We start from the raw sequence: 288,358 nt of genomic DNA, 5'->3' as shown, positions 1-288,358 counted from the left end.
CTAAAATCTGCAGGGGGGGAAAAAAAACAAACACAATATCTGCTGAACAGTAGCTAGACAAGCAGTTACATGGTCAAAAGAGTGTGTTAATCAGGACTTTTACAACATCTTTACAGCGCATCAGTCAGTCAGTGCTGAGAAAAATCAGCTTAATGATGTGAGATTTACAGCTTGCTATGATAGAGGTCGTAATGAGGAGTTGTTATTTTGCAGCTCAGCCAGAGAAGAGCAGCACAAAGCGTACAGTACAAGGGTAAAAAGGGTGGGAGACACCCACCACGTGTGACCTGCATGAAAAACCACACAGAGACAGATGCAGGGCTCTCTCTACTCCTCTCTTGGTTGTCCTCTTTCCCTCTCTCCATACACGTGATTTGGTAATGGATATTAATGCATACTGGCATTGGAATGAGAGAGAGAGAGAGAGAAAGAGGGGATGTGATGGTGAGAAAGAAACGTGGATAGGAAACAATAGCACAAGCAGAAAGAGTTGAGGACAGATTTGAGGGACAGACTGGATTCAAAGACAGGGCAGTCACAATGAACTAGCAAGAATGGCAACACACACAGGTAAAAGTTGTGTGTGAAGTCCATCAGGTAAGTTAGGAGCTATACACGTCGAGGTCAAGGTTATGGATTTATTATAGCTCCACTGAGCACTGTGGGCATTATTTTCTAACTGTCATTACATTAGTGACGCACGTGCGCGCACACACACACACACAAACCTCATCATCAAAGAGGATGTGACTAGGATGACAGGATAACTTTACAATGTTCCCCTTAGACTGAATGCTGTTACTGTGTGTCTCAGGTGAACACGTGTCCCAAAATTCAATCCCACATTCTCAGTGACAGACGGCCCACTGCTATAGAGTTACAGCTTGGCCTTGTTCACAACAACGCACACAACTACAAAAAAACAGGTTGCCTGGGGGCTGAGGTTTTAGTGGCCTAGTTATAAGGGAGATGAGGTCACAGTAACTAGGAGGAGATGATAGTGAGGAAATACTAAACATGTGTCCTCCTTCCTGGGTCGTCGTTTTCACAAATGTGAAACACTTCTTGCTGGTTCCTCCTTTTGAGCTACTGACCCAAGAGAGGTGTCAGTTTTTTTGACCATTTTGAGTGATTGTGCACTGCACGTTGCCTTCACTGCCAATGAGAATACACTTATGTGCTAAATATAACAAGTGTGATTTTGGAAGTACACAAATTGAGATACAATAATTGGCTTTTAGCTCGATTTTTGGTCTCCACCAGCAAGCTCTTGTTGTCCACCTGGCCTCAAACCGTGTCTATGTCTCCGTTGGAACAGCAACAGCTGTACTGGATTCATCCTCTGGGAAGAATGAATGTGTTGCTTTACATGTTGGGAGCTTTCAATCTGGACTATCAAGGCAGAAACAGCCACTAACAGAAACTTGAAAATCAACAGAAGTAGAGAATGTTGACAAAAAGAATTAAAAATTATTATTATCATTAATGATCATTAATAGGGACTAGTAGAGTCAGAAACAAGAACAGTCTGTTTCAAATTTAAGCGCAGGTCAATGTAGAGAAGGACCTAAACCTGACTCATTCAGGGGGTCAGAGCTCATACCTTCATATTCGGCGTGCGTCACAAATCCTGAAAATTCCCGCCTTCCTAATTTACTTAATAGACATCAACAGATTGCCACTGTCAGCGGGTGCTTGGGGTTTGGATTAACGGAAAATGATTCAATGTTTGTTTTTGGCAAAAACATCTGTGCCGTCATCATAGAGCTAATGACAGATAATGGCTAAATATTTCTAAATGTCACAGATAGTCTGGGGACACAACTAAATTATTTTTCATTGCTGATTTTGGCCAACTAAAAAAAGAAATCAATCCAAGCATGTCCCCTGGCTGTACATAGACACATGCCTGCTACATTTAGAAGCTTCCGTCTCCCTCTGCAGTTTATATGTGCAGATTGGCAGGTGAGAGATTGGCCTGTAGTTTTTGGATAAACAGATCAAAAAAGGGGTTCTCTCACAAGAGATGGGTCTTCAGGAGGGCAGGGGTGTCTGCAGCTTGTTCCACCGACAGCCAGGACTTGGAAGAACACAGTGGCTGAGAAAGAGGCTAAGGCTGCATGAGTGATTTTAAGCAGATGGGAGTAAACCCAGAAGGTTTGAATAAGCTGTTGCAATGTCACTCTTTTTCTTTTGAGTTTAGAGTAATATAATTCCCCAGCTAATGAGCAGGGTGTTTGATTTTGAATCATTAGGCAAAAGCACAAACACCACTGCTATACTTTAAAGAACACAAAGAGACATGATGAAAGCCCTCAGTCTCTAAACACCAGAACAACTGATGCTGCAAGGACTCAGTCGATGAAAGATCAACATATACACAAAGAGCAAAATAACTTTATCATACATATTTTTTTGTAATATTTGTGACATGGCTCACTTTCAAGGAATAAGTACCTTTCACCATCTTCAGAGCAACTATGTTGATTCCTGAAATAAGAATTTATTTTCGGTTGCCTTAAAAGTACTTACCAAATGTCCATGAGCAAGTGCTGTAAATCCCACTCCTGACCTATGACCTATCGGTAAAAAGGAGAAAAAGATATGATCCTATAATAATCACACACATCTAAACAGACAGTAAAGCACAGATTCTACGTCAGTGGCCTAAGGTCTTTGTATTTTATAATTATTATTGTTGCTTTAACATTCTGGAAAACAATAACTGCAAATTACACATTACAGACTCAGCAGGTCTTCCATTTGACAGCGACAGGATGTGTTTCAGAGAGTAACATCAGTCTGGAGCGTCCTCTTCTCTAACCCTCCTGTTGTAGCCCGGACTCAGATGCAGCACCTCCATGACAAACATTGTCCTAGAGCGTCCTCTGTTGGCTCACACATGTCTTGCAGCTCAAATGTAACCACTGTGAGAAGGCTAGTAATAAAAACAAAAATCAATGGTGAAAGTATTTTCACATACTATGATGTGAAAGGTTGTGATTTTTATTTCATGCTAAAGCTTCATCAATATAAACCCCCAGGAAATAACAGTAATAAATACAGCAAATCAGTTATGATACAGAGAAAACTATTTGCACTTGTTTAAAAGAAAAAAAAAAAAAAAAACACAAAACAAGAACTCAAGAAATAAAGATATGAAATTCTATTTCTCAGACTGTGGAGTGATGCAGTCCATCGCAGTTTATCGCAGCACTTGAATACATCTATTGTGATATGAATAAAAAGTTCTCAAGTCAGGAACAAAGTCAAGAGATGGAGTGGATACATTCATAATATTTATCAGTTACTTATCCACATCAGTTGAATTAATCTTCAGATTTATCAGTTTAAGCACAAAGGAAAAAAAAAAGAATAATCATAAATAGAGTAGCACAGAGTGAAGACTGATGTCTTGTGTTTCATGCAATCCCTGGACAGCAGATAGTAAACCCCCCTCCCTCTTTTCACAACTACAGTTAATCTACACTGAAGTACAATTAGAGTAGGAGCTTTAAAATGACAGGCCTTTCCCATGGGGGAAGGGTGAGGGCGGTTGATTGCATATCTATAAACTGACACCATTGTAAAACACAGGATTTGATACTCTCCACAAAGATTTCATGTTTACAAGAAGAAAAACGTTGATTGTTTCCAGTGTCTTGCAATCTCAAACTAGGTCCATTAAGGTACAAAGGGAGACCCTAACCACTGCCACCACCAAGCAGGGCAATGAGCAGGTACCTGTCCATCAACTACACTCTTCAATACATAAAAGTGTCATTCTTTTTCTTTTTTTTTTTTATGCCTTTGTAGAACGTGTACAGTTTGGGGTAACGACAATCAGGCCCGTCTTGTACAAAGTGCTGAAAACACACAACTTAATCCTCCAGAAATTGGCAGCTGAATACACACCCTGCTTAGACATTCAGCTCAACATCACACTTTGGTTTTCCTCAGGTACGATTTACTTGCGCGCACGCACACACACGCGCGCACACACATACCAGCAGCGGCAGCACTAACAATAATAATAACAATAATAACAATTCAGCAGTACAAGCATGAAATTTGACTCAAAGCTCTGACAGTGAAACACAAGACTCAAAGGTCCATTCACCATCAACCTCTACCACCTTTGTATTAATGTAAACTACACTGATCATGTGCTTGTTGTGTACTGTGCTCTGCCAATGTAAGAACAGAGGAAACAGCATTTTACTGCTCGGTAAACTCCACTTTAACACAAGTTTACCCATCATTTTGTTTGCTGACAGTGTTTAAACGTCTCCATTCATGAAGATAAAACAAACAAAACTGATATAAATGGAAGATAGAAAATTACTATTTGTGTGGTTTTACTTGTTGCCAATCCATTTGCTTTCTGTTTAGCTCATAATCAAATCAGCTGAGTGGAGCACTAGAGTAATGTGTTTGCTAAGTGTAAACATAAGGCTGGAGTAGTACCAACGTTTAGTAGCTTCCTTCAGCTCTGGACCTTCAGTACTCGCTTAGAGAGAACTGCCAACTCTCTGGAGAGAAATGCAGATGGAAGGAGAAGGAAATGAAAGAGCTGGGAGATGGGGAGAAAATGAGAGAAAGGCTGAAACCAGCAGAGGAAGGGGTGGGGGGCGGCAGAGAGAAATGGCAACAGTTCCAAAGACAGGCAGTTGTCCAGCCCCCAAAAGGCCCATCCACCCACTTCAAATCTCTTGAATAGGACCAGAGAAGGGCCAAGACTATCCACAGAGGCTCCATACCTCTGTGGATAGTCTCTGTCTGCTGACAGACAACAGGACCCAGTGACTGACTAACACCCGCTGAGGGGATAATTCAATGGACAGCATCTGGGTGTCTGTCTGTGTCCTGGTGCACAATTCTTCCTTTAGTGAGTACACAAAAACACAGGCACACATGCACTCACTCACAAATGGGCGTGCACACACACACAGCTCATTAAAAAAGACCAACCAAGCAGAGGAGACAGGGGACAATTATCAGAATCAGTCGAGTCAGAACCAGCCACCAAGTAAATCAAATGAGACACACAAAATGAACTTTCCTCAATCAAAACTTAATGGACACACTCACATACACAGCATGTGCAACCAGATGTTAGACATCTTGGATCCTCTGTGGGACATTTTAAGGTAGAGTACTTTGCCTTGGTTGTGAGTAAACAGACAAAAAAAAAAAAAAAAAGCCCCCACTCATCAGCTATTGTATACTACTACTTAATACCTTTTACTCAGTCCAAACTTTTCAATGTTTGAAATTTTATATTTTAAATCCACCAGAACACAAACTGCTCAGGTATAAAAACAAAACATAAACTTTAAGTTTAAATGATTTCTAAGATGCTGTAATGAATTTTACATCAGCAGTCCTCTTCTTTTAAAATGGTTTAGTACATTTACCTCCCCATGCCTTTCAGTCTTATCTAGAGTCTAAGGCGCAGTCTTGAGAGGAAGTTGCAAATAAAAATGCATCTGTATCCGTTTATGAGGTATGTGGTACTAAAAGCTTGAAAATGTAGTGATAAAACTGCAACTAATGATATTTAATAGTCAGAAAACTGTGAAAATGCCAATAATTGCTTGTTTAATGGATATTTATGAAATTACTATGTTTGACAAGAAAAGGTATCACATAATCATACACCGTGTCCCAAATGATTATGCAAATTGGATTTAAGTGTCATAAACAACTTTTTTGTTTTTCAATTAAACTCGTTGATGGTGGTGTGTCTCAGGGCTCTTTGGATTACTGAAATAAATCTCAGAAACCTGTGATAATTAGTTTGCCAGGTGAGCCCAATTAAAGGAAAACAACTTAAAACTGACTTCCACATTATTAAGCAGGCCACATGCTTTGAGCAATATGGGGAAAAAAAAAAAAAAAGATCTCTGCTGACAAAAAGCATCATATAGTGCAATGTCTTGTGTGATCATTGTACTGTGAAGAGATTTGTGGCTGATTCACAGCACAGACGGGTTTGTGCATGTAGAGTCAATAATGAGGAAGGTTCTTGCCAGAAAAATAGATTGGATCAAGAAAGCAGTTGCAAAAAATGCCATCACAAAGTATGAATTTTCAACTAAAAATGTTTAAATTATTAAATATCTAGGTTGCCAAACTGTTATTTGATTCATTGATAAGCTGTGGTAGTTACATAGAGCTAGTTGGTGAACAACTGTGGCTCATAGGAAACTGTAGCATTAGGCAGTCACCTGGGGCAATTTACTCACTTAAGTTTAGAAAGTTCATTAAGTATTATCAAGACATAAATTTCCTTCAATCAACTCTAGGCTACCTTTTGTAGAGCAAGTGGTCAAAGGTGGTTTTTTTGGAACATAGGCCATAATCTATATATCTTTATCGTGTCCTGGCCAAGTTCACCAAAACTGAACATGATGTGATCGATTTCAGCATATCTAAATATCTGCATAGTGCTCAAATCCACCTATCCCCCGAGTTCCAATGGAACAAGCTAATTTTGCCAATAAATTGGTTTCATGTAGCTGTGACTGGGCCTTTGGACTGCTGATTAACATTTTGGCCACAATTCAGTAGATTCATCAAAAGGAGATGCTTGGAGATGTGTAAGATGTGTGTTTCTGTTTGCAAACCTCCTTGAAAATAGCTCTTTGGTACATTCAGATACCCAATGAAATGCAATTGGAAATGATATAGTTCAAGACCTTAAAATGGAATCATACAAATAATCAGTATGTATATTGAATACCTGAGAAGGACTAAAAATATGAAAAAAAATGTCTTACATTGAGGCTCAGAGGTAAAAAAAAAAACAAACAAAAAAAAAACAGCACTAAACTGTAGTTGAAAGAGAGAAGAGACTGTTCAAAGACTCGACGGTTCTCCTCACAGCATTACATTCAGTTACATCAGCCACACCTTGTTATTCCCTTTCTAATTCAGCCATCGCCCACCCTGATCTAAAATAAAAAGGGGAGAAATGCAGGAATCAAGGCGCTTTTCACCCTCCATCTTTAGAAGTGTTAAGTAATATGTGAAATGTACACATACACACGCGCACACACACACAGTGAGCATACTTTCTCTGTCGATCTCGGTTGGACTTAGCAGAAATGACTAAAGATGGCTCTTGTCTTTGTAGCACCAGCTGATAAGTCTCGTTAAGGCCAGCTCGTTAGGAGAGGGCCGTCTCCGTGGCAACAGCTTGGTGACATCACGTCTGTTGTGCGATGTCCACTAAACCGGACATCATTTGACAGTAGTAGGACATGTGTGTTTTTTGGTTAGAGAGTCAGTCGAGCAGCATGGCTTTGTTCAGCCTCAGGGTGGTGATGAGGAGGAGTGTGCTCAGTTTCAGACCAGATGTGCTCTGAAGAAAAACACCTGGCTGATATCCAATCTCTGTCCCCTCTGATGTCACATCAGAGGGGACATCTCAGAGCCTTTTCAGAATGTGTTTGTAAGCTAAACACACACACACACACCTTTCCCACATCTTCACTTCAGCACTCCTGCTTCAGTAGAACTTGTCATCAATGCGGAAGTGCGGCCTGGTGACATCATCAGGGTTCAGGAAGACAGATATGGATTTCCCAGGGTTCTCTGTGACCAGCTGCTGTAGTCGCTGCGCCAGCTTGTCCTCCGAAGGTGATATGATGCCATTGGCTGGGTGATGCCCGGGAGAGCCATGGCCGTTGGTGCTAGCTGTTAGCTCTTTCTTTAGCTGGCCTGCCTGCTGGGCTTGGTCCAGAGCTGCTCGGAGGTGCTCACTGGGATCTGAGCGTACGTGAGCAAGCTTCCTGGCGACCAGCAGTGCTTGGCTGTCAGTGAGGTGTTCCAACATGTTGCACTGGGGCAGAAAGTAGTTTGGGCAGTTTTTGCCCAAAATGCAATGAGCAAGATCATCAAGGAGACCAAGAAGAAGGCGACCAGGGGTGTCCGCGTCAGGGCAGGACAGGTAGGCACCAGGAAGTCGGTCGCAGGCCCAGAAAAGAAGGGTGCGCAGGTGATAGAGGCTGAGACCTGTGCGAGGACGAGCCAGGATACGAGACAGGACTGCCTTGGCTGCTTGGAAAGCCTGGGCCATGGGGAAGGGGATGCACTTTTTCAGCTGAACCTGATAATAGAAAGATTTGAGCAACCAGTTAGGTAAAGGTATGATTAAAAGACATTGGGATTGACCAAAAGGGGGGGGGGGGGGGGGGGGGGGGGGGAGAGAAAGAAAAAAAAAAAAAAAAAAAAAAAAAAAAAGGAGATGGAAGGGGAGGAAAATTGCTGAATTAAACAGTTGGAAGAAATTCTCTTGGTGCTTTAAATCTATTTCAAGGTGGCATCAGACATGAAACAACAAAATAGGTGACATTCAGAACCCCTTCACCTCACTGCGGGAGAATGCCAGCCTCCACTCTCTGTCGGGCCGGCCACCCAGCGGTGAGCAGCAGGGCAGCAGATAGAAGCCAGATATGGCCTCTTCCTCTGTGATTTTACCATCCCAAAAGTGGTTGGCAGTCAGCCAGCCCTGGGCCACAGCAGGCCAACCACGGAACGAAACCACAGGCAGCAGGTCATAAAGCACCCGGCTAGAGCCTGCCTACAGAGAGGACAAGGTGTGCAACTGTTGGAATATCACTAAATATGTCCTGAATTTCAACTATAAACATTGTTACACGTTGATTTCTAAAAATGTACAAAAGGAGCAAGTGCTGCCTAATCTGTACCTGGAGGATGATGGTGGTGAGGGGTCCATTCCTCTCCAGCCGGTCCGGAGTGGGGATGCCTCTCTGGGGGCTACGCCTCAGCTCCTCGACTGCCTCACTTACCACCCCCCAGAACCAGTCCGTCACAAGGGTGGGAGAGAAGTAGCATCCATCCAAAGACTGAGGAGAACCCAGTGAGGGGATGGAGCCTTTACCTGAACCAGCTGACAGCAGGCAATAACAGCTTTTAAACTGTGCACTTTAAAGTAGCAGTCTCATCAGTCCCAAGAAAATAAATACAAAAAAAAAAATGTATTACCATCAAGCTCAAGGTTTTTGAAGTCCTGCAATAAATAAATTACATTGGTTTTCCGTTCTTTACCCTAGTTTGTTATCAGAGTTTAGATTTAAAGCGAGTCAGACAGTTCTCCCTACCTCCCAGTTTAAGTTTTAGTTATTGGTATTTGATAAAAAATGCTTTAACTGGTAGCATGTCCTAGAGCCTGTATAAGAAAAACTGTAGGAGCTCATTGCAGTTAAATTAGATGAAATCATGATGGCCCAGATTCATTTACATTGTATACTCAGTTTTTTGTTTGCAACAATCAATTGAGGTACAACAGTAGTAATAGTAGTAGTAGTACTAATAGTAATACTAGTGTCTACTATGAAGAGTAAGGTTAATAGTAGTTTTTTGGGGGGTTTTGAACAATGGAGCAGCCACATTAGGATTGTCTGACGCTAAAGCAGCTGCTTGGCCACCTTATGAATTGCGGAATTACAGCTGCCAACTAATGTGTGGATTTGTACTTGTACATTTTAAACTTGAATTTATGACCACCATTTAGATACAATAGAGCTGAAACAAATGAATAACCATTTTATCACCAATTTATCATGAAAGTAGTTTATTAAGCAAAAATGAAAAGGCAATGTGGTTGGGTTATGGACTGGTGAAGATCTTGCTGTAAAAAAAATAATGCAAATAGTAATCCAAAAAAAAAAAAGGAATACACATTATGAAGAATAATGTATTGGGACTCGATAAACTAAATTTAAAGAGAAAAACAGTTTTGTGCATATATAGGCCACACTTTTTTATAAGCTGCAGGTGTTGGAAATATGGGAGGAAATGGCATATGGCAGGAAATATGTTCAAAGAGTTCGCCTTTTCACCAGATCGATCAACTTTAACTTGAAAGCTGCATCATATGCATTGCTTCATGTGCTTTCAATGATAAGCTTGTGTGCATGAAGCGCAAAAGAAATGACTGATCTGAAGAATTTAGTGTGGGTATGTTTAATTTAATTGAAACTATTTCATTGGTCCACTGTGACCTGTTCGTTAATTCCATTGGTCTGATGTGACGCTAAATGAATAGGCGGCATGAAGCTCGTTTTATATATATATATATATAAAATATTACAAAAAAAAAAAAAAAAATCAATAAATTAGCTGTATAGTTCTTTTAGCCGCAGGGTTCAAAGCAGAAAGTTCAAAGTAGCGTCTTATAATCCAGAAATTACAGTACAGTCACAAAAGCTCTGCCCTTGATTTAACCTTTTGGGGCTATTTTGGAGTGATAAGTGTATCACAGGAATAAACCCGACCTTCCTGCCACCACAAACACACTGACAGTATAATGATCCTGAGGGAAATGTTTTGATACTACCAGAAAATGTAGGAAATTTTCTGAATTTGATGAAAATTAAAGACATTCATATCAATAAATGTCATTACTTTTTCTAATCTCAGATGGTTCGTATTCGTGCCAGCACAGCTGGTTTATGTGGCAGTGCAATCTCAAACTGCCGTGTAATCTTGAACTTTGGATTGTGAAGTTACACTCATAAATGTTTCAGTGTTTATTTCTTGGGGAGGTTTTTCTCGTTTCACCTGTCTGAAGAGTTATAGGAACGGGACCTTTGCTGCTGCTCACTCGGCAAAATTGCTTCACAACATCATGCATTATATTATCTGAGTGAAACATGGAAGAAAATTCAATCAGCTTCACATCCATCCACACTGCACTGCTGCAACACCTTTACAGTTGTCTATAGTTGTCCCCAACCACGGACCACAGACCAGTACCAGTCCGTGGTTCATTCGGTTCCGGGCTATACAAAAATACTGAATAAAACATTTTTTATTTATTATCAGTCTGATGATGTTTTCTTTTGAAAAAATTACCAGATTCATCTGCTTTATCAGCACTTTGGTGAGTTGTATTTTTATACACTTTGTTTTTATTTGTTTCTATGGTGATCTGTGAAAATATTGTTTGATATGAAAAAAAACAAAACACTGATATAGTCCACACCTTTCCTTTCCTTGCTTGCTTATCTAGTTATATTTGCATTCTTCATTCTTGCGCCTCCAGCCTTCGACAATTCAGTTTGACCACTAAAAGTCACCTTTTCTCTCATCATCAAACACCAATTTCTTCTTCACTCCCTCTGTCCTAGCAGTAACTTGCTTACTTTATCTACTTACCCATTTCTCCTTCTACCTCTTCGTCTTCTTCCAGGGGAAGTCCATTCTCTTCTTGGCAGCAAATGCTCCAGCGAGAAAGGATGTTGGAGTCACAGAGTCGGAGGCTGAGCCATGAGTGGCAGGGTGGGGAGTGTCTCATATCAAGGGTGACTGGCTGGTTGCGGTCATGGAGCTTCAGGGCAGGAACCAGCAGAGTGAAGTCCAGGTCAAAATCTGCACCTTTTGCGTAGTCTCCCAGGTCTTCAGGGTTGAGGTCCAAAACGCCCTCCCGAGCGCCACCTGAGAGTAGCAGGTACTCATTGGCCACCGGGAGGCGCTGGTCCACTTTTTGCACTAAACCTAAAACAAGGGGGATGGGGGAGAGGGAAATCATTTGCATTCAGCAAAAAATATAGTTATCCTCATTATTGTGCAGAAATACATTTCCACCAGAAGAACTGAAAAATTAAGTTTCTTAGAAATGTTTTTTGTTCCAGCTAAAAGACATTCAGATAAACAGGTAATCTTATTTCAGTGGATCGCCTGCATGTGTGCTCAACCATGCCTTTATTCAGGCCTCTGGGCACTCTGCAATCTCTATAGTAGAATGCAACTAGACAAAGATTGACAGAAAGACTCCCTCTTTATATAATTGGCAAGTTCTGGAGACAAGAATATCACTTACAGGAAGTCTGATTACCCCAAAAATATAAGCAATCGGTCCATCATCTTATTATTTTCTTATCATGTATTAGACATGGAAAGACCATAATTTTCCCAAGTGCTGAAAAGCACTAGCTGTCCTCTTGACACAATTTATATGTGAGAAACTTGCTTTCAAATCCCTTTATGGCTACTAACTGTGTTGTAAACATCCCAGGCTGTGGGTCCACAGGAGCTGCAGCACTGGAGTCAAGTAAATTATTTTTTGCTCGTTTAAAAGAGCAACTTAGAAATGCTATATCCTGAAGCCAAGGCTGTGTAGATTCAGCACAAGCTGCAATAGCTACTGTAGGTCAAAGGTAAAATGCTTTACCACATCATAACTATTGTGGTGGAGGGGGAGGATTGTGAGACTCTGAGTTTGAGGGTTTCTCCGATCCAGGGCATTGAAGTGGCCGCAAAGTCTGAAGTGGCATCAGACTGAGCCGGTAGGCGATAGGCAGGGGTTCGAAGCTCCTAACATGATTCCTCTCATCCAATTACATGGGCACAAACTTTACTAGCAGGATGCCATGTGATGTTTTCATGTAGAGTCATGTGTAAGGATGTGTCAAAAATAAAAAGCCACAGATGTAAAAAAAAAAAAAAAAGCAGAAATGAAAATGTATTCATGCAGCTTCCACTTTTGGAAACTTCAAGTGATAAAAACTAGCTGGCCAGGTTTTCCTGTCTAAACAAGGGGCAACTCTCCTTGCGACTACCACATCATTTACTGCTTCAAATCAAATTATAGAGCAGTCTGATGGAATATAGAAACATAGGTGGGAAATAGGAGGGAAAACATCAAGAGAATGAAAATGAAGAAGCAACTAAAGTGGGAGAAATAGTCAAGAGGGCTGACGAGGATCTCTGTGGTGCTTGCCTTTGAAAAAGGAGAAAAGTGAAAGTGTCTCATTTCACGCTACCATAGGGGGAAGCAGTCAAAGAGAAGAAGAGAAATAAAAAGTATGTGACAGAGGATCTTTGGATCTTTCCATTTCTCAGCAGAATCAACTCATCTCCCTCTATAAGCTCTATTCATCTCTTGACTAGAGTACCGAAGCTCTGTCATAAGCAGAGAGTTCCCACTGCACTTTATCTAGACTGCTGCAGGTCCTCAGAATCATCAGCCTGGAAGCATTCATCATCAAGTATTCAGGAAATTTTTCACTTTATCAAAGTGTTGCTACTTTCAAGCAACTGTACTGTTAACTTCAGTACAAATGAAGAAATGATAATATTCTATACTGGAACATTAAACAAAGGCAACAATTGAATCATACTTATACGGAAATACTTACCTATCAAGAAAATAAAATAAATGAGTTAATTCAAAGGAGCTGGATTGTGTTATATTTGGATAGAGAGCATAGTTAATAGTTTCCCCTTGTTTTCAGTCTTTAGGCTAAAATTGAGTTTCACATTTACTGCACAGACGTGTGTGAGGTGAATAACATGTTTAAAAAAAAAAGGAGGAAAAAAAGCAAGTTTTCTTGCACAGGTGTTATATTCTGCACTGTGACTAATTATTATTATTATTATTATTATTGATTTTGTTACAATCTTTGTTGTTAACAACAACAAAAACAACTATATTTTTTGGGGTGCTGTGCATTAACAATTCCCAAAAGAGCATTCCTGCAGGTGTAATGCATCATCACGAATGCATCATTAGCAGGCGACAAATAACTTCTCGAAAACTTGAATCTTTCATCAATAACAAATTTTTTGTCTCTGAAATTTTCTTTATATACTTACTTAATCAGCATTCAAAATCCAACGCTACATAAATGATTGATAAATAGAGGCAGCTCTGCTGTGCCTTGACTAGTTGCAATAAGTGCATAATTTTTGACTCATCTCTCCTTTCTGTCTGAGGTGAGTGTTTGTGCATGCAATGTGCAGAACAAATTATGACTGATCCAACATCAGAACTTGAAATCTGTTGGACCAGAGAGAGGGAGGTAGAGACAAGAGAAAATGCTTGATGGGCAGATCAAAGAGAAGAAGAGAGGGAAAAAGACAGTGTCAGAGCAAGGAGTGGCTCAGACACCCGCCATGGGGCAGGGAGTTTGAAATTGCGACTCCACCGATTTGTTTGGTTTTATCTGCCACTGATAAACTGGGTCAAATAGGCGAGGAGGAGGAAAAGTGCTATGAAAAAGAGAACACAGAGCATCGTATCGCTCCAGCTTCAGTTCGAGAGAAGAGGGCAGAGGGAAAACTGCATCAATTAGCCAGGCTTCTTCACACACTGACTGAAGTTTGAGGTTGTTCCAATGAACACAATCTACTTTTTAATCCAAAGTCTCAAATCAAAACTCACACACTTCTTTACTGGGCATCTGCCAGCGAGCACGCACACATCCATGGATGCACACACGAACACATTCCAACACATATGCCCAATGACACAGCCTGAGAATAGAGCTGGAATGGAGACAGCCTAGGCTGGTTTCACAGCCACGGATTAAACCTAATCCTATAAAAAGTGTCTTTTAATATAGATTTCCATTAGAGGGAAGTTTTTCGTTATGAGCTATTTTCAGACTAGACCCAATTCCTTGTCTGTAAAATGACTGTTGGTTCCTTCATCAGTCTTAAAGTGTGCAAACAGCAAAGTCTTCCTGCATACACAGCTGTGTGGCATCAGCTGTTCCCATTAAAACGGATCAATCCTTCAGTTTTCTCCAACCCGTTCATCATATTTAACAAAGGTTATAACACAGTAAAGAGGGAGTTGCGCTTTCAATTGTACAATTTGTTGGGAAGTTAGCTGTGTACTAAAAAAATAAAAGTAATCTTTGTGCACTGCAATACATAACCATGTGCCACAGTACTATCATAAAACAAACTTTGAAGGTTAAAAATCATCTGTGAGCTGCAGTCATGATGCGGCACAAGTCTTTGAGATGGCCTGCTCCAGGAGTTTAGCTAGCAGAAAAATTCAAGATCTGATTTAACATAAATAAATCATCACAATTTTCCATCAAAAACCCTGAGAAAAAACTGTTACGATGAGCACGTAGCAGGAAAATATGTGCTGTATTTTACTTTAAGGAAACTTAATACTTAACTTAATCACTTTTCAGCACTAGGAATTTTGCAAAAAATTACAATAAGATTCTATATTGAAATAAGTTATATTTCAGAATTTGGTGAATTGTATATTTAAAGTATCCATCAATTCTCTAATGTACAATCATGGTTAAGGTTAGTTAGTTTTGTAGCCCCTCTGCTAATGCATCAGCATTGAGATTGTCTGACTTATATCTTGTTCAACATTGACTTGCCACATTTTATAATGCACATTTTATTTTGACCTGATGAAGGATTTTTGTCATTACATGCCCAAACCTTAAGTTCTTAGCTGAAGAGAACATGTTCAGCAGCTCAGACAGGAGTCAGTCTTTTAAATCACTTTCAAAATCACTCTTAATGTGAAAAACCTTATTGTTTTTCCAATAAAATGTATAACCTGCTCAGACTGTTACAGACAAAATGAGACCTCATTATTATTGTGCGAGTATAACACAGCAAAAGATGCATTAAATGCTTTAAATGCATTTTTAATAATCGTACAGCATGCTTTCCCCTTTACTCCATTCATATGGTCAGCCCCAAATTTCACTCGCTCCCCTACCTAAATAGATCATGTGCAAGTCATTTTCAAAAGCCCATTTCCTTTGATTTTAAAATCAATTCTTACAATACCAGAGCACCATTATGGCATCTTCTTAAGAGTACAACAATTCAATACATCACTGTGATATTCAACACTAATGTAGTGAACAGTATAGTGTAAAATCACATATCAGGCCAGTATTGGCTGTGAAGCCTCTGGTGTTTATTTTGGTGAGTAGAATACATTTACTTCCAAGACACACCTACAATAATACACAAAATCATACTATACATACACATATACTGTATATAGTACACTTATGGCTGCCTACGACATACATGCTTTCAAAATGAAGCTCCATGAACCTGAGAGCTTCCCTGTAGATGAGCAGCAACATCATGGGAAAAAATGTCCTTTGACATCACAGCTGGAGGAGAGTGAGAATATTATACCACACACCTCTGGTTTGAAAGACTCCCAAAATAGTTTTGTAAATCTCTGGAAAATGGGATTCCTCTAAATAAGCTGATGACTTCTATGTGTTGCTTTTGCAGGCTGAGAGAAAGCGAGAAAGAGTCTGAAACTGTGACTGTTCTAAAAACGGTGCTGCGCTTACAACAAGCATGTAGGTAAAGCTGGTAATCACATTCTGCATGCATTTATAGCTAACATTCATTCCCAATTCGACTTGCTCAGCACAACGCTGAATGTGCAAGTAGCCTATAGAATAACTGACCATCGGACAAACATTAGAACTGAAGCTTTAGCACAGTTTATTTCATGGTCCTGTTACAGGAAACAGAGTAAAAATTGGCTGGCATTTACCACTTTACTTCCCATCATTTGGTCTGCAGAGATGAACGCTGCTACTATTATTTTTGTAAGCTCTTGTTTAGTTAGATTCATTTCAAAAACTTTTTCTGCCTTTCCCTACCAAAAGTTTTTCCATTTCCTAACTGGAAGCAATGATTTCATTCTAAAGTCACACTGTGGATGGAAAATAACAAGCAGACACTTTATGCTAAAAGACAGTTGTCTTCTCATTAACCATAAGAAGTGAAGACACAAAGTCAGTTTTTGTTTTTTCTAACAATGTCAAACTAGCTCCTTAAAAACCTCATGTCAAAATTAATTGCTTGGGCAAAACAAAACAATGTAATGGACTATCCCCAAAAAGCAAGATGCATGTTAAAGGGCTTTTAATTAATTTCATCATACTGAAATAAATTTCAATTTTCCAACTGTGCAATTTCATTTTAATGCCTCCATCTGGTCTCTGACTTGTCCAACAGCCCTCAACAAATGTGTTTATAAATGCCCAGTGAGCACATGCTCTCTTAAGTGTTCCCCTACTCAGGCCACTCACACTGTAATGTTTCACAAGTTTTCTACTGGCAACATTCTCAACTGAGCATTAATGACAGTATCTAAAATTCAAATATAGATGCTTTGGACAGATTAATAGGTGAGGAACTCTTGAGTCAGGGCTTAAAAGTTTGACATGATGCTATTTCACAATTGTTACTTACCACTCTCTACCTCTGTGTGAGCCTCCTGTTATTATAGATAATAAAACTGCATTACAGTTACAGAGCACGCCATAACAATAATCTAAAAAGCAGTCTTATCCTAAAAGGAGAAATTCAATCCGCTGCTAATACAGTCTCACGGATGTTATCACCCAGCTCCTCACCTTAAACACTGTTAGCTGGATTAATCTGAGACAACGGAAAGGTGAGCCATTCTGCCTACTCATTGTTTATGATTTCATATGAAGGAAGGAGATTAGCTCAAAATAGGCCTATGAGAAGAAGAGGGATGAAGAAGTCAAAACTTAATCAGGTTGTGAGGGGGCCAGGTGCATGTGTGAGACACAAGCAACAGAGCTGGCAGACATTTTGTGTCTAAGCCACCTGCAGAGAGAGAGGATATAGGGAGCTGTCAGTGTCTCCAAGCTCCTCGCTGCTGTTTTGATACCAGCTACACTGATACCATGTCCCAATAAATGACAGGCAATTATCACTGAAAGAAAAAAAACTGAAAAGTCTCAAAACACTTTTGCTCCCACATTTTACATTTGTGGTTTGCAGGGCAGTCTAGTTTGTCAAAACAAGAGTTGCTGAATCTGACCTTTAATGCTTCCAGTCAGGAGAGGCAAAAGTAGTGAGCATAAAGATCAATTAAATCTCACATCCACTATTTATTAAGCAATAAATACTCATTCGCCCTGGTGCCTTGTCTGCACCATTATAAGAACATAACAAGCAGAGCAGTTACTAAAGTGTACAGGCTGAACAAGTCTATCAAGTAATTCTGTCATATTTATAATCAACTTCATTTAATGTTTTCCCATTTGTTTGTGCCTGTTGTACCTCATCTCAAGTATTTGATTCAGTCATTCTGATCCAACTCAATCAATCCCAATTTCTCTTCCCATAAATAACAATAAATTAACACACTCCCTTAATCCATTAGTTTGCCACAAATGATCAAATAAGGACAAAGTTAAGTCATGTTAGACTGTTATATTAGCTTATCTTCTTTCTTTTCCCCTTTCTTTGTCTTTCATTCTGGCCTCAGCTAGGTTTAGCCACCTTCACTTTATCCATCATTTAAAATTAAAAGCCCTGGTTAATGACATTGCAGTGAAGGTCCGTCAGTGGTATACTCCTCAATCTCACTCAACAACAGATGTCAGGATTGTACCCAAGTATTACATTAAAGCTTAATAAATCATGTCCATTACCACACACAGGTTTTTTTAATATTGCTATTTGAGTGTTTTGTTTTGGAAAAGAGAAGCTCTTTTCATTAAGTATATGCACACAAACACAAAAACTAGAAAGGCACTCAGTAGACCACATAACTCCAAATACAGTTCAATAGTCTTACACATCTGTCTTACCCTTATAACTGAAAATAAAGAAGGAAGTGCTCTGACCAAATAAGTCATAAGATTCCATGGACTACTTCCTCAGGAGTTAGTTAGATGCTTGATTAAATTTAATGCAATTGGTTTCAGTAGTTGTTGTGTAATCCTGCTGACAACCTAACAGATACTAGTGAAACCAAAACCTCTATGAAAAGTGTAATTAATCAAAATAGTAATTATTGAAGAATATGGGGAGTTGAGAAGTAGTTTTTAAAAAAAACTAACAGTTTAAAATGAAAAGGAGAGACCTACATTCCCCAACACCTCACAATTAACTTTTTAAAGCATCACTGAAAAGTGTCAGAAGTGGGTAGTAAACACATGCTTTTTAAAAGTTTTTTTTCCAGCAACTAAAGAAAGCTACAGCCTGCACGCAAGATACTGTTATCAGCTGACAGCTACTACCCAAATGATTCCTCTGTCTTTGGCTTGGGAATACTTAAAGTGTGATTATGAAAGAGCAAAAATCAAAATGCCAGTCCTGGTTATTAAAATGAGCAGGGTGGCAGATAACATGTCATGCAGTGTCAAAACACTTCTCACTTTACATGCCAAATTTCACTGAGTCATATTTAATTAAATACAATGAAAGGAAGATAATGAATGATATGATGTGATGTCTGTGGCTATGTTCAGACAGGAAGCTCTGCTATGTTAAAGTCACAGAGAGTTTCTGGTTAATTTGATACAGAGCTGCCTCTAACAGAGGTTGCCCTGTTTCAAATAATAAGGATTTAATGCATCTAAATGCGAAAAAAAGACACTGGTGAAGAACTATGGCCATCACTTCTAGCAGCCAAGATGGCAATCATCTGCGCTGCTTGAAATTTTGTGTCTGCACTGATGAAAACTGAAGAAAAAGAAAGCCTAATTCAATACTTCACTCCCCTAATGTTGCAATGCCATGAGTCTCGATACCTGCCACATGAAGGCAGACTCTCAAATTCAAACTAGCATTAACAGAATTAATCACCCAGACCAGTAACGTTGGGCATTAATCCAAGCCTCTGCTAAAAAAACTACAGCTCAACTCTGAGCATCAGCACGATGCCCCATAAATAAGGTAGGAAGTCACAGCAGCAGTAACTGCATCCAGCTGAGAATGAGTCACACTGACTTTCACCAGCATTAATGGTCTGGAGTCAAAGACCCGCCAGAAGCTGTGTTGATCCAGCCGGCCGGCAGCAGGCTAAGTGAGCTGCTTTCCCAAAGGGGATGAGTTTGCCACTCTGATAGCTAAAATTTAACCAAGAGGGATTTGTTTTATCCTGAAAATAAAATATGCATAGTATCACATGAAAGCAGCCACAGAAAGGTCAGAAACTTTTGGAGAAGAATTTTAGTGCCAGATCAATGCACCCAATATTGAAGTCTACAGTGCAAGAGAATCTCTGATGCTGTGCTCTGATGATTTGTGGATTTCTTCTCTCTCTCTCTCTTTTTTTAAGTAGTTATATGATTGTGAAGAAACAAAACTAGTAAGTATGTAAATCAGCCCCTGTAGGACATGTATCAATTTCCATATTTTTTCTATGCAATTTATTGCAAAGCAGATAAAGTTCACAAATCTCTGGTTTACTCTTGTTGAATGCATCATGTGTACTGGTGAGCTGTTTAAATGTTCAATGCTTTACCCCATTACTTGTAGTTAATTTTGATAATTACTTATTGTAAAAATAAACCACTTTTCCATGAACAACATAGCTGCATTGTGTTTTTGAGCCACGTATCCAAGCCTCCACTGGGAATAATAAATATGCAGGTCTTAATGTCACTTACACACAATGATAGGCAAACTTGATTTCTACCTATCCTGAGTCTGGAAGACATAAACTCAGGAACTGCTGATCACCCCTCTTGCACTCTCTCTCTCTCTTTCTAAACGCCTAAACTTGTTACTGTTAAAGCTTGAATGTGAATACCATTAAGTGACCCAAGTGTGAGGCATGGTGGAAAATACAGAGGCTGATGAAAGAAACCCAACAGGAAGGTAAGAATTGGAGGTCATCGCAGGACAAATGGAAGCAATGGTGAGGGGGAACATGCTCAGCAGCAGATCAGAGAACTGTTTCCTATCCGTTTTCATAAACATAAAAATTAATAAGCATGTTGTATTGAAACATGAAACTACGCAAAAAACCCACATTGCTTCCCCACGTGTCCGGGATATTGTTGCTAGTTGATGCCATTCAGAATATGACTTAACCAGTGATAATATATTTATAGTGATTATAGGTTATAGGTTATAAGTGATAATAAACCTAACAATAATACCATATCTGGCTAACTGGGTCGGGGTAACTGAGCCATCTCTGATGCAGCTGCAGTCATTTTTTTGTCTCATGTCTTAGCTGGGACACATCAACACACTTTAAACTTAGATCAAAGGTATCAATTTTCACTAACATTAGAGAGAGGATGAACTCCAAACTCAACTCCCCTGCTTCACTGGCAACACGGATTTATTTCTGCCTTCATTGGACTTTTGTTTTTCAAAAAGATACACACAGCAGCCCCTATCATGCTCACTTGAAGGCAAGCTATAGTATTTACTCAAATACAGGGTAAATAAGAGCCTCCTCTTGGATCTGTCAGCATGTGAAAAAATTCACTTGTGTTTGTGTGTGTGTGTGAGCCTAAGAGTTTAATTTCTTTTCTCTTTCCTTCTCCCCAACAGTGAGGAAAGCCCAGTGGGGATCCCTCTCCAGTTCAAACTTTTTAAAAGCCTGGCAAAAAAAAAAAAAAAAAAAAAAGCACAGGCACTCGTGTTAAGCATCCACACACACACACACTCACAAGCACCTGCAGTATTGACAACGCTTCTCAACCAAAGTCACTCCATTATGATATTTGCTTTTCAGTACTTCCTTTCATCCACTGTTGGGCCTTAAGAGGCACAGAGTGGCTAATGCAGCTACCACTGCATACTTAACTTTATATTCCTAGAATCCAACAAAAACCATCTCCCTTTGTTAAAAGCAGTGGAACAGCAGGTGGTAGGGCACAGGGTTGAAAAGACAAGCAAACCACTGGTGAGTATACTGCCAGAAACAGCTGCAACAACTTAAAAAATAAATAAATAAATAAATAAATAAATAAAAATACCCCGAGATTCTCAACAAAGAGAGATTGAGAGCAGACAAACAGGAAAGCTGAGGATGTGCAGCCAAATCATGAAAAATGAGATCTGCACAAAGGGGAGGCAAAACAAAACAAAACAGAAAAAAAGTCTGCTTGTATGAACATGGCGATTCAGGAAAATAGAAAAAACAGGCCTGGGTAACATTTTTACTTGTGATATTTTCCCCTGGGGGGATGCAGCATTTTCTAAGAAGCTGTTTCAGTTTGGTGAGAAAAGACTGAAGCACAGCAAATGCACAAGTTGTCTGTAATCCACTGCAGGAATACTAATTTGACAGGAATAGTAAAACTCTGTGACCAAGGAGACTGAAAAAGAGGACTTGCAAAACTGGAAATAAAAAAAAAAATAATAATAAATCACAGACTCAAGTTGGAGAATAGCTGAAAGAAAAACACGCAAAACTACCAAGGTGCTGACCAAAAATGCAGCATCTTCAGCTTTCCAGTGACAGACTGACAGGGACATGAAAGCGTGGGGATGACAGGACAGCAGGGAGGGGGCAGAGTGCCACCTATTGGACAAAGAATCACACTTCACTTTTTACACTGAACTGACAGAAAACAACAGATTGAGACTGAGTCTGAGCCATCTGCCTCTCTCATTCTCAACAAGTCTGCAGTAGAGCCTAAAGTGAATACATGACTGATATAATGGAGGTGCTTGAGCTCCACTATTCAGAATCAAATGTTTCAAATCGTTAGAGACTGGCTGCCAAAAACAAGAAGCTTCTACTTTTCTACTTAAGACCGAAATAAAAATTGATGTCTGTGTCAGAAGATTCAACTAAACACACTCCTCTCGATACATAATTTTTGCAATTTATTGCAGATTAAGTCTCCTTTTAATCGTGTCTAGCATACATACTGTCTCACAATTGGAGTCATACAATGGGGCTGATGAAGAGAACCATGTCTCAATCTAATTAAATCACTGGTCTGAATGAAAGTTGCTGTTAGTTATCTACATGTCTATAAAAATGTGAGCTCAGATGCCACCAGTTAATTTAAATTAAGCCTACAATATTTTTGTGATAGATGATTAAAATGATGAAGACAGCTTCTTTCAGAGCTGTGTTGTAGTTTTTATTGTTTCTATCGGGTGTTGACCTTTTTATACCAACAGATCTACACGAAAAACCTTCATCTAAACAAAAACCTTTGAACCTTATCAACATTAAACCCTCTGCCTCACTTTGGTATCAGTTTGCACGAGGTACAACTACAGCAAACTTTAAAAACCTGATGATGCACTACGTCTAACTGTGGATATTGAGTCAAGTTCATTACACCCTTGGAACTAGATTTGAACAGAGAGAACTATACTGTAGCTACTAGAAACAGCACGATGACTTTGCCTTACAACTTCTGGTATAAAAATTATTTTAAGCATCATGTTAGTAAAATAAAGTACAACACAGTGCATATTCAAACTGGTCTAGTAGGCAACTGATCAGAATCTGCTTGCACTGGGCAGCCTTTACAGAGGAGTGTGTGTATCTGTGTGAGGGTGAAGCAGGATGTTCCTGCAAAACATTGTTCATTTTGACAAAGCCCTCAGCAAATAAACACATGGGTTTATTTGCATGGTGCCAAAAGATAACAATGGAAGAAAATTATTGCTAGTTTCATCTATTTTAAGATATAATAATATGCACAAGCATAACAAGAAAAAAAAACAAAACAAAAACAAAGCATGAGCTGTGCAGTGGGGCACACTATCTGTCACCATGCAGCCCTGCCTTCACAGCCACCCTTAACTATATTGATAGCTAATTGATAGTAACATTAACTCGAAACAATAAATAATTACTGCACCAGACTTCTACCACATTAAAATCACATGCCATTAAAATGATTATGGGCTTTATTATGAATAGTAACATACTGTTAACTTCCAATATCCAAAGTACAGATATGAAACCATATTAAAACAATCCGCAAGTACAGTAATTTTTATTGTAGATCCTGAATGGCATTTGTTTGAAGTAGAGAGGTTTGAGGGCATACAGAGATACTATGGAATGTACAACTTGATATTTTGGCAGGAACATCTTATTCCAGTGTTATTTGATAAAAGACATACCTAGCATGTTGAAGATAAAGTCCTTAGCCGTGTGGACCTCTAGGGCGGTCTGGTCTCCAAATTCCCCCTGCTCCAGTACAACCAACTCAGACACCTGTGCCGACAGCTGCTCCAGGGTGGCCCCTGACCGGAAGTCCACCTCTGACAGCTTCTTGGCGGGTGCCGGGGATCGTGGTGCCACCGCACTCATTAGGGTCTCCATTTGCACAACCCTGTAGTGTGGAGTTAAGAAAAGAGAAATTGCTTTAGGTTTGTTAGGTGACATGTCTGGACCTATTTTCAAGGCTAACTCGGTCAAAATGGGTCCCCTGGTGGTTGAATTACGCTGTCACAGACCAACTAAAAGGGCCACGTCTCTTCCCTCTACCAAGTTCAGTGCAGTACTTTCAGGGTAAAAGGAAATAAAACTAACAAATAAACAGACCAACACACGGATGTTGATAAAACAAATAAAAAAAACTAGCTCCTTGGCAGAGATAATTACTGAGTTTGAGAGTTTCACTGAACAAAATGTGTTTTCATTTTAACAGTTTGCAGCGTGCGAGTTACAGGCTTTGTTTAGACTGATTTTGTGTTGTTAAGTCTTCTTGTTTTCCATTGCTGTATAGTGAATGCCTTGTTTTCAACAGCCTCAAGTGAATCATAAGACTTTGAGGTGCACTTGTAGAGGCACATCACAGCAAGAAACAACTACTATTCAATTTTAGGTGGCATAAGATGCAATGGCGGTATGGAAACTATTACAAACTTCATGAAAGCACAAACATACATTGATCACTAAAAGTATGTCTGTATTAAAGCACTATTCTATGTTAATGACTCCAAAATGAAATGATCTGTAAAACATAAATATGTTCAGGCATCATTAGAAAAATTACGCATTTAATTATTTATTTGTATAAACTGAAATGTGTAACCATAAAAAGTGATCTACTTAGCAGCGTCGGTTTTTGGATTTCCCGTAATCAGTATTTCTGCTGATGCTTACATATGAATCACTGCAACAACACAGACAAAATATTAATTTATTGTTTTTAACAGTAAAAAAAATAAAAATATAAAAAAAGACTTGAATCTTGCTATGCATTCTTGCATTTCTGAAAGGAATCACTTAGTGGAGTTATACATTTTAAATAATATACATTGTGGGATATTTTCTATACCAGGACAAGTCTTAAAACTCTTCGCTACAAGTGCAAGGGAATCCCATCAGGTGTAAGCGGTACTGCTAAGCAGACAAGTGACATTTTGAATAAGATATTTAAATAGGTGCGTAAAACGGTATCCCTCGAAAGTAGCAAGCCAAAAAGTTGTACTGTAAACAAAGTTCAGTGGAGTGGAAACACAACATGGCCTCTGCCCCACCAAACTAGGTCAATTAGCGAGCGTGCTCCCCTGCTTTTAGCTGCTAGGCTAACAGCGGAGCAAATTAGCCAGCTCGCTTGGTTAACGCTAAATAATGAGATAATTGGTATAATGTATTTTTGTGTCCGGGCTGTAATAAACAGATTCCCGTAACTGTTGTACGACCGCATGAGGAGATCATTTCACTTGCAGTGATAAGGTCGGTGACGTGCCTCGCCCACAGTCGGCTAATTTCTTTTATTAGCTAATCTTAGCAAACTAGCTTTGTCAAATTAGCATGCTAGCTAACTTCACAGGTGGGGACAGTGAAGACAAGTGCAGCAACACACGCTCGCGCACACACTTCAATCTTTACACACACACACGCACGCACGTATACATACCTACATACATACATACGCTCACCCCACTTGCACTCGAGTCTCGTTAGCTCGCGAGTAGCTCATCAAATCATTAGCTACCAGGCTAAAGCCGCTGGACACCAAAAACGGGCACACACCCTTTACACCGTGAAGCGAGGCAGCTTCTTTGCTATCTTCTGCCTTTGCAGTTCGTGTGACTACCGTGTTTGAATCCGCTTTCTTCAGCTGTCATTTCCAACAGGTCCCAGGCACCACCTCCCCCCTGGCACCTCCGTCCCAGAAATCATGGTCCGACTCAGAGGATCCAGGGATTAGTAGTTTGTGTGGCACGCACGCCCCACATGACAGGACTACAAAAGGATTTGCGAGGTCAGCTTTCGGAATAAAAAAAAAAAAAAAGTGCGGCTGTGCCCTCGCCGAGGAGATAAGGCAGAGCCGAGGTTTGGAGTCGGCAGGGCAGGGCGGGTTCACCGCTGCACAGCCCGTGTTTCGGTAGCAGTTTGTAATTCCAGCAGCGGTGGTGTGTTTGCAGCACAGAGGCAGGCTGCTGCAGGAGCAGCTGCACACCGCCGGCCATCCACCGATTTGAGGATTGCTGCACTTTTCCACCTGTAAGGATACCCGTGGGGGAATATTTTGGGGGTGAATTGTGGTAAATGTGTTTAGATCCGAATTGTAACTATTAACAGTTTGGCGTCATGTCTGGGAACTTTAATTCCGCAGCTGGGGGAGAGCAGGTGGTCGCAGTGATTGGAGCTTTTGCATAATTGAAGTGGTGTTAAAGCCATTGTTTGTTGTGCCATATTGCATAGTTCACAACAAAACAGAGAGTTTAATGTTCATGAATAGTGTTTTTCCAGCCTTTATTTTTTTTAACCATTTTTTTTGCTTTCATCTGGCTGGTACAATGCAGTTAATTATTTGCAGTCTACAGATCAGATGTCCAACCGCTATAATCACAAAATTAGACATCTATTCAGTTAAGTACATCCAAAGCATATTGAAACATTCAGAGTTTAAACATAGCCATAAATTACTGCTGGAAGCAGTAATTTGGTTACACTGTATTTGAGTAATTAGAGGTTGAATAACATTTCTCAAAATTATGTTTAACTCAGTTTACACTGACATGATTTAAGTAAATATACAGTTGAGCTGATAGTCATCCACCACACAAATAAATAAATAAAAATCTTGGCAGAGTCTTCTACAAAAATTGACTTAATCTAGTTGATCATTCAACTCTCTATCTGGCAACTTTAAGTTATCACTTTTGTTAAACTTATTGAATTCTGATATGTTTCATTCTCAGGGCCAAATTGAGATAACTCACATGACATCTTCAGAGTATTATGTAAGATCCTAGAAGACTTCAAAGAGGACAAATCATCTTTAATCATGAATGGTAGGAATTGGCTGATATCCATGTGTAAAAATGTGTAACTTTGTGCAGCACTTGGTATTCAATCTACACGCACAAAACTCTTTGATTACATTTCAAGTTCTTCATTTCCTGCATCACTGCTTAACCTGATTTTACTTGATAGGGTCTGGAATAACCTGCCAGATCTCTGTTAGTATGTCACTGGCTCACTACTCTGCCATGCACTGCTATCGCACAGTCAGTGAGGAGATATGTCTATACACTGTGTTATGGTGTGTGATTGATCAGCCAATTCTGTGGTAAAGGAATAACATTTATCAAGATAATGCTGGCTCAAATAGCATTTAATGAGCAAGGGGAGGGAGTGACATCGCCTCTCTTCCAAATGAGAGGTAAAAGAAACCACCCTGGCCTTAAGCAGAAAGCGTAGTGTCTCTTCACTTCACTCATAACTTGCTCTCTCTTTCTCATCTCATTTCACCCACAAAGGGAAAAGGGGGGAATCCTGCCCTCTCATGTTATTGCCATACAGCACTAATTTCTAAAGATGTTGCAACCATAAAAATCTCCTCTATTTGGAAGTCAGATCAAGCTGAAACTGCTGCCAAGTGGGTTAAATGTTTTAGACCAAGAGGTGATCTATGGCTCTGACAATCAAAAATTCAATCTCTGGCACCAAGCTAGTGCTTGTTCAGCAAAATCAATGGAGGAAAAATCATAAAAGGAATGAAATCCATAAGGAAGAAATAAAATAATGGAAATGAAAGAAAAATAAGAAATAAAGGAGAGCAGGCCTGATTTTTTTTTTTTTTTTTTTACCTCATGCACAAGGACAAAGTTGTCATCACTGGTTAATAATAACAACTGTGATCAACTAAACAATTCTACTCATTTATATAGCTCTGCTAGGCTTAACTACTAATAACTTAAGTACCAATCATTATGTAAAAGAAAAATGGCCTCTGTTATTGATACGTTATGTGTTACACCATTAGGTCGGCACTACTGACATACAGAGACTTCTCAATCCTAAATTGGACCTTTCAGAGTTAACTTAAAAATACACATCTTCAGCCCAGTTGTTCCAAACTGGGCTGGGTTCCAAGCCAATAGTAAATCTGATAGTTAAAAGCTTTCACAATGTGTTTCATTTAATAAGCTATCATATGAAAACTGGCTCCTTACCTGTAAAATGCATTTGTGCAGTAAAAAGTATAATAATTACTACATAACGGTTGTAGTACAGTTAAATTAATCAAGTGTAATTCAAATGAGGCCATGTTGTACTTATCTACTGACCATCCCAGGGCAGTACTAACCTGGAATTACCTCCAGATTGACAGACAAGCCTATACACTGCCAATTCCACCCAATAAAGACAAGCTCATTCTTAAATTCTAGTTTAAAAGCGTTTTTCAGAGGTGGATTTGAAATTGTGGAACATTCAGTAACTCATTTTGCATTTTATATATTTTCCCTTTACTCTTTTACTGTAAAACTACATTATTTAATATATATGGCTCTTAAAGTGCTTTGCATTGCCTTGGTGTATAAAATGTACTATGAAGCTGCCTTGACTGCCTTGTCTAAAATGAATAGAAACGCTACAAATTTGTTCATTTGCTTTCAATCACTGCCACTAACACTTGCTCTGTCTGTTCTGAAAGTTATAAAAAAGAATTCTTTTCAAAGAATTGTAAAGATGATGAGCAGTGAGTTCTTTGCCCACACTGTCATGGTTACAAAGGTTATTCATTACTTTCAAATTTTATCTACCATTGCAAACTTTTACTCTGCCGTTATACGCGGCTTGTTTGATATAATATAGGGCACACGATTGAAATACAGCCAAAGCCACTGTCTCCCAGCTGACTAATAAGAATTCCCAAATATTTCATTACTCAGTGAGACGGCTGCTACTGATAGTGGTTATGGTGATGTGGTAACAGCAGCGGCTCCCTCCAGTGTCATCTGCTTTGCTCCTCTGATGCATGGCCGTCTTCACTGTGCAGATGGAAGTGGAATTATTGGGTATAAAGCCGTGAAAAGGGGGCAGAAGTGATAGGGCCTCAGGGTCCATTGAAGTGAGGGAATAATCTATCTGAGGGTTTTATATTGCTGACCACCATTTAAGTAGTTTGAAAGAGTTCGCAGGAGGACCAGGATGTGGAGGCATTTGGGATGGCCATTACAGTCAAACTAATTCACCGTGAGAGCCGCCACCACCTGACTGATGCCTCTTAGAAAGGATCTGGTGCAGCAGTGGTGTGTATGATACAGCACACACTTTAATCTGTTGCCTGTGCGATTCTCTGGGATATTTGTGCATCCCCTGGTCCATGTGATTGAGTAGGAGGAAGCTCTGGGTAAAGATGGCCGTGTGTTTCATTTCAGGTCTTAAAGAGAGAATCTGGAGAAAAGCGGCCATCCAAAGACAGCCCATCAGCTTCCATAAGCTATTACCTTACTCACACAACCAGATGGTTCATCTTTGACAAAAACAAACTCAAGATCAAGAAATCAATGGAACAAGGAGCCATTTCCCACACGCATAGATGAAGCTGATGTAATAAAATCCGTCTGCAGGGTAAGATGAGAAAAGGGAAAGGGAAGGAAAGGGGGAAAATTTTTGACTAAATATATTCTCAAGTGGAGAAAGAAGGGAGAGGAAAGCTTGTGAAGTGCAGGGGAGGTCCCTGGAGGTATAATTAACAATATCTATCGCCAGTATCTGCGTCTCTTCTTTCTCTGACGCTGAGAGCAGCACACACTAAGGCACAAAAAAAAAAAAAAAACCCAGACAGTTCCTGCCTGTGGGTTTGCTTCAGCAGACCATCCTGCTTTATATTCTGTATATTAAACAGCAACATATGAAAAACTATTTACTCTGCATGAATGCTTCCATGTTTAATTGTACAATGCTGAGTCAAAGATGACTAAATGTGACTTTTTTTTTTTTTTTGACACTGTTTACCTACAGTGGTGCAACCAATAGCCATTTTCACTAAACTAATTTACACATTTCATTTTGTATTGGTTTACTATTTTACAACAGAAAGTATTTTTCAGTTCCACAGTCACGATGCTGTTTGTTCTTGCTCACAGTCATACTGTCATACTAAATAAATTTTGAATGTACCACAATAGGGGGTCCAAATGAAAATCTTTGCCCCCCGGCCTGAGGCAATAGGTTAATCCATCTGTGTGTTTGGAGTGAGAGGCTCCACAGGCCCAATGGTACACGTGAACTTATTTTCAATAGCAGTGTAAAGTCAGTGCTGTAGAAAAACATTGTAAATAAAAGATAAGAGCTGTTCTTCACTGTGAGATTATGCATTACATGTTGTGAGGGGAAAGATTAGTCAGAATTTCCTGGGAAGTTCTGTAACAGAAGTTCAGGGCTCAGACACAAATGTCTCATCTCATTCTTCATTTTTCCATCCCTCATGTGCTCACGCATTAAATTTGATCTGCCAGAACAGAATAGTGAGACCCAGTAAGTGGACTTTAACATGGAGGTGCTGTGCTGACGGCAGCAGCATCCACACATCTGAACATCATCTACTGAGAGAAGGGAAATATAACTCTAAAATAAGATGGTGGTGTGAAATCTGCAGCTCACATCTTGGCAGTGAATCATATGATTTTCCCTTCAAGTATTTAACACGCATCTGAAATTTTGATGAAATGCGCAGCTCACAGTGAGGAACATCCTGTGACTGAGTGAGGTCTTTCCTGAAAAAGTTGGATGTTTTCAGTGAGAGGTGTGTGACTGGGTGTTGGAGCTTTCTTTGATGTGTGATTGAAAAGTCCTAGAATAGCAGAACACTTCTGCATAGCTACTTAATTCTAATGAGGGTTTTTATGAGTCATGATCAAGAGCTCACTGGCATCGTGTTCAGCCAACGGCGCCTTCTCTTCTGTAGTCTCCGCTTATGGGCCTACCCTGGAAAATTGACCTAGAGATTTATACAGCTATTTTCTAAAGGTCCCCATTGCGGGCCTACAGTCAGGAAGGCGAAAAGTGTTTCAATGGATTTCACATTCAATTTGAATACCGAGTGGCTGGAACATGGTCTGGGCTATAGGGAGGCCATGGGTAATGAACTCCTTTGTGTTCTGCCACTTAAAGGATCAAATGCTTGGGGCTGTGAAGACATTCAGCGTTTCAAGACAGATGACTTCTTTCAGCCATAGGTGGTGAATCCTATAGGTTTATTCACCCTTCACTGGCTTGATTCAAGGGTGTAACAGTATTAAAACAGCTTCAAATCCGCACAAGATGCATCAATCTTTCCATGTGCTCCTTTATTTGTTACAACCGGTTATGGACAGGGATTGCGAATAAGAGGCTATTGACACTTGTGGAAGCAGTATTTAGTTTTGAGAGAGTAAAACTGGTGGTTGGTCTTATTGAGAGAAAGATTGTGCGCTGCAGATTTGAGGCTAATATGGATGCTCATTTTTGAGATCTGGTCATGATTTCATTGACAGTAAAGCAAGTGGATGGAGGAATCGTATAAAAAAATAATTAAAATAAATAATCACAGCATGTATTTATTTCATCTTAATTCATTCATAGTCTTTCTTCTCTTACATCTGTAGGATAAATACACAGCAATATTCAAACTGGATTTACTGTAGTTGCAAAATACATATAGCAATGGGGATTTGCGTTGTCTGCCTGGTAATTTCCTTTTCTTTATAAAATTGACATCCCATTGAAAATGCTCTATCAACAAATTGCTGATGTGACAAAATGCATTACACACAAGTGCATTTGCTCATCCAGTTAAACTTGCACAAAACAGTCAAAGGACACAGAAACGGTTAAAAATGTGACCTTATCTCCTGCTGACACCCATATCCTTATACAGAGAGCCATGTGACGGGTGACACTATCATTTAGCACTTCAACGCAGCCTCTCAGCCAACCCTCACGGGCTCTCCACTTCATCCAACCACAGTCTGACAGTTTAGTGTTGCACAGTTGCCCTGTGGGGAAGGAGGTGTGAGATGTTACAGTTTAGAGAATCATGGCCAGCCAGCCAACAATCATGGCTACTCCCCCAACAGGAGCCACTTTTCGTAGACCCGGGTCGCCTGTCACAGCTTGGTGGTATAGAGAGCCACAGAACATCCCCATACCAGCTACCAGGAGGGCGCCAGCCTGTATGCATGGAGAGATAGAAGTGTTTAAACTATTTCAGTTCCCAGTTGCTACATACAAAACAGCATCCCCTGTGATTATAGCCTAGAGAATAATTATTTTCTGGGTAGGACAGACAGGAAATGGCAGGATGACACTACTAAACTGGTGGAATTTTGAAGGATGCTCAAGTGGATCCAGCTCTAAGAATGTGGACTGGGCCTCCATACTCACCACAGCAGGTTTGCCAGAATGGGCAGCACCCAGAAGGGCCAGGCTGTGGTAGAAATGGTACTTGTTGGCAGTTTCAAACAGCTGGAGAGGAAGACTCAGAGTTAGAAAGCTGACAGAAAGGCTCTTAATCAGTCTCCATTTTACTGAATCAATAATGTTGAAATGGAAAATTTTGATTAAGCTCGTGAGTATTACAAGATGCATCAGACATAGGTTCATCATCAGGCCAAACACTTTCTGTACAAGGGACACACTATACATCATTTACATACCACTCTTTGGTAATCATCAGGGTCTTTGTTTTTGAAACCTAAAAGGGAAGATATGGAACATAAAGATGATGTATTCAGCACACAATGTCACCCGCTATTCTCATTTATATTCTAAATATGACATTATAGTTACTCTGGTAAAAAAAAAAAAAAAAAGGGTAACCTCTATCATTGAATTTGGATCAGCAGCACTTGTGAACTCACAGTGGTCACATGATCAAGTTAACAATTTAGTTACTTTCATTTTATACACTCCCTTTTAAAAATACCAAAAGGTAGCAGACACTAACTTGGACATCTGACTGTAGGTTCGCCACTGACCCACTCCTTAAAAAAAAAGCTTTCCTCCACCATGACACTACATACGCGGGTCACCTTGATTACGAAATCATTTAACAAACTACGATCCAGCAAAGTTATTTTACTTGATGCCAAATTGACCCTTATCTTATTAAATATTAGCTGAAGACGTAATTTCTTCTTTTAAACAAATGAAAATGTGTCGCTCAGGGCGCGAAACTTAAAATTAGCATGTTTTGGGACGGACGCTGGACCAGAAGGCTTCGTCTAACAGCTCTTTCCGGCTCTGCTGATTGTTTTGATGAATTTAAAAGGCCGCTGGAGGAGAACCGGCTGTAAACTCGTGTTGAGTCCGTACCGTGAGCCCCGTACGCCCCGGCTGCCACCGCCGAAGCCCCGGACAGAGCCGCAAGCCTGCGGACGACGACAGAAGCGGTCATGTTTGGTCGGGTGAACGCCTCCTATCCCACCGGAAGACTGACGGCTGTGCTGCGTTCAATGACTTTTGCCAGGCTCCTTCATCTTAGGTCCGGCGTCAGGTTGTCATAGGCGTGTCTTCCTACCGTATGAGAATAAAAAAAAAAACAAAAAACGAGTCACATAGTATGTAATGCAACGTAGCATGGCGTGACGAGGTTGAGAACAAAATTTTATTCCGCCTTTTTAAAAATAGTGATGTAAAAATAAACGTTTGCATTTCATATAGTTTTAAGATGCATGATAAATTTGCCTAAATCAACTAGCGACAACTACAAACGGTTAAAATATTTTTCCATAACAACAAAACAAAACTACTCCTCTGATTGCGCTTGTATAATTTTCCTCCTAATTACGACACCTAGTCCAGTACTTGAAAGCATCAGCACCGGGACATGAGAGTGCGCTTCGCTCGAGGCCTCCGGGCTCCCGTCCTCATCCCTTCTCCAATCAGAAGCTGGAACCAAGATGGCGGCTGCCACGCTACAGTTTCAGTTTCAAATTTCATTACTGTACATATACTGTACAGCATATCTGACACTGACACTCAAGAAGTCACTGTGTTGCTTTAGGCTACTTAATCTGCTGATTTTATAGTGAGTGTGTGTATTTCGATTGCAAGTTACTTGGGACTTTTAATCTTGCAGTGTAGATGATATTATTCTCCCAGGTAAAGAAATAAAAAAAGCACATTTATGCATTATTAACGTGTTCAGTCCGTTTCTGTTAAATCAGATAGTATCACAGTTCAGATTGCAGAGCAGAAGAGACTTAATCTCACCAACCACCAATTTGAAAATGTAAAAAGACAAACACATCAAATAATGTTAATTTACCTCTGCTATTTTCTTGTGGCACAACTGATTGATACTATTGTGCTGTTTTTGTATGAATAATTAATTTTCTACTCAGAGATGGTTATCTGCCGGCAGAATGCTGCCATTTTCAACATCACCATATGCACCAAATCACCATGAAATACTGATTGATCGGCTCAGCGGTGCGACGGGTGCGTTAGTGAGCAGTACTTTGCAATTTGTCCTTCACTGCATTTTGGGAAATACGAGCAGATCTCGCTGCTTTAGTGGGTTTCTCTCAGTTTTAGATGCGTTTTCCCTCTCAGCAGATGTGTTGGGAACTGTGTTGTTACCCTGTAATGAAAATTCACTAATCCCTGCAGAGAGGCCACCAAAAGGGGGTGCTGTATTGCTTTCTCATCTGCCATAATTTTGACTGTGAGACTGCTTGTGTGTGTGTGTGTGTGTGTGAGTGTGTGTGTGTTTGAGAGAGAGAGAGAGCATGAAGGGGGCAGAGGGACTTCTTCCAATTATCATATTGAAATTACACAGGGTAACATTGCATTACGGGAGAGTCACTAAACCACATTTTCCGCTGAGCCTCGTCCTTAGCTGACTTTGACACTGCATTAACACAATGCATACAATTAACACATTTTAATGACCATGTAACTAATTAAAAATAAGCCTTATAAGTCAAGCTTTCATCATCAACTGTGAACTGAATCAGTAGCCGGTGTGGGTGTGTTTGTGCGCAGGCCTCAGTGTGTTGTGATACAAGTTTATCTCCATGTACATTTGTGAATGTGTGGACTCCATTTTGATGTTGTTTGTTCTTAGTTTGCACAGAACAGGTTCATTCACCCCCCCCCCCCCCCCCCCCCCCACACACACACACACACACACGAACACTTTGAGGTTATTTGCATTCTGGCCCATGGCAGATGGGGCAGATGGGACAGCAAGGACAACAATAAAGTATAGCTTTACATCTTGTTTTCACAGACAAGCAGCAAATTATCTCTAAGTCCCAGCAGCCGCATGCTGTGAGCTTCCTCCAAGAGCCAACATCCATCTCACTTCAGGCAACCCGCCTGCCTGTCAGCTTGTTTCTTCTCCTCTCTAGTGACTGCTTTGCTCTCGATGTGTTTTAGTGGAGATGTGTGCATGTACGTGTCTAATTTCTTTAGATTGTTTTCTTGTGTTCTCTCTTTCTTGTCCTGATCGAGCCACCATCCACCATACAGACATCCAGATGTTGTGTAGAGGAATAGAACGCACAACACGGAGAGCATTGCTCACATTAAAGAAGGAAATGGGAACTGTTAGTTTGTCTTGCAAGCTACATGCAAAATAATCAGCAGCCTTGGCACACCCTCTTTGTGGCCTGGGGTGGCAATGACATGGAAAGATGCATCCAGAAGAAGACAAGGAAAGTTACTTCTTTACCAACCGTTCTAACATTTCAAAACAAATGCATGCACACCTGCAATCTCACTTTTCTTTCAACTTAATGTACTGCCCTGGGTTGTTTTGAAAATCCAATTTCCTATTTGTGTGAGATATATTGTTAGGTATATCTGGTGGCAATGCTGCTATGGGAAATTTAATGCAAAGCAAACAAAGTGGAAACAGCATGTCTCATCAACAGAGAAAAAAGATTCCACTTTGTTGTATAGTAGGTAACAAGACAGATGGAAACACCACAGCAAGACCTCAAAGTTGTCATTATTTTAAGTAATGAATGATGCTGGGGAGCTTGCATAGTAATGCTATGGGAAATGCCACAAGTGTCATCCATCTCCACTGCTGTCACACACATACAGCAGGAAAACAGCAGCAAATCGAAACAGGATGGCAGTTCCTGCAAGTGATGAAATGTTTTCTCTGTGCCGAAGGCTTCGGGTGCTGGGCGGAGTGATCCCCCCTTGCTGGATGCTGAGCTTTTAAAAGAACCCCAACATTTCTGAAAACTATCCATTAACCTTGATGTGTTTTGACGGTTGTATGCCTTCACCGTCTCTAGCTTGCTTGGAGAAGCCTCAGCCGCAGCCAATTATCTATCTCTTAGGGTGCTTTCATGTCTCCAAGCTGGTTAGTCACAAATGTACATATTGTGCCCCAGTGTCACAGCTTTTCTTGCTCCAGCTTGTCACTTGTCCTGTCATCACATCCCTTTCAGCAAAGAGAAAAAAAATGGGTGGGGTGGGTGGAAATGGGTGGGGACAGAGTAGACAGCCCTGGCGTGTGACATTTTGTCTGTGAATCCAGGCTTTTTAGTGCTGCGGGAGACAACACCAGTTGCCATTACACTGGCCGGCACACATACACCAGGTCAAATCCGTCTTATGCCCACACTGAAAAATATTGATGTGCGGATTTTTAGACAAAAACCTTTTTTGATAGTATGACAGGTTATCCCTGATACTGACTGTGAGTGTGCAGCCCCAAACAATGCAATCAAAGCACATTCAGGCTTATTATTAATCCACTGAACACTATTCAAACAAGTCACTCTCCCTTTAATGTCAGGCTGTTTGTCCCTGCCTTGTACAAAAACAAACACTCAAGCTCACACAAGCATGAACTCTCAAATATGCACACGCACACCCACACACCATCACACAAAGTTGCAGGAACAGCAGGCTCCCCCACACAGAGCAAGCATAATTAGCACACTCGTTAAGCTCATCTGCATCTCTCTTCAAAGGAGATCGATGCAAATGGATGGGATTTAGCCACTGGCAGCAATTAGGCCAAAAAAATATCCTATCTGGAGAAACTTGGTTACTGCGAAGACTCAGTCTCATCATGGGGAATAAATGTGTTTTCTGCCCCTGCACTGAGAACATAATAGAATCCAAATCGAATGCTTTCATTTACTCTCATGTCAAATCCTGTTTGTTTAATCACTTTTGGTACCAGCCTTCCTGGTCGTCACATAATCCAGGGCTTTAAAGGAGAATGAAGTTTCACTGGGAATATGTGACACCATCACCAGTTTACGATACAAAGTCGGGCCTGTGTGTTCATGTCCTCATAGATCGATTCCCCGTGCTGCAGTGTATAATTTGCCACACTGGGTGACGTCTTCCCTCATTACCATGAACATCGCAGAATGTCCCGCTGCATTTACAACTCACCAGCAAACAGGTATTTATCCAGAGAAGGAATTAAGACCCAAAGCATGCAATGATTAACTGCTGGTCAAGGTTTAAAACAACAGCAACCAGCCAGAAAATAGAAAGAAGAAAGAAAAAAAAAATACTGTTTCAATAAATGAAACTCGAAATGAGATCAATTTTTAAAGATTTAAATTTCGCACACAGAAACAGAGAGCCACAGATTGGAAGTTGTGTCTATTGTTAACTTGGCTCTTTTGATGGGATTTTAAAGACTCCGCATACAAGTTAGCAAGCAGCCTCCAAAATTTCTGGGAATCCTTCCACAAATTGTGGACATGTTCCGGTTGGCACCACCATCACCGGAGCCACATGCTGCTGGTGTGGCTGGTAAAAATACAAGTTGACAAAATAATGTCACCACAGGGTCCACTCATCTTTTAATGGTATCACACCTCCCTGTGTCCGGAGCTGTCCAGCTCGTTTCTTCCTTTCATTTTCGCCATAAAACGCACACAAAAGCCAATCTTCCCCAACTACGCTTTTTACTGTCACTAGCTATAATTGCAAAAATATGATATAATTACTTGTGCCAAGTTTGGAAAAGAAGACAGACAAATATTTTAAAAGTAATATTGCAGTCACTTTTCAGTGTACAGCAGTGTAAGTGTTGAGACTGCGAGAGAAAAGCTTTATTCTACTTTCCTGGGAATGCCTGAAGAAGCAATGTGGCTGCCTAAACCAGTGTCAGTAATGCTTTCATTCACACTTTAAATCATTTCATAGTTTAGCTGCATGTTTTTCATTTGATTTCGAAAATATTCTGTTCTGAGAGGCTGGCAGAAGGCTAATAAGGCCAAGATGGCTCACAAGACGTGGGGCAGACCATCGCAGGAGGAAGAAATTAAATTAAATTAAATTAAATTGGTAGGAGTTGAGGTTACATTAATGAGTCTCCCCCATGTGTGTTCAAAGGAGGACTAGTCCATTGGTATAAAACGCCCAATGTGTCATTTGTGAGTCAGGTCTGTTTTGTTGGCCTTTCTTAAATTGGGCCCTGGTTTTGTCTATTTTTGGAGTTATATTTCAGAATGATTTAAATAGCTATTTGTTTTTAATACTTTTTTCTGTTAATTAAATTTAAAACTTGTATACCTTTGTTCTCAAGCCTCTTTCTGCTTGGCCCCTAACGAGCAGATATAGACAATTACAAGTTAAAATGCTAAAGAACCAATTTGATTTTCAGCTACATCTAAGTCCTGATGAAGTGTGTTTGCGCTACACTGTAACATCTGTTTCAGGTCTGATATAGCTATGGGTTGACTTTGCTCAGGTGTGATCTGGCCATGCTAAGCATTTTGTTTTGATTTTTTCTCTGGGATTTTCTGAAAAAGATGACACGTTCGTGTTACTGTTCCGCATTAGAAAAGATTCAAGATGATGAAATCCCCCAGAGACGTTTGCAGATTGAGCATCACAATTTTAAACATATATCTGCGCATCTTTTCTGACACAAATACAGCCCTCCATCTATGGCCACTTCAAATGCACTAAGTAATCTGTCAGCCAGTATGTTCTCTTGTACAAATTACTTGTTGTTTTATCTTCAGCGCTTTCTACTTGTTTATTTTTTATCTAGATCATCCTCTACACTCCTGCAACAGGCCCAGTCCTCCCCATGGGAACCATTAAGGTTGCATCTAATCACCTAATTTAATAATGCTGAAATGTTCAGGGTTTCCACACAATGCATGCTAAACTATTGCTCTAAGCTGAATACCATCCATCTGGAACAATGATGTTGGTGATAGAGTTATTCATATGTCTGTCATTTGGATATTCCTCCCAGAGGAGCCACTTTTCTGTGTGTTCATTATGTTGATTTAGCTCTACTCCTTGTGCTCCGTGTCCATGTTGGATGACTTTACTCACAAGATGCAACAAAAACAGAAGTAATGTAAAGAGCGGACGGATTAAATATATATTTTAAAAAACGACGACTGTCAGCAAAATGTCAGACCAGGATAAGTCTGCCTAATAACTGGGAAAAAGATGTCTTCTTCTGCTTATTATTCATAATGGCACAGGAAGCGCATAAAGTCTCACACTCTATGTGTTAGATAATGGTAGTACAGTATAATTCAATGTGCGTTTTTACCTATAACTCTGCTTTATTACATTTTGATTGTTGTATTGCTACTTATTTTTTATTGGCAATCTGATCAATTACTTTAAAATGGAACCCCATTGCTATTCCAGTTTAGATCAATTTGTCACCCAGCCCAGCTCCATCAAAGGTGCCAGATCGCGTCTCTGTGTGTGAGTGTTCAACGACACATGCACACACAGCAAGTTCAACATAGGCACAAGTACAGAGCATCTGAACCCCTTAATGTTCATAATGACTACATATGCATATATGATCAAAAGCCATGAATCCAGAGTTTCCGGAGAAGAGGAAGTCATGAAAAATGCAAAGTCACGCAGTGCAGGGGTTTCTCTCTTGCTCTCGGTGTCTTTCTTTGTACCTCAGTGTGACAGCTCACATCAAAAGGACACGTGGCGCTGCAATTAGCACTGGCTGATTCATGGATGTGGAGGCTATGGCAGCGCTCACACTGGTACACTTAAAAGCAGATGCCACTCCAGATAATGGGGTGTGTGTGGCTGTGAGATGCTGAGTTATATAGACAGTTAGTGAGGATGTGGCATACCTTGGGAACCAATGCCAGTGGAGCTACTTTAACACTAATCTGGCAGGCTCCCCGCTGCTGCAGATCAGAGAAGAGGGATGTGATCCTCGACCCCGAAGGGGCTGCAGCCTTGCCAAGGAACAGAGATATAGGAAAACAGGATGGAACAGAGGGAAGGAGAGAGGAGGGATGAGAGCAGACTTCACAGTGGTAACTGGGTGAGGCGCAGAAGCTCTGAGCAAGCCTGGGAAATGGAGGGCAGGTTGAGAGCAGGTAAAGAAATCTCCACAAGCCTTCACCAGATAACATACCTGCTGAGGTGAGAGTGAAAAAAGAAAGAAAAAAAAAACAAACAAACAAAAAAAACAAAACAGGTTTACCGCAACAAGGGAGTGGATGTAAATTAAGGGGAGAAGGCTGAGAAGAATTCCCTGGGAGAGATCTGCTGAGATATATCAGATAGAAGGGACGGGGCTGGGGTCAATGAAGTATTTCTCTGAGGAGATATTGATCATTGTGGCTTTTTTTTTTTTTTTTTTGGTGTAACTGAACATTAGTTTGATTTGTGTTTAGGATTTATTGATGACTAAGTTCACCTTTACATCTCCACTTTATCTTTAAACTATTAATAATACAGCAGGAAAGAAAAATGCCATAGATTGAGAATATGGCTGCAGTTTTTTGCTCACAGCCATACACACATAATTCACACATGCATGTAACTGAGCTGCAAGCTGTGGACCTTTGGCAACTGACGGCAAAAGGCTAACCTATTGACATTAACGTTCAATCATTTCAATCAAATCGACCAACACAGCCGGCTACTGCAAAATTCTGAGGATACAGGGACGTCCGTGTGAAGTGATATGCATGTGTATGTAAGTGCAGAGTAGGCAATAGCATTTCAATCTCACCCTCTCTCCTAAAATATCTTTGACTGGTCATAGCCTTTCATCACAAGGATGATTTTTCGAATGCCTGAAAACAGAGCCAAGAGGAAGTGAAGGGAAAAAGCACAGTTCCTTCTCACACCACTTAAATTACGATATGCTGAAAGGTGATGCCCATTGGATTGTAGTTCTTACCCCAGTTTTAAAATGACAAAGATTCTTATTTCTAGAATAACAGTGCATTGAATGATAATTTTAAAACAATGCTAAAAGGGATAACATGCCATATCAGGTTTAATTGTCTGCGGAAAAGCTCACTTTGCCTTGTAAAAAATTAGAGGTGGTGTCGTGTCCTGGGAATTGGTGTTGTCTTGTCATTTCTTGTTTTCTTTTGAAATTCCTGCTCTCCTTGTGTTTCACCTTTTGTGTCCTTCCTCCTGTGCCAGTCTGATTGTCTTTCCCTGCCCTGATTGTGTTCACCCGTTCCCCCTATTACATTGTAGAAACAGTCTTTGTCCTGCGTCTTCTGCTGTAGAACTAAACCAGCTCACAGTTAAGTCCATGTCCTTTCTAGTTTTCCTGATTTATGTTGATACTTTGATCTTTTGTGTCAAGCTTAGCGATGTGATTTGTGTTAATACCTTGTCTAGTTTTCTCCAAGCATAGTCTTGCTCCTTTTGTTTCTACTTTTGCCATTCATTTCTTACCAGTTCGTTTCCTCAAAGAGTGATTTTGAGTTGATCTTCAAATAAGTATTTATTAATTTGCGACTTTATCTCGGAAGTCGTGCATTTGGGTTCAGATTCGTTTTGTTCTGTCAGATGGGCTTTCAGAGAGAAAAGAGGTTTTTCTGTAAATGTTTTTAATCGTAGGGGTAGATTTTTTTTGGGTTGGGGTTTTAAAATTGTATTATTTTTATTTTTTTGGGCCACTTTAAGCAGTGGAACAAGCTGAAAACAAAGCACTGGTACATAGTAGATATGCCAAATGTGTCAACAAATGATTGCCAACGTACAAATCCAGCAGACATGAAGCAGAATAGCCATTTATCTAGAGTTGTGTCTTTGGCCAGCTGATCAATGCAAATCCAATATTCACTTTCTTTAACTATATTTTTCTCTCCAGTAGCTCCTGAGTGAAATATCTGTCTCCTCGTCTGCCAAATGCCTCCTCAGTGTTTTCACGAGCAGGCTGCTAACTTTGTCTGTCTGATGTTTGTGCAAGTAGTAAATAGTGGGTTATAGGTTTATTGCTTAAAACAGCTGACTGCTGCAGAAACTGAGCTTGATTACATTATTAATGTAAACAATCAACAAACAGCGAACAGATGACATTAATCTCTGTTGGAGAAGAACGGTAATGTTAGGGGAAAATTATTGCCCAGCACATAAACATATTAGAGTCCTCCTCACCTATTGATCTACTGTACAGGCTGAACTTGGTGGTGACATTGGTCACTACGGAGGTCTGTACGAAAAATGTCCTTCTACATTGACCTTGTTTTTACATAAGCATTGTTCCACTTGCGGGTTTGTAGTGGATGGATTAGAAAATGCCAGGCAACTCAACTTGATCAGAACTATGACTAATGTATGTCTGGTCATTAGCAGTGAGCCGTAAAGCCTGCCTCCTCTCACATCTCGCTCCTTTTTTTTTTTCTCAGCTCAGTTGTTTATTTCAGCCCCAAAGATCACTGAGGTGCCACTCATTTGCCATAATAACTCATTTAACTTGGAATGATTATATGAGTTAAAACTAAGTTCTTTGAGCTCATTGTCTTAATCATCGTTACCATAATGATTGAGGGTGAGTTGCAGATAATGTGTGTGATTTTTCTAGAACGTGCTTGATGCACAAAAACACCAGTTGAGAGTGAACTTGCTGAACTTGAAAAAGTTAGCACAACATATTTGTTAGGATCCATCTTAGGTGTTATACAGGGTGACAAATGTCCAATAAAGGTTTTTGTGGATGAAAGTGTTTATCACGCCTCTGTGTAACAGAGGAACAACCTTTGTTATACTGAATGCAGCAGTGAGTATCTTAGGAATGACGTGTAATGAATCTGAGGGCACAATGATAAAAAGAAAGCAAGCCGCAGTATGACTGCAGATAATATCACTATACTGAAGGATTTATGGATAAACTGTCTCCACTTTAATTTGCCAATGAAGCAAAGTGAGGCTGGATCCATTTCTGTAAGAAATGTGATCAAGCCAAATGCTCAGATATTTATTCTGTCTCTCAGAGTTAGCCCTTAACCGCCCGTTATCCTCAAATATAACAACACATTTGATACTCGAGGTCAATCTGACCTCAGGGACATCAACCTCTAGAAAACGGTTTAAATCAAATGTATCATGAAAAGTTTTCGTCTGAATCTTTTCAAATTTACTGACCACATTAATGACCACAGTAGGATGAATGCAGTAGTTTGCACTGTTGCCCCATAGTATGGGGGTTCTTGGTTTGAGGCCTGTGGCAATTCTTTGTTTCTGTCAGCCCTGTGATAGACTGAATATAGGTCCAGTAATTATCACGCTCCTGCCCAATGTCAGCTGGGATTGGCTCCAGCCCTGAGCTCACATAAGAAGTATAGATGTTTGATTTGGACTTCTGATTTATAATTGAACTTTTGTTTTATTTCATATTCACCTCCCTTATTTATCTTGTGGTTTTGCCTATTTCCTGTCAACGTCCTGTCTCTCTCTAGTGTGTTTCACCTGTGTTCTCCTGAGCTTGCTGCCCTTGTGTTCATTTACTCATTGTGTTCTTCGATGTCTGTGTGAGTCCATCTGCTTATCTTGTGTTATCAGTTAGGATTTTTTAGGCATCCATTCACCACCTGTGTTTCCTTCATCTCCTTGGTCTATGTTTATCACCTTTTCCCACATATCCCCCGAAGCTGTCTGCATTTTAGGTCTAACATCCTTCAAATGGAACAGTTTGTCAATACTGCTTTTAATTTGGGCATAATCTGTAAATGCCAGCATCTCTTGCTCTACAAAAAAGCAAGAAGTTGGTTTTGCTTGTGATAACTGGCTGGGTGAATAATCATGTGATGACCAACTGTAAAAACAAAGAAAAACAAGGAGGTTACAGCTACAGAATGACAAGTGTGGCATCTTCTGCTTTACTTCTACTGGCATCTTTCACTACTGAAAACCTAAAACTAAAGCGGTCACAGTGCGTAAGAGTCATGCCTTTGTGTCAATGTCACAATTTTACACTAAATACCACAGTGTGCAAACATAAATCCATAAAAAAAAGAAACAGAACATGATGCCAAGGAGTAATGAGGGGGCAGGAGGAGGAAGCTGACCTGGAGGATGGCAGATGTCTCAAGGTGGGGAAGAGAGGTAGAAAGAGTTTGGGGGGAAAAGATGAAGGTATAACAAATGTGAAGCTACAAAAAAGTCAAAAGGATTACAATGAAGAAGTTAGAAGTGAAAAGGGGGGAAATCAGTGTGAGGAACAGGATAAGACAGGGTGCAATGGGTAAGAGGTTTAAAGGTGTAAAGGTGAGAGCACAGAGGACAAGAGGAAGTGTGCAGAGGGGGAGAAGGGGGAGGGTGAGCTCTTGAACTCCCACTGCCAGACTGTATGAGTGTAAAACGGTTAGAGGATAATCACTGCTGCAGGAACAGCAGGTGAGTGAGCACATTTCGTTCAGCATCTACTGTATTGTGCCATGCAGTTCCTCTTCCTCTCCTGGCAAGCTATGAACCAGCTCTGCAAAAGCCCAGAATCTTTGCCCCAAAACAGCTTTGTGAAAAGAAGAAGAAGAAAAAAAAAAAAAAAAAAGCACCTGGCATCCATTCACTGAAGTTTGTCCTCAGCTATTTGGAATTACATTTTTGCAGGCCCTCTTTTTTCTCACTGAGCAATAATAGTCTGTAATTATGTATATAATGAGCCTGTGTGCACAGGTGAGTGTATGCATTACCACAGTCCTTAGAATTCAGTCCTAAAGTAACAAATAAATGTTTCTCTTTGATACTCAGTTTTAATCTGTGAAACAGTGCATACTCTCTCAGTCTCCAAACACCGAGGGGATTTTGTGGGCATGCTGAATGGGTCAGGTTTCAGGAAAGTCAATTAGGTGGAGAGAAAATGGGCTTTCTGCATACTCTGGGCGCCTCAGACAGAAAAGATAATAGCTTTATGAGATTCCAATGACTTATTATTTCAAACATCTCCAACCAAACAAATTATTTGATTGTAATATCACAGAATGTTAACAGTTGTTGCAGCTTGTTGTTAATTTAATATAAAATCCGATGTGTATGTGTGGCGATGTGGGGGATTATGTTTGCATTTACACATGTAGCATTATACTGATTCGTGTGCATGTATCAACATATGCCTTTACACATTGCTTTACCTTGTGACTTCTTTGCTCCAGCTCTTTCATTTCAGAGTTATACTCATTTGAAGACTGAGAGCTGGAAGAAGAGAGCCTGAGGCTGGCATCTTCAGGGGCCCAGGACCCTGGGGCCACATCAAAGGGCCTTTTGGTCACTTCTGTGCAGAATTGCCCTCATCGAGCACAATGTACTGTAATGGTGCTCCAGAGGCATAACAACATATATAAACACATCAGAGGTTCCTTCAACAGAGCAATAACTCTCTCCAGGGCTCTACACTGACCTCTAACTCAACTTACATCATATTTGAGTGTGTGCTTGCAGCCAGGGATTGAATGTGGGTTTTTTGTGCAAAGGGAGAACAAATGCAACCGTATGTGTCATGATACATGCGTTTGCTACCATGTATCACTGTTGGACGTAAGTGACAAACCACAAGAGGTCGTACGAAGCAGGCACGGTGTGCTGTGTGTGTATGTGCAAGCGCACAGACGCATGTGAATGTTGGTTTGGGCTTAGCCGTCACGTCTCCCTCCCATGTGGGTCATTACCTCTGATGCTTGGCCAGGGTCTATCAAGTGTAGGATATCAACATCACCCCTGTACATAGAGACAGACACACAGGTTCACTAGCCACTCACCTTGGCTTGATGGGATATCACCGAGGGAATGTACATCCCCCGCCAAAGACAATTTGTCTTTGTAGCACAGATCGTGGCCCCATTGCGGCCTCTCTTTGCCTCATCTGTGTCCCTCAGGTAGTTTCAGGCATCTGAAGGTAAAAGGCAGGATGGCCGGACATGATGTTTTGGTTGATCGATGACAGCCTGCTCCTCACCAGAGTGAAGAAACAGCCTGTTCCCCTGCCTGGGGTTTATATGAGGGAGTATAACAATTGCACATGGATGCTAAGCAGTAAATCTTCTCTACAATGAGATCTATATTCTGCCTGGGAGCACACGCATGTCATCTGGATATGTCTGGGGGTGGCACTCATTATACTTCAGTTTGGCTGTGACTGCAGACAGCAGAATGAAAACAAGCAGAGGTGGAGCAAAGAGAGTTTCGCCCCATGAGCTGGGAATTCCTGGCAGGTGTCAACTCACCAACTGTAGATGCATGGCCATGCAGCAGGAGAGTGACTGAGGCAGATGTTTGGCTGTGTTATGACCCTGGTAATAAGACAGACGTGTGGCTGTGCTGCATCAAGCGGAGCAGGTGGTGTCACCACGCAGCCATTACCATTTGCATTGATGAGATCAGGGACTCAATCATGCTGGGTGCTAGACAGCTAGTATCCCTTAAATTAAAAAACATTGAAGGAATAAATGAGGAAGCTGGTAAAGTTATTGACCATCTCCAATAAATAACTAAATGAAATCTGTATAAATTTTAAAGCTTTGCTAATTAATTAATGTAAATATATATAATGTCAATTTCTTTTCTTTGATACAACAATAGAAATTGCTTTTAATAGCCCATTTGATGATCAAAATACTGTTATGCTGCTTATCCCTCAGTTAATAACATGGTCAGTCAACTGCAGGGATTACCCAGATAGAGAGTTAATGGCTTTCTGTGTGCAAAGGGTAAAATGATGATGGATGGAGGGGAGCAAGTGAGACATGGATGAAGGGATGAAGAGTGGTAGGGTGGCTGGTGAAGTAGTAGAGAAGGAGAGATGTGTGTGTGTGTGTGTGTATGTGTGTGTGTGTAGGGGGAGGTAAGGGCTAGTACCACTTTAACGTCCTCTGACGTCATACTGATGCAGATCTGGATGCGAGCGGAGGAGAGGGATGCCGAAAAAAAAAAAAAAACGAAACTCCCCAGCGCTGATGTTGCTCATCCCTCACCAGGAGGATGCAGACGTAGCCGCCACGCCAAAGCGCTGATTGATACCTCGTCTGTTTCCTGCGCCCAGCGAGCGTGAGGATGTCGGGGCGGCAGACGCGGAGGTAGACGCGACGCATTCCGAAAAGAGAGAGCGACCATATTGAGGTCAGAAGAAAGCGTTGCCAAGGCGACCGGCTTGCTAGGGAGGACACTGCGGCGCGCGTCACCCGTCGGGGACGAGCGTGCGTGCGTGCGTGCGTGCTTGTGCGCGCGCGTGCACACGGCAAGTGGAAGACGGTCTTGGCGTCCGGAGCAGCAGCAGCAGCAGCAGCGGCGGCGGCGGCTTCTATCTAGACTGCCGGAGGACCTCGCCGTTAACGAGGCTGGCACCGTGGCTGGAAGAGTTGCCCGGCGGAGTCGGATTTCTCCACCTGGGGAATTATAGAGGATTTATCGACGACATCCCCGAAAAAAAAAAAAAAAAAAAAAAAAAAGCAAAACGCTGAAAAAGACGAGTAGACGCGACCATTGGTCAAAACAGGTGACACTTCCTGGCTGTCGAACCCACCGAGTCCCCACAGACACGTCCGGGATTTTGTCTTTTAAAGGGCCTCGATAACAAAACAAAAAACAAACAAAAAGAGGAAAAAACACAAAACAAAAACAAACAAACAGACTGTCTTCCCTGAGGCAGAGCGGACAGTCACAGGAGAATGAATGAGGAGCGAACACGGGGAATCGGACTCTGTCCTGCTCTGTGTGCTGTGTGATGCAGTAGAGCTGCTTCATTTCTGCCCCTCAGTCTACGCTGGCATTGTCTCCAGTCATGAAGTCCCACCTGCCGGCCCGGCTGGATTGAACGAGGTAGTACTGCCGGTGGGGGGTGGTGGTGGTGGTGGTGGCAACATTTCTACTGTTTTTATTTCAGTCTTTTTATTTTTATCTATTTTTATGTTTTTCTCGGCGCACTTTTTGCGCACGTGACATTTCCCGGTACCAGAGGAAGGATTCGTGAAGAGGACAAGGAAGAGAAGGACGAAATCAAGGAAAACATCAAGGATCTGGCTCAATTTGGCACAAATTAACAGGTAGGCTCAGTCTTCCGTGTTCAATGCTGGTGTATTTTATCTTCTTTTTTTTTTTAACTGACGATATAGTTCCCACTGACAATCCAACTTAGAGAGCATATTGTTTCGGTTAATTGTTTTTCCCAGCATGCATTAAAGTAACCTTTTTAATTGTGTTTGTTGCCTAGATTAATTAGAATGACAATCAGCAAATTGGAACTCTAATAAGTAATTTTCTTTAATCTGTTTCCTATGTTTAATTGTAAAGTATGCATTTGGAAGATGCCTGTTGTCAGTAGCACACTGCATTTTTTAGTTGTCCACAACATAAAATGTATTTTGTGAATACCATTCAACACTATTTATTTCACAGGGGTGGAATCTGTTATATTTTGCAGCTTGTATTTGCGTGCATGGTGTGCACATGTGAATTTCTGCTGTTGTGAATGGTTAGTGCCTCATGCAGGCAGACCTTCCTCTTCATAGAAGAGAGGATGCATCCCCTGTAGCCATTAATGAGGACCTGGACTCTGAGCTGCTCTGGTAAAACACAAACAGAAACAGAGGCTGCTATTCAGTCAGATTGAGCTCATTTCTCTGTTTTCCAATATGCGGAATTTATAGCTTATCAATCAGAGTGCTTCTCTATGATTCTGGATCTGACATTATGCATACGGTGAACATTGTGCATTTCACTGTGTGCATTGTTTCGGGGGGGAGTGAAATGAACAAGAGTGAAAGGGGAATTCTTGCAAGCAAACCAGTGTGTGTTGCAGACAGATGTTTGGAATGATGCCCCCTCACAAAAGTCCCCCTTCAGCAGTTAAACCATCCCTCAGCCTAATATGAGCATCTTTTCATTGGGTCTTTTTTCCCTAAAGACCCCAGGAAACGCCACGGCCATGAGAACATATTCTTCTAAATGCTTCCCTGCGCGCACACACAAATCGTTGCACACACACAGCATGAAGAATGGGGCGCATTTATATGCTGTGGCTGGTGTTGTGGGGCATTCGGATCGGCAGGGCCTGTTAGATGATAGAATTCAGCAGGGACAAGAAGACCTCTGTTCTTATCTGCAGCGACGAGAAGGGGAAGGCAGCTCCGCTCAGTTCAGTTCAGCTCAGTTCAGCTTCTCTCCTTGGTTTCGACACCTAGCCTGGCCTATATAGGCAGATAGAGATGTCTCCTCTGTGAAAAGAAAGAATTTTAATGGAGGCAAAAACGTCTGTGCTAAATAAATGTGGTCACAGAGGAGTTATTTATCTTTTGCCTTCCAACTTTGAAGATCTGTGGAGGTAATAAAGGGGAAGTAATTCTTTGTATGGAATGATGGCAGGCAGAAAAATACATACATAAAATAGAATTTAAGAGAGGGGAGACAAACTGGAGCATTTCTGCAACAACAACAATGTACAAAAAGACGAAGTGCAGGTAGCCTTGTCCAGGATGCCTGTACACACTCACATAAATGCATTTATGTGGGAGAATTTCTCCATCTTCTGTCTCTTTGTGTGTCCTAACTAAATGCATGTAAAGCCCTCTGAAACCATTGCTCAGTGCCATCCACCCAGGGCAAGGTGCAGCAAAGCTGGAGGCAGATGGGACCGCAGCATTCTGTGCATGTCGTTGGGCAGATTGATGGCTCCTAGTGCGGGTCGCTAAGCAGTCAACAGATGCTGGCTGGTGTTGTGACAGGATGGGTTGAGGCAGCCATCACAGTCCCACACACTCACACTTTCACAGTCCTTAAAAGCATCTCCATTTCCTGCTGCTAATTTTATCTCTCACTGTTTATTTTTACTGTAGAGAAATCTTGACAGCAGGTCACAAAGTGGGTAAGGATGTTTCCTGACTGGATATGACATCAAAAGCTGCTAATTTTAGGCGAGACATGTCATCTGAGTGAAAAAAATCCTCAGAATAATGGCAGCTGACATGTTGACTGGAGAACTGGAGACTGTCTGATCAACGCCGGTGAAATGAAATGTTTGTTGTGCAAAGTCGAAATAAATTAGTAAAGCCAAGGCTGGCTGAACATACAGGTCCTTGGGGAGGCGCTGTTGTTCGCATCTTCCTTCTGTGGCAAAAAAAAACAAAACAAACTTGTGTGTCAGTTTTTCTTTGAAGGTGCTGAAGTGTATTTCTAGACCTGTTGGCATAGTTTTATTTTCCCTTACAGAATGAATTTGTCTTCTACTTTTCAGTTAACATGGAAGTTTCTAAAGTGACAAACTGTTGAGTTAGCATTTGTGTGATTGACAGAGATTGTTAAAGCTTGTTTACATATTTGAATGAATGACTTAGAGTGGAGTGTTAGGAATGAAGTAATACACAAATATTTCTCAGTTGTGAGTGGATTTTGTGTGGACTAATTTGTGTTGTGACAAGATGAAAAGAAAAAAAAAACCTAAGCATGTTTTGCTCTTCTCTAACAGTAAATAAAGCTCATTACATGGAACCGGTCTATGAAAGATACTCAGTTTTATGTAGCAAGTCTTTGTAATTGACAACAAGCTGTTCACAATGGGAATATGCCTCGTCTGCTCTCTTTAGTGCCAGTCTCCCGATACAAACAGAGTCACATTTGTAGTCATGTGCAGGCCATCACTCCTTACACATATAATTAAATTGACTACTTCCCTTCTCAGCATGCTTTTGTCCTACCTCATAAACCATACACATTGGCTCTATTCTGCCTTTGTGTAATCATTTGCCCCATTTTTTTCAATACATTTACCGCATACTTGTTTATTTTTGTTCAAAGGAAGCCTTTCTTTTTTATTGTTGCCATCTTTAAAATTTTTTTTGTTTTTGCACAGTGTGTGACATTGCTACGGCAGCATCTCACTTAAAGCTTAGCGCATAGATTTATAAAATCGAAAGCTTGTGCTTTGTTGCGACTGGTTAGTATATGTACAGCAGCTTGTGTCTGGGAACATTATGGCTGGACAATTTAAATGTAAAGAAAACAGGAAAAAAAAAGCTGACATCACCACATTGATTGCTGCAACATCCCAATTGCTGGGGAATGCATTTTTTTTTGTATGATAAAGCCCAGTAAACAATGTTCTGTCGTGCTGTGCAGAATCCTGACATTGCCCAATATTTTGTTACATTCACAGCGTATAAACCTAAGCACTAACTTTTCTCTCTCAAATTTTTTGTAGTTTAGAAAAGCATCTTGAAAAGTTAGATGTTCATTTAATTTTTAATACCAACCATTCATTCTGTATGTGGTGGATAATACTATTGATAGATTCAGAAAGAAAGGAGGTAAAAGATGATATTATGTTGTTGAGGACTTTTCCCTGAGACAAGTACTTCCATCTTCCCTCCTCATCCTGTTAGTGTGTCTTTCTTGTTGCAATTCTCTTAGAGTGCTGGACTCCCACATTCCCACCACAGCAGCCTCTGTCTTTTTTGTCTGGTCCTGTTGAATGAGATCTTTGCACTCTCGGGTGCAGAAGGAGAAAAGGGTGTAGAGCCATTACTTGTCTCAGCTCTATTGTTCCTCTCTCTCATTCCTCCTCAGTTTCCCCTAAACTGTTAAATATTTTCTGCTGTTCTGTCGCTCTCTTTTTACTCGTCTCTCATGTTGTCCCATGCCTGTCGTCTCTAAGCATTTCTTCCTGTCTCCTCCTTTCTCTCCAAACCACCGTGTTGTCTGTCATCCAGAGGTGAACAGTACTGGCGGTGTCCCTGGTGGGCTCAGTGAGGTTAGTTCAAGGTCAAATTCTCTCAGACACACTTGGATCAAAAAGCGCCACTGATGTTTGTTTACCTCATCACCAGATTTCTGCAGCAGCAACTTTCATATCACCACTGCTCCCACCCCCTGCTAGAACCATGATGACCACCAGCCAAGATCAAGGAACATTTACTCCCCTTTGCTTCAAGGAGATATAAGCCAAAGAGACAGCTTGTGAGAAACCACCCAAACTCCTCATGAGTCTAATGTTGGACATAGCACCAGGTGGGATGCAGCTCCATATTCCCTCCAAAAAGGGAACCCGCAAAGATAAAAAAAAAAAAAAAAAAAAAATCCATTCATGATGAAGGTGCAAGGCTACAATGGGATTTCATGCCTCTGTGTTGCAGAGTCAGGCCCTGAATAGAAAGCATAATACAGATTTGATGGAATCAACAGCACTGGAGTCAGCAACAGCCAGGATTAAATACATCCTGCTTTCTGGCCAGTCAGATTGACTGACAGTCAGGATCCGTGTTGATATGAGTTGTGCAGCTCATCCCTCAGGCATACTGCGTGACTCCCTCTATTTCTCTGGTGTGTCCATGGGAATTCTACCTGGTTGCTTGGTTTTTGCCCTTAATACCCCAATCCTGAAATCCTTTTCATAGTCCAGGGATTTTATACACAAATCTCACTGCAACATAACTTTGGAGATTAATGTGTTCATAAAAAACTCATTTTTGTTCCCCTGTGTTATCTCTTACAGTCGCTCTCGCTGTCTCTCAAACACAGTTCTGCAGTTCAGTGTTGACTTACAAGCGCACATATGTTATGTTTCACCATTGACATGTCCACAGAGCAATTCAAGGTCAGGAGTGGCCACAACTGTATGGGTAACTGACGGTAAACTCTCAGCATGGCGTACAAGCTCCGGGTCAAGAGGTTCGGTTTGCAAGCCACTGTTTCTGCACTTTTACCCCAGACACATACACAGAGATGAGGAGACAATGTGCCCTGAAAGTCAAATGACTATGGATGTCACAAGAAAACGAAAAGGTGGTGAACTGAAGGGTAAATAAGTTGCTGTTTCAAAAACAAAAAACAAAAATGAAACAACAAGCTGTAAAGAAGCTTACTGTAAACAGAGAGAAATGAAAATGATGCCATAGCATTACACTATCATCCCTATTTTGCAGTCGTAACATCTGCTATATGCTACCTCTTCCCTGCTGTTGCACGCAGATTAGTATGGGGTGACAAACCACCGCAACATATTAGTATAAGCTGTCAGCGGAGGCCCAAACAACTAGCTAGAGAAGGACCAGTTGAATGGTAACAATGGCAAAGGAAGCAGCAAAAGTAGTGGCTGTTCTGGCCAACATGCTGAAGTGTTATCACTGTGGCTGTACTGTATAATGATGAGGGTTGTTATAAAGCCGACATATTTTCCTGTCTTATACATACGCTGAGCACTGGTCTCAGTCAGTCACACATAATGAGCCTCTGTGGTGGCACAGCCAGTGACTTTCCCATCGTACAGGCTAAGCTGTTATCCATTTGATGTCCATCTGTTTAAATAAGTGAGGGTGGGTCACGACGGTTGGACGTGACCAGAGCGGCCGGCTAATGGCAACACTTGAGGATGTGAGATACTAGATGCTGCTGTCGATCTCCCAGAGGTTACTGCTCCTGTTACGACTGCTGCCTGGAGGAGCTGTCCTCAGCAACATGCTTATCTCGACTGTCTTCACTCCTAAGACATTTACCATTAAAGCATTCATGTGTGTATGGCTGCACATCACCTCTTCAACCTTTCCTTAGGAATTGAGCCTCAGCCCCCGCTCCTCCTCTAAACAACCGGAGCATTTCAAGTACTTCCCTGCGCTGTCTAGCCAAAGTTGATGAATTGTTAGGCTTCTAGGCTTCTGGGCTTTCTCTGTCGTGATGGCGGAAACTAATGAAAAGAATATGCTTGTTCTTATGTAGTGAATTAGGATGTCTTTTTCTTGACAGGTCCTTAGATTCTGGTTGTGTTTGTACATGTGTGCATGTGTGTCTGTTAGTTTGGAACAAAAGCAGGACGACTTTGACGAACGAGCACTAGAATGGGAGTGTTATGCTTTAGTGCTCAATGGTGCCAAGCAGGCAATAATTGTCCCTGTTATTGTTGCAATCAACAAAGAAAACACTCACCCTCAGGATAAAGAGGAACTTAGATTCTCACGTGCACATGACCAAATGTTTTCATGAAGGAATGTTGTGAGAATTGTGAAAATTGAAGAGCAAAATGCTTGGGGAGAAAAAAAAACAAACTTTGGCAGCGTTTCTTCTTTGATTAATCTTAACTCAAGGCTCTCTTTCTGTCTCTGACTTGATATTTAGGGATGCGGCACATGTATTCTCCATCCTTCATAGAAAACAATGGGAGCTGGTTGACTCACTCATCTGTGGCCCTTCGCACTGTCTCTCAAGGCTGAAGTGATTCTTCTCCTGACAAATGGTAGCAGGAAAAAGGGGCTAAATTCCCATCTGTGTGGATCACTCCTGGACCAAACACCCTACCTGAGCAGATTTTCGCAGGTTATACTTTCACAGGTAGCAGCTCACAGTACCAGGAACATAAATATCAGTGTTCTGACTTGTACTGAACTATATTGAGTGCACTTATCTGCTACCCTCAGGCTAGAGTACCTTGGCAAAAATGACTTGCCTTCCCTGTGCAGTGCCCTTCATATGTCCTTTCTGACTGTCTTGAATTTACCTAAGGTCTAAGAAAGAGTGAAGTAAATGGTAAAGAATTGTAGAGGTGGAATACACAGAGAACAGTTCACCATTAAAGGAAGAAAAATAGGGTCTTTTCACCTTAATTAGCCAGGGTATGGGAATGTAACCTTGATCACACATCAGCGCTAACGGCTAATGAGCAGTGAGATTGCTTTGCTGGGATATATGCTAGCGTGTATTGCTTTAAAATGACCAAACGGAGTGGGGTGTGGTTGTTTCTGCAAAGGCAGAGACCTGGGAAGAAAGCAACCAGAGCTCCCCAGGTACCCACTTGAAACGATCTCTTTCCATTTGGGTTCAAACTCTGGGGACTTGGCAATAAGATGGGGGAATAGGAGGAAGGGGTTGTCGATTTAGAGGGCTGCAAGTCAGCATGATTTCCATGCCCTGGCATTTTTTATTAACTGCCTGCTTCTCTCTTTTCCTTTGTGGGAATAAACACATTTCAAAGGATGAGCTCTACCCCTCTCTACTTCCAGAATGTGTTTCACATGCTGGAAGTTAGTACAGCTTCAGGGGCGTATGTCATATAAGCGTGGTTGACAGGTATGTGTGTGTTTGACCCATATATTCCTTTTATCAAGATTCTTCTTGACAGCTAAATATCTGGATCGATTTCTCTAAAGGTTCTCTGAAAATCTGACCCATACATGACGCTTATGATATCTTATTTTTCAAGGCTGACAAATCTAAAGAGGTGGAGTTGTATTGATTTCAGGAGATGAGCCAATAGTTCATAATCATCACTAATGTGAAGAAGTTTTAATCGGAGAATTACTCCATGGTCAATCAATCAATTTAGTTTAGCATACAATGGAATTTTGTCCCACAGCTGCTCCCTGTCTCTAAATATTCAGTTGCCAAAATTTATCTACCTCTCTCATTATCACCCTCCCATCCTCCACCCATAAGCCTTTTCATCACTCCCCCTTTCCTCTTTGCCAGTGGCCCAGACCAGCCCCAGCCCTCTCCATTTTCTCCCCTCTCCACTTAATTAACCCATTGATCAGCACATTCATAAATTAGTTCTCCGGAGAGGCCCTCATTTAGCACCCGTCCCCTTCTCTCATACCCCTTACCCACAGCCATTCTGTCATTGGCTGCTCTCTTACAAACAAGCTCCCTGGACCAACTTAGGCCTCACTTGTGTCATCCTCTGAAGCCAAATGTATTTTTCAAAAAATTCCAGTTGATTCAGCTGTTTAGATTTACAGGAGAGTGAAAGCCAGGGAGGGTGGGATGGGGAATAAAGGCGAGCAGGGAGTTGTGGAGGTCAATGCTGCTTTTGTACAACCTCTCAATTCATTAGACTCACATAACTCAACCTTTTCATGCCCCCCCCCCTCCCTTGTGTCTGTAAATGTTTCCTCTTTCCTTCTTTCTCTCTTGCTTTCTGTCTGACCTGGTCTCCAGAACAGGGTGTTGGGTGCCTGGTCTGAGATTTGCCCAATTAGAAGGATCTCAGAGATCATTATGGAAAGAGACCTCTAACTGCCCCCCACCCAGCCAGCAACCTCTTGCCCATTTCTTCCGTTTCTCCTCCTTTACCCTTTTTCCTGTTGTACCCGCTTAACAAGTTCCGCCCGGTCTTTGCTCTTTCCCACAAACATTTCCCACAACTATTGTCCCCTCACTCCTCCTATAATAAACAGACTTCCCATCTTTCATGTCTCTCCCTGAATCTTCATCTTGGCCGTCATCTTTTTGGCAACTTGTTTTATTTGCAAAGTACCTACATCCTCCTCATCCCCTCTCTTTTGTCTCTTATGTTTCATCCAAGCTGGGTTCCACAGTGTGTAACACCTTTTGCCCCTTTGTCTTGCTTTTTTCTTGCTTAACGAACTGTTTAGAAGATTAAATGGATCAGAACTAGGCACATATGTTAGCCATGGGCCGATTTGTGGTGGGTGGACAGTTTGATGTAAAGGACTGATTCACTGGAACATGATTTATTTCCAAGGTTTCCTGCTTGAGCCACAAGCATAGGCAGGAACTTTCACCAAGCCAAAATCTATGTGTGTGTGCTCATGGAGGTCAGTTAAAGACAGAATGCTTCTGCAAACTGCAGGAGGCAATGCACACAGAAGAGAAATATTTCCTGTTGAAAGTGCAGTGACAAGAACTTTGTCACAGTGAAGCTCATAATGAGGTAGGGCCTGGGTGGCACAGAGGAAATATACTTACCCTCCCCTACACTGAGCCAGGTTTGCTCTTCAGCTGTGGTTCAGCCAAGGAGGTAGGCTGGGTACTTCATCAACACCTCTGGCAGGTAGTAGCACAGAAAGATGCCCGTCAGCTTCCATATCTGCTTGACAGTAATGATTCCAAGAGGGCTTGTGTGGGGTGGGAATGAGACTTTTTAGTGTTAACCGTGGGGCACATTATTCCCATTTAGGTAAAATTCCAGGCAGTGACTTGTATGCCCTGCTCTTAATATCTTGGGGAATTTGAGACTGAAGCTCTGTGGAAAAGAGTTGCCATCACTAGTGTCTTACCACACTGTGTTGAACATTGCAGGGCTGCTGACTCTAGTAAGTCTGGTTGTGCTGATTTTCTCGGCTCAGCCTGTCATACCCATGCACACGCAAGGACATGCACAAGCAGGTTTACTAGCCCTGGGCATATTTCACTATGGCTGTCACTTCACTTTACATAAGAGTAAATATGTTTTAGGAATAATCTGATCTCCCAAGTGTCCTCTCTAGCTCACGACTCCTCTTGTACAACGGTTATAATGCTATTACTTACTGTCAAAGCTTTCAAGGTCAGTGATGACGGAGGGATTTAGGGTCGGAGCAGAGCAGTGAACGAGTTAAACATTGTGGTTTTATGTATTGGAGTAAAATGGTTTGCAAGGGTTCTACAAGTCAAGGTCAGTAATAACCCTAACCCAGTCACACAGGGCTGGTTGGGGAGGAGGAGGAGGTGCAGTATCAAATTCCACCCAAACTTAATCTCTAGAAGGACAGTGTAGAGATCGGCACACTTGCAGCCAGCATGTCGTTACACACAGTTACAGTTATTGTGAAGAAGCTTACACTAGGTTTTTATCACCTATAGAAATAAAATGTTGCACATATTCACCAGTGCACAGCTCTGACTTCGAGATTCCAGGGCTGTAATGATACATGTATTGGGTATACAAACTTAATCCTATTTAAGATCCTATTTCATTTGCAAAGCGCATTTTCAAATAGTAATGTTTTACTATCTGTGTTTACAGGGTTACATTGGAGCAAGCAAAATATACATATCGATGTTCAATTCACCTAGAAAGCATGGCAGTGTGTTGTCTTTTAGTTGAACCCTTTTAATCGGCATGTTGAGCATTTAAACTCATTGTATGTTGTCACAACTAGTCAAGCAGTGTCACGATCAGATGGATTGCGGTAAATAGTGTTGATAATAATCACTGATGATCAAGAGTACGTTCGATGATATTGAATTAGTTGGAGCAATTCATGTACACCTGAGAGCTTAAATTAATGAAAAGCAATGTTCTTTGTGAAGAACATTACAGTCAGTCTGCTGAACAGTGACCTTTTTAACGACTAAATACCATACATAATGAACCTCTGTTCCACTGCTAGAAGATGCATATTAAGAGCTTGCCTGAAATATGGCCTTATTAAACACGTGAGCTATGGAGGACTTTAGAAGATCAGGGCTTCAAACTGCATGAATTCTATGAAAACTCTCCACCTTCACCGAGTGTACCTTAATCCCCACCATTATCCTCAATCTGGAAGCGGCAAAGTGGGGGTAAATTATGATTTAGAGTCAGTAAAGCTCTGCTCAGCTGATGTCCCAGCTGGAAGTACCCAGCATCAGACCCATAGTAGAGGCTTTTTGTCATTGCGGTTTTATCTTTTCATCTTCACTGTGAAAACACACCCCGTTTAAGTAGTGTTCGATATTTAATTTCCTCTAGTATTTACTTCTGGGTATGAATATCTTTCCTACCATAGGAAGTGACATCTAACATTTTTGGTTTGGAAATGTTTTCCAAATAAATCACTTTTATACTTTTAGACTCAGATTGACTGTATGGTTATTTACATAGATTTCCTCTCTACCACCTCCTTGCTTGTCAGTCTTCTTACTAAATTTGAACTAACGCCCAGTCTTCCATGTCAACTGATGCATGATGAGAACGGACGCTGGCACAAGCCAGAAATTGTCGCACATTTGATGCAGTAGCTGATGCAGGGCTGTTTTCGGCTCTTTGTGGCCCACTGTGGACGGCAGGCGAAGCACCATCAACATAAAAACGGCCTCTCCACTCTGACTGAGAAATGTATAGAAGCAACTTGATGAGAAGGAAGAATGAGGACAGATTTAAACAGAAAGTGAGAATAATGATGTTTGAGCTCTGAGTTTTAGATTTGCATGGGTATGTGTTTATGGGAAACTTGCTCGCTCCCAGAATTCCTTACAATACACAAGTACTGAGCAACGACTCGACAAATGCCATGGCTTATGACTACACCACACACTGCTCTCTGCACAAATGCTCAGATTCGTTTGAACGCCAAGATTCTCCACAGCAGTCTCTGGCTGCCTTTTGAGCTTAGTGGCCTATTGAGCATACACAGTATGCATGCTCAGAAATTGGTGTGTACGGCACACAAATGCACAAAAAAGTAGCATCCTACAAGATCACCCTAGAAAAATGCACGCAGACAGACCGAGGATGCTCCTACACATTCAAGTCACTCAAGAATTAATAATACTTTATGCAAGTGTAGTGTATGATGAAATTACAATACACATATGAGGACAAAGATGCACATAGATGAATGCACTCACTGTAAAATATTCAAACACCACAGCACATAACAATATACACCCTCACATGCTACAACCTCTCCACAATGTCATGTTGAAAGTGATACCGTTTGGTGTTCCATCTATTTATCGCTTTGCGGCAAAAATGTCACATTGGTGGCTGGCATGATCATCTCCTGCCTGAGAATCACTGGCAAGTTCACAAGGCATCACGCATCGGCACCATCAAGGAAAATATTAGCTTTTCCTCCGAAAGGTCAGCCTAAGTACCATCATTTTATCAAAACACATCAGTCAGGGCTGCTACCTGACTGTGAGCCGAAGTGCGATAATGCACATTAACTCTGTTTGTGTGCGTTCACTCAGGTTGGTTGCCTTTGCTATTATGACCCTCATCACCCACCTTGGTATCATCATTCTTCATTAGCCCTGAACAGTTCATTAAGATACTGTTGAAATTACAATGTAGAAAGGAGCAAAATCCAATCCAGACTGATAAATGTAAAATAGCATTAATGAAGTATTGTCTTCCTACAGGGATAAATTAAGTCTATAAATCATACTCATGCGATGTTGTTATTTTGGTAAAGGATCAAAGGCAAAATAAATTAATTTTATTTTTTTCAGTGCAAAATTACCATTACCACTTTTTAAGCATGGCTAGTATCACAATAGGAATTGCATATCCTTTCGTCCCCGTTTTGCATTAACAAAAACAGATGCCATCTGCAACGCAATACAGTAACCAACAGGAGAATCAAGAAAACATTTGTATTTGGTGACAGAGCTGAGAGATCTTATCTTGCGGAGTATTGTTATTCATGCTCAATGTAGAGATGAATCTTACAGTTTGTGCTATATTTAAACATTTTAATTTAAATATTCAGTCACTTCTAACCAGACGATGTTAAATGGTAAACAGCTGATGGGAGTGGTTTGTGTTCCGCCGCAGGCTTGGTATCATTGGATCTTCGTCCAAATGAATACCTGAAGTAAATAGTGTGATTGGCTGTGACACAATTTGAAACAAGCATTGTGGGCATAGAAAGGTGACATGCAGAGAAGCGTTCAAAAGAGGTGGCAAAGTAACGGAAAGATACGAATCACAATCCATTCCATTCCAGTCAGGACTTTCACAATGACACCAGAGCAGAAATAAATTGCAGATAGTGACTCTGATGATGGCTGCAATTCTGCACATAAAGATCGGTTATGCAAGACTGACAACATCGGTCATTGTCTCAAAATTTTTAATTAACCTGTGTGACTTCTTGTGGTCTTGACTGTATTGTTATCACTCGGGAACAAAGTGAAACGTAGTAATTATCACAAAACCACCTAAGTAGAAGGCGGAGCTGTATTTTTGGGGTAGTTGGACTTTGACACTTGAGATCACTACCCACATCACTGGAGTTTTTCTGATCTGACTTGGAGACTGCTTATTTTGTTCTAAGCAGATTTATCAAAATGCATGCTTTTGTTTAGTATATCTAATAATTTTGGAGAACAATTCTATTTCTAGTAAGTAAAAAAATTCAAATACATTTCTTAGGGTCATGTGTATTTTCAATTTGACTTGAAATTGCTCAATTCACACATTTACTCTCTCTCGTAAACACGCACCCACACACAAACACACAGATCGCTCTTCCTAACTTCCCGATCCATTTCTTTTCTTCTTCCTCCATTTTAACTGCTGCTCTGTGTGTGGTCTCTGCTCCCAGTTATGTAAGGCCCAAGGCAGGTGTTGTTGAGAGATTGTTTTTTTCAGGCTATTTCGGGGCACAGGTGGACACTCACAGTCAAAGCAACACATCAGTGCTCCCTAGATGATCATGCCATTCGGGTACCCAGATGTTTCAGCTCAGGCAGGAATAGACCTGAGTGTGTTATTGTGTGTATATGTGTGCACAAGCATGCATAGGTGCATTAGCGTTCCCAACACTTTGCGCTTGACATCGTAGAAAAACCACAAAGTACAAGGCTGAAAAAATAATATTATTATTTCACATATGCTGTCACAAATGCCTTTATCTCTGACTTAAATGTTGTTTTGACTCTATTTTAATAGCCTCTGGCTGGATATCTGCAGTATATAAATATTGCTCTATCATGCCACACAACATACATGCGTCTTAACTGCTGTGTAGGGAAGATAAACATCCTATAACCAACATGTTTATCTGCAGGTAAATGCGGCACACAGACACTGTGATAGTGGCACTCAAGCGATAAGAAAGAAAATGGGATCTGGAGTGCGGCTGGGCCTTGACAATGAGACATTCGGTCACTATACATATATATGTGTACATTTTGGTGCATGAAAGGTGTGCGATACGGAGGTAAGAGCCCAATTCCAATGATAAGGATGGCTCTTAGAGAGTGACGTGTAACCTGACTGATGCTGCTGTCGCTCTGATGTAAAGGATTATCCCATTACTGAGACCTGGGCATTAGCACTTAGCCACTCACCTCAGGGAATGACGACCAGACAGAGGGAGAGACAGAGGGGAGGAGGGTCATGTGAGATAGGGAGAGAGGATGAAAAAGATGAGGAGGGGTGGTTGAATGAGGCACAAATGGTAGGGATGAGTGAAAGTGATGGAAAAAGGAATGAGATGATAGGGGGGATGGGAGGGGGCATAAAAGAAAGGGTTGAAAGAGCAGGGATGAAGTAAGAAGCTGAGCTGTGCTGCATAGATAGAAATAGGAAGGGCCAAGAAGCTGCCGCAGCAACAAGGGGACCCAAGACAAGACATTACAAGAGGGGGAAGAAGAAGAAGAAAGCTGGAAGACTAGATAAAAGCTGATGATGAAGATTTGATAGTGTGACTGTGAAAGAGAGAGAGTGTGCATGAGGGAAGAAAACCATGAATGATGCATCAAAGAAAGGACTGTTTGAATTATTGGGGCTGGGGTTGGGGTTGCTTGAAAAGAGAATTTTATAAAAAGAATAAAGGAGAAAAGGCAGCAGGCAACACGAGAAATGGAGGATCAGCATGGATGGCAGTGAGATGAGGAGAAAAGATGACTGAGAATGAATGTCTGAGATGAGAGTCAACAGAGGAGAGTTATTCCTGGACCGGTGTGACAGGAAGAGTAAGAGAAGTAAGGTAGAAAGAGCTGATGGGTATATGAGAAGAAAAAGGGAGGGATGCAAGGAAGTGGAGGCTACAGCTGCAGAGGGACAGAGAGACCGAGGCTGATGAAAGCAGAGGACAGGTCATTACTCTGTCAACCTCTGTGGATTGATCCGGCGATCTCACTCGCTACATGCACACACACGCACACACGGGCAATAGATGTTGAACCTCCATTGATTTGATTGGGGTCCTGTCTGATCCTATGTTGCCTAGTTGTTTACGAGTTCTGTGTACAGCACATCAGCAATCACACACACACACACACACACACACACAGTGGTTTACAGCTTGACTCCAACATTGCCCTTCACCGTTTCCACGTTGCAAACACAACTGTCTATCAGCTGTATACTGTATCTATAAATCTAGGGCTCTTATTTTAGAGAACTGACAGGTAGCAGACCTTAGGGGAACTGTAAACCAGTGCACAAACAAACATAAGATTATGGGCATTTTTATGTATGTCATCTACACAAGCATTGCCCTGTTACTAAAGTAACTAACATAGTTTGATGAAAACTGAACTGAACGTTGAACGATGGCCAGCTGCGACGATATCACAGGTATCATCAGGATCTCTCTTTTAAACAGCTGTCTTTGTGTAAGCTCCTTGGAATGTGTCAACACACCTAGTTTCTGCTTTCAAAAGAAGCTTTTATTTTGAGAACATCTCCCTAAGTGGGAGCAAAAGAGTGAGGCATGATAGTGCTGGAGGTTAAAAAAAAAAAAAAAAAATGCAAACTGAAGCTGTCTGAGACAGAGCCAGCAGGTACACTGCACAGCTTGCCGCTGCTTTTTAGCAACACTAAGTAAATGCAAGCACAAGGGAAGGTGGGGATAAAATGTATTTCTCTTGGAAATTAAAGTAGCAAATGGGAGTGAGGTGAGCTGAACAGTTGGAGAGCACAGCATCCTAAATGTCAGTGAGGGATCACATTGTACTGAAAGCAAGAAGCTGTAGACATCAAAGATGTTCTCATTGATTTTATCATTATCCTTCCTGTTTGCGATCGCTGGGACTTTTCAGAAAAATCTTTCCACGTGCTCCTTTGCAACACACAAACCCAGATAGCGGTTTAATGTTTGCTGATGAGTGATATTGTTAGATATCTGGTTATTTTCCCTAAAAGTACACTGAAAGAATTTAAATATTGTGTTGATTATTTTTAAGGACTCAAGTCAGTATTTCTGAACACTTTGAGTTAGGAAATCTAAGTGGATTCCTGCACTCAACCTCACATCCCTCTCTGGTGATTAGTAGTTAAAATTTCAATTTGTATGTTGAGTGTGAACCGAAATGTAATTGTTTTAGCTCTTCCAGGGATTCTGCTACCTGGTTTTGAATTGGAAGCTCCTGGCTTGAGAATAACAAAAAATAATGAGGGGAAAAAAAAAACACAATTCATTTAAATGTAAAAAAATATGAGTGCTGTAGTTATATTGATATACGGCAGATTGTGTTCAAATGCATTTTTGCGAATAAATTGACATGCAATAATCCATAGTATCACAGTGAAACACATTTTTCAGGCAGTTTATTCCATTCCATCTTTCAGATCTTCTCCAATTCTCTCAGATTGGCATGTGAATTTCTATCGCCACAGAAATTCTGTGGGTTTCAAATCTGGGTTTTAACCTGGGGCTTGACAGTCATACTATTTGGAATGAGAGTTTTGTCTCAGCAGACCTGAGGATCCATTTCCTTATCCTTCCCAGATATGCAATTTGACATATGGTGCGTGTTTTTTATTCAAAACAGCTTCTGTCCTGCTGCTCTCATTGAAATAAGTCATTGAAGCCTGATTGATGGTGTTCCTTCTATCTTTACTTTGGAAACTCTGCTGGAGTGACCACTGGTTTCTTGTTCAGCTCTACTTCACAAAATGTTGTGGCCATTATTGCCCTGATCTATGCATTGCGACAACAGAGGTTCTTGGACTTCAAGCTGTGATGTGCAGCGTGAATTTCGGTGTCAGTTCCTTTTGGGATGCATTTAAAGATTCGCTCAAAGCAATAAATGGTGGACCTGAACACAGATTGGAGCGCCATCAACCACAGGTTTACTGAAAAACTAATTCTGAAAGCATGAGTCATTTGGGGTATTGAGTTTAAATGGGAGAGGAAATCCACTGGACACAAAATGAGACACAGTATAGAAAACTTTCTGAAGGCACTGTTAATGGACCATGACATTTGAATGGGCCAGTATAATTGTGTTGCCAGGTTTTCCTCAGCCGCCAAGCGTAAATGTACCGCAGACTGTGACATGCAGGTCTGCTGTTGTGAGCTGTCAGGTCAGAGACTGCTGATATGAGAACATGTGTCAGATGCCAGAAATACACATGAACATGTCTGAGAGCAGCAGCAACTTCAACACGGGAGTACACGTGTCATCTGTCTGTCAGTCCCTTTATGGCTAAGTTGTATGCTGGCAGTCGTCTCCTCACCCGCCATTCCCTTTTCCTGATTTTCTGGAGAAATGACAGGCCATAATTTGCCTCTAAACACTCCCTCCTAGCCAGCGTACGTCAGCCAGTTGAGAATTTGTCATGTTTTTGCCCACAGAGGCAGTGAGAGAGAGAAGGGAACAGTCCGGCCAGTCGATACGGAGCTGATGATGCTGAGAAGCGATCGACCAATGGGGTTCATGCAATTAGCGTCATCACTTGTGCCAATCAGTAGATCAATTAAGCCATCAAAGGGACCCCACAGTGGGCTGTCTCCGGGGGAGGTGCTGGGCAGAAAACAATCAGATAGTGCCAGGTTGAGATTGACTGCAGAATAAAAAGAGGGAAGAGTGTGAATGTGAGAGAGAAAGAGTTTCGCACACTGACTGAACACCAAACACTAGCAATATAAGCAGCAGCTGTTTACGAACTAGCCATTTCACCACCGTAAAATCTCCACGCAATTGTGTTTTGTAACTAGTGTAATTTTATGTCAGGCCTAGAGACTCACTTGTGCCAAAGTATTGGGTGTGTTTTTTGCGCTACTAATTTCCCAGACAGTATAACATCCCAGCATCTTCCCAACAGCTTTGTTCTTTACATCAACACCTTTATTGGATGGACAATAGTGAGATTATGGCAAATGGCAAATGTTGCAAAGTCAGTGGGTAAATGTTATGAAAAAATAAATAGAGACATCAACTTGAGTCCTTGAATGTATCAAAGGGAGTGCTTCCCCTTTATGCTGAAGTGGAGCGTGCCAAACGTGGAGCCAATGCCTGATAAGACAAAGCGCGGGTGTTTATTATACTGATTTTGTCGAGAGAAAAAATTGCAGGGAAGAGATTTTGTTGTCGGTGCAGTGACAACAGCAGGTTGTACATACTGCAGTTTGTGAACATCAGCTCTATAAGCTCAGTGTTATTTGAGTAGTGTGATACAGCTCAGCATCAAAGGCTGATTGTCACGTGCTGTGTGCTCTGAAATGGCTGCAGCACTGTGCTGTAGTGTAAATAAACGAGGGAATAAGGAGGTATGACCATCTAAAGAAGAAAAAGGGACCATTATGGTCCATCAGTTTGGCATTCTTCTTCATCACGCATTTATCATCACTGATATTAATTGTGCTGGTTTTTTATGAGTTGCAAGACTCTTTGTGGCTCTGCTCTATTAAAGTAATTGGGCAGCAGGCTTTGTTTATGAGTTTTGAATGAGCCAACTCCACCAGCTCAGCGTCACTGCGGCGCCTGGGAGACCAAATGCTGGTCGCCCCAACAATAACCTCATAATCGATCATAGAGCTTGGCAACTCAGGGGGAGGTGGTTATAGGAGGGCAAAAACACACACATATTTGAATTGAGGACACACACACATTACAAAATCCATAAAAGCCAAGTGTGTGTAACATCTTCTTGGCCTCTCGTATCCCATTTGACTTTGACTAAAATGGGGCCAGGTACAACAGATGTCTCCAGATTGTGGTGCAGAGGCTGGAGTGCTCTCATTGTGGCCCAAATGGAAACAGATCTGCCAGTCTCTTAAATAACTGAAGCTCTGTGGTGCTCGGCCGTGGCAACAAACACATACTTAAGACTAAAAGATGCATGTGAAGAGACAAACAGGAATTAATGCCAGTGGCGAAAAGGACGCATTTGACATTTACATTTACATTTACCAGCACAAATGCTGCACATGAAACGCACCCTCTTTCTCTTACCCAGCTCTTCATGCCAAACCTGTGAGCCCCACAAGTGGCTGGTAAAAGAGTTAGAGAGGCATGCAGTCAAGATGGCCCTGGCTGATTAAGAAGTAGCAGGCATTTATCTCCTTGTGTAAAGATGATAATGACAACTACAGCAGCCACTCGGCCATAGCGGACTGCTGTTGAGAACCTGTGGAGAGGAACTCGAGTGGCTGGTGGGTGGAGGTCTGGCTCTTCAGGTTGAAGGGCACTCAGCGATACTAATGTTGAACTTATTGTTAAACAAGCTTGAAGTTGTGTGGGACTGTCCTGGGAATAGTGAAGGATGGAGCCAGACGGCAATGAAAGTCTGATTAAAGTGTGATCAGGCTTGTTAAGTTGCGGTGTATTTACAATAGTGCTTCTCCCGATGAGTGCGTTGTGGTCAACTGTGTGTTTGATGGTGTATCATATATTTCTCAATGAAAGCTCATGAGCAACCACAAGTAATTTAAAGCTGCACACCACTGATGTTAGCCATCACCAACAGGACTACTCAACCTATGAAATGTGTAATGTGACCCTGCAGGGAGAACAATATATCAAGGTCACTATCTTGGCTGTGCTAATCTTCCCCATTCCTTTTAAAGCAGCTCTCTTGCATGTCCTGAAATGAGCAATAGAAAATTGCTTGTGTATCCCTTTAATCAAATACCTTCAAGTCAAGTTGGCAGCTTACTCTAGCACATGACTTCAGCACTGTGATAAATGACTGCATCATTTTTCAGTCTGACATTTTGTTTGGGAGAGTTTTTTTCTGTTGATAAAAATCAGTCATGACTGAGGTCATTTTAAGGCCAAACAACAGCAGTGGTTTTTTTTTTTTTTTTTTTTGAGACATGGCCTTAACATTTGTCTGTATATCACCAACTGTATTAGTTGTCAGTCTTGCATTGTCTTTTTTGTTTTTTTTTTTCCTTGCAATTTTTTTCAGATCTTACAAGAAAAAATTGATCGTAAGAATGTAATTTATTTATTGGCTCTATTTATGGGAAGCACTATACTGCATATTGTGTTGAGCAGTGAGTCTTAAAGCTTCTTCAAAAACATTCAGGTGAGAGAAAAATATGCTGAAAACATAGTTGCAAATAAAAATATACAAAAGGGAGTATGCTTATTTAGCTCACCATTTCCACAATAGATTTTTCTAATATTAAACACAACTTTTTTTTTTCTTTTTTCCTGGCACTCCTCTGACAGTATATAGTTGCTACTATTTTACTTTGAAAATAGTCATCTTGTGTTGAAATAAGACTTAGTACTGGCAATGAACTCAGTACAAGATGGCACAGCACTCCTTCATGTGTCAGTTCTCATGACAGGCAGTGTTTTCCTTCTCTACTAGATGACTCTCTTATGTTGCCATTCCTCATTCTCCCCTGTGGCTTTCCTTTTTCTCCTGACTCGGCATCTCCCAGCCAGATAGTACCATTGGTCCCTGTGTCAGAGCACAGTGTGGGAGCAAGATAAGCAGATATTAGCCAGCTTTGCCATCAGCAGAACGTACCCGGGAGGGCGGGCTGATGCGAGGCTTGGCTGGGCATCATTAGGCACTGAAGGGCAGACACTGGCGAGGACAGCTGAGATATGCTTCTGCCAAAAAAAAAATAAAAAATAAAAAGGTTGTGGAGGAAATTGATTACATGTCATACTGGGGCTACAGTAATCTGATTTCAGAAAACCAATATCTGTAATCACACGTATACAAAGGCAATCGGAGTAGAAAGAAAAACATCAACTAACAAATAAAGGTTGTGTTCTGCACAGCATTTATGATCATCTTTCAAGCAAATTAGTCTTGATTTACAATCATAATTAGATTATGGTGTTCTGGGAAGCTATTGTTCAAGTGCCAAATTTACAATTACCCTATCAAGGTAAGGTTAAGAAGTTCATATATTCAGTGATTTACAAAAGATGTTTCATCAGTTCTTGGGAGAAATTGAAATAAGCCCATGGATTTTGTGAGCCTGACGTCCTGCCAGTGCCTGTCAATTTCCAGAAGAAGTCTGTGAGGCTGAAGGCTTGTAAAAATACATACAGGACTCTATTAGCATTTTTAATGAACATGGCCCCGAGGTTATGTATTCAATCAACTCCGTATCACAAGTGTCCGGGATGCTTTTGAGCACAGATATACAATCAAATAAACAATCATGTTACATTTTAAATCTAGAAAACATAATTAATGCATTCAAGTTAAATGATATTTTTTTGTTTTCATCGGTACAACATTAATAATAATGACTAAAGAATTACATATGTACAATTTGAGCTGTTGCCTTTGTTTGTGTATAAGATAATATCATATGCAACTTTGTAAAAGAAAACAGTACTGTGTAGATTGTTAGTAGTAAAAAGAAAGGACTTTTTTTTTTTTTTTTTTTTTTTTAAATCGACTTTTGAAACTGATACAAACTGAACTCAGGGAGAATGAGAACTACTTGTTGTATTATGGTATGCATGTAAACACACTCATTACTCTTCCTCAAGTCGGCACTGGCAGATGGAATAGACTCAGAGCTGTGGTCAGCAGGCAGGGAGCCTCTCTGAGTGGCACCATGTTGCTCTGCAGTTCCTTCATCACTCTATCCCTCATCCACCACGCTCTCCCTCGTCTTCTTGAGTGAAGAGGCTGATTATTGCAGTGCCATTGACCCATTGACAAACACATAACCAGACACACACCACAAGGATAAATAAGTCGACTGACCCACAGATATGCACACATCAAATAGAGACATGCACAAATGCTGGAGTACAGACAGACAGAAATGCACACGGCTGTAACAGACAGACACACACTGCTGTGACTCAGTCTCAGAAAATTCCACAAAGACCACTGTCTCGCATTCACACAAAGGCAGACACACACACACACATGCACATTTAATTTAAATCATCACTGCACCCGCGTACATCCCAACACTCCACTTTTAATAGACCTCTGCCTCTTTATGGCTTTCCGCCTCCTAAACCCATCAATCCTCTCCTCCTCTCTCTCCTCACTCTCCTGTGTCTCTGTCATATCTGATTGGAGCTGTGACGCAACCTGCCTCTCTCATCCAGCCTCTGTCTCAGTCCGTTTTATCTCTTCCCTTTTTCTGACCGACTGCAATCATTTTGTGGGTTTTTTTTTTTTTTTTTGCGCTTTACCCCGCTTCTGTTTTTATCCCCCTGCTCTTTCTGCTGCCTCTCCCCACTTACTCTCCCTCTGCTTTCCCTTTTCTGCTCTACTGCTAAGAGGGCTGGAGCCAATGCAGCAGTGCATGTGGAGAGGGATTAGATAAATAGAGAGAGAAAGATGAGTGGAAAGTGAGTCAGAGAAAGAGACCAAGGACAGCACAGAGACCGATCGACTCGGAGGCTTTAAATGAATGTTGGAGAGCAATGAACTGCTGGGCTGAGCAAGGACAGACACTGTACGACTCCTGGTCCAATAAAGATATTTACTTGTGTCTGAACTCGTCAGATCAGACGACTTCATGTCTTTAATTTCACTAAATTTGGAAGTAAACTTTCAGTAAAGCAAGAAAGAACACCTGTGCAATATACTAAAACAATACGCACAAATTGGTGATTAAGGAAACCCTTGTTGTGTGATGTCATCAGAAATTATTTGTCGGTAAATTTCAGCCGACAATTTAATTAGGTAACCTTAACTAATCATATGTTTAGTTATTAAAGATAATCAAACTTTTGTATCCAACTACGTACTTTATTAAAAAAATAGGTACGTAGTTTTAAGGAAATTAATATATTGTAGAGAAAATCAACTAATCTTAGCAAGCATCACATAGATGTTTAATGTCTAAATTATATTACTGTGACAGTTTAACTATTCTTTTCTACCAGTGCTATTGCATTAATGCTAATGCCACCATTAAGAAGCGGGGCTAAGGTATACAGTGCCTTCTGTTGCATTTTCACTCATTTTGTGTCCTTTCACATTAGTTACATTTTCAGAAAATAACAGGTGTATTTCCAAGTATCCGCATTCCTTTTTTTTTTAAATGGATGCCTTCATTACTGTGCTGTAATGAAGTTTGACAGTGGTCACGTACAGAGCAGGGCAGTGTCTCACCCCACTGGACGGCGCTGAAATTAGCTCGGAGCAAATAAAACAGAGTAAATGAGAGGGAAAGGGATTTAATGGCGGTGCTACAGAGAGCCAGCGTAGAGCTGGCTCAGCTGGCGTTGATGGCAGGGGTCCTGGGTTAGGAAGCAGCAAGGCCTGACCAATACATCAGCACACCTGCACCCTGCCTCCCACGTCCCACCTTCTCGCTCCTCTAAACAACTCCCAATTCAGTAATCACACTCCCTCACACAACTCCTCAATAACAGTTACTCTCCACCTTCGCCCTCCCTCCCATCGTTTTCTCCTCCATGCCATCAGGCAACTCCTAACCCCTCACCGCCTCCCCCTCAACCACACCTGGCTGATTATCTGCCCTTAAAAACTGTCTGAAGACTCTGACGCCTCCTTTGTGCTGCCTGGTTGGTGACACTCAAACTAGATCTCATATTTTCCACCCTGGATGTTTCCAAATTAGGGAACAAATCAGATTCATGAATATTTAACTTGAATTAATCCAACACCCCCACCAGTAATGTCACACACTTGTGTCCCAGTAGAGCTGAGTGAAGTTTAAATTGTTTGATGATTTAGTCATGAATTGACAAAATGAGATAGCCATTTTTGATGTACGAGGCAAGGTTGACTATGAGAGGGGGATTTAACTAAATTAATCACGACTGCTGTCCTGCTGTGGCCCCAGTATAAGCCTACTGTCACAGAACACTGGTGGAGTGCATTTGGCTGGAAAACAAAATGGGTCTCGCTGGATATCTGTTGGACTGTGAAACTATGATTATGTCGAAGCACAATGTATGTCTATCGCTTATATTAAATAAAAGTAGGTCTAACTCAAATGCTCCTTAAGTTGTTTTCAACAGCAATGACCGATAGATTAAAATATAGTCATGATTTATAGGATTTTCTCTCCTGCTTAACAAAACACACAGCCGCGCAAACAATAAAAACAACCCATCTAATCTTTTTAATATCTGCACCATTTCCATATAATTGAGCCACCATTCTTTTTACTGCCATAGTTTTTTTTTTTTTTTTGGTTTTGGTTTTTTTTTTTTGTGCTACTGGGAGAGACAGATGTGTTACCGATGTGCAGCCAAAAAGTCACGTGGTTTTAGAGGGATGAATTGAATCCAGGTTACTTTCTGTAGCTACAGTTTACAGATGACCCCTAAACACCACGCATAGAGATGATTGGCAGACTTTACAATTTATCAGTGTGCCTTAAACACCTCATACATCTAACATCCAGGCTATTGGTGGATAGTAATTAGAGGGGTGTACTCAAATAAGGCTTTAGTTCCCTCTCTGTTACTGCAGCGTATGCAGCTCACACAGGCATCTGGCCTTATGGGGAATGCAAGGTCTTCTTCTGCAGTGTGGACAGGAGCTGTGTCTCCCTCCATGTTGCAGGAGAATTTGTGAGGGAGTGCAGCGGGGTTTTTTTTTTTTTTGCACAAACACATAAAGAAGGCGGGGGGAGGGTTGTGCAGCGAGAGCGAGAGAGGAGAGAGCAAACACTGGCATGACTTCACAGAAGAAATTGGTTATGTAACACAATCTAAAACTATATCCATTTAGCGGTATCGTCTCATCTAATAAAGTGTATATAGATTTCCTGCCCAGGTCAACTACGGCGTTTTATGTTTTCGAAAGCGAAGCCAAATAAATCATTTTGAGATATGATCCATCATGTTTAGACTGTCTCTCACTCATTATGGTGGAGTTTTATAATGCAGAGTTTTCATATCAAGGAAGAGAAATGATTTCTCCACTATGACACATGAAATCATAATTGCATGTGAAATGTAGAGGAGAGGAAATAAAATGAAAAAAAAAAAAAAAAAAGCTCCCAAAGGAGCATGGGAAATTTGTTGCCTCATTCAGCATGTGCTGGATATCACTACAGTGAAATACATTTTCAAGGATATGTTTCCATTGATTGGCACTAGTTGGACTGTTTAAGTGAGCGAGTGAACCGAGGCTCTATCCTCCATTAGAGCCAGAGCAGTTGTGAATAAGTGGCTTGGGCAGGCTGGCATGGAGGGAATATAATTTGATGTGCTGTATTACAAAACCTATCTGTCAAGCTAAATCACTCCATCTTTCGCTTTCTCACTGAGAGACACACATGCACACGCAGAGGTGTTGAGGTGAACTGCGAGGCCTTAGTAATACCTGTGTGCAGAGGGGTGTTTCAGCCGTGAGAGGAGCCCTCCTTGGAATAATAAGGGCAGAGACAGAGGTGAAGAGCAGAGGAAAAGGAGGGGAGGGAAGGGGAGGTAGAGGCTAAAAATAACTTGAAATTGCCAGTTTCTCTCAAAACAGGCTTTTGCGAAGTCACATTTCCCCCCAAGCAAAAGAGCTGAAGTCTCCTGGAATAATAGATTCACCATGCACTCTTTTCCTTCTTAACATGGCTTTTCTTTTCAGGACAGAGAGCTGCAGAAAAGGGCATGATGAATCAGTGGAAGTGTCCATTCTGACACAAGCGTTTCTCCTTCAAGTTTAATTGAGGACCTTTGATATTGGGTTTGGGGAAACCTTTGTCATGTTGGCAGCATACATTTGACAGTAATGAACAGAAATGTTCTGTGAGCATTTTAGAAAGACTCTGGAGTATCTCAGTTGAAGCACCCCTACTCATTCAGCCACAGACTATTTATAAGTGAGCGTTTAGGATTTAGACAGAATAGCTAAGGAAGTGTTTCTAGGGTCCAGTTACATCCGCAATGTTTCATACTTTCAGTGTAATTTAAGGTTCAAAAGTGGCTATTGAAAATTAAATCTTATATATAAAAAAAAAAAAAAAAAAACAACCTAAAAATAAGAAAGGATCATTTATCCTCTATTGATACCTGTCAGGACACTGTCTCGCTGCCCATGTGTGTCCACAGCAAGGAATATGGGACAGAGGTCAGAATCTGCAGCAGAAAAATCACCCAGGGGCGAGCAGGGATACAGTGTATCGCTCCAGGACAATCCAGCAGAAGCTCTCCGATATGGGTCTTGAAAGGTTAAGGAACATCCTGCTAGCTAAATAATTGATGGCAGAGATTTCAAATGAGGATTTGAAAGCAGAGGAGGTTATTTAAGTCCTCAGCTGACAGCAGTTGAAGCCGCACTATGTGGACTTTCTATATTTTACTATTACTCACTGCTGCAGACTAATCTTTCCTTTGGTAACATATTGCAAAAACATTGTTTTTTGTTTTCCCCTTTTTCACTATGAAGTCCCTCTGAAATAAGTAAAAGAACTAAAATAAAAGAGGTGTAGGGAAACAGCCACAAATGCTCCTCTTCATCAGTCTGAGCTGGGATTTAAATTTTGTGAGCAAAAATTCCTCATGTGCGGAGGACACCCGTGAGCAATGTTGAACTTGAGGAGCATTTTATTGTCCTCCGATGAGCGATGACACGGACGCAATTGTTTGATTAGGAGTGGCGAAGGTTTCAGTGTTTCAGGTGATGTTTTTTCAAGTTTCAAACTTGAGTTGTTTCATCCTAGTTGGGGAAAGTTATCCTCTCGACAGTCTTTTACGATATGCGGTTGGTGGGGACAGTCGAGCTGTGACGGGGTGGAACTTCGAAGCTCCCACTTACATTAACTCAAGACATAAGAAACATTAGTACTGCAATCACAGGTGCCACATTCGTCACTGTGGTTGTGACTTGCCTACCCCGCCAGCTTCCTCCTCATCTTTGTCATCATTTTGTTTTTTCGAAATGATGAGTTACAGGCATTTCATCTTTGAAAAGTGGTGACGGCTAAATGGAATGTTTCAAGTGTTTCATCATGAATGTGTGATGAAAGGGAAGGCAGGGAGAGACCAAGCGGCAGTGAAGCAAGTGAAGAAGAAGAAAGTGCTACTTTCAGCCACAATGGCTAAAGTGGTACCTTTCAGAGGTGGCAACAAAACAGTCTAATGCATCTATGAATGCATTATGAATCATCTATTGGTTTCAATTTGAAGCATTGATAAGCAAATGACTAAAACGCATCCACTCAGGAGACGGCTCATTGAGCAGTCCTTTGCTGAACTTAGTTTGAATCCGATGTCACCGGCTGTCTGGCAAAATATCAGGAACCGGCACACCTTTTGAGACCACAGTGTAACAGCCGTGGCCTCAGGCTTTCTGATAGATGGTCCGCCTGGGCCAAAAATCACCAGTACTGCTATACAGATAAACTCATTCTGGCAGATATGGGTGAGTGCGCTGACTTGACACGCACGGACTTAATGGTTTAAAAGTGGCTCAAGCTTATTGTATTCGTAACAATAAACCCTTTTTGTAACCTTTACTTCACACTAATTAAGAAATATTTAGAGCATTCATTTCCCAATGCAGCTGAATTACAAATTAGGGTCACCAAATCTAAAGTGAAGCACTTGCAAAAAGGCGCCTTTGACAAAACCACCTAAAAATATACACACACAAAATCCTCCATACAAACATCAGAAGAATTACCTGGCCAACTCATGCCCAGTAAACAAATAACAATAATAAACACGCGCTCTTTCTGTCCCTTGACTCCAATCCCCCTCAATCCCCCTTACACGCCAGCGAGTTTGTGCCTGGACAACAAAAGTAAAATTTGAGCATTGTGTGAAATATGGCTGAAATTCATTATTAGGTGAAGGCTTTGTTTTCCCTGGCACACATGCAGACTTGGGGATTTAAGGCTCCCCATTGGAAGGCATACAGATTAGCCTGGAGGGAAGCAGTCACTGCCGCTGCACACTGCTTTTCAAATTTGTAGCATGGTCAACTCTGAGGCTGTGTACGTGTGGGGAGGAATGAATAAACATTTGATAGCCACATGGCTCCTGGTAAGCGGAGGAACAATGAGGAGAAAAACATGGAAGGATGCCAAAAAAAAAATAATAAGGGAATCCAGGTGAATACAGATTTCTCTGAAATATGCATTTGTTCTCTCTAATATTCTGTCACGTCTCTGGCTTTTAATCCAAACAGACATTTAGGGGAAAAATAATAAACTCAACAGTAATTGTCATTATCCTGCCCCAGTTCGCTGCACTTGATTGGTCTGCTGGAGATGAAAGGAAATTACTCATGCGTTCTAATGTGGATGGAAGATGCTTTTTGTGACATCCGCCTCTCTATTTTTATACTCTGCATATCTGCGCATACACTGTGGCCGAAAGGAACCCTGAGCTTGAGGGCATACAGCCAGGGACATGTTGAACACTTAGACATGCTAAGTTCTTGCATGCTAACACGTGCACACACTGTGCACGCTTGCACTCAGGCTTTTGTTGGACGAGCCTGGGCTTTCCTGCCATCTTTTATTCGGAGCAGCTCTATATGTCTATTTTCGGCCACGCATTAGTTTGTATAGTGATGCTGCTCTCTAGAAATGAGATTTAGGAGAATAAGATCATTTCAGCAAAATGCTCTTCTTCACTGCCCCTGTGACGCTTTGTGTGACCTGTAAACACACAAATGCATACATATTATACCCCCCCCTCCACACACACACACACACACACACATTTTGTGTAAATTACACATCACTGTAGCCATTCTGCATATTAATTGAGGTGCTTTGTGCCAAAGCCGTGGCAGCATTCCACATCTAACAGCAGGGTGACACAGTCATTTAAATGCTGCTCTCCCTTACTGCTCCAGACTCAGCTCTCTGCCTACATCAATCTACTATATATAGATATACAGTGAGCATTTAATGTCATGTGGAAGCAGACAGACCTGCGGAGAAAGAGAAAGAAGTGCGGAAGGAGAGCCGAGGAACCAGAGGGCAAAAGGTCACAGGTGGCAACGACTCAAAGGTAGCAGGAGAAGCCACAGCCCTTATGGTGGCCTTCATGACTCAGTGGTGGGAACCTGAATAATTAGAGCCATCCTCTGGGTCTCTGCCATCGTTAGATTGGTGCACGTATTAAATATTCAATGAGACATTTTGGGCAGACGTATTCAGGAGCGGGCAAAAGGGCAGCTTTGCTGGAGGACGTGCCATGTGCCGACAAAAAAATATATAAACGTGTGTGTGCTTGAAGAGCTATTTTGAATGAATGTGTGTGAACTTGTGCGGCGTTATTTAAATACACATACATTCAAGGCTTGCTCTCGGGCAAGTTAAGCTAACAGGAGCAGCTGAGCTTGACCTCAGTGTTCAAGGACGCCAATGCACTTCAGGAGATTGTGAAGTCATAGAGACAGAGGCCACTAAAACTTTTAATTGCTCTTTGAGCAGATGTAGAGTAGCAGGGAAATTGGTTTGGTGACAATCTCGCCTGCTTGAAGAGAAAAGGCTAAAGTATAAATGTGTATCTCCTGGCAATGCAAACAAAGAATCAGAGTTATTTTTCTCAAAGCATGGAGCGACGGTGGTCAGCTGGCTCACAGCTGAAAGGTTCTGGGTTTGAACTCTCGCCAGGGGACATCCTGCGTGGAGTTTTCTCTGGGTTCTCAGGCTTCCTGCAGGCCAAAGACATCACTTATTGGAGACTCTAAGTAGACAATAGATATGATGGGTGCCCTGTCCAGGTTGACCCACCACCCTCACCCACTGTCCCATAAGGACTAGTGAAGGAAAAAACACATGGAAGGATGTCTCTTTCTATTTCACATCTCAAGATATCAGCTTGGAGAGAACAAGCATTGCTGCAGGATCATAATAGGATCTTGCTCCAATTATTCAAATCTGCAAAAAACACCATGTATTTTGCTAGTGTGTTTCAAAAAGATTTGTTTACCAATGTCATGTACAGGTGCCACTGTGGAGGCTTCCTGCGTGGGCTATCATTTGTTCAAGTATTTACTAACTAACTACTAACAGAGAACACAAAGCTGCACTCACTCAGATGTAGGTGGAATAAAAGGGCAACAGATGGGGTTGATGAAGCATCTGCCCAGTTGCCCTGTTTAGCAGAAACTGCCCATTAGCCTACATAAGCGACAAGATGGCTGCGTTCCTAGGTCATGTCATGTTTGCAAGCAGACAGACCAGATGCTGAATGGATCCACGCCACTGGTGGAATGCACATACTTCAGTTGCAGTGCAGACCGCTAACAGGACTGCATGCCAATCAGTCCTTCTCTGCTCTTGTCTTTTTTTACCACGTGGAATCAGTTCAAAGAGCTTAACTGTCAAGCCAGGTGAATAACAGCTGTATCATATCATCTCTGTAGATGATGCAACTGTTAGTCAACTTTTGTTTACTGCTGTCAATATATTTAAAAGTAACCAAGCACAGCCGGTTAACTTGAGACAAAGTACAATTAATTACCACAACGGACATTAAATCAATACATATTGATAACTGCAACAAATACTTTAGTCTTGTAAGTCTAATTTTATTTCTTGAAAGAAATCTACTGTATTGTATTGTGGCTAAATACAGGCCTAATGCATGAAATGACTAATTTTTCTGAGCCATAAATGTCTAGTCTGTAATATTAATGAAGTACTTTGTAGTTTTTATAGCTAAGGAGCTAGGACCTTTGAAATTTCCTGCCATTTTTGTTTGTTTGTGTTGGGTATGGAATGTATTAGGCTGGTGGGATTGGTCAAGTTTTGCCAAGTTTTGCTTGGAGGATTCCCAATGTTATTATTTGTATTTAATTCAAACTTTCCTTCTGAACTTTAATCATATATACCAATATATGCAAATTAGTGGTATGTATTAAGAAAAAGAAAGATTAAATCAACATCAGTTATTACTTTGGGGGAGGATGCTACTTTTTTTGACTGTTAAGGTACCTCACTGGTTTCTGTCCTTAACATTGTTATCAGAAATTCAAGGGCACCTTAAAATACATATTTTTCATTTAGCTTGACATGAACAAAAAGTTAGGGGAACGGTTTTAAGTTGAAGTGCTTGCTGAATTAGGAGTCGATGCACAGATCTATACACACACACACACACAGCAATTTTGTAAAGGTTAGCTCCTCTCTTCTCCTTTTCAGTGTAATTTAGAGACATTTTGTTTGTGTGTCCACCTCTTTTTTTTTTTTTTTTTTTTGTTTATTTGTTTGTTTGTTTTTTTTTTTTTTCCAAGACGGTGAGGATGTCAGAAGCTTTCAGATGTATTAGAAGTTTCAGTGTAAAGTCTGCTCGAATCAGGCTATGGAGGAGTAGCACAAACACAAAGCAGATTACATATTCTGCTCTTATTTTCTCCATCAGTCTTTCTCGAAGCAACATGCCTGCTGATGCATTGTCACTGTGCATTGTGTGGTGGAGCTCCATTTGTCTCAATCACCCAGATCCTTCTATTATCATTCCAGCTCAGTTACTTTTGGGAATGTTACCAAGCGTAACAAATGAATAATACACCATATTCACGACACAAATAAAATGTGAGACGTGCGAGTGCCAACAGTTTCTAGTTACAAATAATCCTTTGGCTGTTGTTTAAAAAGACCAATGGTGCATTTAGCTGAAGTACAATCACAAACATCAATACCCGCGTTGAGACTAATGGCCAGTGGATGTCAATGAACAAATGTTTTAGTGCACTAATTGGGTAGCTATATTATTGAAAACTTGAAAGGTGATGTGAAAGGAGATGTCGAAGACAACACAATACAGTACACCAATACCCCACAATTTCATGATGTGCCTCAAGTTCCCCAAACTAGATTTAAATCTTCGTGTAAGAGCCGCATTGGATTTCTGCCACCCACCTGCAGAATGCAGAACGCTCTGAGGTGCTCCATTTCTTTCTGTCGCTCACTCTCCACTATCTCCCCTTCCCCAATCAATAGTCCCAAACTGGATTGACGGCTGTTTATTTCATTCTTTTTTTATGGCCCAGGGCATGAGCATGTGAGTTTGCTGCTCTGAAGGGAGAGAGAAAACAGTTCAAGATTACACGCTAGTGTTCCACTCCTGGGCCTGGTTCTGTCACAGCTTGCCTCAATCTAATAAACACATGTCTTTATTGATTTAGTCCCCACTCCCACATTTTTTATTTTTTATTCACACTTGTCTGTAGACGGAGCATTCCCTCGATACTGTGTGTGATGATGATGCTATAAAAAGCACATGAAAATAAGAAAGGTTGGCCTGTTTTTTTTTTTTTTTTTTTTTCACTTGTGTGCGATATGACTGCTAATCCAAGGTGGTCGGATAATATTTAATAATAAAGCAGGTAACATATAAATATTGTGACCACGGCAAGGTGCTCAGTCTCGGGAGAAATGCATGCAGCTTGTATAAAAAAACAGTTTAACAAGTCTTCAGGACTTCTGTAACTGTGTGATGTCACATATCTACACAGCCACCGCCACCAGCATGGCTTACCAGTTTGTTCATTGTTGTATGCATTAATAACACAAGCCTAACAGTTAAAATCAATCATTATCAGATGAGATGATACTTTGTTGTTACCAGAGACAGAGGCAGAAGGAGATTTAAACCTGAAATGAAATTTTGCTGCTTAAAACCACAAATCTATTTTATATGCCTATAAAAACATCAAGTGAAACACATGAATGCATAAATATTTGTGTGTGTATTTGCACCATGATTGAAGTCAGTGGTCTTCTCAAGTGCTCTCGAGTACTTGTCAGTGATGAAGGAATATGTTAAGCTTCACTTCATTTAATGTCATGTTGAATTATTATTATTTTAACATGAGAATAACAACAGCCTTTAAGATGAGCAGAGTAATTACACTTTATCTGTCTGAAAAGCAACCAGTTCAGTGATGACAGGCAGAAGGGCAGCAGAAGCAGTAATTTTGAGCAGCAACATGATTCTGTTTAATTTATGATTTAAATAATTTACTCCTGTCTGTTTAATTCATGATTCCTACAGTAGAATGTAATACCTACAATAATTCACTTGGGCTGTGCTGTGAAAATAGGCTTTATAAATAAAGCTCATGCCAAGAAAAACATGCATTTTAGATTTTAGAAACCTTTAATGGTAATTGATTGTTGGTCATTAGCATACTGCCACTGATTAAAGGCTCAAGAATTCGTGGTGTATTTGTCAAAACAGTTGCTATGGTGACAAAGTTTTGTCCTTTGGTGGAGAACAGGGTTTGTGCTATGTGTGTGTTCTCTGTGTGTACTTGGGTGTGCAGTATCCCCATGACCGGGGGCAGCTGGAGCGAGTGTGCGGTCAGTGATTTGGCATCTCTGGTGCTGTGTGTCAGCTGAACCACAGTGACAAGGAAGGGAAGGAGGAGAGGGAGCCGGGGAAATGGAGGAGGGTGGAGGTGCGAGTCATGGAGGCTGTGACAGAGTGATGAAAGTCGTCACAGAGATATTTAAGGGCACAATTCACTTCAAGGTGGACTGGGCAGAGGGAAGTAGGACAGTAAGCATCGGGGAATTAAAGGGGATGAGACACTGAGAGGAGACAGATACAGCAAGAGGACCATCTGGAAAAAACTTTTTCTATCTAACCCAATCTAAAATGAGAGGTTTTATTTTTTAATTCCAATTTGATCCACACACACACACACACACACACACACTCATACGTATCTACCACGGCAGGGTAAATAAAATGATGTGATTTCATTTTTGGATAAAATCACAATTGATATGGAAATCTCAATTAAGATAAGGGTACACTTGCAGAAACCCACACATACACACAAACACGGACATGCCCTTCCATTTACCAAGCCATATCTGTCCCACATGACTATTCACATTTAATAATCCCTCCATTTCACACATGTTGCCTTGCAGTTAAAGGCCTGTCTTTGTGTACCTCTGCTCTTGTGTGTATATATGTGTGTGTGTGTAGTTGTTGAGTCAGCAGGACTTGTCATCCAGTCAGATAGCAGGGGGGTCGGATTGTTAGATGGAAGGGAAGACCCCCCCCCCCCCCCCCCAAAAAAAAAAAGAAGAAGAAACTCTCATACTGAGCACACACATTTTTGTGAAATGAGAATATATGTTTATATTAGAAACAGCACATGGGAGAATAAATGGTTTTTGCTCTGCACGTGTTTTCTCAGAGGGGCTGGTCACAGTTAGTTACAGTGAATTCTGCCCCCTTTGGCTTTTAAATGGTCTGTTGGCGACATTTGCTCAATTAGCTTCTCCATATCAGGTTGTTTTAGATCAGTGCTAAGTGGCTGGAGATAAGAGGCACAGCGCTGTTGCCAGTGCCTGCGTCTCCCGTGGATGAGCCATATTCTCCTGAGCCGTGACCGTAGCAGTCATTTTGAACATCCCCGTCACTGCAGCCATTACACACCTCGTTGGATTAAAAGTAAGCAGGGAATCATACAGTGGTGTTATTAGAGATGGTGAGATGGGAAGGATGTGTATGAGAGTGGATGTGTATGTCATCCCGTGTGCGTGAGGTGCTGAGTTCAAAATGTTTTATGGGCTGTTAATCTGCATACTCTGTGTTGGCTCATTGAGAGCACAAAATGAAAGTCACTAAATCCAGGAATGGTTTCCAAAATGTTTTTCCTTAAAAGAAATTAAATAATCTTCCAGTGGGACTAGATGGTAAAAGCTGTATATTTCCCTTTGAAACTGTCACACAATTTCAAACCCAAAATGGATCTCACAGCCTTATATTGATTTGTAAATCATATTTATCAAAATTTAGAAGCAGTGCAGAAAATTAAGTTGGAATTGAAGCTAATTTAAGACAATTATACCTCTTAAAGCTGCAGGGTAAGGGTTAGGTTAAGTGGACAAGTGTGCGGCCCACATTCACAGCATATAATAGCTGTGAAACTCATAAAACTGAGAGAAACCAAACCCTGCAAGGTTGGACGGGATGATGAATGATGTGAATGATTCTCATTAACGAAATGAACAGGAATGTTGGATCATAATGGCAATGGGGTTTAATAGCTAATTAAATGCATTTAGTTGGCTATTTAAGAAAATTATGTTAACCAGAGAAGCTGTTGCAATAAAATTTCACACTTTGAATCTTTTCCCCGTTTCCTTTCCTGTGGACTTTCTAGTAAAAGCAGAAATACCACATGAATATTGAAGAAGCACATGTAATCTGGGTTTTTGTGCACGTAAATGTGAAGGAGGGAGAGGGATAGAGAGAGAGAGACACTTAGAACAGGTAGCAGCTTAGTTGCTGATGCTGATGTGGTCTCAGTATTTATTTTGAGGGAGGTTATATAACACATCACGCCGTGTAGCTGGCGAGCAGTGTTGCTATTTATAGAAGCGCTTTGATGGAACAAATTCTGTGACACACAGACACAAAAACGTCAACCTGGGTGTGTGTGTGTGCGTGAGTAAGTGTGTGAGTTACAAATTTGTTTGCAAACTGCACAAGCATGGTATTAGCTTATACTTAATGTTTCTTCCCCGGCGTCTCACACACATATCGGCGCAAATAATAATAAGATTATACCCAATAAACTGTAATTGCTAACTATCAGAGTGATGAAGGGGCTGTATTAGATTCTTACACTGCAGCAAGTAAACAGATAATTATTGATGTGTCCTGATCAGTCACCCCATGCACAGTGCCCCCTCTCTACTGTCTCTGTCTGCGTCTTCACGTCTCTTTTCCTCTGGATAAGTTCATCTGCTCCATCTCTTATTCGCGAGTACACACGCAAACGTACAGATGTAGACAGAACACACTCGATCACACAGCAGGCTGGCACTGCATTTTGTTTGTTCGTTTAAATACCAAGGAGTCCAGGTGAAAAGCCATTATAGAGTGCAATGTGGTGTGACGGCTTCTCGATCAGCTGGAAGAGAGAAATAAGGGCAGAAATATTGGGAACATTGCTGCTCATTTTCTCGAGGTGCTCTGATAACGTTTAATCAGTTGATTGCTATGTTTATAGTCCTGCCTGCCACTGTAGAAAGGAAATGCAAAACTGATCTAAGGGCTTATTCCTGCAGAATTGTTATTGTTCGCATCTCAAGCATGCATCATTTACATTGTGCATACATGGACACAGCTATTATCTGCATGACTATAACAGATTCTTGCTTGAATTATTTTCATTATGAATTTATGGGTAAGTCAAGGCCTCAATACTGAGATTTTTAGATTAAAGAGCTTTCTCGGGTCGTTTTTTTTTTTTTTTTTTTTTGGTTTCGTCACTGGGTGAGTGAAGATGGGAAGTCTTGGTATTCTCCCAGCCCTTTGTCTAGCGCTGTCATGCGGCTGACATTTTTTGGTTTTCAGTAAAATACTTTCAGGATGGTTTGCTACAAAATTTGGCACCAACAGCTGCCTGCTGCAAAAAGACTGCAGCAGAAAGTCACTAATCGAGGCTGCTATGACTGTGTGCCCTTCCATTAGGTCATGTTAACCATATGCACTCTTACATTTCATGCATGCCCCAGCATATGCTGCTTTAGCTCCCTGCTGTTTAAGATCCATATATTTGTGTCAACAGGCTTTGAACTTAACAGAGCAGTGGTGGTGAGAATGTCGGAAGAGCGCCAGCATAATTCCTCTGTATGCCACAAATTCAATTAACAAGATGTCTTTCATGGGAGTCTGTAATTTACATTACAACACAAAAGCAAGCCTCAAACAGACTAATCTTGATATGGTTGTATTGATAAACTGGTCAAGCCTTGCTAATGTGAACGGGCCGCTCATCAGGATTGGAAACACTTCTTTGATAAGTTTATGTCTCAAATTGAACTTGGATGTGAATATGTAGAATGACACTGAAAGGAAACCTCAATGCTTTAACTATAAACTTTAATCTTATAATCATTTATTATCAGATTCCTCCTACCTTTGTTTTTATCTGAATAGTTAAAAAGAAGCAGTGAGTGAGCACGGTAGAGGGAGAGAGAGGAAGGGGCAGTCATTGACAGCTGCCCAAACTGAGCTGCCTTTCGAGATATCACAGCAACTGCCGCACCTCGGAAACCAGACTGATAAGACTTCAGCCAAGATATCAAACAGCATCAGCAATGAGCAATCGCCACAAGCAAACACTTATGCAGCTAGGCCACAGGCTCCTCTGACCAGCCTCCACCAAACAGCCCCAGGCCATCCAACAAGGTGAAGGAGTCAGCAGAAACCAGGCAAACAAATTGGAAATATCAAAAAGCACCCAGGATCACCTTGTTGCAGTCCCTCATCCAAATGATAAAAGGTAATACAGGAAGTGAGGTATCAGACGGGGAGAAGAGAGTGCTTTAATATTGTTCAGTGTGTGGTTTGAGATGGAATTGGCGCAGGTGTGATCGGGGCACAGAGAGTGGAGAAATTCAAATGAACAGGTTACTCATCGTTTCGTCATCCTTTTTACTGCCTTTAAGTGACAATACCAGGGACACTTAGATGTGAATAGCATGAGGCCACGTGTAAAAGGCTCTTTTGACCACAAGACAACTGAGGCACAAAGCTGTCAGGCGGAACAAAACATATTTTAAAGTCTTTATGACTGACAAACGCTGATAGAGAAAATAAAAATGTGAGCCAGCTTTGTCAAACACTAATCTTACTCATTTATTTTCTTCCCTCACATTCATGTCTGACCTTGAACTCAGGCTGATGTTTTTTTTTTTTTTCTGAATACTTAGATGTTTCTGTCACTGAGACCGTTATAGCAGCCCGAGGACCCCCCACTATATTTGTATATATGTGTATTTATACATAGATATATGTATCTCTCTATCTGTCTCGCTCTTTCTCTCTGCCCAAATACTATTCTTTATCTTAATAATACACCCATAGTAAAAGTTTAAAGGTTGATGCCTCTACAAAAACTTTTATTAATGTCTTTTCTGCTCCAAGCTATTAGTGGTGGTGATATAAGTCCCACTTTTGTGGTAATTATTATTTAGTAAAAACACAATTTTCTGCAGTCAGTGCTTAGATAATCGTATCCTGATGCCTGTAAATTTTGTCACTTTTTCAGCAAAACAAATGTTAATTCTAACATTTGGTGAAGAAAGAACAGCCAAGCAACAAGTGGAAGTGATGATACAATGATAAAAACTAAAAGCTACTCTGACAGATGAGTGAATATCGTCTCTAACTGCTGGTTATAACCGAACATCAACCTCCGAGGCAAAAAAAATGAAAGCAGCACCTGTGGCACAAGTTGTTGTTCATCCAAAAGGATCCAAAAGTATGAACGACGCTTTGTGCCACAGGTGTTGCTTTCATTTTTTCCATTTCATTTGTGGAAAGGCGACCCCTAAAGGCTGGTTCCAAGTGAGGAAATTACCAAATTTAAAACATAAATGAATGTTTACGCCCTGGTCCCAAATCACTTTCATCTCGATCACAGATTTTTATCCAACTCACCTGTTTAAATTATATTGAGGTTTGAAATTTGGCTTTGAGTTACAAACTATTGTGCGACGAAGTCTGACAGAGATTCCCTCCTTTTTTTTAAATTTCTCAATTACGGAAGGTTACGCACTGTCAAAGCGGCTCAATCTGAGCTTCAAAACTAATCCCCAGAAACTATTGTGGAGAAACTGTCCCTCCTTATTTTCCGTCTATGTCAGGCTGTAGCAACAACTGACTCACTCACTCACTCTCCAGCAAACCAAAGCTAAAAAACAGCTGCTAAAACATCTTAAATGCATTTGAGAGGGAGCATGCATTTACATTTATCTGAGCATTATTTGAAAGAATATTGATAATTCCTTTACATTTAAAAAAAAATTAAATGCATTTAATTTTGAGGAACTGCTCTTATAAATATCAGCCATCTGTTAAATTGTTAACCAAGTGTAAAGTCTGTTGTAATTAAAGGCATTTCTTTTTTCTATTTAGCAGTAGGTAATTTTTATCACCCTCTTCCCTCTGGGATATTAATCCAGCTAAATGGGATGTAATCCAGTGAAATTTGTAACTCACTCTTCACTTTGACACAGAGAGAATCAGCTCGGTGATGGGGTCCATTTTGAATTTCAGCCTAAACGTGTGCTATCATTTTAAAGCTTGTTTTGGATGTAGAGAGTACTCCTGGTCTGCTGTGTTGCTGAGGGCAGTAGATTCATCATTCCCTTCATAATGCCGGATATGAATCATGCGCTGTGTTGTCCCTCACTGAAAGAATTAGTTAAGAGTTGTGAGGCTGTCCCATTCATCATCCATTTCCTCTGCCTCATTTATCTCCGTCTTGCTCAGGTTGTTTTTTTTTTTTCCTTTCGTTTTTTTTTTTTTTTTTTTTTTTTTTAAAACAATATACAGCACACAAGGGGAATGAATATCTTATTTTACAAACAAGATTAAGATGCACAAAGAGGAGGAGCCCATTGTGAGAGAAAAAAAAAATCAGACATCCCACAGATTTTCTTTTCTTTTTTTTTTTTTTTTTTTTGATAATGTAGTATTTATGACCAGTTTATATTGTCAGGGTCATTGTCACAGTTTAGTACAAGCTCCAAGCTAAACAGATTTTACCTTAAATTATGCTGCATGCCACATTAGTTTGACAGAGAAATGCAGTTGTACCTGGAGGGATGGATTTATTTTCCTGGAATTTTCTTTTTTTTTTACTTCAGGGGAGACGATGGTGTCATGGCAACCAAAAGCACATAGTGCCTGGTGTTTCACACATTATCCTCATACGCAATGAACCGTTTGTGTTACCTGCAAAACTCAAGCCTATGCCATCTGTTGAAGCAAATGAAAATCGTACATGTGGGAGCAACAATACTCGATTTCATTCAGAGCCATGCTTTTTGGAATCAATTGTTGATTCAAAATTAAAAGAAAGTGTTATGTTTACTGGATAATAATAGAACACATAATTATCTAGTGTGGATGCTAAGTGCCATTGCAGGAAGTAGTTGCCCCTGATGAATGGATGAAGTGATCATTTACTGTCATAAGTGTCATATTTACCTCTCCCTAACCATAGAAGAGATTTCTGCTATTGCTGCATAGCTGAGGTTAAGGGTTAGGGTATCAAATTTTTCAGTCCTCTACTCACTCATATCTGTCTCTGGCGGTGGAAAGCATCACCAGTGTTCACTCCTCTGTCTATCCTCTACTAACTCTTGCCGTCAGTCTGTCCTGAAGATGTCGTGCCGCTGCGAAGACGTGTTATAACCCCTTGTATAGTGACGACAACAATGACAGTGACTCTTCTCAAGTGACAATCACCACCCCTCCCCTCCCGGAACTCAGTGACGGAGGAAAGCAACAAATAGCCCCTTTAACGATAGCTCATTTGCCATTTGCACCATCTTTCCCGAAGATGGTTATGAAAGCAATGTTTTCTCTAACGTGTAGGAGGGTACATCAAATGACAAAAAAAGACAAAAAAGTAAAATGAAAATCCTCTGAAGTGGCATTTCTAAAATCTCTTATGTAGCCAAGAATTCACTTCACATCGGTGACCAAAAGACTTTTTGCTCTCTTGAAAACTTCACACGAGGAGCTGCTCTCACAAGGTTTTGTATCAGCCTGCTACATGTGAGCAAACTCCTTCCAAACAATGCTGAGACAGAGTAACCTATCCAGTTCCTCCCACTCTATCTCCTCTCCAAATCTCCTCCCAATAGTTTCTTGATCAACTGTCTTTCTCTCCAACAATTTTTCTATTCACTCTCCTCTCTTCTTTTCATCCCCCAAACTCTATCAAGCTCACTGACATCCTTCCTCTCTTGTGCTCCCGTCCTCCATCAGCCCAGCCCTCTCCTTCCTTTCCCCCTCCTCCTCTCTGCTCATTCGTTGCTCTTGATTGCAGAAGCAGATCTTTTTGCATGCCGGTGGAGTGTTTAGGGTGTATGTGTGTGCGTGCGTGTGTTATAGAACGGTATCGCTCACCTTTGGACCATGTGAATGAGATGATCCACCTTCCTGTGGCCCCCCTTGTCGCACGCTTCCACTCATATAAAGGAGTCAAAGATTTCAGGGGTGCTAACGAACAGCCAGTTTCTTGCCATATGCGCGTGTGTGTGTGTGTGTTTCTGAGAAACAGCACATTTGTACGGCTGCAGCCAAATGTGTGTGCCAAATGTACCAAGCACACAAGTACACATATATATAGCTGCTGTGTGGAGAGCTGTTTAGACAATTTCACCGGTGTGGTGCGCGTGTGCGTGTATCTGTTAACTGAGCCTACGCAGGTGGCAAATGTGTTAATGAATACAGGACAGTTGTGTGTTGTATGCGCCACAGCTTGCCTCTCGGCTGTGTGTATTTATACGTGTTTTTTTTTGTGCACCCATATGCATGCGTGTTGTTTTTTCTTCTGTGAAAGTATTAGTGTATGTGGTGAAGGATCTTCTTCATCGGGTGCCGCCTGAGGAGTGAGATGACCAGTCCATTTGACAGGCGTTCCAATCACAGCAGTCGCCCAGCCACCACAATTCCTAGGTCACTGGAGTTAATTATTCTCAGTGCTGGGCCACACACACACACACACACACACACACACACACACACACAATCTAAAGTGGACATAGAGGTTCTCACAGCTTTGAGCATGATGCCTTTCAACCAGGGCTTTAAAAAAACACACATGACACATGGGACTCTTTAGGTGACACCAAGGACCCTAAATTGGCACAAATTAGACCACAGCCTCCCATCTGATAAAGCCTTTGCTTTTGGATGTTTTATTACATGAAGAGCTTAAAAATTGGAAAAAAAAAATATAAACAAATCATGAAACATCATGCCATTGAATTACTTTTGGCTTGAAATGTAAGTAAAAGAAATGCATACGGACCGGTTAACCTTACTTTGAGAACCACTGCCCAAAGTTGCACTGACCCATCCACTCATGCGGACCTTCCATTAAATGTATGGTGTCTGCAGTTGACTGTGAGTGGCAGTGACTAATGTGAAGCAGTCTCCCTGCTAATTAAAGTTGAGTCATACATTAATTACCATGAACTGCATAATTAAAGGTCTTAATTGAGTGCTGTGTTGGATGGTATTCCCTTTAACATTTGCTTAACCAGAAATTTCGGTCGGATTATTTTATCTCTAGGCAAAAGTTGACAGCAAAGAAAGAGAAAATATAAATTCCTATTGTCTGGTTAATACAAAACTATTATTCTCCATTTGAGTCGGGTGATTTGACCGAAATGAAGCTCTAAGCTGCATATGACATGCAACATCTCAATTTAAATGAATCACTTTCAATCCTGCCCTTATCATTTTTGTCCAGTTGTACTCCTCCTTTAATCATTACACTCAATAGCAAGCTAATCCCTATTATCTTGGCTAATGTTATATTAGCTGGTGCATTTAAAGTCATAATTTTTCCCACCAAAAGTGGAAAGGGTTGGTTTCATATTTCAGAGGCACATAATAACTGAAAAAGTTTTATGAGCAGCAGAGGCAACACAAGTGTGTTTTACAGAGAGATTCCTTTTGCTGAGGAGGTGACGTTTCATTATCACACCGTCTCTCGCCTGAGCAGGAAACCATATTGATTTTAGTTGAATCAATATGGTTGATTGATTGTGGAAACTTCGCAGTTTCATTTAAACGAAAGTAGGAGTTGTTAAGTGTAACGATAGCATCGTATTTTTCAATAGAATAATACATCAGTATAAATTACTGGATGAAGTTGTGTCTTCTTAAGGCACAGATTGTATTGCTTTACAGGTCCCGTGGTGTTGATATGCATGATAAGATACATTTATGGATTAAAGAACCAAAAACTATCTCAGTGTAGTATTACATCTGCTCAGCCTGGCTTCTCATGTCTGTTAATGGGCCTACCTGCCATATGCTACGGCAGTGGAATGACAATAGCTACTTTATCTCCTTGGGACAAACACAGACATACAAAGCCACAAAACTGACAATATAAAGTCTTTGTAGAATGTTAATTGAAATTATGCCATTCTGTCCTTCATTTGTTTTTCGTGCAGCAACGTGAAACGTGACATGGTTTGCCCTCAGGCTTTGTTTATACATGTTAATGAAAAATGTCTTTGAATATAAGACGTAATTTAAGACATGCTGTACACCCTTGCCAATGAGTATTGATGCTAGTCCATTGTTTACAATGCAAATTGTATTTATGAATGTGCATTAACATGGAGCTGAGTACTGGTTGAATCCCTTGGAGCAGAAGGTAGCCATATGTGTGTGGGATGGGGTGATAGCAAAAAGCTCAGAGAGAGATACATAAACACACACTCAGACACTGTTTGGAAGGCTGCTCAGGCACTATCTGAATGACATCATTGCGCAATAGTATTCACAGAGTGAACCAAATGTTCAACTGTCTCCAGGTCCGTCTGTCTGTCTCTCTCTCTCACACACACACTATGTCTCTCTCTTTCTCTCGTTTGGTGTAACGCAGCAGGATCAGAGCTAAAAAGAAGGGGAGGAAATCCCACAGCTAAAAACAAAATCCAAACAGCTAAAAAAAAAAAGAGGAAAGCAAAAAACAAAGCTCCTAATTTGGCAAAACAAATGAGCACCCTCGTGACTGTGAAAACATTAGGCGAGTGATATGCAAATGAACAAACCATGTGCCTTCGAGCAAAGCTTGCCAGATGTTGGTGAGCCCGTCTAAAAGACATGTTGGGTGGGAGATCTACCAGAGAGTGGTGGGAAATTAAAAAGGGGGCGGGGGGTGCTGGAGGAGAGTGTTTAAATGTGTTGTGATGCATGCTATATATTTTGGCACGAGGTGCAAAAGGTACATTTATAGGAGAGTGCTAAGACAGCCAGTATGCTTCCTAATGTAGCACAAGTGATGATGATGGGGGGAAAAAAAATTAATCATGTAGCTGCAAATAATCACATGTGAGATTTCCCCTGTGACGAAACTGGCTCCACACCTCTGTCTAATTGACTTAGATTCAGTGAAATCAGTTTTCAGCCTCCTTACATGCAGGGTAAAGGCCACAAACGCAGAGTATCTTAAAGGTCTATCATTGGGTTATTATTAGTATTACATCCCATACCAGTTACTGATTGATGGCCATCGATTTTTCAAAACAGATTTTAAAATACCTTTCATCCTGAACTATGCATGTGTTTGCGGAACACCAGAAATGTGATGGTTCGCTCAGTTTTATGATAGTGATTTTCATTATACAGACTTTGAAGGGACAGCAATTATGAGCCATTCAAAAATACATGCTATAAATAATAGGAATATAAAAAAAGGACAACAGCCTAGTTGTGTAAGGGTTTTAGGCTTATAAGTGAATGTGCCTGTGTGTTTTGCTGACTCCCCGCATAATTAACTGTACAGATGGAGTAATAAGAATAGAAAAATTAATAAATTGTGTGTAGATGTGCAAACTGCACGGTAAGCCACAGTAGCAGCTCATTATATACGAGAATCGGGCTTATGAACGTTGAAACAATTACATGCTGTTGTGTGAGTCAGCGTGTGCAGAAACTCTTCATGCTTGCGCCCGTTGACAACAGAGAACATCTTCTTCTGAAACAAATGGCGCTAATCTGAATATTGTGAACATCAAACTGAGTGTGCTTGTTGATAATTGCTCACTTGATGAACAAAGAAAACAATTGAACACTTTCCCACAGTTTTCACGGCAGCACCTCTTCACCTCACATCTCTGTGCTTCCGTATGAGCAGCTTGAATGCTCCTTTTTAATACAGTGCGTGTGCTTATTGTGTACAGTATGTGTTTGTTTAGTGCATTAGTCATGTCATCAAGTCCATACCTCTATATGAAGAAATAAGTTAAGATTGGAGAAGACTGTTCGTGAAGAGTAAGCTATTGCTACTGCATACGAACAAACTATGTGCTATTATGCTTTGGTTTGCTATGTTATGTGCTTTCTGTGTGTACTAGTTGTTCATACACCTGTTCTTGTATTGCATTTGTGTGAGGAAGTGCCTTGGTTCCGGTCATAAAGCTATCCAGCTACAGTGAAATAAAGCAAGATGAATCACAGTTCCACAGTTCAGTAAACCCAAGAGGCTAGTGGCTGACGCCAGCGTATTGTTGTGAATCAACCACCCTGTCAGAGTGTGCTGTGCCCCCCCCCCCCTTTCCTAACAGTCATTGTCACCCGGCTGTGTTGCCAACACCCACACACGCACACATAACTAGAAGCTGTTAGCTGCCGCAGTTTGAGAGAAGGTGCGAGCGTTGCATTGCAGCGCCCGCGGGCCACAGACAGAAACCAGATCGGCCGCCAGTTTTCTACATTCTTTTTGGCGAGTGCTTGCTGAAGCCCGGCCCTAATTATTATTGGCCTCTGTAATTAATTACAAAGCCTCTGAGTGGCCAGTGGCCATAATCCGGAATCACTCCCTGACTTCAGTGGCATTTGGGACCTCATTGGTGTGGCTGCTGTCCCTGAGCCTGCTCTGAATGGACTCTCCACAAAGGGCACAGTTTGGGTTTGAACCAAGAAGACGTTACTTAAGTACTCAGCAAGTGTTCAATTCTGATTTGGCACAAGTCTGCAGGCGAGCATATGGTGCAAAATTAGACTGACTGATTTAGCTCAGATTTTACATCAAATTATTTAGCTATTCAATGAAGATGTCAATTTAAACTAGCCAAGTACACATTTTATAGTCAGTGGTAGAGTCTTCTGTGGGCCTGAGAGGACAGTTATTATTGTTGGGAGCTATAAAGATTATGCATTTATGAGCATAGAATTTGTCCTCTCATTGTGGTCAGAGGGCTATTGGTGTCTGCCCACATGCTAAAAGGGTTTCATAGTGCACACAGACACACACACACACACAGGTTCCAAGATTTAACACAAAACTAGATGACTATTGAGCGTGGGATATATCTCAGTGAAAATTGCACCCAGGGGAGGGAGAAAAGAGGGAGTGTGGGCTAAACTGAAGGTAAAACAAAGGCTAAAATAAAGAAGCCAGACCGAGTCACCAAGTCTGGGTTTGCGTCATTTCTTGAAAGTGGGCTTATGGTCGTACTTGTATTTCCCCTCTCGCCCCTCCCGTCTCAAATTATAGCATGGACTGTGAGAAAGGATCAAACAAGCTCCATTGTCTTATTCATTTTTCATGCCATGGTGCTGAAGGAAGCAACAGAAAAGAAGCACTGAGAGGTTGGGTGGAGGGAATGAAAGGAAGAACACACATGAGAGTAACCTAGTTTTTCTCCTTCAGCTGCATCTGTAGAAGCTTAACAAGCCGCACAAGCACGTGTGCACATACACGAAAGAAACATTTTGCTTATAATTGCACCAGTTGTCTCACAAGAGCATGGATCCCAGAGGTGGGAGCAGCATGAACGCTACGAAACAAAAAGACTGAAATAGGGTCATTTGTGTCAACATATCATCAGCCCTGGTGTCCCTTTTCAACATGCCACTGAGTGTGGCCTTACTGCCCGCCCCCTTCAACCGAAAGTGGGACAAGTCTATCAGGCCTCCTCCTCTTCCTCACGCCTCAATCTTCAGTCAGACCTTGCTGATAGAACCACCATTCTCCACTGGCACCTCATTATTTCCTCAGGAGCCGAGGGGCAAAGGCTCCTGATTCCTTAGATGCAGAGACAGAGCGAAAAAAGAGCGATGAATAGAAGGCGAGGCGGCGGCGTTTGGCATCCCACTGTGGTGCGCCACACTGCTGTGACATCTCAAACATGCCCCAAACTCTCATACGCACACACTCACACAGAGGTTGGAGTACAGTACAACAGCAGAGGAGGAAGGAAGAACGGAGAAAGGAGGAAAGGAAAAGAGGGAAGAGATTACCGAAGCGGTATGGCCGCAGAAAGACTGAGGCGTCATGCTGAGAAAGTACAAACTGTTGGAGAGGGGGATAAGAAGCATTGAAGAAAGAGAAAGTGGGGATAGAGTCAAACTTTCTTTTTTTTTTTTTTTTTTTTTACCAGCCAGCCCTGCAGTAACAGCAGAGATGGGCAACTGTCTATTTGTTGTTGCCAGTCCAAAACAGCAGGCCTCATTCAGTCATTCAGATCTGCAGATATTTAAGAGCATACTTTCATCACCACCTACGCAAACACACAAAGATGGAGATAGGAAGATTTCCACTGTGACTGAATAGGGGGATGACGTACTTTGTCCAACACAGTAAACCCATGATTCATGTTCCTGAGGATTGTGTAATACGTATATACTCTATATCACTCTCATACCACAACAATAGTAAGATCATGGATTCATCCTTACCAAGTTCATAATAGAAGAGATGACTATAGCACCGCTGAAGGAATCATTGGTATTACTTTATTTCTGTGTGTGTAGATTCTTCTTTTACCCGCAAAAAGGGCTGTAGTTTTCACCAGTTTATCTCTATTTGTGAGTAGGATTAAACAAAAAGTAGAGGTGGGATATTGGCCACCAGGAAACCCATCAAATTTTTCGGGACGATCCAAATGATTATGTGTGAATTAGATTTTTGTTCCTCAAAGCCTGAGGTATGTTTTTTGATATCGATTTGTTAGCGCTATCTTAGTCTCCTGAGACACACAGCATTAGCATCGGTCTTCTTGCATCGTGTATTTCAGGGCCCTTAAAGATTTTCTCATTTTTCAAAAGACCTGTTTGGGTTTAATTGTGGCCATTTTATCAGGAATCATTTCCTTGGAGAAATAACTTTGCAGTGCATTCATTACACATATCAAACTTGCTGTACTGTACATGCAGCATGCCAACGTTATCAGGCACATCAGATCCAATATCTCATGTTATTGTGCTGATCATGTAGAGGATATTTATGAGCACTTCTTCTTCCTCCAACTCTTGCCCAGTTGTAAAACAAACATAGCTCTTCTAGATGAGCTCAGCTATAGATTAAAGTACTGGATGAATATTTATTGCTCGTGTTAATAGGCAACGGAGTGGAAGGGGTGAGAAAAAGATCTGAGGGAGAGATGAACCGGAACTTGTATATAATAATTCTGATTATAATCTGAATATTATTCTCGCTGTGCACTTTTCTTTTGATATTTATCCCACGTCCATGGCTCGAGAAGGGTCTGAGTCTGACTCTGCACTGAATTAAAGAAACGAAGACCAAAATAGGCCGGATGGAGGGATGAGGATGAACACAGGTAGAGAGGGAAGCGGCAAACTGTTGACGTATCCTCTTGTTTGGGAGGCAGACAATCGTATGCATTAGCTGCTCAAGTGTCTCACTGGCCATCTGTCAGCAACAATTAGATCAGGATGGCTATCCTCCAAACCCTCCGTCTTCCACCCGCTCATTCGCTGTGGCATTCATCATTATCTACAATGTTTTTGCTCAAGGTTAATAGCTGGTTATCATCAGTCAATTGGCCGTAGCATCGTGCTGTCAGTTGTTAAATACTAAGTTTACGGATCTTAGGAAGTTGTTTGGCCGCTGTATATCCAAACCGTCTTGCAGCGTCTTCACCTGAGACTGCACGTTTTCATGGCTGTGTATCACTGGCATCTGTCTGCCATTTTAAATTACATTTCCCAAAAATTCAGTTTGCCATATTTGCTACTTTTTAGAAACTATTGCAGTTCGACTTGAATTTGAAATGAAACTCCGTGGGTTTGACCAATGCTTGGCTACACAGCATGAGTTTGCAACACCCACCACTGTTCTTCAGTTTGTTATGGGGTTCTTCTCTTGCCAGATAAATGGATAACAGCAATATTAATATTCAACTAAGACTAGCTTTGTTTCAGAACAGGCTGATTGGTATTTCTTGCATTCTTGTATCACTGAAAAATAAAAAAAGTTTGGAAATGGAATCAGAAGTTGAAGCAAGTGAATCAAACCTACTTATGTATTCCTCTAGAGCATTAATGCAAACTTGTTTGGGACATTACAGGTTAACATGATTTTGCCCAAGTTCTCAGCTTCTTAATCCTCTGTGTCAAAATTTTAGTGGAAAGCTTTTATTTGTCCCTCTTCACAAGCCACTGTCTGACATTTCTCAAAATCCATGCTTATCAAGTGAGCAGCTGCAAGCCACAACTGGCGTTCATCAGCTAGACTTTAGCCTGGCTTGGGGAGTCGTGTTTTGACTCCCCCTCATTTGTCCTTAACGTGTCCTGTATTCTGCTGCTGTTGCTGTCTGGGTGTCAGTTTCCCTTCAGCAGCGTTCATTTGCACAATTAGACCCCATTCACCCTGTGTCACTGACACAGTGCAGCCATTTTATGAGTCTGCACCCCTTGTTGCACCGTGCTTATGTGTCCCAGTCAGCCTGTTTGAAAAGTGAACCCTCCTTTTAACACCATTATAGGTCCTGATCCTCATTTATATGGCATTGCATTATTGTTGCCAGAGTTAATAATAGTGATCGGTGGATTTTATTGTTTTGAATACGAATGGCTCCTTACTGATCGCACTATTTTAATAAGCAGCCGTGAGTTGAGGACTGTTAAAATCTTTTAAATCCGTATTGGGGTAATCATTGATAATTGAGGACTAAAAAAAGATCCTTGATGCTGGAAGCAGCTTTTAACAAGATCATTTTATTTGTTAAAATCTGCTTCGTAGAGATAAGATAAGGGGCACGTTAAACTCAATATTGGATGGTGTCTAACTGCAAAGGAGCCCAATGTCCCTTCCAGAGAAAATTTTAAGTAAAGTAAGCTTTTCACACATACACAAGACTGTTAAAGACCCATCTCAGCCCAATTTTATGATCACTGTAAGAAAGTTTTAAAATTGTGTATCTCTCTCAAACTGTGGTAGAACCTACAGTGTGTGATCCAAGGTCAAAACCACTTAGAAGGTGGTAAAATATTTATGACATATAGAATGTGTTTAATGGCAGCCCTCTCAGCCAATTCCTCTTCTGTACCTCCATGCTCCAACCCCCCCCCCCCCCCCAATCACGTTCCATTGAGCAGTGGCTGGTGCCCTCCAGCCCACAGAGGAGCTCTTCTCCGTGTGGCGGGACTGTGCTGTCCTCTGCATCTGCTGGACACTCCCACTGGAGGATCTGCAAGGTTGGGTGAGTGGGGGCAGCACAGGAGCTGTCGATGTGTGAGGGTGGTTGGGGGGGGGGCGTGAGGGTGACAAGGCGGGGTAGAGCTACTGATTTATCGTAGGGACACGAGGAGAGGGAGCAGGAGCAGATAATCAGAGCACAACGGCGGGGAAGTTGGGAGAGAATAAGAAACGCTCGTCAAAAGCTGGATACACTCGTCCTCTTTGGGTGGGAGGAAAACATCCAGAGTGCTCTGACAGACGAGGCATACTAAGCGATGGGGCTGCGCATAGCTTGTGAGTGTGTTTGTGTGTGGCTGCGAGGCTTTGCTGTCAGCCTGTGATTAATCTGCCACTGTCTGTCTAATTACCACCTATGCCCCTCCGTGTTCCTCAGCTCTGCCGTAGACGCACTGACCCACACCGGAAACTCACTGCTCCCAATGCAAATTAAAGCCCTGTAAATATTTGCTTTTAACTCTTGACGACACATTGTTTCCAATTTTGCGCTCCGGTGGTCCGCAACCCCAACACCCCTTCCTCCATATGCACACACACAGTACTGCCCACCTCCTAATGTGTATGTGTGTACATCTCCGCGTAGTCAACAAGTTTACCGACAGCGCCAACACTCTCCTCCTCTTCTGTCTAGCCCCCCCCCCTCTCCTCCCACTGTCTCTGCATCCTCCCATTGTGTCTGTGCTGGAGTCTATCAGCCCGTTCTCTTCCATTGTCAGACCAGTCTAGTAACTCCAGTCACTCATGAGAAGTGAATCCAGTCTGGGCAGACAGGGAAAACAATACACAATGTATAAAGATAGAAAGGCTGATACTTTGAATTACAGTAAATTATCACATGATTTTATCAGTACAGCAGAACATAAGCTTCTGTCTTCCATTACTGCAGCGGCATCCCTTATCTAAATTCATAACATAAGGTTAACATGTATGTGAAGAATTTGACTTTTTAACCATTTTTGAAAAAGCATTGTGCCCTTTGGTCCTGTATAACCTATTACAAGTTCAATCACAGTACTCAAAATGCATTTAAATGCATCTATAGTATGTAATAAGCAATTATGTAACCTATATATTAAATGTTGAGGCCTTTTAGAATAGGCTGTTGCAGTATATGTGAATAAAATGCTGCCTTAAACGAATTTAGGCTACACAGGGAACTGTGCCAAATCTGACAAATTGCCTCAAGGGATGTCACTTGAGTCACCGTAGTTTGAGGTAGAAAATTGAAAATGAAAAAGAAAAAAAAAAGGGGGGGGGGGTTCATAACTCTACTGCCCCTTTGTCACCGCTGCTTGAGGCTACATTACATGCTACTATAGCATAACACACTAAAGCTCAAACTGAGCCTACGGTTGAGCTGCATTGTGGATAATGCGTGCACCAATTTTGCACAAGATTAGAAACATGTATGGAGTATTGAAGACTGCAACTGTGATTCTGCAGCGCTCATTTTCACCAAATTAGACTGTTATCATTAAACTATCTATCGTGTGGACAAAATTAAAGCAATGAAACACTGAGAGTGGAGGACTATTTTAAGACACCTCATGACAGTTGAAATTGATGTCCAGCTCTTTAAGAGTAAAGAGTTAAAGTCTAACTAAATCTAAAGTTCAAAAACTAACTATTTTGTTATAAACTCCAACAATAAACTGTATTCATGCTAAAGTGTCTGTTCCTTTAAATAATTTAAATTCAAGTTGATGGCATATGATGTCTTTAGATTTTTACTAAGTGAAGTTTTTAATTGACTGAATGATCAAAGTATAAGTCGAAGAAAAAATTGTTTGTGGATTCCAGAATAGCTACATGTTATAACCAATAATGCTGTTGAAGTGTATCTGTAAAGGAAATAAACAGCTAAAAGGTTTTTAGGAAACTGAAAACTAATTTTCTAAGTAACCACATGTAGGATTTAGGATCATCACATGAAATCCTTAAAAATTAGTGATTTTAACATTCCTAACTGTTTCACATCAAATTGTCAAGTAAACCAATTTTACATATATTGGTGTTAGTTAGTTATCAGTTTCCCGGCATTCTCCTCTCTGTCCGTGTTATCTGGCCTGCAGCTTCTTCTGACTCTCCCTGCTTTTTGCCAAAAGACTGACTCACGTTGAAAATATTTGAATTCCGGTCACTGTGACACTTTGGCTGCCGTTGGTCTGACTGTACAGTAATGGAAGACTGGGCCAAACTACTACACGACGTTGTCACAGTCATCTTGTTGAAGCTGCTCAGAAATGTAACAATCCACTTTCTCACCAAGCAGGTACAATCATTTATTTCACATTACCACCGTGAGCCACAGCCTACATCTGTCAGCATCAGAACGCAGACTGTAGTATCTGAACAATCCAAATAGACGCGCTTTTAGTTAGAGAAAAGTGATGCTCTCGCCTTGTTGCAGAAATTGGAATGTACAATGCTGAACTTTTGCGGTTTTTACCCTCCGTGACCAAAAAGTGATTTTCTTCCCTTGTTTTCTGCACAGTTTTCATGAAGAGCTAAATGTGTCTTGATTACTCTGCTCTTTATTTTTACACGATTTAACGTACCTTCAGCAATATCTGTTGAACTGCTGAACTCTGGCTGGACTTTTAATCCGTCTTTCCCACTTGACGAGAAGGATGTGTGGATGAAAAATAATAAGGGCTAAGGATTGACAGCTGACCTCCCCGACAGCGCTTTTCAATTCGGAGCTTTCACAGAGGCTGTCAGCAGGGTGGCAAACATACAAACACTAGAAACACACGTCCACCCCATCTCCTGGCATTGATGTGGCATCTGCAGAGTTTTTTCCTCTTTCTCTGGAAGCGCTCAGCATCCACTCCACCGTAACCTCAAAATTACTTTGCAATCAACACATCAAAGTGCTGTCATGGATAAAGCCACACACACTGACATTGCAGGGAAACTCGAAAGAAAATCTTATTTTTCACAAAAAGTTTGATAATCAACGCAAATGTATACGAATACACACACAAGGACACATTGATGTTTAAATGTTCAATTTTCCCTGTCTCAGCCTTCATGTATTAATTAGCAAATGTGAAAACAAATGAGCTGTGCTGGTTCAAAGTCGGCCAGGCTTTGAGATGATAATGAGCGTAATATGTTTGTGTACGTGGGTGCTCGTGCGGGTTCACGGTCAGCTGCACACTGGCATGGTAAATGTACTGTATATGTTTTTGCATCCATGCGTTCACCTGCATAGACATGCAGGCACTTTATGTACCCGGCTGCTTTGTCGTCTTCTCTCCGTTTCCCACTGTTCTCCTCCTGACCTCCAACTCATTTCAAGGCAGTTGCTTGACTGCCTTGTGCGAAGGCTCGCACAATGAATTCCAGCTATTAGCCTGTGCCCTTGGCCCGGCAAAGTAAGGTTATTATCTATCATTAAGATGAAACCAGTGAACTGACTGACTGACTGGCAACACAACATAGAGGGAGAGGTGGCAAGCAATTACAGAGGAGGTCATAGTGGGTTATTGTGCAGCTGTATTGGAGTAGAATTGGGTGGAATTGGTTTTAGTGGAATTTAGAATGTGCTGTGTCAGCAATGTGGGAGAATCATGATAGATTTAATTTTGAAAGTGTGATCTACAGGCTGATTTCACTACTGCAGGGAAACTTGGCAAAGTTTTTTTGCTAATGCATCACATTGCACTTATGAATCTATTTGACAACCAGATAGCACTTTTTGAATTTGAGAGCCAGCTGCACCCGCCTTAGTCACTTTTCTTTTGAAGATGTTAGGGTGAAGGGCGAGGTAGCACTTCACACGCAGCGTACCTTCACCGTTAATGTTTGAAAGGACGCTGCATGACATCTTTTTTACTCGACAAAATGTATCTGTCGTAACGAGTATTTAACTGTCAAAGATTGAAATCTGCCGTTGATGGAGTTCATCCTTTTTACCCAGTAACGGAGAAGATCAGATGTATCCAGTTGGGAATGGATTTTGTGTATAGCTGCATTTTCCATTTTTCACTGGTGAGACTGACAACCTGTCCAGGGTGTCCCCGACCAGCACCCAGTGTCGGATGGGATTGGCTCCAGCCAGGATGGATAGACAGATGTGCTCTTTGGATCATGGAGACATATCACATATCCTCAGTTGCTGAATTTGACTTTTCCTGATTTATATACATTTCATCAGATTTGTACTCTGCTCGTTATTTGCTCACAAATTTCCCAATGAACATCTCCAACTTGTGAGTCACTATAGACTATTTAAACTACTTTCCACAACTTTTTTTTTTTGTTTTGTGTTTTTTTTTTTGTTGTTTTTTTTTTTCCCCCACCTGTTTTTTAAAATGTTTTTATTGTTTTAGAAACGGTACCAGAATTCTACAATATTATAAAAAAAATCTGAAATAACACCCATGAACTATTTGTCTTCCAAATCAAAGGCACAATCTTTGTATAAAAGGAAGCTGCTCTGAAGATTAGTAGCGTTTCTAAAGTGTTAATCAGTAATAGGACAAAGTCATTATCAAACACACAACATCCAGAGCATTAAACTGTGCTACTGAAATCACTACTTTCTTTTGATGTATGAGTCAACCACATTGACTCCTCCAATTCAAACCCACACCACTGCTTTACATTGCATAGAGGAATAATGCTCCTTTCCTCCCAGTTCGACAACTCACCCATTGAGTTCCCTTCACCCACAACAAGCAGAGACGTGACCTTCATATGGAAGATTAACAGCAGCTTAATTGGAGAAAACTCTTTCAGGGCACATAAAAGTGACAGCAAATGCTCCTCACGGCAGTGGAAGACAACAAAGTGCGCGTGCTGTTGAAGACATGGAAAATGAAGCATTTTCTGTCATGTTTCTAATTCACCCTCATCGCACCAACATCAGAGTCTCGTGTCAGTTTTTGAAGTTGAGATCTGCTGAATAAAGGACGAGTAATAATATGAGCTGTATGTTCTCTGGTGAGACTTGTAATTAATGAGGGAGAAAATTGTTCTCACATAAACAAGATAAAGATGCAATAATAGGGTTCCAATTATCCAGGCAGTAAGTTACTTCGTCAACTTTTGGCGGGACTTTCAACTGCAGGTCATAATTTGGTCTTTTTTTTTTTGCGTGCTTAGTTGCGAGTCCCTTCACAGCAGAGCTTTTACTGTCTTGTATTTTCATGTTAGGTGTTATCCCTCTATTTTGTTTAATTAACTATTTGTTCTGCCATTGCCCAGCAGAGGACTGTTGTGTGCAAGTATATCTAACCTTGAAAAGCATCCTGAAGGTTTGATAATTAAACTGTTACATGTTGTTTCGTTTCATTTGCATGAATGTCAAAGTTTCAAGTGGCTGCAGGTAGGGCTGAAACAATAAGTGGATTAATTGATTAGTTAATGGAAGAATAATAGCAACTGCTTGATAATCACATCATTATTTGCATCAAATGGGAGTATTTTATTTCACTTTCAAGGTTCTTGTGTTTTATTGCTGGTCAAACACAATGAGACCTTCAGAGATGTGGAATTTAAGTGGGACGGAACGAGATCAATAATTAATAGCAAAAATAATAATAGTTGACTTCAAAGACGACTTTTTTTAGTTAGTTGCATCCTGTATTTCTTTGCCTGCCGATACAGCGGTGTGAATCCTCTCGTCGTACATAGGCAGGAAAGTGTTTGAGGGTTTGAGAGTTAGTCTTCAGGTTTGCGTCTGCTTGTCTGTCATCGATGTGAAGAATTTACCTTAATTTTTCGGTTTTCTATCTTCTCAGAAAAAATTATTAGATTGTTAACCTTTTCCTGTATCACGCGATGCTGTTGGGACAAAAAGCCGCTTTTTTTTTTTTTTTTGTTGTTGTTGACATAGTTTTTAGTGTGTGCACTGAAAAAATGGTGTGTGATGTTGTTACTTTTAACCAGCTCCTTACAGATCAATCGTTTCGCTTCCTCCACCTTAGTGAGAATCTGTCTATCTGCCCATTCTTTATTATCTTTGCGGCATTCACTCTTGTTTTCCTCTTTTCAACAGCAACGCTGACATTGTTATAGTCTGACTGTCTCAGCTTGGATAATAACAACCTTTTGACATAGGACATTCCAACAAATGGGTATTATCTTGTACAGATTTGTGTGTCAACTTGTGCGTACATGATAGGGGAGTGTCTCAGAGTGGTCTGAGGGTTGTAGGCTTGAACCTTGAAACATTATGCCAAACACCTCCTCGCGTGCAGATTGTCTGCTTCAGTGGACAGAAATGTTTGTGGCTGATTTGAATAATGTTTACTCATGGAAAACACCATTCTCACCATTGTTGTGCACCTTTTTGTACCTATGCTCAGTGATACATAGTCGCGCAGCCCAATAGCGAGACAGTCTGCAGCCTCCAAGAATTGAAAATAGAATTCTTTTTTTGTATCACATTGTCGTCTTTTTGTGGTGCTGCACATTCAGATGAGAAATACCAAGTGGATGAGATATGAAGGAAAGGTGCAGAGAAAAATGAGATCTGAACGACCCCCCCACGCCTGCTGGGTCCAAGTAAAAAAAACAAAAACAAAACAAAAACAAAACATTGTCCTGATGACATGAATCATGGATGAGTGTGTGTGCGGCAGTGTATGCCACAGAGATACAGTTTTGGCTAAACCTGTTCCCTTAAATCTGTGTATATAAGCGTGACAGTGTGTGTCAGCTGCGTCCCAAACACGCACACACCCCCTGTATGTGGCTCAGTCGCTGAACTCTCATTCCAACAGCCTCCCCCTTCGCCTCTCCTTCTTTGCTTCATCAGTCATATAAGATCTCCCACTGCTTAAGTTAAAGCTAGAGCAATTAGTTTGTCTAATTGAGCCAATCAGCAATTAAACACTCAGATGCACCCTGAAATTCCAGAGGTCCCCTCAGGCTGAGTAGGTCGGCCAGGGACTTGGGTTTTTACTCGGGATTCTGGCTCGTTTGCCTCTGCTGCCCTCTGTGCCTACTCAGAGCTGAGGTGCCAGCTTGGGGCAAAAGGAAGCCCAGTTGACCTCTCCTGAGAGGCCCTCACCTGGCCTGTGGTTGCAGGTATATTAGGTGTCCTCCTCCTTGATTGACTGGGGTCAGTGAAGGAGTGTCACTTTTCATCCCATTCTGTGCTCGCCATCTCTGCTCTGCTTTTTTTTATTTTTTTTTCCCCCCCGCTCCCTCCTCATCTCTGTCTCCTTTCTCCTAGTTTCCAATTTTTTATATGTTTAGGAGAATGAAAGTGTAATGGTAGCGCCTCTGTTGTGTATGTGTGTGGGCGTGTGGGTGGGTGAAGGGCTCGTCCCTGGGCGCAGTGCAAAACAAGCTGGCCTCTGGGCTCTCCATGGTTTAATTAGAGCACACATTGTGCTGCCTGCATCTCTGTGAGAGGATACACACCCAGACGCACAAATGGTGTGCGTGGGCTAAACAAAGTCCACACTGAGAGGAACAAAGGCATGCACCAATATATTTAGGCTGAACACACTGTACCAAGAGAAGACAACAAGCAATTACAGACACTACGGACTCACTTACAATTACCACTCTCTGAACAACCACAAATGCGTTTTCAATCACCCCACCTTCCCTCCGCACGTAAGCTAAAATACATCCTTCCTTGGAAGAGCTTGTTGTGCATAACAAAACTTTATTATTACATGAATCCTCATTTGGAATCATCTCTTCATCTGCCTATAGACCCATAATCTGCCATCTTGCTTCACTTTGCATATACTTTCAAATTCAATGACTCTATTGGCGGTGGGGGGGGGGCAGTAAGGGTTGGGAAAAAAAACCCCAGCAAAAACAGAGTGGCACTCCAGTGGGAACAGGCAATGCAATAATATGGTTAATGATGACTGCAAATGGGACAATTACAGCACGGTTGTATAGAAAGAGAGAGCGTGGAAGAAAAGAAAAGGTACTGGTGAATTTTTATAAGTCAGATAAAGCTGAAACAGTGTCTTGTTTTTTCCCTCTGTAGAGTTTTCATCGCTGCTTTGCTTTATGTCCTGTACAATTACATAACAGCACCCAACAATGTTATGACGCTATAATCTCCTCCATGCCTCGTGCTTTTCTAACTCCAGGGTCTGTTGCATGAGGATTTGCACATTTGCACAGTAGATTACATGAATGACTGTACAGTGTTTGGTATTTCATTCATGCGTGGGTCAATTAAGGCTTACTGTGTGCATGTGTGTGTTCTTTGTGCTCTGCATGTAGTATACCAGGCTGATGTAAGCTGCTTACAGGCACACATTATTGACCTTTGACCTTACTGGGCAGCCAAAGGCTCACCCTGATCTCAGGCCTCCGCTCGTTTTCCAGCCTGTGCTGCTATGTTCAGAGACATCACTGGAGCCTTTAAGAATCAAATAAAGTAGATATTGGAGCATCAGCAGGATTGTTGTTGGATGAATACTTGTTTAGTGGTGTCTGCATGTCCATGAGTGAGTTGGCAGGTGAAACACAGTTCACGGTATTTCATATGTGTCCTTATCCAGGTCAGACCACGGCAGGACGAACAAGTCCAATTTTGGGGTTTTCATGCAAAATAGATGAAGAGAGTCATGTTGAAATATGCAGTCAGCATGAAGTATACATGAGATATTTTGCAGTTTAGATTTTGCTGCCAAAGCTCAGTGAGAGCTAAAATATCATCCCAGGAAGTGTGAAGTAATGAACTTAAACTGATCCCCATGTGCAATTTTTCCAAGATGAAGTTATGATCTTAACAATACTGCCTTTCAATTTATTCGTTGTTTCATCTTTGCTGATTTCATTTCAAGAAATGTTTTTCACTAGGCAGCCATTGAAAGGAAAATGTTGCAGAAACTACATTTAATGGAATATATTTCTATTTCAGATAAGCAATAATCTCTCTTATCTTTCTCGCTCCCTCATCCCCTTCTCCTTCTTTCTGTTTATCTCTGTGTGTAGCTGTCCATCTTTAAATCTACTCCCTCCCCTTTTGTCTCATTCTGCAGAATTCAGTGGCTGTCAGAGACTTCAATCAAAGTATCCAGATGGTAGATTACCAATAGGGATGGAACGCAACAGAGCCATGGCTGAGGAAGCTTTCCAGATCGCCGTTCCTCCCACTCACCACTGACCTGGAACCCAAACTGAGGTCCAACCTCCTTCTCCAGCACCTGAGGACCCTTCTGTCCCCAAGCAACCACTTTGCTCAGCTTCTCTTGAACCTCTGAAAACTTTTGTTGTTTTAATCCCCCTCTTACCATCCACATTTTCAGTTATAAACCACGCTCTCTTAAAAAGACAGAAATATTCCAAAACAGACTAGAAGCAGGTGGCTGGACTGTATAAATCCAGTCATGTACCCCCTTCCACTTGCTTTGAACAAACAGAATCGACGGGGTATGCTGTCCAGGACACGTTCCCTAACTCTCATGACAGACTGCTGCCTAATGGGTGCACTGGGCCTCATCCTGCTCTTCAGCCTGGCCTCGAGCCAGAAGATGGACCCTGCCAAACACCCCATAGTCACCACCAACTATGGCAAACTCAGAGGCATAAAGAAAGACTTGAACAATGAGATTCTCGGCCCCGTGGAGCAGTACCTGGGTGTACCCTACGCCACAGCGCCCATCGGTGACCGCCGCTTTCAGCCGCCTGAAGCGCCGGGATCCTGGCAGGAGATCCGCAATGCCACGCAGTTCGCCCCCGTGTGCCCTCAGAACGTCCATGGGGTCCTGCCAGAGATAATGCTGCCCGTGTGGTTCACAGACAACCTGGATGTGGCAGCGGGTTATATCCAGAACCAGAGCGAGGACTGCCTCTACCTCAATGTCTACGTGCCCACAGAGGATGGTGAGTGGACAGTGCTAGTTGAGGGGATGGTGAAGGGTGAGAGTTGTGGGGTTTTGTTGAATCCTTGACTCTTCACTAAGCCCCACCCCCTGAGTTACTGATGCTATCACACAGTCCGTATTCACTTTACCTTAACAGGGTGAAACAAAGAGTCCGTGAGTTTAGACGCTACACTCTGACGAAATAGTGACCGTGACACTCCAGACATGCTATATTTTTGAACATGTGAGCTAAAAAAACTAGCAAACAAACAAACAAACAAACAAAAAAAAAAAGTGCAAAAAAAAAGAAAGAAATCCAAATGGTGACTAGGCCTGCTGTGCCAAGTTGTTAAGCTATCATTAGAAAACTGTTGTTCAGGGGAGGGGTTTAGTGAACGGTTAATTAGGAGTGGAGCCTCCTGTGAAAAATGGTCTGTAAAATTCAGGTGAACATTTTCATGCTTTTCAAGGTTAATGCACAACTTTCACTGTCAGAAATATTGCACATATGCTTCTCGGAGATAGAGAGTACTAGTTTTAGGATGGGGTGTGTGTACAGTATGCAAATTACTCCATGGAGGGTGGAAGAATTTTTCATTACCCTTTCTTGGTTTTACCACCAGACCCCATTCAAGATGTTGTAAAGCAGGAGAACAAAGGGCAGGACTGAAGTGGTTTCCAGGTGCTTTTTAAGAATGGATTAGGGGATGTTTACATTTTTTTTTTTTTTTTTTTTTAAATGTTATTTTTACCCTCAAGAAACCTCTTCTGCCCACTGAGGTTGTACTGTGGACATTTTTGTCTGCCTGGGCGCTAGGAGGTGTGTGAGCTGTAAAAGAGAAATATTTCCATTTTGTCAGCAGGTGTGATATGAAGAGTAAAGACTTCCATCACACCCCACCCCTGCCCTTCTCTCTCTCTCCTTGCCTAGTGTACTGTAAAGCACGTTTGTCTTTTCATTCCTCTAACTCTAATATAAGGCCAACACCTTTCAGAGTAAGATTCATTTTGGCAGACTTCACATGCAGAAAGTTTTTTATATATATATATATATATTTAAATACGCTGGCTTTGATGTCAGAGATAACTGGAAGTCCTCATAATATTAACTAATCTGCTTTAACAGGCATTTGTCTGTCTCCGCTTGTGTTGGTCTATGTTTCTGTTGCTGTCTGTATTTTCACATTAGCCTGCGTGTCACAACAGTGATACCATTTTGAAGAGATGCCCTCGCCCTCACACATTTCTTTCTCATTTTCACCACTTCCACCCCTTCCCGAGACTTTGTCTTTTTAGCTTCTCACAGCTCAACACCCTTCCTTCCTTCCTTCCACCTCTCGACTCTCCGCACTGGAGCCTCAGCCCTCAACACCCCATCACTACTACTTACAGCTCCTCGGCCGCATATAGAACACAATAGATCAGGTCTTGCGTCATTTCACATTGTCACAATGCTTCTTTTCCCCCTGCTTTCTGAAATGCATGACTTGGTGGAAATGTAAGTGCCACAGGTGCCACAACACACACATATATGTGTATATATGTACAGACAGATTACGTGTGCGTATTCCCCTTATCAGCATTGCATATATGGGGTAGGAGTAGAAATGTCTTGACAGATTGGAGGAAAAAAAAAAAAAAAAAAAAGCTGGCAACATATGAACTTGTTTTATGCCCCATCCCTCATCATCATTGCTGGTATATTTATGGTGGTCAAGTCAGCCGTGACATTGCTAGTCTCAGCATTTCTCTCATATCCTCAGGGCTGTCTTTCTCTTTTCTTCTCCTTTCCTGCGCTTCACTCCAGCTGCATTGATTTTTTTTTTTCTTTTTTTTTTTTCCTTTGGTGAAGAGAGGAGAACAGTTGAATAGAGGAGGGCAAACAAGAAGTAGACACAGGGTGAGGAGATAAGAGAAAAACATGAGAAGCAAAAGAGAGTTAAGGGTGTGAGGAGAGGAAACAAGGGGAATAAGGGGAGCGATAAGAGAAAGAGGATAGAGGTTGAGCTAGAGAGAGGATATGAAACAAGGTGAACAATTGAGGGATAAATAAAAAAAAGAATGAAAAGAGGAGGTGAGGAGAGGATGAGATGTAAAACAAGGAGAGAAGATAAACGAGGAGAGAAGCAACAGGCTGAAGCTAAAGAAGAGAGGAAAGGGTAAGAAGAAGCTTTTGGGCACAACAACAGCCATCGCTTGACTGTCCATTGGGACTATCAGCTCTACTTACTGTCACATACCTCAAAGTTAAATATGCTCACAAACTGCACACTCACAAAATCTGATTCCCTCCCATTCTATCTTCTTGTGCTGTTGATTCTTTTATTCTTCCTACATTTAAAACATGAAAGCTACATCTCTCAGAATCTCCCAAGGCCTTTTACTTGTATCCTTCATCGGGCACCCTTAAGATAGAATCCTTAAAAACCTCAAATTTTAAGTGGATTAATCCTGCAGAATTACTTCTTAAAGCTCCCGTTAGTTCAAATGGAAGAGAGTGGGACACTCTGGCATGAATGTGTATGTGTTTGTTCACAGATAAACAAACATGCTAACATTCGGTGGTTATTCATTGCTCCTCAATTAATGCTTAAGCACTCAGTATGTTGGAAGACAATCCATGTGTTGTCATTTTTCATTAATGCCATGGCACACATGCATGAGCATATTTCTGAATATGCAATCATTTCAGAACAGAAAAAAATGAAATACAAGTAATCATCTTAGTAATCATCGTACGATCTTATTAACAGCGGCTTAATCCAACATGCAAATGAGGATTTCCAAGCCTTTAGATTTGAGTTCTTTCAGTATGTCAGTGATTCAAAGCCTGGAATGATGTTTCTTGGTGTCTGCTTAGCATTCAACTGTAACACAGCTCTCAATATTCTTAATGGATTATAATTCAAGTGCCGGCCATGTATAAACAATACATTCACTCACTACACTGTAGGCATCATTATTCTGATACATGAAATCCCATAGGTCATCTGTGGAGGCGTCTTATTTCAACCAATTGGCAACCTACCATGACATCACTCCTTGATGTATGAACTGCCATCTCAAGTTTGTGATTTAGCTGTCAAGCTGAGGAGTGAGATGTGGATCTGACCTGCTTTGTGCTTCCCCCCTTGCAATTTCTGGTAGAATCTGTTGTCACTCTGTAATGCATGTCCTTCCACAATCATTTAAATAATCATGTTGCAGTGAGGGAGATGTAGGGCCATTTTCTTCAACCCAAATGGTCATTTGATCGAATCGGGATTTAAGACCTTTCTGCATTGGCTTCACTTTTCAGACCGAGACTTTCCATCAGTCTTCGATTGCAACCCCAAGTTACATTTTATTGAAAGATGGCGCCTGGAGGCCAAAGTAAGAATGCCATGAGCAAAGGAGGAAGTCAGGTCATTTCTGTATTAGCAGGTGGAGGGTTGAGGTTCATTTCATTTATTTCATTTTTAGCCACTTATCATTCAGGGTAATGGCGGAAGCTGGAGCCACCCAGCAGGCATCTGGACTGGTCGCCAGTCTATCACAGGATTGACATATGAAGACAAACTACTCCAACTCACATTCATGCCTACCAGGCAGTCACCTATGAATCCAGACATGTATGCCTTTGGACTGTGGGAATCAAACCCACGACTTTCTGAGGTTTGAAGTTGCTCTTTTTGTATATGATTGTTCTGTAACTGAAATTGTGTGTTTTTTTTATTGTAACCTGTCATAGGGACATGATTTTTAGAGACCAGTGACTGTTACAGGTCAGGTTCAAGGACTTACTGTCCAAGAAGTTAGGAAGTAGAAATATTAAAATCCTAAGTTTAATTCCTGTAGCTCTACTGGAGGATAATGTTTGTCACTATAAAATAAGGCGTTAACTATAAACGCTGCTTGTACTCCTTTCCATGTGGTAATATAAAATATCAGGCCCTGGGACTCTGGGGAACTGTTGTAGCCCTCAAGCAGGTTGCTCAGGGAGGGAGGTGCTCCACTGGTTCTGCTGGAGATGAACATCCCATAAATCATAGGGAGAGGTTTTCATCTAGCTCCTGCACAGTCATGCTGGATCGATTGGGGGGTTGTTGGTGGGGGGGGTGGCCTCTGCTGCAGCCTCAGGCCCATAGACAAAACACATGCCTCTCCCAGCAGTCAGCAGCTGTTAACACAGAGCAAGTGTTCATGGTGAATGAGTTGGAGTGGCTGGAGTTAACAGCCCCATGGTATGGGAACTCCTTTTAAATGTTTACCCCACGGGGACTTATACAGTCGTGTTTTGTGCAGTTTGGCAGAGGGACCACTGCTTTGGTGTGAGCAGAAACAGGCGGGTGAAAGCAGGCTCAGGTTTGTGACAAGGGCTCATCTCATCAGGAGACCCAACTCCACTGACTGACAACATTCTACAGAAGCTGTAAAGCTCAACATCAGGGTGGCTGTCAGTCAGCATTGTCCAGTCTAACTCTAAAAAGGTCACCTCTGAAAATAAATTGACCTTGTTTCACCATATCATGAAACAACACAAGGAGGCAAACTTATCAGCTCATATTTCCTGTGTGTACATTTTGATTGTGGTTAGCGCTGTTGCCTCACAGCAAGAGGTTTGTGGGTTTGATTACTTGGCCCTGATTTTCTCCGGGTTCTCTGGCATCTTCCCACAGTCGTTGGTTACTCTGAAATTGCCAGGTGAGGGTCGAGTACTGTACACCCACACCTGGAACATTGGCTGGGATCAGCACCCCCCCCCCCGACCCTTACAGATGAGCACCTTTAAACCGCTCCTCACCCAAACCGGGGATCAGCTGAATTCTGCTACCCTTCTCTTACCTCTTGTCCAACCATCAACTATACCAATACTCATCATACTCATACTTGCTGGACTGGGATTTGACCCCCCATGTGCTGTTAGAAGGTGCCTTTTAAGAGGCTGTTCCTACTCAATTAGTGCTGCTCTTGGAGGATATACATTGTTTCTGCTTGATAATCCTCTGGGTTTTGAACCGCTAACCTCAGCGTTGTCAGCACTATGCATCTTAGGCAGAGCATCAGGGTCCAGGCTGGGGGCCTTATAAATTATTCCATCCAATACTTCATCTATCTCCATGCATCAAACTCAAACTCCCACATCTCCCCATTCTGCAATATTTCAATTTTTCTGAGGAGATTCATCAAGAAAGGTTCGATACTAACACAATAATGCGCCCAGTGGCTGAGGACTGTGCCGCAACATTGCCAAAGGGCCAGAGATTAATAAATAAATAAAGTGATAGAAACAAATAGATAAATAATGGAAAGAGAGAGAGGTGCCAGCATGCAGCAGCGTAAATATGATATGGACAGCTTCTGATGCCAGAAAAAGCTGGCCTACATTGCTCCATCTCTTTCTCTATGTCATCTCTTTCTCCTGCCATCCAAAGTTGAAACACTCTAGAGAACAAAAATGCGAGAAAAAAGGGATGATGTGGAGAAAACAGATCATATTTCTGCTCTCACAATCGACTTGCCCCAGAATGAACGATTGTTGTTATATACATTTGGGGTGCCTGTTGCTCCCTGAGCACTATCCACCGTCTCCCTCCCACCCTAACGCACGCACACCCGCGCACACACACACAGCCTGTATAGCATACCCAAAAGTTTTGTTTGATGTGAGAAGCAGAAAGTCGAACTTGAAGTTACGCAACTGTAGGTAGCTGTCATTTTGTGAAAGATCGAGGTCAGTACAGAGGGTCCAGCCTGTAGTCCAACCCTTACAAACAAAATCTGACAGTCCGTCTTTGCTTTTGTGCCTCCTCTCATGTTTCACCTCGCCTCCTCTCCCTCTCCTTGGTTCAATCTGCTCCTCTCTGCTCCATGCGCCATCCTGAGGCTGGAGCTGGCTGAGACTGGCCTGCTGGTCAACTCGTCTTCTCCTCTGAGAGGTCAAGAGGGCGAAAAAAACAACCTGACTGATGACAATAATTCTTTTACATTAATGAATCTATCTACTGCGTTGTAGATTTAGTCAATTATGTAGCTATTCATTTTCCTCCAGGAAATGAAAGCGACCATTTCATTTCATCAAAGTTCATTTTATCTTCACAAACTGTATGTCAGTATATAATGTAGCACAAAGGTTAATAGATGCAACCTGGCAACTCCATCAGGATAAATAAACATAAATGGCTTATTGCGTGGGTCAGTAGTGCAATATGGCTTTATGTGTATTTTAGCAGCCAGAAGGAAAAACGATAGCATTGAATAGGTGACAGCCTTTTCTGGCTGTCCACCATCCACCATGGACCCATCACCTTGATCATTTTAAATACTTTCGAAGCTTTAAATCTTTCTTTACTGTGTCTGCTGTTTAATGTTTACTGTGACAACCGCCATTTTTTTTTAAACTAAAAGTTTAAAGTCAACCACTGATTTGTTATCGCAAATTTTATTTACTTTTCTACAATAATGAAAATACCTCATTCTTGAAAATATAAAACAAATAATGCATCCATTTAAAATTTGAATGGTGATTTATTGACATTGACATTGATCGTTGATTACGACATGTAATCATAGCAGAACTGAATAAAATCATTTCCATATCCCTGTAGCGCCACACTAAATCCCAATCAGTTGCATTTTTCCCAATTTTGGAATTTCAACTCGCCTATGTCAGCCGCTGGCCAAAGTGTCAAAAATAAAGTAGAAACTACACATTCAAATCAGGAGCGTGCATATAATAACGCGCGTATATATAATATTTTGTAAGTCTGTGCAAGGAAGGAGGCTTTTCTGGTGATTGGCAGGGTTAAACATTAATGTATGACATGTGGCTGATTCGATGTTAAGCCTGGATAATCAGATTACATCCACCCTGAGGAACTGATGAAGCATCTTGCATGAGTAGGAAAAACATCTTCAAGACTGAGACGGCAAATCCAGTTCCCTTTGATGTAGCACCTCTAGATATACACTGAGGTATTCATGTTATTGCTTGTTTGTTTTTTAGATTCATTCAAAATTTAAATATTGTGGAGTAATTTTTTTTCAAGATGCCGGCAAAGATGCTAAAACCGTACAGCTTTAGCTGAAATAGCAATTGGATGTGGCAAAGCAAACTAATCTTAGCCATATTCATTTTTGTGCTTAACTCACATATTTGCTGTTTTCAAACTCTGGTGCCATTTTTAACATTACAAGCGAAACAAGAGTGAGGTCTTTATTATCAATACATACATAGGTGTATTGCACATGTATCACTATCTCAGGTTACAGCAGAATCCATGAGCAGCGTCACTTTATTTAGACCTCACACTAGTTAGCTAGTTTGCTTTTGTTTCCTCAGGAACGTTTTAAGTGCAACTGTGTTGAAATAATATCTTCCAATATCAATAATGCCTGCAATTAGGAGCTCCATTTGCATATTTCACTCAGAAGATTTACTCATCATGGATGCAAGCAAATGCTGTAGCCTCATAATGTGATTACACCACTGAGATGGAGTGCGCTGCCAGATTATGATATTGATCACATTTTGAACCCTTCAGTCAGCTTCTGAAGCAACAGTATAGTTATTGAGAGACACTGAAATAAAGAGGAGAGAGGATAAGCACCAGGGAAGGAGTGCAGCATTTCAACTGAAGACACAAGAAAAGGGGGAAGTGGAGTAGCGTGGAGGGGGTTGTCTTGGCAACCATCTACCGCTTCCTGTATCTTCCTGTCAGGCTTGCGCATCAAAGGCCTCATGCATTCTGCCTTTCCACTAGACTCTGAATGAAGGAATTAGCAGGAGCTCAGTTACAGCTATTTTTAGCCTGTACCCCCATGAGAGGGAGAGAAAGAGAGGGGAGTTGAAGGGGGAGTGCATGGATGCATGCATGGGTGTGCTTTAGCATCCAGCGGGTGTGTGTATGACGCATCTACATGAGCATGTCCTTCACATGATCCAAATAATCTCTGCGGTGTGTTTTCACACGTTTTATTACATTCATGTGGTCTATCGGTTTGATTGAATTTGCAGTCCTCCCCCCATCTTTTTCTCTCTTCCTCTCATTCAGCTCCTACTATCTCTCTCCTTCGTGCATTGCTGCCCTTTTCATCCATCCTCTTTCTCTTTACATTCCCACCATTTTGCCTCTCCGCATTCCTCACTCTGTCCTAGCTTTTCTTTTAAGCATATCCCCCCACCTCCCAGGCATCAACATATGCTGTGCATGAGCAATGAAGGCAAACTGGTATTTAGCCGTAGATAGTCCGTTTGGATGATCTTTTTTGCCTCAGGAGATTGAATTGACTTTACAACAGTACTTAAATTATAAGCTCTAAGGCTTTGACTATCCATGTGCTATTGGCTCGACTTTTGGAGCTGCGCTCCAGCACAATCTGGGCTATCATCTGATTTAACTCCAGGATTGATGAAGTACATCTAATTGGATTTGATGTAGCCTGTCCTATCAATTAAAGATTTCAGTAAAAATAAGCTCCCACCCACATGGGGGGCAGTGGTTGGGAATCATGCTGAGAAAAGTGTCCTGACCTAAAATAACTCTTGAATGCTGTTTTTTTTTTTTTTTTCTTTCAAGTGTATTGAAATATGTTATAGGCGTGTTTTATTTCAAACCTTTAAAGGTAAAATTGGTGCCATTTTGTTTTATATTGCCACCTCTAAATATTATTTTATCAGCAATGGATCAAATGACAATGAATAATGTGAATTTGGTTACTTGTAGTGCTGGACTCACATAATTCAGCAGATTCTCTCAGTCAAATAGAACTTTTTAGCACATTTTAGCTCATTGTTTTGATTTTGGTTCACGCTCAATGCTCAATTCTCAATTTTTGATGCTTTTTGAGCTGTCAATGTTGAATTTACAGCCTAAATCTACAGACCCCACGTAGCCAAGAAAACAAGAACAAGGTAGTATTGAAAAAAAAATAATGATGGCACATTTGTGGGGGTGTTAGCATAAGCTGGCCATCAATGCAGCTTTATCATTGTGCTAATTCAAATCTATTGGTATATTGGTTTTGTTGGTACGGCTGTGCTAATGTCATTTTTCTATACAACTTCAACAAACTATCAGGACTCAGGTTTTCTGTTTGATATACACCAGGGTTGAGCAGTAATAAACGGCCATCAAGTCCCTGTACAGTATTCGCCTTTATATAATTAATCCTCAGCTTTATTGATATGGTTCTCCATATGAACTGCTGTCTCAGCAGCGCGGTCAGCTATCCTTGTACCATGTTGTTGATGAGACCACCAGCATTTGAAAATGACCGAGCAATGCTGTAAAATAGAGATAAGCCCAAGTGTAGAAGCAGAGCAGTGCCTTGTTGGAAGAACTTATTGAATTGTATCATTGATGGAATGCATTTCAGACTTTTTCAATTCATTTTTAAAGGGAATCACTTTGCTCCTTTATACTAAATATAAACTATCTTCACATATGGCAGGGCCGCTGGGAAAAAGAAGAAATGATGTAATACTGCTTCTTTAGAAGGGATTACAGTACACAAGGAATCCTATCTACCTGTGTTTACAGTGTCTGCGGAAATTGGACATGGATATCTGTTCTAAACTGGCTACAAGTACACCTATAAGAAAAAAAGAAAATATACGTGTAGGAAGATCAAAGAGTGTGGCAACTCACGAAGCACACACCAAAAAGCAGGATTCACCTGTCCAAAGATGAATAATTTCTCTGGTTTTCCTGAAGGCCAGGTTGTTGAAGACACCAGTACGCAAACTTACACAGCCATCCTTGTTTCAGGATATTCAAGAGGACCCATTATTGATTTAACGGAATTATTTCATGTGATGACCTATTTTAGACCCCATGAACATAGGAAGACGAGCCTAAGCAAACTTACAAGCAAGACAGTGATTGAACATGCATGCAAAAGCAGGCATACACAGTTTCGGGGCACAGAGTCATACATGCACACATACACTACTCATCCTGTGGCATGAGATGTGTTTTTTTTTTTTTTTTTTTTTTTTTTTTTACAGATCATTCATCCACCTCTCCCTCTGTGCTCTCACACACGCCATCTCTTTCAATGCAGCTCAAAGGACCATCTCTTCAGGGCTTCTGAAGCTGAGGCGGCCAGTGGCAGTGAATGCAAATTAACCCCCCCCTCCCACACACACACACACACACACACACACACGGACACACATTCATACAAACATACACACACAGGCCTCCCTCTGCCAGGTCTTCACAGTGCCTCCCACAACACTGAATGGTAAGGGCAGAAAGAACAAGAGAAAAAAAGAGAGGCGATTAAAAGAAAGGGGGGATGAAGGAGTAGATGGAGAGAGCAGGAGGTTATCCAGAGGTAAGGCTTCTTCCTCTGGCGGAACAAGTCTGATTTGTCCATTTAGGACAACTCAGTCAATGCAGCAAAGCAACGCAAATCAGGACCGGACCAGTTAGCTACAGGAGCTGCTGGGTTCAAGCTGACACTCAGTATTAATGAAGCTCTGTTCAAAATATGGACTTGCGGAACTTAAACTCCTGGGCATCTGAACAGTGCACACACACATAAGACAACAAAATTGTGTATGGTATCAGCAGCAATAGCAATAAAGCAGGATGTATATGATGAAGGTGAATGTCTATGCTGATACACAGGTGACATCATTCCAATTATATGATTTGCACGCTTTTTAAGTTTGCTGAATGCAAACATCATCGTCCATGTTTGAATCGCCTGTCTTTATTTGGGCTGATTATTTTGGCAGGAATTGTTGTTGCGATATTAAATAAAATTCATATTGTACATTCCTGCGCAATAAGTAGTTTATCCTTGGTGGTCATTAACCATCACTACCCTGCAGTGTGCAGTTGGTGCTTAAATCAAACAGTGAGCCGATGCTGCATGGTTGTCAGCTCACGTTTCAGCACCACGGACAGCACCTCAGTACCCAGTCCTGACATGTCACTCCGCTTCTCCGGCTCATTGCCTCCTTTGAAAACGTTATATTTGCCACCAGCTGTATACAAGATATCATCCTTTCACGTCTCATTCCTTTCATAATCTGATAAACTTTGTGATACTGACCTTTGAGCTACCATCCACTGTAGGCTGCTATTTAAGATGTGCAGGGTCTTAGGGTCTTTTTTTTTTTTTTTTTTAATCAGAAAGCAGTCCACAGACCTGGTTCCAACTTGACTGTACAGTAACAGCAACAGCTCAACATTGTACTCTGAAGGTGACACACTGCATTACGCTGATGGTGGCTCTGTGTGATGTAGTTCTGAGGAGATAAGGTGGCTTAGAGAGAGAGATGGCAATTGAACTGTCCAGAAGCATTATAACATGTATTCTGTTATATCCCTGCTGCCAGCTTTGCCTTAGTTTCCAAGAGTCTCAATTGTTTTTGTGATAAAGTTTAACAGGATTTCAGCCCCGTTTTAAAAAAACTTAAGGGGGAAAAATTTGTGTAAATGGAAAGTCTCTCATGGTTTTATAACTCAGCTTCGGCAGACATATTTAAAGGGCAAATTTTCCTTTGTTATTACTGCTGGCACACAAAAGGACAGGGAAATGGGAAGAGTTAAAGGTGGACGCGACAGACATGATGAGCTGGAGTAAACATTTATAGGTATGTTTCTGCATCTTGGTGCCCGTCCTAGGCTTTCGACCTAATTCACTCCCTATGCTCAGTCTTTCCTCTCCCTCAGTGTTTCACTCTGTCAGCATTAGTAGCTCTGCCTCATCCACTCACTGGTTAGTAACGTACCAATGCAGCAGCCCGCGGTGGAATAGGTGCTTACAAGGCCCGTTTGGGAGTAGATGGATTTGGATTGAGGCAGGGAGAAGGGATGGCAAAGGTTCAGCCCCAAACAAGCTTTGTACTTAACTTCTTTGTGTCCACATTCCCGCTGCAGTTTTTGGGCTCTTTGTTGTTTGCACTAACAATACCCAGTGATAGTGTTAAAGTATTTGTTGAGGATACTATCAAGTCGCAATTGATAGCACAAAATGTCATTTACATGACATTTTAAATGTAAAAGTCCACAGCGCACAGCGTGAGCAGTGGCCACTGGAGGAAAAAGTTGTATTGTCTCGCACAAACTGCAGTTCGCTGTTTAACATAATAAAAGAGCAAAGATGTCGACCAACACGCCCCTGAGCACAAGGCTATATGTCATCTGAAAAAACCTCAGAGCAGTTTCAAATAGAATATCAACAACTCCTCAATTTCAAGTTGGTAAATCCAATAAGTCTTTCGGATTTTGAATCAAAGCCAAGTATCTGTGTGTCTTGTACCATTGGCGTAATTCTATATTTGACTGCAGAGGTTGAGGAGAGGAGAAGACCTCGATGTTGCATGTCGTGGAGATTACTTCAGTGTTGAAGAACCATGGGCAGATAAACAGCAGCAGGGATTTTGGGTCATACCAGAAGGTTGTTGCAAGCCTTTGTTTAGAGCAGGAATAGCCTAGGGGTTGAATGACTGTTAAAACACAAACACAGATTGCTTTCTTTCTTTATTTTTTTTTTTATTTTTTTTTTTATTTTTTTTTTCATGGACAAAGACAAGGAGAGACAATGTGCCACAGATATTATCTCAGAGATGAAATACTACATAAAACGCAAGCGGAGCAGTTGAGCCTGTCAGCATTCTGATACCTCAACATAACAGCCTCCCCGTATATTTTCCTTGTTTCCTTTTACCTCCTCCACCTTCACTAGATGTCAGACAACATGAAGAATCTTTGCTCTTCAAAGGTTAGCCCAATAAAGAGCATAAACAGCTCTGCTGACAAAACTGCAAATGTCAGAATGGTTAAAAAGAGGACTCTTCTGAACTTCCCCCTTATCTTTGCATGGAGAGACAAACAGCAGGTGCTGCTCTGACAGAACCAGGGTATCATGGGAGATGGAGTAAGAGTAATCTATCAGCTCTGGAGCAGAGGGAATCACACATTTGAAGCATGTGCACACACAAGCAAACTGATCCGGGTGCTAGGGATGAACGATTTCAGGAAGAAAATGTCAAGGGGAGATTTTCTTTCAAGTCAAACTCCAGGACAAAAGTCCTACATTAGTGGTGTGCATAGAGTTAAGCAAGGGCCATGAGTATCAAGGATTATCCCAAATTTATCTCCAGCTAAAGTGAATAATATTTAAATATAATGAAGAAATCATAATCCTTAACCACTGGCAACTCCTTGTTTTGACCTGGTATTGAAAACTGCTGCTACTTAATGCTAACGTTGCATCACGAACTGACGGAATTAGCTGCTCCACAACCGTGAGTGGGGACTGCTTCGACTTTTGTTGTCAAAAATCTCAGTAATTAAGTTTGAAAAACTATCATTGGGGCAAAAAGTTTAGTGTCTAATCAGAGAAAGAGAGGGTATTAACTACATGACTGTGAAAAGATAGATTTTTTTTTTTGTTGTTGAGCAAATGCACACAGTTAGCAGCTGAGTAGATTTACCAGTGACGGTAGTAGCTGAAGGTGCCACATTAAATTTGTTACAGTTTGTGGATCTAAATGATAATTTAATTCATACTGCTTCATTTTTTTTGCGCTGAACTTTTTCAAATGCTGATAATGATATAAAAACAATTTGTTTTTCAACCTGACCTATCACATACTCTATTGATAAAGATCTAACAGCCATACATTTGTCCTATGCAGTCAGGACTGATCGCCCTTGAAGCCCATCCGTAAATGAACGTGTTGAATAGATCTGGTTTCTTAGTAAGGGTTCTGTGTGGGAATTCAGCATGAAATATGAAGTAACTCTTGAATTTATTTCTTTATTCGGTCACCTCATTAAAACTTCATGCAGCAGCTCCCACTATCCAGTCATGTTTGATATTCTTGGTCGAGAGGAGCAGAATTCAGAATTGACAGTTTGTGAGGTTTCCAGCAATTGTTTCAAATGTGTATTATGTGTGTATTAATCCAGATGGATATTCAAACTCAGAGGCGCACATTTGTCAGTGTAGTGTATGCATGAGTGAATGAACAGATAAACCTTTGTGTTTGTGTGTGCGCCAGCCTACATGGAGAGAAAATGGCTTTAACCTTCATGCCTACTCGATCATCACCACTCCGTAAATGTCACTCCATCTGGCTCCCTGCCACTCTCTACATCTCTGTTTACCTCTCTCTTTCTCTCAGCTTCAAATAATCTCTATCTCTTCCTGGTTCTCACTGTCAGCTTTTTATCTTTGCATCTTTCTCCTTTCTTATTTTCCTCCACATGCCTCCTACACTGCTCTTTACCTCCTACATCGCCTTTTTCTACCCCACCGCCTTTTCTCTCACACTTTCTCCCACCTTGTTTTCACCTCCTTTTTCCTCTGATGTTAAAAATACCCCCCAGCAACACTTTCCTCCTCTTCTCTCGTTCTCACAGTATTCTGCACACATAGACTACTCCCTTCAGTTTTCCCCCAACTTCTATACCTGCTCAAAAAACAACAATTTTTCTCTTTGGCTTCATCTTCTTTGTCTTATTTAAAGCTCACCCTGCTGCTCCTTTGCTCTTTCTGTCATCCATGCATTATCTAAAGAACCCAATGTCAGCATCCCTCTGCAGCCTCCTCTCTCTTTCCACTTTTCCCTTTTTTCTCAGTCTACCTCTGCTTTGCTTTCCCCCATTTGGATCGATAAATCTCAGGCTCTCAATTTGAGGTTTGAGAATGAGGCAACAGGAGACTGAAAAGGCAGAGAGAATTGACAAAGAGAGAAAAAATTGGCTTGGGGGGAAAAAAAAAAAAATCAAAAAACAAGTTGGGAAGAAAAAGGAGGAGAGCAAAGTAAAGTAAATTTTAGAAGTAAGTAAGATAGAAACAGAAAGAAGGAAAAAAGAAGGAGACATCATTAAAAGAAACAAGTTGATGGTGGAGAATCCAACATTGTGTGCGTGCATCATGCATAAGTATGTCAGAAGGTAATTTCTCTTTGTATTACCATCCACTGTAAATATTCCCCATTTCTCATATCAAAACACACCAATTGAATATTTACACTACTGTGCCTTATTCCCACTTATTTCCTCTTTCATAATTGCAACCTATCAACCAACCTATCAATAGATAGACAGCCCACAGTAAACATCGAAATTGCCTCATATGAGCTAAAGTTGAAGTTTAATGAAAGACTGTTTATATCATCGAGCCAACCAGCTGTCAGATATGTTAAGGGGGGGAAAAAAGTGAGCATTAACAACAGTTTACAGTCAGCTGCTGTTATTACAGAGCCTTTATGAAGCTGAATTCGAGCTGCAGATGTCGCAGCTGTAAGTGGAAAGTAAGTCAAGATTAACGGAGGATTGTAGCAGCAGGAAGACGAGGGGCAATAGACTGTGTATAAAAGCCAAAATAGACTCTGGGGTTGTGAAGGGAACGCAATGTTGAAGAGCCTGTAAAACCCCTTAACACCTATTGTCGCAAATTCTCCTTAAACTCAAACCTTTATGTAAGCCTGTTGCTTAGAAATCACAAGTTGCACGTGCCATGTGATGTGGATTCTGTTTGATGCATTAACCTGCAAAAAATCATAATTTGAATACATGTTAGAATTAATCAACCAACTCCTTCCATTCAGAATGCAGCAGAGATAACTTGTTTATTCCCCCAATGTCTGTTTGTTGCATATTCAATACTGAGTACTGGTTTCAGGACCAGTCATTATTCCCTGCTGTTGCTAATTTGCATTATATTTTACCTAATTTTATTCTATATGCTCTAGTCAAATTAACAATATCCAGTTATTGTAAAAGAAAACAAACAAAACACAAGTAATATTTTTTTAATGCAGTTGTAAATAAATTCAGGGGCTAAACCTGCAGTCCATGATGTATTAGCTCAGTAAAGGAGTTTATGGTCTATGTCTCTAGGTTGAAGCCCTCATTATATTTTAACATGATGTTGATTTTTTTTTTTTTTTTTTTTTTTTTTATGGTCAGATTATGAGGAAAACAACCACATAGCAGGGGATAGTTCAGGGTGTGACCACTGTGTGACTGACAGACTATAGAACACATTCAGGATAGAGTGCAGAGCAAATCAGCGCCACCCCTCGCTCCTCTTCAGCTCCATCTTCTCCTCCAATATCATTTCTATGGTTTCAAAAACCAACATGGCAATGACCTCATTACACACTGGAGACTCACAAATCACTGGTCATGTCACAGTGGGTGAACACTTTAAGGCACCAGTCGAAGGGATTCTTATATATATTATATATATATATATTCTCATACAACTCCATATATTGATTTATGCACAGTGTAGTCATCTTGGGTTTTTTTTTGTGCAAAAATATGAGAGTCGGCAAAAGTCACAAGATCTTTATTTATTTATTAAATGCTTTCTTCTTTGTTAATTCCATCCGTTGATGTCACAAAATCAACCTCATACCGATAAATACATCAAATACATTTGTAGAATAATCTGCAGATATTTAATTTATCCTTTTTTAGGTGCATTTATTCCCCAGAGAAGAGAACAGAACAAGATTAAAGTGGCCCAAAGCCCACTCAACCACGACACACCCACTGTTCACAGTCCAAAACCTCGATGGAGAAGTGGAAGAACTGGGTTTGTGCTTCTTAGAAATAATTAGAATTTCTGTAATTAGTAGCTGGGTAGCAGGATCCCTGAGCTTTATCAAGCACGTCTAAAATATGTAGATGTAATCAACATTATTAATGTACACAGCTTCACCTCAGCTGCAGTTTCGTCTGGCTTTACTCATTTGAACCTTCAGAAAATGCCAAATAGACAGTAAACAAACAGTTGGAAAGATTTTTCATCCCAGCATGATGTCTGGGAAAATAACCGATTCCTATTATTTATGTATTTGTTGTTTTTTTTTTTTTTTTTTGTTGTTGTCATTGTTTTGTTGTTGTTTTTTTTTGGCCTTTCTTTCTTAGCTTAAATATTTAATGTTCATCTGCAACCCCAATGGTTTCACATGAAACCTTTCACAGTTTGTATAATGATGTGTGTATATACGTTATAATTATCTTTAAATTACATCTTATATTTTGTGAAATTCTTCAGCCTTAGTGGATACAATAGACCAACATTTCCCTCATGGAGTCAGGGGTCATTGCCCAGCGGTGGTGAGACCAGATAGACTCCCCGCTGCTGAGACATACATGTAAATGTAAATCGGCGTGTAGGCTGTAAAGACAGCTGTAAGGAGGCTGGGTTTTTTTTTATATAGAGTTCTGTGCAGTGTTTACACTGGAAATTCAGCATGACAAATGAAGGTACTGTTGAAGTTTCCTTTCTTTATTTGGCCGCCTCATAAAAACTTCATGCAGCAGCTCCCAGTGTCAAGTGATGTTTTATATTCTGGGTCGAGAGGAGCAGAATTCAGAATTGACAGATTGTGGGGTTCTTAGCAATCATTTCATATTTTTAGAAAATCTATACTATGTGTATAGTATTCCAGATTCAGACTGTATATTAAATTCTGAAGCACACGTGTGTGTGTGTGTCTGCATGGGAAGAAAATAGCTCTTAAATTCATGCCTGTGAAATTTGGTGATGGGTGGCATAATCCCAAATGATGCATGACCAATTTGTATCCCACTTAAACTCAGTTACAGTTCTTTCCCAAATATTACTTTCTGAAAATTTTGAGGCGTGTTACCTTTTCTACTAGCTAGATAGCATTTTGATAGTCTCATCTGTCCTTGTCTCTAACTTTGGCCTGCCCCCCCCAAACAAAAAAAAAAAAAAAGAGAAGCCCATTATTCACCACCTAATGCGTCTACAGGCAAGGTCACTGTGTTGTGAGTGAGATGAGCAGGAGGGACGAAGAAAAGTCCCCGTTCTCTTGTAGTCTTGTGACTCAACAGTAACAAGCACTGAAAAAACTGAATGGAGCAGTTAAAGAACCTGTTGTGGCTGCTTAAAAATGATACATTTTCCAGTTCCCCATCATTAAAGATAAAGAAAATGGCGTCATTTGTTGTGCATTTTGTTTGCAGGCATTAGCGGCGTTGTCAGCCTTGGCAATATTTGTCTGATAAACCGCCACGCTAATCACATCAAACTGAATGGAGACCTTATGATATGAGAGCAGCAGAAAACTAATTGTGACAGGGTGACAAATGACAGCTGGATGAATCCATTCGGAGCCTTTATGGAGGGTGAACGTTGAACATCACCTGAAAGGGACGGGCTCACGCGCGATCCTGTTTCAACTGCCGTTCATCTGAAAATGGACTTCACAGCTGTTTGTAGTGCAGCCACCACTTACACATCTCAGCTACTTATCTGTGACTCACACACGCAAATGGTTTTTAGTGACTGAGGGAGCAGCAGTGTGACAATGAAGCAGGAGCTCTGCCAGTTTGATCATCTGCCTGCCTGATTGGTTTAATACTGTATAACCTTCACACACACACACACACACTAGAACATCTTACAATAAAAAAAAAAAAAAAACATTGTTACTCATCTACTACCTGTTTTCTCATGCACTCACACATTAAAAATCTTAAATTATTCACCGCATTTTTTTTTCTGTGATATTTCAACTCTGAGGCAATGAAAGCATCCCCAAGTCTGTCCCCTCTCTCCCTTCTTCACACACACACACACACACACACACACACACACACACACACACACACACAGTCCTTTGTATGCCTCCAAACAAGCGTCCATCATTCATGATCGACACTCACTCAAAAGCTGTCAGATACAGTTCCATTTCCTCGTAGATCATGCCAGACTGGCGCACATTGCATAAATGAGCCGCTCAACACCTACTTACTCTTCTGTCTCTACCTAAACATTTGTTACCCACAAACACACACTCAGTCAGATGCATAAACGCATCTTTTTTGTGTTGCTGTAAGCTTCTGTCCTCCTACTATCGCATAATAAAAAAGATTAACGCTATCAATCTATCTATCCATACAAAAATGTAGAAATATGAAAGTCACATAATCATCATAATCATGATTAAAAAAAAAAAATTAGGAGGAAGGCAGTAGCTTCAGTTGTTGACCAGTGAAAGATGTTTTTATCCAGTAGTTACTAAGTGTGATAATGTTATTTGTGAATCACAGCCTTCACATTCTCTAGAACTCAGAACGCAAAGTGGGAGATTTTCACATGAATCAAGGCATTGAAGGAGGAACAAATGATGGGAGAAGGATGTTCGCTAGTAGAATTTCATGCAGTAGGAAACAAAAAAAACCTCCACGGTGCTCAGTGTATCTTTCTGTTGATGGTAACCCCGGTTGCACAGATAGCCCCTATTAATCTATTAATTCTCTCTTTCATCTTTCTGTAGTCTCTTTTTGATTATGTTTTCCCCCTTGTGTCTAAGCGCATGTGTATCTCAACACCATATGCATACCTATGTATCTTGTATGTCTGTTCTGTCTGCGTGCGTGTGGGGTTGGGAGAAGCGTACTGGAGCCTTACATAACCAGCTTCGAAGTGAGGCCGGCCGGCCGGTCTCCCCACTGACGCAGACGCAGCAAAAACGAAAGGAGAGAAACGGGGAAAACTTTCATAGAGGAGAGGATGAAAGAAAAAAAGGAGGCTTAGAGGATTGTGGGTATCAAGAAAATAATCTTGAGCAGCAATGTTATACCTGCAAATTCAGCACCAGTGGCTGGATATACCCTTGAAAACTTTACATTTGCTATGCGGATGTAGACATATACCCTCCTCTGCTGCCTATTCTGGGTATATAGCAATTGTATTTGCTGTTACTTTTATGACATACAGGTGCGTGTCTGTGTGTGTGGAGAGTGTTGATGGGAATTAGGGTCTGGTTCTACACCAAACTGCACATGCTCCTGTCGCTTCAGCTCCTTTGATTGGGAGAAGACTAAAATGTCAAGAAAACCAGCTTTTTTTCTTTCCGCACTTGATTCAAACTGCTGAGGCGCCTCGCCCCCTTGTTGCAAAAAAGATGTCAATCAAGCTCAGTTTTTACACTATTTCTCCGCATTTTGCAGGCCCCGTAATGGTTGCTTGATTTCAGGTTTTCCTATTTTGTCAGTTTCTTCCCCCCCAAATAAAGAATTTGTGTTGTTTCTTTCACAGGAAGGATACGAGCAAAACATTTCAACCAAACCTTTTTAGGAAATAGGTTTTGTATCAGTGCAGCCACACAACATTTTCCACAAAATGTACTCAGCAAAACTATTCAGTGGTTTATACATTTTATATTAAGTCTGCTCTTTTCTGAAAAGTCCAGAGCTTTCAGTTTGCATTGAGCTGTTCACATGTGTGCTCTCCATTTTTATTCTACTTCATGTCACATTTTGTTGTGTACTTTCAAATGAAAATTTTCATATTGGAGGTCCTTCCAGTTCTTATTAGCTACGAGAGAAATATTCAACTGAGATGTTGGTGCAAAAAACACCCTGGGAAAGATCAGACTCCTGTTTATGTGAGCTTTTTTCTTTCTTTCTTACTTTTTTCAATAAATTTGACAAAATTCGACAAAAATATTTCTGCCAAGCCAAAAATAGATTTATCAGATGAACGCAAAGGCAATGAAAGGTGAAGGAAATATTTTTTTTGGTTGCACTTGCTTTCTAAAAGCTGAGGTGAGGAGTACTTACTATCAGTAGCCCCCTGAAAGATGAGCAGGAAACAAACATGCCTTTTGTTACAGCCAAATAACTGACTGGCTCTTTTCTGTCAAATGTACGCACAAAGGAAGTGTGAAAGTAAAAGTGACTGATTGTGAAGGTGAAAAATCTGAATCATGACAGCTGGTTCCTTCTTTAAATGCCTCACTTCCTGGCAGTGAGTCACATAAATGCTTATGAAGGCTGATGACAAGGAAACCACCCAAAGTCAGGTTTCTTGAATGGGACTCTAAGACTAACAAAGAAACAAAGAAATACATTTTTAAGGGATGGAAAGAGGAGTCGTATGCCTCTGATTCGTCTCTCCCCTTCTCCATCCATGTCTTCTTCACTTTGTCTCTGCCGCTCTTTTAATTTACCAAAAACAGCCAGTGGGCAGATGGGGATCATATTACATTCACCTTTTACCTGCACTCCTCTGTGCAATTAGCGTCACGCTTACTTGTCATTTCAAATTGACACACTGCTGTTGTGCTGTGTAATTATTTACCCGCCTGGGGAATAACTTTCTGGTTTAAGCACTAAATAATGACAGGCACACACACACACACACAATACAAACGCACCTGTGCTCCATTTTATCTAAAGTATGTTTAACATGCTTTTTACCATTACAGGGTCGTTGTCTATTTGCTCGTCAGTGCTGTCTAATTAAAGATGTCTTTGTGTTCAGTGTGTTTCTAAAAAGTTTTTTTAAGTGCTTTAAAATTTCCTCTATGTGTGCTTTCACTGCTGAAATGTCACCATTAAAAATTGGGGGTTTGAGCATCAGGACCTGAACCTACCATTCATCCATTAGGTGTCCTCTTCTTTGCCTGTCCTTTTAAATCTTTTTATACAAAAAATGTTTTGGGTTTTTTTGGTTTTCTTTTTTTTTTTTTTTTTTTTTCTTTTCCCCTGATCATGTTGTGCGAGGAAAAGGGCTGGGTCCTGTTCTTCAAACCACAGAGGCCTTATTGCTCCACATTCCCCCTTTTCCACCCCTTAACCCAACCACCCCATCCACCTTGTTTGGTCCTAAAAAATTTAACTCAGGCAACAAACAGGGGTTAAAGCAAAGAGAAAGAGAGAGAGAGAGAGAGAGAGAAGTGGGACCATAAACTATGGCAGCCATTTTCTTCTGCAGGGGGAGAGAAGGAAATCACATCCAAACAACAGTTTTCTTTGATCTTGTGTCTTTTCTTGTGATAAATCTGTGTCTGTGATGCCTTTTGTTTTTGTTTTTGTACTCTTTTTAAAGGAAAAAAAAAGAAAGGAAAAAAAACTATAAGCAAACATGAACTCTTGCTGATTTGTCCTTTTTGCTCTTGCTTCTTTTCTTTTTTTGATATTCTTTTTTTTTTTCTCGTTTTTGCCAGTAATCTTTTTTGAATTTTCTCTTTTCTCTTTTTCCCCCCTTTTTTTTCTTAACCCTAGGTCCGCTCACAAAAAAACATGATGAATCTTCAATGAACAAGCCTCGAGACGAAGGTATTTTTGTTGCATGTTTTTCCTTTTTTCTTGTTTTGAAGTATTTTTGGGGGATGTGTACACATACAGTAAAGTGGAAAACACACACACAAGTCAAACATCTCTTAGGTGGGACTTTGGGTGTGAGATGCATACCGATGTGTTGGTTTAACTGTATGTGCTGACCGCTGCAATTAAAAAGCTGCCTATCCCTTCAAATGATTGGGCTTATGTAACGTCTGACCATCATGATGGAGCACAGATACCCTTCATTACAAACCTATCCACAAGCTGTTGTGTGTGTTTTCCAGAGCCTCTTATCCTGCTCTCAAATAACAGAGAACCTTGGACATCATCATCACCACCACTGTGCCCTTGAATATTACATTGGCCAACTAACAGCATTGTCCCCACAGCCAAATTGTTGTCTGGATTTTGAGCAACAAAGCACCTACTGAGACGTGCTTACACAATGAGGTGCATTATTATTGCACCTCAATCCCCAGCTCTAGGATAAAATTGCTATTGAGTAAGGACCGACACACTATTCAGCCAGCCCTATTTCAAGTCAATGATGATAACATCAAATCAAGTAAGGTAAAAAAATAAATAAAATTTGGGGACGTCCAAGGACACTCATGCCCCGCTCTGGAAGATTTGAGTCTAATCAGCTGCTAGAATGAGGACACAAAACGCACAGCCGTCTGTTAATTTATCTGCTACCTGCAGCACATACACTGTGGAGGTGATTTTATCTGCACTTTCATCAACCTCCCCTCGTCCTTGTTCTTTTGGACTTGTTTCTTGGAGAAAAAGATGATATTTTGATACACATTTCTCTTTATGCTATTTTGAGGTTTGTTCGGGTGAGTCTTTTTCTTGCTCCGTGATTCTCTTTGATTTTGGGTACTTTTTTTGAAGCTGGGAATTGGAGGAAGTTTGACACAAGAGGATTTTCTTGGTGATCAAACGTGCTGGCACAGACACAACTTTTTTGAGATGCCGCAGTCAGCAAGCAATTGAAGCAAGTCAAACCCAGTCATGATGCCCCCCCCGACCACCACCACCACCCACACCCCCCCACCACCCATCCATCCCACACGCCTCCCAGTCCTCTAAATTTGTCTCTCATCCCTCATCGCGGCATGCAATTAACCTCATTTGATTGGGAAGCAGCTAATCCCATAACATTGACTTGAACTACAAAAACTAATACTGGAATTCACCTCAGGTACGGGTGTCCCAGAACAAAACCAAAAGGTTACAGATTGTGATACCAAAAATAACGCTCAAGCACTTGATGTCTCCACTTGGGAAGACAAGTAAACCCCTGCATTATATCACAACACAGATTCAGATAATCTCCTTTGCATTTGATGAAGGATACAGAAACCTGTGAATAATACAACCTGTTCTCAAAGGAAATTAGCTCTATAACAGCACCATTAGTTGCACTGGTATTCAGGGTCACAGCCAAAATGTAAATTTCCCCGTACAAGAGAAAAAAGCATCAGTTATCAGCCTGTGAAATTATACCACCATCTAAATTGTATTTTTCAAACTCTTCTCCTGCCTCCTGGGATCTGCTAAAGTCTGCTAAAAAAAAATACAGACTCCTTTCATTATACTTATTTGCCCAGAAACATCCCCATTTAAAGCCTTCCACACTCAGAAAAGTGAGTTTTGATTATTCTTCACTTGGATGTTTGAGCTTTGAGACTCATATGTGGGCGCAGTTTGATACTAGAAAGCTGGTTCAAGCTGGTTCATCTTGAAATGTGCTTAAATGTGTTGACGGGATACAAGCTGAATTTTAATGGCATCACAACCAATGTGTCCAACGTGCTACCTACACAAAAGTGTGATGTGGACAGACTGACTGACTTTTCAGTGAAGTCAAACATCTTGGGTGTCTAAATCAGACTGCACATTTAATTATTACAGGATAATACATTTTAATTCATTATCATTTAATATTACTTGATTGGCAAATTGATTTGTTAATCCTATATCCTTAATCCTATAAAAAACAAGGAGGGATTCTATAAAATCGCCCAGTGATGGACTGTTGATCTGTCCAGGGGGTAGCCCACCCTCGCCGGGGTGAGCTGGGATTGGCTCCAGCATCCCCCAAGAAACGGAAACGGAAACCAACGGAAAGTGGTAGAAGAGGAATGAATGAATGAACGATTCTGTAAAATGATAACACAGATCATTGCATTCATAAGGCAACAAACCATGAACTGCCCTGATGACATGAACTCGTGTCCTCAGTGGTAGCTGTAATGAAACGCAACAGTGCGTTAAGAGGGAATATCAGAAAATGAATGAAAACGCTGTTAGAAAAAGTGCTCTATAACTCCAGAGACAATGCAAAGCAGAGCTGAGACTGCAACAATGTCTGCATTGTGTACAAATACACTACACAAATGCATACGTCCATTTGATTGCAGCCTGGAAGTGATTTATACACATACTCAGGGCTGTTGTACATGCACTCGGATTTCCAACCTGCCGCGAAGCCTGACCTGTGCTGTGTTTCACCCAAAGGTGATGCGCAGGTTGCTGTTAAAGCCCTGCAGTGTTTCAGTTGTTGCACAAGTAAAGATTTCTGTGCAAGAAAAACAGCTCACTGAGACTCGCAGAGACTGTAAAAAAAAAAACAAAACTCTTCAATTAAGCTGACATAAAGCCTCCCCAGTTGGCTCCTTAGTTATCATTTTTCTCACCAACAAAATATCCTTAACAGGGTGGATGTTCTTCAGTGAGACGATTTGAAAACTGCACGGCCAATAGCTTTTATTTGTTAACAGCCAAGGCCCGCTCACTTAGTTCATTCATTCTGTCCACCATTTTGTCCTCATTCTTTCAGCTGCATATCAACAACCCTTTCAAAATGACATGCTTTTAAGTTGTATATTCTAGGCCATGCAGAAACCTATTCATAAGCTAGTCTATTCAAGTACAACCCTAAAAAAGGAGACACTGCACACCCGAAAAGGAATTAAAGGCTAGACGGATTCACACTGCGGCGGTGGTTCCTCTCTGCTCCTACATCAGGTGTGAGAGGGCAAAGGACTGCAGTGCTGCTTAGTGTTCTTGTTCAAAAAGATTGATAGAGCTCCAGCATAGCAGATCTGTGCATAGGTGTGTGTGTGTGTGTGTGTGTGTGTGTGGAGGGTTACAAACCAGAGCAGGACTGAGCTAAATCAAGACAGAGACAGCGAGCGTGTGTTACCATGCAGTCCTTGTGTGTCAGCTCTGATCAGGAGACAAACCAGAACCACCTGAGCCCCAAACCTGGAACATATTTCTGCCAGGAACAATGTCACCTCACTCTGACACACATCGACACACAGAGACACACACACACAGATACACACAGCGCAATATAAACAGGGTCACATAATATAAACTCTGTAAAAGGAATTGCCCCATCAATAACGGACTGACAGACAGGGATTAAATGGAGTTGATGGCACTGCAGTTGATATCATAGTGCATTAGACAATGTTGCTCTCCTAAATCACTTCCATCTTTTACAATTTAAATCCCAAAACAATGCAACACAATGTCAGAGACTACAATGAAGATATTGTTTATTAAGTTATTACAACTGCATAACTAGAGTTTTATCATTTTATAAAGTCTGTCGCTAACTCTCCCCTGATTTATTATCATTGTTGTTAAAGAAAAGGGATGAGGAAGGATTAAAAAAATATATATATATATAAAAAAAGCACGACAATCCGGAAAAAAAAAAAAAACGATAAACAAAACAGAAGTAAACGAGTTAGGGTGTTGTTGTTTTTTTCAACTACTGTTTTTAATTTGGTATTTATGCTTGTGAAAGAGTTGATTTTTTTTTTTTTTTTATTATGTGATGCATTACATTATGTGACGGATCTAGAGAAGCTTCAGCTTTTCCCAATAACACAGTCAATGTTCATTCTTCATGACGAGTGATGATAAGAACATGAAGCGTCCAGCTGGGTATTTAATCAGAGTATAATATTGGATATCATTAATCAACTGAAGAAGTGAGAGGTTTTCAGATTGTACCTTTGATGATGCTGTTACATTCCAGGAATCATAGAACCACTCTGTATTTTATTTTTATTTTGCGCTGCACAAATCTGCTAACTCATAAACTGAAACAATGAGGTTTAATGCAGACCAGCTGTTGTGTTTCATGAATCTCCAATAGCACATTTTCTCATGAATTTCACACAGAATAGTGATTTTCTTACACCTGTGAAATCACCAAATTCTTGGGCTGGATGTTTGCTTTATTCTGAATAATCGTGCGCTGTATTGACTAGTAACCTCCACCTAGCTGAGGAGGTTTTCCTAATCATAGAACTGTTCAATCTGGGCAAGGCTGAAAGAAAAAGATCAACAACATTCAGTCTGATAACAAGGCCAAAAAAAATTTTGATTTTAAAGTAGTAAATAAATATATAAAAATTTAAAAAAGCATGTTTGCGCCGCTGTCACTGAATAAGTCACTGTGATAGGATGGGCAAGTGTAAATAACTTTAAAATAAATCTTCTTTGTTGCAGTAAAGCTGCATTAGTTGAATATGTGGCCTCAAGGAGGCCACTGTGGACGCAACGCTGTGGCCTAATTGTTTTTATGATAGATTACAATTTCAGAAGGCCTCAAGCAAACCAATTATCATGTTGCCCATTTCCTGTTTGGTTATTTGCGTTGACATAAAGTGACTCATTTTCATCCACACACAGAACAACACTGATTGGTGTTTTAGGTCAAATTAAAAGTCCATTCAACACAAATTATTAATGCAATTGGAATTTCTCAGCAGCCTTAGCAACAAAGAGTTGCACCGCACGAGCAACTCAGCAGTGTAAAAAGAGAAAGAGTGAAGAGTGAGCTGAACTTCCTTTGTCTGATATACAATACGATACAACATAATTTGATATGACATAATACAATGAAACACAATACAATATGATATGGTACAACACAATCAATATGGGGCAATACAATCCACTACACAATATCCCCGAGTAATTACATCTCATGGATACTGAAAGCAGAATATACTTTTATTGGTAAACAGAATACTTACTGCAGAACATCTGCGGTCTGACATGAAAACAGTCCAAAGACCAAATGCCTGTAAAAATTTATCTGCAAAATTTACTGTCCCTGCTGCTGTGTTGCCCAAAGCAAAACAATGGCTCTGTATCAAAGAGGCTTTTGATTAACTGCTTGTAACACTGACTCTACAGAAAGTGGTTCTCTGGTGCCTGGGTGAGTGAGCATGGTTTACTGAATCAGCTTTTAATTAATGCCTTTTTACTGAATATTTGGAATAATTACTTGGATGACGCTCAGTGTTGAGAAAGAAAATGTATATTTCTGGATGCCAGAGAACACTTTCAGTCAGGGAGTACATTTCACGTGAGCACTGAGCAGAGGCAGGAAAGGGGGAAGAGAGTGGGAGACACAGAAATGTGGACATAAAGATGTAAAGTGACGTCGGTTCGATTTATAGCAGCATCAGAGGAAGTCGTATTTTAATGTATTGTGTTTGTTGATGGCACGCTAGATGAAAGACAGGGAGCCGGAGTGGCTTTATTATAGGCACTTCAGCAAGAAACAAAAGGCGACATTTCCAATGCTCTTTCCTGGATGGCAAGGTGGTGGATGGTGTGGAGGAATTATAAGAGTTTGTCGATGTCTGTGTGAGGCAGATACAGGCCATTGTCTCCACTCTGTTTTTGTCTGCATCAACGTATTTCTCAATTTCCTCCTTTCTTTTTGCCTGTTACTCTCTCCTGCCTCCACTTCCAACCCCTCCTCATCCCCCTCTCTGTCTCTCTGTATTATGTGATCCACCCTGGTTATGACTCTGCTAACAGATGCTTTCCTGTGGGCAATTCAGCATCTCTTCATACTGGCCTCTCTGCTCATGCTCTTAGATGAAGGCACTTAGGTCTTAGGTCCCCCCCCCCCCACAGCCACCAACCGAAAACCCCTTGCTGCGTTCTCACAATCCCTAATTTTGGAAAACAGCACCCTGCAAGAACAGGGAATTGGCACATTTCATTTTTTATTATTATTAAGAGGATCCAGGGAGATTCTCTTCAGCAAATCTTTGCATCTCCTGCAGGCTTTTCACCATGGACATGCTCTAATATTCAATATAATGTACAATGCACATTCTAAAAGCCTAATCACTAAATTGTAAAATACAACAGGACAAGGGAACTGTGAGCAATAAGTGATGAGAAATGTGCAGGCAGGCTTTTTCGACAATTTTTATATTCTTACGTGCTGAGTACAAATGACTTTATAAGAGGATTTTGGATGGAAAGAGATGGCACATGGACAAGATTGAGTAGTATATTGAAAAATGATGAAAGGAGAATTGGGGGAGGGGGGAATGAAGTGAAGAAGTGAAAATACACGCTTAAAAAACAAAACCAGTTGGTCTGGTTTAGAAAACCACATAGACTAGCGTGACAAGAATAATGTAACACCGCACTAAAAACCCCAGTACAGAACAAAATAGGTTCTCTTGCAGTAAAGGATCAAGTGTACTGTTAAATCTACTTTATTTTAACATTACTACATAGACTCAATATCTTGTCTCTTTCTATTGCTCTGTCCCTGTGGACCTGTCGGTTATTTGCTGCCAAAGCTCCTGCCTCCCCATTACCTCAACGCTCGGCACACGTTGTGTCAAGGTTCTGTCAATATCATGTTGAATACACCTACTCCATTGCACTTTGACAGATAATATTTTATTGAGCTTGAAGCCCTTTGACAAGACAAAAAAAAAGTGAAGAGGAAGGAAGAGGAGGGAGGCCAAGCAAGCTGAGATGAAAAATACTGGAAAGTGCTAGAGGGATAGAGGAGGACAGCAAGTGAGAAGGAAAAAGATGTGCGCGCGTGTGTGTGTGTGTTTGTGTAGTTGGCGCTGTGTTTCCTGTCAGCTAGCTCAGAGCTTGGGAAAAACTTTGACGCTGTTTAGTTTTTTGGGTTTTTTTGTTTGTTTTTTTTTTTTGTTTTTTTTTGCTGCTTTGAACTTGGCTGGGTTTAATACCACGTGTAAGGCCTATAAGTGACTGAGGAAAGCAACACTGAAAGCTGGCTCAGCTCATCTTTCCTTCCTCAGTGAGGACCTCGGTGATTACCCCAATGCTGGCTTTGAGAAAGCCAACAGCTATTGTGGGTCGATTTAATCCAAATCAATAAACTTTAAAGTGCTCACTGACACAAATGAAGTTTGGAATTGTCAAAATGTGTTGCAGAGAGGACCTCCCAGCAAGCACAACTGAGTTTGGCAATATTAGTGAACCATTTCAGGGTAATACTCTATGCTGTCTGGCATCTGAAATGTAAATTCAAGCATTAGATAGACCCAAGGGTGCATTTAAACACTCGTGTGCAAATTTTGAAATGGGACCAACCGGTGTGTCGCTCTATGTGCTCCAGTGCTACAGAATGGAAAAATCAACAGAGGATAATCCTTTACAGCCGAGCTCTTCGCCAACAGGAGCAGTTCCTCCACTATTTGTGTCCCTTTCTTCATAAGATTTCATTTGAAATGCTGTATGTACTTCACAGGGCCTTTTTTCTTTTTGCAATATTTTCTCAATAAAGAATGATGAGTGAGAAGAAACAATTTGCCACTCATTTATTCCACTAATTGGATATAATATAATATCACTGGAGGTAATATCGTCTTTGACAACCCATTAGTTAGCCCTCCTTTCCTCAGTATTAGCCCATAAAAACTGAAACCTGTATTTATGCTTCTGTTTTAAAAAATAAACACAGAAAAATCTAAAATAATAATCATTATGTTTGAAGTAAATAATGACAAAACCAATTTTCTAGCATCATTAAAAACAGGCAATATGGCCTATTTTTCTGTTGTATATAAATAGGTCGAAAATATTCATGGCAGGTAAGTTTACAATGGGCAGAATCCCAGAGGACTGCTGTGCTAAAGCTTCTATTTTAAGAGATTCAAGATGAGCTCAAAAGAAGCAAAACAATTACGAGGAGGGAAAAAACAACTGCAAATAGACGCAAAACAGGACACGTTCAGAGAGTTAATATATTTTGTACTTTGTGGAGTTGGGAAGGAGGTTGGGGTGCAAAACTTTAAAAATCAGATTCTCTCATTTGTGTTGGTTTTGTTGCACGGATACAGTGAAAATGCGGCCATGATAAAGTTAAATTGGAAAACCAATCAGAGCAAAGGGTTGGAGAGCTCAGGAGAAAAAGCTGAAATTGCTTCCCCGCTGTCAGATTAACTTCCAGAACAGGCAAGATAAGATAAGTAGCTCCTAATAAGACATACAAGGGCCACAAACAGAGAGATCCCCTATCCATGTAAAAATGTCTGATTAGCATTGAACACACACTCTCACAGTGATACACACACCCTGCGGTGAGACATGGTCAGGCTCCTGCCAGCGCCGCTCAATGGTAGATCCCAGAGATCACAGCTAAAACTGCATTCCCCACTGAGGACACACACATTCCCCCACTCTGTCCTGATAAGCAGCTGGAAAGATAAATCGATCCCATCGTTGTGCACACACGTGCTCTTCTGACATAATATGTAGAACTTTGTGACGACAGAACATTCCACTCAGTTTGGACAGCCACTGCCTCCCCCCCCCAGCCTGTGTTGGCTCCTTCTCACTTTGTACTTGCTGTGTGTGTTTGCACCTGGATTATATTGTAACTGTCAGAGTAGCATTCCAATTAAGGAGGTATTGTTATGTATGAGATGGCGAGCAGTGGGCAGTGGCAGAACAGACAGCGTTACTTAATGGGAATGCTGGTGTCTGAATGGAGACGACAGCCGCTGCTCTCTACGACCAGTTTATTGTTTCCCTGCTCGTCCAGCTGGAACTCATGCACTCTCAAACTGAAAAGGAATGCATTGCTTCCACGGGAGCAATATGCCAAAACACACAAAGAGCATCTCTGTTTATGTGTTTTGCGCATGTTCAAATATGATCAAGTTCAAATGTAGAGAGACCTTAGCGTGAACGGCTCATGTAGACAAGTTATTCACGACCATGAAAATATGCAGGAAAAGCCATCCAGTGTGGACTGCTATTCATTAGGTTGAGTATGCATTTACCAATTTGCAGTGTCTTACCCAAAACTGACCAGATGGCGAAACAAGTCAAAGGACCCCAGTGCCTCTGCTTCAAGTGGCTGTTGTTGGAAAGTAAAACTACAAAGAGATACAAAAACTAAATAAAATAGAGCAATTTAAGGACAAGGAGCTGAAAAAAAACTGCTACAAAAAGACAAAAACTTATAAAGAGAGCTGCAAAAAGACTACAAAAGGGAGAGAAAATTACCAGAGAGGCACACAAAACTACAAACTAAAAAACAACAAATGAAAGTGTACCAATTCTCTCTCAGCCTGGGGCTTCTTCTTTGCTACAGAGGGAGCTTGGATCGGTCTGTGTCGAGATATAATCAGTCTTCGAAAGGGCCACAATAAAACAGAGAAGCAAAAAAAACAACAACAAAAAAAAAAAACCCTACTGTAAGAAATAGCACAAGGACAAATAGAGCCACACCACCACAACAGTCATCTCCATGACTCAATCCAATTCATTCATTAGAAAAGACGTGTTATTCACGGCTACATCCTCAGACCCAATTTCAAAGCTAGAAATGCTTGCCCTTTTTGAAAAGTTGAAGGTAAAAAGCTGCAACAGATATAAACGTACTGTATCACAGAGTACAATTTGGTGCTCTTATGCTGATATGCTGTATTAATATAGTTGCTCAGCAAATGAAAGGGGCATTTTGAGTTGTCTAATGTTCACTGCAATACAGCTTTATTTTTCATCCTGTGAGTTTTTTTTTTATTTAATATCTTAATTCAACTGTGAAGGGCGCAGCCATGCGCATTTTATATCTAAACATATATTTACATATTTTTGTTATTCAAAATAAATAGAGAAATTAAGTTTACTTAAACATAAAGGGGAATTAATTAAACATACCCCTTTTTTCTTGCTAAGATCTATTTTTGAGCATATGATTGTGTGTGAAGGCTCAGAATACATCTCTACAGAGGGAGATGGACAAGGCCGTCTCTGGATCCCAGCCTGTGTCAATGAGACCTCACAACAACACACACTCACGCTCATTCAGTCCCAATTAGACCCCAGACACTGCATGGAACCGGGGCTGGAACGGCAGCCCCAGTAATGGCCAGATCGTTAGGGGAGAGAGGGAAATAGTGAGGCCAGAGAGGCTGAGAGAGAGTGAGGTGAATTGGGGATAATGAGAGGTTACAGGAGGACAGACGAGGAGGGAGGCGAGTGTTGGAGACAAGCGTTGGTCACATTTTATTCATAGGCAAAGAGAAATGTGTGAATACAAAATGTGGTGCTTTCATATACATTCGCGAACAACAAAAAATGTGCAGCACATAGTCATTTCATACAATCATGTTTAACATATATAAAGGAAAAGGAATGAGTGGCTCCTTATCAGACCTCAGCACAGCTTGATGACGAGCTGATCATTTGAATCAAGTGTGCTTGGGGGTGGAAACATCTAAAACATCCAGGACAGTAGCTCCCCAGGACTGGAGTTGGAGACCTCTGGTTTCGAGAATCATTATTTCATTTTCTTATGAGGAAAATGGGACATAGTGTACCATGCAGGGTACAAGGTTTAATGTTTTGTTAGAAAAACCTATAATGGTCTCATCCACAAGTGTAGTGACGCCACGAGGACTGATGTTATCAGCTTTAAGGAATAAGCAGTTACAGTGAGTCAGGATGGTATTTAAAGGATCCATTTGTATATTTTGCTGTTGATGGATTGCTAGCATTAACAGCTGTTAACTTGCTGGTGTAGGTTTGCCTGATAACCAGTTAGCCACAGCCATTGTGGTCTTTTTTTGATAGCAACAACAAACCAAGCTATCATAACCGCTTGTATTGTAAAGAAGACCATGGCCAAATCAGTTGTTAAATTGTTAATAACCACCTCTGCGTGCCGATGGCAAGAAACTGCAAAGGGCAGGAGGAAAATGTACAAATAGCCACTATCACCAAGACATATTTGCTGGATAGTTGCTTTGAAGCTAAAAGGTAATGGTTTGAAAAAAGAAAAGGCAATATTAACAATATTATTCAAATAATGTAGCTCTATGAACGTCTTTTAATGGCTAGAAAAGAGAATCATTTTAAGAAATAAGGATTAAAAAGTAGATTTTATAATTTTTGAGAGAAATTAGGTGCATTATAGCAATATCAGTTGATTGATTTTTTGGAAATTATCGTATTGATATTCTTCATGAGCAGTCGTGTGACTTCAGTCTGTCATTTCATTTTGTTTTTACATCTTAGACAAAATGCAGAAAGACCCAGAGACGCTAAAAACGTGGGTTTATTGTCGCTTGTCAAGGTAAAGAATGTAGCAATAAAAAAAAATAAATGAAAGAAAGGGGAAGTGAAGAAGAGGAGAGGAAAGGTCAGCTGAAGTCCAACAGGCTTGAGGCTGAAAGAAAGGGGATGTGGAAAATGGAAAAAGGGAGGCTGTTATTGAGGGGAAGAGAGAGAGCCAGCAGTGGGAAAACAAGGACAATGCCTGTGTTTGTGTCGTCTTTGTCACTGTGGCATTTTGGAGGACAGAAGGGCTGTGTGCCTGGATGTGTGCGCATGTGTGTGTGTGTGTGTTTGCTTCCCCATCCACTCAATTTGTGGAATTGATCTCCTCCCTAATAGTGAGCAAAACGAAACCACTATTTATAACACAGATGGGAGAGAGGAGGGGCAAAGAGATACAATTTAACAATCGTAGCGCTCCAAAAGCCTATGACAGAAAGATGAGAAAAAGATGGAGGAAGACAAATAGATGCAGAGTGAAAGAAAATACAACTACTCAGTGCAGTTGGAATGAAAAGAAGTTTGAATATGCTGGGCTTGTAGCCGAGCTATGAGAGGGGTTACAAATAGGCTAACAGCGAGAGGCTAGACAGTGGTAGATTAAGACAGAGGGAGATTGAACAAGAAATGAAAAGAATGGCGCTATCAGAGAAAATGGAGATCAAAACACAAACGAGTGGGGAAGATGAGAGGGGCCGTGGCGGTGGCGGCAGCTGGAGGACGAGAGCAAAAGATGAAGAATGTGAAGGAGAGCAGCAGGACGTGAGAGAGGAAGCGGGGAGAGCACTTTCTGGTGACAAGAGTGAGATGCAAAAGAAAGAAGAATGGATGGATGGGCAAAGAAAATGAAAGAGGAGTGCTTGTGCTTTTTGGAGATGTTATTGAGCCAAATAAGAATATGTTGTAAGAGAGGCCAGGACGGCTATGCTTACTCCCAGTTGTCTCTTTTCTCTGCTTTCCTCTACTCATTTCTTTCTTTTTCTTTTTTGTTTTATGCTTTGCCTTGCCCATAGTTGTTCTCCTGAGGGAGAGGAGAAGCACTACTGTCTGATTTGAGCAAAGGGAAATAGATGAGTTGAACTGCAAATGCAGAGAGGAGAGAGGGAACGGCAAGTGGCAATTCCTGAGATATCCACTTGAGGCTGTCTCCGTAAATGTTTCAATCCCCGTAGAGTCCCCCATGGATGTTGAAATGTCCAACTTCACAGCAGAAATAAGCTTGTTTACACTCAGTTAGGAAAATAGTCTTGGTCTTGGTCTACGCTTGACCCAACCACCAAAATGTCAGCTCCACAGGCATCCTTCCTCTGCTGTTTCTGTGTTAGCTGGGAGATCAGTGAAACCAGCGCTGGCAAGATGGCAACGGTGGAGCAGCTGACTCCTAGTTTCCAAACTGCTCTGACAGCCAGCAGATTGTGACAGCCACAATAATAACTATGTGGCTTCATCTAAGTTTTTCTGGGTCACCATGTGTCCATGACAATTAATATCACCAACAATCAGTTTGAATGAATTACTAGCCTTGATAACTGCTACAGAGCACTGGATGGATACAATAGATATGCAGTATCTTTGAAGCGAGGCCATTTGTTAATTTTGAGCAGGTGCGTTGGTTTGGTCTGTGGAAGCATATTGAGCTGAAACGTGGGTGTTTGCCCGCTGTTGCAGGAAGTGAAGTTGGTGTAGACAGAATACAAACAATACCAGGATCATCCAGGCTCCATGCTAGTCCCCACAGTATCAGTGTTATTAGCTCAGGCAGACAGAGAGTACTGAGGTTTCCTTAATAACCGGAGAGCTGCAAGTTTTAGCCTCGCTACAATGTTTCATTTAGATTAGAGGCCTTTAACTTTAACTTGGAGTTATTTCTTGCATAACCATGTGTTTAAGTATACAGGCTTCGAACACAGATGTACTACATACACACAAAGCCCCTTGGACACCAGTGCCACAAAACCAGCAAAAAAATTTCATTCTGGGCAGAACATTTCCCACCAGCGCCTGTGTCTGCATCACATAATATCACTATCCAATAAACCCCAGAGGCGAGCACAGAGCATATGCCCATGCCAAAAATGGAAAATGAATGCATTTAGCAGTACCACAGCACAACGGTTTGAAGTAACGTGTCAAAGCAAGTGTTTTGTCGGGTTTTTAATCATCTTTCAGTCGAGTGCTGTTTGATCCAAAAAACCTTGACAATGTAATAATCTTTTACAAGGCAATATAACTTTTAATTATCTTCATATAATTATGCACTGTTAAGAGGCTCACAGTATACTTGGACTGATGCTCAAATCAGCTGCCAAATAGCCATCTTTGAATGGAGGCAACCCACAATAATACACAGGATAGGCCGTTGTTTGTAGGATGGTTTTCATTTCATGACAAAAGTGTGACTGCAGTTAACTATCAGACTGTGACTGTCAAAGCTTTCTGTGGGCAACTGAAAGCATGTCAGAAAAAGAGATTTTGACATAGGACTTGGTATTAATGCCATAATATTTAATTATTATGATTTGCAATAACATTAGTGTGACAGAAAGGAAGTAATAAAAAGAATAGCTGGACGTGACAACGTGACGGATGATCGTTAGAAAGCCACGTTAACACCTCTGCTGGTTAGTGTTCATCCTGTGTTGATGTTAGAACCTGGCTGCATGGAAGCAACAGGAGACATTCATCAATCTGTGAGTGTTGTTAATCAGTTAGAACCAGGCAGAAACACATATACACAACTACTTTGTCGCCATTATTGTAAAGAGAGAGCGGGCCGAAGACAGTCCAGGGTCCAGCTGCTTCTCACAAGTTTTATTATAACAGCGCTTGGACACACACACGTCCCAGATGCAATCAGTGTGGCCTTTGCCTTGATCCATTGCGCTCTAACGATTAAGCCTTAGCCCGGCTCACTGACCTATAGGCCAGCTCTGCTGCTGTGCATCTCATTACATCCCATTCATCACTGCACGTCTGTCTCAACCTCCAGCCCTCGATCACATCAGCCTGCCAATGACCTCCTACTGACCGATACGCAGACGCACATTCATCTCATTAGCAACAGACGATCACACAATTCAGCGGAGTTCATGAGATTTTTTTTTTTTTTCTTTCTTTCTCTTTTCCCCTCTTTCTGTCTGCAGTACATTTCAGTTTCATTCGGCTTCCCCTCAAAGTCTGTGCAAATTAATGTTTCTGTTTCCAACATCAGATCCTTGGCAATTCCTGCTTTATTTTTTTGTCAAAATAACTCACCTCAACACCTTCAAACTTGCATTTCTCGCGCGCCATCAGTAATATTTGGCAGATTGTCTAAGTCATAGAAAAATGCAGTTTTTTTTACTGTACACATTTGCATGCCATTGAAATGAAGACCTTAATTTCTGGTGTATAAAACATGTAAAAACAAACAAAACAAAACATTTCCTTATGTACAGGAAAAATTCTCTTGGATGGTTGTGATTTGGCTTTAGCCCCCAGCTAAAGAAATAAGTTTCCATAAATTTTTTAATCAATATTTTTCTTGATGTTGAGGTTGCATACATAGTGTAAATCCTTTTTCCAGTTAACATTTCAATTTTAAGCATTTAAGATAAGCCTTTGTAATAATCTTAGTCTATTATTACTGAATTTGCAGATCAAAGAAATACAGAAATGTACATAAATGTGTTGCCCCCATTACACTGTTGCATATCTTCACCACTCTTTAACCTTTCTGTTAATTGGACCACTAGCACAAAGAGCTGTATTTTGCGCACAGATGACAGTTCATTATTTGCTATGAGCAATTTCCTTATTATTACAGCTTGGAACATCAGTGCAAAAAGGTCAATATTTATCTCCACCTCACACCTACATGTGCATCCATACACACTCAGCCGCCTAGCCATACTAATGAAACTGGATTGTGGAAAAATCAAGCCTAGGTGGTAGAAATGATCATTTGTCGAAGGTACAAAATTCAATATGCTTAGCTATTCCCTCTTGAGTTGTCATTTCACTCCAACAAGATCCAGTATCCTTTTAATTATTGCCCTCTGTAAGGAGGAAGGCCTCCACTCTGATTTCTGCACGCTTAGTTTAACGTATGGGAAGATGTTATCGCAGCAGGTTCCTGCACTTCGCTGTAATTTATGCCTCTGAAACATCCTCCACGTCCCCCAGCTGGTGGAGAGACCAAAACAGTGGAGCTGGGCCTGTGTTTGTGTATGATGTTAATCTTTGGTTTACCCTCACTTTTTATAGAATATATAAACAAGAAAAATATTGATGCAGACTTTGCAATCTAAGTCACAGTTACACCCCAAAGATGCGCTGCACCTTGTCTTCCCACTAGCTGCTGGACTCGTCAGCGTTTTCTGACAGCAAATATCACTTCCCAGAAAACCAAAACCTGAGGTAATGCACGCCACCACACAGTTCCATCGCCATGACTAATCAGCCATCTGATTACACGGTGGAAAAGGAAGAACCCACTTCTCATAAGGAGACCAGGGGGTGCTGGAGGGTGGGGTCTCTGAGGGCAGCATTGGGCGGTGTGCTAAACTGGAACACTCAACACAAGTTTAGCCCTAATCATCTCATTGTCTCCGTTCTGCTTGAAAGGATCAGCAGCCATGCTAAGCTCCTCTGGGTACCAGACCTCAGCTGCTCTCTGCCATCTTGCTTTGTGTTTGTCGTTGTTTGTGTTTGCTGAATGGAGCTGCCCCCCCCCCTCCCTTTTTAATTTTTTTTGCAGCGGCATTGTTCAGGTTTTTGATTTTCTTCACCTTTTCAGCTTTTGTTTTTGGTTAATTATTTCTGTTTTGTCTGAAGTATGTGGTGCTGCTGTTGAGCTGCCGTTTTGATTTGAGAAAGGAACAGAGCCTGACTTTCAGCCTGTCAACTTATACGCGTTTCCTATCAGCAATAATTCACATCTGTTTTTCTTCAAAGTATACGACCAGCTGTGGAGGAAGAAGTTTATTTTGCTTTGTTAAGGTAATACCGTTGAAAAATCCCTCGTTACAAACAAGAGACTTTAATCGAAAATAGCATTGCTTTCATCCACTTCATACTATTCCAATACAGCTGAGAGGATCAGGGCATTTTCACACCTAAAGTTTTTTGCTCTGGTCTGATTTCACACAAAGTGAACTAAAATCAGCCATTATAAACCACATGATATACTAATATTGGTCAGATTTTCTGGCATGAAAAGGAAAGTGAATACAGAAAGGTTTGTGTTCTGGACTGTGATAACCTAGAAATGGCATCTTCAGCACCAAAATGTGAAATGGTGCATTGTCATAATGTTGCACCAAGCTGATTCTGCTCATGAATATCTTCATGAGCTGACAGAGTCAAAAAGGCAACATATATCACTGCCAGTTAACCCCAGTTAACTCTTCCTTGGCTGTTAACATTAAAGCTGCCAACTTTGCTGTCTGCTACCTGCCTTTTGTGTGAGCCTCCTCATCCCAGAATGCAAAGCAAACCTGGATGCACGAACCATGAAGCTCAAACGTGTGTGTTTGGATCGAGTTAAGAACAGCTCCAGGGTTTGTTTTGGGTCTGCACTCAAGTTAGATTACGGTTTTTACCACAGGGGCTAAGCACTCTTTCATAATTGTATTATATCTGCTATCTCCTTCAGTTGGGCATGTGAACCATAATGTATCAGCTTGTTTCTTGTTTACCATCTGCCAATAATCGAGCAATGGATGTTTAGGATTTGTTGAGGCTTTGCATGTATATTCTGGACACTGTTCCATTTCCCAAACAGCCTCCCTCGATGGAACAGCACACAGGGCAGCATGTCACACAGCACCTGCTCTGTTTGTTTGTGAATAGAATAAGTCATGGAAAACAAATGATATAAACATTACACATACGCCACCGGTTCTCCAGCAGAATTGGTGATCTGATTAGATTTTGAAGCATCTTGCGGCATAAAATTTGCATGTTTTAAAGAGCTAAATGTTGGTACCCTAGGCGGCCTGGTGGGTTTTTTTGTTTATTGTTTGTTTGTTTTTTTTATTTCCAATAGGGATCAGGTGTGGCTAAACACCAGCCCATCTGTGGGCATCACATGGTAAAGTTTAGTTGTGATATAAACACAACAAAGCCAGAGGCAGAGAGAAACAGAGAGAAGACAGGAAGAGAGAGAGAGAGAGAGCCTGTAACCCCCGAGGACCTCAGTGCTGTCTGTCACTCTGCCTGAACACTTTGCCTGGTAGCTGATCCACAGACACAAAGTCCACAGGTCAACTCAGACAGCCTGCTTGGTGTGTGTGTGTTAGTGTCTTGCGTGGATGTGGGCATGTTCGCCAGAGCGTCTGTATCTGCATTCTGTCTGCCACGATGCCAGCACCTGTCAATCTTCAGGATGCTTAGACCTGTGTGTGTGTGTGTGTGTGCGTACACAGAAGCACGGCGCGAGGAAGTGGGTGTGCGGCCACTTGCGGCTAATGAAGTGAGATCCAGGTAGAGATGTGGTGAAGGGCATCAAGGGGTTAGAGATGCACAAGAGTAATATGTTGCCACGGCAACAGTCAATGAGACTGTGTCCACGTGACAGTGGCTCATGTAGAGAGACTGAGAGACCCAGGGAGAGAGAGAAGGGATAGAAACAAGTCCAAGTGAAGCAGTTGCCATAGCAACCCTCCATTGCTGCTGCCTTTAAAATGTTCTCTCTCCTGTGTAAGAGTGTCTTACTGATACATCGGTTTTGTCGTTAAGTGTATATGTGTGTAAGTAGATATGTACGACTGTGTGTGCGCGTGTTGGCCTCGTGTATCACTGCTGAGATAGTATGCGTGTGTGTTCCATGTTTCAGGAGGTATTTCACATACACATATATATAAATATATGTTTATGAGCAGGGATCGAAATGAGCCAAACTCTCGCCATCTCTCTTCTCTGCTAACACATCCTGTAGCTGTTATTTATGTGGTTGTTTTGCACTGCTGCGCTCTCATATCCCCAGGCCTGCACACACACACACACACACACACACACACACACACTAAGAAACCAACAGGGGCTGTCACCGTGCCACTGCTCTAAGTCTTGTGTGCCATATGCTACCGTGGACTCCTGGCAGGCAGGAGTATCATTGCTCTCAATCTGCTGAGAGACTGGTTCAAAGGCTAACGAGGACCCATCACGGACCATCCTTCACACACACACATACACACTCACACACACACACACACACGCATACTAACAGGGCACTGAAGGAGCATTGACAAGTTGGAATAATCTCCATGCATTTTATAAAGAAATTCCAGAATTTATCCTCAAAAAGTATATCACATGAATAAAGTATTTCAGACAATGTGGCATTCTTTTTAACCGTTTTGAAGCAAATGTGAATAAATAAAATGTGTCTAAAAGGTTGCCAAATTAATTTTTTTACATAATTACACTCTAAAACTTACTTTTTGAGATAAAGTACTCCAGTAGTTGGAGAATGTTCCTTTTATGTTTTCTTTTTATTACCATAAGACGGAATCTGCTTACAATCTGTGCCAGTTCAAAAATGGCAGCATCCAAGAAAGCTGTGCTCTCGAGAGTTTCTCCATGGGGGAAACTGACCTAGAAAAAGGTTGATGTGGCTGTCCCAAAAGCACAGGGAGAGCTGTAATTTGCATTCCTAGGAATCCCAAGTTCCAAGGTGCAAAACAGAATGACAGAGGTATGGAAATCCATTGCAGGTATGATACACTAACTGCCCAGTGGCTTTTCATTAGCTGTTGATTGCGCACAGAAACTTCTCAAACAATAGCAATACTCCTACAGGGTTAGTTTAGTAGGTGTCCTCATGCCGTAATGGTGTTTTGGTTTTTGAATTATTTTACCAGTAAATGATGTTTGTGGTGCCCAATTTCAGTGCGTTTGCTGTGTTATTCCAGAGTGCTGTTTCACATGCTGTTAAAATGCCTCTTCTTTGCAGCAGAGAGCACTTAAGGGTGAACTTTGACCCTGATGCTCTAACCGCTCAGAGAGCGGGAGTTCACATTGTTAGCTCCTCACATTTGTACATTCTGACTTTAACTAATTACCCTGCATCTGACGTTGTTTTCATGTTTGCTTAGTCAATGAACTTGTGTAGATGGGAATAATTGCATGTAACTTCTTGCGTCAGTCTGTTCATCCAAGCACCCGAGTCAGTGATATACAAGTTAGCTTCAATATGCAACACTGCTCAGTGATTTTCTTGAAGCATTATTACTTTAATCACCAGGAAACATTTGATTACACTGTTGCAGAGGTGTCTCTTGTTATAGCCTCTTGCTTGAATCATTCCCTGAAATCTGAATTACCTCAAGCTCATTTTTAAGAGCTGGCATCCAGCTGCAAGGAACAGACTCGTTCTTAGACTCATAAAACGTACTGTTTTCATCCAGCTGAGCAATTTGCTGTTTGCTCTCAGTATATTATGGGCTAACACAATGTGTGATCAAAGAGAATACGAGAGGCGTAAATACAGTTATTCACTTTTTTCGTTCTGCTCAGTATTCCCTGCTTTATAATCTGTGTGTGTGTGTGTGTGTGTGTGTCTGTGTCTGTGTCTTTGTGTCTGTGATATTCGCAGATATTCGTGACCGCAGAAAGAAGCCAGTCATGCTGTTTATTCATGGAGGCTCCTACATGGAAGGCACTGGGAACATGTTCGATGCCAGCGTCCTTGCTGCGTACGGCAATGTGATCGTGGTGACCATGAACTACCGGCTTGGCGTCCTCGGTAAGTGGTCTGGATACTTTCTTTATTGTAAATGGATCGTGTTTGGTGCAGTCACATCCTGCAAACACACATTCATACTTCTATGTACTCAACGCAGCTCAGTATGTAAACACATATACACCAGTGCCACATTTAGAATTCAGTGTCTTGCTCAAGGTCATTTTCTCACATGAACTGTAGGACCTGTGGCTCAATCTGGTATGTGAGCAGCTCTACCTCGTGAAACACAGGCCCCCAATGGTCCTGTAGGTCCTGTATTTTATAAACTGAGACTTCCAGGTCATATTTGATTCTAAAGCAGGTCTCCTATATTAATGCTCCGGTATCGAGGCGTATAGTCCAAAGAGAAATACACCCAGTCTGTATTCAGTGAATAGAAACCAGCGTCAGGATCGAGCAGCCTCACCTCAATCTCAGCCAACTTTATTCCACAGTGCCTTGTAGGATATGGTTTGTTGAGCGTTTACCTGAAAGCTGCTGCATTGTTATTTCGAACGCTTAGAAACAGTTAAGACCAAATCCTCTCCTCTGATTGGCTGATGGAGCTTCTGTTACTAGAGCTGCAGCGAGCAGCCTGAGAGAGGAGCCCTAAAACTGCACCAACGTTTTTTTGCTTCTTAAGACCGCAAATACAGTGGCTTACAAAAGTATTCACATCCCTTGAGCTTTTCCAGATTTTGTCACAGTATGACCGAAAACATAAATATATTTTATTGGAGTTGTTTGTTTTTACAAATGTAACTGAAACGTGTGTTGTGCAACCTCTATACATTCCAATGGATATTAAGGCTTCAAAATAAAACAAAGGCAAAGTAAAATATGGGACGTCTAACAAAGTTGCAACGTCACACCTTATCCCACAGTGGTACGACATTACTAAGATCTGTTTCACTCCTTGTCATCCTACCAAACACAAAACAGGCATTGTGCACTCAAACAAGTCGATTTCTCACCTCAGACTATTCTTCCATTTTCTGAATTGATTAAGTCAGTAAAGGATGACATCAATACCATTCATCAATCTAATGACAACATGTATGGATGAAGAGTTCTCTTCCATATGGATTTCCTTTGTCAATTATTACAGTTTAAACGCTCTAGTTGTGTAATTGTTTGTTGCTTTCCTTTTCCGTGTTTCCCACAAACCATCACCCAAAAGAAAACAACAAACAACAACAAAAAAAGGTAATTTGTTATCTCCCTTCCATATTCCAAATACTCTAAACAACAGTGACTATATAACAGAAGGAAATGTTTACATTGTAAGGGAAAAATAGCTCAACTATTTTCTATGTTTTTCACAATCCTAAAAGTTTTTACAAACTTTTGATGTAACTTGTGTTTTGGAGGCCTTTCATATCTTGTCCAATGATTGCATGACCATACACATTTAAATTGATCCAATGTGATTTATTTAGGGATTCTTGGTCACAACAGTTTGTGAGGGATATTCAGAACACTAAAACAGATCTGTAATCTTGCACCTCCTTTAACCTCTTTGCATGTGAATTATTTATATGTCTGCTGGTTACATTGTGCCTGTATAGCTCCCAGAAATCCCTGTATTACAAGGAATAGGAACAAGCATGCAAATCAGATACAGGTGTGACATTTTTACTCACACTGAAATGCGCCTCACAATTTTTCATTTTAACTGCTCGGCCTCCACCTGCAGCCTCCAACATCCAGCTGTCTAGTTTTTGGCTGCATAGCTTGGACAGTAAAAAGGCTTTACAGGTTATGATGCACTTTTGAGTTGTTATTATCAGAAAGTGAGGGGGCTTTACAGGCCGAGTTCACCACGGCTACAATCCGCCCCCTCAGGACACTGTGAGACCTGCCACAGTCAGGTTTGGAAAAACTTAGAATCATCTGTCACCTCAGCTCTCCAGCATGAGCTCGTCATCCTTTTCCTGAAAATATACTCGACTTCTCGTCTTTGTCACTCACCACGCTGTCTCGCTCCGCTGAGACTGAGTAATTTAGCTTGGAGAGGAGGAACATGCCTCTGAGGAGGCAGGTGCTAACTAAAGGAAACTAAGTGCATTAGATATTTCATTAGCTGAAGAGAGAGTGGGTTGCTTGAAGCTGTTCCAAAATAGGCTGCCTCCCTTTGATTTGTTTATTTCTCTTTTAAAGGACATTACTTTGTTGTTTTTCTGAGTACTTACACAACCTTTACAATGGTGACAGATTTTCATTTGCATGCCATTACTTAAAGTGTTTCCTTTTTATTGCATCTTTATCTTTTATTCTTTATTCAACACAATTTTAGCTTCAAGTGGATAACTAAGTGCATCTAAAATGTGACTATTACCAGCAATGTTGGTGATGAAGCTGCCAGCAAGCCATTGTGTGTTTTCTTGTTACTATATTTCAGGGCTCTGCCTGAACTATGACAAGGAGCTTAAAGATCATTTTGTTTTTTTCCTAATTTGCTGATTTTCTTCTTGGTTATACGTGTAGATATTTCATGCTGACAGAAATCACATTGATGATAACAGTTCTGACAAAGAGATCAGTTTCTCTGTTTTGTAACAGAAAACTGATTACATGTAGGAAGTTTGATATGCTGGATTCATCATAGATGTGCCACATACTTTATTATTATCACTCTTTTACAGACACATATAAAATATAAGGTTGATAATTGTTGGATGGAATATGTTTTTGATGGTGGTTGCTCCCAGCTCTAGAACTGGCTTAGCTTACAACAGTGTCAATTATACTGTTTAACCGTGTATAACTTATGGCCAACAGGCCAATTCTTCTGGTTTAAAGGACTATGAATTTATTCAGTATATTATCTGATGTTTTCATTCTTGACAGTTGCTAGTTGCCAGAAAATTGACTAAATAAGGTTTCAGTTGGGCATGTATATTTTTTTGAAGAAGGGAAATGATCCTGTTTATAAGAGAATTTCAAGGACATGGATCGTGAACAGAAGTACAGTTTTAAAATAACTGATGGGTATCAACAGATACCCACGTAAACTGTTTGCAGAATTGGTACCAAAAGAATAAAGGAGATAGTGGTATTAAATGTCTGTCTGTAGATCTTTCTAATCTCCTCCTGTATTTTTGCCCAGTAACTTTACCTCTCTCCTTCCTGTAGTGTGTTGGCAACTTTTCCTCTTTCTGCATCTGTGACACTCTCATCACAATCTTTGAGTCAAGGAGAAAGCAAATTGAGACCAAATCGCTGTCATTTACATGCAAAGAAAAAGCTCCAGCTATCCAGCTATGGCTATGGTAAATACAAGAGCCATCCAGTGCAATTTGGCCAAGATTGGGAGAAATGTGAGTAATCTTTCACCCCGTGCATCCTCCTGTGATGGATGGCATTTTACTTTGACAGAGAGAGATACACAGAGAAGCCTGCAGGGGGTTTAGAAATGCCCATTTGTGGTTTAAAAGGTGGTGTGAGTCAAGCACGTGTCACTGCATGCATTCATGCATATCAATGTCTTCTCTGTGGATACACTGCAACGGGTCCTGCTTTGTTTGTGTTCCTGCTTCAGCAACCTGACATGCTGATTTGGAAAGCTGATGCACTAAATATTGATACAGGAGCTGGATTTGCTCATGTGAAATGTAAACTAGATATTTTTTGCCCAGACAGAAATGCTTATCTTTGCGTGAGATCTTCCATTTTCAACAGTCAGCCACCACCTGCACAGATTGGTTGTTGTAGCTGTGTTTGTGAGTTCACTGATTTGCTCTTTCGCAGCCTCAATCAGCAGTAACTTACTAAGCCTACCACTAAATTACTGTGAGAGTTGCAAGGTTTTGCATTTCCATATGTTTTAGCAATTTAGCAATGTATTTAATAACTAAGATCATATCTCACATCTCATAATACAGCTGTATCTTATTTCGTCTGGATGTGCTCCTTCTCACCATGACTCAAGATGGGTACTCTACAACAGCCAGCCATCCATTCATTATCTCCACCGCCCATCCATGAAAGGTCCCAGCAGGGGCTGGAACCAATCCTATCTGACATTCGATGAGGGTGAGCAACACAAGAGACATGTTACCAGCCTGTCCATGGGCTACTCAAAAACTTCTCTGCTCCTCGACTCAGAGATCTGGGTTTTCAAACTACAGACAGCTGTCCAGAACACACACCTCTAAAAAACCTAACTGGGAAGTGAAACGGTATTTGAGAAAAAATTGGGTGTGTTGCGTTACAGGCCTCAAACCACCGAACTCAGATTATCAGGATATCAGCCCAGACCTGGTGGTGGTGGTGCAACTGGTTGAAAGAAGTTATATGCAAGTTCTTTGTCGTTGTTACATTCCCAACATCAGCATTAACAGACAGCATTACCAAGAAACTCAGCCCGCATTTTACTTTTCTACTTCTTCAAGGTGAGCTGAACCTGAGAGTTGAAGCGATTGAAATAAAACCAACACACCTTTGATGTTGAACTGATATTTGGGCTGAGTTGGACTTATCAGTGAACAGCTGTTAATTTTAATGTTGGCCGCGAAGCAAACTGCAAATTTAACATACAACTCATTAAAGAGGTGTGTTAAAGGGAAAAATCCAACAGAGGTGGAAGACGTAGTATTGTACAGTTTATTAGCACTTCTGTCTTATTTGTGTTTCATGAAATAAGTCACACGCGTAGTATCGTCCAATATTATCAGTGGACGTGCTGCCATGATGTTTGTTATCAACGAGTATTGATAGCAAGAACATAAGCGTACTAATTGCAGCTTAATGACCATCTTATCACTTTAATATGACCTTGGTACTGGATTAAAGGAAACACATACAGCAGAGTACACTGAAATAACGGCACATTAGCATATTACTCCTTTTGAATTAGACTCAAATGGGGAAAACCAGACTGCACATCAGGTCTGACTCTGCTGTAGCAAGCAAGACAACCAAGTCAGCCAACCAGCTGTGCTCCCCTTTTCCATCTGACTACTTCTGCTGCGTGTTTCCATTTTTTCCCCTGTGGCAATGTGGCCATCAACCTATCCATTTGTCTGGAGAATTACAATCTTTGTATGCTGGGGTACTAACCATGTTCAACGTGTCTTGACATATTTTTGTAGTAATTAAAATTTTCATCCTTACTTTTATTTTGCATTTCATGTCTCCAGTATGTCGCCAATAAAAAACTCGTCTCCTTTACTCACTCTATCCTCGAAGGTTTACTTCTCATTTAATGAGCATATGTGGGAGCATTTCATAGAAAGCAAAAGTAAAAAGCATCAAACAAAGACATGAATGGCAGTAGTTGAGGTCAAGAGAAGAAAAATCCAGTCTCAATCTTTTTTTTTTTTTTTTTTCTTTTTTCTTCTGGCTGATTGAGAGATGTGATCTTTTCTCTCTGTTTCCACTGAAACGCTGATTTAACAGTCATATCCCCAGCCCTGCCAGCACCACACAAATTCTAACCACCGTGGAATCTTTTACATAGCCGGACACGCCTGACTCAGTCCCTGTGCTAATATGGAAATTCACCTGTCTGCACCCAGACAGGCAGGCTTCTCCAGCAGCAGATATGGCAGGGGAAGGTGGAGGGGGGAGGAAGAAGCAGCAGGCAGTCTCCAGTGACGTGTCTGCAGGGAATTCTGTGAAGTTAAATATGTAATGAAAAGCTTCAAGGGGCCACTGAGCACTTGACCTTGCCTGGGCTGGCTTAGTGACAGACATGCTTACAGTACGTACGTCACCTCCACCCCAATGAGCTTTTTATGTCCCTCTGCCATCGATGTAAGAAGAAGGGGAAGAGAGAACAAAAGCAGGAGAGGTGAAAATAGGACCGTGCTTTCTCCCTGAGAGAGGAAAGGTGGAACAGCACAGTAGCATTTTTTTTGGAGCTAATTTCGACATAGTGTATCCAGCATGGGCCGTACAAATGTCTTTGCACGCACATGCAGATGTACCCACAAAATAGGGTGAGAGAGTTTGAGAGATGAGAGTCGCGAGAGTGGGAAAAAGATGAGACAGAGGGGAGGGTGAAGCGTGTGTGTCGGGGGGGGGGGCTGTTTTTGCCAGTGATGCTAAAAATAAAATGCAGCTTCTTTCTTCTTTCTTTGCAGAGCGGCTCCTGCATGTGCGCCAGTGCAGACATTTAACCAGAGCATAATTCTGTGCACATGCACGCATGCATTTTCTTCAGCAACTGATCACACACACGCACAAGCAGAGGTCTTTTGAGTCAGTGTGCCTCTCACACACACTGAGAGTGTGTGTTCGATGGTATAGGCTGTGACTTTGAGATAGAGGACAGGCCGGGCCGCTATTTACTAAGAAAGGATTAGCAACTCAGCTGGCCCACATCATGCAACACATGGAGTGACACTCATTCCCATGGACAGGTAGATGCACACAGACTGCATCCTGCGCTGATACGCACATTCACACACTCACAGACATGTATTCAGACAGCTCCCCAGACACAGTTTCTCCTCTGTCTGTCCGTGGCCTTGATAATCTCTCACCTTATGCACCTCCATCTATTACCTCCTCCTCTTTACCCTTACCCCCACCTCTCTTCTGCTCTCTGGTCGCCGCTCCTATGGATTCACACTTGTGGAGTACAACTATAGATACTGCAATGGTGCCATTAATCCTAATCCGTATTTGTTCCGTTCTACCTAGAATTTATCCCCATTTGTTGAAAATTCCTTGAATGCCCTTGAATTTTGAGAGCCATATTTCAGACCTAAGGGATGGAGTAAACGCTCGCTCTCTACTTTATATCTAGCTGAAACGTTGAATGTCATTATTTATGAAAATAATTCACAAGTTCAACATAGTTAGAGCAGTATCGAGTTTTCAGCCCTGCATTTGCTGTTGAAAGTATTGAAAATCTGAAAATATGAAAGGAAAGTATTTTTCAAACAGAGGGGTCAGTCTTTCGAGACCCTGAAATGTGAAAACTGCTAGAAGAGACACTAGAGCAGCCAATTTAAGTGGCTTGCACTTTTTTAAATCATGTTCAGAGGTATTGACTGCAGAGTTATCATTGCCTCCTTGGATCAGAATGTTGGATTGCCAGTGTGTAATGTCTGACACATTCATTCAGTTCTCGTTACACTGTATGTCTCATCTTGAAGTGTTATAAGCAGTTCCGTATCTCGCTGATATAGTGAAATGCGTATTGTTTGGTGTATTAAAGCTGACAAAGCTGACATAACAATGTGCAAATGGAAGACAATGTAGATGTCCTAGTTTGGTTCACTGAGGTTCAGATGGAAATGGATGATTCTTTGCTCACACTGATATTTGGCCTCAGTTTTTTTTCAGGTTTTCTTGTTTTCTCCTAGTTTATCATCCACCTATTTCTCTCTTTCTCTCTCTCTCTGTGCTCTTTTATTTTGCCTCTTCCTCCTCTCCTGTTTGTCCCCTGCTCATCCTCCTTTTCATTTAACTCCCCCCCTTCGGTGATTTGCTGTGGGTGTTCTTAAAAAAAAAAAAAAAAAAAAACTGAGTTATGGGGCAGATTATGCTGATGTATGTTTCACATGTCAAGCAATCAGCTTTGTAAGTGAGGAACCATGGGCTGGTAATAGCCAGGGATGGATCATCATTACGGCGGGATGACAGCCGTTTGAATCATCTCCCGGTGCTGTGGGACTAACTGGGAGATTCAGTTCTCCTGCGGGGAAAGCGCAGAGTTGTTTGGGGAGGCAAAATAGCGTCTTTACATCGTGACACTCAAAAAGGCTGGTTGTTAGTGAGTGTAAATACGTGTGCAGCAAAGAAAAGCTGTCTGTATTTGCACTGGAGCCTACTGCGACACAACATGATGATGTTTGTGTCACAGGACTAAAACTAACAGTCTTTGAGCTCTCCCTGCTCCCAGCCCACACACATACATAATTAACAACATATGGCACCATAATTCTATAGCATTATGGATTGAATATTCCACAGTATCTGTTTGCAAAAAGCAAGTGTATACACATACACACTATGTGTATGTGTATGTACTTGTTACTTTTAATGTTTATTCACACAGATCAGAGTGAAAGAAAGGAAAAAAGACAACGAAGAGAATACAATGAAATATGAGAACAGTTGTAGTTCTCTGATAACTCGTCAAAAATGAGCGTTCATTTTAAGTGGAAGCACTTAACCTCAACTGTCCTGGTTCTTCTACTTCAACTTTCTTGAGTCATTTTTCCAGCGTTTCCCCAAACAACTTTCAATAAGCCTGAGAGAGCTGGTGTGAAGGTGATGCTGTCACCTGTTGGTATGTGTTGTAGAGAAGGGAGTGTGGAACAGGTTGGGGGTGGAATGTATAGCAACATTGACACTGTTTTTTGTTGTTGTTGTTGTTGTTGTTGTTGTTGCTGCTGCTGCTGCTGCCCCACCCGCCAAACATCTTCCTCAAAAAATTGCCGAGTTGTGTGGTTTCATTACATACCACTCTGGAGAAGCAGCAGGATTAACATGCGTTGTTGGTAAGCATTGCTATTATCTAATAAGTATGCAGGGCCCGAACCCCAGGGCTAAATTCACATAGCTGGTAAAACAACATAAATCATACAGTGATGACATTTTCTTAGAGCTTCACTCTTAAAATTAAGATTGAATTCCAGTAAAGGTGAAACCTGTCAAAAGATGATGTCTTATCTCAGCAGCTGAGGTGAAGACCTGTGAAGAAGGCATATAAACTGAGCAGCCTGCCAACAAGATGACAGCTGGGGACACAGCGTGCCATTTCCTTCACTCTTTCAGATGTATTTAAGACGCCACATTGTCAAGTGTGAACTGTTCCACATTATTTACTATTTACAGGCATAATGAATATTTTAAGGTTTATTTGTAATGCAGTTTAGTCAGACCCCAATGCAGACAGTATACGCATCAATAAAATAATGAAAAAGATAGCCCTTTTTTATTTTTTAACCAAATTGCCTCTGACAAAAATGCGGAATTAACTACATAACTCTCTCAATGAGGCAGAAAGAACTAGAGGAGAGGGAGCGTGATGTCTCCATGAGTCAGCAATGAGGATCTGGAATATATAAAAGGTTTTTATTCAGTGAGCTGGGTGGTTGAAGCAAATATTTATGCTGATTTCTCTTAACTTCCATGTGCGGGCTTCCTGTCCACTGGTGCGACAGGGCATCCCTCGGATTCACACCGTGGACAGTGGTTATGGCAATATTTGTCAATAAATGGCTACGAGTTTCTTCAACGAGCTTTTCTTTGCATCATTTCCACTTGGTTCCTCCCACTGCCTGCTGCTTCCTCGGCCCATTACCCCAGCCTGTGCCGCTCCACGGTCACTGGACCGTCGTGGATCTCCAGCTGTTAAACCCTTGGTCTTCCTCACTTGGTGGAGGCTTTGGGCATGGGCGCAGCTGGGTGCCATCACCCCTTTGGTTCACCACTAACCTTCGCTCCTCCACACTGCCATTAACCATCAAGCCATCAAGCATGGCTAACCCAACACCTGCGGCCGGGAATGTCGTCATATGTGTGTGCCTTAACCATGTCAGATGTTCACACATAGGCATTATGAATGGTAATACATGTAATTTGCATTATACAAAGGGTGAGGTCAAGGACAGGAATACTTGGTGTGAAGCACCTAGTTAGCCAGGGCAGTTGTGATTGGCAGGAGGAAAAGCATGATAATGGCAGACACAATAGGTCACCTGACACGAGGGCACGTGCACACTTGCATGCACGCCTCATAAAGACATGAGACAGCAGAGGACTAACAGAGAGGGAGCTGGCAAGGGAAAAAATCAGAAGAGCACTGGGAGAGTGGTGAGAGAAATAGTTCACTCTTCTCCACACACACATGCACAAAAGCACAGGCTGGCCGCACTAACTCTCTGACCCAGTAACAGATGATGTGAGCAGTGTGAGAGCCAGGCTACACCTGCTCTCCTCTGTGTTGTCTGTGGTCTGCAGCCCCACGTCCACACCCAGAACAGCCATAGTTCCTGCCCCACCCCTTCCCCAGCCGGGCCACCTCTTGGCCTGGCTACGTTCCTAACTGTTCCCGTACCCACCCCCCTTTTCCTCTCCACCTGTTTCCTCCCCAAAGAGGCCAAGATATGGAGTCATTAGACACAGACACACACAGAAACACACACACAGTGCCCATTGCAGGCAATAGATTTATTTAATTCCATACGCGCTCGAGTATGCATGTATGCAAATCAGGTTTTTTAACTTACTTTAAGCCTGGCTGTGAATTTAACAGCCTAAAACAAATTCCTTCCCTTCCAACCTGTTTCAGCACCTGTTCTTACATGGTTCTCTAAGGTGCTTCATGTGTTTGTGAAAGTGCACATTAAAGGAATTTCTGCATAGGTAGGAGAAATGGGCCATGTAAACTGGGGGGGCTCTCCTCCTCTGATCACGGATAAAACAGTATAGCATCTCATTAGGTAGCTGCTGGAGCTAATTAACTAATTATCCAGCCTATCCCGAGGAACCAACCCTTTGCCAATGAGCGGGCCTAAACGGGCTGCAGTTGCCAGCCGAAAGGCAAGGCTGCACCCCGACTGAGTGCTTTTCTTCCAGTTGCCGCGTTCGAGTTCTGCCACCATGACATGCCTGCGCACACTTGGCTGAGCAGAGACAAAGACTGGCTGATGATAATGAACAGTCATTTGTTCCTCAGACATTGCTGTCTCTTGGACAGATGCGTGTGGGGCACACACACAGCCATGCTGGAAGTAGATGATGTTTTCATATGGAAAGCTCTGTAATCTGTTGAGCTTTGAATGAGGCAGATGGTACCTCTAAAGTGGCGCCACAACAAGCTTCAGCTCCTGTGCCTTTTTTATTTTCTCCACGTGACACTATTTCCTTAACCCTTCTGGAAAATAACCAAATGCAACAGATGAATGGCCTCTTGCACAAATCCTGGTGGTTGAGCAGTTACTGTTTGGATATACAACAATTAGTCCATAACTGTTCGGCTGTTCAATTACTTATGAACGCATTGAGGAACACAGTTTGTGTGTGTCTCTGTGCACAGCACTCAAGTGTGTGTGCATTTATTTAGAGAAAACACAAGAAATAAATGCACACGTTTATTTCTGCATGTACCAGAGACAAAACTAAGCATTTCTATACCAGGCAAACTCATGTGCATGTGGCTTCATAGAAAAGATAGTGAGTAGAACTACTGCTATCCCTATAATGATACTCTGTCCAAATCCAAATCCAATTATACAAGAGAAGTTTAAGGAACAGACTAGTTACTGAGTTTAACAACTGATATGTGAGAATGCCATCTGACTTACTGGCTACAGTAAAATTGTGCAATTACTTACGAAGGCAGTCACTTTATGGGTTTGCCATCTACAAACATGTGTCCTGTCTCCATAAAAATGAAATATGAAAATGGCTACAAGTGACAGTTGACAGTTGGGTATAACTGTTTATTAGATAGGAGAAATACAAAAGTTTACCTGTTCACCTGGTAAATGCTGCATACATGAACATCAACAAGCCTACGGGTACTATCAAGACTGTAAGTTTAAAAAAAAAAAAGCATCCTCATTCTTGATTTCATTTATTCTTGTGATATATTTGGCATGTTTATTCGCAGTTGGTGACATAATAAACCTCAAACCATAACTGACTGCTGTGTAGCTTGAGCTATGTTTTTCTATAGTAAACATCTAAACCTTTCAATGGTAACGACAGGAAATTTTAAATATATTTTCATACATAACTCTGCGGTGAAGTAGCTCTACCCTGAAACCAAACAGTGCTGCTCCTCCTTGTTTATTTCCTCACAGCACAGAAATGAGCATGGTACATTTGAAGCTGAGGATGCTGACTTTTTGTTTGAGATGTGGGTAAGGAACCCATGTAAGCCATGAAATGCGTTGCAGTGAGCGCACTACGTCTTTGGCCAAGTTACTGAGTAAATAGGCAGCCACAGCTGATAAAACACACTGGCATCCATTGTAATTTCAGCTGGCAGTTATTGCACCGTGAAAACTGACTAGGAGCCGATTGTATTGCGTGTCATTATAAACAGCACATCTGTAGTGCTAAGATGGGAAGCGTAATAGGAAAAGTAACCGTTACTATAAGGGAAGGCTCCTAATGAACAGTCAGACAGCAATGAGGACATGTGGACATTAAACGAGACCAACGTCTGGCTTTAACTATTGAATTTGCCATGCCATGTATTAAAATATGTAAACCACGACAGAGTGAATATGTGCACATGCCACTGCTTTCTTTGATTCACTGTGATTCACAGTTGTCCATTGAGATTCAGTAGAAAGTTGTCTATAATGCATTCTAGCCTTCAGCCATGTGACCATCCACATACATCACTATCTTAAGCAGAAGTCTTACGGCACCCTGGGGTGTAACACAAGAAGGGTGGGTGGTCCACAGTCCTATGACTCTCACACAGTGCACAGCTTGATCATCAGCATTGATCGAAGGACTGGTTTGTCAAATAATATCATGATGCCTGAAAGTGTGAAGATTAATTTACGCCACTGTGTTTTATAATGTCAAGGAAGGAGGAAATCAATGCAGCCAGGTGTTGCATAAGTGTTATGATAGATGCTCTTAACCACGTTCCTGCTCTGATCTTTGCCTACCAATGGTCAGGCGTTTCTCATGAAGCTTCTTCTCTCCTGTTAGGGTCCAGGAGAATAATGTTTGCGGTATGTGCTGATTACATAATTATTTTTCTCAAAATACAAACTGGCCCGTAAAAAATCTCTTTGTTGTTCTCGCTCACAAAGCGTGTCTCCTTCTTATTCCTGCTCACGCCATCACCTCAAAGCTTCACCTACTTAATTTACTCTGACCTCCCTCGCCACCGTGCACGTTTCCTTGCTTCCTAATTAGAAAGAAACAAATGTGCTCATTAATTGTTGAAGTCTTAAAAAAAAAAAAGGAGAAGAACAGAACAAAAGATAAGAAAAACATTCTCGCAATGAGGCAAAGTAGAAGAATACATAATTTTGTCCTCTGTACATGCGTGGAAATCCAAAAGGAGATATTGTACTATATGAACAAAGTTCTGTCGAGACTATTTATTGTTTTTTGTTTTGTTTTTTTTTGGTTGTTGTTGTTTTGTTGTCTTTTAGGAAAGAAAATAGGATCAAACGGCGGGTGTTGCCTTACACATGTAAACATGAGATGTCTGGGTGACTTTGCGAAAATGAGCTGGCTCCAATTGGACTTTGAGCAGATGTGAGATGTGGAAAAAGCAAATTGGAACTGGCGACTGATCTGACAGCTTGGCAATGTTCGTACCTCCCGTCCTCAATATGAGTGCGGTAAATTGAGTGCAGCCCAGTATGGGAATAAGATGAGGAGATTTGTTTATTTATTTTCTCCTCTTTTTTGGCTTGCTTGAAGGTTTGTGTTTGTCAGCAGATCCTCAACATACTACTGCCTTTGGAGTTGAAGAAATATATTTTTGACATCTATTTGCAGACAAGAAATTTTCCTGCCCGATTTAATTTCCCGATGGCTTTAACTGCATGTCCGGCTCACACAGGAAGCTGCACCGCTGCTTGTGCACAAGCATGCACACACACAAAGCGCATAGAAAACCAACGTGACATAAACCATTCAGGTATAGATGCAGTACATTTTGTTTCCATACACTTGCAGCATACTACACACTGTTCAATTATGCATTAGATATACCATGGATAATGCATGACACGAATATAGTGAAATACTCTTAGAAGCCCTCACATCCCTGGTATTATGCATGTTCCATGTGAGCTTTGTGTGTGAGTGTGTGCTAGAAGAACATCTTGACTCCCAAACTGATTTCCTAGCAGGTGGTGCTCAGCCGTCCCCCTCAGCTCTTTGCTCTGCGTCTTTCAAGGAGGATGGATACAGCTGTGGGGTGGGGGGCGGGCGCAGTGAGGGAGGGGGTGAGCAGCTTCCACTATGATTATGTAGTGTTCTATAAGTATTCATGAATCAAAAAGTCTATTCATACACAAGACAATATTGCCTTGTGGCAGATCTCCTGGCAGAGTTGCTTGCTAATGCTTGCGAGTGAAGAGAGAGAGAGAGAAAAAGAGAGGCCCATTTTCTTTATAGTGAGAAAACTTCGAAGAGCTCCACCAGGAACTCCACCAATTCCAGGTTTCAGTCGACCACCACCCCAAAGTTTCATCCCAAAGGCAGCCTCCTTCGATCCTCTTCAGCCATTGTCCCTTCCTCCTGCATGGTACCATCATCTTTCTTTTAAGTGTGAGACAAACATAAATAATTTGCTTGCTAAGTGGTTTGTCTGCGGAAAGAGGAAATTAAATGTGATGTTTTTCTCATGGGTCTCTAATTAGTCAATCACTCATCATAACTTAAAAAAAAAAAAAAAGTTGTTATCAGCTCCCATAATTACCATATTAAAGTTGAAATATCCAGCGAACATATTCCGCCATCACTCACAGTGTGCTCTCGATGCAGTGACATTGATGTTGAAGGTGAGATCAGAATTAAGGTTGGATGTGGTCCAACTCATGAGTACTGACTACTGATATAATCATGTAATAGTGACCTCTAAGTACGCTGGTGTGATCCCACCTCAAGAGTTGCCCTCATCATAACGACTCATTATAGCTGGTGCTAAAAACCGAGCTATTCCAGTGATAAAAAGTTAGAGAAGTAAACTTATTTTAGTTAAATTTAGGGTGCCATGTCAATTTTATCTAACGGAAGGATGACAGCAATGGACCTGTTACTTGTCAGTTAATTGCATTTTTTTAGAAATAAATTAATAAATATATAGATAAAACTTTGTGTGGTGAATCACACAATATCAACACTTCTGAAGGAAGCTGATTTTGCAGCATAGATGAGGCTTTGGGGTGTTTTAAAGATAAGAGGATACAGCCAGCACTGTCACTGTGTTGAGCCGAACTGACACGGCTGATGTTATCTGCGTAGGTGCCTCATCTCTTAAATCTGTAGAAATAGTTAACAATAAAAATAATAGTAATGATAACAACAATAAAACATCTTTATGTTGTTGCATGTTTTCATTGTTTTCATTAATTTAATTGAATATTCTAATTCTAAAGACAAGCCTGACGTGAGTGTGTAATCCCAGAGGTAACATTTCCGCTGAAAGTGAGACATCTCGATTTAGGGCTCAAACTTAAATCTTTCAAATACCTCTTTCCAGAATATTAAAATATATATCTGCAGTGGCCACAGGTGATTCCAGACAAACCGCCAACTATACTCTGCCCAGCCCGACTTTTCTTTTCTCCCCTCCATCTCCCCTCTTAGAAAATCAATTCAGACAAGCCCACCCCAGTTCTTCCTCCACCCCTCCTTCCTCATTTTCTTCTTCCTCTGTGGTATCACCTACGCAGCTCAGACTTGTTGAAACTGATCCTCCTCCTTTCGCTTTCTGTTTGCCTTTCTTTCTTCTCCTCATCTTCCTCTACCGCAGCCATTCATTCCACCGCCCCCTGCGTCCTCAGCAGTGCGGGTCAGGCCAGTTCAGAGTGTCAGGGTGACAAGTCAGCTCCTGTTATGACAGCATGTCCAAGTGAATACGCTTTCCCATTTTCTGCTCTCATCCTTCTCCTCCTCTTTACCATCTTCCTCTCTCTCGCTCTCTCTCTGAGAGGCAGCTCCCCTCAACTCTCAGTCCCTCCACCCTCACTTTCTCACGGCCATCACCCTCACTGCCCCCTTCACCATCCTCTTCCTCTTCTATCTCGTCCTCATGTCCAGTCGTTGTCATCGTCTCTTCCTCCACTGTAACCCCACATTGGCCCTCCCATCCATCACCAGCACTTCCTGTCCTCTCTCGTTGGCATGCATATGTCTCAAACCCTAATAGCTGTCCTTCTGCCTCCCTCTCTATCATTTCATCTGTCTCCCCATCTCTCCTCCTGTGCCAACCCATGCTCACCACCATCAGCCTTCCTTTGAATCTCATCGCTCATCATTCGCTCCTCCCTCATTTTTTTTCCATTTCTCTCCAGTTTTTGTTCCTTTTCCCTAATGAGAAGATCTGTTCGTTCTGAACCTGGGGATCGTTCATCTTCATTTTTTTTGTGTTACAAATGCCCTCGTGTGTTCATTAATCTTTACCACTCCCCCTGTCTTTCTCTCTTTTATCTATCATCTATCTGTCTCTATATCTAGTCCCTCCAAACTTCACACCACCCTTTCTCAGACTGAACTCATTCTGATCTAAAATATATCATTTCACCTGTACATGTTTATTTATGTACAAAACATTAATTCCTTCTGGGAAAGTTAGCAGTTAATGCTAAGAAGCAATCAAACCATTGGCATCTCTCTGTATCAACTCACAGATAATTAAAACAATTGAAGAGTGTCAGGAAAGGGTGATGACTGTAACATTTCACTCTGACTGATCATTTTTAACCTTAATATGAACTATTGGTTTTATCAAATTTTTTTGTTGTTTTGTTTATTCCCATGTTGGCAGTATGTGTTTTATTTCAGATAATTCCTATTAAATATATACGTCAACACTGGCAGTTTCAAAGAAAAGTTGATTCCATGCTGAGAGTTACATGTAAGGATCTTGAGCTTGAGTTGTAGCCCAGGAGATTTGACTTTCTTTAAAACAAAATGATAATAAATAAATAAATAAAGTTATTTTCAACCACGATCAGAGCCATTCCCATTGTTTCTTGTTTTATGCTAAGAGTCAAACAGGTCCAGAGTCATTTTTTAAAGCCCAAGTATCAGAGTTATCTATTTTCTAAACCAACTCAATGTCAAACCAATGAGTTCATTTTTTTGAACTGTCATATTTTTGAGGAGCGTTTCTGATTACTACAGCAGCCATAAGTCTTAAGAATAAGAAGCCACTCAAAGGTGCCAATTAGGGCTGTAGCAAAGTCCAAATTCCTCATCTTTGTAAAGGAGAACACCACACCATAGTTGCTAGACTCTTTCAAAATTCACCCATAGACTCTGTGGGTGCATGTAATGAACCTAGGTAGCCGTAGTTAAAGTTTCTACTTTTCTTTAATCTACACGGGCATTTTTTCGAAGAAGCAAATACGTACCAAAGTCTTTCATCGTTTTGATGAGAGAAGAGAAAAAAGCTAAATTAAACCCTCTGCTATGCATCAAGTGTCAATCTTCTGCTTTGTGTCTGAACCCAACCTCTGACCTGACATTCACATTGTTGTTACCCCACTACTTAGCATCCCTTCTTTCATTTAAATGAGCAAAACTCATTGTTTGGTTTGAATGAGTTGTTAACATAAGCTCTGGCTGAGTTAATCCCTTGGCGACTGGTTGTGTTGGCATTGCCAGAGTTCAGAGTTAGCATATATGAGGACAGTGTTAGGCTCTCTTCATTGGGTGGCATAAGTGGTTACCAAAGATGGAGCTAAGGTTTCCCCAGTCATCTCCCATTAGCGGCCATTTAGTCGCGGCATTCCCTTCCCATTACTGTGACTGACGGTGCAGCTGGGTGGAGGAGAGCCAGAGCCCTCAGAGGATGACAGGCCAGTGCACATTTCACCCTGCTTATGCAGCAAACACACATCAAGCAGACTGCCTGCATTTCCAGATGGCACATGTACAAGCCACTGATTTAGAGACTAAGGCTAAGATCACGTTTACGTCATTTCAAGTACGTCACTATCATTTCTCAATCATTGATGGATTTTGTATCCCCTCATGCACTGACTTTTTGACTGATGTAGAGATTTAAAATGACAGATAGCCTCTGAATCTCCGCCCATAACCAAAATTTATTTGCGGTCTGACTTTGCCAAAGTGCTGACAAAGAATTTCACAGAAATTCAAACTCGGAGTAGGAGTACTTAAACTTAATAAGTTTCACAAGTCTCAAGGTATTCTTTACAGCTACCACAAACAGGCGGACAGTTGCGTGGGCACACTCTGACGCACACACCAGATCAATAACTACCCATCGAGCATGGCTGTGGGTCCACAGCGGCAGAGTGTATCTTTTATCAAGTGTTTCTGGGTCATGTCTCTTCTTTCTATGCCGTTACAGTACGCAGTGGCTGCTGTATTGACTGTCCTTGAAACAGCACATCGTTTCAATCATGTTCGAGTGATTTTGATTACTATTTTTTGTGTCGTGCTTGGTTTTTGGAGCTGAAGCTGAAATTGAAAACTAGTTCCTCCTCAATATAATCATGTGTGTGGACTGTTACCCTCTCTTTAAGGTAGTCAGAGGGTGAAAATGCAATACTATATTCCTTCTATCTTCCCACAGCCTATTGGAATAGTTTTTCTATGTTCATGAGAACATATCACCTCAGATAAAGCATTAAATGTTAAATAGCAAATAATAGCATTTACATCACAAAGCCATTAGACACTAATGTGGAATGTGAGCACTCACTGGTTAAGGTGTGGAAACTGACTATTTAGATGTGCAATGCGTTGTTACTTTCCGAGGCACTGTGGGATTTTCCTGTGCAGAGATAAAGAGCCCGGTAATCTATTTAAATGGCTGTTGTACTAGATTATTAAAGACCACAGTATTGATGCTCCAGTGTTATCAGATGTGCTCTCAGAGCATGGGACATTAAGAAAATTGATTTCCTATTTATTATTGCAACATTAAAGTTATCTCACCAACTTCATCCCTGATAGTTGGTCTATGATGCATTTTTTCCATTTCCCAATCTATAAGATCTCTCTCTTGCTCGCTCTGTCATATGTCAGTGAATCATGGAGCACACCCATACATAAACACAAAGACCCCATTATTGATGAGAGAGAGAAGTAAAGGCTAGTTTGCATCTAGAAAAATTCTGTGACATACAAGCAAGAACGATTTTTTACCACCGAGCTTGTAGCCCATCCATCATTGCCCCGGGTACAGCATGCCAGCAGCCTGGAGCCTACATACAGTCTGACCTAAGTTATGTTAATATTTAAAAGTAATCAGTAGTGATTTTTTTCATGTAAGCACTGTTGCAATTTGCTGCTTGTGAATAAATGGAGCTGATCGGGGTACAGTTCAAATACCAGATGGATAAGCAGTATCGGTAAGAGTAGTAGCACTGTTAAAATCTTAATGACACCCCTTCCTTTGGGGTTGTGAAGGAAGCTCTTAGCTCTGCGTCATGAGTCAATGTTGCTCAAAGCTCCTTGAGAACTTCAAGACCCTGAGACATGTGAGACCACACAGCAATGAGACAAAGAAATCAGATTGGGGTGAAAGACAGAAAGAGAGGAGAACATTGGAGTTGGTAATCGGTGACAGTCATTGTAAAGGGTAAGAGAGAAGAGGATTGGGATGGCAATAAGGGTGGGAGAGTTCGAGAGGGAGTAAGAGTATACGAAGTATCTGAGCTGACAAAAATGGAAAGGACGGATCAGGCAAGCGAAAAGGACACCAATCAACACCTTCTGATTGCCTCAGGTTTCCCAGTAGCGACATCGATCTGCAGGAAGGGAAGGGAAGAAGGGTAGGAGGATGGAAAGATAACCACTCCAGACGCACCTCAAAGAATACAAAGAAGTGTCAAATCCCCAAACGACTATCCGTCTCACCACAAGCTGCTCGGGGATGAGTCGAGACAGGGCAGGGGTTTCAGTGATTAGCAGCCTGGTTAAGTTTTTGTTGAGAGCAAATGAGTGTTCTGCCACTCCTCTCCCAAATGCATGTAGTAATCAATCTGTTCACCTTTTGTCAGTTTTTGGGTATGTGGTTCATTACCCAAACATAAATAAAATTCAAAGCAGCAAAGTGGAGGGGGGGGGGGGGGAATAATCACAGATTACCAGACAGCAAGGAGATGAAGGGAGACTGTCTTACAGTTAAAGGGTAACTTAAACGAAATACAGTTCTTATTTGGTTGGCGGTTGGCGGAGGTTTCAATTAATGTAGTCGTATTAATTTTATTACTCCGCACACCCGCCCTCCCTTTAATTTACCTGCCCATCCTCTCTCCTGCCAGATATTTATAATGAACCCAGAGTTATAAATCTGTGTAGTAGAGTGTTTTATGTATGTGGAGCATTTTATGAGGTCCAGGAAAAACATATACTACATATTGGTTTATTGCATTTAGATTTTACATGTGAAATTGTTTTAGCCATCTTTAAAGTTAACAGTGAAGTCAAAATGATTTAAAAAAGTGTTTTTGTTTTTTTTTTCAGGCGTGCACTTACACAAGGTGGTTTACAATCATTCCCCCAAATATTTCCAGCATTTTTCAAGCCAATCTGTTTTTTCAATCATGGTAATGATTCGTTTCATTTGGCCTCCTGTCAGTGACATTTATAGTGCACTTGCAGCAGTTGGGTGTGCAACAACGCTTTTACACAAATTCATTTCCTTACAGATAATGTTATTGTGAGTTGAAATTTCATTACCTAGGCTCATATGTCTTTATAGGGGTTGTCTAACAGAAGCTAAAAATGGCTTTTATCAAGTTTAAAGCCCCATTTTACAAATTACACCTTTTCTATTGTGGTAGTTTTCAATTGTACTTTATAACAGCATAAAACAGGATTTTAGTCATGTGGCATCTTCAAGTCAAATGTTGTGCAACTCAGCTCCCCGCTCCTTCTTGAACTGCACTCAGTTTAGAGAAAATTACACCTCTGCAGATATTTCAGCTCCCCATAAAAACCTCCCGAATATTTGACACTGGAGGAATCCAAGCTGGCAGAAGCCACCATCACCTTGAAAGTCATCTTTCAGTCATGTCTTGGTTGAGCAACAGTTGCAGTTGCATATCGAGGGGTGCCAACCCACTTTCAGGTAGACCGTCTTGACCACGAACATCTAGCGATTCCACATGATGCGATAACTTCTCATATGAGAAGGTGTGATGGCCTGTTTAATCAAAGGACATGCCTGCAAGTGCTTCTTAATCAGAGTTCTGTCATCCATACAAGAGTGGGTGCAATAAAGAGAAAACATTGACCCAATTATGTGAACCTGCTGATTACATTGTCTTGGACTCACAGAGAGGCACTCAATCCATGTTGCTGCTCAGAGCAACAAAACTGTTTCTCCCACAGACACACATGCTGTCCGCATCCCTACTTCTGGATCCTTGTTCTGTCCGTGATTTCTAATCATATAGACAAGGCTGTGATGTGAACTAAACCAGCCGTGGCTCAGTCACGTTCATGTTCAGCTGACCCTGACCTGACAGAAGTCAATGTCCTTTAAGCCTCTCTTCGCTCCTCGACGCTCACTCTGTCTGTCTCCCTTCCTCTTATTCCTCCCATCACCTCCATATTCCCTTCTCAAGGTTGCTAATGAATTATGAATCTCTCACGTATCCTTGGTGAAGTCCTACATCTCTCTAGCTTGAGTAGCTCACAGTGGCCTGCCTCATCTTTCATGAAGTGAAGGAGAAGGAGGTTTACATTATTGCTGTGTTTTCTCCCTGCTGGCATTTTGTATATACAGATGCAGATAATAGAGTGAGTCACCGGCTAATCTGAGTGCAGTGTGTCGGGAAAAAAAAAATTGAAATAATGGAGGATTGAATGAGATTGAGGTGCTGTGTTAGGGTTCCACACAGCTGTTGCTCACATTCATGATCATGATGAACCAAATTAAACAGGAGCTTTGTGGGTTCATAATGCGTTCTCTGGTTGGTATCGCCAATCCTCCTTATACTTGTCGTAACGCATATCCACAGCAGCATTAAGTGTTCATCTATCCCACAATCAACATTCGTCATGCAACTCTCAGATATTTTTTGGATTTTTTATTTTTTTTACCCCCCATGTGATTTGTGTCCACCGGTCATATTTTGCACACCCTTCATGTGCAAATGCAACCTTTCCTTTCTCCCCCATTCTTCACACAACCACTTGTGTCACAGGGTGTTGGTGAGAAAAGACAATCCAAAAGTCTGCCCTGGAGGCTGAAGATTTTTTGGGATTCCAGTAGGTCATGTCATTCATCACACGACTGGGGCAGGGCAGGGAAAAAAATCAGTGTGCAGGACAGGAACTGCAAAAACAATAGGTCAGACTTTGTACTTATATTTATAGTTCTAACGCAGTTTTTGACATTTTAGACATAATTGCCCTCATTCTGTTATATATATATCTGCTCTATTGGCAGGGTGCACTTACCTGCTTGTGAGGCATTTAGGGAACTGTGGGAAACGCTGTAAAATAAATTCAGTCATTGTCAAAAATTGGATCAATTGTAATTGAAAGGAGCAGGACTGGAGTCACTCTTCCAGGATTAGATTGGATGTGATGGCACTGTTTATGTTGGATTGGGATGGAACTGGAGTGAAAATGTCACATTTTAGTTGTCACATTCTGCGCCCGCTTCCATGACTGTTGGCTTTGCCGACTGTGAATTTAAACTCTTGCTTTTAGAGGCATGGAAACTGTCTCTTTGTGCAATCTGGTTCATCTGAAGCGTGGCGAGGCCTCAAAGTTGCTGTTGTTTAGTGCAACACAAACATCGGGATCATACCATACGTTGCATACACATGACAACATGGCTCCAGGCCTGTGTCCAGGCCTCTCAGCATGAGAGTCTTACACAACATGTTGTCAAAGGAATGGGGTCACATTTGCCCCGCAAAGATATTATTACTATATTTATTTTCAGTCTTGTCTGCCTTTGGATCTGAGGAAGAATAGATGCTAAGAACTCATACATGCTAGTAAATTTGATAACCTCTCTTGGTCTTAGTCACTCCATAAGGGTGAGAGTACAATAGGTTCATGGAGATGAGCCAGATTTATGTCACATCCTCTGCATTCACTCTGCCATGATGACTTCCTTTGGAAGAACATATGAATCCCTGTCACTGTAAATAATAACATCTTTCTCACAACGGTGATTGATTGAGCAGAAAATTCCTCACTTCCTGTCAGGAATGCAAACACTTCTGACCCAGTGCAACTAAATTTTCCAATGGCTTAATATTAGAGAACAAAGTTTAAACGTTGCCCTCATTGCCTGACCCCCCCAACTCATTGTTTTAGAGAGCTTCAAATAGCAGAGAGCATAGATTGATTTCATTAGCCATTTTTCAACCAGCGTGTGGCATGTTTATGTACGGGTGAGTGTAAGTAAATGTTAATGATATTTAAAAAAAAAAAAAAAAAAGGGAAGGATAGCTAAATGAAAGCTGGGTAAAATGTCAATTGTGTGTCTGCATGAGTATTCCTATTCCTTTTTTCATTATTGCTCCCATCTCACTCTCTGTCAGTCTCTCATGCTCACACTTTGCAATTATAACCTCCATTAATTATGAATCAGGCCCTGGATGAACGAGGCGAAGCTGCTGCCTCCATAAATCCAGCCAGGCGGCAGAGAGACCTGGAAAAACTCCTGAGCTGTTGACGTCGCCTACGGAAGCAGAGCGTTTTAATTTTGCATTTATTAATTCAGGTCGCTGCGAGCAGGGAAATAGGGGTGGAGGGAAGGTGGCAGGTGCTGGAGGGACGGTATATAGCTATAATTATCCCACATTATTAGTAATGATAATAATATTGCTGAGAGACTGGAATTTGTTTGCCCCGCAGCCTTGCCCATTGCTTCCTTTTGGAACGTGGAGTAATGAATCGATAAAAAACTTTCCGCTGGCTGGTTGAGTGGCATATGACACACACACTTTCTCTTCCTCCCGCTCTGTTTTCTCACCGTCTCTCTCTGTGTGACCAATTGGCAAAATAGCATCATGGAGACCCAGTTTCAAGGGAGTGAGTATCGGAAAGTAGCTGTAATCAACACAATTGAGGCAAAGCAGCAAAGCTGTGTGCGTTCTGACACATCTCTCGTGTGTGTGCCTCCTCAAGGTGACTGCTTCATAAGCAGGGGACATGGTGCAGGCAGGCCGGGGTGGGAAACGCCCGGCACTATCTGTCAAAAGTTCATCATCACTGATCGCACACAGACACTATATCACCTCACGTCAACCTTAGCAGCGCAGTGAGTCTTCACAAATACAGAGAAAGTCCTTTAGAGATGATTCTTACTGTGAAGCTGATGTCTAATATGAAAGTACCACATCGAGACACATTGTTAACAAGCCATTTCTGGTCAGGCCAGACAACTCTTTTGGAGGACGGAAGAGAAAAAATGTTCAGGAACTGCAACAAGTTTGGCATTAATGTTTCAGAGCTCACAAATCTTTCCAGGTCGTAATGTTTTCTAATTAAATACCAATCCTGTGTGACCCCAGTTACACTCACAGAGGGGGATTTGAAAAGTGAGCTGTTTTTTGTTTTGTTTTTTTTTCCCCCTCTGTGCTGCATCTGCAGTACAACTGTTTTGCCGACTAATCCCTAACCCCATGTGAGTGTGGAGTTGACAGTGTTTAGCGCCGACCTGTCTTGTTTTGTTCTTTGTGAACCTGGTAAAGATTCTCTTAATTAGATACTCCCATGTTTCTGCCTTGAAACTCTTACATTTGGAAAGCTTTTTTTCCCCCACTGTGGTAGGTTCACTTAACTGTCTGACATGTTCTCTTTGTTTCACTTTGTTCCTCCATGCCTCTCATGTCTTCGTGGGCTCTCTCTCTATCGGTCTTGCCCTCCTGAGGCCAGCAACATAGCTGTGTGTTGTGGTCATTTCTAAAACACCTGAGACTCTCTGGACTTCTCCTTACCCAGCAGCGACAGATCAGATCCTTGAAACAAGTAGACAAGTTGGCAAAAGCAATTAGCACATTGAAGGGCTCTGTGTTTGGTTATATAGTTTGAACTCCATCTCACCAGAGTTCATTCATCTTTCAGTGGTACAAACATGTTTGTGTGATGTGTGTGCCTTTTTGTCAAGTATTGCTATCATCACTTGCGGAGGTTTACTGAGGTGAGGAAGAAGAATTGCTCACATCCTTTCTTTGCAAGTGCAGATACAATAATATAAAAATACTGGTAATATGGTAATAATAGTAATTATCTTGGATTTATCGTCATCATATGGAGGAACACAAAAATATTTAGAAACATTTCATTCTTTAATGAATATATGTACATTGACATTGTTTAAAATGTTATATGTTATTCTATCTGGAAATATTAACTGATAGTAACAGGAGGAAATACAAAAAAGACAAAGTACTAATCCATCAATGAATGGCTAGAATTAAGAATGGCTTTAGAAAAAACAACTTAAGACAGTTAGTAGGCACATTTTTTAAAAACATATGAATTCATAAATAAATGAGCGAAATTAGAAAATCTGTTTGAAAATGGAGGTTAAAATGAGAAATATAAATGACTGGATCAAAAATTGAATTAGAATACAGTCAATCAGGCATTTAAAAGGGCAATTTTCTTTCCCATTTGCATTTCCATTTCCCCGCTGCTTTTGGTTTTTCTATTAGCTATTCGATTTGCTTAGTCATTCAGTTTCTTTTATCCATGATTCTGTGGGTCTGTGGTAAAATGAGGCAAAACAATGGAAATTAGCACAGGATGTAACAAGCTCTCTGACTATCAGTCACATCTCATATGCAAATGTACGACATGGATTTAGGAAGGACACCATTCAGTGGGTATTTATCGATTTGTTAATAGTGAAATAACCTCGCTCCGAACCAATTTCTTTGTAAATTTGTATATATTAGAGTTAGACTAAAATTAGCTACATTTCAACCCACTGTGCCTGTAAAAGGCATACACATTGTTGCATAAGTACTCACAATTAAATGCTGTTACTATGATGAGTCCATAATTATATGTTGATAATATGTACTGTAAATTCAGTAGGATTTAAGCTAAATTTCAGTTTTATAGAAATGATGGGAATTGATATTATAATAATAATATCATAATTGATATCTGCCGGTGCACGACAAATACTGCGGGTTAAAAAGTACAGAGCTACATACAATACAGGCTATGTTTTGGCATAGAAGCACAAAGCAGTACAAGAGGTCAGTTATCAGTGACTTTTCATAACTGGTTAACAAGTTGTGTTAACCTTTGGTGATCGGTGCAATGACCGCACACACACCCAAATTGTGAGCGAACATGTGAGTTGCTCTGCTGTGTTATAACTCAGGTCCGGCTACAATTGTAATTAGCAAGTCTAATGGTGCATCGACTGCCTTTGCCTGCTTTTGTTGGCTCAGCAAGAGCTCCCTCCCTTCCGCAGTCTTGTACCCAAGAATACCCAAAAGCAATACTTGAGTAAACGTACAGTTACATTACTAGAAAATGATTCAAGTGAAAGTGAATGAATGTTTTCACGAAACTGATATATAATGTACATGAGAATCAAAAGTAATTTGACATTTAATGTACTCTAAAACCACTGAAAGTATTAAGTATCTTTCAGCAAATAATGCTGTCAATAAAAAAAACACGTTTTCAAAACAATTTTCATATTTTTAAACAACCATCAAAAATTGAACAACCAACACAGGCTGGTGCAGTTCCAGCTAAAAAACCACAAGGCTAGTGAGTGTGGGGGGAGTGCACAGTGTAGCACTGCTGAGTGGGAGCCAGTTTGCCCTCAGTACACAAACACAGACACACACACAGAGAAACTCATTCACACATCCATATAAGCAGGAATCTTGAAGCAAATTTCAACACCTTTTGAGTCATTTGAAAAACCTTCTCAAAATATTTGAAGACCTCATCGCCATTGCAAGCTGGAAACAGCAAAACATCTTTGAATTACTGAACAATGGTGGTTTTTCAATTAAATCTAGTAATCAGCTAAGTATTATTACTTTCTTACAGTACACCACTGCCTTTTAGCATGCTGTACTCAGCATCAAGGCACACCACTGTGTCAGTGCCCAGTGCCCAATGTTTCAGTAGCCACAACAAACGTTTCATCCTAACCTGTTGCGGATTAAGCACGCTCATCAGGCGGCGTGCAAGATTAACGGATGTTGTCTCGGGTCATCGCCAGCAGATGGCTAGGCTATCATTAGCATCTTAATCATTTTGGTTATCTGCTGCTGATAGTGCGGGGCAATTTCAGCAGCCTCGTGCTGAATAGCCATCTGATCTTCCTACCTCCAGGGTCACACGGAGCGAAACGGAGCCAAATCTGGAAATGATTTTGCAGGCAGGAAATATATATATATCACCTGTCACACCTTGGCAACACTTTGGCGTGACGTTCGGAGTTGGACGCTTGCTGTGTATACTCAGCAGAAACACTGGTGTGCTAATGCAGCAGCAAGACAGCAGGAGAGGTTATCAAAACAAGGTTGATGCTAGCACACAGTGTAATCCTATGCAACATGCTAGTCAAGTCATTTTTATCAGCGCTGACATACTATCCACACAACACCTAATCCTGCTTATGTGCTAATGGAAATGTGCATGTACACTATATCACTCCCCAAAGACAACAACAATATTAAGATGATTTAATGCTCTCATCTTCTCTCTCTCTCTCTCTCTCTCTCACACACACACACACACACACACACACAGACACACATGTGCCACCTCCAGTTCCAGTCGAAGAGGGATATTATTTAATGGAATCATGTTTTATTTTTTCTTTGTCTTATCAACCTTTCCACAGACACTCTGTTTGCCCTGCCAGGAAAACAATGAGCGCACAAAGCCTTTTGTTAGGATGAGTACCCAGAATTTCCACCTCCGCCACCCACTCATCCTCCTTAAAAACAACCCACACTGTATTTGCACCTTCCCAATGTTATCTCAATGTTGTCTCACTTCCATCCCCCCTCCCTCCCTGCCTGCCCACCCTGCTCTTGGCAGTTCATCCACGTTTATGGTTTGTTGTTTTGGGGTTTTTTTTTTCTTTCTCCCAACTCGCTCAAGATTCTCTTATCGAAAGGAGGGTGGTGATCACATTGGGGGAGTGTGGGGCAGTGTGCGTGCGTGTGTGTGTGTATTTGTGGAGGGGGGGGGGCAGTGTCCTCAGCTGCTGTTAACATGGTGATTATAGCAGGATGGTGAGAGGGAGATTGACGTGAAGATTGTGTGCATCATCTCTGCTTTGTGTAAGATTATGAAATTACACCTTCAACAAGGAACAGTTCACAATGTCATCATGTTTATTTTGCACCATTCATGACTGAAAAGACACACACTTCCCATCTCTGATGCTTCTGTCTATCTCTCCCAAACACATGCCCCTATCAGCCTCCTTTTCCATGAGCACCACCGCAATTGCGTCCTAACATGGACGCTCTCATTACAGCATGATTAATTTCCTCCGAGCAGCTATTACAAACCATAATCTTCCTTCCTGTACCCATTGTAGGAACAAGCCGTGCTGAAATCATCCCAGCTTCTCATACATGCACACTCACACACACACATCTACAACATGAATTATAGAATTTAGCAATAACAAACTTTCATTATTATATCAGGAACCAAACCTTCAGGGAGCAAGGTTTGTGTGAGAGAGAGAGAGAGAGAACATTAGCATTGCTTAAAACATTAGCCTGCAACCATCAGATAAAGGGCGTGTGTGTGTTTCTGTGCCTGCTCTATGTGTGCGTGCGTGTGCACGTGTGTGCGTGCATGCATGTAGACATGTATGCCCCTTCCCTCATGAATATGGTAAATGTGTAAGTCCTGCCAATGGCCAGGATAAAGGGCCATTTGAATAAACTTTCTATAATTACAAGCTGCAATTAAATCACCACGACCAATCTGCTACCATTCAGTTCCAGGCCTTGCACATACACTCTCACACTTGGTTTGACCCCTCTTCTATGGGCCTGTTATTAAGGCTGATGGTGATTGGCCTGTGGTTTTTCAGATTGTGCCTCATTATTTGTTGCTAGATCGAAGATGCAACTACATGTTGATTGTTTTCTCTCTGTTCTCTTGGTTCACCCCTGTCTGTTAATCTTGCCTCCTCTCTTTCTTCCCTTATTTCTTTTCTGCCCCTTGCTCTGTCTCCATTCCCTCCCCTTCTGCCACTCGCCCGCATTTGTCTCGTTGCGGACCAATCAATCCCATATTCTCTCTTTAATGCGGTCTATCATAATTTTCTCATTATAATCAAAGAGTGATTGTATTCTGGGGGTAAATGAGGGATTCTGAGAGGTAATTAGCAGACTAATAACTCCAACTTCTGACATGCTGAAATAAGAGATGGATGGAGGGACTTTGAATCTCTCATCTGCTTGGATGAGAGGAAGAGGAGGGAGGAGAGAAATCAGTCTCTTCTGAAAACTATCTGCACAAATTCATCAGCAGTAAACCCAATGTTATTCAGTGGTAGTGGGACGAAGGGAAGCGTGAGTGGATATATATGTAGAACATTTGGAGCGTTTTTTAACATGTAATTCTTCTTCTGGAGTTTCTGCTGCAAATAAAAATGAGAGGACACTTTTATTTTACAAAGACAAGGTGCCCAACACGGCGACTTTTTCCATGACATGATGACAGGTCAACTCTTTTTGGAAATTACATTTATATATGAATATTACATTCTTAAAGGATGCTAAGATCTAGGTGTTATCTTTTTTGTACTAAAGGAAACTGTATTATGCTAAGAAAAAAAAAAAATATTGTAGAGTGATTCTATAATTGTTCTGTAATACCAGTGTACAGTTTGACATTGTTGGTCAAATATGAATTCCACCACAGGGCAGTAGTTCATAAATATAATCTATAGGACAGAAGAAGTGTCCACCCTCCCCTGCATTTGGACAAGCTTGTGGACGCAGAGTGGGCAACACAAGCTCTGCAGAGCAGCTTTTCTAAACGCCATAAAGGGAAGGTGACCTTCAGCTGAGCTGTGGCTCTGCACTGAAACCTGTATGCTTACAAAGCGCTTGTTGAGTCTATCGCAGGGTTCCCTCCAAAAATATTACACGTGTAGTCAGGAAAAAAGGTGTGCCGATAATGCACTTCATTTGCCAGCCTTCCAAGGTGCACGTTTACAACACTTAAAAGAAGAGTGCAATCAAGTGATGATGGAAACAAATCGAAATCCTCTATTTGCAGGAAAGAGCAACATAAGCTTGAGTTCCAATATAACTTTTCAAAGTTCTCTCTCCCTCTCTCTCTCTCTCTCTCTCTGTGTGTGTGTGTGTGTGTTTCCTTCTCTGCAACAAACATTCTCCCATGCATGGCCAAGAAGGCCCCTTTTACACTCTCCCAATGGGCATGGCACAACCCATTGGGGCCCGCGAAATAGCACTGTTTATAGCTGGTAATGGATACGCCTCTCTCTCTCTCTCTCCACCAAATTTTCTTTGTGTCAAATGCACACACCATCTCACCAAAGGTAAATTAATATGAATTAAGGTATTGTCTGTGGACATGTGGTTGTGGATGTGAGCAGCGCTACCAAGTGTGCAGCCCTAGTTACGCGACTGAAACTGTAGGAAAAATGAATAATGAGGGTTTCTGAATCGGAGCGGGTAAATCAGGTGCATTATTGTGCGTGTGTGTGTGTCCACCTGCTGTCAGCAGCAGGGATGTCAGATGGAGTGTTTCCATGGGTGTGTGTCTGCAACCAGTCAATGACAGAGCCGCTCCGTCACAGAATCAAAAAAGCAATCAAATTCACTGTCAATGTCAGGATCAGCCGGGTTTTGAAGCAAGCATGACCATTTTACACAACAATTTTCCTGCTGGGTGGCGGTGAGTCAGTGCAATCAAGTACACCAGCATTGCATTCAAGACGAGACTGAACTAATGTTTGCACCTTAATCTCCATTTGTCTGGGTCACTGTGTCGAGTGATCAGGGAACTCCAGCCTCTCTTCGTATGTGGAAATTGATAACTGTATTTTGCCTTTGAGTGTGGTTGGACAACGCTCTATACATTTTCCTACAACAAACGGCACCCCGTGACAAAATCCAACTTTATCTGCAGAAGTGCACACATATATTTGCCAGTGCATATGCTCTAGTTCATAGCAGTGTAATTATTTGTGTGTTTACCAGCAGGCAGCATACGCTACTAAATCAGTGCATTTGCCACCAAAGCACTATTGGTTTTGGTGCAGAATGGTGCACACTTGTCCTGTTAAAGTTGTATACGTCCACTGGCCTCAGGTGTGCATGTCTCGGCCAGTGGAGTGTGTGATTAGACAGCACTGCCGGCCATCCATCTTGGTTGGAGGAGAAGACAGGAAGGGTTAGGTTGATCGCAGACTGGCTGGCCTGTCCCGCCCTTGCATCTCCATTCACCTACTGACCACACACAAACACAGCAGCAGCAAGCCTGCAGGTTAATGGCTTTGACTCCTGTCCACTCCATTTCTCTCCCTCTGTCTCCTCTTTCTCTCTCCCTGTCATTTCATCATCCTATTCAAATATTTGCACTCTCTTTCTTAATCTCTCTTTGTCTTCTTCACCTCCATATATCCACACATTGCCTTTTCTGTCTGTGACTTTCTTCTCCTTTTTCTCCATTACCTTTCCATCTCCTCATTACCTCAATTCAGTTTCTTTTACTCTCCCCTCTGTCTCTTTCTCTCCATCTCTCCCGGCCTTACCTGGAGCGTGTTGCATATGTATGAGGGACAAGACAAAGTGCTGCCCTCAGCGTGAAAGCAGTCAGCCATTCAGAGAGTCACATCAGGGGAAAGATGGGAAAAGAAGAGATGGATGGATGAAGAAAGACAGAGGGACAAAGTGTGTAAAGAGGGTAATAACAGTGTGGGGAAGAAAAAGAAAAGGAGGGGAAAGGTGGAAGGAAAGGAAACTGTCTGCAGAGTTATAATTATTCACAAGTGGGGAAAATGGAAGCGTTTTAAAACATTCACATATAGCAGGAAGCAAGATGACAGAGGAGTGTCTCCACCTGTGACATCACCCAGATATATGGAGGAGAAGGTGGAGCTGAGGAGGTGTGAGGTGTGAATCTGACCTGACCTGCTCTGTACTTTATCCTGATTGCGTTATAGTCAGTCAGCCACATGGTAACCACGGCCTGATGAATGCCCTGCTTTATGGTCTGTATAGTTTTTCCAACATATTGAATAGCAGGTTTTCATATTCTTTGAAAATGAAAGTCTTGATCTTGGTGAGCAGATTGATGGTAGTGAAACAGGATGGAGAAGGTGTGAGAGAAGAATGAAAAGACAAGAAAACCGAAAATTAATTAACGAAAAAAACAATAACAGGAATAAATAATAAGTTAAGAGCAAGTACTGGTAAAATATTTTGTCCCTCTTTGGACTAGGTTCATATTTGACTTTCTGTTTATTAATGTAGATGAAGATAAAGCAGTTTGAAAGAGTTTGAAAAGTGAATCGAACTGAGTTGCTACTGTGCTTGCGACCATGTTCTGTTGGTTTCGCTGTTTTTAAATTTACTTTTAAAAGAGTCAAAAAATGTTTTTGTTTGTGGTGAAACTGTCAAACTCTGAAAACTATGTAATTACTCTAAAAAAAGTTGTGAATATAAGTTGGTGAAACTTTCAGGCTCTGTACTGACACTTGACAAATGTTTTGTTGTTTTCCCCTGGAAGGTCCAACTCCTTTAAATAAAGTGAGGAAAGCAAAGAGAAACATTGAACAGAGTTTTTCTAATGTACAGAAAGTGGCCGGAGAGGAAATAGGTCTCAGATAATGACAGAAGACGGAACAAATTAAAGGGGTAAAAACTGACAGCGAGACAGACAGATTTGTTGTTCTACCTTTGGCCAGTTGCCAGGCAACACTGTGCTTGACAATAGCCAAGGACAAGTTGCTGTGACTCTCCTTTTGCAGCAAGGAAGTCAATTAGCCAGACAGTGTCAAACAGCCTTCATCCAAATTCACGCATGAGGTCACTGTGAAGGTGCTCATCTATTCACAATGGGAGAAACAACAAGTTGAAGTTGTATGTCTTTGTTGATTTTCTTGAAGAAGAGCTATCTTGTACCAGCACCAGACATTCACTGATACATTGGAGCACAAACACCAATACACAGTAAAACAAAATGCATGTTCACACATTTCATGTAACCAGGCGGAGACATGCGGGCGTTTATGTCAGCAAGCCAACCTTTTGTGGAAGTGTATGTTTGTGGGTGTGCTTTAATGCTACTGAGGACATGAATCTGTGTCTCCTCATCCACTGCACGTGAGTCCACCTGCCCGTGTTTTGCTCCCTCTCAGTCCTGAGCAAACTCTTTCAAGGAAACCAGTGACACACACATGAGTATATACAGTGGGAATAACAGAAAGAAGAGCAACGGTATGCAGAGATTAGACAGATTGAAAAAAAAGGAAAAAAGACACCAGAATCGTTATTATTGGTGCATTAACGTGTGCTATTCCACAGATAGACATAGTCCCCAGAAGCATCCAAGTTGCAAAAGTACTGTGCCCTGTTAGAGTAATTACTAGTTACCTGTTTTAAAGAAAAGTGAACACTGTTTTGGAGAATTTGTTGACTAAAAGTAAAAAAATATAGAATACCACTGGCCCCATTTCTGATAATATAATTATAGTAAAATTTAATTGTAACCCTGTGAATACAAATGTTTTAATACACAATGATCGTCCAATATAGAATTAGTTTCCTTTAAGAGCCCCTGCAGATGTGTTTACATCAAAATGCTCTGCTTGACATAATCATTTGTTTTTCATATATTTGTGTTTTTCCGCCTGTTGTTATAAATTCTTAAAATGATATTTTCCTCCTTCCTGCTGATTCTAAATATATGAAAATACTTCAAATGTTTAATTAATGGACAGGAAATGTCTTCACTGAAACAATAACTGCCATTGGATTTTTTGACAGCACATTTTCAGGGTACTAATGGAGGACTGTTTAGGATCTTTCCAGTAGCTACGAAGCAAATAATCTGGCTAGGAAGAGGCTGTAGGAGTCCTTGGAATGAGCCTCTAGAATATAAGCTTCTAAAAGGATCTTTGTCTCCACAGCAACCAGTTTCATATCCACTTTTGTGCCTGGCTAGGTCCCTTGTTTTTTGGGCTGTTTTTTTTTTTTTTTTTTTAAATGTGCAGGTGTTCATTGTAGTGAGCCGGCCACATTTGTCCACATTACATTGTATAAACCTCCCCCCACTTTCTGGTGGTACACATGTTCAACTCGTATCTAAGGTGAGCACACAAATACACAGAGTGAGAAACCTTTTGGAAGTGCAATAACATTTTTCTAGTGTGAAACTATGTACATGAATCATTTAGCGCAGTAAAGGTAAAGCACCCAAACGTTAGATTTGTGCAGGGGGTCTTTAAATCACATTATTTTTCTCACTCATAAGCAATTTAACATTGAACAACTTGAACTGTGATTGCAGGAACCTATAAAGGAAATGCACATTGTTCTGATGAAAATGTGCTGCTGTTCGGCAGCTCCCTGTCATTTTACCAATCTGTCAGACTCCTTTCACCTGTAATTCCTTTTGAATGCTGGATCACAGTGGTCAGATGCATCATTTCCTCCCTATGTTTCATTCATTCAGCGCTGTCTCGAGTGATTGCATGTGACCGATGAATGGATAAGCCAGACAAATGAACAGGCAAACCAAAGTGATCCAAATGGGGGGGGGGGGGATCAGGAGCAAACTGAACTAAACATTTATAAGTTTCATTTCACTTATACTAATAGCTGCTGTTTTACGCTTGGCTGCCTGCTCTGCTTAACAGAACGAATGCGTTTACAGCAATGAAATAATGCAGCTGATGAGCTGTCAGTCGAACACCTCACTGCTGAAAGACATGACAGCAAAAAGGGTAGTTTTACTGCCCATTTTGTGCGTGTGTGTATGTGTGTTCAATTTATGTTCACAATGTCTGTTCTGTTGTGTGTTATCAGTAAACCTTGCATTGTGCGGCAGTATTGCTTGCAGCCCAGGCTCTGTTTGTGAGTGCGCGAGTGTCCATACTTAGTGAGTATATATGTATGGGTGAGAGAGAGAGGACAACCAGTGTGTGTAGCTGTGTGGGTAACCGTGTGTGTGGCATTAATTTAGTGCAGCTCTAGAAGCACCCAGGCTGGCCAGTCTGTTAGCATAGCCGCTATGCCACTACTTATTAATCAACCTGGCAGACAGACAGTGGTGGCACTGCCCCTCTGCCTGCCAAATAGGGAGCTGGCCTCACTCTGATAACTTTCAACACTCTACACCCACTATGCCAAGGCTGCCAAATTAGGAGCAACTCTGGCTAAGATAAGTCTAATAGTTCCATACTGTGGGAGGGTGATAGACTGTGGCTCACCCAAAAGACTGATGGTTTTGGTTGGAGCTTTGGGTTGGGGGGGGGGGGGGGGGGTTAAGGAGAAGAAAGCAAAGGGTGTGTGGAAGTAGGAGAAAGAAAACAGAACCGCAAACTTGTTTTTCTAGTTTATCCTGGAAGACCTTACATCGCACACATGCTGTGATTTGAACAAAAAGCGTGGACACAGGGAGTGCCTAATCTCAGGAGGAGCAGGTTGGCTGAATCGTACAAGATCATTCAAAGCGGAGCGGCTTCTCCACCTGCAGGAAAGGCAGTGCTTATTTCCAATCTCCATCCACGGTCCAGCATAACTATGTCACTGCTAACCTTTGTTGGCAAAATCTCCACCAGGCATGAAAAGCAAATTGATAAGCCAAACTGTAGCTTTGTATGAGTCAGAAGATTGAATCGCCGTGCTCAGTCCAAAAGTGTAAATAACCGTGAAGACCTTGAGTGCAGTGGAGTGGAGCCTGTGAGTGCGTTTTTGTTCATCTGGTTTATTTGTGGGCTGCTAAACTAAGAGACGTTCTGATGAAGGGCCGTGGTTGTATGAAATCATCTGAATAATGGACATTTCTTGAGTTCAGAAGTATATAATGTGTTGTAAAGTACATTTTAGTGAAGGTTTCCAAGTTAACTTGCATCTATTCTTTTGCTCTATAAATTATTTATCAAGGCCCTTGACATCTTTCATATAAGTGTGTCGGTAGATTTACAGCACACACACACATACACATGAACTTGAACACGATCTCTCTTCCCACTCTGTCTCTCTTCCACTATAGTGCTTTAACTTCACACTGTCCACACTGCTTTGACTCAACATGTTACTTCTGACATCTCTTCACTTTGTCAACTCTCTCTGTTGCTCCCTCCTTCCCCCTCAGCTCTCGAGCAGAAGCAGGAGCAGGTGCTTTTTTCACAAGATTAACAGCGGTGTCATTTGGCACCAGCTTCAGCCAGAATGAGCAATGACAGACCTGAATGATCACGAGAGCCGGTCATCATTGTGTTTTTATACCTCATCACTCTGAGTGCAAAGTTGCAACCTGAATCCTGTTTGCTGATGACCCTTCAAGTGTATTCAATAAAATTACAGGAAATTGAGAAACATGAAGGAACCGAGTGGCAACCCACTGTGATGCCAGTTATGCCTTTGTCAGCTGGGTTTTTTGAAACCATATTTAGAGGAGAAGGTGGTGCTGAGGAGGAGTGAGGGCTGGATATGGCCTGCTCTGTACTCTGTCCTGACTGCATGGTACTATCTATCAATCACACAATAGTCAGGTCCTAATACACACCCCACTTTATGGTGTATTTTCCTTTAAATGTGAGTATTATAATTGAAGAATTGATGAACTCGTTCGGAAAATGTTTACTGAGAAAATAAATTAAGAAAATAAAGTGAGAAGCGCAGTTATTTTCCCATAGACTTCAATACAATCTGATGCCTTTTTGCAGCCAGTACAGTCACCTCCTGGTGGTCATTAGACAGAATGCAGGTTTAAGGCTCTTTATCATAGGCTTCACTTGACGGACTCAAAGTCTACATCTGTTTTTGAAAACAATCTATCTTATTGCCTGATGTATAATCAAACCTATGATTCGATGTCTTAGTTTAGAATTGAAGGTCACTTGACACAATTTGACGTTTATTCCAAACAGTGACACCACCTAACTGATGAACTGATGAGTAATAGGGGACTCGCCTCTTTTCATCTCAAACTATTACTTTATTACATCTTTGTCTTCTGATTTGAACTAAGAGTAAAGTTTAAAGGTTATTTGGACTGAAAAAAATGCATCAGACATTAGAAAACAATACGTTCTTTGGACTGTAAAAGCACTGACGTTTAAGATTTAAAAAATTCTTCGGTCACATGACATGTCTGTAATTTGCTGGGATATAGGTGTGTACGACAGAATGATGCATTCATCATTTGCGGTGGTTGGCTGTAGTCTGGCGTAAATATCTTAATGACTATTGTCAATACAACACATGGCGGGCACAGCAGAGAAATAACAACATCAATAGAGACTATCAAAAGTGAGTGTGAGTGGTTGTTGGTCTCTGTCTGTCGCTGAAGTGGCCGGTATTCTCGTTGAGCCAACGCAGAGCCTGAATCTGGTCCAGCAGGCCATAGTTCCCCTTAGCAGACTGATCTCCAGCACTGAGGAATCCTGGGTATTTTGAGTAATGGGAGGTGTTGAGAATGGATAGAAGAGAGAAAGACAACAGGACATTAGTATCAGTACCTTTAGTATTTAAGATCCGTCAGACAAAAGTTCCCTACTTTGGCCTGTAAATCAGTTTCTGACTGCACAGAACAAGTGTGTGTGTGTGTGTGCACGTGTGTGTGTCTGTGTGGGCAATACTTAAAGCAAAGGGAGTGAGAGAAGAAACTGCCTTTTCAGCTCCTCTCTTAATGACGTGTGCCCTGTGTAATGTCCTTGAGCGGGGAATTTACACTAAGAACAACAGCGTGCACTCTGACACATATAGGTGAGCCAAACACAAGTCACACTCATGATTGGATTATAAATGGCAACATCCTAATGGCGGCATAGTGGTTACCGCTGTTGCCCCACAATAAGAAGGTTTCAGGTTCTGTTCCTGGCGTGGGGCCTTTCTGTTTGCATCTTCTCTCCCTGCCTACGTTTCCTCCCACTGTCCAAAGACATGCATGTTTAGGTTAACTGGTGACTCTAAATAGTCTGTAAGTGTGAGTGTGAGTGGTTGTTGGTCTCTGTCTGTCTCTGTGTGTTGGCCCTGTGATGGACTGGTCTACCCCGCCCTCACCCAGAACATTGGCTGGGATTGGCTCCAGCACCCTTTGTGATCCAGAATAAAATTGGTCCCTGACTCACTGGTGAAGAAACCAGTGGCCATATGAAGAACTGCAGTGTTTGATACTTTGAGAGTTGGCGTCATTTCTCAGCCCAGAGGTTGCTGCCATTTCTTGGACACTTCTACTCTCATAAAATGCAAAAGTGTCAAAGAAATGGGTTGAATATTTTAGACATTTATGCTAAATAATGAAGCTAATTGTTACTGGATTTACACTTTGGCCTCGATCTGAATGCGTTCGCTTTTTAAAACGCTTAAACCTTTTACTTTAACAAGCATTCACACGTCATTATTTTTGCACCATGCATTGGAATCCCTTTATACCAAGCACAGCAGATCATTTACACTTCTCACGTATAGGCAGCCCTACAGCAGAGGCTGGCTCACAAATCAGAGGAGATGAGTGATGGACAGTGAGCTAAAGAAAGAGGGGGGAAAAGGAGAGGAGATAAAATGTGCCACCACATTTGTATCACCAGAGCTGTGATGTCAGTGGATCAGTAATCAATGCTTGGTCACAAACAGACTTGAAAGTTCCTTTAACACATGGGGCTCGTGCACACTCAGCTGGCTGAATGGTGCAGAAGACAGGCAGTGAGAGATGGCTCCTCCAGATAACCGAGAGAGAATGGTGTAAAACTGCAGGACTGGGCGCACTCTACCCGTCAAGGTACACTAGGTGCTGCTACCTGACAGGAGCTTTCTCTTTGTGCCTGGTCACCCTGTTAGATGTTCAACTCTGCTCATTGTAGCCTCTTGGCAGTGACGACATGTAGACATTTATGTTAGTTTTTCCTCATCATTACAAAATTAGTGATGAGTTTTGTCCCTCGTTTCTTCATCTCTTCAGACAAGGGCATGGTTGCTGGTAACAAATATTTGATCATCACTGCTTGATTTCCTCACATAGGATGCTAACAGTGAGGATATTATTTATCAGCACAGTGCAAGATGCATTCATGACTGTTTCTACGCTTCATGCCGGATCATCACAGTGCAATTAAACCTCATAATACAGTATCGACCATACCTGATCCTTGCATTTCATTTTGAGAAAAATCAGTCAAAACAGCATTCGAAGGATGGTGACAATGATGCAATGATATATAGCAATAATCAAAATAAAATAATAAATTTGTACAAAAAAAACAAGTTAGTTTCACTGAAAGCTTCAGCAGGTTAGGACGCATACATACGCTGTATAGAATGTATATGAAGTGAAATACAAAATTATCTAATAACAAGTGACTTTGGTACTTCAGAGCATACTGAAGCTGTGTATTTAACAGATTTCATAAACTGGCTTTACTTGGTGAGTAAAAGCAGTTTTGCTGATTGTGTTGTGGTTCGCGTGTGGCCTTCCTCTCCCTCTCAATGAGTTCATTCTGGCCGTTACGTCCACTTCACTCGCAGGAATGAGTGATACGACAAAGGCGCTGGCACGAATCAAGAGGCTGACAAACAGTGTTATCTGGCTCTGCACATGGGAGCAGTCTTTCCCATTTGTATGTGATGGTGGAAAGAGGAGCGAGCATCCCCTCTGACAAAAGCCCTCAGCTGCCATTATTTGTCTTTTATTGCATTCTGATGCAGCTGAAGGTCGACCAGTGGTAAACCTTTGGCTTCTGGTTCATAGCGAGCACTGTCATATAACCCCAATCAGTTACACCAACTGTGTGCCATCCCATCAATGTGATGTTGCCAACCCGTCATAAGTGCAAGTTTGAACTGCAGTTTGAAATGTTTCCCACCCTGACCGTTCTATGAAAGCTAGAAGACGGCGCTCATACTTTGACGATAACATTTTTCTTGTGAGGATAAAATGGCTGTGATGGCAGGACAACAGTGTGTCTGAAAATTGAGACCTGCAAATATCACTTAACTCCAAAATGTCACAGAAAAAAAGTATTACTGTGAGAACAGACTTTTTGCCGAAATCCTGGACTGCACAACTTCTCGGGACACGGGCTTAGGAGGAGGTAGAGTCCTGCAATTTTTTTTTTTTTTTTTTCTAAAATATTGTTTATCTAAATTTCTCCCTCAATGTGAATGAAAGCAAAAGGTCAAAATAAGGAAGCGCTCCATTGACTGAGTGCGTGTGCATCTGTGTGTAGCGGCACTTGCATAAGCAATGAAAGAGCATTTGAAAAACTTTTGTCCACACGCTGATTGGGCAGGGGTCGGGTTGATTTCTGTGTGTGCTGGATATAAATCTGACAACAACCTCCAAGTACCAAGGGAGTTCAGCGTAACTGCCACTGTTGCCGTCAGAATGAAATCATTTTATCATGTCATTTGCATATTTTAATTATGCTTCCATGGAAGGGGAAAACAGGCAGACATCTTGATGAATTTATCATGTAAATACATGTGTGTACAGATAGCTGTTTGAGTAACTGTGTGTGTGTGTGTGTGTGTATGTGTTGTTAGCTTTGTTAAGGTTATGTTTGCGCAGGAGACAGGAGCATCTCGCCCTGGCTGAGGCAGAGCGAGTTTAAAGGGGCGTTAGAGATTAAAGGGAGCAGTTATGGTTGAGAGGGTGTTTGTCTGTGCTAGGTGTTAAATAGTCAGATGCATTATGAAACCTTAACCACGGACCCATCGTGCAGAATGAGGAGGAGGTGACAGTATGTAGGCCAAGTCAGCACAGGCTCTGTTTGAAATACTGCAGTGTTATTGCCAGCACGTAGTGGAGTGGCAGGGCTCTCCTTTTAGCCTTCGATCACAGCATCGCAGCAGCCGTGGAAGGAGAAGACGATGGTTCGCACGCGTCTGCACATAAATGTCCATACTCAACCAAGCTGACTGAGATGCTTTGGGACGCACACTCAGATTCACACACCCTTGCAGAGCCACAATGAGTGTTTACCCAGTTATATTTGTTGTTTGTTTTACTCGGTAAATCCTAACCACCGCACAGCTGCTGCTGCAGGCAGTTTGGGGATTCATTAGCTCTTGCCTCCCCCCCTCCCTACATTTTTCCTCCATCCCTGCTCAGGAGCACTGTATACGTAACGTTTTATTTGGGTCCGGGATATGGACTTTTTAAAAGTTTTGGACCCTCAGCTGGCTACATATTGAGGCTCTGGAGGAGCTTAAAGAGAGGTGTTGTTTGATGGGGGGTGTGAGCTGAGTGACGTGCTGCTATAGATGTGGTCAGCATAAAAAAAAAAAAAAAAAATCTTTTAGACATTTAAGAAATTTCTCATTCAAAAAAGCCAATAGGCCCTGAAATGCACTGGCAACCTGTCCAGGTTGACCCAGAAATGGATAAGTGGTAGAAGATGAATGAATAGAAGAAAAAAAGCCAATATCAGTCCAGCGTACAATGTATTTTCCTGTCACAGACTCCTTTTCTTTCCTTTACAGTTAAACCACCATATTCCCATTCACAACTGCTTAGCAACACTCTCTCTGACCTTGAATAACACAAACTATTCATTTTTAGGAAAAAGATCCCGTTGCAGCTGCTTTTCTTTCTAAAATGATTTATTGTTCATATGTTTTAGTTTCGTTGAACTGTCTCGCACTTTGATTTCTTTTAATGGGTCTGTGTGCACGTTTGCATATATGTGCATTTGTAGTGTCAGCTACCTGTGATTATGTTAATGTGTAGTGTTAGTCTTCTGTCTGAAGATCCACCTCTTGCGTGTCGTGATCTCATTCATGTGTCGAAGAACTTTTTAAACTCTGTGCCCTCCAAATAAAGCAATTATTATTGTAATTGTCGTTATCACTGATGACAAAAATTGAACAGACTGACTAGAGGATGTAAGATGTGATAAAAAGGCTCTCTTAGGTTGCATCCTTGGAATTGTAGGATCCATGTTTTGAGATCCATGTTAGGAAGTAAAATCAGGACATTCGGGCATCTGCTGCTTTGACCTTTTCCATTCTTTTTTCTAGTCTTGTTTCTAGTTTTGCAGCCTTTTGGAGGAAATAATAAATCAGTGGAGTATCCCTTTAGAAGTCAGATATTTGCTACACTGTGGCAAGAGAGAGGAGTATCTTTAGCTGCAGAACATGATTTTGTGTTTTGAATTCTCATAGCTTAAGTACTTTCACAACATGCAACATGGTGCACTTACATCAAAGGACTAATAAGATGCTGAACACAGCTTTCTTAAAAAGATTAATTGATTGAATTCATAGAAATCGTCATCTGTGCATTGATCCACCAACTGCGCTCAGCTGATTTCACCATTGACCTGAGTCAGCATAACTTTGGCTCCACAGGCTAGGATCTAAAGCAAGCGCAGAGGTCTTTTATAAAAAGAAAATGGTAAAACGTACACGTGAAGTCAGCATCCGATGAAAGTCTATTTGAATAACGGCCTCTGAGCACAAGAGGAGTTTAAGTCTTCCCAGTAAACGTCAGACACGGCGATGAAGAGAAAAACAATTACAGCAGTTTTACACCATACACTATGTCCGATCTGGCCCATGGCACCCCTATTTCACCCGCCATTACCCTCTGACTGGCTAGAAGACCCTAAGGACCGCAGCACTCAAGAGAGCCAAATGATGGATAAATAGGAGTCGAGGAAAGGAAGTAGGCTCAGGATGACATGTGGAAACGCACAAAGAGGGACACAAAAAGGTGAGAGGCCTTTTGATTCTGAGAGCACACATGATGGGAGTGTGTGATCAAGCTTGTGAGCTATTGTTCCTTGGGGCTGTAAAACGTTCACACGGCAACAAAATCCGATCGATAGACACACAGCACTACTCCATAAAGACCACAGTTAAAGCAGGAAAGTGAAATAGATGCCAGCCCTTCTTTGTGTCCCTGAGGGTACACACACACACACACACACACACACACACACACACCTGACAATCTATCATTTCACTTTCTTTCTGTGTATGTCCCTTTGTGACTCATTCTGTCTCTGTCACTGCTCTCATCGCTCTCCCTCGCTGTCATCCTCCCTCTGTGTATGAGTGTGTGTCTGTGTGTGTGAGACACACTGGGAACTGGCCTGTGACAAAAATAAGAGCCATCACAGTTGTCCTTTCTAAATACTCACACATAAACATGCGTGTGCAGATTGAGGCTTGCTTGTAGTCTGCTGGGAGCTGGTCTGGTTTTTGTTTTACACAATCTCTCTCTTTCTCTAACTCTCACTCTAGCTGTGTGTGTGTGTGTGTGTGTGTGTGTGTGTGTGTGTGTGCATTTGTGTATGTAACAGCATCTCTGTGTTGTGCTACACAAACACAGAGCATACAGTAAGACAACACACAGCTTGAGGCAACATCAACACTTGATTCAACAACACACACACACAAAAAATAGACAAACTTGATTGGCCTTGCGATTTCATAAAAGGGTGAGTAAGAGATAGACAAGGCTTGAAAGACAGTCCAAACACACACACAGACACACACAATAAAGGGCTTTAGAGGGGCGCAGTCTGAGCTACAGACTAAATCCTGCAAGATGGAGGGACTGAGCAACAGGGCAGAGAGAAGAGTTAATGAAGGAGCATCCATAGAAAGATAAATGATAGAAAAAGAGAGGAAACGGAGGATATTTAAATAAATAAATTAATAAAAATGCACATTCATATTTAAAAGAATAGAGCATTTATAAGTTTTTCTTGTATTTTGTTCTTGGTTGATTTGATGCCAGCTGCAGTTACCGTGGTAACCCTCAGCCTGGTTAAACAGTTGAGCGAAAGCTTCATGAACCTGTAAGTAAGCATTGCTGCCAGAAGCATCATAGCTCCTGTGGCTGCTTTACAGTAAAAGTTGGCCGTGTTTCAACATTGAAATGCTTTTAATGATGAGTATGAGCAGGTCCTAGTTGGAAATGTACAATTAGCAGTGATGTAACAGCTCCAGCATCAGAGATTGGGCGGGAAAAAGTAAAGGTAATGGCAGTAAATCAAGATTATATGTATCCTATGGAGGTAGGACATGTGAACAATAATCTAAGCTACCAAATGTGGACGTAAACACAGGATTTAAAAACATTGAAATGAGATGTAAAGTGAAAGGATATGTGTTACTTTCATTAATATGCCGTAGCTGTAAAGTTTTATTTTCGCTACTGAACATTAGGTGAAAGGTGAGGCCGAAGAGATTAAAAGATTTGGAAGATTGCGATTTAAAAAGGCCAGAACCTGATTAAAAAAATAAAAATGGAAAAAAAAAAAAAAAAAAGCAAGAAAATTGGAAACAGTGAGAGAGAAAAAGCTTCGGCAGAGGTGTTGACGCCAAGCAGGTCTCCTTTTCATTCAGCTCTTTGTTCACGTCAAAATGCCAATATTTTTCTGCTCAGGAAAGGATAAGCATGGCTCATACACACACACACACACATACAGTACACTGAGAGGGGTCCTGCCCAGTGTGAGGGCATAAAATCTGAATAATTTCACAGATAATTTGGTTGTCACATCCAGGCAATAATAATAACAAGTTTAGAGAGAGTAAGAGCACAAAGAGAAAGAGAGAGAGGAGCGGCGCAAATCACCCAAGGCCAATCGCTGTGTCTAAAGCCAGAGTGGTGTTTGTGGGGAAAAAAGCCTCTTTTTAAGCTCTCTGAAGAAAAGAAGAATGTTTCTTATTCCCCGTTTTTTCCTCCTTCTTCCCAATCCTTTTGCATCATTCGGCGTGACCCTCTAGAAATGTTTAGCATGATGGTGTCGTACTGCTTCTGAAAGGTGGTACAAACAGGAAAGGGCACTAGTGCAATTATAATAATTCATTTGGGAATTTGCAGTCTAGCTAACAGACAGGTGGCTTTCATCACCTTTAAAACAAGTGGGCACAATCTGACATGTGTGTGTGCATGTGTAGGTCAAATTAAAAAGGTGTGCGTCCCATACATTATTCAGATGCCTCGAGCCGCCCTCATCTGTTCATTTCTCTGGACAATGCACACACTCTTCTGAGAGGCAATGATCACTCTGCTGCCAAGAACACACACACTCAGAGGGTCATCTAACAATGGAACCACATGGAATACAGTGCGGTTGAAGTACACTTCGTCACCCCACAGCCAAGCAAATCGCCATCACACGTACGGCTGCACACACGACAAACCTGAGTGAGCACATGGGGGTTTTTTTTATGCGTTTTGTCAAAGCTCTCTGTTGACACATAAAAGGGTCATCGCTGCTTCATGGTGAATGCAGTACAGACACACACAAGTGTTTTTGCGTTTGCTTAAAATACACATGGAACATGGGCATGCATCAGGTTGGCGTGGGTGCTGGAGTGTTTGAATTGTGACAAATAAGCTTTGTGTGTATGCATGTTTCCTGTTTCCACGTGCAAGTTTGTAATATTCCTTTGTGCACACTGCTCATGTATACCTGTGATAGGAATCTGTCTGTGTGTGTGTGTGTGTGGAAAACAGAGAGAGATGGAGAGAAAAGAAGGCAGTCTTCTCTGTAGTGTCAGTCTTTGATCAGTGTCCCTGTGTGTGTGTGTGTGTGAGAGAGAGAGCCAACCCCTGGTGTCTTGGAGGCAGATGAAACACTGTCCTTCTATCCGGGACTCACAGAACACCCACTGTCCTTCTCTCCTTGTCCTTTGCTTTCTCTCTCTCCCATTTTCTCCCTCTGTCTCTCTCCCCCTTACCCCTCTAACCACCATTCCTTACCACAGCCATTTTAAAGACTATTCATGCAAAGCCACACTTTCATCTTGCATTGCAGCCTTTTAACCACCTCCCGTTTCCTCAAGCCTTTTTATCAGATTATAGGGGAAGGGGTAGTGTGGGTGAAGTAGCCTGCTGTCGTACACTGACTCACAGTCAGATGGACGCAGCATGAAAGTGCGGTGACGACAGCAGCCTCGGCTGTAAACAAGATAACTTCAAGATCCTGGATGCGTGCTGGCTCTATGTAGCCATGTTCAGACGCTTTGGTGTGCTGATGTCCCACCAGCACAACACATTTATGCAAGGACAGTAACTAACCGGAACAACATTACACTAAATTATCCCGCTTTCACATATCTGGACTTCATCACGGCAGTTGTTCATTTTATGCAAGAAACTATGCTGACAGAGAAATATTGCTATCTGTTGCATTAATTAGCTTAGTTAATGACCTAATTAGCATAATTGGTGATGTTTAATATGTCTTGGTGATTACAGTAGGGCATTAGGAAGCTTATTTGCCTGTTGTTTGTGCATGGTTTAATTAATTCACCTAAACTTGCAGCTTATTTGTGTGTATTTGAGGTGTTTAAAGAGCAGCTCAAAAGCAAGTAAAGCCTTAGGCACAAGATGAAGGGAGACATCATTGTTATTGATCATCATTGGTCAAATGAAATTAAGCATTGTTTGGGTTCATGATTATATGCCTATTTAGTGAACAGGGCTAAAACAGTCACATGGACTATTTTATTTTTTTTTGGTCAATGGTCAAGGTCGCAATCACAAGGACCTCTTGTTGTTCTTATTGTTGTGGCATAAGTTCAGCCACACTTCCACCTCAGCCAAGTGTCAAACTTTTTGTGTCTAATTTAAAAATGTCCACAGAGGCATGTGATTGGAAACGGCACCGGAGGAGAACCTGATTAAAACACCCCACAGAGACAATCACACTGTCCCGACAGCCGCCGACCTCAACCTATATAGTGAAATTAGAAATGAACAAAGGAGAAGCTGTGTAGTGAATTGAGAAATGGTTGTGTCTAATTGGAAATAGCCAAGATCTTGATAAGACTAATTACACACATCCGTTGCAGAGGGCGTAGTGCATGTTTCTTCCACAGCAGATCCCAGCAGCTAGCTGTACACAAGCGTTTAACCGCTAGAGTATAGGTTTAATGGATGACCTTTCCAGTGCACCTACTTTTAATAAAGTCCTAATTAAGAGTCCCATTAGGATCCAAGAGCCCAGCTGTTAATGGCTATTAAATAGATTAGATTTAGGTGTTTTGTGGAACAATCGAAGATACTCAGCAGTAATAATGAGAGGAAAATGTCAACTAAACTGCATACAGTGCATTGTTGGTCTTTATAGGGTTTGCTAATATAAACAAAAGTAGAAATAAATGGATAGAGGTATGATGATGTTCATTCATTCAACTTCAACTGCTTATCCATTTCCAGGTCGCGGGAGTGCTGGAGCCAATCCCAGCTCACACTGGGTCAGGGCGGGGTACACCCTAGACAGATCACCAGTCCATCATAGGGCCGACACACAGAGACAGACAGAGACCAACAACCACTCACACTCACACTCAGACTGACTATTTAGAGTCACCAGTTAACCTAAACATGCATGTCTTTGGACAGTGGGAGGAAACGTAGGCAGGGAGAGAAGATGCAAACAGAAAGGCCCCACGCCAGGAACAGAACCTGAAACCTTCTTATTGTGGGGCAACAGCGGTAACCACTATGCCGCCATTAGGATGTTGCCATTTATAATCCAATCATGAGTGTGACTTGTGTTTGGCTCACCTATATGTGTCAGAGTGCACGCTGTTGTTCTTAGTGTAAATTCCCCGCTCAAGGACATTACACAGGGCACACGTCATTAAGAGAGGAGCTGAAAAGGCAGTTTCTTCTCTCACTCCCTTTGCTTTAAGTATTGCCCACACAGACACACACACACACACACACTTGTTCTCAGCAGTCAGAAACTGATTTACAGGCCAAAGTAGGGAACTTTTGTCTGACGGATCTTAAATACTAAAGGTACTGATACTAATGTCATCTTGTCTTTCTCTCTCCTATCCATTCTCAACACCTCCCATTACTCAAAATACCCAGGATTCCTCAGTACTGGAGATCAGTCTGCTAAGGGGAACTATGGCCTGCTGGACCAGATTCAGGCTCTGCGTTGGCTCAACGAGAATATCGGCCACTTCGGCGGCGACCCTGAGAGGATCACCATCTTCGGCTCCGGGGCTGGGGCGTCCTGCGTCAACCTCCTTATCCTCTCACACCACTCAGAGGGTAATTCAGAAGACTCTGTTGTATTGTTTTTTTGTTTTTTTTTTTTCTGGCATAACATTCATTTTGCTTAACCTGTTTCATCGCCATCCACTTGCCTATTTCATTCCGTATTTTGATATCAAAAAGACATATTGACCCACATGTAGAAAAACAGCTGAGCGCAGCATTCTGACTGACATTGCAATTTCTGGAAGATCCAAATGTTTTAGCAATTGTTAATCAGTCATTAACCACACCTTTCTTGATTAAGGGATTGTGGCTTTTTATATAAAGTCAATCTAGTCAAGCAACATTTTAGTCTTTATCTTCTATATATATATATATATACCTTATTCAGTTTAAACTCTAAAACCATCAACAAAAACTGTTCACTTATTTCAACTGATAGATTTATTTTATTTATCTTAGGTTTATCTTCTTCTCTTTTTGCTAAGTCATGACCCTTGATCAGATGGGAACTAAGTAAGCCACCCTGAAATCATTATGTCCTGTGATGTTCGTTTGACACCTCAGTCCTCAAAGGAAAACACTTTTTTTACTTTGAACTTAAGAATTCAAGCAGTCGTGTTGCTATTGAGTGAGTCCATGTTTGATCCAGGTTATGTCTGAGGAGGATAAATGACATTGGGACTTCAACATTAGCTCACAGTACCTGACTTCATGAGCACTCCTGGCTTCTGTTAATGGTCCACTGCTCTGCAGCAGAGAGGTTTTGCCTCCATCAAAAACCTACATCTGTCTGACCTCATGCTCCCCATTACCAACAACACAGCCCCGAGGGCTAAGTGTTAACTTTGCACCACCAAAAGAGAAAGGCCTACGGACCAATCGACTTTGATCTGAATTGAGATCAGTGTGGCTGACGACCCGCAGCCAAGTGGTCACGCACTCGGCGCCTTTGATCATGCTGTTCTTGAAGCTGTCCTCGTTCGATCGTAACTTCTCTGTTCTCCACGCTGCTTAAGGACTCTCCCTCAATATCTTTCCCCTCGATTCATTTTTCGTCTTGCACACACAAACTGCAAAGGACAGAAACAGGGAAAAAAAATGCTAGGTGAAAAGAAGGAGAGAGATTAGAGTGAGCATGTTCACAAAACCACACATCTGCTTCAATCACCACAGTTTGTGTTTGTGTGTGTGCGTGTGGGTTCTTGTGCGGGCCAGTGATGTGCATATGTGTCTTAAGCACTGAGATGTCTGACACATCTCTAATTTTGACTCATTCTGTCTGCATAGATGTGCCTTGAAAACAAATGTGTCGTCAACACATCTGTGTCCTGCTGCCATGGCCATTTGTCCTCTAATTCAGCAGCTATAATTACACTGATGCCTGCACATTAACCCACACACAACCTTTTTCCCTTATTGGTAGGTGACTCACTGCGTAACCTCCCAAGACTGCAATTGTTATAGGTTTATATCATGATAACAAAAATTGCCTTTGGCTCATATAAAGTAAACAAGAGGACAATATTGTTGAGAGTTGACCAGAGGTTAAATTGGCCTGGAGCATGCCGGAGCTCAGTTCCCCTCCTCAGGTCCACAGCACACCCTGTAAGAGCACAGCTCTATTTCTTTCAGCGTCGAGTAATCAAGCACTTCTATTATTTTTCATCTCCTGATAAATGTAATGGCATCTGCGACTGTGAATAATTTTCAAGAACACGAAGAGACGTGAATTATACAGACACCGCCCATCAATATTACATGGAATTATCAGAAGTCATAATGCATGAATCACATTTTAACATTAAAGCAGCCCCTAAGTGAGGGGAAAGTCTTGGCATCTCCATGCTTACAGTCAGAGAAGTTATAAATGTTTCCAAAATTCATGTGTATTTACTACACTGTCTGTTAAAAGGGGTTAGCTATGTGCAGCATTGGTGAAACAGGATTGGAGAACACCGGAGCATCACATCCCCCTCCTTAAAAAAGTAAATTTAAGCACAGGGGTTGACATCGCATTGCTAACGCGCTGTATCGTAATTATTGGCGTCACTCATATGGACAATGCTCATAGGATATTCTACAAAACAGCTAAATGCTAAAATGTGTACAACCCAAAAATTATACCCTCCCTACCCTCAGATACACCTCATCAGAGTGTGCACCTCCAGCAGGTTTAGCAGACCGTTGTCAGCTTAGTCACAATAATAAACACACAGTTCAAATAGTTTGGTTCAGTATAAACTCAAAAACCTTTTTGGTCAGGCTTAGGAAATTATCAGGGTTGGGTTGGTGTCTCTCTTTGAAACAGGCAGTGAACGGCAGTGTTCCATGTCTAAGTCTAAGTTTTGTGAGCTTTTCCATTCCACCATCCACCCCAAACACGCACTTTGTTGCTCTAATGCTTCGTCATCATATGTGCTATAAAATGTGTTCATCAGTGAGCTTCAGAAGTGTCAGTATGTGTACTCTTTTTTTTTTTGTGTGTGTGAATCATTTTATTTTCATTCGGCCAGACATCTGTATCCAAAGGTTTTTTGCTCACTGGTGGATGACCACCACAAATACCGAAAGTCATTGCAATGTGATGAACTTTAGCAGTAGAGAGACCTAACCAGTTGGGAAAGCTCGTATTAACCCTTTGTCCCTGCTCCCTGCTTCTGCTACCTGTCCATTCTCATGCCTCCACTTTGTCATTACCCCATCGTCGTCCTCATCACCAGCATCTAACGGTGTAACATCAGACCACTTGACGCCGCCTGTCTGTCATGCCCCCCTTTTCTCCCCCGCCGGGGATGCCAGGTAAGACGTCTGTCACCCCCACCCTTAATCATGTCACCAACATTGCATCACAAATCCTGTTCAACAGCACACACGTGTATGGTGATTGGCAGAATGGAATTTGCATATGGGCTGCAGGGAGCGACTGCAAGTGATGCTGATATAATCAAGGGTGAGGGATAGAGATGGGAAGAAAGTATCCATGGTAAACTTTCAACAGTGTGCATGTAGGAGGTAGAGCCCTGCCGTAACAATGTGGAGGAGAAAGAGAAAAGAAAATGCTCTGACCTGACATCAGAAAAGGGAAGAGCCAATAAAGGAAGGCAGTGAGCTGGGGAGGCAAGAGGCACTTAGGGAATGACAAAGAAACAGATTTTGAAGACAAATTAAATAATACCAACCTCCCTCTTCTCTGTCCGTCTCTCCCCCACTGTCTCTCTTGGTGCGGATATGTAGGTGTTTCCCAGCTACTTCGTGCTGTAATTGATTTCCCAGGGAAAGGGGGCTCTGCAGCTCTGCTCAGTAATTAACTGACCAATCTTCAGCCCAGGAGAGGGTACAGAAAGAAAAAAGGAACGCAAGAGGAAGCGAGTCAGGCAGGCGGCGCCTTAACGAGCCACTTGAGTGGTTCAAACAGAACAGGACAAGCAGAACTAAAGAGACAGAGAGACAAAAAGGGAGAGAGGAAGGGGAAAATATAGCTAGAGAGAAGGAAAAAAAAGGCAGCACAAGAAAGAGGCAGATGGCTCTTTTAAAATCTCAGATGAGCTTGCTCCCCGTCCTGTCTGTATTTTTTGTGCGCTACAGCACCCATGCCCTCTGTGATGTAGTCCCATTATCCGTGCTGGCTTCACTCAAGTGAGAATGAGGGAGATAATTGTTCAATACATTGGGAAAAATACACAAAGGAAGCATGATTAGATGCACATCAAATAGCTTTTTTGCACTCTGACATATTCCAAAACTCACCTTCCATGAACCAGTGTCACAGAGAACCATCCTGTCTGCAAAATTGAGCGACATCCCCAACTTGTTTCGATGATGTTGATGTCATGTTAATTTTTCTCTGTCTGTTCTTTCAGGTCTTTTTCACAGGGCCATAGCCCAGAGTGGCACAGCCATCTCCAGCTGGTCCGTCAACTACCAGCCCCTCAAGTACACCAAGATCCTGGCCCGAAAGGTGGGCTGCACCTACAGCGAGACGGCCGACCTGGTTGACTGCCTAAGACGGAAGAATTTCAGGGAGCTGGTGGACCAGGACATCCAGCCAGCCCGCTACCACATTGCCTTTGGCCCTGTGGTCGATGGCGATGTGGTGCCGGATGATCCTGAGATCCTCATGCAGCAGGTGAGGATCTGGTGCCAGTGTCAGATGGGATGCTGCTGAATATTTTTTATTATGCAGGTACAACAGACAGAGGAGAAAGCAAAGAGCTTGTGCAGATTAAAGGTCTGGGGATAAGAACTGGGGTGTTGGCGATTTACATCGCTCACATGGATCACAACCTTTTTGTTTGTTGTCCATCAATACAAATCACTGTGTACTTGCAAAGCTAATGCAAGTACACAATACAATGTGTATGTCTGGATTGTGAACAATTCAAGCAAATTGTAACGTTCCTTTCTTAGCTTGATTGGGATAACTTTAAAAGACCTGAATTTCACGACAAAAAAAAAAAAAAAAAAAAAAAAGATAAATAGTTCCAAAATGAATATAATTGTTAATAGGAGAAGTAATTTACTCTTATTTTCTGCATTTTCATTAGTTGCTATTTTACCTCATCATAATTCATAATCATCATCATCTGTAAGAAATAATTGGAGTTCCATCAAAAGGTTTCTGGCTCATTTGAGGAGAAAAATGAGCCTCATCCCAAATCTATTGTTTTCTCTTATAGCACACACTGAGGCAGCAACCTTGTTCCTGGCTGACCTTGCAGTCATGATGAATGAAAGTAAACATATAGATTCTCGGCATAATGCAGATGAAACCTGTGAAAACACAAACCTGTTTTTGATGGTCGCATTTGTGGTTGAAGTAGATTTTGATTTGGATCGTTTACACAGACTGAAAATCCTGAATACATTGGAGTACTCCGTGTTTTTCTTCCCCTATTGCACCACCAGGGGGAGTTCCTCAACTATGACATCCTGATAGGAGTGAATCAGGGAGAGGGGCTGAAGTTTGTGGATGACAGTGAGGACAATGATGGCATCTCAGCTGCAGCATTTGACTACACCATCTCTAACTTTGTTGACAACCTCTACGGATACCCTGAAGGTACCTGTACTCATTTTTCAGGCTTCATTTTCTCCCTTACTCATGTATATGTCTTTTATCATATCATATCATATCACGTATATTTCAGGAGTGTCATCAGCTGAAATATTTGTGGGACTATAGATATGCTACAGTGCGGTAAATGTATTGCCTGTGAATTGAGTGAAATGTGTATTGTGTTCTAAAAAATGGAGGGCTTCACATCTTGTTATAAGTACAGTCTAGATTTTTGTATTCTTTTAGCAAAACCACACCAACAACAACTACAGCTCCTTGCAGAAATGCAAGCCTTAAAAACATTATGCAGGCCAAGAATGAGATGAGATGAAATATGAGCCCAGTGATGTGTATCAACCAAGACAGGCATACTAAAGAGGCTGCCTATCATCCAGATTATCTTTCACTGTGGTGGGTCTGTGCTTTGGCCTTTGAGGCTCCGTGGGCACTAATGCTGTCTCTCATCATCCCCCAGGCAGCCAGCTCCCAATCACAGTGCTGTTGTTCCTAACAGATCAACCTGCAAACCCCTCACAGCACGCCACAGTCAAAATACAGACACATTTGGAAAATGCAGTCACACTCCATCTCAAGTGCCGATCATTCATTCTGCTCTCTGAGAGGCATAGTCTGTTTTTGTTGCTATGTCTGTCATTTCACATTTTCTATCTTAACACACAACACAGAGTGCGCTTTTTTTTTTTTTTCCTATCCGTCCTTCTACTTTTTCTATCTTGCTCCATCTTCTGTTTCAAATCTATTGACCAGTGTCATCTCTCAAGATGTTCTGTTACTGTCATTACATTCCTCTTTGCTGATCACATTTCTTTTTCTCTCATCACTCTTTTTCCTGTCCCATTTCCCCTCCCACGTCTCATCCTTCAGGCAAAGACATCCTGAGGGAGACCATTAAGTTTATGTACACCGACTGGGCGGACAGGGACAATGGGGACATGCGGAGGAAAACCCTGTTAGCGCTGTTCACCGACCACCAGTGGGTGGCGCCAGCAGTGGCCACCGCCAAGCTCCATGCTGAGTTTCAGTCGCCGGTGTACTTTTACACATTCTACCATCACTGCCAGACCGAAACACGACCCGAATGGGCCGATGCTGCCCATGGAGATGAGATACCGTATGTGTTTGGCGTGCCAATGATCGGTGCCACAGATCTGTTCCCATGCAACTTCTCGAAGAATGATGTGATGCTGAGCGCCGTGGTCATGACTTACTGGACCAACTTTGCCAAGACTGGGTATGCCATGCTGATGATTTCATCTCATAGCAATATAATGTTGGTTTGTGAGGTAACTACAGTGTTACACGACCAGTGTGGTTCCTTTTCAGTAGTAGGCTGAGGTTTTTGTTTCTCTTTTGTAACACACCGCTCTATGTTTTGTGTCCGCGGTCTATAATTAGGGACTGATTTGTCCAGCCAGACAGAGTGTTGCTGTAAATGTGTACATAAACACTTAAAAGCTTAAAATGTAGATGTGTAGAATGCAATGAAGAAATCTTCCAACCACACTTGAAACTATAACTGAGATGCCTCCTCTGTTGTCCACTAGGGATCCCAATCTACCAGTCCCTCAGGACACCAAGTTCATTCACACCAAGCCTAACCGCTTTGAAGAGGTCATCTGGACCAAGTTCAACTCAAAGGACAAGCAGTACCTCCACATCGGCCTGAAGCCCCGTGTAAGAGACAACTACAGAGCCAACAAGGTGGCCTTCTGGCTGGAATTAGTTCCCCACCTCCACAGTTTACATGAGGTGCTTTTTCCCACCACTACTCGCTCACCACCAGGCCCTCGTTCGGGCACCTACGGACCCTGGCCCAGAACACCAGGCCCTCACACCACTCCTCAGCCCGATTTTACGTTCACTTCTGATCTAGAGTCTGAGGGCTCAGAGCGTCCTCACCAGGACCTCTTCCCTGGAGACACCCGGGACTATTCCACCGAGCTGAGTGTGACAGTCGCTGTGGGGGCATCGCTCCTCTTCCTCAATATCCTTGCCTTTGCCGCTCTTTACTACAAGCGTGACAAGCGGCACGAGATGCGGCGCCACAGGCTGTCTCCCCAACGGGGCGGGCCTGCCAATGACCTGGCTCACAGTCAGGAGGAGGAGATCATGTCCCTTCAGATGAAGCATTCAGAGCATGATGCTCACCACGACATGGAGCCTCTTCGACCCCATGACATCTTACGGCCCGCCTGCCCACCTGACTACACACTGGCGCTGCGCCGTGCCCCTGATGACGTACCACTGATGACACCAAACACCATTACCATGATCCCCAGTACCATCACCAGCATGCAGCCTCTTCACGCCTTCAACACCTTCCCTTCCACTGGCCACAACAACACCCTGCCCCACCCCCATTCCACTACCAGAGTATAGTAGGGACTGGCCTGACATAGTGCCATGTAAGGACCAGGAAGACTGGCTCTGCAACTGATCACGAGGGACGCCCTCCAGATGTGGGCCTCTGTTCTGTTCTCTAATTCTCTTGTTTTTCCACAAGCAACTCCACCATCTCCATCATGTGCTGTGAAACGTAGCAGCTCCCTCCACTGGTGGCGTGTGGAGAAGCAACTGAACTGCACGGCAGCAGATGATCAGTTTGGGGGTTATTTAGATCTTTTAAAGATACTGTTTTCAAAGAAAGTCAGCTATTTCCAGACTAAAGCTCTCTGACATTTGTCAGAGGGACAAATGCTTTTACTTTGGTGTCATCTCTTTTTTCTCTCACTGGTGTATTATGTGCATATATCGTTCTCTTTTTTACATCTCTGTCTTACCCCTGCTTTGTTCCCCCTATTCAAAATGTGATTCCCTCCATCTCCCCTGTGCTCCTTTGCTCTAAAGATTCATTAACTACTGAGCTGCAGGAGAGGTGCACAGAGTACATACGATAAGCATATAGCTATGAAAACTCTGAAATCGGAAATTTTCATTCTACCAGCATTCTTGGTGCCAAGTATGTACTACTGTGTTTGCTTTTCACATCAAGGGAGAAAAAAAAAAAGAAAAATTCTAGAATATTCATATTTACTGTCAACTAACAGATGCTGTGTGTTCTCATGACAAAGTGCCAAACTGGCCCTCGATTGTGTTTTTCTTTTTTTTTTTTGCTTTATTACATGCTCTATTTTTTTTCTGTTTTCTTTTTTTTTTTTGCGGCATTTGTTTAATTTTTGTTTTTGTGGAAAAAAATTTTGCTGAAAATATAGATATAGAGAAATGATATTATATATAGTTATATATAAATGTGTACAAAGGAGAAAGTATATAAATGGGTTTTCTCAGTGGGGATCTATGCATGAATTATTTTTAAAGAGGATGACAGGGGACAGGACACTGTTTCTGTCAATGCACGTTTCCCAAATCTACTCCAATCATATCGCTCCACTTTGGATTTTGGTCTTCGTTTAACCTCACAGAACAAGAGCGTCACAGAAAATCCTGAAGCAAGTCAACAAATTCACCTCTTCCTTTCCTAACCCAACACTCATTTGTTAAAAAAATAAATAAATAAAAAAATCATGGCAACAAACCTCAGAAAATTCAGAGCAACAACTGTGAACGCACTCTTCCAGTCATTCTTTTCCTTCATAATGGTATTTGTCGACCAGGTGATGTCCATTCCATTATCAGCACCAGTAGCTGCTTCTTCTCTCCGTCTTTGGGGTTTGTTTTGGGTGCTTTGGATATAAATTGAAACTGTCAGATTTTTTTCCCCAGTATTTCAGTTTGGGTGAGAAACAATGCAGAGAGAGGCAGCTTCTGCTCTTTTCCTTACAGCTCCCCTCTCCTGTCAGCACCCCTAATTCCAGGACATGCATATTCTGTTTGATGTGTACCGTTGAGTGTGTGTGTTTGTGTGTGTGAGTGCATGTGTGTGGTATCAGAGCTACTTCAAATTGGGATATTTGGGCCCTAATAAGGCAGCAAGGAGATAGAGAGGCAGGCAGACAGGATCATCTCTTGGGTAAGAACTCCACAATAAGCTCTTTCACAACAGACCCCCCCATATTTACATCAACTACTCCATCCTTGCTCCTCTCTACATCACTAACTGATGCCCACATTACAGTCAGCACTGTTCTACACAATTTCTGACCTCAGTTATTATCCTCGCATTCAAGGGTTAGTTCACTGAGTTAGTGAGTTTTTATGAGCTCATCAGTTGTAAATGAAACTCTAAGCACACTGAGGGTAACCGGTGAGACTTTGTGACCTGCAGCGCAGAGCTGCAAGATGAAAAGGAGGCCCGGATCACCGAAACAGGGTAAAAGCAACACACTTGATAACTGCTGTTTCTGATTCCTCACTTTTTCAGGGGTGAGGATGTGCAGGGCCCCCCCACAAATCACAAACATGGATCATGGATGGTACTTTGGTGAATGCAATCTGTTAACTAAACTGGTGTGTTGTTGTTTGGGCCCACAGGAACCCATGGTAGCCTACAGCTGGTATGAGAGAAGTTAGTCACCGGTGCTGTCTTTGCTTGTGCTCTAGCTTTAGTGTGTTTGTTTGTTTTCTATTTTATTACTGCCTAACAGGGTGGCAGGGGAGGGCTGGCTAGCGGGGAGATACAAGTCACACAGTACCTGGCTGCTCCTGTCAGAGATTTTGTACACCGACTGAAAGGGAAATGTGCACAATGTAATACACAAAACAACTGGCTCGGCTTTGTTGCAGGTGGATAAATGCTGTGGAGCAGAGGAAAAAGGTGCACACTGTGGAGAGGAGACTTTGGGAGGGCATGGAAAAGACTCAACGCCTTAAATCAGAGGAATAAGAATGGAAGATGAACTGATCACAAAGGGGAAGTTAACAGGCATGGCCATCTTTGTACCCACTATGTTTGCCACCTTGCAAATATGTCTTACAGAGGATATGAACCCTTTTGTACTCATTCCTGTGGATAAGGAAGCAGTGAGGGATTGTGAAGTAAACCTCAACACAACACAGCGACAATGACACCACTGGAGGTGACACAAACAAGGTATTCAGTTTGGTCTGTTCTTTTTCTTTGTCTATTTTATAAGCTAACACTGGAAGGCGCCATTGTGCCAGATTCACTGCAGTCTGGTCACTATGACGAAACTGTGAAGAAAAATACCAAACTGGGTGACAGGACAGAGACAGACACACAACATCGGAAACAAAATCTAAACTGTACATTTTTAAGTGTAAGAATCAGCCAGACAAAATATTTGTAAATATTAAGTTTCTTGTTTGTTAGTTTTTTCTTTTCTTCTTTCTTTTTTTTTGAGTGAATGAATGAAATGCTTTTTTTGTGACAACAAAAGACAACAGGTGCAGTTTGCAAACTTAAAAAAGTAGAGGCCACCCAACTGAGGTTTAAAATTAATTCATTTTCATAGCTTTTTCCATCACATTGCCCATTATCATGTGGGCATACTGTAGCATCACCGATCAGGAAAGTCAGTGTAGCAAAAATTCATCTTCCTTCAGCGTTCCCCCCGCCACACCACAACACAGACGCACACAAGATGCAGCCCCCTCTTGGTGTCTTTATTTTACAACCTGCAGCAAACTTTTATTTTGGAATGGATGAATCTGTGCTGCATGACCTGTGTGACTTTCAGAGGCTAATAGTACTGATAAAAGCCAGCTTTGCCTTTTGCCAGCTAACTTATGTAATGACGGTGATGGTGTAGGGAGTTGGCCAGCGATTCATGGTCGGGTCACTTCTAAACTGAGACACTAAACACAAGTGCAGTCAGTTAAATGTTAGCTCACTTCACATGTAGCAGTGTTTACATGTAGTCATGTAATCACATGGGAGAGACATGAGGGCTTTGATACCATAAGATGCCTCATTTCCTTGTAGAGTAACACGATCACACATGCAGTCCAACTTTTTCCTTCCACACGTTGTGTTGCGTTGTATTTCCCTGGTAGTGAGGCAATGTAGCAGAAAATAGTTGTGAGCAGATCAGAGATTGATGAGACAAAGTAAATCAGAAAAGTCTGTCTGACTCTTAGCATGTTTGTTGGATGAGACGAAATGTAAAGTGTGCGGACACACATGTAACCAAAGTGACTCACTGCAGCCCTGTGGTTCACACAGCAGGCACCAGATTTCAGTTTAGTTTTCTTTTAAACCTGTCCAAAAACTGCCATCATCCACCTGAAACAAGGTGACTTCATGCACGTCAGTGAGGCATGAAAGCACACGATTAAAACCACACAACAGCAAACAAAGGCAGTGACACACACGCACGCACACATACGTAAATCTTCAGCTCGCAAAGTTGCACCTGTTGTCTTGTTTTACTTCTTTGTTGAATTCAGAAACCCAAGACTTGAGATGAAGACAAATGTTAAATAAAAGAATTTAAGAAAAAAGTTATTATAAAAAAAGACAAAGTAAAACTATATAAATAAATGAGGTGATGATATTTCTGTTTACTTTAGAAGTTATTATACACTGTATGCTGTGATTCTGATCTGGGAAACATTAAAGACATTCATAGCCAGACTGCTGATTTGGCTTTTTTATTCAGTTATCAGATGAAGGCAATGCAGACATGTTGAAAATATCACTTGTTGTCAGTGTAAATAACTAAATTTTTTCCATTTCCATTTCTTCCATTACATCAGCTACAGTTAGCTGACAGATAGCTTACAGTTACATATTAAGCCTCTTATTACAGTTAAACAAATCTCAAAACATGGAATACAACAAAGCAAAGCAAATTGTAAAAAAAACAAAAACAAAAAAAAAAACATTTGAAATATAATCATGGATTAAAGTTTGCAATGGCTTTTCATAGTAGATATAGAAATCATAGTAAAATATTTCTCAGTGTGCTTGCAAACTCTCTGTTTATACTTTTTTCCAGAACGCGTTAATATTGGTTAGTTTGGGTCAAACGTTCAAACCAACATGTCTATAACAAGATCATACACATAAAATCAGTTTGGAGAAAATAGTGTTTGCACTGTTACTGTTGTTGTTTCAAATGAAAACCAGTGAAGAGCTGTAATTAGCTGTGACATTTGTGTCATTACAGTATCTGTTTTGACCATCCATTGACAAAGTGACAGCCACAATTCTCACTTCATGTAAAATGACTTTTTGAGGCTGGCTTCTGCCTGCTCAGGTGTTATTTCTTTCCAGTTTGGAGGAATATCAGCAGGCTCTGCATTGTAAGCTTTTGCAAACTTCTGGTTGTACTTTGTCATGATATATTTCCAGTAGTCTGATGCTTCAAGGCTTACATCTGGAGGAATTCTCCAGTCTGGGAAAATTTCTCTGTATTTCTTGTATGGGTGCCATTCATTCTTCGTAGCGGCACAGCGAAACCTGGTTTCACTGTTCACAGATGAAGAGCATATGTCAGTACAAAGTTTTTCTGTCAGGTCCCACCTGTATCTGCCCAGACCCTTTGGCCGATGCAGTGAACTGAAGTGCTCTTTATGGGCTTCTCCTCCAGCCTCACAGGGCACAGCACAGAATGGACACACTTTACCACATCCCATTACTTTGGTGAAAAGCTCATTTTGAGTCTTCACGCTGACACTTTCCAGTTTCTTCTGGAAGTCTGTTTTTTTAAACTCTTCTTGAAGAGCTTCTCCCATCTCCTCCACGGCGTCTGGGAGGCAGTGAGCAAACTGCTCCTGGTTTACGTTGTTCAGGAACATGAAATCACCCAGTTTATCCTGGGAAATCACCAATTTATCTTTAAGTTCTTTGCAGATATCCTCAACAAATATCTTCATTTCTTCCCCGTCTTTCTTTTCTGCACTGCTTTTCAGTTTGGCTTTGTCAATAGCATCATTTATGCTGTCGATCTTAGACTGAATAAGCCGAGCCTCAAAGTCAGACATCTTGGAGCCATTTGAGAAGCAAGCCTCGATGTTTATAAGAGTCCACTTCTTCACATACTCTTCATATGAAGTAGTGTAGCTCAAATACTTCTCAAAGTTATCCTTTGCAAGCAAATCCAGTAAAATTGAATACATACAGGACATTCGTGTGCTGAACATCTGTTTTTTCAGCATTTCGTCAATGATGTCAGGACCCAGTGAGCTGTAGACAAACTGCCTGACTGCAGGCTTCAAGACTTCGGTGAATTCTTCTGCCTTCTTCTGGCAACGGCCTACTTCCTGGTCTCGTTTCTTGAACACATCTTTAAAATCAGTACAGAACTTTACTTTGTTCTGACTCAGACATCTTTTAGGATCATTGACAAGCAGGAAATCTTCATGCATTTTCTGAAAGCATCTAGCTACATATCCACAGATGTGCTGCTTCAGAGGAACTTCGAACTCGACTTTTATTTTAACATTCTGATTGTTTTGCAGCCTCTCATCGATCATGCGTAGGATCTCCTGGATGTACGTGTCATGATAATTGCTTTTGCTTTGAACTTTTGTGACCACAAACTCTTTGCAGTAGGCTATTATGGCATCAGCCATATTTTGCAATGTTTTTACTTCATCTTCAATGATATTCAACTTCCCGGCCAGGTTTTTAAGGGCCTGCAAAGCCCCTTCCACTCTGTACTTGAAAGGCTCCCATCCACAATCTTGCAGTTTTTTTTGACTCAAAAGTTCACTTGCGTGACTCCCCCGCGATGACAGATTTTTTCTCAGTGCGTGGGACACACTGGCGAAGACATCTGTAACATTTGGTTCAGAAAAAGACAGTTCCGTTAGCATTTTGCTCCACATCATATCAAATTCTCTGTCTAACTCTTTGTCATCCATCTGGACTTTTCTCTTCCGACACCTCTCAATCAAGTCACACACTCTCTCTTTTAATTGTTCTCTGTATTTTTCCTTCCTGCAATCAAGATCAGTCATTCTCTGTTTCATGTCGGCTGTGACAGTAAGTTGCTTAAGTACTGAGTTCTCCATTTCTCTTCGAAGGCTCTTAGCACTGTTTGCAAAGTCCTGTTTATGTCCTTCTACAAGATTGGCATGACCCACTTTTTGCTTAAAGTACTCTGTTAGATTGCCTAGAAGTGTGTCTTCCCATTTAGACAAAACTGTGCAAGCTTCACTTTTTAAGTTGGTCACAAATTCTTCCAAGTCAGATGTCTCATTGTTCACACCGACACTTCCATGATTGGAAATTTTTGTTTCAGCATTTGTAACCCACTTGTACATGTCTTTCTTGAATTCCCACTCCCACTTGTTGAATTCTGTACACAGCTTCACATACGCATCGGCCACGAGACTGTTTCTGAAGCTGAAGATGAAGTCTTCATGTTTTACTGCATTCCAAAGACTCGACATCCACTCTTTAAAGTCCAAGACACACTGGGAAGAAGAGCCACATTTTCTCAGCAGCTTGATGATGTTTTTCCTGAGCTCAAAAACAGCTTCGCTGTATCCTGCATTGACTGGTGCCATCGGTGGGTTTCCATTCCAGAGTGCAGGAATGTACCAGTTCCCTGTGTCTGGGCTGTACTCCATCACATCTGTGAAGCTCGTGTTCTCCTCCTTGTTCTCCATTTTGGCTGCAGCCTGGGTCATCTCATTTAGTTGCTCCAAGAGCAGCTTCCTGTCTCTTAAGTTCTTCTCATGGGCTGAAACATCAGACACGTTCTGGTGGACAAACTGACATTGATGCTTTTTGCCCAACATCTTCATCCTGAGAAAAGCATGCACAACTATTTGCATGATGTCCTTCATCTCTGTTGAATTCTCCATCGCAATGTTGATGATGGTGAGATCACTCAGCCCCACAACAAGTGTTGCAAGTTCATTGTCATGCTTATAGCTATTGTCCAGTTGTGCAAGTTCTGGTGACTTTAAGCCTTCTGTATCAATGATCACCATGAAGTCACAGTTGAGCTCTTCTTTCATTTCGTCATTGATTCTGATGAGCAACATAAAAGCACCTCGAGTGCATCGACCACTGCTGACTGCAAACTGCACTCCAAACATGGTGTTAAGAAGAGTGGACTTCCCTGTGCTCTGAACTCCAAGAACTGTGACGACCAGGATCTTGTTCTTTGGAGACACCAAATCATTGAGAGAAGACAGAACATCACTCACCCATCGGAGAGGTATGTTGGACGCATCTCCATCTACAAGCTCAAGGGGGAATCCATCAAGCAGCAATCCTGCACAGATTTTGGGCAGATGCTCTACTTGGTGGCGTGATGGGTCTGTTTTTGGGAGGGACACTGCAGCCTCATAGATCTGACCCATTTCACGGAAGAAGTGCTCAGTCCCCAGTGAGCTGTTGGAGAGTTCTCTGTCAATGCTCTTGATCTCGTCTTTGTTGTGAGAGCGCTTGAATTTCTTCTTGTACTGCTCCCTAAGGACAGATAGTTTTTCTCGAGACAGGTTATCAAGGTTGATTCGCATCCACTTCAGGAAATAGTATCTCTGTTTCCCTGAGTTTGATATTGCAGCTATGAAGGATGCCATTGCAGCCGAAATATCACAAGAGCTCTGTTTCTTCCGTAGCTCTTTTTTCTGTAAGTGCAGACGACTTTTGTACGTTTCTATATTTTCTGAACCAACTTTTCGGAGCTTACATTCTTCTTTCTCTAACTCTGTTAGCTCCTTCCATATTTCACCTTGCAGGGGAAGCTGATCTTCTTTGTATTCAGAGGTGTTTTGAATGTTTTCAGTTATGGAATCTGCACTTTTCTTGGCAGCCTGGCAGTCTGGACAGTTTTCATCAACCTTGATTCCCAATTCCATCGCAGTATCAGCCATCTGTGCAATTTGCATCTTCACCTTTGGGTTCTCAACTACATCCCTCACTTTTTCCCTCAAATTTTTGATAAAGTGTGCTTCATTTTGCTGCTTAGTCTTAATAATGATGTTTGATGATGTCAAGCCCATCTTGGTCGCGACCGTTTTTAGAGCATTCTTGCTGAAGCTTGAGCTTTGAGAGTTTCCTACCAAGAAGATCTGTTCCTTGTGAGGTTGGTCAGTAAGCAGCTTGCTGTCAAAGTCCAAATTGTCAAAGAACACAAAAACTGCAGCAGATGTGTGACACAAAAAGGAAAACTGTGTTTCAAATGAGGCAGCATCTCCACGAAGGTTAGCTACAGCAACTGGCTCACTGAAAATATCAATGTTTCTGTTTCCACAAGGAAGATACCAAGTTATTTCAGTCAATCCATCAGATATTCTTCTTGGACAGTCACCACACTCCATGTTATGGTGAACAAAGGTGTTATGGTACTGCTCAGAATTGCTCAGAAGCTGATTGAGAATCTCTGACTTGGACAAAGAGCATTCTCCAAGTCTCACAAATGATATTAATGGCAGTTCAGAGAGAACAATTCTTTCTTCAATAAAGCCCATGGATTGTGAGAGTGACGGAGGTCTGTACTTTTTTACAATGTCTCTCAGGGCCCAAAGCAGGAGTGTGCACTGTTGTGTGTCACAGTCAGGAAGCAGCAAAGGCACAGAAAACTGACACATAGACATTTTTAGTGCCATTTCCTGCTGCACAAAAGCATCAGAACACAGGAAGAGAGCAGTGATGATGTCGAGGGGGTTTAGCTTGTCACCTGAGTTTGGACTGTCAAACAGATCATCAAAATTAAATGCACTACTCCCTGTTGCACCATCACAATCAGATTCACATTCTGATGTACATGTCATTTTTCTAGCTGTTCCATTAGCCATCATTAATTTACTCAGAAAATACCATGGAAGATCTGATTGTGTGCTGGCAGGTTCATCAGAAATGGTCTTCCCATCAATCTGAAGTATTTTGCGCAGGGACAGCTTCTCCTTGTAGTACTGCTCCAACCCCAGATCCCCCAACAAGCTTGTCAGTTGTGTCTCTGTTGATATGAAAATATTTGGTAATTTAGAGCAATCACATGTGCTCTGAGACACAGCTTTCTTGTAATGTTCATGAATCAGACTGTAGTACTCCAGTACTGGTTCTGCATCGTATTTGGCAGATTGTATGTACAATGAATTAAACAATGTTTACTGTTCTGAAGTGTTACGTTGTTAATCTCATTCATGCTGACTAAATTAAATTTCTGTTGCAAATACAGTATAGATTAACTCCTCCTCATTTTTCCCACTCTGATATACTATGATATTATTTAAGTGGAAAATTGTATTATCACTCTCAGCATTGTTTTTTCTTGGGTTTTAAGAATAACCGCTGTCTGTGATTCTGTCTGTGATTCTAAATTGGTATACAACAATTTGTTTAGTTTCGGAGTGGAAATATTTTCAGCTGGTGATGGATAGGTAGGAGGCAGTTTCATTGAAAAAATGAACTAGTTCGTATTAGGGAATGTGAACTCAGTTCAGTTTTGCTAAAGTCTCACATTCAAACAAGCAACAAATTAGCAATGAGATATTTGCATGATGGTGGTGACCCTGTGCCTTGTTCATTCAGAGTGCTGGTAAGAAGTAATCTATAGGGGTGTCTGTGATTCTGCTTGGCCTCATGATGGTGCTGCCATTTCACCTTTACAACAAGTTAGTTTTAAACATTGTTATGTAAATGAAGCTCTTACTGTCACGTTTTGCTGCAGCATCTTGGTTACAGGTTTAATGGATTTGCAACATTTTCCAAAAATCCAGATGTGATGTTTGTGGTTTTGCACGCTACAACTGCAAAACAATTGCGCGTTGTACACTAGGCTCACAACCAACCTGCACATGTTGCATGATTTTCAAGATTTGAAGGAAGACCCATGCATTTGTGAGTTAGCTGTTAAAAGGGCTTGACAGCAGCAGAAGTCAATCAGTTTAGCTAACATGATATAAAAATCAAGATGTGATGGTTAACATGTGCTGTTGGGTTTACCTTAGGAAATATTATAATTGGTATCTATGCCTATGACCATCAATGATGCCCTTTCAACCACTTGTTGTTGTCACCTTGCATCATCTTTGATGATTTCAGTTAGTTTTACTGTGGAAATGACATTTTGAGAGTCTTTAAAGAAAAACAAGTCATTGCTAATCACTTGTTTTCTTAAAACATGAGTTTGAAGGCCTTTTAAAAATCTAATTGTGGCTTCACTTTTTAATATTTATACCAAAGTGTGTGTGTGTGTGTGTGTGTGTGTTACAATGTATACACCATATTTTCGATTTTACCTGTTTTGTCAGAAGTTTCTGTCCTTTCGTTTGTCACTTCCTCAGAGGACGTGGGGAAGGTATTCACTTCTGATTCCAGATCCATTTTCTCTGGCACAATTTTCCCTCCTTGCAAAACGTCAGTGTTGCTCTTCACTTCATTAGCAGGTGTATCCAGATGCTGTTGATAATGACAACAGACTAAATACATTTATGATTGTTCTGTTGAACAACAGACTACATAAAGATACATTTTAGGAAAGTTCAGGAAATGGATGTTAGACCACCTAGGAGGTTGGAATGAGGTTGAGGAGGTAGTCAGGCGTGCAAATGCTTCTTCGGCCCCAGGGCCAAATGGAGTCCCCTACCGGGTTTATAAATGCGCTCCTGATATCCTAAAGTTTTTGTGGAAGCAATTAAGAATAGTTTGGAAGAAACAGTCTATTGCCAGTGCATGGCGTAGGACAGGAGGCAGAGCTGAGTCAGTTCTGTATGATCTCTCTCCTGAATGTAGAGAGGAAGATTTTCATTAGTGTAGTTGCACCGAGACTAGCTAGTTATTTAGAAAGGAATAGCTTAATAGATACTTCAGTACAAAAGGCAGGAATACCAGGTTTTGCAGGGTGTTTAGAGCACACTAGTATGATGTGGCATCAGATTCAGGCAGCCAAGACTGAGAAAAGAGACTTGCATGTGATATTCTTGGATTTAGCAAATGCATTTGGGTTAGTGTCAGATAGCCTTATTTGGGAGGTGTTTGACTGTGCCTGGAGTAGTTGTCAATTTAGTGAGAACATATTTCCAGGATATCAGACTATGCGTAAGTACAGCAGGCTTTACAGCAGGCTTTACAACAGGTTGGCAGAGGCTAGAAAGAATTATGTATTATGTATAATGGCAGGGTGTACAATTTCTGTATTAGTATTCACAATGGCAATGGTGGTAATTATTAGAGCTTCTAGGTTGGTTGTAGGTGGAGAGAGGCGGCAGGATGGTTTGTGCCTTTCACCAGGAAGGGCATTCATTCATATTCAATCATGTTCAGTGAATAAGAGCACAAATGCAGACACTTTCTTCTTGCATCTATGACTGGTGTGGGTGTGGTTATTGTCATTGTCACACTAAAATTTTCCCGCCAGAATAATAACTGAAGTGCAGTAGCAATCTTATCATATCAGCATATCAGTCAGCTTCAAGAGAAAATGCATAAAACTATTTTAAAAAATGTCAAGAGGTTATATGTCAAAACTATTTTCAGCATTAGACTACACTGGGTTTAATTAGGTGTTCTAACAATGAAGATTGTCATAATATGGCCTGGCTTCTTTTATATATTTTTATTCAGCCTTTATCTTACCAGGCGGGTCAATTGAGAACCGGTACTCATTTCTAATGACGACCTCGCCTTCAGTAGAGAGAGGAGATAAACAGGGGGTTTTGCCAAATATGGTTTTGTAAATAAACTGAGTGGCTCAATCTGCGGGAATGCAGTGAAGGCCAGTTGATAAGAAAGGACAGATGGCACTGGTGGAAGTGGGAGGGAGCACCCACCACTGCCTTTTCATAGTAATAGCCAGCAAAATACACAATGTAATAAAATCACTACAATAATGTAAGGAAGGTGTCCCATCACAACTGATGCAGTCTACAATCCATTTAGCATTTTCCTGCTCTGGTAGTGGGACATAAATAAATTGGTGATTACTTCTCTTAATTGTAACCACTCTGTACTTTTTGCTTAAAAAACAAAAGGATGAAGGAACCCACCTTTTGTAATAGTCATCCATGCTGTATTTTTTTAGCCAGGAATTCGTCAGTTATTCAGGATTCATAGATGAGGTTTATAAGAAAAGTTTGTTGCAGCAGTTGCAGTAACACTCACAGAACTCACCCACAGAAGACAATGCAGTACTAGAGTGCCAAGCCTTCCTTTTATTTTGACGCTACTTTCACTTTTGCTTTCAAAGTCACATGTTTTCTGATAAGTAAGATCCTTTCCAGTCAATATAAAAAGAAAATGTTCACATTGTTGTTGTCTGTTCATGCGTCAAAATGTGTCAAAATTTTTCAGGCACACTTTATTTTATTTATTTTTTTGTCGTGGAATGGGGTTACTGCTGCGTGATGGCTTTGTTTGGTCTCATTACTTCCATATGGTCAACAAGATTGCATATGTAACGTATTCCCTCTTCGTCTCTTATCCAAGGGGCTTCATCAGTTCATGTGGCCTACTAGTCCGCACTAGTCTGACCAAGACAGTGGAGAAAGACCCAGATATTTAACTTCTGTGGGTGTGTTCACCAAAAAGTACATGTGAAAGTACTGGTTTCAATTGACCATTGTTATGGTCACGTGAATGACAGTCGCTGGGGTCAGGTGTACGCATGGTGAACGACGACCGTTGAGTCATCTGAGGTTAAGTTGTTAATTCTCCTGGGTACAGATGAAAGGGCGACAATGTAAATGGGAGAGAGGTTGTGTCGCAGACCCCCTCCCCTGTTAAGCGATGGTTTTTCCACTTTTACATAAATGGCTTCTTTTACTCCTTTCACATTGATGTTTGTTAAAAAGAAAATCTTCCTGAGTTTCTCTGAGACCCCAGACACATATGGGATGACAATGTTCTTGCTTTTGTCTTTTGTTTTCTCAGCATCATCTATGTTGGTATTCTTTCTGGACTGTGCTGCTGTCTTTCCAAATGTCCAACTCGGATAGCCACAAATTTTCAGGGCTCCCTTCAGATGTTTATGTTCCTCTGCTTGGGCCCGAGTAGAGGTTGGTACATTATCCGCCCTGTGTTGGAAGGTTCTGATAACTCCCAGTTTGTGCTCCAGTGGATGGTGTGAGTCAAAGCGTAAGTGTTGGTCTGTGTGTGTGTTTGTGTGTGTGTGGGTTTCCTGTCTACCCCATGCGGAGGCTTCTTTCCTCATTTAAGTGAACATCACAGTTCAAAAACGGTAAGTGGTTGTCTTTGACATCTTCTCTTGTGAACTTGATGTTTTTGTCCACTGAGTTGATGTGTTCAGTTGTAAATCTTGGGTTTTGATCTTCACCCAAGTGCCATCCACATACCTAAACCAATGCCTTGGAGGTGTTCCTTTATATGAGTTTAGGGCTTTGTGCTCAACCATTTCCATGTATAAATTGGCAACAATGGGGGGCACTGCTGAGCCCATAGCACAGCCGTGCTTTTGGCTGTAGAATCTGCTGTTAAACTGGAAATATGTGTTATTGAGGCATAGATCCAATAACTGACAGATCTGATTTGTTTTGAGATTGGTTCTGTTTTGTAGAGTGTTATCTTGTTCTAAGTGATGCCTCACAGTTTCCACTGCCTCCAAGGTTGGGATGCAGGTGAATAAGGAGGTCACATCGTATGACACCATGGTTTTATTGTGTTCTATTTTTAAGCCTTTGGTTTTGTTTACAAAGTTTAAAGAGTTTTAGATGTGATGTAGTGTGTTCCCAGCCAAGGGGGCTAAGATGTTGGTTACATGCTTAACTATATTGTAAGTTACAGAGTTTATGCTGCTTACAATGGGTCTGAGTGGTACCCCTTCTTTATGGATCTTGGGGAGTCCGTATATGGGGTGGTGTCTTGGGGATAGAGACAGAGATACTGTGGCCGGTCAAGGACTCCATCTTGTTGTAGTTTTTGGAGGCATTCAATGACCTGAATCTCATTGTCAAAAAATCACTCTGTCAGACTTCTGAGCTGGAAAACATGCACAGTAGGGCCTGCAAAATACTGGCACACTTCAGTCCAGTTCAAAAGCAAAGGAAAGGTTGTGCACCATGCACAAACACCATGATCATTTGCAAAGTAGGAAGGATCTCTAATCCTGTTAGGGACTTTTAGTACAGTTTTTAAATAAAACTCAAAGTTTTAAATAAACCCTGAACCAACTTTTAACCCTTAATATAATTTGCATTTATTCTTTGGGTTAATCTGGATTGTGTTTTAGAATATGGGGAGAGCATCTGCATATTTTATTGTAATGACGATATTATCATCATTTGGTATGAATGAACAAAACACTTGAATGACCAAACAGACTTTTTTTTAACTTTTATTGCTGTCATGGTCATGAGATTGAAACAGTACCAGTGCTTCAGTCGTGCTCTTTAGAAGTTGCTATGGCTTCAGTTGTCCACCAGATGTCACCGTCATTGAAGTCTTGATGCTTCGAATCTTTTTCGGCACAATTGTTTGGAAAGCATCACTGCTTCAAGAGGCTTGACTTGCCCACCGCCACTTTAGGATTATTGAATAATCCTAGATTTCCCACCTGACAACGCTGACTGGTCGGGCTCATGTTCAGCCACTCAGAGGCCGGTAGGGGCGGAGACAAACATACATCAGCCGTTGCTGGATTAAAGACGGCGGCATTGAGGCTTGCTGACATATTTATGTTGTGTATGTTGGCGGGGCTTTAAGGGATCGCTTTAAGGGACAGACATTTCCTGTTCACACACACCGGGTGACTCTTCTACGGAGGCCCGGATGCGCTCGCGGCGCCCTTCCAGTGGTATTACTTCCGGAGCACGCAGAAACAGCCGAACAGTCCGCTGGACCGCAGCGTCTGTCACCGGTCTGCTCAGGCAGCCATCTCTGATGTTAGCAATGATATAAATCTGTGCTTTCCTCAAATCTCTCTTGGACGGTAAGTGACCCGATCATTTCCCTGAACTAGTCCAAGTATTGACTCTTCAGTGTGAAGATAGACGGTGAGCTAAAGCTATCTTATGCTAGTTTATGCTGCCTTAGCTAAGGTTTGACTAGCCTTGCCTGTCCAACGCTAGGCTACTATCAATGTGACATTTAAATGCTGGTTTTTTCTACAGCCACCTTCCTCATCATCCCTGTAAAAAGAAGAGACGTCTGAGAGATGACCAATAGATTTTTTTTAAACCTGAGCCTGGCTTTCTCAGTAAAGAAAACACTGATCGATCCGTTCAAAGTTAAGATGTTGTTTTGTCCAAAATTGAAAGATAGCTGTGTTTGACGACTTGAAAGAAAACTAAACAAATGATCAGCCTACAGAAGCTGCGAACATAACCTGGTCGGGACCAGTTTTTGTTCCGACTTCCGGCGTAAAGTCGGCTATAAAAAAAAGCGCTGCCCCTTCACCGATCATCCTCCTTCCCAAACCCACTAATCACAGGATGTGTTTTATTATTTATTAAAGTTCTGGAAAAGGAAAAGTCTGCAATGAATGTCAATCATGCTTAACAAAACATCAAGTATCAAGAATCAGTACCCTTGTCCCCTTACTCAAGTTTTAGTTTCTTGATTTCCAGCTCTTTTTTTCTGATTATCCAGCTCTACATTCCTTCTATAGAGGGCCCTCACATTTTCAGCTCCAACCTGTATTATTAGGTCATTGAGGTGTTCATGTAAGAGTACATGACAACTTTGACAGTGACCTCTGTGTGGGGGGCCAGCAAAGCTGTGTGCTGGCAGCTTGAGCAACACTGATGTCTCCTTCAACTTGAAAATAGACTTTTTTCATCTGAGAAACAATAAATATGCACTTAGTATTTTACCACCAAAGCACATATACATACCCTGATCAAAAACCTGCACCGGGGTCTGATTGAATATCCCCTTGTATCCCCTCCATGATCAGCCGCCCTTCATTGTTTGCAAGGGCCAGCTCCTCTGAGGCCATGTAATCTGCTGGAGCAGGCCCCTCGATTCTTTCTCCTCTATTTTTTTTCCTCTTGTTTGCTTAAAAAAACAAACACTTAAAATGTCACGCAGTGTATCATCCACATTCCACTAAAAGAGTGATAACTGCACAGCAATACATACCACTTTGGATTATATTTTTGTGCTTGGTCCAGATGTACACTGCTGGCACTACAACTAATAGAACACCAATTGGAAAATTGCTCAAACTTTATCACAAATAAGACAAATCAAATTAATTTCACTTTGATTTGGCCCTAATCTAAGTGATTTCCATGTATTCTTCACTGTGAGACAATGTCAGGGAGGGAAATAAAGTTATATAATGATATATTGTATCAGCTATATTAACTTACATGATCTGAAATTTTTTGTCAGGCTTCCTCTTTTGCCTCGTTTGTAGAACCAGTGTTGCTTTAAGATGTTCTTATCAGTTTGAACTCTTCTTTGCTCTCCGTTATCATAATCTGCTCCTCTTGGCTGAAATATGCGGCACGTAATCATACCATTTTTCTGCGGAAATTGTGTCAAATGACGCCAAAATGGCCCTTTTTATGTGAACACACACTGAGCCTGACGAGACAGGCCTGGGTTGACAAATCAAATTTATAACCGCAGTTGTGATACTCGTTATCTCTGCTAGTAGCTTTCAGCTTTGTCGAGCCAGCTCACCCAAAGAAAACCTGGCTCTGTTAAGCTTCCTTCGTAGTATACCCCTCTGGATGTAGAGCTGAAATTTTAAATCAGATGTAATTTATTCTATTTGGTCATACTAAATATTTAATAATAGAAATCCAAGAAATACTGTAATTATGGATAACCTTTAAATGAATTAACGTACTCTGTTTTTTCACAGTGTTATCATTTGGCCACATTTTCTACCTACACTGTCAGTGACACAGGAAAAATATGACAGACCTACGGAACCCGGGGATATCCTCAATCTCTCAGACAGTCCCAGTGCACACCGACTCCACTTCCCAGGCTGTAGAGATGGACCCTGTGGAATATACCCTCAGGAAGCGCCTCCCCCGGAAACTCCCAAAGAGAAGGAATGACGTCTATGTCAACATGAAGACTGATTTCCGGGCTCAGCTGGCCCGCTGTCAGAAGCTTCTGGAAGGTGGGGGTCACAGGGAGATCTGTGTCCATGGCCTGGGCCTTGCCATCAACAGGGCCATTAACATTGCCCTCCAGCTGCAGGCCAGCAGCCAGGGGGCACTGCAACTGGCAGCCAACACCTCTACAGTGGAGCTGGTGGATGATTTGGAGCCTGAAGATCCTGATGAGGCTGGGGAGCCAATGACACGTACACGTAACAACTCAGCTATACATATTAAGGTCTTCTACCCTGATCCCCAGTGACCTCAAAAGAGCTGTGCGCAGCGTTTGAGCCAGTCCTTCTTGTTTCCTCATTAACCGGTAGCTTGTTGGGCGGTAGTGTATGGAAACTTATGGCAGCATTAGAGGACTGCAGACTGGCAGACAAGCATACAGTGCTGTCTGAATCAGTGAACAATGTTGTTATGAACAGCCTTAGCTGACTGGTAATATTGTGCTGTACTTCTGTTGTATTGTGTCCTGCCTTATAATTTTGCATGTGTTCAAGCTCCTGCTTTGCTTTTCCTCGTGAAACCTCAATGTAGTTTAATAGTTAAACATGGCTGAGCCAAATATAAATGTACATATGTCTTTAATTTTAAATCCATGAGTCCTAGCAAGGTTTAACTTAAAGTCAGTGGTTTAAAGATACAAAATAAAATAAGAAATTCCAAATTTCATGTTTCAAGCAGGTCTTTCTGCAGCTGTCCACTAGATATCAGTAGTAAGCTTCACATGGGCATACAAGGTTGTTGGCCCTGTCCTAATCCATGCTCAAAACTGTTTTAGTGCATGGGTTCAGATGAGGGTCACTGCTGTCACTACTTTCGTCAAATCAGTGTAGTTGACCATTTTCAGTAAGAAGAGGTATTTGAATTCTGGACAAAAAAATCTAATTTGCTAGAATGCATATTTCTTAAACTGTCACCTCTGAATCCGGGGCAGGAAACAGTAATCGGGAGTATTTAGCCCCTTTTTCATTTTGTCAGGGTTACTCTTTTGCCATCTCTGATTTCACCAGTTTATATATGAAATAAGCTGGAATTGGCATGTACACTGTAGAAACTTTTTAAATTCACTGACCTAGACAAGACAAAGGTAATGAATGAAAATGTACAGACTTCCCATTGTTGTGTTTCCATCTTTCCTTTCTTTATCCAAGAATAATATTTTGTATTTAAATAGCAAATTATACAGTGATGGGACAAAACAACACAAAAATAACAGGAAAGAAAACATGAACAAACATCCTTAAAAACATCTTACACTTACACTAAACAGGATATAAAAATAAGGAAAAAAACAAGGAAAAACATTTAATCTGAAATAGTTCAGCTTCCATTTTAAAGAACACCACAATTCCCAGGACTGACTGATTGCCTGTCAGCTGTTGATGACGAACATTTGAGGAGAAAGGAGATGGTTAGCATCAGATTCTGGAAAACTATTTGGAACGGTGGCCTCACAGGATGTTAATTGTAAAAGCCAAACAGTATTTTTTTTTTCCCAACAATCTAGTTTATCAGTGTGTACAGACTGGTTGAGTGTTGGTTAGGCAGCAACAAAAACAGATAATGTCAAAACTCCTCACGCCTCCTCACTCACCTCACATTTACCTTAGCATCAAATACTTGTTCTCTTCTTTTGATATATTGATGGAACATGCAGTGAGAAACTGCAACAGCTACTCAGGCACATCCAGTCTTTATAAAAAAGGACGACAGCAGCATGCCATTGCAAATTATGTCAGCAAACACCTTTGCAAATGTGTTCAGTGAAAACATGGCCAGAAAAGCCCAACTTAAATCTTGAAAATCTAAGACTAAACAAAACAAGGACTTAAGCTTTAAAGTAGAAAATCTCTATAAATAGCAATCACACAACTTTTAAAAATATATTAAAATAAAAAAAAAAAATCCAATGAGAGAAATGTGACAGTAAGGGATACTTGAAAAATCTCGGAGTGAGGCCTCTTTTGTATTTTTGGTTTGTCACAGTGGTATTGGAAATGAACACCCTGTTGCAACCACACATTCTTTGAAATTTCCAGGTTACATCAATATTTTCTGGGTGTTTCACTCTAAACATGGGTTTTAAACAAACACGTGCTCACAACATGCCAACTTAAACTTGCAGTCACACAAACTCACGCAAACTAAAGTACATCCACACACAAAGTGCAAGAGAGTGCCAGTAGAGCAGCTTTTTGAGAAGTGCTTCCTAAGGGCCTCGTTTTGGTCAGTGTGTCAAGTGTCGCATCTACACTCCAAGGTGCAATCATGTCCTGTCCACAGCCTAGCTCGGACTGTCTTTTCCTTTCAGCTTCCTCCACTTATGTGAGGATGGCTCTATCTTTTTTTTTTCACACTGTTTCCACCAGCCAGGGTGCAGGCCAACAGTGTCAAGTCCCTCTTGCCTTTGGAAACACAAATTCGCTCTGCCTGGAGTAGGGAGATCAGACAATCAGCTGACATCTTGCTGACAAGCCTGTGCATCCAAAAGGAGAAGGCGCACTTTTCCTCGCAGGAAATTGACATAGACTTGAAGTAGATCTGCTGCTGAAGACACCGTCCACGTTTCCTCAAGTTCAGCTGCACTTTCCGGTGGGGTATATTCCTGAAAGAATACAAAGGTCGGTCTTTCATTATTTATTCCTCTTTTTTGAAACAAGACCAAGTATTTTGGCGATGAAATCAAACCAGGGTACAAGCTGTTCATTTATATTTAGCTTGTCTGTTCGCAAGCTGCATTGTCATAACTTAAGCAAGCAAAGGAAACCTTCAGAGTAGCTTCAGCCCTATCGCAAAAGGCTTGCGGTTGTATTGCTGTTTCCAGGTTAATGTTGAGAATATCCCGTGACACCCCTTAGCTCTCTATTAACAGGTAACTCCCCATTATTTCAGTACCGAAAGCATTGTCTCATACCTGAAGCTCATCGGCTGTTGTTGATCGTCGAGTCAAAGAGCGAACCTTTCCAAGAAATATGTGACTTAAGCTACTGGTTATCTTCACTGTTTGTTCTGAAGCAAATGCTGTGGCACACAAGTCTATGTTTTTGTATTGCTAATAAGTCGGTTCGTGCCACCTGATTTAAGGTGAGAAAGATGAACCGCTGAGAGGGGCAGCTGACAACCCCCTGCAATGTTCAAGTGAGGAAAAAGCCAGCAGTGTCTTTCCCGAGGGAACATTTTTGACTGGTTGGCTGGCCTCACTGAAAAGAGTATCTACGTGCGCACAAAAATCTATTGTCTTCCTTTCATAACATGCTGTATTTGTAAAACTACTTATGGTATTAAATAGCGCATTTATTTAATGTATAAGTGACAAATGACTTCAAATAACTGCAACTGCTAACCGATTGTTGACAAATTTAAACCTGTAAACCTTCTGTAACTCACCTGAATGTTGAGACTACGCAACACAGCATTGATGCTGTGCAGGTTTCTGACGGAGTTATCTATGTGACTGTGCAGTGCTGTGTTGGTGGCTGAGGACTGTAGCGCGCTGAGAGCCTGCTGTAAAAGCCATAAGCCAGACTGCACTTCCTGGGCTTGATCCTGTGCCTGACCAAAACAGTGAAGAGAGGTTGAGCGCTGAGGAGTCTCATTATGGGAGCCATGAGGGGTAAAGGAAGCAGGTAATCATCTTACTCATCACATATGAACCAAAGCCGTGCGTCACGTCGGCGCAGAGAAGTCAGATTCGTAAACATGATTTAGAGCTGGTAGCTGAATTTCTGCTGTTTTCAGTGATTACTTACATTTTTCTTCTCCCAGACATCAAAGTCAACTCTGGTTTGGGGAACGGTCACAGAGTCTGACAGGCTACATCGATCTCTACATGACCTCTAAAAAAACAAGAGAGTAACAACATTGATAGATAGTTCAGTGTGGGTGATTGTGGGACTGCAGCCTCCACCTCATTTCGTAGCGCATGCATACATTTTTCCTCTCACCATAGCGGCTTCTGCGTCCTGTGCTTCCTTAATGAAATGGTTCAGAACCCTCAGGTCACAGATTGGCCTCAGAGGGGACGGTAGGCCTAGCCGGGTCCACTCCAACACTATCAACAGGAAGGCAAGCAGTCCTGCCGCCACAGACACAGAGACACAGTCACTCAAAGGTTGTTAAGCATCAAGACTGAAAGAAAACAAGCTCATTAGTGCCAAGAAGTAATCAGCAGCTGAGAACCCATTGACCTTTTTATGTGGAGCAACATTTAAATCGTGATAATAGACTGACAATCTACAAAACTGTATCCCAAATACGCAATTGTGAGTTCTTTTCATAAACTGTAGTGAAAGTAATGAATTGTCTAATTTGTCTACAGAAAGCTGCTTCAGCCACTTTTATTGGACAGAGGTAAATCATGAAAGCAAAACCTGATCATGGGCAGCTCACCCTAAAAAATGTGTGGAACCATTATAAAAAAAAAAAAAAAAAAAAACAGCATCCATTTAAATTTCAATTTAAATCCCATCTATTCAATATCATAGCACTAAATATTTAGGCAGGAGCAATACAAGACAGGCCACTTATTTTGAAATCCATCCATTTTAATTCATGCACAGTTTTGCTTCAGGGGTAATTACATTATTTTTACTAAAAAAATGTTTTTAATATTTGCCCAAAAATACTACACTCCTAGGATTGCTGGCTTAGTCTCTCAGTGCCAGAGGTTATCTGATAACATGAACATACAAATGAGATAATTGATTACTGATGTCAGAGTAGCACTCTTTGATTAAGAGTACTGTGCCTTGCGAACTGTCTTCTGGATAAGTTCACTTCAAAAGGATTGGTCAGTCATTGACACAACTGTGTATTTTACATTACAAAATTATGCCATGTTATCAAAAGCTGTATAGTGTCAGTCATCAAGAAAGCGTGATTCAGCATGATTCGGGCAGACTCATTCATATTGTTTCATTCTGACAAAACCACCAGGAAACCATGTGGTATCTGGGATTCTGAACAGAAACCTGCAGATATCATGACAGTGCAGAAATGTCTTTATCCTTAGTCAGAAATGATTTGGGAAAAATGATATGAACAAAAGTTTTGTCATTTAACTAATGGACTAAACTAATTGAGAAATCTCGATATTACTTGAAAACCTTTTTTCAGACAGCGGGAAATAAACTTAAGGCACAGCACAGCCTGAACTTTCAAGTAAATGCTCAGCAATGAGAGATGGTCTGCTGTTGCGGGTCATGTGATAATCCAGCCTCTTTCTTGTATCACTTGCTGAATGCGTCCTTTCACAGCAGCCTGGACGTGTGACGCAAACAGATGATAGAAGATACAGCTGATCTTTCCAGGAAGACAGGTCAGATACAAGCTGCATTAAGTTTCCAGACTGATGGATAACTAGCTAAAATTGAGCTGACCCTGTTCGCAGTTTTGGAGGGATGAAAAGAAATGACGTCTGTAAATATAATACTGTGACTAGCAGAGCATGAAGCGTGGTCATTTAACAGGCCAATGGTATCATCAGCCTCAACTCCATACCCCCTTTTTGCAAAACTGTCAGTGATATGCAAGATCATTTGACAACGCCAAATGTTTCACACTGACTTTCCATAAAGTCATACCGCTACATGGCAGTAGTAGTAGTAGTAGTAGTAGTAGTAGTGCACAGTCATTCACAACTTCCATGGCTGTTAATTGTTTCTTGCCTATTAGTAACAGTTCTGCAGCCTGCTTGATAGCCTGATCAAAGACTTGTAATCCCTGCAGATATAGAGTCAAGTAAACATGAACACACATGTAGATCCATGTCCAAAACTGGTATTATCAGGTGGCTAACGTTGACCTTGCATATTCAAACGGCCATTTACAGTGTCATCAAACTGTTTACTCAATGGATGCAGGAGGTAAGCATAACAGGAACCAAATAGTGCGTGGGACAAATGATCATTTCTGAGACAGAATGCTGCTACTCAGGGTTTGTTTTCATCCTGTTTGCTTCCCTTCAGTTAGGCACTGGTAAATTTTCGTGCGTTTGTCAATTTAAAAAATAACCTCTTTGAAAGTATCGTTCCCAACTTCCTCCTATGACACTTTAGAATGTATACGAGACTTTCTACATTATTGTTCATGAGCCAACATCTGATAAACATTGAGGTCCCGAGTACACTTGCAAACTGTTGCACATGCTAATAATCTTTAACATGTACCACTGTATAGAAAAATTTCACAGGCATAGTGATATCTGCACCGGCTGACGAGTGGCCTCTTTTCCATGCACTTTGCTCTCTGATATTTGTCATTTCCCAAAATGCGGTCACACAAATAAGTATGTGTGACTCAGTTTGAGGGTTATTGGTGATCTTTTCACCTCTGCCATTGCCTACGTGAGAATGCCTCAACCTAAACTGTGTATGCTAGTAGACACGCTCACACACACCCCCTCTCAACATTCTCACCATGGTGGTGGAATTTGCAGTCCAGGACTGTGGCCAAACTAAAAGATAGCAGCTTTAACTGCTGGCATCAGCTGCCACAACCATGTTGCTATTTTGAATTGGAAGCAACTCTCCACAAGTGGTGGTGCTTTGGTTAATGGCAAGCATTGATCCAGGTATGTGACAGATGCTTTGGAAAGGTGAGCAGATGCTCACGTGAGACGATGCCTCTGACATGCTATTTTACTTAGCTCGTGTCAGACATGCACAGAACATCTCGACAATCTGAACCAACCTCACTGCACTGATGGATAGATGGCACACGGGGCTGATAAGGAGACACTATTTGAAGTACATTGCAGTGAGGGGATTGTTGAGTGGTAAACCATCTCCTCTCTATTTTGAACAGGTCTTTCCCGTGACAGAGTGCAAAGTTGTAAATAGAAAGCCATCTGGTGACACAGGCGTGACATAATTTTCTGCTTGGCTCCACTGGAATTCCATATAGTTGCCAGCATTCAATAACCTTTTGCTCTTTTCTGCTGACATAAGTATGTGACAACGGTGCCAAAAACTGCAGATTCAGCTTTTGCTTTCACTGCCCTCCACTCTGCTGTGTCATGCTTGGGAAGAATGACTGGAAATATACTTTCTCAGTGAGAAGCAAGGCAAAAAAAAAAAAAAAAAAAACAGCAACTGGTCGTCAGTTCTCAGAAACTCTTCATGAGCCTGTTTTATCTTTAGCTGCTTTCAGTAACAGGAAATAATACATGTGCACCATGTGTGGGAATAAACCCTGCAACCCCAACACATTTAATGGCTTGGTCTGCTAAGGAAGGTTCCTTGCATTGTCTTCAGAAAGGAGACTGTCTTTAGACTAATGCGTCTCTTCACCTCAGTGTGAAGTTTGTTCAGTTTCCACATCTAGAAGAACTTAATGAAGCCTGAAGTCGAAATGATTTCTAACATAGTACTAAGAAGTCTTCTAGAAAGTGGCATTACACAATATAATAACAATGAACTTTGTCAAATAAATACAACTACATAATATACAGAAATAGCTCCTGGAACACATAGGATGTGGAGTTTGGCAGAAACCCAAACCTTCAGAGACCCCTTGAATAAACTCACACAGAATAATCACCCATACACAGAGAATATGTGAACACTGAGGAGCTGTGAGCAACATGCATAGTCTCAATCAGTTGAGGTCACCTAAAACACTGAGCACTGAGCACAGACTGATGCAGCAGCAGCAGCAGGTAACGCTGCAGGCTGGACAAAGCTCCGAGCTGCTTACCTTTACCCGTTTTCTGCAACATTCGCAAACAGGTGCCGCATCTTTTAAAAACATGGTGAAAGAAAGGAAAGGTTTGCACAAGCTTCGCGGCTCAAGTCGAACGGCACCAAGACAAATCCCAAAACAGCCCACCGCAGCACCCAGAGCTGCTCCGAGCAGCAGCAAGACTCCGTGTCAGAGAGCTGCGAGCTGCTGCTGGGAGGGTTAGGGTTACCGAACACACACTGCATCACAGCGGAGCTTTGGCAAAACCTTTTATTTGCCTCCCCTAAGGATATAGCGATAACGTGATATCCCGCAAGGACGAGGGCGCGCCTTTTACGCACCGCGGCGAGCCATTAAATATCTACCCGTGCACGAAGTCGCCCTTTGCGTAAAGCGTGAAAAAGCACTAACGAGTAAAGGTAGTGTACAGAGAAAAAAAAAATCATGAAGGCACGTCCATAACTCACTGGGAAACTCCATAGCGGTGTCACATAGCCCCTCACAGGATCCTCGCCGTTTGGCCCATAGGTCCGTCTATTGCCCATTAATTGGAAACGAAGCTCTTTTGTGGATCTCTTGCACTTATCCGGTAGGTGTTTCTAAAAACTGATCCTGTTTGATTTTTTATTGATGACTTTGAAAATAAAGTGACGTTGTTTTTATGATGACAATCTCGACCACCTCCTCCCTTAAGGCAATTTTTTTCTTTCATTGTGATTCAAATAATAGCCTATCCTTGTTTATAAAACATTTGTCCTAAACTGTAAATAATGTCTCAAAAAAAGCCAAGCAGAGACTTCCCATCCATTGTTTGGATGATTTTCAGACAAGGTCATTACAGTAGGCCGTACATATATGTTCTTAAAACTGTACTGTTGGTGAAAATGAGCTATTTAGTCCGGATTGTTTGTAAAATAAAATCAATCTGTCACGGTGCATTCAATGACCACAGAGACTTAAAGATGTGAAACAAATCAAAAAAAAAAAAAAAAGTTCTGTCTGAAATCATCCTTATTCTTTAACCTATCAGCAACAGGGGAGATGACGGTGACATTACATTTAGAGAACCTGTGCAGACACAAGGTGAGCAGTCAGTAAACAATAAAGCACATGAGAAACAGCTTGAACTCCCCACAATAAAACAAATCCTCTGATGTTTCCAGTTTGGGACCATCCAAAACCTCCATCTGAGGATCTGCAACTAGGCACTCATTTGCCAAAGTAGCTGAAACAATCTCCATTGTAAAATAAAGGCAGATAACGTTTATTTAACAGCAGGTAGTTGAGTATTAAGTGATGTGATGAAACAGAAATCATGTTAAACTGCAGAATAAACTGTCTAAGGATGTGGAAGATCAGAGGTTGACACTTAAATCAGAATTCAGGGATTGTTAAAATGGAAAACGAAGGAATCAATCAACCCGTTTCATCAGTCAAAGTCTTACCTATTCAAAAAAATCTGATCAGTTATCTATTGGCGAGCAGCTCCAAAAATGAAACCACGGATGGTTGAAGTGAATGGCCGTCAGCCAGAGGAGTGGAGGGAAGGGAGGGGGACTCCTGACTGCCTGACTGCCAATCATTCCTACAGCCATCAGCTGTGTTACACAGCAAAGTTGTTCATAGCTGATGACAGTAGGGTGAGACGGTGCAGGTCACAGAGAATGCACAAAGCGATCATGGGTTACAACAGGAACAGGACACTTATTTTTTGTGTAGTCCTAGAGGGGACCTCTTAGATGTGGTACGTTTCGATTTGACTGCGTATTCATTTCTCCTAAAATTGTTCCCATTGTATTGTTCGCATCAGCTGAAGAGTAAGAATCTTCAACTTGATCTTCTTCACTGGTCTACAGTCTTACACATGTGCATTCACTAAGAGCTCAGTTCATGTTATTCAGGGGTTTTCTTGCTGTCTGTTCATTTCCTTATCTTTGTGTCAATCCTTGTGCTGTTAAAGAGAAGCTAACTTTGAACATGTACACCAGTTGTATTGGGTCAGTGATATGATGGACTTGGATTATTCACTTTAAAAGCAGTATACATCAAATGACTTTACAGTACGTTTAAATGTAATGAGTTAATAGTTATGGCCGCTCTGATGGCTGTTGTTAAACCCAAAGCATTTAAGGCCAGCTCCAAGATCTATGAGGAAATGGGAGTCGGAGCAGAGCTAGAATGATGCTGATGAACAGAAAGCAAAGTGGGACAGATTAGTGCTGAACACAGGAAATCTCAGAATAAGCTACATTAAAACATGAAGAGAAAAAGAGGGAGGAAACGCAAATAGGCTGCTGAATATACAATGTAGTAATGAAGGTAATTCAGATAAAACATTTCATGATTTACGAGATTGTTTTTTCAAATCTGATCTTATTTCAACTTTCCAGGTTCATCATCCTGTTCATCAATTTCAGTTGAATGCAGTGAATTGGTTAGACGAGCTGAATTTTCCATCTGATCGGTGTTTAAAGCCAGATTAGACCAGATGCCTTCTGAAAATCGGCCCTAATAAAGCTTTTATTGTGATGAGGTGAGTGAGAAACTATTAGTGCTTCGTGTTAGGGCTTCCATCCTGTGGGATAACTTCATATGTCCAATTTGCATTCACAATAAACTTGTTGGACAAATACAACTAATTACACTTCATTAAAAAAGCCACCCCGGCCGCTTGTGGAATACTACTGCCAGCCGAAATGCAAATTCAAGTAAACTAGATAAGCAAAAATGACTGACTACCGCCCAGGTGCATGAAGTCAAAGAGACTATCTATTCCGTCATCAAAACAAACACTGTGCTACGGAAGACTGTGTGTATTTTCATCATATTACGGCTTCCATGTGATGCATTTAAACATAGAATAAAAAATAGGCCAAGGACAAATATCAGAGCTAGCACGGTATTTCTAGTCCGGAGCATAATACTGCATTTTACTATAATTTGAATCTTTAGTATGAGTAATATAAGTTCAATTATAAATATCCAAATTAGGACGACAGTTCATTTCACCTGCGTTAATAATGTAATCCTGTTCTCTGCACAGGTGTAATCATACGCACTGAGGCATGTCCTCGTTCTTGAACCTTGACCCAGAGTAAAGGAAATGTATTGACATTTCCTGGAAGTCCACTGTGTGTCACAGAGGATGGGGGTGTCTTCCACTGGCAACAAGAGGCTTTTCCATCCAACAGGAAGTGACAGTATGTTTGCATATGCATTATCAGTTTCAGCAATTTCAAGTGACTCATAAGGCTCCTCTTGCACAAATGCCTGGAAGCACTGATAAAAGTTGACAGGCTTGCGTTAGCATTCTTACTATTTCAAAAGGCGGTGTAAGGTGCATGTACACATTAACGTGTACACACGGGCAGATGTAAATAAAAGGGTTAGAATGTCATATATCAAAAATTATTGAAAATATATAAACTGCAAAGCGATACATAGTTGCATTGTGACTAATGCTAACGGGAAAGAATCAAATATAAAGTAATGAATCTGTGTGATTCTGTATACCAATAAAAGGGACCAACAGCCTCTTACAGGGTTTCACTCTCAAAATCATGATGTCAAAAATCTAAACCTAAATATGTGGAGGGTGTGCAAAGATTAATATTAAAACTAAAATGGAATTGATCACATTGTTGATCGGTATTCAAATGTATCTGGCTTTAAGGGATGGTCATTTTATAAACTTTGTTTCATGTGTATGCACATTCCTGATATGAGTCAGCTTAAATCCGACAGTTACCAGAGTACTGAGCCTAAAGACAATGTTGGCAGATTGTTTCACTGTTTGCTTAGAGGGCTGTTTGCTTATGTCTGAGCTAACATGAGAGAGAGAGAGAGGAGAGGGAGACAAGGTACGTGCTGTGAGCCATGCTTCATGAACAGGGCAGGGGATTGGGGTGGGAGGTGAGGGATGTGTGGGGAGTGTGGGGGCAGGGGCGTCCAGTCAAACTGACTCCTTGGTTGGAATGGGACAGAGTTATTCAATTTAAGGTGATTTAAAAGAGACGGGGTGATATAGAGGTGGTGATCAAGCCAAATGTCTGTTCCCTGTACCATAGTTGACAAAGTAATAAACAAACGCAGTGATGAGGGATGCAAAGCTGAAGTGCATGTTTGTGTGTTTGCTTTTCCTTTTCTCCTCCAGGTTTTGGGCCTCCAGCCAGCTAAGTCTACTCCTCTGGCGCGACACAGGACAGGAAGCTGACATAAAAGAATGAGGGGACCGATTGTAATAGACACAGGAGCCAAGGCAGGAGACACTGACTCCGTCGGAAGTTATTGTTTCAGCTTGCTGGCATCCACCGTCACAAAAAACTTATCACTCTATTGAACTTGAACGGTGAGCCCACGGTGATAGCCACAAGTGTGGGGAGCATTCAAGGACAGGAACCGCATAACTGGCATTTCTCCCTGAGTGGATGCCTCATGAGGCCCATTCATTATGTATTTAACCTCCTAAAAACTATTGAGCTACTTGCGGCTTGCGGGCCAACAACACAATGCCGTTGTTACGAAAAAGGCAACAGGCTTTTTCGCTCAGAGTATTGTTTCATCTTTCCTGGCTAACAACGAGTTAACAAGACTGAGTGTCTGTCTCCCCATACCCGTACTTCCCATCCCGACCAGTCAGGTTCACGTGCCGCCAAGCAGTTGGCAAGTGTTTCAGAACGAGATTATATTCACACTATGGGCTCTGTGAGGCTGGCGTTGAAAATACAAACACGTGCTTACGTTGTACCCTCTGGACATCCATTCATTAGTGCCTGAGGCATTTCCCTCCAAACCACATACTGTACGTCAACCTGCTTGTGGCCCTGGTTCCATGGCAATACATTTTTACACCTTTCTGGCTTTTTATTTAAATCAGTGTACAAACATTCTTTAATTTCTAGTTCATTAAACAAACCCTGCCCTGGCCTCTTCATTAACGTCACATCATTTCAGGGCCATGTGTTCTCTTCGTCACCTTTGCCACTTCGGATTTTGTGCCTTGTGTTGATAATCTCCGGTCTGGCATTCTTCCTGTTGCCAAGCTGCCATGTCAGGTCTTATCATTGTTATCCAATGGGCCAGTCATCACTTAGCGTGTCCACTTCAACCTTAAACTTTACATTCTGTGCTATGTTGGTATAAATATACGGTGATAAAGTCTCCCCTCAGATGTGCTTTCATTGATTCAGCGTTTCATGTTAAAGAAAGGACAACTTCCTGAAAATTCCAGCCTGACAGACAATGGGACATTTGTCTAGCATTAAGTGATAGTCAGATTACTCCAGTATGCGGAGTTTTGAAATAACAGCAGGTCAGTGGAGAAAAAAAAAAAAAAACACTAAAGGCTCAACACGTCCTGTGTGCTTTGTTGCTTTGAACTATTTCCACCAAAAGAACACAATAGGTTCTATACATTCCAGTGTAAACCAAATGTTTAGATTCACCAGTCTCTTGTTCTATATCCACCAACTTCACTTGCTTTTCTTAAAAAATCTAATTCAGGTTGTTTTGTTTTTTGTGCCCCCCCCCCCTTCTCTTGCTCCACCAGATCCACACAACGGCCTGGCTTCACTGCGAAGGAAAATACTGCCATTTGGTATGTTATCAACAAAATTGTCCTCTGCCCAGAATAAGGGCTCTGTGGTCCAGTTGCCTTTGACTTTGCAATTTTGCAGCTTTTATACAAGTAATGTCTTTGTCAAACATGTCATTGAGTAAACGTAATTGCCTGCTTGAAGGAAGTGCTGTGTTTGTGCTGCACATGAGTTTTTGGAATAGCTTGGTGGATGGTAGGGCTACAAAGAGAGAGAGGGGCTCACATCATTAGTGTAGCATACGGTTTAATTTAGGCAACAAAACTATGTTGGTTAAAACTTGGCAAAATTCTTATTTTTAGGAATTGTTTGAAAACACTAGTCAAGTCACATTTTCCCCATTTCATTATTTAACCATAAAAGTAGTCATGTATTAATTCCCATGTACAAATATTTGATTCCAAGGGAAAGCTTTGAACAAAAACTAAATGACGTGCATTCTCAGTGATGTGCAGATTAGTGTTTACCCTGTGTCAGGTGCAATGATTTGTGTTGAACCTTCACTATGCTATTCGGGTTGCATTCAATTGGCTGTGATATCTCTGGCATATTTATATATTTAAATATTTACTGGCCAACCAGCTTCAAACTGAAACCAATCAATGTCAGAGGCGCCAACAAAGGTAAACATCAAACAACAAACAAAGCATTATCTGATCGGCAATGCCAAGACCATCACTTGCATCATACATTCCACTGTGATATGCCAGTCAGTTAACTATACTGATAAAAATTGTACAACTAAGGTTTGGGGAGAAGTAAATGTGACAAACTTGATTAAAATTAACAATTTTAGCTAGCCACTACCTGTTTGGCTGCTAAGCCACCATTCTGCATAATCTGGATGGCTGCAACTGTAAATGACATACCTGGTTTTATCCTCAGGACAATCTCTGACATGTCTATCACGCTCCGAATAGAGTAAGAAGCACACAATCTAAAACCATGTAAAATGTCTCCATTTGTAAAATGTGGGATAAACTAAATACTTAGATAAATTCAAATTTTCAAGCATGAGGTATGGTCAGAACACGTTCTCTATGAAACCTATAGATTTCCAGTTCTGCTTGATAAGACTGGCCTTACACCAATAATAAGACACAACCAAAATATCCTGAAATACATATAAATGCTCTGTTTAAACCTTTCCATCCACAAAATTTGTCATCTACAAGAGGGTTAAACATTGTTCTGATCTGTTGAGCCATTTTAAGGAAATCACATTTGGATCAGAGAAAGGTCAGTGTATTCAAGATCCAGAAAGATTCTCATCAAAATACAATTGTTAATCACATAGATACAATAGCTTGTTTTCAGGGATAAAGATCAAGAATAACAGTGGTCGTGATGTCATGGAATAAGACACTGCGCCATGAAATCTACCAGGTTTCCCATTTGGTCTGTCACATTTCCTCTCACGGGAGTAGACAAGCGTTTCTACTGCAGACAGGGGACGCAAAGGACATAGGACTGCATGGCTGAGAGGCCGTCCCATTCTTACCCCCATGTCTGTTTATGCTAGTATGCTTGTTGCCTGCGAGATATTTTAAGTTCCATTGTAGTTCTTTGACCTCTTTGTGGAAACTCCTCATGGGTTTGTTTTCATGGCTATCAATTTTAATGGCTGAGTGAACCAACCATTCTTCATTCAGGATAAAACCTGTGTGTGTCCTGTTGTGGAAGACACGTTGCAAGTGGCCACAGGTAGGACTTAAACTCTACCAAGGGGTGAAAGGAGAGACCAAATGGCATTTTTTTTCTCTGTTTACTGTTGCAGTCCAGCATAAAGTAGCAGCATTAGGGCACATTACTGGCATACACTTGAATTGTTATGCTACTTGTGGACATCATTATATGAAGTGAACGTAAACAAGATCAGGTAGCATCACTTCACTACACTAATTGGAGAGCTACTTTTTCAGAGTGAAAAGTAGCTCGCCACCTTCAACAAGTTATCCCAGGTATAGCTCAGTCTACCCTATGGACTATGACTATGGATATCTGCCAACATTTTTTGTATGGCAGAGCTTTTGTGATGGTTATAGCAAAACACTATTTTAAACATACGCCAGGGTTCAATGTAATAATAATAAAAATATCACCACATGAAGCCACTTTAAATTGATTGTTAAGGTGTTTCAAGGTACAAGTCAGTAGAGCTATTAGAATACAAACCACAAAAAAAATCACAAGAAAAACAATATGATGGATGTTTTATTGTTAAACCCCCTTGGGCCCTGGCCTTAATCTGGATTTCTTTCATTCCTAAATTGGGAAAAGCTCTTCATGGATTGATTGACAAACGGCCAGTCCAATAAGGGTGTGGCAAGATGTGAAGGGGCCCAACTGTTGTGTCAGCTTCATGCTTCTCATCTGTCAAACATAAATATATATATATAAGTATATATGGAGACACACACACAACCAGTTCAGTGATTATGAAGTTGCATACAAGAAGCTATTATTCTTACTATTGAATACATTTGGAAAGACTGGTAAAAATAACTATTTGTAAACGCTGGTACCCTGTACCTGGTCGAATTGTGTGACTTGTGTGTCCACTTTTCTCCTCTTCAGTTAAATAGCCATCAGAGTTGCAGCATTCACAGAGAACATTGTCTCCCTCTGTTGCACGCCAGCTGAATGAGAGATACATCCTGACCATACACATCAGCTGAGAGTATCAAGCTAATGAAATACAACTCACATCTAATATTTCCACACACAAACACACTAAACATGACAAAATGATTTGAAGGTGAATGTCACCAACATTTTGGGAGGCTAACCTGAACGTAGGCTTATGAAAGAAACAGGCTTTATAAAGACAGCTATGGGAGTTTTGTTTCAGAGTGGTCGTGAGGTGGCAGTTGATGAACATCTAGAAGAGGAAAACCAAATTTATAAAAGGACATTTGATTCAATGGTTACTTTAGCAATATACATATATTTAAGTATATTAAATAAAAAAAATTTGGGACTACTTGACAAACAATATGTTGCAATAAGAGGAGTTGCAAGTGTATGGAAACTATATGAAAGCAGATAAAAACTTGTGTGACAGATGTACTGTTACCTCTTCCCCAGATTCCTGGTTGAAGTGGAAAGCTTGAAAACTAAAGCACAGTCTGTTATCGTTGCTCCTATGGATGAATTTTGATGAAGAGCCTGGTAATACGCTGTCCACGAGACATCTGTAATGGAGAGGCAATGTGCAATTCATGCACTGCATCAGAGTTAGCCATGGTGAGTCTGAAATAGCTTCATGCCTAACCCAGTCAGAAACCCGGAAAGATGACCGAGCACTGCTAGGAATCCAATAAATGTAATCATACTTTTGAATTTGTGGATTGAGCAATGTTCCTTAACAATAATGTGTTTGAATTTAACTAACCACAATGATCTGCTTCTTTACTTGTCAAAAGGAAAAAGCTGACCCGTGCTTGGTTATAAACTTGTAGCTTGGTGAAGAGAGAGGGTCCGGCTTCAGCGTAGCAACACAATTGTCCACATATATAAGGAGAGGAGGGTGCAGCGGGGCCTCCACACTGGCCTCCAAAAACACTGCTTCCCCCTGCTGGTACACTGAGGAGCTACGCTGAGAGGTACAATCATCTGGGAAAAGGCAGATACATTTTTGAACTTCCAATTTAATACCTATGGAAAAATCTTCCATTTATACATTTCACCTGTGGTGGTTCGAAGGGAGAAGTGGAGAAGGCCAAAACTGCTGATGGTGGATGTCATGGGCAGCCAGGTTGGCCTTACTGGTTGTGAATTCACCATCAGCTTTCTGTGCTTCCACAAAAAAAAAAAGGCCACACTGTTGCAAAGCCTTGATTATTACAACCTGTGACCCCAGCACACGGAGCCAACTCCATTGGAGGAAGGTTTACACTTGGCACACAGAAGTAAGCCTAACCTCTCATAATGACACTCAACAGGTATGACAGTAGTTTCTCCCTTTACAATTGCACTTCCTGTGGAGGTAGGAAGCACAGCAGGAAACAAGAAGAGCCGGTTGGAATACACCAGCCACTCACCACGAACCTGGGTGGAAGCAGAAATGAGAGGCAGAATTTACTGCGATTTGCTGCTACTTTGGCTTTACGATTGTATGACTGTGCTCATGAGGTCATGTCCTGAAGTGGACGGTAACCGCTGATGGACGGGTGTGATTGCGTTGCAGGCAGACAGATGGCGGTAGCGGGAGGAGCCTGCGGGCTTCCAACGAAGTTAAATGGCTGGAATAATTGGCCCTTTTCTCCGGGGTAAGTACTCTGACGCTGTTTTTGGTTTTTTGTGTCTGGCAGAAGGTTATATTCTCGTCTTTTCTTACGCTGGCCTGGCTCCCACAGTCTCGCAGCCCCACGGAGATGACCATCAGTCGGCCGGACGAGAGCGTTCTCGGCCCGCAGGACTCCAGCCGGGAGTCCGCTCCAAGTCGAAGATGCTCGGCTTTGAACGGAATTCCTCTCGCCTCTAAAAACTCAGCCTTCGCTGTTATTTTCACTTGGACTTCCCCGCAATGTATTTCGAGGCCGACATTTTGCCGAGTTTCTGCGGCGAAACAAACGTCGCACAGATGTAACATAACCGTTAGGAAGGAGCGCAGCGTTGTGTGTTTCTCCGGGGCCGCCATGTCTCTGGTACTGACAGGTGTGAGCGTGTGCTGCCTTCAAAGGCCGCCGAAGAACACCCAATGCCACTCAGTTGGCACTCAGTATCTTCGGTGATAGTCGTAGTTTACACCGTTAGCTTTACAGAGTACAAAAGAGAAACTGTTTCCAGAAGCAAAGGTCATTCCTGTCCAGTTTATCTCAGCAATAAACAACAATTTATTTATTTTGTTTGGGTTCTTTTTTTAAGCCAAAGAAATATAGATCATATTTGATTTGGCACAGCAAAATAATCTTCCCAAGCACTGAAATGTGCAAATTACGTTTCCAAAAGAGGGCGATTGAAGGCATCACCGTTATTGCGGAATCCAGACGGAACTCTGGACTATTTCTACGATGTTCCCTGTAAGGTGGTGCACATCGCAGGCGGAGCGGCCGAGCTGGAGCAGGTCGCAGCGGCTCAGCTTCATCAGCACTTCGACAAACACGGCTCCCCAGTCATGATGGGGGGGGACAGGGACAATTCCTCCAAGGGGATCATAGGGGTTTGCACTGGGGACAAGGGGAGCTACGTGCTGGTCCTTGACCCTCACTATTATGGATGTGAGCTGGGGGAGACGGAGCTGCAGAAGCGAGGCTGGGTGGCATGGAAGAAGGTGTCATCTCTGGATCAGACTTCTTTTTATAATTTGTGTATGCCTCAGACTGCCAAAGAAGGCACGAAAACAGCAAAATGATGGTGTTTTCTGATTTAGATGCTGTTTAAAGCGCCCTCTTGTGGCATGCATTGTTATTGCCCGTATGTGCTTTGAAAGAAGCTAAACTGCCATCCTGTGGGGGAAATGTGCAATTGCAATTAATTTAAACCACGACCAGTTTTTAATAATAATACATATTTTTTTCTTTGTTTCAGAACTCACTTGTTTAGTTTTCAGCCACTGTATCATATTCTTTTGGGATTTAAGTAAAGTTAAAGGGTCGATGCAATTCAAGGCTCAATGGACTTGAGAAAGACTGTGGGATTCTTAATTTATTGCTCATAATATGTAATTTGACAACACATTTCACTATGTATATTTTATATATTCTAATCTGTCAGCATAAGAGAGATCACTCGTTTTAATTTTAGATATCTGGCACACAGTCATTGTAGAAAATTTGGAGGTTTTTGTCTACATCCATCCTCCCTTTGAGGAATTTCTCCAGGTTCTTGAGAGGAACCTCCACCATATGGTTGTTGATGCGATCATTTAGCCCATAAGCTCCAAAAACTGGGAACTTGTAGCGTACAAAGTATGGGGCGTTTTGGTCAAACTCAGTGCAGCAGTAGGCAGACCACATGTACTCTGGTACAGCCACTCTGTCCAGGTTGTTGCGACGGATCATGTGCCCAGAAGTGGTGACTCCGGTGACCACAAAGGCTTTACCACGGCAGAAGTTGTTCAGGCGTTTCCGAATGATGTCCTGGTGTTCTGCCCAAGGACCCATGTTGAACTCCCTGATCTGAGGAACCACGTTTGTTAAAGTGTAGGTGGAGGCTTTGTCTAGAGGGTCAGCCTGATGTTCATCCGGATTTAGTTGGCCACGTTCGTACTGAACCACATCAGCGTAGTCCTCTAGGACTGCTTGAGTGTCCTCAAAGTTCATATGCATGTTTGAAGATTGTGGGAATGGCTCCATGTTACTGCTGCCTTTATCTGAAGCTAACTGTTGAGACAGAGAGAGAGGAAAAGGGCACTGTTTTGTTATTTTTCTGATAGTTCTATTGTTACTCAAAAGTTCTAGCAGAAGATTATCATCCGCATTCGTTTTCCCTTCCAACAGTTTCCCACTTGGAGCTCAAACATTTGCGATCACATAACAACACAGAAGAATATACATGCTAACACTATAACTCAAATACCATCTAAACATAAAGTAGTTTATCTCAAGTTTACTTTGTTGGCGGTGGCAAAAGAGGTATTGTTATCCCATTCTCTTAACTGCTTGAGAGGTAGTATTATATGGAATATTAAGTATATTGGAAATCTACATGCACAAGCTAAGAATCCACAGAGGCTTTGAATTTAAATACAGACTGAAGACAAAAAGTCATTTTACCTAACCCATCAAACTTTAACTCATAACTAAAAAAAAAAACACTTACCTGTGGTTCAAACATCCAAGGGAAGTCAACCCTTTTTTCTCCATCTGACTTCTTAAATGTATAGGCCGAATAGATTGGTATGTGTTTGTGGGGGTCGTAGAGGGTGACATAATGTGGCTGATCTCCATACCTCTGGCAGATCTTCTTAAAGGAGGTGCCAAGGTAGCCTCGAGGTGGAGTCCCCATGAACAGAGAATCCTTACAGCGTTCCTCGTGGTTAAAGTCTGTAACCACGCCTGCCTGGGCCCCTTCAATTAAAACGCATGTCAGTAAAACTAAAGCATAGTTTGCAGATATAGATATAACCATGACTGCTCGTATTCCTCAGCCTTTCAACTATGTCCTTTTAGATGCCACTGGTGCTCTACTCTACTTTGTAGCACACCACTGCGAATCTACTGTTTAACCAGTACAACCTCTGCCCGAGCTCTATCACACTCAGCATTTCCCTTCTTGCCTCATCTGTCACTCCAGCAAACTGTTCTTCCATTGTAAAGTATTTTGAATGTATTCAAAGTGCTACAAGTGTTGTAGCAGTAATCTTAAAGTGATGAATGTTATCAGTAATTAAGGGTGTTTTATTAGGATTAACTACATTGGACAAAAAAATTCTCTTGATACTCTCTGAGGAAATATTTGACCTTTTCTTCAGCTGTTTATATACCTTTTTACTTTTTTTAACTTTTGTGTGTGTGCTGCAGCAGAGGACTATAGCATAAGAGTGAGGATTAAAGACATGTTTTGTTTTTTTTTTCACACACAAACTGCATGATAACTTTGAAGATCATCCATCCAATCTCTTGGAACCACCTTTAAATGGTCTGGGGTTTACAGGTCAAAGACAAGAACAGCTTAACCTCCTCAAAATCTTTGCTAACATTCATAAAAGCTACTACTACTACTGTAATATCTTATAATGTTTTTCAGTATGAAAAAATCTAAATATCAGTTAAGTATGAAATCAATCAAAAGTGTCTTTTATACCCCAAATTTCAAAGCAATTTTCCAATGTTTCTAAAGAAATGGTTTTCTCTGGTGACTAATATCCTATACATAAAATATCCCAGAAGTGTTGAGTCAAAATAAAACCTCAGACATTTGAACTCCACCGATGTAAGGTTTATTCTGCAAATTGAACAAGCATGTTTGTTTTCAGTGAAATATTAGATATTTAGACTAGACTTTTAGATAATTAGACTAATAAGACAACTATTTCATACAGCAAACTGTATTCAATTATTTGGAGTGGGTTGTTACGAGAGATAAGCATTTACAGACAGGCTTGTTACTCGTGATATGCAATCCATGGAACTTAGGCTGTAAACATTTGTCAAAAAGCTTGCTTTGATATTTCACAGTAAAAAAAGCAGAGGGTTAAAGACTCAAAACAGTCTTGGCTGAATTCCATTTCTTTCATTCTTTGGTTTCAGGGTGCTAGTAACAGGCAATGCATCTCACTCTCACACCGTCATGGCTGACTGGGATTGCTGAGCAAGTGAAACAAGGTTTTTGCACTTTGATAATTCAAAATCTAAAGGCAGATTGAACAAAAAGAAACAGAATGCATTCAAAATAATCAAAGCATTCTGGCTTTAAGCTGCCTTCTTGCTAAATATTTGCTTATTGGCCATTACTTGATGCTGGGCATCTATGAATGTGGGACACAATCACTGACAAAAATCTGAAAGTTCTGATCAACAAAGGTGGTCTTCTTGAGGAACTCCTTCAAATTCTGGACAGAGGTTTCCACCACATCATTGTCCTCCTCGTTGAGGGCATAGTGAGCAAAAGATGGGAACTTAGAGCGTTCATCATAGGGCGCATTGTGGTCGAAGTCAACACAGCAATAAGCTGACCATAAATATGTGGGCACTGCAATGCGGTTCATGTTTTCGCGGCGGATCATCTTCCCTGAGGTGGTGATGCCCGTGATGATGTAAGCCGTTCCATGACAGTAGTTGTTAAGCCTTTTGCGAATGACATCTTCCTGCTCTTTCCAGACTCTGCTGTTGAAGTCAGGCACTATGGGCACAACATTAGTGAGGGTGTAGGTGGAGGCCTTGTCTTCAGGATCATGATGATGCTCATCTGGGTTGAGTGTACCACGTTCATAGAAGATGGCATTTGTATAATCTTCCAGAACAGCCTGATTATCTTCAAAGTTTGTGTGCAGGTAGCCATGTGGGAAGGCCTGCATCTCATCTGTATCAGAGAGTGTAGATAGCTGTGCAGACAGACAGACACATGAGAGGATGAGGATAAAACAGTAGCAGTAAGTAGCAACCATCTGCAAGAATACTCACATGATCTCTGTATAAAAGAAATAGCATGTAAATAGCATGTATGAGACTTTCTTACCCCCTCGTGTACAACTTTCTGGCTTTCTTTACCTGAGGTTCATACATCCAAGGTATATCCACACAGTTTTCCCCAATGGAACGTTTGAAAGTGTAGGCAGAGTAGACAGGTGTGCGGTGGAAAGTACTGTACAGCGTAACATAGCGTGGCTTCTTGTTGTAACGTTGGCAAATGAAGTGGAGGGAGTCGTGCTGCAGCCCTGTCGGCGGTGTTCCCTTGTATAGGAATTGTCTGCACTCTGGAGACAGCTCCTTTTCCACTCGCCCTCTCACTGCTGATGTGATTATGCTGACAAGTAGGAAAGCCAACCAAAGAGCCATAGTTAAGAAGTCCCGGAAGTCACTGATGAGATGAAATCTTAGGTGTTAGTCTGTGTGCTGCTGCAAATGATTAAAAACGTCTCTGTGTCTGTGTGTGGAGCTCAGCTAAAACAAGAGTCATGCGCCTCTGTCTGTAATCAGGACTCAGTATGCAAAGCAATATACTTCTCACTCTGTGGCAGATCCACCCACAGCCACAACAGCAATAGCCAGCTTTTTATGTTACGAGAAATTTCAGTAATTGCTAGTCTGTCATGCTGTACCACATAAGTTGTTGAGATTTTTTATTTTTATTTTTCAAATACGTCACTACTGAAGCACTTTTTGTTGGCGTGCAGAATGGAAACTCATTCCCGGTGACTGCAGACAGGACTGATGACCTTTATGGGATTGGAAATAGTGGAGCACAATATGAAAAAGATGGGTTGCGTGGTCCCTGGCCAAATTCAAAAGTGAGATCATGTTGTATTTATTCAGGAAGACTCTACCCTACCAGGCTGGCCCATAAAGCAAATATATGTGTTTTTATAAAGCATAGAAAAATCAAGAATGGGTTGATAGTTGGTTGAATCAAGGTTTTTAGGGGTATATATAGTATGATTTGTATTATGTCCAGTATCAAAATATGCTACCCAGGCAGTAGTTGCTAAGTTGTAACCAAATATTTTATGTAAAGGCAGCATATAATGTAGGCTACTGAAAATAAGCATTCATGACTACATTGGTCAGTGTTGATGGAGGCCTCATTCCTTGAGCTGCGCTGTTGCTGGTCACAGTTGAGCTGGTCCGACATAGAATTGGACCAAAGTGCAACATGGTTTTCTTATTGAAGCAGTATTTAATTTACCCACAACAGTTCATAAAATTCTTCTCTCTAGTGTCTGAAGACATTAATTTATTTGACAGGTTGCAAAAACTCACAATAAACCCAGAAGCACCTGGAGAAACTAAATGAATTTCAGAGATATTTTATTCCAGTTTAATTAGTGAAAACAAAGACATCATAAGACAAAGCAGTTCATACATACAAATAAGAATGGAACAGTAAATTTACCCAAAACTTCATAAATAGTAAATTCTTAACTGCAATTTTGTATTGTGCACTAACCAATTCATGCTTCTTTACAGATGAGCCACTGATATGAAATAACGTCAGTAATAAATTATCTCTGTTTTCAATTTTATTGAACAAGAAAAAAAAACATACACAGTGAAAGTGATAGAATTAATTAATTCATTATTCTTTTAGCACTTGAAGTACTTTAACTCATTCTACTATATGTCAACACTCTCTGGTATCGTGTGAAGGGGCAGAGTATAGTTTCTTATGTAATCTACTAACTGATCATGAAACACAAATAGACACTCAATGTAATTAGCAATGTTTGTCACTATAGATGCAAAGTTTCCTCTGAAGTAAATATTGCCATTGTCTCAGTACTGCATAGCTTCCTAAGGTAGTGTTAGACATATATGATCGCTTCGCATTTATTTTCATTCACCGTTTTCTTTTTAAAGTTCAGCTAGCTACATAACTAAATAATTCTAAAGTATTGCAGTGCGTTGTTGACAATAATGCAGCAATGCAGTAATGGATATAAATGAGGTAGTATTTTAGCAACATGTTTTGAGTTTGAGCTCCTGAGCCATGAGGTCCAGATAACTAGGGGCCTATTTGATGCTTATCAACAAACTTCTGCTGTTGAAAATACACGTGAGATAAATGTATGAAATTCCGCGGCTGAGCGATACAAGGACAGACAAAACAAATGATGTGAGAAACGAATAATCCAGGTGTTTGATGCTGCATTAAAGGGGCGCTATTCGGGCTGGAGGCCTCAGATTTTGAACAGAGTTTGCCACCATCTGGAGAGGAGAATATTAAAAAACATGGCATCTATCACACAGATACTATTGATGTGATATGTTAGCTTCTGTTGCTTCAATCTATTTTTTTTAAGATCGTTAGTCTCCCAACTTTATGGAAGTGTAATACTAAATCATTCCCTTTTACTGCATATGGTCCTTTGGTTGTATTGTTCATCTCTTATGGCCCACTTGTCCTTACTGCCACTGATGGAGACCACGAATCTAAAGCTGCAATTAGCACCGCTCCTTATGTAACAATGTCTCCATTAAAGTGTATTTAAATGAGGGCTGATATCTAGCATGCAGTTGAGACTTGTCCATGCTGTTTATTCATACTCAAACACCGGACAGATCTCTTCTCTTCCTCTTGAAGTGGTTTTCTGACACACAGCCCTTGTAGAAAATGGCCATGTTACTGTCTATGTCTGTCTGGCTCTTCAGGAAGCTTTCCAGAACTTTCAGAGGGACCTCCACTACACTGTAGCCTTTCTGTCCATTCAGTGCATAGCCCCCATAACTAGGGAACATAAATCTCACCTCATATGGTGAGTTACGGTCAAATTGTGGGCAGCAGTATGCCAGCCATAAGTGTTTGGGAATTCCTAGGCGATCCCTGTTATCTCGCTGGATTTTCACCCCTGACAGAGTCACCCCCGAAACCATGAAAGATTTACCATGGCAGAAGTTATTGAGGCGTCTGCGAATAGTATCCAAGTATGGGTTCCAGGAGGTATCCAAGAAGTCTGTGATTAATGGGACTACATTGGTCAGAGTATAGGTGGATGATTTGTCATCTGGCTCTGCTTGGTGCAAGTCAGGATTGAGTAGGCCACGTCTGTACTCTACAGCATCTGTATAATCCCCCAGCACTGCCTGACCATCCTCAATCAACGGGGGAGTGTCTTCAGTGAGTGGAAGTGCCCTCATGTTCCCACTCTCGTCTTCAGAAAGCAACTGTGGAGTGAAAGGAAGTTTTATTCATTTTGAAAGAGACATTTTCATCGTTGAAGCGTGTTAGGAAGAATATTTAATTGATCAACACATTGTCATGTGACCCAATGTCAGCTCTATACAAGCTTTGCTTTGTTTTCTGTATGAAATTCCTCATCCAATGACTGGAAAATGGATCTAAACCAAAACTTCAAAACATCTCCTAACAACTTAGCAACAGATGAAGGAGCTCAAGTCTCAAGTCTCAAGTAAGCCTCAAATTACTGTGGTGAGAATCAGGTGAATTAAAAGTCCCGGTTAGGGGCCCAGCAAAACAGGCCAGTTCATCGTATTGATCAATCAAGTCACAAAACAATTTGCATAATTTAATGACATTTTAAAAAGGTCATCTCTCTCTCAAGTAAAAGTCATATTTTACTGTTAATCTGTATTAGCCAAGCAAGACTGGAGTTAAGTCATGTGACTCAGGACCCCCATCTCTACCTTTTGAGTTGCGGTATTATTGCTGTTTTTAAATTTTTCACAAAGCAATGTTATATTCTCTGTACCTGAGGCTCGTACATCCAAGGCGTGTCCATCCTCCTCTTCCCATCAGACTTCTTGAAGATGTAGGCTGAGTAGAGAGGCAGGCGGTGACTGCTGTCATACAATGTGGCATAGCGTAGTTTGTCTGCATACTTCTGGCAGATCCTCCTCAGGCTGGTTCCTCTGATCCCTGCAGGTGGTGTCTGCATATAGAAAAAATGGCTACAGTCTTTGAAGCTGTTTGACACAGTGGTGCTCACCAGAGAGGGTGCTATCAGCGGGAGGCAGTACAAGGACAGAACATAGGTGCAGAACAGACGCATCCTCAACTGGAGGAAATTGAAAAGTAATGGGAAACCAGATTATGTTCTCCTCATAACGATATGAATGAAGACATTCCATGTGGTGATGATCAATGTTCTGTCATCCTGTGTAGGAGTTGCCTTCATAATCTATTACAGTGCAAGGACAGTTGGACGGAGAGTCAGTATGCAAAGCAGCAGCAGCTCAGAGTGAATCCATTGGCAGAATTCATTCTTATCTGGTTTGACAAGGTCTGTACAGCTATACATCTCTGCACAGGCTTCTGTTGGGCTGTGCTCATGTTCCAATGTTGCAGATATTCACTTTGTATGTGTGTGTATTGTATATCCACCTTTTGAATATTATGTGTATCATTGTATGTGTGTGCATACCTTCCTCAAACATAAAAATAATTGTAATCAGTTAAATAGCATCATGATAATGTTTTAACATTTCACTTTAAACTGTCCAGTAATGAAATCATGCAGAAATTGCATTATTACTTTTGTTTCTTTTGGCTGCACTATGTCAAATGCTTTCTCTGAGAGATTGTTTTCTTTCTGCTTCAGTTGCCATGTAAAATATAAACCAAGCCCCCAACCCCAAGTTTATTCTGTCTATTATGAATCTGCCATCCCAGTGCAACAACTGGACCCATCCAGGCTACATTAAATTCCTGGCCTTGTTTGGTGCATGAAGTTGAAGGTACTAAAAAGGACAGTTTTGCCAAAGACAGTTTTCTGCAAAAATGCTCACAAAATTTTCCAAAAATATACTCAGGGTCCCACTCCCACCTGCCATGACCCTTGTGCATGTATATGTTGATGCCTCAGAGACATCACCAGAAAGCTGGCCCACCTCACTATCCCTGTGAAAACTGATATTCCAAACTGACTGCTTTGTGGGGGACCTGATGGACAAGTCTTTCCAGATTGCTACCGGAAAGGTACAAACCCAACAACCCTTCAGTGAATTTACTATTGAAGACAGACCTGAGAGAGTCCATGTTATTTACTTTACCAGCACCCTAACATTATAAAAACAAGTTAAGTTATTGATATATGGTCCTCAACTTGCTTTTTTGTCTTTTCTATTTGTTGTATGAAAATAAAAATGAAGTTATTCAAACAGTTATACCCAACTCCAACCCTTTGTACATGGAATAGAAATTTTGATGATGCTACATGATACTACAACTGATATTATTCCTATTATGGCCGATATCATCACTGATATTATGTTTCTGTTTAGTACTAATATTTAAAGCATCTGTGTCAATAATATGTTCTTCTTTACTAAGCAATAACTGTATCATGATGTATACAATAATCCAAATGCCTGGCAACAATGCTACAATTAAGAGCCATGTGTTCAACACGTGATTATATTAAAATGAATTTTTTCAAAGGACCTCAGCGCTACACTATGAAGGAAATAAGGCAGCACGTCCTTCAGGCTGTTTCATTTCTATCGGTATTGAAGTTGTATTGCAATTAATAAAGTCACTGATAACACATAGAGAAACTTCAACCTACAAAATATGTTGTCATTCATACTATGATGCCCCACATTGCCTCTCATTATAAACAGTTTTCCAATTACATTTATTTGGCCACGTATTCCAATTAGTGATTGTTTTATCTCATATGCCAATTTTAACTGCAAATTAATTTGTTTATGCCATCCAATAGTTGTGAATCATTACCTTTATTCATGTTTAAATCTACAATTCATATGACATTAGCTTTCTTCAGTTTGACAGGCTGAGCAGGCTCAACCATATTCGTTACCTACCTGAAACATCCCCTTTACAATAAACACTTTTACAATGCTTTTTATACCTACATAATTGTTGAAGAGTTTAATATTCACATATTTTAAAGGGATTTGCCTCCGTCCACGTTCAGCCTTTCGGTGTGTTTGCTGTGCGTTTTTAGTGTTTGCCCAGAGTCATGTCTCCTGTTTGTTCATGTGGTGTCACTGTCATTCAACAGCGATCTCTGCAGACTAAAGCCGGCTACTGCGCTTCATAAATGTATTACACATGCTCTGCTAGTCATTCGGTTCACTTTCAAGGGTATTGATACCCCCCCCCCCCCCAAAAAAAAAAAAAAAAAACCTCTTAATATCTCAAACATTTCACGCTTGAAATGACGGACTGCATTGTGTATGAAAACGACATTGCTGGAAGTAAGTTTTGTTGCACTGCGACTACACAGAACTGCCCCGGCGGCTTGCATTGGGCCAGCTGTTTTTTCCATTTCTGCCTCTATCCCCGTGTTGGGCTGCAGTTAGCCCGGCTCTGCGGCTAACGTGCTAATCAAAGCCACCCTGCTGGGACGATTTGTGTCTGAAAATGCCGTAGCGACACGCAGAGCTGACACCATTAGCGCCCAGCCCGGTAAATAGGGGTGTGTTTGCCCCGTTCCAACATTGGTTAGCTGCTTGTCAATGTCCAGTCACGTGGTGTCACACGGACGGCCATGTTTCCGAAACACAAACAACAAGAAGAGCAGCGACTGGGAGCCAGCAGACACACACTGATACGCAGCAGCGACCGTTGGAGGAGAGGGAAAAATAATAAATAAAATACAGAGCACGACTTTTCTCAAAGTACGATTTTTTGTCGAATGAATACGTTTACAGTGTTTACGGAGACCAATGCAAGCGATATATTGGCTGTAGACGCGCCGTGCAGACCACCAGTCTGGTAGCTATAAACAGTGAAGGTAAGCCATGGTTCCTCTTTGCAGTGTCTTTGAGCTCGCATGCTAACGGGAGCTAACAGGCTAACCGAGACTGCTGCAGCTCGAGTGCCTTGGATTTATCTCGCTAAGAACGCGTTTCTACGCATTTCTCTTCCAGTTAAATCGCCGTCGTTTGTGTCGCTGTGTTAGTTTTGTTCACATCGCTGTAGCAGGGGCTTTACACCGACAGCGGAGTGGAGGTGGCCGTCCGCACATTGGCGGAGCAGGCCGGGGAGTCTGATCCTAACACTCCGCCCCCTCCGCCATCATATCTGGTGTCATTTGCACCTCCAAGCCAAGGCCTTAACGAGCGGCGCATAGCTTGTGCTAGGTTATGTAGCAAGCTAGCAAGCCTGTGTCTGTTATATAACATAAATATATTATTGCGGGGTTAGATACTCTCGTAATTATTAATTCGTCCTTCTTTTCCAAGAAGTCGAACTGTCCTAATTACCTTGAAATACGGACAGCGTAGACTTTACTGTCGGTCATTACAACCGACGCCAGCTAACGTCAACTCGGGCATTTTTTTCCCACTACACGATAGCTATCGTAACGATCAAGCAATTAGCATTGCTTAGCCTGTTAAAGTTAGTCATGGTTGTGTGTGTAAAGTCAGATTTAACGTAGATTTGCAGTGTTAGGGTTAGGGAACCCTGGTTGTCCCGCCACGTTTCGAAGCAGCTCACATTTGAAAATGTTAAGATGGATAATTCATATTGGTATTTGCAATCAATGTTATTCCTTCGTGACCTTATTTCAGTTTTTCTTGGTGCAAATGTGGTAAAATATTTTTTTCGGTGCCCGTTGTGGCCGAATATCGTCAGTGAAATGAGCCAAACTTGTGTATTTTTGTTAAATGCAATTTTCTGTCGGATTAGTTTATCCAGTTGAAGTGATTATATAGGAGCTTGGTATTGTTTCTATGATGTGCAAACCTTTTCTAACTTTGCACCGTTCAATAATTTCCAAAAGCACACGTTCAGGTCACAAAGCTAAATTACTAATGCTTTCAGGAAGATAACCAGCATCAGATCATTCTAAATGTGTCCTCATTAGGACAGTTTATCTAATAGTTGTAGCATACAGATGGTCAAGGAAACTTGTCTTGTCTTATTTTGAACTATTGAAGTTGGTGTTGGCAGTGACATACCACACTAACGACTTCATATCCAGCAAATGAATCCAGCAGGGGAATTAATCCTCATACCCACACTACAGTTTGGCATAAACTGAACCTCACAGCATCATTCTCCAGTTGTCTCAATTGTGTGTGGTTGTATCAGATTTGTTGGTTGTGTCCTTGAATGGCTCTGGGAATGTTTAGAAGATAGACTGTTAAGGTGTCTAAGTCTTGTTATCATGCAAGACTGAAGAATAAGTAATTCCTTAATTTCCTGTGAAGCATAATGAATTGTAGACATTTCAATCCCAGCAAAAGATGGCCCTATATCTGTGTTGTCTTTAAAGGCTATTAAAAGTTACCTAGTTACCTAGTTGGGTAATGTATTGTATAAAAGGGCAGTTTGGACAAAATGTCTCAACATTTTTGGCAGGTTGACATTGTTGACATTAGATGTAATTTTTAGCAGGTCAGGGTAGAGTGACCTCAGTCATTGTGGAATTGCGAATTATTTGTTCTTCAATTAGTCTGTGGGACGGAGAAAGTGAATGACATATTTTTTTTATGTCAATCGGCTTAAATAAGGCAAATAAATTAGTTGTAGCTTGTTTCAGCCACATATTTGAATCATAAGGTGCAAAAAAAGAGTAAAATAAATAAATAATTAAAAAACTGAATAGAATGAGAAATGGTCCGTGGCTTATTTGGTGTTAGGGAAGATATGGAACACGTGAGCAGAGAAATCTGTTTAAAATGTATAGATATTGATTTTGCATTATTTAAATAGTGTATTAATGAAAGAATATACAGATTTATATTTGCAGTTTAACATAATGACACACAGGGGTGCCAAAACATCACTTGCAATTCCCCTAAAGTCCTGCCTTCCTGCTTCGTGTGTCCCTAACAAGTTTAAATGGATGATTTTAAAAAGCTATATCTCTTTCGTTCCTACGAAGGTTTTACTGTCTATAGCTGTCATTCTGTCTAAACTTGTCAAAGTGGATAACATACCTCTAATCGACCTGAATGGATTCTCATTATTGGGATATTTAATTGACTTATAAAGTGATAGTAATGAAATAAACCTCATAAAATATACTGGTTATGTTTAACTCACTAGAATTTATTATCTCTTGATCTGTCTAAACATTGATGCAAAGTCCAAAGAAACTAAAGTTCATATACATGTGAACTTGTGCATAAGATACTAGTTTAATGGTTTAATTAATTATGGCCACTTTGTTTTGAATGTAAAGGATTAGGTTGTTCAGAAGGTTATTGCATGCATAAGCTTTTGCTGGGAAAAAAAACCCTCTTGCTTAATGAAAAGTTTTATCTACAATTTTACACCCTTTACTTGCTATTTTATTACTTATTTAGATATCAGGCATATAAACAACACAACAGCAAATTGTGAAATAAATATATAAACTGAAATTCAGAAATTTGAAAAAGGACATAAATTTACACAAGACCCTGCCTGAGAAACATAACAGTGTCATTGCTTATGCTGCCATATGTCCTGCTCCAGCAGCATTAAATCACTTCTTGCATTTCATCACATAGAGTGTGGTGGCCTGTTAGACTGCAAATTTGAAAGGAGGGCTCAGTTCCAGTGTCATGACTTGAACAAGTTATAGTCATACCAAAAGGATACTGTATGCATACATATGTTTGCATTAACTGTGGAAATCTACTTCCCTTGTTATATGTTTAGTTTCCATGACATTTTCAGGAACAAACCCCCACCACCTGCATGCATTTAGAAGCAGCTGGTTCCCTACATCACTGAAATAGACTCCTTACATTTCTGGATGGAAAATCTCCTGTGAGCAGCAGAAACATTGGAGCATGATGGAGCACTAAATTAGAAATAGTTTCATTTATTCACAGCAGTAATACCATGGTGGTTTTCTCCTAGCTCAGTGTGTCACAACAGACTGGTCAAATTGTGCTGGTACCTTCCAGCAAGTCAAAAGCATGCTCCCTTGAAAATAGTATGTCAAGGCTACCATAAAAAAATAAGCTGTCATAAAATAAAATTACATTTCCCATTTTAAAACAGACACGGGCTCTCCAGCTGTGAAAATGCACCTTACATGTATTAAGTGCACGCTTCTAAATTTTTTCCGACTTTTGTTGAATTGTCTGGTTTCCTGATCCTGTCTCTGAAACTCTGTGTTTTTCTGTTTTTCCTTCTTTTCCAGTGGCGCAAAGGGAGGTGGACAGAGAATAAAAGAGTTACCTGGAGGGTGCCTGTCAATCCACATTTCAGTTGGAGTGAGAGAAAAAAAGCACGGAGGGAGAGAGAGAGCAAGTAGAAGAGTGCGAGTCGCGTCTGCTCTTGGCAGCTGTTCCAGCAGCCTGATTCATTGTTCGCGTTTTTTTGTTCCTGCGTTACCTTTTGGATGAATCAGTTCATATTTTTAACTTTAATGTGAGAAATAACTGCTGTAAAAACAACAAAAAAGACAAAAAAAGAAAAAAAAACATTACTAGGAAGAGTGTTTTTATTTTGTTCCATCATTAATTTTCAAGGTTTTTTTTGTTTTGTTTTGTTTTTGTTTTTTTTCTTTTCTTTTCTTTTTTTCTTTTTTATGTTTGACAACCTTTTTCGGCTGTGAGTAGCAGGAGCGTTCATTCTCCAAACTATCGTCAAACACCCTTCCGTACCCAGTTTGGCCCCGATAACCTGGTATTCCTCAAGCACCTGAAACTGGCAGCTATTCTCTTTGTGTCTGTGTGTTTGGGGAGCTCTGTGACCACAGCTTAAACACCACTCAGCCTTCTAGTCACCTAAGCCTAACTAAACCCAGCCAGCTCGAGCCTGGTCCAGCCCAGTCCAGCCTGCTCCGATTATCTGGACAGGGTAAGGGAGTTGCATGTACACTTAATCCTCTTTAAAAAGATTTCTTTAAGTGCCCCTGCCCCAATTTAAAACAAAACCAAACTGATGATTGTTTTATTTTTCTTCACAGATACTCAGTTCTGTGTGGACGTGAGGAATATGACTGCTGAGACTCTTAACTTCGGCCCAGAATGGTAACTTATCTGAAATTTTTTTGCACTATTTCAACATGGTTCAAAATACTACTGAATCCATAGAGGAAATTCCTTTAGAAAAGATGTTAGACTTTTGACCATTATTCTTATTCAACTTAGATGAATTGCTTAGTGGAAAATTTTTGGACATTTTGTTTTTGAAAAAGGATGAACCAGCATGGCTGACCACAGGTTAAAGCATTATTATTTATTATTATAATTAGATATTATTAACTCACTTCATGGATGTAGCAGTAAATGTTTTGAATTCAGTTGGTTTGTACACGTGGTAGGCATTGTTGGCGAAAGGTCTAAAAACAGTGTTTTTAGACTTTTCGCCAGCAATGTCCAAACCCAAAGTCAGTCATTTTTTTTTCCATAGTGGCTCCCTGTTCATCTGTCTCTCCTCTGTTTCTCCACCTCCTCAGTGAATATTTGTGAAGCGATTAATGCCTGTGACTGCTGTGTGCATTCTTGATGCAGTGCCAGCCTCACAGAATATTTCTCTCTTTACACATCTGCAGCTGCTTTCCTCTCAATGGTCCTTCCACTTTTATCCTCTTGCCCTTTTTAACATAGCCAGAGAAGACTCAGTTCATGTGCTCACCACATACAGTTGTCTGGCCTCCATGTTTACAAGTCCTTTAAAGCACATTGCAGAATTATTTGGATCATTTGAGCTTTTGTTGACAGTAGATTACGCTAGTCATCATGGTAGAATTGAGTGAAAATGATATGCCACTCAATAAGATTAATGAGGCATTTATTAAACCAACTGTTGCAGATCGATGTATATGTTTAAGTGTCGGGATGACCGTTGAGATATTGTGGTTTGTCTTAAGGGAAAAAAATTTAATTTGACTACAGGTGAAGTTGATAGAAATATGCAGGAATAGTTATTCCTACCTCACCCAGTGGCATGCTTCTTCAGCTCTCTTTTTATTATGCATATTAGTCGCTGCTCCACTTATTTTTGTCCTCTTTGACATGCCACATGCCAGCAACTCGGCTTTCATGATGCTTTCCTTTACCTTTTACACCCCACACCCCACACCCCACAAGCACATCTCTGAGTAACATATGGTTTTGATGGGGAGCCGGGAGTCAATGACACACTTTGTAGAGGCATGTGAATGGAGCCATTGTTAAATGATAGGCCTTGGAAGTTGGCCTTCTAGTAATAGCTTTTTTTAAAATGAAATCTTGAGATTTGAAAGCTAATATATCATCCGTCTTAAGCCAAGTGTATTCAGGGGGACCTGCGTAGGAGGATGGGTGATTTGTTACAGAACATTTGGTAAATATATTTTTCCCTGCTGCAACAGAGATGCTTTTAGATATTTTCTCACCAGTTCTGATTAAACAGAATTCTATCATGGTTACACAATTGCATGTGTGCCAGCAGGGCTATTTATACAAGTTATTAGTAAGTGGTGTTTCTACAATATATGTCAGAAGGTCCATGCTGCAGACATGTGGCTTTAAATTTATAACTGTCTGTGTTAATGCTGTTAAATATTTATAGGAATTATCCATTTCTAATTATTTCACCTTTCAAATCCAACCTGGGCTTCGTGTACTCTGTCTGGAATTCATGAGCGAATTGTTGATTTGAAAAATGCTTAATTCCTCAGACATTCTTCCTCACACAGGCTCCGTGCACTGTCCAGTGGGGGGAGCGTGACATCCCCCCCTCCTTCCCCTGCCATGCCAAAGTACAAGCTGGCCGAGTACCGCTACGGCCGAGAGGAGATGTTAGCACTTTATATCAAAGACAACAAGGTTAGTACAGAAAACTGCTAAATCGAATTACAGAAATAGAGTTGTGTAATTTCACAGACTATTAAAGCAAGTATGTATGCTGCTTTAAACCGCTATTTAATATCTTGCATCCAAAGCTGAGAACCTGTTGGTTACTATGACTAACCTGTAGCTTTAAAGATGACTTTGTCCCTCTAAGTGCTTTTTGTTGCTTTTAAGGTCCCAGAGGACATGCAGGATAAGGAGTTTGCTGCTATTCTGCAAGATGAGCCCATGCAGCCACTGGCACTGGTGCCTCTCACTGAGGAGGAGCAGGTCAGCCACAAACCCACACCCACAAATGCACCCATACCTGCTAATGTTGAACTGTCTCCACCCATCATGTGGTTTTTAACTTTGATAAAACTTCAACTCCAGCGCAGTCTGCTCTGTGGGTTGACAAATGTGGCTGCAAGCTCACATGCCTCACATTCTTCTTTTTTGCGCTTTCCACACACTCTCTCTCTCTTTCTTTCTTTCTTTACAGAGGAACTTCTCCATGTCTGTGAACAGTGTGGCAGTGCTGCGGCTCATGGGAAAGGGGGCGGGTGGGGCTGCCCCAGCTGGAGTGGTCCGAGGACGAGGGGCCACACGTGGCGGTCGAGGTAAAAACTAATGATTACAAAAAAAAAAAAAACAATAAGCAAAACAACAAAGAATTAAAATAGGATTGATTCGACCTAACTGCATTTAAGATCCAGAAACCACCTCTCTGCTTAAACAAACGGGAGTCCAACAATAGCAGAAATGTTGCCCAAACCCCTGACTGAAATTACAATGCCTGTTATCCAGGAAAAGTAACACAGTATATTCAAGCCAGCTACTCAAGTGTTTATTTCCCCCTTTTCTTCCACTACCTTGATGGAGCACACTTCCTCTTGGCCTGTCCAAATAGTCCTCCTTTTGTCCAGCCACACCTTTCTTAAACCAACTAACTTTGTGCACATGAATAGCCAGTGTAAACAAAATCCCTCCTGTTCAGGAAAGCCAAGGAAACAATTGCAACAAATAATTCTGTATGGGTCTCATAAATTGTGTGCATGTGCAGTTTTAAGGGCTATAAGGTCATTAATGTGTTAAATTTCTCTGATTCAGATGATGCCTGTAATAGATATTAACTGCATCTTCCCATTTCTGTATATTATTAGGACGAGGTCGTGGTGAAGGTGGGTTCTACCAAAGAAGTATTGAAGACGTGGAGGTGGGTTTTGGTCGCAGCGTCCGAGAGATACACCGCAGCCAGAGCTGGGATGACCGGTAAGAAACTCTCCTACAATTTAGCTTCAGGAAATGTCCTTAGACATTGTATGTGTGTGTGTGTGTGTGTGTGTGTGTGTGTGTGTGTGTGTGTGTGTGTGTGTGTGTGTGTGTGTGTGTGTGTGTGTGTGTATATGTATATATATATATATATATATATATATATATATATATATATATATATATATATATATAGCTAAGTATTTTTCTTTCCATTGACCTGGATATAATTCTGCTGGGATTTTTTTCAAAAGCATAACTAGTTCCCTGTTAAAGGTTTGTTTTCCTCTGTTTATCATTTAACTGAAGTAATTGCTCTCCATTTCCACCCTTTTCTCAGGGGCGAGCGTCGATTTGAGAAGCCACTGCGGCGGGAGGTGGGACGTCCTGGCTTTGAAGAAGCTGGAGGTCCCGGGGGTCCAGGGAGGAAGGACTACACAAGGGCTGACAGTGATAACTGGCGTACCCTCCGGGAGGAGCAGGAGGAGGATGAGGGGGAGCCGGGCAGCAACTGGAGGCTTGCTGGACCCCGCAGGGATGGTATGATAGCACCACTTCAAGCTATTGTTTGTGTTGAAAATCAAATCTTTACAAAGCAAGAAGCTATGGCCTCAAAATTTATGCTTCCTTTAAAAGTGGTGTTATGCATGCTGCTTCCCTTTTTGAAGTAAAGGAACAACTCCTGCTGTCAGATTAGTTTAGCTAGAGTTTAAAGTGGGGCCATTACATTGGAGGCTTTGACTTTTAATCTGCAGCTAATTTCAGTATGTTTGTACTGTCGGAAGGGGGAAGACAAAAAAATGAACTTCGATGAACTGGAAATTCCTGTTATACATTAGTCAGCACATTTGATTCAATCAATGCTGAATGCCACATAACGGTCCCTTGTTATATTATGTTCTAAATTTTCACCTAGCATCTGGGTGAAAGGTTAGGATTAGAGTAATAGAATAATCTTTGATCATCAGAATTTTTCAATTTTGGTGATTTATTTATTTATTCCCCCCCCCCGGTCAGGAAATAACATGAAATGACAAATGTTTTAACTTAAATTGGCTTTTTACTTAATAGTTTAAATAGATTGAATAGAGTTGTATCCAATTATGACTGTACCATATGTCCATACTGTACCAATGGAAAAAGAGTGAAATTGAAATAATGAATCTTTTGCACACCTTCAGTGGATGAATAATCTGATCATCCTTCAGTTATACAGTGATATTAAAAGTTACACCTAATTAATTGAAATTGAAAGCTAATGATCTTTTTCATTATTAAGAGCATTGGCGATGTATTTTACATTTCATTTCAGCATTTACGCTGCTCCATGAAATCAGACTTGATTTAAACATGGCATATATCGACATCTAGTGGCAGTGAAGTGCGCTTTTTAGTAACTGGCTTTTGGCGAGAAGATTCCCATGTCTGAAGACATGTCTTTATCTTGGATAATGGTAGAAAAAGGCCCATAAGGAGTGATGCGAAACGTTCCAAGAGTAAACCACATGACAGTGGTAGTGTGGTTCTACATTTGTCTAATATTCTGTCTCATCTCTCCATGGTCAGATGGTGGCCCTCGTTCAGCAGGCTGGCGGGACCATGGCCTTCCAGGTGAAAGTCGTCGTCGGAAGTTTGATTTTGACTTCCGGGACTCAGAGGGCCATGGTGGTGGCCGCCGGCGTGCTGGCAGCGAGGGACTAGAGGATGACAGGGATGGCCTACCTGAATGGTGTACAGACGAGGAAGATGGGGAGATGGGCACATTTGACTCCTCTGGAGCTTTCATGCCTATGAAGGTTTGTAAACTATAGAGGAAAAAGGAGAAGTTGCGTATTCAAGAGCTTGATATGAATGTTAAAAACAGTACCATATTATATTTTGGACGTTATGATGTTCCCTCATTGCCATGTAAAGTATAAATTGACTGGCTGATGTTCAGTATATTCTTTTCCTCCTTTAGAAGAGTGGCAAGGAGACAATCCTGGAGGAGGAGTTGGAGTTTAAGGGGATAGAGGAGGAGGAGGAAGAGGAGGAGAGCCTTGCTGATGCCGAGCGGAACAATGCTGATGGAGACAAAGACAGAGGTAAAGAAATGTTTCATCTGTATTTACTTTTATTTACTGTTGTGATTCATCACATTACAGTTGCTTAATTTTTCTTTCCATCACCATCCCCTCATAGAGAGTAAAGAAGTTGGCGCTGCCATTGTTGATGGTGAAGCAAAGCCAGCATCACCTTCCTCTTCTCCTCCAGCACACTCTAGCCCTCCATCCCTGGAGCCCCAACCCAGCAATGCAAGCCCTATGATGGATAACACTCACCTGAACAATATCCTCCCTGTTAAGCCCAACAGCACAGCAGGTGAAGGTATGTGAAGTTGAAAATCTCCCTGTTCTTTCCTATACTGAATGTCATCAGTACAGTAACACACAAGAGTAAAATCTCTCACCTCTTGTTTTAAGATTTAGGCAATTTGTGTTATATATGGGCTATACATATTGTATGTAAACTTGCCTATCTTATAAAAGATAATGAAGAGTGCGAAATGGCATGAAGCATTTTTTTATAATTGCACATTGCATTGACTAAGAATTAATTAATACTGCAATACTGATTGAAAATTATGTAAAATGTATAACATTGCTAAACTTTAATATTTTGCATATGCAGTGTAATGACAGCTTTAATCTGTGTTTTAAAGATGTGTAAAGATCATCTTTAATTGACAAGTCGGGCGCTAACTCTTAACAGTGAAAACATTGTTCATGTGTTTATGGGAATGCCTTCGTATTGTGTGTTCAAACTTAAAAGTAAAATCAAAATGCTGGCAAGATTTACAGTAGAATGTATTATTGGCTTACAAAAAACTTGCTCCACTTCGTCATGAATGTAAAATACTCGTCTTTACCATAAAAATATGTAGATACAATATTATTTTCTTGAATTACACATCCTGATTTGAAGCTTTAGCAGATGCGTCCTCATTTTATTCTAGACATTCACTTTTTACAGTTACTCTTTTCATCTCAGGACTATGTGTGAGCGATAAGGAGGAAACTAAGCCATCTTGATATTTTGGCTTGATATACAATATGTTTAACCCCAGTCATTTAATATCTTGTTTATTCAATCTGCTGTTCCTGCATCACATCAAACATCACCATACCATTAATGGAAATTTTAAAAATAGGGCCCATTGTTTTGTTCTTGTTGTTTTTGTGTTAGACATGGCTTCAGCAGGGGGCTCTAAGGTCCAGCTGAGCCCCAGCACCGCCACCTCTTCCACTCTGCCTCCCCCGCCCACTTCTACTACTCCTCTCCTCCCTCCATCTGGTGGAGACATTGAGGACGATGAGGGCATGAAGCATCTGCAGCAGGTAGGAACAAGAGAAACATTTCTCACAGCTGTTTTTGGAAATTATTTGCAGTCATGAGGTAAAACTGCATTTACCAAACTGTTTGTGCAGGAGGCAGAGAAGATGGTGGCTTCATTGCAAGATACCTCTTTGGAGGAGGAGTGTTTCACCCAAGCTTTGCAGCAGCAGGAGAGCAGGAACACAGCAGCTGCTCTGCCATTGTCTCATGAGGCTGCCATGAAGTGGTTCTACAAGGATCCACAGGGAGAGATCCAGGGTATACTGACATTCCTGGGAATTTGCAGACACTTGAACACTCAAGAACATATTGAGTCCTCACTATGCTTTGTGGGATTACAACAGTATATTTACTGAGAATTAGAACATTCCCTTGGCCACATAGCAACAGGGTTAGCATTGTAACTCCATTTCTCTGTCTGTCACGCCCACTACCAGGTCCTTTCACCACAGTGGAGATGTGTGAGTGGTTCCAGGCTGGCTACTTCACCATGACCCTGCTGGTAAAGCGGGGCTGTGACGAGGGCTTTCAGCCCCTTGGGGATGTCATCAAGATGTGGGGCCGTGTGCCCTTTGCCCCAGGGCCCTCCCCGCCGCCCCTGCTGGTGAGACAGCCACCACCAACGCAGCGCCCGCAGCCCAACCGGGGGCCCGCCGGGACTGTGAGTCAGAGCTCAGCCAATTTAGAGGATGGGGAGGGGAGGGTCGCTTGGTATACAGGTTGTGGTATTAGAAAATTCAAATCGTGATAGATTTCATGTTGGTTTATGAAATTACTGGCACACAAAAATTACTCCTGACAACTCCTGTAAATCTGTGTTGCAAGGAATTTCCTTCTACACTCTGTTTTCCAGTCAAAAACCAACGTTAATACAAATTCACCCCAGTAATTTTCAGTGGTTGCATATTACATTCAAACTGTTGGATAAAAGGGAAGGGTCCGTACCATACATAGGACTACAAGTATGGTTAGGAAGACCCAGTTCCTTTTAAATTCTCTCTGTTTTAAGGAATTCTACATCCATGATTAAGCTTTCTATCCAGAGAAGCCCAGCCTAGATTCTGGTAACAAAGAATGTTAAACACTGGCATCAAAACAGTGTCCAATCGTCTTAGACCACTCCACTGTAAAAATGCCATTGATAAAGCCAGAAGCAGTTTTTCTTTGCTATAGCCAGCTATTTATGGGTAATTGTTGTTGGTGTCCTTAGTTTGAAGATGCACTTAAATGATTTGTTCTCTTTCTTATCCTCTTCTTTTTCAGGGGAACCTGGACCAGGAGCGCCTGAAAAAGCAACAGGAGCTGGCAGCAGCAGCTCTTTATCAACAGCTCCAACAGCAGCAGCTATTCCAGCTCATTAACAGGTGGGCTGTATAGGGGAGGTAGCAGTTTGTTTTCCTATGTCAGGTGTTATTTATACTTGTTTCTGTTATCTAACATCAGAGGTGGTTTGTGTGTGTGTTCTTCAGGTGCAGTGAGCAGGGTATGATGCCTTCGATGAACAGGTCGATGTCAGTGCCAGATACAGGGTCCATGTGGGACATGCATACCTCAGCTTCACAGCCATCAGGTACTGTCTAGGCTTCACTTCGTGTTATGCATACATATACTCATTTACACTTTATTAAAAATAGAGTAACATATGTTGCATCAGATGTTGCTAAACTGAGCTGATGTAATTTTCTTGTAGGCGGTGAAGCCAGTCTTTGGGACATAACAATGAATCCTTCTACTCAGGGTCCAACTCTCGAACAGCTTCAAAAGGTTGGTGAAGTTCACACATATCATGCTCAAGGTTGGATCATGTACTTTTTTTTTTTTTTAAGCACTTCACGCTGTTGTTCACATGTACTTTGGAGATTTTTGGTGCAACAAGAACATTTCAACTGAAATGATGTGTAAAAACAATGGTTTTTTTATAGATACACAAAATGTTGCTGGTGGGCAGACAGGCACAATTGTGAAGTTCTCCCAGTTAGTATTTAGCTCTCGGAAAAAATGAAAGATTGAGTGAAACCTTAAAATCACAAAAATCTGGATTTGGGCCTATTAACCTGCTTTAACTGTTGCTGCTCGCCCTTTAGCTCCAGCAGGAGAGGCGAGACGCTGAACTCAGGGCGAAGCGTGAGGAGGAGGAGCAGCGCAAGAGGAGGGAGGAGAAGAGGAGGCAACAGGAAGAGCAGAAGAGGAGGGAGGAGGAGGAGCTCCTCAGACGCAAGCAGGTGGGATGGAAGGAGATTCTATCTATGAATAATACCATCAAATCCATAAAAATCCTCTCAGCACTCTCTTTGGAAACTATTTTGGTAGCTTTAAAAAAATCAGGAAGTATATATAGTATCGAGTATATCTTACAGAGATTGCACGGTAATGATTGGTGGTCATGGTCATTATTTAAGGATTCGGTATCTTTTAATCTCATATTAATTGAAACACAAAAAAAAAAATAAATAAATAAATAAATAAATATATATATATATATATATATATATAGACACACACACTACATTGACTGGCTCTAGTGCATGTTTGTCTACTTACATTTTTGGTCTTTGAATGTAGCTTGCTAAATTTTAGCAAAGAAAATAGTAATGCATCGTTGATATGTCATATTTTCTTGTAGTGTCGTCAGCAGCAGGAACTGATCATGAAGTTACTGCAGCAGGCCCCTCAGCAGCAAGGTCCCGGGGCAGGCAGCTCAGGCTGGAGTGGAGGTCCCTCCACTGGGCTCACCAAAGCAGGAAAGTCCCCAGCTTTGGCTCTCATGGAAATGCAGCAGGAGGCAGAGAGACTCATGAAACAGCAGCAGCAACAGAGAGCCCAACAGCAGAGAGACCGCGTGAGTTTACTATTTTACTAAGTTTACTAAGCTTAATGTAGATATGGTGTTAGCATGTTATTGGGAAAGTTGATATGAAATCAGAAGTGTCTAGTCCTAATACCCAACCTGATTTATTTCTGTTTCCAGCACCCTGGCATGTCAATGGGAAGCTCCTCCATGGGAGGGCAGTGGGTGGACGGTGTTGGCATGTGGGGTGGGCCTGCTGGCATGGAGGGTAAAAGCAGCAGTGGAGGCTCTTCAAGCAGTATGGGCATGTGGGACGAGGCCGTGAAGAACCAGTCCAGCCTTCGTGGCAACAGTAACAACATGGGCTTGAAGAACAGCCGCAGCAGCCCATCACTCACGTATAAAAATCTAATTACTTCAACTGAGATGTAACGTTGAATGACTCCAATGAAATAATGTCCCATGCTTTTACATAAGGACAAATTTTAAATATATGTATACTCTCAGTTGGTCACAGTGATTTATGTTTTTCTATCTGTCCTCTACAGTGACCAGTACATGATGCGTCGTAAGCGGACTGAGGAGGAGGAGAAGCTGCTGAAGCTGCTGCAAGGCATGAAGCCGCAGGATGGCTTCACCACATGGTGTGAACAGATGCTGCATGCTCTCAACACCTCTGCCAACAACTCCTCCTCCTCTCTGGATGGTAAGCTGATTTCATGTATTTAGCATTTTCAGGGTGAGGGAACCTCAACCTAAGTAGTTAATTGCTATTGCCTCAGTATATAAAAGCAACCTCCGTGTTCATAATTGCAGCTTTATTAAAGCTCGTTTGTCTTAATGTAGTTGCCACAATTGTGGCATACCTGAAGGAAGTGGAGTCTCCCTATGCAGTGCTGGACTTCATCCGGTCATACTTAGGGGACACAGTGGAAGCCAAAGAGTTCGCCAAACAGTTTCTGGAGCGACGTGCCAAACAGAAAGCCAACCAACAGAGACAACAGCAACAGGTATGCCTAAACCAAAAATGTGTTTAAGTCGAGAACACACTGTCAGAAACAACTAGTTTGACCAGTTAGATACAGAAACAATGGTAGTTTTAGCATTAAAATGTTGGTTGTATTTATGCTTTGGATAGGATTTTCAGATATTCAGTAGTCATGACCGTTAGGAACCAGGAATCTGAAAGTGGGTGGGCAACAATCATTGTTTCCAAACTAAAATGACATCAACAGTGCTTCCAAAGGTCTAAGTTTTAAGGGTTTGAAAATTCCAGATGGTGGCTGTCAGACCATTGTAAATAAATATACATTTTTCACTTCTTCTTATAAATTAACTTCTTTAGTGTTTACTACAGACATCTATTTTGATTAAATGAAGCTTTTGCTTGGCAAATAGTTTTGCATCTAAAAATGGGAAAATCTGAATGGACATAAAAAATCACTGGCCGTGTCCCTTCTGTACCTGTACCTGGAACTACATATTTTTCGTTATTTGCTGCCCTAACAAAGCGATCTCAGTCCATTTTTAAAGTAATAATTTATTGAATTACATTGTGCATAGACCTCTTTTATTGTACTGAACACATGTGCAACAAATGCAGTTCCCTGCCCATAGTAACATCTTGATTTATACATTTTGAGAGTGGGTCCTGTTATATTTTGTTAAATGAAGGGTTATGTCAAGAGTATACATATTATAAATGTTGGGTTGACATCTAGGTCTATTGTGGAGTTATGTGCAAAGTAGAAACCTGTGTGTGTTGCTACAGTACAAGATGTATAAATTCCACCTCCTCTCTTCTTTACACCAGTTATCAAAGGAAGTGGCAGGATTGAACATGAACTTCCCTCTGCAGGTAAACTTGAATATGTCTACATAACATACACATAAACATTGATGCAGCAGAGTGATTGTCATTTTTGTTACATGCTGTGACACAACAGCCCTGACATGTTTTTACTGCCTAACATGCTCAGTAGACAATAGGCAGTGTTGATTTATTGTGAATCTGATCTGGAAAGCAGCATTGAACATTAATTCTTAAGCAGGCATTTTAGTAATTATCTTTGCCCTTATAATGTTAGCTAATTGTGGAATTCACTCTAAATTCCCTCCTCTCCTCTCTGCTCATAGGACTCCATGCGAGGTATGAATCCAAGCACCCTGCAGTCCATGTTTCAAGCCAACCACATGGGCAAGGCTGGTCTCTATGACAACCAAGGGGGGAAGATGAAAAAGAAACAGCCCATGATGCTGCACTCTGACCCCAGCATCCTAGGTATGTTATCTCACTCTAAATTAATAACTCTATCTTTACTCAATTCATTTGTAAATGCTCAAAATATATTAAAAAAATAAAACCCTCTTAGGTTTTGAAAGGTACTTTCTAAGTAAAGTTTTATTTACTTACCTTTAGCAACAATGTGTAAATTTAATCATTCAGAAGCACAATTTTATCATTCACCTCCCTGACATATACAGTGTTAGGAAGGAGAAGACTGCTAACTAGACAAAGGGTACATCCAAGGGTCAAAATAGCAGCATGCAATTAATGTGAGGGGGGGACACACATTAATCACAGCTTTTTACTCAATCGGAATTAGCATGTTGGCACTGACAACCCTAATTTGTTTACATGTGCACACATTGGTTAAAAGCAGTGATGAATTATTGTTATTGTGCAAGAGGCTGCTTAGCCAGAATCTTGTAATACCTTATATGGTTACATATTTGTTGTCCCAAATTTGAAACATGACACTATAGCACTACCACTCCAGGTGGTGAGTAAGATGTGCTAACAGAGCTGGCTGATGTCTGGAGTATATTTATATACCTGTGAGCTGTTTGGAGCATAAATGCAAATATGGGATATGGCTCTGTACTGTGGGAGAGGAAAACAGGTGGCCAGACACTGACATACACCTAGCCATATTATTGTTCTGATTTTCATAGGAGGGTAGTCTGCAATTTGCTGTGCAAACCCAAAGTTTTTAAAACTTGCTAAACATGGGGACAGATGATTTGAATTTGACAAGCTATATCTATATACCCATTATTTAAAAGTAATTCCATGTGTGCATACCTTATTTTTCACCATGAAATGCTGATTTAGTTCAGTACCTTAGTTCAGTTTAGTTTAGTTCAGTAGTCCTTTTGGCCTTTATGTATGGACTGCGTTTTCTACTTTTTGTGGTGAGTTATGTCTTACATAGCTCAGTGTAATGTTCAAAAGCACCATTTAACTTTTACACAACTTAAGGACTCTTTCCATCGAATTCATACTATCAGATATTTGCAGATTTTTCTCCTGCCTTCACTGTCTAAGCCAGCCCTTATATTTCTCCTGGGTCCCAACCTCTTCTGATCTCTTCTGCTCTTTGTCTCTTTTTCCTGCCTTCTCCTACTCCCTGTAGGGTACTCATTCCACAACACGGGCGAGTGTCTGAGCCTGAATGAGATGGAGATGGTGGAGGATTACTGATGTGACGCAGCGCAGCAGCAATAGCTACCTGAGGCCTTCTGTCTTTTAATCAGACAAACCAGATGACGAATGTGCACTGCTGGGGGAACCGGGGGTGAGGGTAGGAAGGGAGCATGCATGAAGGGAGGTGCGGGGTGGAGGTGCCTGGATCTGCGCATCCCACTCTTTCCTTCCCTTTGGAAAGAATAAAGGGCTCCCTGCTGCACCAGTTGATCACTTGAGCAGGGGAGAAGGGGGTGAGGTTAAAAGGAAGATAGGTATCCTCTGGCACTCAAAAGATTAAGCACCTTATACTGAACTAATGCACTTTATTGAGAGGGGATTTGAATAGTTTTGTGTGTATTTTTTCTTTTTTCTTTTTGTGTGTGTGTTTGTTTTTTGTTTGTTTTTTTATTGTTTGTTTTTTTTTTGTTTTGTTTTGTTGTTTTTTTTTCCTCATGTATGTATGTGCGAATGTTTGGAATCAGCGCACACGATGTGTGTACATACACTTCATCTGTGTGCATTTGCATTGGAACTGGAAGAAGGCGGTGAAACAGTCGGTGGGGTGAATGGTTGGGCTGTTAGGTTTTCAAAGTCAGGGGGACCTTTAGTTGAAACCTTATCAGAGAGCAAATCCTTTCTCGAAAGACAAACACTGTTGATATTTCTCTTGTTTAGCATTTTTTTACCTTTATATAAAAGTAAAGCTATTGAAAAATGGATTATAAAAAAAACTTGAAGATTTGCACTTGCCTAAAAAAGAAATAACAAAAACAACAAAAAAAATCAAACAAATGGGGTTAGTTATAGAAGTGAATATTTTTTGTGAATGTGTATGAATGACTGTGAGAGTGACTGTTGTGAGATGATTGGTTTGTGTCAGTAATATACCAGTCTGCACAATGTTTTTTTCTTTTGTTGCTTACCAAGATGTATGAAACATAAGAGGCCATTTTTGTCTGTTTTGTTCAAATGATAATTTTGTATTCTCATGTTTAGAGAGCTTGTGCATGTCTGTGTTCCTTCTCTAAACAGGGAATTGATCTCCATGTTTTGAGAGTGACTGAATGAATGAGAGAGAGAGAGAGAGAGAGAGAGGGCAATTGCACAACACATCCTTTCTCTCACCAGCTCTTCATCCCCAGTTAGAAAGAATAGAAATGCATACATCTGTAAATGTCTTTTGCGCTCATCACATGATGACCACCACTAGTTTATTTCCCTTAGTTTCTCCTCATGGGAGCTGTCTCTAGACCAGCGAGTACTAGTAGGCAGGGCAAATTATGAGGGACATTACTGTGTGTGCGTGCGCATCTGAATTTGAAAGACTGTGTGCACACGTTTTTTCAGAGTGCATGTTCATTTACTGTTCATAGAGATGAGTTAAGACTACAGGTACTCATTTTGAATACATGTGCTTTTTTTGTATGTGTATGAATGCACATTTGTGCCTAAGAACTTGGATAGGGTGCGTGGCCATTGAGACATTAACTCTTTTTTGAGAGCAAGTGTGATGCGTGTCAGTGCTCAGCACAGTGTATGTAAGTATGTAAGTTTAGATCGTAAATATTTCTAGTTCAGTCTAGCGGTGATCCATCAGAAGGTTAGTCCAGTCTGTTTTCCTGGGGTGTGATCACGTTGCCTTTTGTCAGCTCTCGAACTTGTGAATGAAAGGTGTCGAGTTTCTGACTCTGGAAAAAAAAAAAAATATATATATATACAGCATCTTAATGTGCAAGTGCACAGAACGGTGCATGAAATGTTAGCATATTGTGTTACTTATTCGTTGTTGCAATTTGATAATGACGAGTTTTCTTTTTTATGAAAAATATATATGGATATATACATTATATACAAAGTTTAAAAAGTATTTGGACTAAGATAATGAGCACTTGGGGCTGCTATTTTTGTTGTGTTTTTAATTTTTTTTTTTTTTCCTTAATTTGTTTTTAATTTTTGTTTCATTATCGCCATGTGAAGTGTGTGTATTATTTCTCAAGAAAACATTGAATGTATTCCAAAAAATGACATGAAACCCATGCTGATACCAGATAATATTTTTTTTTTCCTCAGAAGATTTCAAAAATGGACACAAAATACAAAAAGCTTCAGAGTTTAGCGAGGTCTTTTTATTTTAATTTTTTTTTTTTTTTTTTTTTTTTTTTTTTTTAGTTTTTATTTTTAATTTTTTTTCACAGTGGAGAAGAGAGGAAAAAAAAAATTGGGATGGATACAGTTGAACACACTGCCTCTACAATCCTGGTCATACAAATAGTGACTAAGAATTCAAAGAAAGGACTTTCTATTCCATACTGGAGCTTTGGTTGTTTACAAACCACATGGATATCTGTGGGTGCATTTTTTTTTTTTTTTAATTATTATTTTTTTTTATAGTTTTTTGTTTTTTAGTTTTTATTTTGTTCGAAAATAAGACGGGTGGGGTTTGCAAGTGCGCTTCTGCCATATGGACATTGAGTGGTGTTGGTTGTTTTTTTTTTTGAGGACGAGTGGCAGGCATTACAATAACATGGACAAGATCCGCAAATTGGACCTTCTGTGTGTGGTTGTGGATCCTGAGACTCAATGAACAACCACGTAGAGGAGAAGGAAAATCAAGGATTGGTTCTGTTTTGTCAAGAACGGAGTGCAGGACAGCAAAACCCTGGAGGGAACTGAGAGGGCGATGTGTGTAGTGGTGCGTGCACTTGTCATCACCTCAGCCCTCATAAGCACTCATACCCTGCCCTCACCAACTCACCTATGCACTTTTGTTCATTCAAGCTGTGAGGTACCATTTTGGGGATGGGAGCACAATTACAACAGGAGGATTGCTACGACTTTGACAAAGTCACTGAAAAGATATTCCCAAAATGAAATAAGAGACTCGAGAAGCACGTCTTCTCCCACCTCCTGTATATAAACATATTTTTGTATTACCTTTCAGAGTAGAAAGAAAATTTGCAAATGGATGAAGGAAAAATCATGACATGATTATATGGAGTGAATGTTCTTCAAGAAAACTTATCGTTTTGAAAGTAGTTTGCGATAGAACTGCTGTGAGTTTCTCGTAGTTTGCCAGTAACCCTAAAATGTTTGGGGATGGAAGGGAAAATCACATGGAACAAGGACTGAGGTGCTGGACATGCTATAGTGTCTACAAGACTGACTGATAATTACTTATCAATGTGGATGATGCAGTGGCTACAAGGCCCCACCATGAGTGCTAGATCAACATACATAGAAAATAGGCAGATTGGTAGAAGAAGCTATCGGCGAGGATAACTGCCTCCAGAGCTGTAGCATCACTGCAGGAGGAACAATCCTTGGAATTGGTAAGGGATGTTTTCATGATTTCTTTTTTGTGCTTTCTATTCATTTCCTTTTTGACTTATCTTGAGATAACGATATAGTACTTGCTGTTTACTGGATTAGTTTCCTGTGCTTTTTTTTTTTTTAATTTATTTTATTGTCTTCCCGCAGGTGTCTGGCTGTGCTTTCTTTGCTGCCCTCTAAAAGGAGGATCTAACCTACAGCCAACCCATAAACCAGTTGACCCTAAACCTGTCCTTTTGAACTTGGAACCTCAAGAAACTTTTCAGTCTTGATCTGGGACTGGGTAGGCTACTGGCATTATCAGTTTGGAAAGTTACAAGATGAAGTTTCTGGGTTTTTTTTTTTTTTTGAGAAAGTGGGTCCCATCTGTGCTTCAAGTGTGATGCTGGGCATTTGATCAGCCACTCTCCAGCAAGGAAGAGGATAAAGACACAAAAATTGCCCAAATGTCATCATTCACTTCAGCTTGAAACTCTTTGGTGGTGCACGGAGGTCCTCTAACCGGCGGGACAGAAAACTTGCCCTACTCCCCAGATGTCAGGGACAGAGCTGGGCTGGGATTTGGTGGATGTGGCTTGATTTCAGGATTTCATCAAAACCATGAGAAATCCTTCAGTTTTGGAACTGGATGAACTGAAAGAATTGTACAAAAAACAAAACAAAAAACACAATGTACTTTGAAACATTACAAAACCCAAACACGTAGCAACATGTCACATAGATTCTAGAGTTGAAAGGAGTGTCAGACACTACATGCACACTTAAAACAAAAGCATTGTACGCTCAGTTACATTGACTCTCTAGAACCACGTCGGCACACATAACAGGGCTACATAGATATCAACTCACACAATATGTGTACAGACACAGACAAGCATCAAAGCTCATCACTATAAATGCTGAGCCATGTAAATAATGTAAAAGTTTGCTTTTTGTTTTTCCTTGTAGTGGATTTTTGCTTAATTTCTCTGTTCAACATGCCTTAAATTGTATTGCTCAGTTCTGAACAGCCAACTGAAACTGTTCCCTGGACGATGTATTTAGATTGGAAACCACCTTGTTAACTTGTTCTCCCAAAGTTAATTACAGGAAGGAGCTGTTTTCTGTTGGCTAACAAAACTGTTCTGTATTAACTTCATAAATGTACATCTGATCACCATGAAAATTGCTAATTGGCTTCAGAATAGAGCAGTCTTGAATTAATCAGAGGTTGTTTTTTTCTGTTCTGGTGGTTGGGTTATGTTGCCCTTTTGGTTTCATTAAAATGAAGAGTGGATTTATTAAAATTCTTCGTAGATGTATGAGTGCGGGCTGAAGTCTGGAGCTGAGCTGACAGGGTGAGATGAACCAGAACTGGCACAGACTTGTTGCCATGTGATGACTGTTGTTGGATACACTGCTGAAGGCAATTCTAAACCAGACTGGCAGGTCATCTGCAAATGGAGATAAAGAGAGAGGTTGTTTTGTAGGGTTTTTTTTTTACACTCCAGGGACTTAAGTGTTTTGAAGGTACTAGATACTTTTTACAGTTTTGAGATGACGACTTGGGCTTGTATAAGAAACATGATTGTTAGAGTACACTTTCATTTGTAAAGTGTGACTTGACACTAAACTCTGAGATGGGTCACATTTTGGCCCAGGTGGTTTCTGCTCTACCTTTGCACCTGGTGGTACTGCTGTCCATTTTTGGTTGAGAAGGGCTAGACCAGTGAGCTGTGTGTTATCTGAAGAAAAATTCCTCAAATGTGGTTAGTGTCTTTTTCCATGTTTGTGCACCTAACTGGATTTAAGAGATTAATGCTTTTAGTCAACCACTTGATTTTTTTTTTTTTTTTTTTTTTTTTTTTTTTTGTGTGTGTGTGTTTGTCCTTGAGAACTAAGAATATGCATTTTTTTAAATTGAAATGGCAACTAATATTCTTTGAAAATCATCAGTTTGGACTTGTAATATGCTTGTACACTTCAATAGCTGAGGTTTTGATGGACAGTTACCTGCCAGAGCTCACCATGTAAACAGTGGTAGCCACAGTAGGCTGTAGTATGTGGTAACTGTTAAACTGTTATTGAATTAATACTGAATGGTTTTTGTATAAAAAAAAAAAAAAATGTTGCAATCAGTTCCCAAAACAGAAATTGACTTTGAACATACAAATGTGGTATCCAGGCTGTGGATGACTTTATGAATATGAATGTTTGACATTTTTAAAAGCTGATCCTGTGTGGCATTAGGTGTTCGTTAGTCTGTCTTAATAGTAAACAGTAGTTATTTTCAGTTTGTTTTATTGGCCTACAAGAGCTTTTATGGTTGGTTAAAGTGGTTGTTTGGTTGTACGCTTTTGAAAAGATCCTGTGATGGCCTGAAAGCATGAAGTGGATCCTCTGGTTTATTGTAGCTCTGGTAACCGTTGTTCCAACAACACTGACCTAAAAAGATTTCGGAAGTTAGACCCATCAGCTCAGCTCCTTTGCTTAAATGTCTTTGAATGTTGTTAAAATAACAGCATATATCTAATGAAACTGTTTTGGAAAAGAACAACTGAAAGATCTGTAAATAGTTTGGTTTTTCTTTGTTTGAAGAACAAAATAAATACTGAATAAATAGCATTTAGCAGTCACTCACTCTGTGTGTATTTCCCACCTACATTCAAAACCACTGACATCACCCTCAGACTGGGCTGGGTGGCCGTGGCCCAGCGCTACTACCGCTATTCTCGCGATGTTTCGACGCATGGCAGTCGGCGCTGTTTACAACTCGTAATGAGCTGGTGAGTGGAGACAAAGTCCTGAAGTAGAAGGACTTCGCATGGTCTTGCACGTTGCCTGTAGTCTCTGGCTCTGGGTGAAACCTTGGTGCCGCCGAGGAGAATCGTGTGTGTAGTAAAACCACACGAAGAACCAAAGGACAAGCAAAACAACAGAGGTATGTAGCAACGGACAGCTAGCTTAGGTGATTGCTAACACGAGCTAACATGAGGTGGCCGCTCTCTCCGTTGTGGACGAGCGCTTAAAGGAAACAAAGTCGTATTTTCAACTTATACAACACACATGGAGTGGATGGTATACACGTTTATTTGTAATTTATAACTGGAAAACGTTAACTTGGTAAAATCAGCATTCATGTTAGGGTGTAGGGGTTGGCACGCCAATATTAGCTACAGGTGTGTGATGGTGTCCGTTTGTTGTTCCGTACAACAGGAACCGTCACGTTTATTTATTTATTTTTTATGACAGATGTGTTGAAATACATTTAAAAAAGTGCTCTTATGCTGCTTCATTTGTGTTTTTCACGTTTTTGCTCCATTGGTCTCAACTGCCCCCTGTCCCCGGTGTCTTTTCCGGCCGCACTGGTCTTTCAGGGTAGCGGGTGCTGTGATGTCCTCGACTCCCAGCAGACTCAAACACCCACACTGCAGGAAGAAGCACTATCCTAGTAGCACTTACCTCACCCACGTCTGACAGCCACCCGCCTGATACAAGGCACTTGAACAACAGGCGAACGACTTGACAGAAGAGATTGGTACACAAAGAGAGATGTCTGGCGCGGCTGGAGGTGGTGAAAGCGGAGGAGTGCAAGGCACTGGCCAGGACACAGAAGCTGATAATGAGCCCCCTCAACAGGCCCAACCATTACTTCAAGGTGATAGCATAGAAGGAGTGGGGACCCCACAGGAATTGGTTCCCCCAGTTGCCAAGCGGTTGAGGATGAGTGAGGAGGAAGCTGGTCTGGGAGAAACTGCACACCAGGTTGAGATACAGAGAGAAACGCCAGCGCAGTCTGACTTGATACCAGAGGATCCTGCCCCACAATCGCAAAGTAAAGTTTCCAAAACTTTGTTAATTCAAGTTATGATTTTAGAGGAATGTCAGAGCTTGTGGTTTAGGATTCATTTGTGGATGTAGAAATTAATAACCACAACTTTACTCTAGGTGCAGGAGAATCACCACAATTTAAAAAGAAAGAGCAAGGAGATGAAGAGCCACCTGTCAGTCACAGAAGTGAGGGTGAATTCAATGAGAATGGAGATGGAAGACATGATGCACCCTTAGATGAAAGAGAGACAAAATCTGAAGAGGAGCTCAACACTAATGGATCTGCAGACAGCCCCAGTGAAGGACAGCAGTAAGTAGCTGATTAAATATTAATTATATTAACACCATCAATCATTATAATAGCAAAATTGGGGAAGATGGCATTTGGGGCAAAGAGGTAGAATCAACTTGTGGAGCTGTGAGCTGTATTGAACCATCAACTCCACGATAATGACACTGGCCTTAAATAAAGCAGCACATGCCCATGTAAAAGTTAAAAATAATATAAATATTCTCCTCTTAGGGCTTATATGCAGAAATTCAGCTCAAGATACCAACTTTAAAAGCAAGTCAAGATTTTTTTATTTTTATTTTTTATTTTTTTTCCCGTAAGTTTGTTCTGACCAAGAACCTGTTCCTCCTTTTGTCCTTCCTCCAGCCTTGGCTTAGACTTTACCCAGAACCCCCAAATGCTGACTGGTTCCTGGGCTGAGTACTCAAGCCTCCCAGAGAATTACCTCAAAGGCTGCAAATGGTAATTTCATCTCATATTAACATCACCCAAAATACATCATGGATTTTGATTGTTAAATATTAAACTTTGTGAGGCATTTTTTTTTTCTACCTACATCAATAAGACTTAAAAAAAAAAATTTGTGTCCTGTGGCAGATGTCAAGGGCAGTTACTGATTTGCTGCTGCATTAAAATTTTATCCAATTGAGGTTAAAGAATCAATCTTGCTGTTTATATTTCTTTAGGTCTAAGACATTGACAAATTGTCAAAAACATTGACTCTACATTGAATATAGTTTAATTGGTTACTTGTGATGTATCCGTATCTTTGCTGTGAATGCAACAATGTTTATGCCTAAAGTGCTCTGAACAACCGCTTAAATACAAAATCTGTGTGTGCTTGTGTTCATGCTCAACATGATGAAACAATGTAGCGAATGCACAATAATAAAGGTGTCCTCTTCCCTCCTCTTACCTAAGGGCACCTGACGGTTCATGTATCTTGACTAACAGTGCAGACAATGTGCTCCGTGTGTATAACCTCCCTCCAGAGATTTACAGCTACACCTGGGACCTGCTTCCAGAGATGGTGAGCACAGTGATAGCCTATCATCAGTGCCTGAACTAATGAAAGCAGAGGATATCAAAGTTAGCTTGTCCAAGGAATTGTTCGTAAAGTACAGGAATACTTTAAACATTGACAGAAGCCAGCCACAACCCAAAATTGCTAAGCAGATACATAAGCTCTCAGTACTGTTCTAAGAGACTTTTCCAACAGCACCACTAGTGCCCCCAACAGGCCTTAGTTGAGATTGCTTTTGTCTGCCCTTTTTTGGACAGGATTTCAACAAATACCTTTTTGCTGAGTTTCAGTAAATGAAAAATCTAACTGGATCAATGGGCAGACACCGAATAAATATTCCACCACAGCCAACATTAAACAATGTACAATTGTGGCAAATCAGTTCAACAGCTTTTGCAAATTTCATCTGAAAAATAAACAGATGGACAACCTCCAGGGCAGAGTAAAAATTCCCTATTGTTTCAGAAAAATCTATCCAATAATTTTAACCAGAAATCTGAATGTTAAAGTTGGTTTAATTTAATGTCTATAGGTTTGAGGAGTGAGACCTAGATCTGTTTCCACATAAATTAATTCTTCAAAGTTTGGCTAGCTTTATTATTGTTGTTGTTGTTGTTATTATTATTATTATTATTATTAAAATACACATCAAAGACAACACAGTAAACCTTTACAGAAATTTTATTTTGTACCTCTAACCCTAACAGGTAGTTAGAAGTTGTGTAGCTTGTGACTGAAAATAAAACAAACTCCTATTGGTTTCTGCTGTGCACCACAATAGATTTTGATCTTTAATCATCAAATTTTATATTTATTTCAGACACTTTTTTTGTTTTTTGTTTGGAATTGTGAAAGCATTCTCATTGTTGCCAATGTATTTTGTTCTCTGACCTTTAATATAAAGACAAACAGCTTTAACAGTCAAGATTTATTCTGTGTTATTCAACATTATGCAAGAATACAACAAAATACAAACACAAAACATTTTAGTTAAAGCAACAAAATTGCAATAACTTCAACATTTGTGTCTTTTAGTAGTTGTGAACTATCGAGAGTCAAACCAATCTCTTAACTGTATTGCTGGCTGAACTATCACTGAACAGAAATTAATGAAATGTAATCTATTTTTCATTTCTCAGTCTTGGCTAAACAAGTTGGAAATGTGAATGCTCATATCTATTCCCACATTGTGTCATAACTTTCTATATCAAATTTTACCATAAAAAAGTGTGACTGTGTCAGCATCAACACAAAAAGACCCCACCGGTTTGTTGACATATGGTCCTTTTCAGAGTCCAGTGCTAAAGATGGCAGAGGGTGATACCATCTATGACTACTGCTGGTACCCTAAGATGAACTCTGTGGAACCGGACACGTGCTTGTGAGTTGAGCTTGATCTTTTCCAGTCAGACTATTCCCTAAGCCTCTGCTCTTAACATGTGGATAGATGAGACATTTAAAGTTCACTTTGAAGGTCAACTTGACAGAGTGAAGAATGCATACACAGGAAAGATACTAGGTTGTCTATTCAGGCGCATGTCAGTCAGAGATTGATGCTTTTAATTTAGATCTCAGATGGTTTCCCTGGAATAATATGTGTTTATGTGTGGATAAGGTTTTCTGTCTAATAGACTCTCTGAGTATAAAAGAAATTGTTGTGACTCATTCTTTGGTCCTTGTGGTATTTGAACTCGTTGTGGGAGCTGGCTGCCAGCGTGGAGAGAAGCTGTAAAACCTTTCTGATGTCTCTTGTTATGAGTGAAGAATTGGCCTTCGTCTTGTCTGCCTCTGCCTCTGTTGCGTTCTGCTCGGCTGTTTGAAAACCATGGTGCTTTTCAGCATGATTCAGCCCGCTAACAGCACTCCAGAGCCCAGACAACACCTAAAGGGCCTTATAATTCTGCGCCATAGGGCTTTTCTTTTCATCTTGTTCCCCTTTTTGGCCATGTTTGAGTAGCAGAGTCGTGATGCTTAAATTGACATCACTGCGTGCTTGTGTGCACGCTGTGAAATAGAGCCAGCATCAGTGACCTGTAGTTGTCACTGTGGAGAGAGAGGTAGGGACATGCAAACGCACTGAGGTCAATTTGCCAACTGTTTTCACTGTGAAAATACCAACTACTCCCCCGTCTCCCATCATACTCCAGTTGCAGCCTCCACCCTCTGACAGATCATTCTAATCAAGACATAATGTTGGCACCTCTCCACCCCAACATCCAGTGGTTGTAAGAGGAGAGGGATGGGGGTCAGGATCAGGACATCCCGAGATGACAGTTGTGTAAACAGCAAAAGCAATCAACAAAAGCCTCATTTGGACAATGAAACACTTCAGGGGCCTTAATGGGTCTCCCAAAGCTTTGTAAAATACCTACCTGTTACAAGGAAGAGGGTGGCAGCAGAAGCTGACAGCAGATCCTCTTCATCTCCCTTAGATCACTGCCATATATCATTGAAGACCTCCTGCAAAGCACAGCCAGGTGGTTGGACCAGCTTGGAGTAAGTTGAGATAGTCAGATAAAAGGTTATGTTGTGGTTATTAAACACATCTACAAGCTAAGCAAACCACCTTTGCTGGCACCTTTGCTGTCTCTTTCCCTCTCCCCCCTTTTCACTTCCCCCATTTTGTTTCTGGTTTTTCCCCTAGCACTCCTTGAACTCTCCATCTGCCAAAAGCCATTTGTTGTTGATGCCCCTCCTGTAGAGAGGGAATAAGGGCCCCTGTTATGGCTCAGTTAAGTTGCACTGAGTTCTAGGCATCGCTCCAAGCTAGCAGCAGTCTAGCATTATAATTGGGCATTTCTCTGCTCTGGAATAAAGCTGCAGCTCAGAGGGGCCATAACAGAACACGGCAGCAGCGATAGGGACTAATTTCCTTTGTCTAATTGAGCCACAGTGATGTTTCTACATTTGTTCAACGTCCAATAATTAGAGTTAAAAAGGCATGGCTCAGTCTTTGGCCCTGAGTTGAACCAATAAGAATGTGTCTTGTCTCCATAATGAGGTATAGCGCAAAGCTGTGTATTTTTTACATCAGTGGCTGTGGTGCAGTAGGTTAGAAAAAACAAAATTGAGCTTTTCATATATTGCAGCATATTTTATTTGAATCTTTTCTGTATCCTCCTAGATACAGGTATACTTCTGTTATATTCCACCAGCTAGTTTGCATATACATACTGACTGTGATTTGTTCTGTGCTCTAAATGTGTTTGTTTGCTTTTCACTTTTAAACTAATTCATCTTTCAGGTACTAGTTGTGAGAAAGAAAATGCCCTTGGGGCAATTAAGATTGACTCAATTAAGCATTTGCAGCATTTCCCTGCTATTCCCAGTCATTCTTTTTCCTGGAGCTCACTCCTTCTGCCATTCTCCTTGTCTGGCTTCTCACTCTTCCTCCACAGTTTAGCCAGCAGTAGTCGTGACAACCCAGTCCATGTATGGGATGCGTTTTATGGGGAGGTACGAGCCAGTTTCCGACCATACAATCACCTGGATGAGCTGACGGCCGCTCACTCACTGTGCTTCTCACCTGACGGCACGCAGCTCTACTGTGGCTTTGACAAAACAGTCAGAGTTTTCTACACTGACCGTCCCGGCAGAGACTGTGAGGAGCGACCCACTGTAGGTGAGTCATCAACTGCTCTTTTCCAGTTTCAGCATATAGTTTAAAGTTTAAAGCACAGGAAGGTCATTTTAGAGTAGTCGTAAAGTTGTGGTTCCATGCGTTAAAAGTTTACCACAATTATGCGCTAACATTATAATGAATTAATGTGAAACACATGTTGAATAGAGAACATTCATAATCCTAATTATAATTATTGTAATGAATAGATGACTAGATGACATGACTATTCAAGAGCAGTAGTTTTGTAAGCTCTCCCGATGGTTTTCAAGAATGCCCCAAACAGTCAAAAATCATTTACAAAAAGAATTGCATTCACAAGCTATGTTCTTGGACAATCCAACCCACAAGAGAGACAATCAGTAAACAGGGACATTGTGAAAAGGATAATGTGAAGTTTGTTGTTGCTTGTGTTCAGTAAGTTGCTGTTTGACAGCTGGCTCTAACATCTCACATTCTGAAGTGTCCTTGAACAAACCAAGGAGAGTTTTATTATGTACTTCAGACAAAGAAAATAAAGGCAACTAAAAGTTTGCTGCAATGTAATCTCTGGGATATACTTCAGGCAGGTTTGATGGAAAGTTTTTGTAATGCACCAAAGTCAAAGGATGTTTCATTTCCTTGATGATTTTTTTTTTTTTTTTTACTGCATTAAGCGGAACGGTGTTCACTCTTCAAGACGCAATAAACAAACATGTACCACATGCAAATGCATAAAATATTTTTTGTAGGTCATGACTAACACTATCCCTGCTTTGCTGGCAACATCCATCTCTGCTAGTTTTTTCCTGTATATGGTTTCTTGTGTATTTGGCTCCACTAGTTTTACTTGATAACTAATAACTGCAAATTATGCAGCAATGTATGATCACTCTTAAGAAACCAACTAAATTATCCATATGAGGATATGCCAAAGCTTTGCTTCTGCTTTCATGTGCCAAAAATGTGCTAAAGGTCTTTTCTAAATGGTGAGAAAGAGGATGATTTGGAAAGGAGTAAACTGTAAAAAGAAACAGATGATCCATATATAACTCTTTGTGTTTGTGCGTGCGCACGCATTGTTGAGTAATATTTTCCTCCTTGAGATGTAATCAGGGATGCATAAGCTGCCAAAAACTGAACGTTGAGTAGAAGTCTTCAGGATGTCGTGTGAACCTTAAAAGCTTTGCCAAATGTCACTCTTGTCTTCAATGCAGTGAAGAAGCAGGGCCAAAGTGGCATCATCTCCTGTTTTGGCTTCAGCCCGTGCCAGTCTGTTTATGCCTGTGGATCTTACTCCCGCTGTGCTGGCCTGTACTCCTGCCAAGACGGTACCCTGCTGGCTCTTCTACCGACCCGCCACCACGGAGGACTCACCCATCTGCTCTTCTCCCCCAATGGCAACTACCTATACACAGGCGGGCGCAAGGTGAACACATGAACACAGAGAAAATGGCAGCATTACAGAGGAGACGCAATAATGCAGCTTCATTTGAATAATGACACACACAGGCATGCACATACCAAAGACTTGTGTGTATCACAGGTAAAAGTCATACCGAAGAATAGGTTTACACAGGCATTATCAAAGCTCTTGGTTGTGTTGATGACGACATTCTTTTTTTGGGGGGGGGGGGAGTTTGTGAGATTAACTAACTGATCAACATGTTCACAGGTATATTAGATCCCTATAGGTACATAGGCAGCAAATTATTAAATGCACCTATTTAGCAATCTTAGCGCAGTGAATCTCACAGATGAGATTCACTACACCCTATTTATTCCTGATACCTCACATCAGCCTAAACAGATTGTATGTTTGTGTCTGTGTGCATGCATATGTGTATGTGTAGGATCCAGAAATCCTTTGCTGGGATTTAAGAGAGCCGGGAAAGGTTGTGTTTTCACTTGAGAGAAATGTAGCCACTAACCAGCGCATCTACTTTGATCTGGACGTGTAAGTTTACATCACTAATTGAATCTCTACTGGATTCATCCAGTTTGTATCTGGCCTGAATATACCATTTTAATATGCATTTATAAATGCTTATCATTGGCTGGATCCTCTTTCTGTCTCTGCGTGCATGCGTGCGTGTGCGCGGGCGGGCGTGTGCGTGCGTGCGTGCGTGCGTGTCATAGTTCAGGTAGGTACCTGCTGAGCGGAGACACAGAGGGAATGGTGTCAGTGTGGGACTCCCAGACAGCTCCTCCTGATGGCGATGAGGAGCTACTACAGCCTCAGCTAAGATTCCAGGCCCACTGGGACTGCACCAATGGCATCAGGTGAGAATGCTAATGGAGTCTAATCCATACTACTGGGTAGTTACAATACATCAGTTAGTAGTGTTGCATCTTTACCCTATTGGTGTTATATTTCAGGTACAACAACACAGAAAGTCACTATCCCTCAACTCACTATTATAAATGGTAGAATTACAAGCTTTAAGCATCTCACTGAATAAAGATCATTGTGAAAAGCTTTGAATAGATGACAGAAAGTGAGTGATCTTAAAATGAAATAGGTGCTCGAACGATTTTCAGTGTCTGCCACATTTTTCTACCTGATTGTTGAGTTGTGTTGTTATGCTACTTATCTCCTCCATTCTTTTCACACAAGCACAAAAGATACGAACAAATCACCAAAACTATTTTAAACATGAGAAAGAGCAGCTTGCAATTTGGGGCTAGACTTATTGTACAGAATTATTAATGAACAGAGCATTAATGCTTCTGTATGCGTTTGTTCCATGTTTATGTTGAATCCAGGCTCTTTTGCTGAGTAGACTTTTGCTTAATTCTGAAGAGAAGAGACGACGATAGCCGAAGTAAACTATAGTTTTAAATGAGCTGCAATTTTCCACAGAACATGGGTTTAAAATTTCAGTTAAGTCAGTTCTCTCAGGAGTGAAATTAATCACATGCTTTCTCTATCTTTCTGCTGCACATTAAAAGGCATTTCTTCTGTTCAGAATATCCGAAACATCATTTATCTTTTACCCCAACAGTAACTTATCTATTTTTTGTTTTATATTCTGTCATTTTAAATCATATTTATTTCACCTCCTCCTCTCCATTCCTCCATCTGCAGTATTCACCCCTTCATGCCATTGATAGCGACATCCAGCGGCCAGCGCCAGTTCCCCTGGCCTGGCGACAGTGAGGGTGACTCTGCCTCTGACGCAGAAGGAGATGAAGCTGTGATGTCTCCGCAGGAGATCAAACAAGACAACGCCCTGGCCCTATGGTGGGCAGGACCAGTCAGCCCTGCCACTCAGGGGGACCGGGAGCCGGACACATTAGTAGTAGAGGCCTGAGGCTGTCTTACTTCAGAAGACACAAATTAAATGAGACCTGTCATGTAATATTAACTATGGGAATTTTTGATATGGGTCAGTTGGGTACTTGTTGCTGATGTTACATATTTACACACAGTCCAAATAAAATAAAAAAATTGATTTGTAACACTTCAACTGCAGGTTTACAATTTGAATTCACGACAGCAGAGTTAAAATAGCAGGATTATGAAACATTGGCCAGGTCAGTTCAAAACACATTGACTGGTTGTGTGTTAATTGATTTATGCTAACTTGGTAAATAAGAATTGGAACTACAGACTTCCTGCTAAAAGCAAGGTTTTCTTCAAAACCTGACTTGGGTTGAGACGAGGTGGATTATGAAATTCTTGTTTGCTGCCCCACACCAACACCCCATTTTTTTAAACAAAATATATATCGATCTTCCCATGTTTATTGGATTTGATGTAAAGTCTTCACTGCGGTATGAAGCAGGCCAATGTCTATGCTATGTGCTGACCTGAGTTGTATTTGAGGGAGTGTTAGTTTACGTGTGTGTGTGGGGGGTGGGGCTATCCTTGCTACCCTGGAGATTCTTAACTGCTATTGTTACAGTAAGTGCCATTTGTTCTCAGGCTTTGCTTTTGTAAACTAATGGAATCTCCTGTTTTTACCTTCTTTTTTAAACTGTTTGAGGAACCAAGCCGTTGTTTCGCTCTGTGCATGCTCACAAAATGTATATTTTTGTAAAGCTATGATGGTGATTCTAATTCTTGAATGTACAGTCTGTAAGCAGCTAGCTTCTGTGAAAGTCTTTAAATGGTGGGTGTACCTGGAAAACGAATAATGTGTTATGTTTTATTCTACAGGTTGTCCTCAGATTGCATTTGTGCCTATGTGAGCGGTAGATGTGGCGCAAAAACGCATAATTGTTCATGATGTACTGCAGTGCTCTACTGCTCAGTGTTCACATCGCCATCAGTGGAGTGAGCTTTGCTGTAGAATTTCTTTACAGTTTGGGCAGAGGCTCACACTCCAACCAAAGCCTTGTATCTTAAGACACCAGTGACTATTCATTTGTCTCTGCTGATTTAGATGTGTTGCCAAGCATTGGTAGATACCATCTATTAGCTTTAGTTCACAGTGTTGTACGACGCAAACTAGACCAGAAAGCATCAGGAACCATGTAGGCCTAGATGATGTCACATAAGTCTCCAGATAGCTGAATCTGTATCTGCAACTGGTGGTTTTATCCAAGCCTGACTGAATTAAAAGCGTATCTCTTCACAGATTCATGCACTCACTCATTTTTGTCCTTCTCTGTTAATAGTGGTTCAGAGTTGGATGCCCTGCAATAAATCCCCAATGAATGCAAGATGATGTTACACTCGTGTCAAGAGGCAACTCTTAAAAGCTGAAGGGACTATCGGCTTTCGCTCATGAGATGGAAACTATTCATAGCTTTCACCTTTCCCACACACATTGTCTATGAATGCACACACTCATGTATTTGATTGTCTGAAACCACAGGGGTACACTGAGCAGAGAGCCAAGTTGGAGAGCTGTGATGTTGTGTTGTGAAGGTTGCCTAGCAACCGCCTCTGCCTTGGGAGAGGTAAGTAGGTAGAGAGATGACAAGAAGCAAAATTGGGGGCATAGAAAGGAAAAAAATGCCAAACAAGTCTAATAAATAATCCAGTGGTGTGGTGATTGCTACTTGTTTGTGTGATGGCCTGGACTTAATCTCCAACAGAGGCAAGTGTCTGTGGTGATGAGTGCTATGTAGGTTCTTATCAACCTTACGTGTCTGCAGTTGGCCGTTGGGGACAGAGAGTGGAAATGACACAAGCTGAGCTATGGACAGACCCTTTGGCTTGATGTTTATGTCCTGTCATATAATATGAACTGGGAGACCTTTTGCAGACAGATGTGACATTTAATTCATCATATCAATTTGCCAGGAGGAAACTTGTCCACTCAGTTCAGAAATGATCAAAAGAAATGTGATGCACCTAAAGTCAATTTAAAGTGTTGGAGCAAAATGTCACTGGTTGTGACAAAGTTGCAATTATGAGACATCTCTACAGTTTTTCTGAGCTGTGTCTTTATAGATATGCTACAACTTCTTGTTGTTTTGAGTCCCACCTGCAATTCTCATTCAACTTGTTTACAGCAGAATAACAAGCCCAGCTTGGAAGAACTTGTTGGCTACCAGTGCCCAGCACCAAAAGACAGGTAGACAAAGGAGGCATGTAGCTGCTATGTATGGTGGAGCCAAAAGCCAGATATTTTTTCCTTCCAGCGAAACAGTTTTTGGTTTCTGTCTCTCAGCGTTTGTCATATGAACCTGTACAGTAATGTCACATCTCAAACAGAATTTTACGCCATTGGGCCGCGGCTTGGGGCCTCCTCTCTAAGCACTTGCATAGTCCTTTGAATTAGTTAAGAATGTGTTTGTGTTGAACTTCATAATATTCAAGTTACAAATGTAACCTAGTTACTTTATCTGAAATTTTGATGGCTGTTATAGATTTTAGAGCTGTGCCTGTGAGACCTGATGATGATGAGTCATGGCACCCAATGAGAATTTGCGAATTTGATGTGGAAGTCGATTGAGCAGGTGAAGTGGATCATCATCATCATCACGAGGGAAGACAGACTGCAGCAGAGGAGGAGCAGAGTGAGAAGTGACAGGTCAAACCACCTGGACTGTGTCTGGAAAGGATCATGCTAATGAAGAGGAGGAGACACCATCTCATCTCCACCTGAGGCCGACACTGATGTTGCTGTGACAGGTAAGGCTAATATTCAGCTATTAATCATATTTTCCTCCATTCGTTACTTCCATCTATCCCTTCAAGTCATGAACAATCAGTATTAGTTATTTCCTCCATGTAGTTATTTTAAGCATTGGGGTGAGTATGAAGTGACTGAGGGGGCTTTTTTTTTTTTTTTTTTTTTTTTTTAAATAGTGTCGTGATGTAACGTGCTGGTTAAAAAAGAAATGGTTTGTGTCCTGACCATATACTGTTTAGACATCTGTTTCAAAATAAAAGAATATATTGTTACCAGACACTCGCATGATAATGTCTGCGTGTCTGTTTGTATCTAGAAAACGATACAAACTGAGTACTGAGAAGCCAGAGGTCAGCTGTTTCTTATAATTTCCACATTTTTTTTTTCTATAGACATATCCTTGAACTCTTCCAGAGTGTGTGTGTGTGTGTTGAGTGCATTTGATCTCTTTGTGCTGTTTATTGCTGGCCATCCTGCCTGCATGCACCAAAGATGCCTGAGGTCAGGGCTGCTGCCTGTGTTTTGGTGCTGCGTGTTGCTTTCAGGGATATCTGATAAATATGTCTAAAGCATGTGGGCAAAGAAAACTCCAATAATTACAAAGGTTGTACTAGAAAAACATAATATCAATTTGAAACGAACAAACAGAAGACGGGCAAAATAAATTAGTGGTGTTAAAATAGTAATTGTGCTATATCATTGAGCTACAACGCAGTATTGTTTCTGCTTGTCCATGAAGGTATTGTTTTGTGGAGTAAATCTTGTTTGAAAGAACAGCTATAAAGCTGTTTTCTTGTCTGTAGTCTGTCAGTGAAAAAGTAGCCTAGTTTGCAAACCTATAAGGCAAAACCTGGATTGAGATTGTGTTCTTAATCAGAATATGGCCTCAAGTCCTCATAACAAACGATCCAAACAACGAATGCGCTTTATATTTATATTTTAGGGAAGTCTACTGCAGCCCTCAGAAGGCTGCCAGCCCTGCCAGTAATGAGGCTGTAAAGGTAACACTGAGCAATTGTCATGTTTACTTAACTTGAGCGTAAGTGCTGTATGTATAGAAAATAGTGTCTGTCCCATGTCAGCCAGACCTTGGTGTTGTCAGGAAGATGACAGAAGAGCCTTTATCTTGATCCCATGGTGGCTGCAGTGTATTCTCTCCACTTATCTAGTTAATGAGCCAATCCACATCAAGTATTCTGTGTTTCTGTGTTCTGTGCTTCTATTTATGTCGCATCCTGAGCGAGTCTCCATGGCCTTGCATAAGTGCCTTCCATTAGACTGTCACACATACACAAACAGCCTCAGCACTCATCAGCAGAAAGTGTGCAGAATAGTAAGTAATGGGATCTTGATATTAAGAAAAACATTTGAAAACAATTATTCAAATGGCTGTCTGCCTGTTGAATCTCCTAATCCCACAGTGAAGCACTCAAGCAAACACTCAGCAGCATGACCCCAGCTGAATTAGCATGTAGGAAAAAGGGGAGCACACGGAAGCCGGAGATGCTAAAATGTCTAGACTGCTCTCTGGTTTGTCACTCTCAAGCTGCCTTTGAAACGGATAAGCCTTTTTAGAACATGAAGCAGAGGGAACAGATTTCCTGCAGCTTTCAGAGCTTGTCATACATGGCATTTCTGAAAATGTCAAAGGGACAGCTCCTTTATCTCTGCGACTTTGACTGTATTTGGCAGCCGCATAGCATAGGGCTTCGCTCTGACCTGCTATGACACCTTTGGGGAAGCCAAGGTGTTACATCTAGTTTTCTTCAGCGTTAATGCATTTTGTGATGCATATATACCACTGCCGCTTTATTTGGTACCACTCAATTTACAGCTCGGGCTTTGGGGAAATGTGTCACTTAAATTAAGTGCGATCTCAGCTGGATCAAATCTGGGTAGTAGAACGAGATTTGCAGCCCGTTTCTACCAGAAGGAAAGCTGTATGACTTGATGTGAGATGTGACCCTGTTGCATTAGTACCTCCCAGACTTAGATGTTTAAGTGACTGCCTGCCGCCAGATAGGTGAAGCTGTGAGTGAAGAACAGGCTACTGATAGCATACATTGAAATCAGTCAGTGTGCTGCTCATCAGCCTTTCTCACACACTGAAAGGAGGAGGGATGATCTCCCTCTGCTATTTTGTGATATCTCAGGCTGGTATTTAACCCGTCTGAC

At 41.2% G+C, this 288,358-nt stretch overlaps 12 protein-coding genes and 1 long non-coding RNA gene across 23 annotated transcripts; 5 read left to right on the top strand and 8 right to left on the bottom strand.

The window, feature by feature from the left end:
• Nucleotides 1-5,584: 5,584 nt before the first annotated feature.
• tmem102 (transmembrane protein 102) lies at nt 5,585-25,856 on the bottom strand. Of its 3 annotated transcripts, none has more exons than XM_029526808.1 (6): nt 25,514-25,856; nt 23,650-23,861; nt 11,188-11,526; nt 8,715-8,917; nt 8,375-8,587; nt 5,585-8,113 (listed from the first exon to the last, which is right to left on the bottom strand). In XM_029526808.1, exons 2-6 carry the CDS (start codon nt 23,849-23,851, stop codon nt 7,514-7,516), a joined length of 1,557 nt encoding a protein of 518 aa, XP_029382668.1. In that variant the 5' UTR covers nt 23,852-23,861; nt 25,514-25,856; the 3' UTR covers nt 5,585-7,513. The 3 variants fall into 3 exon arrangements, with proteins under 3 accessions (XP_029382668.1, XP_029382669.1, XP_029382667.1); XM_029526809.1 differs by having other exon boundaries at nt 25,578-25,856; XM_029526807.1 differs by lacking the exon at nt 25,514-25,856 and adding an exon at nt 25,398-25,489.
• Nucleotides 25,857-31,286: 5,430 nt separating this feature from the next.
• On the bottom strand, nt 31,287-33,192 carry tmem256 (transmembrane protein 256). Its single transcript, XM_029526677.1, has 4 exons — nt 33,074-33,192; nt 32,416-32,453; nt 32,144-32,224; nt 31,287-31,930 (listed from the first exon to the last, which is right to left on the bottom strand). Exons 1-4 carry the CDS (start codon nt 33,153-33,155, stop codon nt 31,787-31,789), a joined length of 345 nt encoding a protein of 114 aa, XP_029382537.1. The 5' UTR covers nt 33,156-33,192; the 3' UTR covers nt 31,287-31,786.
• Nucleotides 33,193-47,858: 14,666 nt separating this feature from the next.
• Nucleotides 47,859-204,905, top strand: nlgn2a (neuroligin 2a). 8 transcript variants are annotated; one of them, XM_029526004.1, is made up of 10 exons: nt 107,123-107,243; nt 122,049-122,070; nt 137,309-137,331; nt 138,042-138,075; nt 149,277-149,410; nt 197,012-197,197; nt 201,007-201,272; nt 202,052-202,205; nt 203,088-203,454; nt 203,768-204,905. In XM_029526004.1, exons 1-10 carry the CDS (start codon nt 107,138-107,140, stop codon nt 204,600-204,602), a joined length of 2,127 nt encoding a protein of 708 aa, XP_029381864.1. In that variant the 5' UTR covers nt 107,123-107,137; the 3' UTR covers nt 204,603-204,905. The 8 variants fall into 8 exon arrangements, with proteins under 8 accessions (XP_029381861.1, XP_029381864.1, XP_029381868.1 ...); XM_029526001.1 differs by lacking the exons at nt 122,049-122,070; nt 137,309-137,331; nt 138,042-138,075 and adding exons at nt 47,859-47,982; nt 129,232-129,285 and having other exon boundaries at nt 106,353-107,243; nt 149,261-149,410; XM_029526008.1 differs by lacking the exons at nt 122,049-122,070; nt 137,309-137,331; nt 138,042-138,075 and adding exons at nt 132,857-132,861; nt 136,089-136,106 and having other exon boundaries at nt 149,281-149,410.
• Nucleotides 204,906-208,717: 3,812 nt separating this feature from the next.
• si:dkey-85k7.12 (up-regulator of cell proliferation) lies at nt 208,718-217,160 on the bottom strand. The gene is made up of 3 exons (XM_029526977.1): nt 217,035-217,160; nt 215,289-215,448; nt 208,718-214,003 (listed from the first exon to the last, which is right to left on the bottom strand). The coding sequence occupies exons 2-3, from the start codon at nt 215,371-215,373 to the stop codon at nt 209,295-209,297; spliced, it is 4,794 nt and encodes a 1,597-aa protein (XP_029382837.1). The 5' UTR covers nt 215,374-215,448; nt 217,035-217,160; the 3' UTR covers nt 208,718-209,294.
• A 2,499-nt stretch (nt 217,161-219,659) lies between these two features.
• Nucleotides 219,660-223,110, top strand: pop7 (POP7 homolog, ribonuclease P/MRP subunit). The gene is made up of 2 exons (XM_029526670.1): nt 219,660-219,931; nt 221,816-223,110. The coding sequence occupies exon 2, from the start codon at nt 221,869-221,871 to the stop codon at nt 222,322-222,324; it is 456 nt and encodes a 151-aa protein (XP_029382530.1). The 5' UTR covers nt 219,660-219,931; nt 221,816-221,868; the 3' UTR covers nt 222,325-223,110.
• Nucleotides 223,111-223,965: 855 nt separating this feature from the next.
• On the bottom strand, nt 223,966-230,268 carry epoa (erythropoietin a). 2 transcript variants are annotated; one of them, XM_029526575.1, is made up of 5 exons: nt 230,219-230,268; nt 226,016-226,146; nt 225,821-225,907; nt 225,459-225,623; nt 223,966-224,676 (listed from the first exon to the last, which is right to left on the bottom strand). In XM_029526575.1, exons 1-5 carry the CDS (start codon nt 230,229-230,231, stop codon nt 224,524-224,526), a joined length of 549 nt encoding a protein of 182 aa, XP_029382435.1. In that variant the 5' UTR covers nt 230,232-230,268; the 3' UTR covers nt 223,966-224,523. The 2 variants fall into 2 exon arrangements, with proteins under 2 accessions (XP_029382435.1, XP_029382434.1); XM_029526574.1 differs by lacking the exon at nt 230,219-230,268 and adding an exon at nt 229,767-229,847.
• A 6,951-nt stretch (nt 230,269-237,219) lies between these two features.
• On the bottom strand, nt 237,220-239,980 carry LOC115058822 (zona pellucida sperm-binding protein 3-like). The gene is made up of 8 exons (XM_029526356.1): nt 239,685-239,980; nt 239,268-239,395; nt 239,035-239,138; nt 238,783-238,960; nt 238,422-238,539; nt 238,135-238,226; nt 237,878-237,984; nt 237,220-237,718 (listed from the first exon to the last, which is right to left on the bottom strand). The coding sequence occupies exons 1-8, from the start codon at nt 239,937-239,939 to the stop codon at nt 237,630-237,632; spliced, it is 1,071 nt and encodes a 356-aa protein (XP_029382216.1). The 5' UTR covers nt 239,940-239,980; the 3' UTR covers nt 237,220-237,629.
• Nucleotides 239,981-241,089: 1,109 nt separating this feature from the next.
• Nucleotides 241,090-242,521, bottom strand: LOC115059301 (endonuclease domain-containing 1 protein-like). Its single transcript, XM_029526958.1, has 2 exons — nt 242,111-242,521; nt 241,090-241,671 (listed from the first exon to the last, which is right to left on the bottom strand). The coding sequence occupies exons 1-2, from the start codon at nt 242,417-242,419 to the stop codon at nt 241,090-241,092; spliced, it is 891 nt and encodes a 296-aa protein (XP_029382818.1). The 5' UTR covers nt 242,420-242,521.
• Nucleotides 242,522-243,220: 699 nt separating this feature from the next.
• LOC115058823 (endonuclease domain-containing 1 protein-like) lies at nt 243,221-244,843 on the bottom strand. The gene is made up of 2 exons (XM_029526357.1): nt 244,501-244,843; nt 243,221-244,334 (listed from the first exon to the last, which is right to left on the bottom strand). Exons 1-2 carry the CDS (start codon nt 244,786-244,788, stop codon nt 243,759-243,761), a joined length of 864 nt encoding a protein of 287 aa, XP_029382217.1. The 5' UTR covers nt 244,789-244,843; the 3' UTR covers nt 243,221-243,758.
• A 2,150-nt stretch (nt 244,844-246,993) lies between these two features.
• On the bottom strand, nt 246,994-248,571 carry LOC115059300 (endonuclease domain-containing 1 protein-like). Its single transcript, XM_029526957.1, has 2 exons — nt 248,157-248,571; nt 246,994-247,611 (listed from the first exon to the last, which is right to left on the bottom strand). The coding sequence occupies exons 1-2, from the start codon at nt 248,454-248,456 to the stop codon at nt 246,994-246,996; spliced, it is 918 nt and encodes a 305-aa protein (XP_029382817.1). The 5' UTR covers nt 248,457-248,571.
• Nucleotides 248,572-254,935: 6,364 nt separating this feature from the next.
• Nucleotides 254,936-268,419, top strand: gigyf1a (GRB10 interacting GYF protein 1a). Its single transcript, XM_029526250.1, has 24 exons — nt 254,936-255,178; nt 255,288-255,351; nt 257,004-257,133; nt 257,332-257,427; nt 257,639-257,756; nt 258,300-258,408; nt 258,749-258,948; nt 259,975-260,204; nt 260,369-260,492; nt 260,590-260,775; nt 261,634-261,785; nt 261,876-262,041; nt 262,221-262,444; nt 263,047-263,147; nt 263,253-263,353; nt 263,474-263,547; nt 263,868-264,005; nt 264,407-264,622; nt 264,752-264,969; nt 265,120-265,277; nt 265,418-265,581; nt 266,385-266,429; nt 266,708-266,852; nt 267,988-268,419. The coding sequence occupies exons 2-24, from the start codon at nt 255,317-255,319 to the stop codon at nt 268,053-268,055; spliced, it is 3,198 nt and encodes a 1,065-aa protein (XP_029382110.1). The 5' UTR covers nt 254,936-255,178; nt 255,288-255,316; the 3' UTR covers nt 268,056-268,419.
• Nucleotides 268,420-270,249: 1,830 nt separating this feature from the next.
• On the top strand, nt 270,250-273,977 carry LOC115059161 (uncharacterized). Its single transcript, XR_003842170.1, has 2 exons — nt 270,250-271,369; nt 271,518-273,977. It is a non-coding gene; the product is annotated as an uncharacterized LOC115059161 (long non-coding RNA).
• A 128-nt stretch (nt 273,978-274,105) lies between these two features.
• wrap53 (WD repeat containing, antisense to TP53) lies at nt 274,106-284,688 on the top strand. The gene is made up of 11 exons (XM_029526776.1): nt 274,106-274,290; nt 274,727-275,184; nt 275,298-275,490; nt 275,839-275,934; nt 276,394-276,502; nt 277,789-277,877; nt 279,895-280,118; nt 281,312-281,523; nt 281,948-282,051; nt 282,234-282,377; nt 283,183-284,688. The coding sequence occupies exons 2-11, from the start codon at nt 274,902-274,904 to the stop codon at nt 283,406-283,408; spliced, it is 1,680 nt and encodes a 559-aa protein (XP_029382636.1). The 5' UTR covers nt 274,106-274,290; nt 274,727-274,901; the 3' UTR covers nt 283,409-284,688.
• The last annotated feature ends 3,670 nt before the right edge of the window (nt 284,689-288,358 follow it).

The sequence above is a fragment of the Echeneis naucrates genome, chromosome 18 (assembly GCF_900963305.1).
Source record: "Echeneis naucrates chromosome 18, fEcheNa1.1, whole genome shotgun sequence".
Taxonomy (NCBI): Eukaryota; Metazoa; Chordata; class Actinopteri; order Carangiformes; family Echeneidae; genus Echeneis; species Echeneis naucrates.
This window is presented reverse-complemented; position numbering and strand designations above follow the sequence as displayed.

Excerpts from the sequence above, each read along its gene's own strand:
- tmem102 (XM_029526807.1), bottom strand. Across the intron at positions 8,918-11,187 it reads AGAGGTAGAAGGAGAAATGG|CTGGTTCAGGTAAAGGCTCC; the intron begins GTAAGTAGATAA and ends GCCTGCTGTCAG. Across the intron at positions 8,114-8,374 it reads TGGCATTCTCCCGCAGTGAG|GTTCAGCTGAAAAAGTGCAT; the intron begins GTGAAGGGGTTC and ends TTCTATTATCAG.
- tmem256 (XM_029526677.1), bottom strand. The coding sequence starts at position 33,155 with ATGACCGCTTCTGTCGTCGTCCGCAGGCTTGCGGCTCTGTCCGGGGCT. Across the intron at positions 32,454-33,073 it reads CGGGGCGTACGGGGCTCACG|GTTTCAAAAACAAAGACCCT; the intron begins GTACGGACTCAA and ends CTTCCCTTTTAG. Across the intron at positions 32,225-32,415 it reads CTGATGATTACCAAAGAGTG|CTGTTTGAAACTGCCAACAA; the intron begins GTATGTAAATGA and ends CTTCCTCTCCAG.
- nlgn2a (XM_029526001.1), top strand. The coding sequence starts at position 106,748 with ATGTACCCCCTTCCACTTGCTTTGAACAAACAGAATCGACGGGGTATG. Across the intron at positions 107,244-129,231 it reads CTACGTGCCCACAGAGGATG|GTCCGCTCACAAAAAAACAT; the intron begins GTGAGTGGACAG and ends TCTTAACCCTAG. Across the intron at positions 202,206-203,087 it reads CCTCTACGGATACCCTGAAG|GCAAAGACATCCTGAGGGAG; the intron begins GTACCTGTACTC and ends CTCATCCTTCAG.
- si:dkey-85k7.12 (XM_029526977.1), bottom strand. The coding sequence starts at position 215,373 with ATGGATCTGGAATCAGAAGTGAATACCTTCCCCACGTCCTCTGAGGAA. Across the intron at positions 214,004-215,288 it reads AGAAACTTCTGACAAAACAG|AGACACAACTGACAAGCTTG; the intron begins GTAAAATCGAAA and ends TCATATCAACAG.
- pop7 (XM_029526670.1), top strand. The coding sequence starts at position 221,869 with ATGACAGACCTACGGAACCCGGGGATATCCTCAATCTCTCAGACAGTC.
- epoa (XM_029526574.1), bottom strand. The coding sequence starts at position 229,788 with ATGTTGCAGAAAACGGGTAAAG. Across the intron at positions 226,147-229,766 it reads GTTGCAGAAAACGGGTAAAG|GACTGCTTGCCTTCCTGTTG; the intron begins GTAAGCAGCTCG and ends CTGTGGCGGCAG. Across the intron at positions 224,677-225,458 it reads TGCGTAGTCTCAACATTCAG|GAATATACCCCACCGGAAAG; the intron begins GTGAGTTACAGA and ends GTATTCTTTCAG.
- LOC115058822 (XM_029526356.1), bottom strand. The coding sequence starts at position 239,939 with ATGTTACATCTGTGCGACGTTTGTTTCGCCGCAGAAACTCGGCAAAAT. Across the intron at positions 238,961-239,034 it reads CTCCCTTCGAACCACCACAG|ATGATTGTACCTCTCAGCGT; the intron begins GTGAAATGTATA and ends GCCTTTTCCCAG. Across the intron at positions 237,985-238,134 it reads TTTCATAAGCCTACGTTCAG|CTGGCGTGCAACAGAGGGAG; the intron begins GTTAGCCTCCCA and ends TCTCTCATTCAG.
- LOC115059301 (XM_029526958.1), bottom strand. The coding sequence starts at position 242,419 with ATGGTTATATCTATATCTGCAAACTATGCTTTAGTTTTACTGACATGC. Across the intron at positions 241,672-242,110 it reads CTTGGATGTTTGAACCACAG|TTAGCTTCAGATAAAGGCAG; the intron begins GTAAGTGTTTTT and ends CTGTCTCAACAG.
- LOC115058823 (XM_029526357.1), bottom strand. The coding sequence starts at position 244,788 with ATGGCTCTTTGGTTGGCTTTCCTACTTGTCAGCATAATCACATCAGCA. Across the intron at positions 244,335-244,500 it reads CTTGGATGTATGAACCTCAG|CTATCTACACTCTCTGATAC; the intron begins GTAAAGAAAGCC and ends CTGTCTGCACAG.
- LOC115059300 (XM_029526957.1), bottom strand. The coding sequence starts at position 248,456 with ATGCGTCTGTTCTGCACCTATGTTCTGTCCTTGTACTGCCTCCCGCTG. Across the intron at positions 247,612-248,156 it reads CTTGGATGTACGAGCCTCAG|TTGCTTTCTGAAGACGAGAG; the intron begins GTACAGAGAATA and ends TTCACTCCACAG.
- gigyf1a (XM_029526250.1), top strand. The coding sequence starts at position 255,317 with ATGACTGCTGAGACTCTTAACTTCGGCCCAGAATG. Across the intron at positions 260,776-261,633 it reads CAACAGCACAGCAGGTGAAG|ACATGGCTTCAGCAGGGGGC; the intron begins GTATGTGAAGTT and ends TTTTTGTGTTAG. Across the intron at positions 265,582-266,384 it reads AACAGAGACAACAGCAACAG|TTATCAAAGGAAGTGGCAGG; the intron begins GTATGCCTAAAC and ends TCTTTACACCAG.
- wrap53 (XM_029526776.1), top strand. The coding sequence starts at position 274,902 with ATGTCTGGCGCGGCTGGAGGTGGTGAAAGCGGAGGAGTGCAAGGCACT. Across the intron at positions 275,185-275,297 it reads TCCTGCCCCACAATCGCAAA|GTGCAGGAGAATCACCACAA; the intron begins GTAAAGTTTCCA and ends ACTTTACTCTAG. Across the intron at positions 282,378-283,182 it reads GACTGCACCAATGGCATCAG|TATTCACCCCTTCATGCCAT; the intron begins GTGAGAATGCTA and ends CTCCATCTGCAG.